This window comes from Lontra canadensis, unplaced genomic scaffold (genome assembly GCF_010015895.1).
Source record: "Lontra canadensis isolate GAN:19392208 unplaced genomic scaffold, GSC_riverotter_1.0 scaffold3, whole genome shotgun sequence".
Lineage (NCBI taxonomy): Eukaryota > Metazoa > Chordata > Mammalia > Carnivora > Mustelidae > Lontra > Lontra canadensis.
The window spans coordinates 26,791,262-27,077,404 of record NW_022630997.1 but is presented as its reverse complement, the minus strand read 5'-3'; the positions used below and the strand labels follow the sequence as shown (position 1 = coordinate 27,077,404).

General features: G+C 48.6%; 3 protein-coding genes and 2 long non-coding RNA genes across 20 annotated transcripts; 2 read left to right on the top strand and 3 right to left on the bottom strand.

The window, feature by feature from the left end:
- Positions 1–10,147: 10,147 nt before the first annotated feature.
- On the top strand, positions 10,148–28,865 carry LOC116854870. The gene is made up of 3 exons (XR_004380234.1): positions 10,148–10,273; positions 12,625–12,749; positions 26,641–28,865. It is a non-coding gene; the product is annotated as an uncharacterized LOC116854870 (long non-coding RNA).
- A 20,031-nt stretch (positions 28,866–48,896) lies between these two features.
- RASGEF1A (RasGEF domain family member 1A) lies at positions 48,897–131,891 on the top strand. 3 transcript variants are annotated; one of them, XM_032837068.1, is made up of 13 exons: positions 48,897–49,086; positions 120,848–121,048; positions 123,482–123,604; positions 125,477–125,614; positions 126,567–126,788; positions 127,399–127,473; positions 127,828–127,920; positions 128,387–128,489; positions 128,577–128,656; positions 129,428–129,619; positions 130,539–130,662; positions 131,141–131,213; positions 131,519–131,891. In XM_032837068.1, the coding sequence occupies exons 2-13, from the start codon at positions 120,854–120,856 to the stop codon at positions 131,541–131,543; spliced, it is 1,443 nt and encodes a 480-aa protein (XP_032692959.1). In that variant the 5' UTR covers positions 48,897–49,086; positions 120,848–120,853; the 3' UTR covers positions 131,544–131,891. The 3 variants fall into 3 exon arrangements, with proteins under 3 accessions (XP_032692959.1, XP_032692943.1, XP_032692951.1); XM_032837060.1 differs by lacking the exon at positions 48,897–49,086 and adding an exon at positions 101,101–101,229; XM_032837052.1 differs by lacking the exons at positions 48,897–49,086; positions 131,141–131,213; positions 131,519–131,891 and adding an exon at positions 101,097–101,229 and having other exon boundaries at positions 130,539–130,781.
- LOC116854862 lies at positions 131,728–136,830 on the bottom strand. 2 transcript variants are annotated; one of them, XR_004380233.1, is made up of 4 exons: positions 135,793–136,830; positions 135,374–135,467; positions 134,433–134,652; positions 131,728–132,546 (listed from the first exon to the last, which is right to left on the bottom strand). It is a non-coding gene; the product is annotated as an uncharacterized LOC116854862 (long non-coding RNA). The 2 variants fall into 2 exon arrangements; XR_004380232.1 differs by having other exon boundaries at positions 135,374–136,830.
- Positions 136,831–140,675: 3,845 nt separating this feature from the next.
- CSGALNACT2 (chondroitin sulfate N-acetylgalactosaminyltransferase 2) lies at positions 140,676–183,980 on the bottom strand. Of its 13 annotated transcripts, none has more exons than XR_004380219.1 (9): positions 183,940–183,980; positions 168,582–169,513; positions 166,149–166,365; positions 164,260–164,361; positions 160,721–160,899; positions 159,078–159,172; positions 148,266–148,347; positions 144,101–144,223; positions 142,903–142,991 (listed from the first exon to the last, which is right to left on the bottom strand). XR_004380219.1 is itself a non-coding variant. In XM_032836976.1 (8 exons), exons 2-8 carry the CDS (start codon positions 169,240–169,242, stop codon positions 142,699–142,701), a joined length of 1,629 nt encoding a protein of 542 aa, XP_032692867.1. In that variant the 5' UTR covers positions 169,243–169,513; positions 183,940–183,980; the 3' UTR covers positions 140,676–142,698. The 13 variants fall into 13 exon arrangements, 9 of the variants coding, with proteins under 9 accessions (XP_032692867.1, XP_032692929.1, XP_032692919.1 ...); XR_004380224.1 differs by having other exon boundaries at positions 160,830–160,899; XM_032836976.1 differs by lacking the exon at positions 144,101–144,223 and having other exon boundaries at positions 140,676–142,991.
- An 11,374-nt stretch (positions 183,981–195,354) lies between these two features.
- Positions 195,355–243,741, bottom strand: RET (ret proto-oncogene). The gene is made up of 20 exons (XM_032836963.1): positions 243,679–243,741; positions 221,246–221,512; positions 219,180–219,467; positions 216,747–216,991; positions 215,321–215,516; positions 213,821–214,020; positions 211,473–211,731; positions 210,594–210,719; positions 209,935–210,045; positions 209,270–209,392; positions 208,152–208,408; positions 205,373–205,520; positions 203,811–203,918; positions 202,569–202,783; positions 202,363–202,485; positions 200,331–200,401; positions 199,052–199,189; positions 197,827–197,926; positions 196,120–196,267; positions 195,355–195,911 (listed from the first exon to the last, which is right to left on the bottom strand). Exons 2-20 carry the CDS (start codon positions 221,442–221,444, stop codon positions 195,868–195,870), a joined length of 3,099 nt encoding a protein of 1,032 aa, XP_032692854.1. The 5' UTR covers positions 221,445–221,512; positions 243,679–243,741; the 3' UTR covers positions 195,355–195,867.
- Between the last annotated feature and the right edge of the window lie 42,402 nt (positions 243,742–286,143).

The following is a 286,143-nucleotide window of genomic DNA, read 5'->3' as shown; positions in this document are numbered from 1 at the left end:
ACCTGGAGGCCCAGGCCTTGACCCTGTTTTCTCTCCCGTCTCTTATCTGGCCCATGTCTAAATCCCACCGCTCCCCACTGCTCCACTGCTCCTCTAAAGTACTGCAAGAACCCAAGAAGGGATCCCCCTGCTGTTTCTCTGGATTCTGATCAGCTCTCCTCACATTTTATTTTTTATTTATTAACACAATTTTTTTTTAAACTTTAAAAAAAATATTTATTTGACAGAGAGAGAGAGGGAACGCAAACAGTTTGGGAAGCTGGAGAGGGAGAAGCAGGCTTCCTGCCAAGCAGGGATCCCAATGTGGGGCTCAATTCCAGGACCCTGGGATCATGACCTGAGCCAAAGGTAGACGCTTAGCAACTGAGCCACCCAGATGCCCCTCTCCCTACATTTTAATGAGAGCACATCACTGTGACCTGGGCAACTGGCCCCCTCCTACCTCCCCTGCTTCGTTGCTTGGCTCACACTTGCCCCTATGTAGTCTCCTAATGTAACAAGCTCACTGTTGCCTCCAGGACTTTTACCTTCTCTGACCATCATATCTAAATCTGCCCACTGTTCTAAGGCACTCCCAAGAAGCCAATACTCCCAAGAAAGAAATACTGCTAAGAAGCATGTGGAATAGTTTTTAGTTTAATAGTTGTAGTTGCATTAGTGGGTTTGGACATTGAACTTGGCAGGTGGCTTGCTTTGACCAATGAAACTCTTGTGGCTGTGATGTGAGCAGAGGCTTTTTCTCATGTGTTTCTGCCACTGTGAGCAGAAGAATGTGCCCAGGTTGCCCTTTAGTCCTAGGAGAATTAACGACCTAGAGAACAGTCCTGAGCCCATCCTGAGGCCAGACTAAGTCAAACCTATTGGCTGAGGCCCAGCTACCCCACACATGCATGAATATGAAACAAAATCTTATATGCCCCAGAGACTTGGTGGCAGGCTGTTACAGAGCATGATTCTAATAATAGTCAACTGATAAACTCTCATGGGAACTTTGATAATTCACAAAGACATATAATTTTTCATCTAAGAAGCTGGCAGTGATTTATAGAGATATAGAGATAGAGACTATGAAATATGCATTTGGCAGAGGTTCAGGAAACAGGAATGCTAGTTTACTGCTGGTAAGAGTGTAAATTGGTAGCAACCTCTTTGGAAATCTTTTTATGTATGTATGTATATATGTATTTATTTATTTATTTATTTAAGTAGGCTCCCCACTGGGCATGGGGCTTGAACTCACGACCCTGAAATCAAGATCTGAGCTGAGCTCAAGAGTCAAATGCTTAACCAACTGAGTCACTGGGTACCCCCTTGTTTGGAAGTCTTATTTGTCTGTCTGTGTCAAAATTCTTATACTAACTCAACAATTCTATTACTGAAATTTATTCTAAGAAACAATTAAGGGCATTCACAAGATAATTATTGACAAGGGCATTCACTAAAATGTTATTTCAAAGGCTGGTGAAATGTAAATATTAACAGAGGACATTGTTGCTTTATAATTTCCAAATGATAACACACTAGAGCACTTCTGACAGAAGCATCTGTTAATGTGGAATCCTTGGCAATGTGAGTAGGTCTCTGAGGGAGGACTGGGAATCTTGTGTCTACATCCCACCTTCTGTCCCATTCCCCAGAGTTCACCCTTGGGTCTGGCAACATGGAGAGAAGCTCGGTCATGGCTGTTTGCTCACCTACCCTGCTTCTGGGAGAGGCAGAAATTCTACCCTGAAGAAGTGGAGGCAAAAGTGGAAACAGGAGGGGTTCTTCAGCAGGGAGGGGCTGCAGACAGGCTCTGGCAGGAGGTTAGAGCTGCAGTGGGAAGGCAACAATACTGTTCAAGGGAAGCTACAGAAGCATACTGGTTTTCCAGGTCTGCTCCTCTGTCATCAATGAGTGCCCTTGATGAAGCACTTACCCATGATCTTAGTTGATTTCCAGGCTGGGGCTGAAACTGACAGTGGTCATCAAAGCTCAAAGGGACAGTCTTCCTCCAGTTCTCCCAAGTGAAAATAAGATACGACATCATGGTCACTCATTCATGATGCTGTGCTGTTCTAAGGTCTTTGTACATGTGAATTCATTAAAGATTCATAACAAGCCAAAGTGGTGAGGCCCTCGCCATTATTCTATGGAAAGGGAGAAAAGAAATGCAGACAGACCACGGCTAGCTTGTGACAGAGCTGGGACATGAACTCGGGAGTATGTCATTCAGGTTTCACAGGCTCAGCCATTGTGGCTTGGATCCCAGCTGGTTTTCAGCCTGTCTCTCACATAGCTTCCCTGCCTCACTGCCTCTTTCTGGGGAAAGGAGCAAGACTGAGGGCTGGGAGCAGGTGGACTGTCCTGGCTGGGCACATCAGGGACTGCTGCAACGTGTAAGATTACTTCTTAATACCAAGACTCCTCTGGAGTGGGGCTGAAGCAGAAGATGATCCTGGAGAAGGGTGAGCTGCAGATGTCTCCCCAGGCATGATTCTAGTCATCTGTCATCTCACCCCGGGGGCCAGGGACAGGGGGGAGCAGGAGGCATGCTGGGCTATCACTGAGTCTTCATTTTCTTCTCCACCAGAGCGTAGGCCTGCCACTCTCTATTCATGGAGTTTGTAAGTCAGCGTGAAGGCCCATTGACTGAGGATGTGTGATTTTGTTCCTCTGGACGCTGAGGTCAGTGCAGTACCAATGCACAATGCAACAACGCATCAGTCTCCACGGATTCTTGAAACACAGGTCAGCACCTCTGCCCCAGAGTCATGGTGATTTGCTTGTTTCTGTTCTGAGCTAAGTGTCCCAGGAGTCCTTACTCAGTTCCCTGGGACAGTCTTACAGGTAATGTTAGCTGATGCTAAGAATCCTGTACCCATGAGTCTTTTTTTGTAGCGTCCTTTGGTTAGTATCCAACCAGTCCCTTCCAGGCTGGTTCTGAGACAGTCCTTTGTTGGACATGCAATTTCTGTCTTTTAGCTTATAATGTATCTTCTGGCAAGCATGGTAGGAATGCAGAAACCATCTGCTGAAGATAAGATTGAGTGGTTAAATTATAACCATAAACAGCAATATCAGAATGAAGAGAAATAACCTTTTGTGGGGTTTGATGTAGAACTATATCGAAGGATGTTCCCAGGGGGCATGAACACATCCACTTAGCCAGGCTTCTCAAGTCATCCTGTAAAGTGTACAGACTCTAAAATGTTCTCGTTAATATAATATCTTACTAATGCTTTGTACCCTTGACTATAGAAAATTAACCTCTGAATGACCGGAACTTCATTTTTAGACTTTATAGATTTTTCTACCCTGTGGGCTGGATACATAAGTCAACAGGCCAACTCTTTAATGTGGCACTAATAAAAAAATGTGGAGCTAATGAAATGTGAGGATAGCACCATGTCTGTTATTTTGCCGGTCTCTTGCATGTGATTGCCATTTCAGGGGGGTAAGGTTGAGGGAGCAAGCCTCGGGAGCTGCTGGCTGCCCAGGAAACACCAAAATGGATTGGGTGTAAAACTGAGTCTTGTTTTTTTTTGAGTTTAGTATCTGATTATAAGGAAAACAACATCTGAAAGGCTTGTCTGAAGGGACAGGCCTCTTGTTTGAGAGGTACTAGAGATGAAGACCCAAGTACAAGGCCATGGAGAAAGACTGTTCTAGGGCATATGAAACTAGACTTTTCAGAATACAACACAAGTTAGTAAAACTACAAAGAAAATCAATCAAGGAAATCATGACAACTGAAGATAAAAGCAGACTTGAGGGTGGGTCAGGGGGTTATGTCCATATCCAAGGCCAATGATTTGCACTGTTGAGACGTAGACTCAGGCTCAGGCAGAGGGTGGTTGAGACAATGGTGTGTTCTGTTTCATAGGCTGAGTCTTTACTTAAGAACACACTGGCCCATATTTATTAGTGCTCTTTATATCTTACCTTTATAACCTCTCATATACAAAATATCACATTTATTCTTTTAAGGTGAGAAACACGATTACACACAAAAACTTGAATAGCAACAAAATCTGTGCAAGTCTAGGACAGAGCACTTGAGTCTCCCTGGCACAAATGTCCTATGCAAATATGGTTCCTCTTCAAGATGCGTTAAGGAAAAAGATCCAGCAAAGGATCACTTTGAAGATACTGCCCAAAAAGAGAAGTAAAGGGAACACAAATGAACGAGGGAGAAGACTGTTGCTACGAGTTGCTTGGAAAGCTTGACCAAACGTCTTTATCACATGACATAAGCTGGTAAAAGAGTCACCCCTGCAAACAAGGGACACATGTTGTGATACAAGAGCTGAGGGGAAGGTGGCAGGACCTCAGAGGAAGGAAACACAACCTGGCAAAGCTCAGGGATGGAAAAGCCCAGGGGGGAGATGATGTCCTCTGGGAGCTGGTAGTGGGGAAAGGAGAAGGGAATAGCTGTTTTCTGTGATGCAGCCTTAACTCTGTGATCTAGAACTATAATTTGAAACATTTACAAAGAGCCTCTTTCTTCAATCCTACCCAGTGTTGGGGTCCTCTGGACAGATTCCCTTGCAGGAATGCTGAGAAGTCTGCTTGCATGTCTGCAGCGGCTAGAAGGCCCAATACAGGACTGATCTGCAATGCAGGAGGCCTTCATTAGGACAAGCTGTTCTCTCCCCTCGCCCCTACTAGCTGGTCCTAGATCTCTGCTTTCTGGGGCTCCAGGAATCTTCTAGGCAACCTCTCCTGGGCCATTCCTTTGTTTCCTAATCTAAGCTTCTTTAAAAAATTTTTTTTTTAATTTTTTATTTTTTGACAGAGATCGTAAGTAGGCAGAGCAGCAGGAAGATGGTGGGGGAAGCAGGCTCCCTGCTGAGCAGAGAGCCTGACGTGCGGCCTGATCCCAGGACCCTGAGATCATGACTTGAGTCCAAGGCAGAGGCTTAACCCGCTGAGCCACCCAGGCACCCCCCTAATATAAGTTTCTTAAACCCCAAATCCCTGGTCCCTCCCAGGTGTTACAGCCTTGGTCCCTACCTTCATAGTCCCTGACCTCAAGGTCATTTTTCTCCTGTCAAAAGTACCCTGTCCATCTTTTCCCCAGGACCCTGGCTCTTCAATCGAGTCTCCCATTTCTTTGTATTCTGGCTCATTGCTTCTGGATATCTGAGCAACGAATTAAAGATGCAGATGTGGGAACCTCGAAATGGTGCAGAGACAAGAGTTTCGAATGTATACCAATACCATAGAAACATCGGGTCATGTGCTCCGGGTGCAGCTTCATGGGGTAGGACCTGAGATAGACCAAGAGGAGTGCCAGCCTCCACCCCACATAGTGTTTCTGAGTAGCTGTTCTCTTGCTAGGTCTCTTCTCTCCCCTTTCCCAGACCATTGGATCCTTGGGAAGCCTCAGGTTCCTGGGGTTCAGTGAGGAATTGGGAAGCTTTCATGATCAAGGGGCTGCCCCACTTCGATCTCTGTGTGTGAGGGAGACAGAGCAAATATCAGAGAAGGAGCTCATCACAGGACAGACAGAGCAGAATAATCACCAGCTAAAGGAGATCATTGAAGGACCCTCAAAATCAAAGACCAGAGTGAGTGAAGTGAGGAGGTTCACTCTGCATCAGAGAACACTGGAGAGTGGAAAAACAAGTCTTGGAATGGAAGCACATGAAGAGGGCTGGGTGTACTGGAAGACCCATGGGGCCCCAAGAACTCCGCACCTCTGATTCTGGCTTAGAAGAGGTCCAAGCCATCGAGCTGTGGCGAGGTCAGGGATTTTAATGAAATAGCATCTGTTAAGGAGGGCCGGGTGACTTAAGGGTTACCCTGCCCAAGGATCCCTGGCCTGGGCCAGTTTCTGGATGTGTTCTGGAAGCCAGTGCTTATTACCACTTTATTCTTGGAGACATTGAGTGAATCAACAATGAACTGAGCCAAAGTTTAAAAATATCTGTGTAGAAATGTAACAAGTGCTGAGAATATGGCCAGATTGTGAATAGAAGGCTACAGCAGCAGAATTACCTTTTGAAAAACCCACAAGGCTGGAATCCAAAAGCCAGTTCCCAGAAGATATATTCATAAGATCTTTCCAGAAAAATAACATCTGAGTCAAGAGGGCTCTTTCGGCCCACCCCCTGGAATTAGTAAAGTCCTTTGCAACCTCTCAGCAACGTCCAAAACTGGTTCTCTCGCTTCTGAATGTGCCTGAGAACAGGACGCTGCCTCACCCAGGGAATCACCCAAGAGAATTCAAAGAAGTCAAGCTGGGTGCAGAAGGCTCAAAGCCTCCCCTGCTGATGCTCCAGAGCCAACCTGCAGAGGCTCACAGGACCAGAGTAAATAGCAGGGAAGGCCTTAGATACACAGAAAGGAAGAAAGGCTGTGAGAAAATGCAGAAATACAAAGCAACAAGCAGAACCCATCAAAGCAAGTAAAAACTTAATAAGGAGAGGAGTCAAGAACTGTAGGAAAATTGACAAAACTGTGGACCCACCTGGAACATAGGTGAGCATCTTTGGTACCAGAGAGCCCCTGCCCTGCCCACCCCTGCTAGCAGCTACACAGCAAGCTCTGGTCAAGGACAAGCTGTCACAGAAGTGACAGCACAGAAAGTTGTCATAGCAGCGTATCTCGAATGGAAGTGTTTCAAAGACGAGCAGTCTAAAATCATTTCTAGGAAGACCTGGAGGAGGGCTCTCAAGGCAACACTTTTCTTTCTTTTTCATGGAGTAGAATTTGGGCTCAAAGTGGGGCCTCCCCCTGGCCTCCATTTCAGTTAGGGATCGAGAAGTTTAGTGGAAATGTAATTCTTTTCAAGAACGTTTTTCCCTCCCAATTTCTAGAATTTATCGTGAAGTGAAAGTTTTATGAATCTGTGCCAAAGGTTTATGTTTAAGGATCTCCATGCTTGTGTATCTGTGGCTTCATGTGAAAAAAAATTTCAAAATTAAGAGCAACTAAAAAAAATGCTTTTGTTTTATGTTATGTTATTTTTTTGTTTTTCAAGATTTTATTTATTTATTTGACAGAGAGAGATCGCTCAAGTAGGCAGAGAGACAGGCAGGGTGGGGGTGGGGGTGGGGAGCCTGATGCAGGGCTCGATCCCAGGACCCTGAGATCATGACCTGAGCCAAAGACAGAGGCTTAACCCACTGAGCCACCCAGATGCCCCGGTTTTATGTTATTTTAAAGAAGCTCCCCCAGAGAGTCTGCTGTGCACTGTGGGATGGGCACCGTTCATCCTGCCAAAAGGACTGGGATGTGAAGAATTTGGAGTTCATGACTTATGTTCCTGCTGGACCCTTGACAAAGGCACTTTATTGGTCATCCCATTGTCCCTCAAACTGTGAGGACGGCAGGATCCCTCAGGGTCCCGCCTTCCCTGCAAGGACGGTGTCAGAGAGCCATGCCGGAGGGCTCCTGGTGCTTCACCTCAGTCACAGCGTACAACCCCAATTTCTTTCTTTTTTTTTTTTTTTAAGAATTTATTTATTTATTTGACAGAGATCACAAGTAGGCAGAGGCAGGGAGAGAGAGAGAGAGGAGGAAGCAGGCTCCCCGCAGAGCAGAGAGCCCGATGCGGGGCTCGATCCCAGGACTCTGGGATCATGACCTGAGCCGAAGGCAGAGGCTTTAACCCACTGAGCCACCCAGGCATCCCTACAACCCCAGTTTCTGAAGTGAGAGAAAGTCCGGAGACATGGGGTCATTGCTCAAGATCACAGAGTCTCTGGCCGAGAGGTCCTGTCTTCCGGCTCCTAGGACTCCCCTGTGCTCGCCCTTGGTGCACTGCCTCAGGCTCACTCTTTGTCTCAGTCTCCCCGGCGATGGGCAAGGGGGCCCCTGTACAGTCACTTCTCCGCCAGAGTCACTTCCTCCACCAAATGTTTGATCACGGAGGGGGTTGTGAGCTCGGGTGCCGCTCCATGGGTGATGGAATTTCTCATCAGCATTTGCCCTGCTGTGCCCTGTCACCCCTCTCTGCGCTGTCACCCCACCCCAGAGGCTACAGCCCCTGAAACTGTGCAGCTTCTTATTGTTTCCATGAATTCTCTTTTCAGTTTTCTTAGGCTCTCTCTGCTTTCCCTGTTTTCTTTTCAGAGCACTTGCCTTAAGGACAGGGAGGTGGGGACAATGACCTCAGGGCCAGTGGGCTGTAAGGGAAGCCCAACACGTTACATCTAGAGGCCACCTCTGACTCCCTGAGCCCGGAGCCCCCTGCCCCTTTCCCAGTCCCTCTTCAGCCTGGTCCTAGAGGCAAGCATTCTTGCTTTCATGTTTTCAAGATGCCCTTGGGAGGCCCTGGCCAAGGCTGATTTTTCTGTCGTCCTTCCAGGGTACTTTTGCGTTGACACAATGGTAGGACATCTTTGCCTCAGAACAAGCCTGCCTGGTGCACTGTTGGTTTAACCCCCAACTGACCACAAAGCTGCCCGGCAGTCAGTTTGGCTGCTGCCTAAAAGGACAGGCTCAGAATTTCTGGGATCGACCCCCAGAGGACCCCCTGGGTAAACAGCTGTCTTGGTTGCCTGGTTCTGGGTTATCTGGCTGACCGTGACAGTGAATTAATTCCTTCTGCAAGCTCTTGACGATCTTTCCAATGGATGACCTGGCCAGCAGCTCCCTGGTTAACTGAGTAACTAATGCCTCTTCACAAGCTGCTGGGCGCATGTCTGCTGGGTCTGAGCTGGGAAGCCTGGAGAATGCTGATGTCCCCTTCCTTATGCTCTGCCTCTGTTGGGATCTCAGGGGTCCCTAACAGTCCTCAGAAGCAGGTCTACCTTGAGAAACACTCTTAATTGGAGGCCTATGGAGCCACAGGGTGTCTGGCATCACATTCAGTATTGTGTGTGGAGATGATGTATTCAGACTTGTGCATGGATGACAATGTGCATTTTCTGAGGAGACGGCCAGTAACATTTGTTGAGTTCTCAAAGGGTCTAGGAGCTATGAGAAGTTATGAACCATTTACCTAAGGAGACCCATCCATCTCAGAAAGACCCAATACTGACTCTCTGGATCCTTTTTCATTCCTGTTCCCAGACACCAAAGGGACAGGGAGGGGACTTGCAGGGAACCTTGTGGCCTGGGCTGAATGAGAATGTGGGAGGCAGTTCAGGACCCCGTGGTCTTCTGGGTCCCATTCAGGGTCCTGCAAAAATGACTTAATGATCCCCCATCAAGGGTCATCAAGGTTCAGGGGTCCATGAAGTACACACTCTGGGTGTGTGTGGGGTTCCCAGAGAGGGTCTGAGTCTGCTTGTACTGTGGGTCTGGGATAATCCAGAGTGGACCGAGGCTGACCCCTGGAGTGGCTAAAGCATATAAGCCTGTTGCCTGTTAAGCTTGTACACATTTTACTTTGGGCCTCACCCAGTGTCCCTTGGTTCCAGTCTCTGGTAGTCAGTCAGCTGTTTCCTGGGCAACCGGACTTTTGTATTAGGTGACTTTTTAGATACAGCAACAGACCAGACAGCCACAACCAGAAACTCCTACCTTACCAATACTGGGGACTTCAGTAGGGGCTGAAATCTTTGTAGGGGGCCTTTCACTAAGCTGGAACGTTGATGGCAGAGGGCCAGGGGGCAAGTGATGCCTATTCGGGGGCTGTCTCACTTTCACAAGTCCTAGAAGACATTTGCTTTTTTTGCTTTCGTATATTACAAATAACCTTGGCTGAAACCTAATTTGTCTTGGCAAGTGGCTCCAAAATGTTACAGTGCTCTTTGGTTATTCCATAGGGGTACTTTGGTGAAAAACAGATCACCCGAGTGGTTCTCAATGACTAATCATTGGATTTGTGACACAAGAGCTTACCTGTTCCTACCAACACACTGGATGGAAACTTGCTGCTTTCTTTCTTTCTTTTTTAAAAGACGTATTAGAGAGAGAGAGAGAGAGAGCGCGCGTGGACAAGTGGGGGGAGGGGCAGAGAGTGAGAATCTCAAGCAGACTCCCTGCTGAGCATGGAACCCAAATGTGGGGCTCCCATGAGAACATGAGCTGAGCTGAAACTAAGAGTTGGACACTCAACCAAGTGAGCCACCAGGTACCCAGAGACTTGTTGCTTTCTTTCAGGATTGCCCCTGATGTTGCCCAGTGTCCATTCTGGCCCATCAGTTTCTCCTCTAGGGAAAAAGAGATTAGGTAACTTAATTCAAGAAGGAAAAAAAACTGGGCCTTGACTTAAAACAGAAACCCTCACGACTCAAGGGGAATTCTAGATTGCTTTCTTCTTTTCCTCATGCCTCTTCACTTCTCGCTTTACAGGAGGTCCAGGAGATGGGAGATCCCGTGTGCTACGGACGAGCAGGTGAGTTAAATCAAGACTTTGAGGCTATAGAGCTCCTCAGTTAAGAGGTTTGTGAAAAAGGACCAGGAGCTGGGTGAAGCAGGCATGGTACTCCGCTTCGGCACATTTAAGAGGCTGTCAAAAAATCCTGCAATCAAGCCAACGTGTTATTCTGGTGGTGGAGCAGTGGATTACCCTGTGCCTGACAAAGCAGAGCTCGTGAACCCGGCTGTCTTCTGCCATCTGACTGTGGTGCTGGGGCATTGGCCTGTTCTTTTCCGCCTGGCTTTTCATTTATGAAGTACACTGGGGAGATCTACGGAGCTCCTCATCTCTTTGGTGTCCTCGCTCTTCATTGGCTTTGGAGTCCTCTTCCAGATGCTCGGGGTTGACATCTACATATGAGCTCCCAAGCGTTCCAACCAGGCAGCTTCACTGAATCCCTGCTTTCGTAAATTAATTTTTTTTTTTACTATTGCTGGAAGTGTTCCACCTGCTGTTCACAATAAAGGCAGTTATGTGACCCCAAAAAACACCCCCCAAAACAGCCAAACCCTGTAATAAAGATAATATTTTAATGTAATCTTTTTAAAATTTATTTTATTTTATTTATTTACTTTTTAAAAATTTTATTTATTTATTTGACAGAAAGAGATACAGGGAGAGAGGGGACACAAGCAGGGGGAGTGGGAGAGGGAGAAGCAGGCTTCCTGCAGAGCGGGGAGCCTGATGCCTGATCGATCTCAGGACCCTGGAATCATGACCTGAGGCAAAAGCAGATGCTTAACAACTGAGCCACCCAGGCGCCCATCAGTTTCATCTTATAGAAAGAAAAGGTGGGAAGAAAGGAGGTGGGGGAGGAGGGAGGAAAGGAAAAAAAGGAGGAAGACAGGAAAGGAATGAATAAGAAAAGGAAAAGGAAACAATGGGTATATCAGATGAGTTTATTTCTATTCTTGGTCTTCTATTTATTATGTAAACAGTAAAGAGAAGTTCAGAGAAAAACCACCGCCTAAGATAAAATCTTGTGGAGGGATTAACTTTGTTTTTTCTTCTCTTTTCTGGTATCTGTTAAAACCACTAATTTATTTTATTTTTTAAAGATTTTATTTATTTATTTGACACAGTGAGAGAGATCACAAGTAGGCACAGAGGCAGGCAGAGGGGGAGCGGGAAACAGGCTCCCTGCTGCAGCAGAGAGCCGGACGTGGGGCCCGATCCCAGGACCCTGGGATAACGATGACCGGAGCTGAAGGCAGAGGCCTCAACCTACTGAGCCACCCACGCGCCCCTCCCCATATTTTTAAGTGAAATAAGATTGGGAAAACGCTGAAGCCACATCCAGCACAAGGCAGTGGAGTAGAGACGGATGGGATAGCTATGTCTGCACTTGTTTGGGAGTGATCGTGTCAGCCGAGCTAACTCTGAGAACAAAATCAGGATTTCAGTGAAACCTGTCCCTCTGTTCTGAATGTCTCCTTCCCAGTGTTATAGCATGAGGGTTTATTGAAAGAATATTTCCTGACATTAATATCTGAAAGAAGTTTGAGTGGTTGCCTCAGTCTCAAGAATAAGACAAGGAGAAATAACTCTCATGATTTATCATTGAAGAAGCAGAAGTCTAGAGACAAAAATACAAGTATCTGTCCCCAAAAAGTTAGTACATACCCCAATATACAGCATCAGTACACCTCAGTGGACTTCCGGCAAGTGTCTTTTTTTTTTTTTTTTAAGATTTTATTTATTTATTTGACAGCACAGGTAGGCAGAGCAGCAGGCAGGGAGAGGGAGAAGCAGGCTCCCCGCTGAGCAGAGAGCCCAATGTGGGGCTCGATCCCAAGACCCCGGGATCATGACCTGAGCTGAAGGCAAATGCTTAACCACCAAGCCCACCCAGGAGCCCCTCAAGTGTCTTTTTTTAAGGACTCATTTTTATCCTCTGAAAAACTGAGATGAAACTTCTGCAGCATTTCTTCCCGAGTTAAAGCACCCTGATTTGGAGTGGGCAGCCTTGTACCCATTGAAAAGGGTATCTCTTCCAGGTCCCCTAGCAGCTGGATTCCCTGTGTAGTCCCTGTGACTACCTTTCAGGCAATCTGTACAGATAAGACTGTGTGGTTTCTGAGCAATGTTCTTATTAGGGAGGGTGTGCACCCTTCTCCCTTTCTTTCTCTTTGCTGCTCAGGATGCATATATCATGGCGGGAGCCCCAGCAGCCGTTCTGGGCCCTTCTGCCCTAGGATGGCAGTGCAGAGAGCTAGGAGCCCACATCCCTATGGATAAACAGAGTGCTAACCGTGTTTATGCCATAGCTCCTTGGGATTTGTTTGGGGATAGAGTTAATCCTTCCTGATAATGCCTCTCTCTTCCAGTTGCTGTGTGGACATGCAAGGGAAATCTCCATGTCAGTCCATGTGGTGTACATCTGAGAGAAAATCTGAAAGGCCACAAATCTGAATGTCTAACATGACCAAAGCTCACCACAGGTAGATTTTAGGTGATTACCACTTTTTTTCTACTGCTTGACTTTTTTTGCTTTTATTAATTTTCCATAATCAACAAGTATCACATAACAAAAACTAAAACAGAATATAAAGAAAATGTTAAGGGGCATCAGCTGATAATTCTCAGAACCAGAAGTGTCCTTTTAGCTGCCATGAAAAAATGTTCAACTTCCTGAGTTATTAAGCGAAAACCCAAGTCCTGAGATTCTCTTTTGCAGTTCTCAAGATGCAGATTATCTTTACATAATAATACCCAGGATAATAGAAGACACTGTGAACCCATCTGTCACAAAGATATATAAAACCTCCCCAGCGAGGCACAGGACAGATGGGGATGGGAGATGTGGTGTAGGGGTGAGAGAGTTTGCTAAAGTTCCTGTGGCAAGAAAGAAATGGATACTGTTGAGTTTAAAAAACAAATATAAGTATCGATCTTAAGGACAACCATCATAAAAAAACAGAGTACATTGCTTTTTAAATTTTTAAGAATTATTATTATTATTATTATTATTATTATTATTATTATTTTGAGAGAGAGTGTGCATGTGCTGTGGGGTTGGGAGGGGCAGAGGGTGAGGGAGAGAGAGAGAGACTCTTAAGCAGGCTCCACACTCAGCACAGAGCCTGATGCGGGCTCTGAGATCATGACCTGAACTGAAATCAATAGTCAGAGGCTTAACTGACTGAGCCACCCAGGTGCCCCAGAGTGAAGTGCTTTTAAAGCACCAGGGAAATACTCCCCCAAATTTGATCTGTACAATGGACACATGAAAGAAAAGTAGAAAAAACCTCTTAGTAAACTAGATCTATAAGGGAACTTCCTTAATCTTGTAAAAGCTATAAACCCAAACCTGTTACTTCTACTTAATTTAAAACTTTAGGGGCACCTGGGTGGCTCAGTTGTTTGTTAAGTATCTGCTTTCGGCTCAGGTCATGATCCCAGGGTCCTGGGATCAAGCCCTCTCTGAGCAGCAGGAAGCCTGCTTCTTCCTCCCCACTCCCCCTGCTTGTGTTCCCTCTTTTGCAGTCTGTCTCTCTGTCAAATAAATAGATAAAATCTTAAAAAAAAATTATATATATATAAAAAAACTTTAGAAGCATTCCCTTTAAAACCAAACACAAAATATGATGTCCACATTATAATTCCATAGTTAGGGGTGCCTGGGTGGTCCAGTTGGTTAAGCTTCTGCCTTTGGCTTAGGTCACGATCCTAGAGTCCTGGGATTGGGCCAGTAAGGGGAAGTCTGCTTCTCCCTCTCCTTCTGCTTCTCCCCCACCCTCATGCTTGCTCTCGCTCTCTCTCTCTCTCTCACTCTGTCTCACTCAAATAAATATAATCGTGTAGGGGCGCCTGGGTGGCTCAGTGGGTTAAAGCCTCTGCCTTCGGCTCAGGTCATGATCCCAGGGTCCTGGAATCGAACCCCGCATTGGGCTCTCTGCTCAGCAGGGAGCCTGCTTCCTCCTCTCTCTCTGCCTGCTTGTCTGCCTGCTTGTGATCTCTGTCTGTCAAATAAATGAATAAAATCTTTTAAAAAAATATATATATAATCGTGCAAAAAATAACTCCATAGTTAAACATAGCTCCAGAGTCTGGCAAAACGCTAGGATAAGAAAGGGAGGAGAGGGGAGAGGATAGGTAGGTAGGTAGGTAATTAGATACCTAGATAGATAGGAATGAATGTGAGGAAAGAATATAAAGAGGGGGAATAACACTGACATGATCTGCAGGCAACATGGTCATCTGTTGAGGTGACCATCCACTATATAGAACAGGTCTGTGTTTTGTCCTAGAGCCTCACGAAACTCCTTCATCTGGGTGTCTTCTCCTTATACCCAGGTTGTCTCTGGGGAAGGAGGTAGGAAATACCCAGACAACGGTAGTTCCAACAGTAAGAGTGTCTTTGTTCCCACTTCCAGCATCCCAGGGGTAGCATGAGAGACAGAAAGATTTGGGATTACCACAGCTTCAAAAGACAGCTTTTCTGTTTTTACTGTGTTAATACCTTTTGTATCAGTACAAAAATATTATGTATGTGTGTTGCTTGCTCTCTCTCTCTCCCCATACACACCCACACCACCTCCCGAACACACACACACACACCCGTACCTTGACCAAAGCAGTGCAAATCAGAATCAGAAAAGTATTCACTAAGTGACATTTCATGTTGTGGGCCATAAGCTGTCTTTTAGGTTTTACACGAGGAAGATAGGTAATTGTATAATTGCATGCCCATCCCAGAGGAAGAAAAATCAAGTGTATGTATTTCACAAGAAAGAAAGCCAAAAGCCAACAGCAGCCAAAGGAAATTCTGATTTACCTTCTTTGGCATCAACTCCAGGATATGTTTTGATTGAAAATCCGGGGACCAATACATGATCCCTGTGATTGTTTCCAGGAACAGAGCCCAGAGAAAGTGAAGGCATTTTTTGTTCAACCCTGGTTAAATGTTGACCTCCTTAGGAGTGTATTTCCTTTGGTGGGCATTCCTTACTTTTCCAGGATGAATTAGAGATAAGTTGATGGGACATGGCAAGCTAAGCACTTAGCCCTGTGCCTCACAGGCTGAGATTTCAATTCTACAAAATCAGAATGCGTAGATGGCCATGTGCTCACAGGGCCAGCCCCTCCAGACTCAAGGATGAGAAACCAGGATGGTGTCAGGATGGTCACATGGGCTGCACTGGTGTGGGTGGAGGGGACTTCAGTATTTCATTCCATCTACATGGGGGGCCAGTAGGACATGTGAATGACTCTTCTGTTGTCAGGAAACATACGTAAGAAAGAAGACATGTCCTTATTAACAAGCTAATTTATGATATAAGCCAAATCATTTGAGTAAATAAATAAAAGGTTAATCTGGGGGTACCTGCATGGCTCAGTTGGTTAAGTGTCTCCCTTTGGTTCAGATCACGATCCTAGGGTCCTTGGATAGAACCCCGCATCAGGCTTCTTGCTAAGTGGGGAGCCTTCTCCTTCCTGTCCCTCTGCCTGCCACTCCCCCTGCTTGTGCTCTGTCAAAAAAAATAAATAAATAAAATTCTTAAAAAAAAAAATCTGTCAGACCAAATACAGATTGATATGCACAGTTGCTAAAGAATTATTAAATAAGGGCACCTGGGTGGCTCAGTGGGTTAAGCCACTGCCTTCAGCTCTGGTCATGATGTCAGGGTCCTGGGATCGAGTCCCTCATCAGGTTCTCTGCTTGGCAGGGATCCTACTTCCCCCTCTCTCTCTCTGCCTGCCTCTCCATCTACTTGTGATCTCTCTCTGTCAAATAAATAAATAAAATCTTTAAAAAAAAAGAATTATTAAATAAGTGGAAAGTTTCATATAAAAAGGAAAAAGAATTTGGAATATCAGTATTTTTTAACTCTTAAGCGAGCTCAATTGAAAAATAATAGAATAAGAGTTAAGTGGAAAGTAAAATTTCACTTTCTTTTCTTTCTTGTTTTCTTTTTTTAAAGATTCCATTTATTGGGGCACCTGGGTGGCTCAGTTGTTAAGCATCTGCCTTCAGCATAGGGTCCTGGGATTGAGCTCCCTGCTCCACCGGGAGCCTGCTTCTCCCTCTCCGTGTTCTCTCTCTCACTGTGTCTCTCCTTGTCAAAAAATAAATAAAATCTTAAAAAAAAATAAAGATTCCATTTATTCACTTGGTAGAGAATGAGTAAGTGGGAGAGCACACACAGGGGGAGCAGCAGAGGGAGAGGGAGAAGCAGTCTCCCCACTGAGCAGGGATCCTTATGTGGGGCTTGATCCCAAGACCCTGGGATCATGACCTGAGCTGCAGATAGATGCTTAACCCACTGAGCCAACCAAGTGTCCTGAAAGTAGGGTTTCTATGTCAAATCTGTCCAACATGGCCCTATTCAAATCACCTGGAGGTATTATTTTTAAAGTTTTTTTTTTTTTTTTAAGAGTTATTTGCGAGAGAGAGAGAGCATGCATGTGCATGTGTGCACACACTTGCCGGGAGAGGCAGAGGGAGAGGGAGAATCTGTAGTAGACTCCTTGCTGAGCTCAGAGTTCTACTGGGGGTTCGATCTCATGACCCTGAGATCATGACCTAAACCAAAATCAAGAGTTAGACGCTTAACCAACTTAGCCACCCAGGTGCCCCTAGAGATTTTATTTTTAAGTAATATCTACACCTAACATGGGGCTTGAACCTACAACCCCAAGATCAAGAGTCATGTGCTCTGCTGACTGAGCCAGCCAGGCGCCCCTAGAGGGATTTTATTTTTTTTTAAGATGTATTTATTTATTTATTTATTTGACAGAGAAAGAGATCACAAGCAGGCAGAGAGGAAGGCAGAGAGAGAGGAGGAAGCAGGCTCCCTGCTGAGCAGAGAGCCCAACTCGGGGCTCGATCCCAGGACCCTGAGACCATGACCTGAGCTGAAGGCAGAGGCTTAACCCACTGAGCTACCCAGGCGCCCCCCTAGAGGGATTTTTAAACATATAGATGCTTAAGGCCTCATGCGGAATACCAGTGCAGGGGCCCTGGGACTGGGCTGGGAAATGGACAGTTTTAAGAACCTTGAAGTTTTATATTGAATCGACAGTGACACTAAGTCAGCATTTCATTTTCTTTCCAAAATCAGATAAAAACAGTTATGATCTTCAGATAAACTAGACGGAGCTGAAATGTTGAACCACCAAGTGAGAGAGGGACCATCAACAGCCCAAGGAGGGAGGGCTAAGAACGGGCCGCAGGAGGAGCACACATCCTTTCTCGCAAGATCGGGTTGGGGTGCAGCCGCCTTCTTTGCAGCTGCAGAGAATAAGGAATCTCACATCTAAGCCATATAGACAGAAAAGAGTCAGTTTGGTGGAGAAAAGGGGGGCTCTCCCCAAGTCTGTTCACTGTTGGTGAGAACTGACAAACCCATGAAAGACATGAAAGGCACAGAATAGTGGGTCATCTCTGGGGGCTGCAGTATCCACATGGTAGCCACTTGGGAAACCAGCTTCCTGCTATCTAGCAGGGCTGACTTTAGGCATGTCCTGAGTCCCAGCCATTCATGCCCAAGGGAGCAGACCCCAGGGGGCCTCTGGGGTAGGAGCCCCAGGGATTAGGCAGCTTTGTTGTTCTAGTCTAGATAGATAACATCATAGAGCCTGGGGAAGACACCAAGGTCCTTCCACAGAAGAATAGAGAAATTGTGTACAGTCCTTAAAGTGGAATGCTGCCCAGCAGGGACAATGACTAACAAATGTCACCACTTCCTCCAACTTGGAGCAAGCTCTCAAATAAAATGTTGATTAGGAAAAGCAAATCGCAAAAGAAAATATACAGCATAAAACCACTTCTTTAAAAGTGCAAGTGTATGTGAAACTTAAATTGAATTAGACTTAAATTAAGAAAAGACATTCACTATCTAGGAAGAATACTAGGTGATTAGTATGCACACATTTGGGGACATGGTTGCCCTGCAAGGGAGCACTAAAGGATCCCAAAGATGGTGATAACACCCAATTCTGTAGCCTGAGAGCCAGGTACATGGGTCTTTGTTCTATTTTCTTCTTTATCCTAGATATTTTATATTTCATATATTCTCTCATGTGTCAGATCTTTCATTTTTTAAGATGGAAAAAGATATCACATATTAAAACCTTGACTAGCCCTGGGTCCTCCTTCACATGAAATGAACCTTCTACAAAGAGCTGGCTCAGAAAACACCTCCAAGGAGATGAATTACCAAAAAAGAATCACAAAAGGATCTCTGCAGAGACATTATGAGGAAAAGGGAAGGAAAAGGAAAACAAGAATGCTGCAAGGTCAACAAAAATGGAGACTAACACTTTGGACTGACATGACCGGTTTGGGGAGGGGGATGATTTCAAATACTTTGACAAAATGGAGTGTGGAAATGCAATGGATCTCTGGCTAGAGGTCAGGGGGGAACCAGAATGTTCCCCAGAACTGAAGCTCTGACATGGGAGATTTTCTTAGGGATCTCCCCAGTCTCTCATCTCATCTGTCATTGTAGTTGAACCATTTAAGCCGTTTCAAGTGGTGCCTATTTTTAACTCACTCAACCCCTGTTGGGAGGTCTTCCTTTGTGCTAGGTGCTGTACCTGCTCTGGAGGGTTTGGAGTCTGGAGGTAGAGGTGATGATTACATGGTGCTGTGGGAGGCGGCATGCAGGGTTCCTCCAGCAGAGGGTCTAACCAGTCCAGGGAAACTGGGAAACTTGTCAGAGGAAATAGCATTCCAGGTGGAGCCTGAAGGATGAATGAGAATCAGCCATGGTAGATGAAGGGTGGAGGTTGGGAAGAATGCTCCAGATGGGAACAAAAATGCAAAGGCCTGGGGTGCCTGGGTGGCTCAGTGGGTTAAGCCTCTGCCTTGGGCTCGGGTCATGATCTCGGGTTCCTGGGATCCAGCCCCACATTGGGCTCTCTGCTCACTGGGGGGCCTGCTTTCCCCTCTGACTATCTGCCTGCCTCTCTGCCTGCTTGTGATCTGTCAAATGGACAAATAAAATCTTAAAAAAAATCTATTAAAAACAATGCAAAGGCCTGAAGGAGACAGAGGGTGTGGAATTCTAAAGGTGGGGCTTGAGCTATAGGCCAAGCCCAAACAGGTATGCCTTGCAGGCCATCTTAGAGAATGTGATGCTATCTTACAGGAATTGGACAACACTGACTGTTTTAAGCAAAGGAGTTACATGATGAGATTGGTTTATTTTAGAAAATTCACTCTTCCCCATTATATCAGTTTTTGCCCCATTGAGACCTTTAATATACTTACTATCCTACCTTTAATTATCCATCACCTTCCTCACTTACTTCCCTACTAGATCAGATTCCAAGGGTCATCATCATAAACGCTCCCTCAGATCAACTTTCCCTTCTCTTGCTCTACTCTCATTGCTGGACCACCTGGCTGCACCCCACAGTTCAGCCTCTAACACTCTGGGGTAAGAACAAAGTGTTGGCTGGATTGTATTACTTCAGGAGGCTTTAGGGGAGAATCTGTTTCCTTACCTTTTCCAGCTTCTTGGCTCTGCCCACATTCCTTGTCTTGTAACCCTGCATCCCTCCAGCCCCTGCCTCTGTCCTGAGATCTCCTCTGATTCTCCTGTCCTCCTCTTTCCCTTGTGATTACATGGGGGCCATTTAGATAATTCAGGATAATCTCCCCATCTTAAGATCCTTAAACACACCCACAAAGTCCTTTCTTCTACGTAAAGTCCCACTCCCAGTTTCCAGTGATTAGGATGTGGATGAACCATTATTCTGCCCACACACCATCTTCTAGGACAATATATCATATTGACGTATCTTCACTCCTCTCACTTTCCTAGCCCTGTCTCCCCACCCTATTGTGACTTTTCTTTGGAGAAATAGTCTCCATTAGACCAGAACTGCCTTGTCATCCCATCGTCAAAATCACCCCCACCCTGCATCTGGACTCACACTCAGCTGGGCCTCCTGTCATCCAGGATGCTTTGTCCCTGCTCCCATTTACAGGCAAGACATTCACCCTTGCTCTGGCTCTTCTCAGCAGACAGTTCTCCATGGTGTCTCATATTTCTGCACACTTAGCTAGGCACTGACCTTTGTTCTGGATGATCTTCACTTAGCTAACAGCCTTGGAAGATAGATATGCTGTCTACCCCTGAAGCAACGGGCAGGCATGTGTCTTTTACCAGCATTCATGAAACTTGGCAGGCTAACTTTGTTAGCTTGCGTATGGGGTAAAATCTCAGTCCCTTCAGTTCTCAGCAGAATCCATCTCCTCTAGCTTCTCAAGGTCTTCACACCTTACTTGCTTTTCTGGATCATCCATTGTTCCCTTTCTAATGGCTCACTGTCATCAGCGAATACTCGTGCTCCAGCATATCTCAAGACCAAAACGAAACTAAAAACCACTCTTGTTTGACACCTGCTTGCCTTCCCACTACAAATCCATTTCTCTGTTCTCTTTATCAGCAAAAATTCATACTATCATTATCTCTCACAGTGCTGCCCAGTAGAACTTTCTGGGTTGGTGGAAATGTTCTGTCTCTGCATTGTCTAATTTGGCCGCCACTAGCCTCATGTAGCTGTTGAGCCATTGAATGTGGCTAGTGTAACTGAGGAGTGGATTTTTAATTTAATTTAATTTCAATTAAATTTAAATAGCCACGTGTGTTTAATGGCCACCATATTGGAGAGACAGATCTCTAGTGACTCCATTTCTGTCCTTTTCTTATCTGAATTCTCAGCCATACTTGATCTGATTGACTGACCTGTTATTCTGAGGCATTTTGTTTCTGGCTTCCATGACTCAGCTCTTTTAATTCTGCTGTTCCACTCTCCAGCTCTCCTTGGTTGGCCTTCTCTGCTTGACCTGTAAGTGCCACAAAGATCTATCCTGTGTCTACACTCCTCTGCACTCCTGTAGTCCTGCATTCCTCTGTCTACACTTCTCTCCAAGTGACCTCACCCAGTTACCTAGTGTTAGATATTATTTACAGGCTGATGAGTCCCAAGTGTGTGTCTTTAGTCCTGTCCTCTTCTCTGGGCACTGAACACTCATATCCAATTGCCTACTTTACATATCCATGTGGGTGTTCAACAAGCATCTCAAACTTAATACATCCAAAATAGAACATTTCCCTACAACCTGTTCTTTCAGCTTTTCTATCCCAAGAAATGCACCCTCTCTACCCAATTGCTTAAGAGAAAAATGTGGGACCCTTTGCCCGGACTTACTGTCGATGCTGTGAGCTCTACCTCCAAAATATATTCATATTCGTGTCTTTAGTGTCTACTGCTAGTTCCTGACTTTAAGCCCCCAACCTTGCTCCTGATTTATGATAATAGCCTCACCACTGCTTTCTCTTGCCCCATTCTATATATAATGACTGCACAGCAGCAAGAAGGAGCTTCAAAAGTACAAATAACTTTTGGACATCTGGATGGCTCAATTGGTTAAGCATCTCTCTCTCTCTTTTTTTTTTTTTTAGATTTTAGCTATTTATTTGACAGAGATCACAAGTAGGCAGAGAAGCAGGCAGAGAGAGAGGAGGAAGCAGGCTCCCTGCTGAGCAGAGAGCCCGATGCGGGGCCCAATCCCAGGACCCTGGGATCATGACCAGAGCTGAAGGCAGAGGCTTTAATCCACTGAGCCACTCAGGTGCCCCAAGCATCTGACTCTTGATTTCGGATCAGGTCATGATCTCAGGGATGTGAGATCGAGCCCCTTGTTGAGCTCCACACTCAGAGCAGAGTCTGCTTGTCTCTCTTCCTCCGCTCTACCCGCTGCTTGCATGCTCTTTCTCTCTCTCTCTCAAATAATTTTTTAAAAATTACAAATAGATTTGAAGGTGTTTTTTAAAAAAAATCCTCTAGTGGCGTTCTCTTGCATGTAAAATATGAGATCAGTGAGACTGTGAGCCCACCTGGAAACCTCCCACTTCTGGGTCTTATGTGAGATTCTGCTCTATCCTCCTTGTTTCAACCACTTTGATTTAGATTTAATGTTACTTGAAGTCAAAAACATCCTAATTGATCCCAATGCTCATTAGAGAATGGCGTATTAGTAATTAAAAGTTAGAAATGAATGAAATAGCCCAAACCAGAGAACTGATTATGAAACTGTTATTATGCAATGGAATAATATACAGGAGAGAAAATATGATGTCAAAGGCATCTGCTTATTGACATTATGCTTATTGTGTAATGTCAAATTTAAAAAGCATATTTCAGTGGCATTTATATATGAATACACACAGACACAGACACACCCATTATAGTGAGTAATTTGTTTCAAGTGGACATCAACACACCCTATAAATGCATATGCACATTTTACAGTGGTTGTTACTGGGTTGTAGGAGTATAAGTTTTTGTTCTTTATGATTTTTGATATTTTTTTCAAATTTTAACAAAATAATTTTATAGTAAAAGGGCAATAAAAGGTATTTGACATGAAAAATAGTATTTTTAAGGTACAATTCGTTAAGCATATGGCCTTATTTATTTGTCCCAACTTTACTGAGATATAGTTGACATCCTCATGGTTGTTTAGCTTCTTCTTTTACTCACTTCCTTTACTTTCTCGCTTTGTCAAGGTGCTTTCAGGCCAGCTTGAAGTGTCCTGTAGTAGAATTGCCTTTAGAAATGTTCTCAGAGCCCGTGGGAAGAAAGATGTCTGTAGCGGACGCCCAGACTGAATGAAGCATGGAGGGGGTAGGTCCTGATTGCCCTTTCCAGGCAGTAGACAGGCGGTGACTTCCTAGTCCTACCCTCCCACTCATGGCAGGAGGCCTGCGCCAGCCGCCCATACTCAGCCACCCTGCAGGGGCCCTTCCTGGGGCCCCCAGACAAGTCCCATCTGCCATCATAGTGCCAGATGTAGCCACAAGAGGGCGAGCAGCATCCAGCTGATGTTTTGAATTGCTCTCTTGACACCGGAACAAACATAACCTGGCTTCCGTTTCATAATGCCAGCCTGTTTAGCCGAGTTTCTACACCATTGCGGTATGGTAAATCCCCATTTACTAGCATTAAAAAAAAAATTCCTCTGTTCTTCAGGGACATAATAAGGAGTATTTCATCCTGATACAGCTTTGCAGTGTGTGTTTGTGGGGAGGCCCAGACCCTGAGCCTGCCTGATGCAGGACTCCCAGGACACCGGGCCACCGCAGAGGGAAACCTGTGTGCACCTCAACAAATAGAGGGGGTCCATGTTCATGGATTAGATGATGCAACATCATTACAGTGGTAATTCTCTCCAAAGTGTCTATAGATTCCATGCAATCTTTTTCAAAATCCCAGCAGGAATTTTCTGCCGAAATTGGCAAGCTTATCTCTGAGGGCAAAGATAGCCAAAAGAATTCTGAAAAAGAACAGAATTGGAGGACTTACATTTCCTGACTTCAAAATACTGTAAAGCTTCAGTAAAAAAAAAACAAACAAAAAACAGTGTGATACTGGCATGTGGACAGACCTATATATCAATGGAACAGACTTGAGAGGCCAGAAATAAACCCTTACGTTTATGGTTAATTGGTTTTCGACAAAAATGTCAAGGCAATTCAATGGAGGGAAAGGATAGTCATCTTAAGTGGTGCTGGGACAAAGTAGGTTAGTGGTTGCCTGGGGATGGTGTAGGAGTGGGGAAGGACTGCATATGGGGTGATAGAAATGTTCTAAACGTGGATTGTGGTGATGGTTGCTTAGCTCTATAAATTAACTAAAAATCATTGAATTCACACTTAAAATGGGTGAATTTTATAGGCAAGGGAGGGGAAGACACCTCAGCCCGGAAGCACGTGAGGTGAGATGTACCAGCATTGAGCAGAGTGAAGGGGTGGTGGGGTGAGGGTCTGCACTTGCTTTACCATCCCCCTTGCTGAGCCTTTCAAAGCCTCAGCCTCTTGTTTTTTATAGACTGGAATAACATTTGCAGTTGGTGCCCCTGTGAGGGCCCAGGCACAGGAAGGGCAGTGCCCTCCCCCATGGGATCTCACTAAGCCCTCAAGGCCAAGGAGGGAGCCCTGTCGAGGAACCTCCCTGTCTGACTTCAGAGTGCCCAGAGTCCAGAAGAATCTGGGGGGCAGTGCTATCCTGTAGGAGCACAGTGTGGCCCCGTGGACACTTAACTTTTCCAATGGCTGCATTTAAAAAATAAAGCAGGTACTTCTTGGGTACAATTCATTTTAATATTATATTTATTTTTATTTAATTAAAAAAAATTTTATTTTTGGGCGCCTTGGTGGCTCAGTTGGTTAAGCAACTGCCTTCCGCTCAGGTCATAATCCCAGAGTCCTGGGATCGAGTCCCGAATCAGGCTCCCAACTCCACAGGGAGTTTGCTTCTCCCTCTGATCTTCTCCCCTCTCATGCTCTCTCTCACTGTCTCTGTCTCAAGTAAATATATAAAATCTTAAAAAAAAAAAAGATTTTATTTTTAAGTAATCTCTACACCCATATGGGGCTTGAATTTACAACCCCAAGATCAAGAGTTGCATGATCTACCAACTGAGCCAGTCAGGTGCCCCAATACTCTAGTTTATTAACCACCTATACCCCAAATATTATCTGGCATATAATCAATATAATAATTATTCGCAAGATAGCTTATATCCTCTTTTTCTTACAAAGTCTTCCAAACATGCAGTGTATTTCACGCTCAGCGCACTGCCATTTGAACCAGCCATACTGCAAAAGCCCGTCAGCAGCTGGTGGCTCCTGATCACCTTAGTGGAGGGCGCAGGCCTGAGGCACCTGACGGACACAGGGCGAGATTCCATGTTATACCGTAAAAAATGCATGTGTGGCCATGTTTGGAAAATACTGCGTGGGGGTATAAATATTTGTTTCGTGGGCACCTGGGTGGCTCGGTTGGTTAAGCCTCTGACCCTTGATCTCAGCTCAGGTCTTGATCTCAGGGTCCTGAGCCTACATCTTAAAAAAAAAAAAAATGCTATAAGAGTTCCTAAATTAACTTGCAACCTAAATTACAATCTATTAAAAAAAAAATATGTAGCCCGGGGTGCCTGGGTGGCTCAGTGGGTTAAGCCTCTACCTTCGGCTCAGGTCATGATCTCAGGGTCCTGGGATCGAACCCCACATTGGGCTCTCTGCTCAGTGGGGAGCCTACCCCCCCACCTTTCTCTCTCTCCCTGCCTCTCTGCCTACTTGTGATCTCTGTCTGTCAAATAAATAAAATCTTTAAAAAAAAAATGTAGCCCATCCTGTACAGTACTTTCCATATTTTTCCAAAGTGCCTTCACACCACTCCCCTACTTTGAGGAGAGGCTGCACTATCCCCACCCCCACAGGCAGATTGCAGCCTTTTGGGTCCCACTCAGTCCCACCTCTAAGCTGGGTGGCCTTGGGCAAGTCTTCTAATCTCCTCAGGCTCAGTTACGTTGTTTTAAAAAATGTGGATGATCATGACATCCCTTTTGTGAAACCTTTATTTACTTTTTAAGAAGTTTCATTATTTATTTTTGAGGGAGAGAACAAGCGAGCAGGGGGGAGGGGCAGAGAGAGAAGCAGGCTCCCCACTGAGCAGGGAGCCTGATGTGGAGCTCAATCCCAGGACCCTGAGATCATGACCTGAGCTGAAGGCAGCCACTTCACCAACTGAGCCACGCAGGCGCCCATGAAACAAGTATTTATTGAGCTCAGCTCTAGGCCAGGCCTTGTTCTAGATGATTGGATGCAGTGGTAGAAAGCCGCGCCCTCACGGTGCTCACATTCCAGGCAGCTGCGCTGTCAGCCTCGGGAACTGTTGAGAAGATTTCTGTAAACCAATGCACGCACACAGCTTGGTCAGAAGGACAGCTGGGGAATACGGATAGTCATTGCCTTCATCACCATCATCATCATCGCTAACCTCTCTTCAGTGCTCTAGCCCCTACGACAGGCAGAATCTGTTCCCACAGACTACAACACATAAGAAGCCCTAAGACGGGGAACTCGAGCTTCAAATTAAGAGTGAATCTTTTGGGACAAAGAAAGAGAAGAACTGGCTGGAAGAAGAAAAAGAGCTTTTCAAGCACATCATCACTCGCATTATAATCACTTAAAAACAGTTAAGTCAACCATGAAATTAACAAGGAGCAGAAATCTGTGTTCCTTCCATTCAGATCTCCATGGCTGGGCTTCACATTTATTGAGATGAATGTCTCCCATGATCACTCTGTGTCGCCAAGGACAGTGTCCCTTCTTGGAGATAATATTCTCATTAATGCTAGACAAACAGCATGCAGGCTTCAGCAGCAATCCCAGGTCAAAGGATATCTGATCATGTGACAGTCTCCCTCCTCTGTAGAGGACAGGGCTGGAGGGAAGGAGACAGATCTTCTCCATGTGGCTCTGCCCTACATCCAGCCCACCCCACTCACCCTGACCAGTGCACCTGTGCTCTGCCTCCAGCCTCTGACCTCCCAGCCCATCCCACCAACCCTCCACCAGAGTGAAGCCAGAGTGACCTGCAGAGTTCCACAGGAAATCCCAGCGGTAACCAAGGTGAGCAGAAGGACACGTGATACTCAGGGAGATGGCACAGACAGGCAGGTGGGGTTCTAGAATCCAGTTAGACTGGTCAGGAAGAGTCATGGTTGTCTTTAGGAGGTGGGCAGGATGGCTCACAGGTAGGAATGGGGTGACTGACAGGAGGGGAATAGTATAACTCATAGGACAGGAATGGGGTGGCCCACACATGGATCAGCTTTGCTCTGTTGGGAGCAAAACCCTTAGCTCTGCAGAAGCCCATCTACATTTCCCCCTTGAGTCTGTCTTTAGGATCAAGGGAGGACTTGCCCCTCCTGCCTAACAGGGACCCTGTTTCACCATCCCTAGTTTCTCCCTCCATGATCCTGGGCTCTCAGAAAGTGGGCTCAGTGATCCAAGGCAAAAAAAGGCTTTTGCTCAGGGTATTTTCAGGATCCAAAGGACTGTGGGGGCCACTTCCCCTGATAGGGTTCAATTCCATGAAGCTTAGCAACATAGTCTTTCACCACCTACTAAGTCTAGAGTTCGCAGGCAGGATGAAGTCTAGAGTCCTAGGTCCAGGTACTACCACTAGGCTCCTTGGGCCCACTGGCAGAGAAATGAGGCTTCACAGTCTCACATGGTTTTCTTTCTGGAAATCACCCAGTTGCAGAGCTCCAGAGTTGGGAGGGCTTTTAGAGACTCTAGAGTTCATAAGTACACTTTCACACCTCAACACTTCAGAAATCAGGATCTGCCTCTCCACCGGCAGCCCTAACTTTCTGTTGCCCAGGTGGCTGCCCCAAAATTAATATTGCTTCCTGCACCTGTCACCACTCCTCGCTTGACTGGAGGACTTCAGTCCCTCAATGGTTCCATTAACAAACCACTGAAGGACCATCTGACGACGAAGAAATGAGTCCTGGATGGTGTCTGAAACATTCTGGTGACACCTTCTGGTAAGATTGAGAAAGTACTAGCATCAAACCTTGCAGAATGGGGATCAGCGGCATGGGAGAGTATCCAGAAAGACATAGGGGGCTGCTGTATTGAGAAATGCCACATTATCCATTCTCCTGATGGCACAGAGGATGGTATCATGTGGAAAAACGTGGATGTTGATGACTAGAGTCAGAAAGTGAACCTGTACGCCTGTTCTTTGCGTCAAACGAAATCAAATCCTTTATATTTGCTTTTGATTATCTTCTAATTACACTAATAATACATGAACACATTCTGTTACTTAAAACAATGAAACCTACAGATGCCACAGAATTCCTCCTGCATGGCCACTCACTCCCTGATACCAAGCCTGAGGTCTTCCCTGAAGATGATGTTGTAACTAGTGTGTGTATCCCTGCTGACAGGTTTTTTTTTCTTAATTTGCTTTTGCATAATTTGGATTTCATCTGTAAGTTAACGTAAATGGTTAACATAAATGGTATCTTATGTAGTCATGCTTTTGCAATATGCTTTTTCCACTTAATAACAGAATCTTGGGAGAACTTCTTATATTAATGGATATAGGACAACTTCACTTCCAAACTGTTGAATAGGGACAATTTATTTACATATTTCCATGTTGAGAGATATTTGGGTTACTTTATTTTATATATTTGCATTGCTGTTATAAATGATGCTCAATAAACATTCTCGTATAGCCTGTTTATGCGTATGTGAGGGAAGTGGAGTTTTTTGGTCTTAGGGATTGTACCTTTCCTTTTTAGAAGCTATGGCCCAATTGGCCTCCAAAGTTGCTGTACCTCTTTGCACTCCCATCAGCCTTAAGTAGCATCAGTATTGACAGTTTTTCCCCAAGTTGATGAGTGAAAAATATATCTCGATTCTTGAGGTTGCACATTTTTTTTTTCATGTCACTTGGCTATTTCTAGTTCTTCTTCTTTGACCTACTTGTTCACTCCTCACACCCTTGCATCGCTGAATTTTCCTTACTGATGTCACGGGGCGGTCCTGACTATTTAATACTCTTGCCTGTGATGGATGTGGTGTGTGTTGTCTTCATGCTGTAACTTGTCTTTTACATTTGCATCTAGTGTCTTTTATGGTAGAGAAAGATTTTGTTTTAAATTTGATGTAGCCAACATTTATTTATCATTTATATTACAGATTTTGTAATCTGTGTCTTAAGAATGACTTTCCAACCAACCTCTCTCTCTCTCTCTCTTTCTCTCTCTCTCTCTCTCTCTCATATTCTATAACATTTTCTTTACTTACAAATGTATTTAAAAATATTTCCTTCAGGGGCACCTGGATAGCTCAGTCAGTTGGGTGTCTGACCCTTGTTTTAGCTCCAGTCATGGGCTTGAGTTTTGCATCTGGCTTGTGCTGTGTGTAGGGCCTGCTTGAGATTCTCTCTCTGCACAGCTCCCCCAATATCACTCTATATATTTCTTTTAAATGACTCTTATAATTTTGTTGGGATAAATCATCTGGGTTTGTTTGAGTATGGGGAGGAAGCTACCCAACATCATTGTGTTATGAATGGATAGTCATTCCAGTAACATTTTTTGAATCTATATTTTTACATTCTTAGTTTATATAGTAAATTCCTAAATGCATGAGTCAGTTTCAGGACACTGTCCTCTTTCAAAGTGAATATCTATTCTATATGTTTATTCTTACATATTATTTCAATTATAGCAGTTTATTACATATTTATATATAACATGGAGAATTTTTACCTCATTGCTTTCCTTTTTCATAACCAATTTTACTATCCTTGCACATTTTCTCCTTCAAATATAAAAATCTGCTCATCAATTTCACTGGGAAAATCTTGTATGGTTGTAATTAATGCCAAATTTAAATTCTACACTAATCTGGGGAAAAACTGACATTTGTATCATATTTAATCCTCCATCAAGAACACAGTGTATCTATTTATTCATGCAAATTTTAATTAAAATACATTTATAGACACTACATTTTATAATTTTCTCCATGGTTCTGCACATTTTTGTTTCATTTACTCCTAGCAGTGTTGCAACAGTGTCGCTATTATGAGTGACGTTTTTCCTTATATGTTATAATTCATCCCTGCTGATAGATTGGAGGGCATGGACCAGCAGGTCTCTCCACCGAATGGAAGTTGTCTTACTTGTTCTTGAAGTTTGTTAGTTCAATTTTCTGGGTTTAAAAAATCACATTGTCTGAAAATTGACATTGCATTTTAGGGTAAACCTTGTACTCTCTTGTCCATTTCTTCCCTTGCAGTTTTTAATTTATTGGAGTTTTTTCAATTATTTTGATATTTCATGTTTTCCCATAGATTTCTCCATGATGTCTATGCTTTCAAACATTTTATTGTACATACTTGTCTACTATGATTTATTTGACTTCTTATATCTTCTTTCATCTTCCTGGTGTGGTCTGCCTCTTTTTTTTTTTCTTTCTCACTTTCTCCTGGTTGGTCTGAGCAGGCTGCAGTGCCCAGGTTTCAAGCATGTGTGTGGCAGAGCCACCCAGCATCTGTCCAAACTCATCATTGCTACATTCTGGGGCCTGCTTTGGGTTTCACCCATTACCCATGTGTGTTTTTTCCCATTATATGTTTCACTTCTACTTCGTTACTTTCTTTCTTCCTCAATCACTTTACTTAACTTTTCTTGGGTTTATTTTGGTGTTGGCATTCCTACTTTTGAACTAAGATAAATGGTTCATTTATTTCTAATCTTTTTTTTCTCTAATAAATGCATTTAAGGCTTTAAATTTTCTTTGGATACTGTTTTGAAATTATTTTGCAAGTTTAGAAAGTGGAATACTTTGTCATCTTTTCCTCGGTGGTTGGTGGTTTCTGTTGAGATGTTCTTCAAAATCCAAGTTATTCGAAAGTGTTTGGTAATTTGGGAATTACTCATTTGAAGCCAGTGAATATGGGCTACCCAAATTACATTTTTGGACTTAAGAAATACTTAGAAGTTTATAGCTCAGGAAATTTTTGTGTTTTTTAAAGATTAATTCTATTGTTGATAGAAAGATTTTAATGAAATCATTCAATTTATCTATGGATCTACCTATCATCCATCATTTTAAAATTTTCTCTGTTGATTTCTCAGTGAAGTGCATAAAAAATTCCCACTCTAAGGGGAGATATTTTTATATTTCCTGATGTTTCCTCAGTTTTTAAAAATAGCTTTTCCCCCAGTCTTACTGAGATATAATTAACACACTACACTGTATAAGTTTAAGGTGTGCAATATGACTTGACATACACACATATTGCAAAATGATTACCACAGCAAGTTTAGTTAGCATCCATCACCTATAGTTACAAAAATTTTTTTCCTCTTATGATGAGAACTTTTAAGATTTACTCTTAGCAACTTTCATATATATCATACAGCCCTGTTAACTATTGTCATCATGTTGTACATTACATCCCCGGTGCTAATTTGTCTTACAAGTAGAGGTTTGTAACTTTTGACCGTCTTCACTTAGTTCCCCACCCATACCACAACCCTGACTCTAGAAACCATTAATTATGATCTTTTTCGATAAGTTTGTTTTGTTAAGATTCTACATATAAGTGAGATCATACAGTATTTATCTCTGTCTGCTGTCTCAAATGTCAGGATTTCCTTCTTTTTTTTTTTTTTAAAGATTTATGTATTTATTTATTTGACAGACAGATCACAAGTAGGCAGAGAGGCAGGCAGAGAGAGAGGAGGAAGCAGGCTCCCTGCTGAGCAGAGAGCCCAATGCGGGGTTCGATCCCAGGACCCTGGGATCATGACCTGAGCCGAAGGCAGAGGCTTTAACCCACTGAGCCACCCAGGCGCCCCAGGATTTCCTTCTTTTTGATGACTCCATTTTATCTATCTATCTATCTATCTATCTATCTATATTTTTTAAAGACTTTATTTTTAAGTAATCCCTACACTCAGTGTGAAGTTTGAACTCACAACCCTGAGATCAAGAGTCGCATGCTCCACTGACTGAGCCAGCCAGGCACTCCTCAAATTTGCCATTTTAAAGTGGCATTAATTACATTCAGTGGCATTAATTACATTCACAATGTTATATAACCATCAACAGTATTCCCAAACCTTTTTCATCATCCCCAAGAGAAACTGTATCCATTAAACAAAAACTCTCCATCCTTTCCCCAGCCTCTGGTAATCTTTATATCTGTTTTTAGTCTCTGGATTTGCCTATTCTGGGTGACTTGTATAGGGAAATCACACAATATTTGTACTTTTGTGCCTGGCTTATTTCACTTAGTGTATTGTTTTCAAAATTCATCCATGCCGTAGTACTTTATTAGGCTTCATTCCTTTGTATGGCTCAATAGTATTTCATTGTATTAATAACACATTTTGTTTATTCATATTTGTTGGTGGTGCTTAAGTTGTCTTCACCTTTTGGCTGCTCTGAATAATGATGCTGTGAACACTGGGATACAAGTATTTATTTCAGTTCTTGTTTCTTTTCCATGGTTTCTATTTCTAGATATCAATACCTAGGAGTAGAAGTGCTAAGTCATACAGAAAATCCATGTTTAGCTTTTTGAGGAGCTGCCAAACTGTTTCCCATAGCAGTGGCACCATTTTAACATTCCCATCAGCCATCTATGAAGCTTCCAAAGCTGTGTCTAATCCAAGAAATCATTGCTACATCCAATATCATGAAAATCTCATCTATGTTTTCTTCTAAGAGTTTTATAGTTTTAGCTCTTATTTTTAGGTCTTTGATCCATTTTGAGTTAATGTTTATATATGATGTTAGGTAAGGGTACAACTTGGTTCTTTTGCATGTGGATATCCAGTTTTTCCAGCACTGTTTGTTGAAAAGACTGTCCTTTCCATAGAATGGTCTTGGTATCTTTGTCAAAAATCATTTGATCATATATACAAGGATGTATTTCTGGGCTCTGTATTCTATTTCCTTGGACTATATGTCTATCTTTATGCCAATACCATACTCTTTTCATTACTGTTGATTTGTAGTAAATTTTGAAATCAGAAATGGAGACCTCAAGCTTTGTTCTTTTTTTAAGATGTTTTGTCAATTTGGGATCCCTTGATAGTCCACACAAATTTTAGGATGGATTTTAAAAGTTTCTGTAAGAAACACCATTGGGATTTTGATAGGGATTGCACTGATTCTGTAGATCATTTTAAACAGTATTGTCATCTTAATAATATTAAGTTTTCCAGTCAATGAACATGGGATGTCTTCTCATTTATTTGTGTCTTCTTTAATTTCTTTCAACAACATTTTGTGGTTTTCAGTATATAAATCTTTAAGTTTCTTAGCTAAAATTATTTCTAATCATTTTATTCTTTTCAATGCTATTGTAAATGGAATTTAAAGAATTCCTTTGGATTGCTTATTACAAGTATATAGAAATACAACTGATTTTTTGTGTACCAATTTTATATCCTATAACTTGGCTGAATCACTTATTTGCTCTAACAATTTTTTGTGTGACTTCCTTTGGGTTATCTACTTACAAAGTCTGGTGCTTGCTTTGGCAGCACGTATCATACATTTAAGTCTGCAGATAGAAAAAAGTTTACTTTTTCCTTTCCAATTTGGATGCTTATTATGCCCTTTTTATGATTAATTGCTCTAGCTAGAACTCTCAGTACAATGATGAGTAGAAGTTGTAAGAATGGACAGTCTTGCTTCTTCCTGATCTTACAGGAAAAGCTTTTAGTCTTTCACCATTGAGTATCATGTTAGCTGTGGGTTTTTCATATGTGACCTTTATGGCATTGAAGTAGTTTCCTCTTATTCCTAGTTTCCTGGGTGCGTTTATCAAGAAAGGATGTGGAATTTTGTCAAATGTGCACTTGTATGCATGTTTTTTCTTTTAACTGCATCCATGTCAATAGGATATTATTGAATCTTTTTTTTTACTGTACCCAATCTGAGATGTTTATTATTTTAATAGGAGAATGTACCCCAGGCTCATATATTCTCTGAGGAATATTTTAAGCCATGAGAGAATACATTAACTCTTGAAGTTTAATCTTATGGTATAATCCTTAAATTTTTAACATATTTCTAAACTTTTTTCTATTGATGCCTAGCATTGGTCTCTATTTCTACTCTCTTCCTAAACAAAACAAAATTCTCAGCACATTTTTTTTTTTAACCTCTGTTCCTTCCATCATTTCTCAGGGAATTATGAAGTAGTGATTCTTTTCCAGATTATTATATATTTAGTATCCTCTGCATTTTCCCCAAATTTTCAAATTAACATTAACAAATTAACAAATTTCAAATTAACATTAACATTTATTTATTTTTTAAAAAGATTTTATTTATTTATTTGACAGAGAGAGAGTGAGCACAAGTAGGGGGAGTGGCAGGCAAAAGAAGAGGGAGAAGCCAGACCCCCACAGAGCAGGGAGCCCGATGTTGATGTCAGATCATGACCTGAGCTGAGGGCAGACACTTAACCAACTGAGCCACCAAGGCACCCCTATTGGTATTCTTTTCATCATAACTTCTTTTTTTTAATTTTTAATTTTTTAAAAGATATTTTATTTATTTATTTGACAGACAGAGATCACAAGTAGTCAGAGAGGCAGGCAGGGAGAGGGAGGAGGAAGCAGGCTCCCCTCCGAGCAGAGAGTCTGACGTGGGACTCGATCCCAGGACCCTGGGATCATGACCGGAGCCGAAGGCAGAGGCTTTAACCCACTGAGCCACCCAGGTGCCCCTCATCATAACTTCCTGTATTGTTATTCTTCCTCTGTATCTACTTTGCTAGAATAAATCTTTTCATAATTCTTTCTTCCTCAATTTTATAGGTATTAAAGTTTATATATAAGTGCTGTATGTCTGAAGACAAAAATATTCTTTAAATGAACACTTCTCTATAAACAAAATCTATATTTAAAATATTTATATTGTTGTTTATATTATATTTATATATTATTTATTTAATTTCTTGTATCTTCTTTTATCTTCCCTGTGTGGCTTGCCTTTTAATTTTCTTAATCATGTCTTTTGAAATATAGTTTTAAATTTTGATGAAGTCTAACTTATCTATTTTATCTTTGGTTGCTTGTGTTTTAGGTCTCATATCTAAGAAACCATTGTTTAACCCAAAGTCAGAATGATTTACACACCTGTTTTCTTCTAAAAGCTTTATAGTTTCAGCTCTTATATTTAAGTTTTAAATATGTTTTCAGCTAATTTTTTAAAATTTATTTATTTGACAGAGAGAGAGAGAGATCATAAGTACGTAGAGAGGCAGGCAGAGAGAGAGGGGGAAGCAGGCTCCCCACTAAGCAGAGAGCCCGATGTGGGGCTCGATCCCAGGACCCTTGGATCATGACCTGAGCCGAAGGCAGAGGCCTAACCCACTGAGCCACCCAGGCACCCCTATTCTTTTTTTTTCATTAACATATTATGTATTATTTGCCTCAGGGGTAGAGGTCTGTGAATCATCACGCTTACACAATTCACAGCACTCATCATACACATCCCCTCCCCAATGTCCATAACCCAGCCACCCTACCCCCTCCCCACCCCCCATCCCCAGCAATCCTCAGTTTGTTTCCTGAGATTGAGAGTCTCTTATGGGGCGCCTGGGTGGCTCAGTGGGTTAAGCCTCTGCCTTCAGCTCAGGTCAAGATCTCAGGGTCCTGGGATCGAGTTCCGCATTGGGCTCTCTGCTTGGCAGGGAGCCTGCTTCCCCCTCTCTGCCTGTGTCTCTGTCTACTTGTGATTGCTTTCTCTCTCTGTCAAATAAATAAACAAAATCTTAAAAAAAAAAGAGTCTCTTATGGTTTGTCTCCCTCCCTGGCTCCATCTTGTTTCATTTTTGCCTCTCCCTAACCCCCACATGACCCCCTGATTTGCCTCTCAAATTCCTCATATCAGAGAGATCATATGATAATTGTCTTTCTCTGATTGACTTATTTCACTCAGCGTAATACACTCTAGTTCCATCCATGTTGTTGCAAATGGCAAGACTTCATTTTTGATGGCTGCATAGTATTCCATTGTTTGTGTATCTATCTATCTATCTATCTATCTATCATCTATCTGTCTATCTCACATCTTCTTTATCCATTCATGAAAAGTCTATTCTTTGAATTTATTCTTTGAATTGAATTATTGAATTCTTTGAATAAATCCATTGAATTTCTTGGCAACCTTTCCAAAATCAATTGCTCATAAATATGAGGGTTTATTTTTGGACTTTGAATTCTATTTTTTATTTTTTATTTTTATTTTTATTTTTTTTAAGATTTTTATTTATCCATTTGACAGAGAGAGAACACAAGTAGGCAGAGAGGCAGGCAGAGAAAGAGGAGGAAGCAGGCTCCCTGCTGAGCAGAGAGCCCGATGCGGGGCTCGTCATGACCTGAGCCGAAGGCAGAGGCTTTAACCCACTGAGCCACCCAGGTGCCCCTGAATTCTATTTTTTAAAAGATTTTTAAAATTCATTCATTTGAGAGACAGAGACAGAGAGAGCACACGCAGGGGGAGAGGCAGAAGACGACTACCAGCTGAGCTGAGAGCCCGATGTGGGATTCTTTCCCAGAACCTGCAGATAACGACCTGAGCCAAAGGCAGATGCTTAGCCAACTGAGCAAGCCAGGCACCCTTCAATTCTGTTCCATTGATCTATGTATCTATCTTTATACTAATACCACACAATCTTGATTACTGTAGCTTTGTAGTAAGTTTTGAAATTAGGAAGTGCAAGTACTCCAATTTCCCCCCCCCAAGATTGTTTTAGTTATTTTGGGCTCCTTGAATTTTCATATAAATTTTAGGATCAGTTTGTCAGTTTCTTCAAAGAGAATTCATCTGGGGTTTTGGTAGAGATTGCTTTAATCTGTAGATCACTGTGGGAAGTATTGCCATCTTAACAATATTTAGTCTTCCAATCATAAACACAGAATGTATTTCCATTTATTTAAGTTTTTTAAAATTTCTTCCAATTATGTTTACAGTTTTCAGTGTACAAGTCTTACACTTCTTCTGTTAAATTTATTTATAAATATTTTATTATTTTTGATACTATTATAAGTGGAATTTGTTATGGGTTAAATTGTATCTCCTCAAAATCCACATGGTTGAAGTCCTGACCTTCAGTATCCTTAAGTGTGACCTGATTTGGAGTTAGTCTCTATGGAGGTAATCAAGTTAAAGTGAGAATATTAGAGTGGGCCCTAATTCAATATGACTGGTGTCTTTATAAGAAGTAGAAATTGGTATGCAGATATGCATATAGTGAGAACACCAAAGACCAAAGTTATGCTGCCACAAGCCAAGGAACTACCAGAAGCTAGGAGAGAGGGCTGGAACAGATTCTTCCCTCACAGCCCTCAGAAGAAACCATTCCTGCCAACAGCTTTAATTTTGGACTTCTAGCTTCCAGAACTGTAAGATAAGAAATTTCTGTTTAAGCCACCCAGTTTGTAGACTGTTGTTATGGCAGCTCTAGCAAACTAATACAGACTTATTTTCAGACAGTTCTTATGTTGTGTATAAAAATACAACTGATTTTTGTAGACTGGTCTTGTATCCTGCAACCTTGCTGAACTCGTTTATTAGCTCTAATAATCTGTGGTGTGTGTGTGTGTGTGTATGTGTGTGTGTGTTGTTTAGGATTTTCTACATTCTAGATTATGTTATCTCCAAACAGGGATAGTTTTACTTCTTCCTCTCCAATCTGGATGCCTTCAAGATTTATAATTGAATATTTTTCTGGCTTTTTATTCACTCACATCTCTCTGGGGATACTAATTATACTTATTCTAAAGAATAGTATGTTTTCTTGGGGCACCTGGGTAGCTCAGTGGGTTAAGCCTCTGCCTTCGGCTCAGGTCATGATCTCAGGGTCCTGGGATCTAGCCCCACATGGGCTCTCTGCTCAGCGGGGAGCCTGCTTCTCCCTCTCTCTCTGCCTGCCTCTCTGCCTCCTTGTGATCCCTCTCTCTCTGTCAAATAAATAAATGAAATCTTAAAAAAAATTATGTTTTCTTAATTAACTCTAGCTTAATTAAATGTTGGTTTCCATTGGATGCATTGACTTCCTCTTTTGTGTTTATTTTCCTTGGTTGTGTGTTATATTTCAAGGACACGTGATTGTGTTACTTTTGCCTTTGCGATTTCTTGTTTACCCACATATGAACATTCCTGCTCCTGCCCAAGGAACATGTGTAAGCCCAGCACTTATTTGTGAACCCAGTGGTGGAAATTTCTGGAAAGGGGCTACTTGTCTTCTTGGGAGTTGCCCCAGGCTGTCAGGCCTCTGAGGCCCAAGTGCCTACACCTACTGTCTCTGTCTTGGGGCAAGTGAAGGAGGAGGATAGAGGGCCTAATGCCCCAATGCCCCCAGAATCCTCACCCCTCAGTAGTCCAGGCCCTTCTGCTCTTGTGACTCCTTCCTCTCAGAGCCTCCAACACAACCCGCCTTTTACAGTAATCTTCTCCTGTTACAGTTTCCTTAAAAAAATATTTCATTATCATATAAATTTATGGCCACAGGTGACTGGAAAACTGACCTCTTTGGTTTCATCCTTTCATCTGTACCGTAGACACACTATTTCTCTCTTAAAAGGTCAACATGGAAATGAACACAGAACATTTTGGACAGCACCTATGCACTGAGCTGCATTCAGTGTCTGAGACTGTCCTCATAACCTCAGGCCTGTAAGGGCTATTCCTCACAGGCCGGCATGGGATAGACAAGTGAGGAAAGTGCCTATCCCATGCCAGCCTGTCTGTAGCCCTGAGACCCTGAGCACACTCTGTGGGAATGTAGAGGAACAGAAAGATTCCCAACCTGGCTGTAACGCCTGGAGAATTCCAGAAATTCCAAGCTTTACTGACTTTGCTGGAGGTACCTCCCATGATGGATGCCAAGCCCTTGGTAGTGGCTATGTGACTGATGCTCATGGGAGCGTGCTCACACACACAGCACTCACATATATGCCTCCTACCCCTGCTTCTTGTATGTGCACCTACAGAGACATACATATGCACTGCACACACCCCAGCATGGATGTGCACACGTAAGTGCATCCACACAGTTTCATTCTTCAGTTTTTCTCTTTCGTTATCTTTTAAAGATTTTATTTATTTATTTGCTAGAGAGAGAGAGAGAGAGAGAGAGCATGCGAGTGCACAAGCAGGGGGAGGGGCAGGCAGAGGGAGAGGGAGAAGCAGGCTCCCCACTGAGCAAGGACCCTGGGATCATAACCTGAGCTGAAGGCAGACGCTTAACTGACTGAGCCACCCAGGTGCTCTGTCTTTCTTTTTCCATAGTTATCTCTACTTCTTCTTTACCTTTTCCTGTTCCTTTTCCACTTTTTCTCAAGGAATTTTCTCTTCCTTCATCTGTCTGTCTCCCTCTGTCTTCTCCCAGTCTCATTTTTGGTTTTCTGTGTTGTTTCACTAGCCATTGGCTATGCTGCAGGCAGAGGAGCAGTGGGGGTTCAATGGCACTCTCTCCACCATGCCAGCCCCTTGTGGGGGTTTGGCCCCAGCACATGGGAGGTAAGGAAGATGCTGCTCCACTGCTCTGGATTAAGCGGGGCTGTGACACGGTCAGGGGCAACACTAGTGTGAAAATCAGGACCAGAGACCCTCTGCAGTGAGCTCACACAGCACAGTCACCGCTGTCCTGTGGTAAGGCCCAGGGCGCCTGCCCAGAACACCTACTCTCCCTTCCCTCATTCCCTGGGCAGCGGTTTATGGGCCATACCCCTAGAGGAAGCTGTGGTTCCAATCCCGGGGTCACCAGAGGAAGCACCGCCGGTCCAACCTGGAAGAATGATTGGGGCTCTAGCTATGGACAACTCAGAGCTGGTCAGGGGGCTCACAATGAATGGGATGGGCCTGCAGCTGAGTGATCTGGATTCTGCCTAATCCCTGCCATTAGCTTGGAGCAAGTTTCCCAACTTCTCGGGGCTTAGTCTCCTCCTTTGTAAAATGGCTGCCTATTTCCCCCATAGTATGTGAGTGTAGCTTATAGCTACACCCAGCTAAGTGAACATGAATCTTCCCTTGTGTTTCTCACTTCTGTGCCTGTTTTTTCTATGCATTCATTCATTCATTCATTCATTCACTTATTTAATGAGCATATGCTGAGGGCATGGCACCATGCATCAAGGGAGGAGCAGTGTCATCTAGACCTGACCCTCTGAAAACACTCTCATTTCCTCTTTCACAAACTCCTTCACTCTCCTCTAGGAAGCCTTTAGCTTATGGGCCCTCCCAACCCAGAGCCCATTGCCTGCTTTCTTAAAGCTGATATTTAAAAGCAGATAAATCAGAAGGATGGAGAAAACTTTCTAGTCAGTTATGATCTGTTTAGATTAAAAACAAATACTGTTAAAAGTAGCATCCACATAGGAACTTTTTATCTACATTAGGATATTTTATGCAAATGAGAAGAGTCATTTAATTTGTGAGGAGAGACAGAGTTGAATTTTGACAAACACATCAACCTCCAGAAAGACAGGAGTGTTCAGTTGATGGGAACATAACTCTCTCTGTGTAGGGCTCTCCCCTTTCTAAGGGAGAAAGGAGTGAGGAAGGGGAGATAGGGAGGGGGCATCCACACACCATGGGTGGTCTGACCTATGCTGGGTCAGGAGCCTGGGAGATAAGAGAAGCAGGAAATGTGGCCCACGGGGCTCCATGTCCTTCCTCTTCAAGACGACACATACCTTTTTTTTCAGGGAGGCCCAGTGTGCTGTGTGGGAGACAGGGCACTAAATATAACTCTCTAAAAATGCTATCAGCCTCTAGGCATTATCACTCTCAAATGAACGTTTCCATTATTCAAAACCAGTCTTTAGTCTTGGAGAGCTTGCCCTGCTGGTCTAGTTAAGCATGCTTTGGGAGGTGTGTATGTATTGTCAACCTCTGCTCACTGCCATGTGCTGGGCACTTTCCTGGTGTCTTCCGTATGTTACCTTCTGCTTTATCTGAAAAGGGGCCTCAGTTTTACTCCATTTTGCTGATATGGAGTATCTGTTGCTTGCAGGGTACAAGAGACTTGCCCAAGTTCAAATAGCCAGTAAGTGGCAGATCTGGGATAAGAACTAGCTATGGCCACGTCAAAGCCCTCTGGGGCCAAAGCCCTCTCTGCGTTTAGTGCAGGCATTCCTAGTGTCCTTTGCACCTCAGTTTGGGAAAACATCCTTTCCCTTCAAACTCTCATGCTCTGAGTGGTCCTACAATTGCTTTTGGCTTCCACAGAAGAGAATTATATGGCCAGGAAGGCTCACAAACTGACCTTCAGCAACATGGGAATGAAGGAAAGGCAGTGACCAGAGAGTGGCTGTTGGGAAGGTCCCATCCACTCCGCCCCCAGGATAGCAGATCCCTTATGATACCACCATGCAGGGACTGCTCCGTCTTCACGGGCCCCAGCTGGAGACCTGCTGCTAGTGACTCAGCGCCCAGAAGGAATAGACTCAATTCACAGGCTCTCAGAATGCAGTCAGAAAGGAGGTCATATTTATTGAGCATGTATGTTGGGCCAGACACCTTTTAGTGGAATTCCTGCCTTAGGCAGTCCTGTGAGATAGACATGATTGTCTCATTGAACAGGTGCATAACAGAGTCTGGGAGGTTGACAGTGCATGATTATTTGTGCATTAATGTTGGTCTTCCTGCCAGACTCTTGGCTTCAGAAGACCTTATAAGCCCAGCACCAAGCAATGCCATTTGTTGTCTGACCCCAAGTCTAAATGGCTTTAACTACCCAGAGGAGGAAGGCTATGGAACCCAGCTGTGGGGTGTCCTTTACTCTAGAATCATTGCCCCAGGAATTCTTTGCCCTTGGAGCCATGTAGTACAGAACAGGGACATTGGTGTGAGGCAGATCTGGGTTACAGTCCTGGATTCACCACTCACTGGCTGTGACTTAGTATCTCTGAGTCTCAAGTTCTTGTCTATAAAATGGGAGTAGCAGTAGTGCCTATCCCACAGGATTGCTATGACAATCAGAAGAGAGGTGAGATTAGTGTATATGGGATATAGGAAGTGATCAGTAGACGGTAATCCCCCAGGAGCAGAGAGGGAACAGTGTTGCATCACTCAGTACTGGGAACAGGGAGTTTCAGTTCAAATGGAGCTAATGCCCAACCCAGAAGCTATGTTGGAACCTGTAATGTCATCCCAATGTGACTCTGTCCCTCTTGCAGTGGCTCCTGCTACACTCACGATTTCTCCATATAAAGGTGGACCCATAAAAGCACTTTCTTTTCCAATTCAAGAACTAGTGGGAAGCAAAACTTCACAGTGTAAGCACTCAAACCAGAAAGAGAAAGCATGTTTTGGCCAAGAGGCAGAGCCATGAGATCAGATTATGTTGGTCAGGCAGAATGTGACATTTTGGGGGACACATCACATATTTCTCTCCAGGGTGTTTGTCCAGCATCCAGTGCTCTCATGGCATCCATTTATACCTAATATTTGGCCTCCCAGTCCCTAAGTGACTTGGTGCCTCATACTTTAGAGGTACAGCTAGATTACACAAGAAGGGGCATATCAGCTGTCTGTGGCATTTGCAGGGCACTTGGGCACATCCCTACCCAGATCCCACGATGGATGCCAAGCCCTTGGTAGTGGCTATGTGACTGATGCTTATGGGAGTGTGCTCACACATACAGTGTCTGAAAGGAGATCCTTCTTCCTAATGGCCAGAGGGCCAGGAATGCTGTTAAACCCTTGCTCTGTCCTTGGTGCTGACCAATATCGCCTTTCCAGGTGGCCAGCTGCCAGGGACCCTCAGGCAGAGTGTGGGATTTCCAGTCTTTGTATGAAGCTGGATTTGGCTGCAGAGTTTGTGAGCCTTCATGGTACCGGAAAACTAAATCCTTAGAATTTCCCAAGTGATAGGAGTATTTTTGTTATTCATGGTGGGCCCTCAGACCACACCTGAGTTTAAGCTAACAAGGTGACTCATGATAGGGGCTAGTCATAACAGAAAGACCAATCATGTGATTAGAGGATTGGGACCTTGAGTCACATGACGTCAGTCCAACTTCTGGGGAAGGGAGCAGGTTGGAGATTGAACCATGTGGGCAATGAGTAATTTAATCATGCCTATGTAATAAAGTGCTGGACACAGAAATAGAACTCTGAACATAGAAGCTCAGGTGAGCTTCCCTGATTAATAGTACTCTGTGGTGGTAGGGTGACACATTCTGATTTTGTTGGGAGTGGACATGGAAACTTTGTGTTTGGGACTCTCCCAGATCTTGCCCTATGAGACTCTTTTTTTGGCTGGTCCTTATCTGAATCCTTTTTGCTATGGTAGGACTCTAATCATGAGTACAGTGCTGAGGTGAATTCTGTGAGTTCTTCTAGTGAATTATCAAACTTGAGAGGTAATGGGAACCTCTAAATTTGTAGCTAGTTAGTCACAAGCTTAGGTGGCCTTGGGACCCCTAAGCTTGCAGCTTGTGTCTTAAGTTATTGTAGTCTTGTGGGGACTGTGTCCTTACCCTGTGAAGTTTGGTCTAACTTGGGGTAGTTAGTACCACAGGTACATTGCACAGATCCTTCTGTATTAGTCCTGCTTCAAGACTGCTACACTGGTTCCTCCTTCTGTTGGAAAACCTAGCCCCAGATGGCCACATGGCACCATTTTCAACCCCTTCAATTCCTGGCTTAGATGTCAGCTCGGTGGGGAATATCATAGAATTGAAATCTCTAGTCCTTTTATCTTTTCCCCCTGCTTTTTGTTCTTAGTACTTCTCATCTCTTAACATACAATATAATTTATTTTAAAAAATGTTTATTGTAGTCATCTGCCCCTAGAATTCCCATGTGGTAAGGGGATTTTACCTTTTTTTGATCACTATTCTGACCTAATGGTGAAAGTAGTGCCTGGCAGGTAGTAGGTGCTCAAGAAATATTTGTTTAGTGAATAAATGAATAATAGCAAAAATACATTAGCTCTCCAAATGTCAACTAATAGCAGACCAAATAAATATAACAGAACACCAAATAATAGCCAACATGAATAAAATATTCATCAATGTGGTAAATCTCACAAACATAATATTGATGATACAAGTAAGTGACTGTAAAAAATAGAGTATGATTTTATTCACAAAAGCTCAAGAATAGCCATACAGATCCAAGGATAAAAGTTTAAACAGAGGCAGGGAAATAAGTATAAGATAATGGTTACCTCTGGGAGGGAGGTGGTAGGGAAAGGGGGTATGAGGGCAAGCAATTGGGAAAAGACACAAGGGGGCTTCTCATATACTGGCAGTGCCCTATTTCTCAACCTAAGTCCTGGTTCCATTCATATTTTCATTGTGATTATTCCTGAAACTACATAGACATTTTATCCATTCTTCTGTATGTATCATATATTTTACAATTTAAGAAAAGGAAAGAGGGGTGCCTGGGTGGTTCATTTGGTTAAGCATGTGACTTTGATTTTGGCTCAGGTCATGATCTCAGGGTCCTGGGATTGAGACCCTCATCAGGCTCTGCACTCAGTGGGGAGACTGCTTGAAGATTCTCTCTTTCCCTCTACCCCTGACCCTCTTCTCATTCATGCTCTCTCTCTCTAATAAATAAATAAGTCTTTTAAAAGAAAAGGAAATAAAGAACTATAGGAGGGAGACAGAGTAGTGTTGAGTTCTCAGTTCCATTGATGAATTTATAGTGAATTTAGAGTGATAGCAGGGCTGTGTGATTGCTTCTAGCAGCATTTAGATACCTGAGGGGACATCTGGAGAAGGCAGAGTTGGATTTATCTGTCACTGGAGTTTTGCCAGGTGGGAGATAAAAGGTAAAAGAAGCAAGAAAATCCAGTGTATTGCCAAGGGAACAATTGAAAACCCGTTTTATGGAAACAAAGCTAAAAAGGAAGGCAAGTGAAGTCAGGAGGGAGAAAACTGAAATCCTGGGAAGAACTGGTTTGGATGGAGAATCAGAGGTCTAGAGGACCTAGTCATTGAACTGGGCTCCATGGAAGTAAAAAGGTATAAGCCAGTGCAATCCTTGTGATGAGAAGTCTTGAAGGAGAACACATTTGAGGCAAGAAAATGTCTGGGTGCAGCAGAAACAGTGGGTGGCTGAATTGTCATGGGGTGTATGTGTTTTAGTTCCCATAACCTGCAGAAATCCCTCTACCCCAAAGCCAGCCCAAATAAAACAACACTCAGAGAACTACCAGTGTCCAACTATGTAGGTGCTCCTTGGGATGTGCTCCGGAGCATGGACAGCAAGACTGCCTGGGGCCAAAGGACTGCTGGCTTTTCTCTTTTTCTCTGACTCAAGTACTTTTGGTTTTATCTGCAGAACATGTCAAGTTGCAAACACTTCTTATCTTCATGAGCATGACTACCCTGTTCTAAGCAACCATCATTCATCATCTGACTATCAGAACAGCCTTTAACTGCTCCCTCCAATTCCCCTGTGCACCCTACAGACTTCTTCATTCTGTGCAGTGGCAATGCTATATTCACTGGCAGCAATAAGTCATCCTGATTCCCTCCATAATAATAGATACAGTGAAAAGGAGGGGAAAACCGAAAACTTGTGGACAACATCTGAACAAAAAAAGAGATGACAGGGTAGCCACAAGAAGCTTCTAATTATACTGGAGATTAAAATTACTTTCTAATTTACAGACAGTAAAATTCACTCTATTAGGTGTACAGTTATTTTGGGTCTTGGCAAGTGGATAGTCATGGGACCAAATGAAGACACAGATACACTTCCATGGTCCCTCAAAATTTCCCTACGCTGTAGTCTATCCTTCCTACTCCTCCATCCCACCAACCCCTACGGACCGCCAATCTGTTCTCCACCTGTACAATTTTGCCTTTTCAAGAAGTCATATAAATGGAATTATAGTTTGAATTGTTTTGAGTCTGTTTTCTTTCATTTCTTTCATGTTGCTGAGTGGTATTCCATTGTATGGCTCTGCTACGATTTGTTTACTCATTCACTCACTGAAGGTCTTCTGGGTTGTTTCCAGTTTGTCTCAAGAACTAACAGAATATGAATTACATTTAGTAGCAATATGGATTTGGACCTGATTAACCAACCTGACCTAACTGATTTATGCAGAATATTCATTCTTTTCAAGGGCATATGGACATTTACCAAAATAGAACATATTCTGGGCCATAAATGTATGAGTAGATTTCAGAGAATTGAAATCATTCAGAGTTCATCCTCTGACTATTGTATAACTGAACTGGACTCAGTAATAGGAAGATAACTAGAAAACCTCCTAGTATTTGGAAACTAACTAATACCCTTCCAAATAATTTATGGATCCAAAAGGAAACTAAGGGGCTCCTGGGTGGGTCAGTTGGTTAAGCAACTGTCTTTGGCTCAGGGCATGATCTCAGGGTCCTGGGATCAAGCCCCGCATGGGGCTCCAGGCTCAATGAGAGGTCTGCTTCTCCCTCTGTCCCTCCCCCTGTTTGTGCTCTCTCACTCCTTCTCTCTCAAATATATTAAAAAATATCTTGAGCTAACTTATAATAAAAAACTTAAGACTTGTGAGAGACAGTAAAGCAGTGCTTGGAATGTATAGCTTTAAATGTATATAGTAGAAAAGAAGGCTGAGGGGTGCCTAGGTGGCTCAGTGGGTTAAAGCCTCTGCCTTTGGCTCAGGTCACAATCTCAGGGTCCTGGGATTGAGCCCCGCATTGGGCTCTCTGCTCAGCAGGGAACCTGCTTCTCCCGCTCCCCCTGCCTGCTTCTCTGCCTACTTGTGATTTCTGTCTGTCAAATAAATAAATAAAATCTTTAAAAAAAAAGAAAAGAAGGCTGAAAACCAACGAGCCTAGCTTCCAACTTAAGAAACTGAAAAACAAAACAAAACAGTAATATCTTCCCCAAAGCAGAAATACAGACATAATAAAACAAACGGTAGACATCAAATGAAATAGAAGGCACAAAAGAGAAAACTCAACAAAGGCAAAAGTTTTCTTTGAAAAATATGGTAAAATTGACAAAACCCTAGCAGGACTGATCAAGAAAAGAAAGGGAAAACAAAGATTCCCAATATCAGAATGAAATGTGGGACATCACTACATATTCTGCACACATCTGTGGGCTAATATGAGGATGTTATGAACAACTTGTTAGTAAATCTGAAAATTTAGCCAAATTAAAGATATTCCAAAAACACAATTTATCAAAAGTGACATCAGAAGAATTAGATAATCTGCAAGGCCCTGGATATATTAAAGAAAATGAATCTAATTTAAAACCTTCCCATAATGAAAATCAAGGTACAGATGGTTATTAATATTCTCACTGAAAATCAATTGAGCACAAATTTACAATTTGTATGCTATCATTTATGTATATTATGCTTTAAAAAGTTATAAGTGTTCACTTAATAACAAATGCTCACTTGAAAAAATACAGTGGTGGATGGGGGTACTGGTGAAACAAAATTGGCCACATTTTGATAATTGTTGATGCTGGGCCATTGGGCTTACCACCTTCTTAGCTTCCATTTTTGTAAATGTTTGAAATTTTTCAAAATAAAATGTTTTTGTCAAGAAAAGTCAGATGGGGGTGGGGGTGGGGGTGCCTGGGCAGCTCAGTCATTAAGCATCTGCCTTCAGCTCAGGTCATGATCCTGGGGTCCTGGGATCCTACCTGCATCAGGCTCCTTGCTAGACAGGAAGCCTGCTTCTTCCTTTCCCACTCCCCATGCTTGTGTTCCCTCTCTTGCTGTCTCTCTCTCTCTTTCTCTCTCTCTGTCAAATAAATAAAATCTTAAGGAAAAAAAAAAAAAGTCAGACCATAACATTACTCTGCAAAACCCTCTACCAGCTTGGCATTGAGTCAAACCCACCATGGGCCAATGGCCAACCAGGCTCTCCTTGATCTGGTCACCTGGGTACGGAATCTCATTCTCTACCACACACACCACTCATTTGCACACCACTCTGTCCCCTCATTATCACTTGCACACACCCCACGCACATTCTCACATCATGGCCTTTGCACCCTATGCCCCAAGTGTCCATTCTTCGGATTCAGCATGGCTTGCTTCAGTAGGGTCTTGGCTCAGATGTTACCTCTTCAGCAAAGACTTCCCTGACCTGCCAAAATAAAATAACTTCACAAACTGGACTCCCTATACCCTCTCTCCACTGTGCTTTTCTCCAAAACGTCTGCATCATCTGACATATGAAATATTTTCTTGTACTTGTCATTTACTGCCTGCTTCCCGCAAGAATGCAAACTTCAGCCAGAGAGGGGGATTCACCCCTGTTTCCCAGTGCCCAGCATGGCACCCAGCATACAATAGGCACTTAATAAATAGGTACTGAATGAATGAGTAAGAAATGCCCTCAGCCTCTCCAAGGCAGGAGTGGGCGATGTCAATGGAGTACTTCCCCTTTCTTCCACCCAGACCTCTTTATCCTGTAAGCTTCCTGGCCCTAGACCTGTTCCACATTCACTTGAGTTTGTGTCTGTAAGGGTCACTCCTGACCCCTGAACTTGTGATCAGAGAACAAGGATGCCTGCTCAGAGAACAGGAAGCTTCACTGGGAGCCAGAAGACTTGGAACCCACATCCTCCTCATGATGGTTTTGGAGAATGATGGTTTTGGAGAAATGGGGACTATGGATGGTTTTTGAATCATCCCCTTTTGAATGGGGACTCAGGGTGGTTTTTGAATCTTGATTTGCCTGCCTGATCCTGTGGGGTCATTTCATTTCCCTACCATCAGTTTACTCATCTGTGCAATGGGAACAAAACCAACACCAACCCATAGGGTGGTTGTGACGGTTAAAGGGAATAATCGAAGGGACCAGGAGTTGCCCACGGGAGCGGTTTCAGAAGCCAACATTTGGGCAGCTCTAGGGAGTCCCCAAAGGTTCTTTCACATGAGGTGGCCACATCACCTTTGGGGTGGTTTACTGAATTATCCTTTTTTAAATGAAGGCTGGCTCGCTTTCTCCCTGCACACTCTATGCCTCCTACCCCCATCCCGTCCTGCGCCCTGCGCCCTGCGCCCGGGCCACGCGCTTTACCTCTCCTTCCACCTTCGTCCTGCACTTTCTGTCTCCACGCGCCCGCCCCGCGCCCGCCCCGCGCCCGCCCTCTGCCTGCGCCCGCCCCGCACCCTCGCCCCGCGCTCGCCCGCTCCCTGCGCTCTCGCGCCCGCCCGCTCCGTGCCCGTTCCGTGCCCGCTCCGTGCCCGCTCCGTGCCCGCTCCGTGCTCGCTCCGCGCTCGCTCGCTCGCGCTCCCCGGCGCCGGCTGCGGAGGGAGCCGCTCTGCCCGCAGCTGGCGCAGCGCGGGGGCGGCCGCGGGTGGGCGGGTGCCGCGGGCCCGGGCGCCGAGCATGAGCCGCCGCCGGCGCGGGCCGCGCGCTGCTCGGGGCCCGACTGCGGCGCGAGGGCTGCGCGGGAGCTACGCCGGCCCGGACCGAGGTAGGCAGCGGGCGCCGATCCTCAGTTCCTCGGTCCCTCCCTCTCTCCCGCGGGCCGTCCCCTCCTGTCGCCAGCGCGGGCGGGGCATACGCGGGTCCTGGGTCCCGCCCGGCGTGACCGTCGCGGGGCCGGGGCATCCGCTCCCGGCACTGGCCGTGGGACGCGCGTGGAGGAGGGCGTGCGGGAGCCCAGCGCGGAGTTGCCGAGAACTCCACCCCGGGCTGGACAGCGCCAGGACCCCCGATCCCCAGCGCCCGCGGGGCAGCAGGCGATCTCTGCCTGGGCGTGGCGGGAGTGCCCTCGGCGGGCGGGCGTGGGCACCGGCTGGCAGGTCCGCTGCCCCGGGCCTGGCGTGGGGGAGGGGGCTGGGAAATCTGAGGAGCTCGGGGCTGCGCAGTTGGAAGTTTCCATTTGCTTCTCTGCATTCTGGGCCCCGCGGTGGCATCTCACGCCCTTGCTGTGTGGCGAAGAAGTGGGGCGTGAGCTCAGCATTTGAAGGGAGACGGCCAGGGCGAGATGCCCCTCTCTGCACTGTGGGCAAGGGTCATTTCAAGGACCGTGCTCTCTTTGCCCCATGTCTCGCAGGTGCAGCTGGTTCTGGGCTGCGCCCGTGTGAGCGGGGAGCGGGCTACTGCTGTCTGGGGAGGACAGGCAGCAGGCCCTTGCCCCCTGCATCTCTAGCTGCTTCTGAGCGCAGGAGCTGGTGGATATTTACAGGGAGGCTGCCTGCCTCTTGGGAGCCACCTGGGGGCTGAGATGTGGTGGTGGCTGGGAACCCTGGTTCCCTGCTTGGAGCTGTGAGCCCCATCTGGTTTACCCTCCCCACTGCTATGGTTCTTCTCCCACCCTCTGGAGCCAGGGCAGGGGCCAGATGGCCACCTGCTCTAGAAGCCCAGGAGATAGGTTGGCATTCAGGGGAACCTCAAAGAGGCAGTGCTCTGCTCTGCCCCTCAGGGATCTTCCACCTGCTTCTGGACACAGTCTTGCCCAGTGCAGCCTAGATTGGGTCCAGGCCTTCCCTCCCAAGTAGGAGGCCTAGAGTGCAAAGCAGCAGCTCCTGTTATGAGCAGGGAGCTAGGGAGTTAGGAGCCCACAGGTCTTGACTTTTGAGCTGTGGGCAGGCTGGGGGCCTCTCAGGGACTCAGCTTCCCCATCTGTAAATGGTTTCGGTGACTTTTAGGGATATTTCCGCCCTGACATCCGGGGACACTTTGCATTGAACCTCAGGACCCCAGCCCAGAATAGGAGGGGGGCATCCAGAGTGGGAGCGAGTGGAAAACCTTGGCTCCGGACGCGTGCATGGGTTCTGTGTCCCTCTAGCTTTTATTTGTTGTTAGAGACACGGGTCATAGTGACCAGCACCCCTCTGGGTGGTCATGGCTGGGTAAAGCATGACAGTGGAACCCACAGCCCTTGACCCTGAGAAGGGAATGAGCAGTAGAGACCCACATGCTGACAGCCTCCCAGCACAGCTGTGTACTCTCACACATGGCTCCTGGATTTGGGAGCACCCAAAGCAGGTGGCCCCAGGTATGCTACAGGGGCCTGAAAGCCAGCCAGCAAGTTTGTTTTTCTCTGGGAGGCATCCTTGAACTGCCAGCCTGATGGCTCCCTTCCACCTGGCAAATTGTGGAAATGGAACAGTTCACATAGAGCAGAGGGTTTTTTGGTGTAACTTAGCAACTGCAGGCAGAGGAGGAGGGTGGGGGAGAAACACCAGTGCTCTGTGTTTGGCATCTGCGCTGGGCTGTCCTGAGTGAGGCGGGGGGCTTGTGGGTCTGGCCAAGTGGGGAGGGTGTCCTGGCACAATGGGCTCCCTTAGGCTGACCTGGGGAGGAACAGACCCACTCATCCATCCCCTGGGTCCTTCAGAGGAGACTAGTGGGGGGCGGGGATGCTCAGGTATGGCCTTAGAGCCCCCGAGTACACCTGTCTCCTGGGCAGTATTGGAATAGCTCTTGTTGATTTCTGGTTTTTAACCACAGAACCCTCTTCTTAAGCCATACAGAAGCCAGATTTGTCAATGAGGCCAAGTGAGGCTCAGGTGTCAGGGCATCCAACCACAGTCCTCAGAAGTGGGGGTGTAGGATACGCACGTCTGTATCATCCTACCGTGGAAGAGGGGCTCCAGGCCTCCCCAGCAGGGTGGGCTGGGGGCAGGTCCCAGGGCCCTGGTGGCAGAGAGGGCTGGGGAGGCAGATCGGGGCCTGTCCAGGTGATGCTAGCGGTGCTGCTGCTGGTGCAGAGCCACAGCCCCAGGCGGCCCCCCGCTGGGACCGCTCTTCCCTCCCACCTTCCCTCCTGAGGCCATCTGCTTCAGGCCTGGTCTGCTCTGGCTGTTTTTCTCTCAGAGCTTCCAAATGTTGAGCCGAAATCTGCCTGCAGTAACTCCCACCCGTTCCAGGCTGCCTCTCGGTTCCTTTGCCCTCGCTTGCCCACCTCCCTCCTGCAGATGAGTGTTTACTTAGCAACCTGTCTTCCAGGCAGAATCTGAGGAGGGAGCAGGGTGGGAGGGAGGGAGGCCTATCATCTCGGGGTGCCGAAGTGGCATCAGGTGGGGAGGCTGCCAGGCCATGGCCGTGAGGGGAGGGCCCCTGACACCCACCGGCCACATGCCAGGCAAAGCCCCCTGGCCTGCAGGGCTCTGGGGAGGATGCTCTGCCCTTTCTTCAGAGTATGTGTCCTTCCCACCTCTTCCTGGGCACAGAACCTGAGGCTTTGGGGCTGTGTGTTTACGTGTCAGAGAATGAACACAGGGGATGCCTGGCTGGCACAGAGTGGGCTACGGATCCCTTCAGAATGTCCCCAGAGTGGGGACACCAGGCAGCCCTAATCTGACTACCCTGGAGCAGGGATTGGGAAGGTCAGCCAAAGGCAGCCTGGAGTGGCATGGCAGGAAATGTGGAAAGGAAAGCCTGAAAGCCCCGTTATGTCCTGGCCTGTCCAGAGCATGGGAGGGACAAAGATGAGGTACGGAGGAGCAGGGCTCATCCCTGGGAATGGAGGACCCTGGGGATTCACCTCCTGGGACGGGCTTCAGAGAGGCTTGGGAGAGGCGTCTGGCTGACAGTATGAAAGTGTTAGGAACCACACAGATGCCTGCCAAGGTGGGGGCGGTATGACTGTTGCCTGCCACTGACCCTGCTCCAGGGGCCACCGCAGCCTGGCCTCAGGTGTCTGAACGCTCTGCTCTGCAGAAGCATTTCTGAAGAACCATGTAGGTGCCTTTGAATATGGTTCAGGGCATCTCCCGATGATCCTGTCTGGGGAAGCTTCTACCCACCTCACTTACTTGCTGGGGAAGCGTCTCAGGATTCCTGCGGGTGGGGGGAGGGGTGGGATGTGGACATAGCACAGAGAAAAGAGCCCCTCACCCTATCATGGTCATGCACCTGTACTGGGTCTGGGCGGACAGGCTGCAGGCCGGGGCTGCCCTGCGTGGTGGTTGGTGGTGGGAGCTCAGAGCCTGCCATGTCCCTTCTGAGCAGCAGGGTGAGTTCAGGGAGCTGGGGGCCAATATCAGCTCAAGGAGAGGCCTGGCACTGGGCCTCACCAAGTGTCCCTGACTCTTTAGAGGAGAACACCCCATTTTGCCCATGGGCCACACACTGTGAGCCCCCTGAGGCAGGGAACCAGCCCTGCAGGCGCGACATTAGGCACTCAGGGGACACTTCATTCCATTGTCCAGCTCTCCTGTCGCTTCCTCACAGGGGAGGTGTTGCTGTTGACAGGTGATGTCTTCAAAGTTGATATGATTTTCTTTCTAAAATTAAAAAAAAAGATTTTATTTATCCATTGAGAGAGAGAGAGAGAGCGAGCACATAAGCAGGGGAAAGGCAGAGGGAGAGGGAGAGAGAGAATCTTGAGCAGACTCCACGCCGAGTGTGGAGCCCTACCTGGAGCTCCGCCCCATGACCCTGAGACCCTGAGATCACGACCTGAGCCCAGATCAGGAGTCTGACGCTCAGCGGCTTAGCTCACGGAGCCGCCCAGGTGCCTTGCTTTCATAAAGCTTTTTCAGCTTAAATACAACAAACTGCTGTCTGCTGTGCCCCCACCCCGCCCCAGCTATTTTCCCCCTTCTCTCCTCCCCTGCAAGTAGGCTGACTCTGAAGCCGTGTTCCCTGCTGGCTCACTCCATATCCTCACTTCCCACTCGCTCCCAGCCCACTCCAATCTGGTGCGCCCTCTTCACTCCTGCGAAATTGTCTTCAGGTGCCTGTGGACATCGATGGCCCTCCTGGTGTTCATGGTGCCTGCTCCCAGGCACTCGTCCCCTGGGCCTCCGTGTCCTCTGGCCACCCTAAAGACCTCTCTGCAGGTCACCCGCCTCTCCTTGGGCCACTTGCTCTTCCTGTTCCTCAGGACCTGGACCTATACCCTTTCCTCCCCAGCCATGGCTCCTGGTCCCTCTCCTGCTGATCCCGTTCTCCTATGAGCGCAGCCTGTCCTCTGGGCTCTGTCAGTGGTCCAGCCCAAGCCTGCTGGATGCCACTCAGATGACCATGGGGAGCCTGTCTGCTGTCATTGTGCCCCTGAATCTGACCTGCCCATCTCCCCGTCCAAGTAGTCGGGATGGCCAGGGTCTCCCTCTTGCCTCTCCAGGTCTGTCCTCACATCGACTGAGTGTTCAACCCGTCACCCCAGACCTCTCTTCCACTCCCTTCCCCTGCCTATTGCTACCTCCACAGGTCGGGCTGCCCCCCTCTGCCCCAGACACCTGCAGCAGCCTCCTTCCCATGCAGTTCCTTCCCTATACCACACCCAGGTGACCTTTTTAACCTCTCTTTGTCAAAACTCTCCGAAACTTCTGTTCCCATGCAGGACTCCGTATCCCGAGTGAGTTGGCCCCCAGCCTTCCTGGGTGGTGCCCCAGGCCTCTGCAGCACGTTGCCTCTGTGTAATTATCTGTGATCTCTTGGGGTCAAGTGTATACTTGGCCTGTTTCTTCCTCAGCTCCAGACGGTAGCTGGGCTGGTGGACTCAGCAAGCCGTCCTGGAACATGTGTGGAAGCGGTAACGTCCGTGTGTGTTGGGGCAGAGACACACAGATCTGTGTGGGATCATGGGCTGGGGGCGCCTGGTCTTTCCCATGTTGCTGTCCCCCCAGCAGGGAGAGGAGAGGGGAGCAGACCCAAAGCTCTGGGACGGGCAAGGGGCAGTCTCTGGGGAGCTGGGCTAGTTCAGGAAGGAGTAGTGGGGGTAGGGCTGGAGGGCCAGGCCCCTGCCTGTTGTCACCACCACTTCCGTTTCTTCAAGTGTCACCCTTAGACTCTACCTTGAAGAGAGAGTTCTCCCTGGATCTGGTTGCTATGGCAACACTGTTAACAAAGAGTAGCTTTGGTGGAGGAGGCTGGCTCACCCAGAAGCTGAGGGGGCTGGGAGAGGGTGTGCCCGTTCTGATGGGTTTATTAGCTGAGCGGGTTTCCCCACCCCCATGGCTGCCTGAACAGCACGGACCCCTCCCTGGACCTTCTCTGCCTGTGGCGCTCTCTGGGCCTCTGCTACTCAGACCCTTCCCATGTGAATGTCATGAAGTCTCTGGATTCCATCTGGGTGTGGCCTGAATCCCAACCACAGCTGGGTCACTGGGCAGACCCCGGGAGGCTTCTGACTTGGGATATGGGGCTATGAGCCCAGCCCCAGCCCAGGCACTTCCTGGGGCGAGGAACCTGGTTTTGTTGCCATAGAAACCTAGGCTTGGAGGCCCAAACTTCTCCTGCCTAGGATTTCCTGAAGACTGGTTCTGTGTCCAAGCCCTTTCCAGCCGTGAACTATGAACATTCGGGTTCCCTTCCTCCTCTGAGGCAATGGTCTTGATCACATGAGGTAACGACACGCAGCGCTGGGTGGGAGCCTGGACCTTTGCAGCCCTGGCTGTGGTGACTGGTGCGGGGTGGGGTTGGCCCAGCTTGCTGGGACCCATTTCTCTGCCCTCAGAACTGAGGGAGAGGGATGGATGCAAGGGGGAGGCTGGCCACGGAAACAGCTGGGAGGGGAGTGGTGGTTAGAGTTGGATGGGGTTGGAAGCTCACACAGAAGAAGATTATGGAGTTCCTAGGGGGAGCCTCCGAAGCTTTCATGAGTTAATCACTCAGACCACGAAGGAGGCCATCAATTATTCATTTTATTGTTGTTGGTATTAGTAGTGGGTGGACCATCCTGGGCCAATGAGGCCAGGGCTGCCCTCAGGAGAGCCCACCTCATTTCCACCTTGCCCATAGAAGGCCAGGGCCCTTCCTGCTGGATACCACCCCATGAAGGGGTCTCCCAAACCCTGCAGCCCCTCCCACTTCTGGCCTGGGAGCCCAGCTGACCTTCCATCAAGGTGAGCACATCTGTGAGTGTTCCTGTGAGCCAACCCTGGAGTGGGTGACCTGGGAGCATCTGGTCCCTGGGTCCCCCCACTGCTGGGTTAGCAAGTGAGGTTTCTCAACGATTTGGGAGGGTGGTCTGACAGTGAGCAGGGTTGGCCAGAGTCCAAGCTGTTGCTCTGGGAAAGGCTAGGGCCGCCAGATCACTTCCCAGAATGTATGTGCCCGCGGAGGTGGGGAGGGGGGAATATGGGGCGGGGCCTGGAGGGGAGCCACCCACACGGCTCGAGTCACCACCTGGACTACGCCCCCAGTGATGCCGAGGCTGGCGTGCTCAGGGGTACTAGCTGAACGACGAGATCAACTATCCGCAAACTGGCCATAAAAACACCTCAAGGAATAGCAAAAAAACCCACTGTGATTCCGACCACGTTTTCTACCTACAATGAATAATGATAGAAATTAATAACAAAACATAAGTCTAATATTTGGAAAATTTAAAATGTGTAAATATGCAGTGGATCAAAGAAGAGATAATACTAGAAATTAGATGATAATGGAATTAAGTGATAAAAATAGAAAGAGGGATACTTGTGGGACACGGCCTCAGTGGCCCTGCAAATCGGTTGTTTGCCGTCACCAGCCGACCCTGTCTGGAGAGCCCTTGGTCTTTGAGAAATCCACGCACAGGTGCCTCCTCCTCGGGCCCAGGGATGGGACAGAGCCTCGCAAGTGGCGCCTTGGAGAGGGATTGGAGGCAGGGAGCTGGCAGCTGGGTCTCCCACAGACTGCAAGGGTGCCTGGGGGAGGTGCGGAGTCTCCCAGCTTCTCCCCATGGTCAGGCCAGCCTGGGGTCAGGGGAGCTGCTCTGCCTGTGAGTCTGCAGAGATGAGGGGGCTGGGAGAGGGCAGTTAAAGCACGCTGTCTTGCGCAGGTGGCTCTGGGCTACAGCTCCAGGTCACAGCCGGTCACAACCCCAGAGGAGGCGCTGCCAGGCATGCCTACAGCTGGGCTGAGATTTTGAAGAGCTGTTGTTTTGTGAGGTGACTGCAGCGCGGTGAGGAGATGAGAAGGATGTCTGGGTGCCAGCAATGGCCCCGGGTCCAAGTGCAGGGAGGAGAGAACAGCCGGCAGTGTGGTGGAGGCCGGAGCCCTTGGAACGCCTGTCTGTGCTCAGACTGTGGTCCGTGGGGCCTGTGTGTGGGCTCTGTGTGCGCGTGCATGTGCATGTATACTTGTACGTGTGTGTGTACCTGCATTCACATACAAGCACCAGGAAGGGATCCTTGGGCAGCTCTCTCTCCCCAGCGCTCTGCTGTGTTTAACTAATAAATGACTTAATTTAATGTCCTAAATATATATTTTTTTAATGCTGGCATCATTATAACCCATTTTGTTGATGAGCTTTCTATCCGGAGAGAAGGGCAGAGGCAGAATTTGAACCCAGGTCTCTCCTCTGTGCCAGGGAGAACTTTGGAGAGTGTGTAATGTGCTGCCCTGGTACCTCTTTTCACTTTCCTGTGCCCGTCCGGCTACCTCTCCTGGTGTCCAGGCCCCGAGCTGGCCCTCGTCCCCTTTCCTCCCTATGACTGTGACCACCTCATGCTTCTCTGACTGCATACACCTCGGGCCTCAGCTTGGGCAGGGCTCTCTGCACATGCGTTGCCACCTTCTGGGCCCATAAAGGTTGCCCTTCATCTGGGCTGTAGAGTGCCTGGGCCCCACAACAGCAGTGACCAGCTTCTGAGTGTGTCCTGGGTGCCCGTGCTTTGCCTGCATGCACACATGTCACGCAAACCTCTGAAGGGCCTGGCTTAGCTCAGCTTCCCTGGATGTAGAGCCTGAGACAGGGATTTGGGTGTGAGGTGAGTAGAGGGTATGCTCATGAGAGACACCTCTCAGGGGGTGAATAAGCAGGGTAGGAAGGGGAGGAGGCCGGGCACAGGTGCCGTTCTGGGCAGAGTCTCTCCTTAGCCTAACCCTTGAGGGGAACTCCAGGGTGCAGACTGCATCGGGTCCGTCTCCCTGGGAGGCAGGGAGTTGGACTCTGGCCCCCTGTACTGGTCAGCTGTTGGCTGTCGGCCCCTCTAGTCTTCTCTGGATGAGAATGTGTGCTGTATGCTGGCAGCCCCGGTGGACAGGTGCCCCAGGCTGATAGGAGGGCCCAGAGAGCTGGGTGGGCCACTGTTACCACTGTTACCACTGTTACCACTCCCAGGCAAGAAGAGAAGCCACCTACTTTTCCCACTGTCCCTGCTACTTCTTGGGGGACTTGAGATGCAACTGTGGGTCCAGTGTGTTGTTGCCCGTGGCGTCCCTGTGGCCTGATCATGGCCACCTTGCCATGAGGCCTCATTTTCCTGGGGGTGTACGTTCACCTGTCCCAGTCTTCTGGCCTGTGCTGCTTACTGTTGGGCCCCAGGACTAAGTGCTGTGCGTGTGTGCGGAGGGGGCTCTGTCAGTTTGTCCAGGGAAGGACTGACAACATGATCGTCAGCCTTGGGCCTGATGGCAGGAGGCTGGGCAGGCCAGGGATGGGGGAACCTGAGACTGAGAGCTATCCACAGCCCACCAGACTCGAGAGGGGGACATTGGCTTGGGACGAGGGGGATAGTGTGGGATAAGGACCCCTGGCCTGGGGATGTGGGGTCTACATTCCAGCCCCAGCCACTGTCTTCCTGCTTGCTCCCAGCTGTCCTGCCTGGGGCTGGTCATCTCCCTGGGGTCCCCACTCACACATGATCTCCAGCAGGAGGGCCCATGAGCCCTCCCAGGCTACTAGTAGCCCAAATTTAGGGGTGGGGGTGCCTGGGACTGACCGGAGAGAGGTGTGGAGAGGCTGAGCGAGAGGGTAGTGAGGGCCAGTGTGGGTGTGGTTGGCACAAGGACGGGCCATGGGCCTGGTCCGTGAGACACCCTGTGCAGCAGAGTTAAACACCCCCATACCCACCTACTAGGTGACGCTGAGTCGAATTAAGCTGCTTGCACCTCAGTTAACCCATCTTTCCGTGAGGGGTTGACTGGGGCTGGGTTTCCAGAGCCCCAGGTTCCTCAGTAACCCAGGGACAGGCAGGCCTCTCTGAGAATGCTTTCATGTGTGTATGCCCGCCTGTCCGCTGCGCACCCAGCTGCTCTGAGCTTAACTGTGATGCACGCGGCTTTGCTTAGGGATGTAAATGTTCTCCCACAGGGAACCCCTGAACTTCAAGAGCTCTGATGTTGGAGGTCCTCATGTCCTGGACCTCTCCTGTCACCCTCACCAGGCTCGGCCATGTGCCTTGGCCAGAAGTGCTGACTGTCCAGTTTGCCAGGCCCTGGACAGTGGGAAGGGGCACACCATTCCCTGGACCCACGGGGATGGCCAGAGCAAGTCCCCCGAGTTCCCCAAGGGAACCCAGTGAAGAGGAATCCCAGTGGCAAACAGGCATTTTCTTGCCTGGATAAAAATGATAAACACAGCCTAATGCAACAGACACCACGACTGGCGTTGGAGAATGATAACATGTGTGTCTCAGGCCTGCTTTAGAATGGAGAGGGTGCCTGGCCTTGGGAACCCGCCATTGCCCAGTGCTCTGTGCACTTACAGCCAGGACAAGGGAAGGGGGCCCTGGGCTTGGCAGAAGAACATCGCTTCATAGGACACTGGTGCTTGATGGGTCTGCAGGCCAAAGAGGCCAGAGGGGGAGACTGAGGCTGGGAGGGGTGGTGGGGCCCAGGTACCAGGAGGCGAGGTGGGTGTAGAGGGGCAATTAGACACAAGCCGGCCCAAGGAGAGCGTGGAAATCGTCATGTGTGTAGCAGCAAGACTCCAAGGGGCTGCGGCACCTGGGTGGGTCAGATGGGTAAGTGTCTGCCTTTGGATCAGGTCATGATCTTCAGGTCATGGGATGGAGCCCCCCCATGTCAGGCTCCCAGCTCAGCGGGGAGTCTGCTTCTCCCTCTGCCTCCTCTGCCCTGGTTGTGCTCTCTCAAATGATTAAATTACAAAATAATTAAATTAAAAAATTAAATAATAAAAAAAGACTCCAAGGGGCTAAAAACCCTGCTCAAGTCTGGATAACCCCGGCCTGTCCCTCCTCACCACCTCACTGTGACCACTGTGACCTCTGGGGCCATGTGAAACCCATGCTTTGAGGTGCTTCTGCCCTTCACCCCTCATCTGAGAGGGACTTGGGAAAAGCTAGTGAAAAACCAAAAGAATGTGGGGAGATGTCTGATCATCGTCCCCTCCACCGAGCGTGTGCAGAGAAGCAGCGTGCGTGGCCCGGTCTGTGTTCTGGGAGTGCAGACAAAATTCAGAAATAGGTAGAGAATGAGCAGGACAGGTAATTAGAAGGTGGTTGGGGGAAGAGGGAGGGAGAGCTGGGGGCTTCTGTTTAGAATAGAGTAGTTATGGCAGCCTCCTTGGAAGGTAGAGTTTGAGCCCCTTGGACATCTGGGGGCAGGGGGCTCCTGGCAGAGGGAACAGCTGGTCCCAGGCCCCAAGGTAGACATGTGTCACCATGTCCAGGAAGCCAAGAAAGCCAGGGGACACAATCCATGGCAGGCAGTGACTGGGGGGCCACTGAGGACATGTTACTTTGGGGTGAGCCGTGACCTTGTGGCTTTTCTGGGGTCTCATGCCATCTCTGCTGCTTAGCCATGTGCATGCGGATGGTTCCAACAGAGGGGCGACTGACCCGCCACACCAGCTGTGTCCCCAGCCCTGAGCTTCCCCCAGGAGAGAGCTAGTGAGGGAGCCTGCTTGGGGGATGTAGTTACATCGAATTTCAGATGTTCTGGGGACCTGAGAGAGACATGGCCTGTGCGCGGCCATGGGGGTGGAGATTCTGGAAGGGTCACCCTGGGTCCCCGACCCGCAGTACATCATCTTCTTTCTTCCCACTCTGCCTTTCCTCCTCCTCCACTCTTCCTCCCTGGGATTCCTGCCCAGCCTCCTTATAGGGCTGCCCTTCCCCCGCCCCAGTTTCTAAAGTTTGGCATATTGTATTTATTTCACTATGTATGCAACAAGTAAAAAGGTCCATGTGCAGCATGTCTCCTCTCATCCCTGCCAGCTTGTGAAGGCAGAGACCTAGCTGTTATCTGCTTTAGATCTCCTCCCGACATCTCTGGCCCACACATACACGCATAGTACATTGGTCCTTGTTGTGCATGTGGTCAGACCCTGGGCCTCGTTTTCCTTCCCTTGGTTCATGTCTTGGAGCCTCATCTCAGTGTGCATGGAGTGGGGCTGCTATTTTTAGTTTGTTTATATTTTTAAAAGATTTTTTATTTATTTGAAAGAGAGAGAGAGAAAGAAAGAGAGAGAGAGAGAAAATGAGCAGGGCAGGGGGGTGGCAGATGGAGAGGGAGTCCCCCTGTGGGACTTGATCTCGGGACCTGGAGATCATGACCTGAGCTGAAGGCTGACACCTAACCAACTGAGCCACCCAGGAGGCCCGCATTGCTGTTTTTTAGCATCTGCGTGGTCTTCTGCCCACGGATGCATGGTAGCTCTTTCATCCAGGCCCTGAAGAGTAGCCATTCAGATGGTGTCCCTTCTCCTTTCATAAGCAGTTACTGTAGCAAGCATCCTTTTGCTCCAAGTGTGAGCGTATTTGTAGGATAAATCCCTCAGAATAGAATAGGGTGAAATGGAGGTGCGTTTGTAATTTTGAGAGCTCTGGCTAAGCTGTCCTCAGCTACAGTAAGTTATCTTCCCGTAGGTGATGGATATAAACACCTGTTTCTCCATCCCCTTATCTTTGCCGATCTAATAGGTGAAAAATGATATCTTGTTGTGATGTTAGTGTCTCTCTGTGAGTGAGATTTGAGCAGATTCTCATATGTACAAGACTTACCTGCATTCTCTCTGGGGAACTGGTGTCTGAATTATTAGCACAGTATTTCTGCTGGGCTGATGGTATTTTTCTTATTGATTCATAGACACTTTCTATATATTAAGGAAACTGACTCTTGGAGCATGAGTTGCAAATCTTTTCCTCAATTTATTGTATTTTTGTTTTGTTATGATTTTTCACCATGCAGAATCTAAAAAATGTATGTAGTCAGTAGCGTACCTATTACGTTTAAACCTTGTGAAACTCCCGTTCCTCTAGGTCAAAAATGGTTGCCCATCTGTAATTTCATGAAATTCAAACTAACAGAAAAACTTCTGTACCATGGAACCACAAAGAAATGTTCCCATATGTTCCTCTCATAGGCTTATGTTTTTGTTTTTCAAATGGGAGTATTTGATTTATCTGGTAGGACTCCAATCTTATTTTTTTCCAGATGGCCACCCGTTTGCCCAACATCACTTATTAAATAATGACCTTTTCTTCACTGACTTGAGATATCACCTTTACTCATATACTAAGCTGCTCTATGTGTTTGGGGGTTATTTCAAGTCTTTCTTGTTTGCTTCAATGCTCTGACTGTATATACATGTGATGATACCATGTTTTAGGTTTAACTGTTACCATGAAATTTGCAAACACACGGAGAGGTAAAGAGAATCGAGTAAGGAACCTCATGTTCTCATTGCCCAGATTCAGCTCTCACCAGCTTGCTTCACTTACTCATTTTTCCTTCTTCCATCCTTCTTTCCCTCCCTCCCTCTTTTTTTTCTTTTCTTTTTCTCTTCTCCGTTTTCTTTTGGGCTGAAGTATTTAAATCAAACCCCCGACCTCTGTAATTCGCCCCTCTATACTCCAGCGTGGATCTCTCCAGCAAGGTCATCTGCAAACAGAGCCACATGGTCATTATCACACTTAGCAGAATTAATAGCAATTCCTTGCTGTCATCCAATGCCCGGCACATCTTCAGCTTTTCCTTAATTGTCTTAAAAATGCTCTTCTCCAGTTGACTTGCAAAATTAGTAACCGAATTGAATCCACATGTGGCATGTGGCTTTTATTTGTCACAAGCCTCCGTTATGTGAAGCAGTCCTTCCTTCCCCGGTCCCCTTTCTTTAAGCCATCGGCTTGCTGCAGAACCGTGGTGAGTCTGTGTCTCTAGAATGTCCTATTTTTGAGACTTGTCTGTTTGCTTCCTCGCGGTGTCATTTCACGAGCTCCCCCGCTCCTAGTATTCTCTCCAAACCGGAGCTCAGCTCAAACAACTTCGTTTTACAGGGCTCCACGTTACTTGGCAAGAATGCTTCGTGGCACTGGCCCGGACACTGCAGGAGTTTGCCACGGCAGATCTGGTGGCAGTGGGCGAGAACGTGGGGGCGATGGGCCCGCGTCCCCCTGCATCCGTTCCATCCTTCTGGCGGTCTCAACTCTTGACAGCCATGGTCTGAGTCAAGTATCCCGTCAAGGGCTGTAAGGCAGCACCTTCCTAAATGTTCCTTCCCAGTGCATTTGTAGGATTCGTCTATAGGGAACGTTCGCTCATCAACCAGGGCTGTTTGGTTACCCCAAAGCGATTTCAGTAAAAAAAGGCAGGATATGTGCCAAATTCTTTCCTTTGCCAACACATGGCTCCTCCTGATTTTGCAATCTGTGCCTGTCTCCATAACTCAGCAGCCCCGGCCCACCACACCCTTTCTCATCAAGTTGCTTTTGCCATGGTTCTCAGGCACAACCCTGTATTTACGCTAGTGTTGCTCTGTCTGGTAGGACTGAGTTTGCTTGGTTCCTCTGGTGGGCACTGCAGCTGGCTGCTTCCTGCTTGTGACATCACAGCCCATGGGGGTGGTCGGCCCGATCTGGTTTTCTCATCTGTCCTGGTATGGTGAGGGATGACCTTCCAGCAGGTGATGTTTTCCCCCCAGATGGCTAGATCTGAGTGTAGCAGAGATGCCTGAATGTTTGGGAGGCTGGTGAAGAGGGTGTGAGGGTAAGTCTCCCTGGATCGTGGGGAGACGTGCATCCTAGCTGTCTCGTCCTTTCTCCTCCACCGATGGGAGCCATCTCTGTGTCAGGAGAGAGGTTGAGAGGGGAAGCTGAAGGCCCTGATAGGTCCAGATCTGTTGCAGCTGAGGAGGAGCTTTGGCAGGGTTGAGAACATTCGGGAACGTCAGACAAGTGGTGCCCTCATGACACTACAGAGGTCCCAGCTCGGGGAGCTGCTATACCCAGAGCACTGGGGAGGCAGGCCCCACGCGGGGTACAGAGGAGAGCTGGTGGTGAAGAAGGGCCATGGGAGCCGGGCCACAGCTGCCCGTTGAGGCCGAGACGTGGGAGAGCAGGGCTGCTGGGAAGGGCCGGCCCTGTGAGTCCCTGGGCTCCAGACCCTAGCTCAGTGCCCTGAGGTATCCATGCTGAATTTGGGGATCTGAACTCTGCCTCTGAGCTGCTGTGCCTGCCTTTGGGGTCTGATAAGGGCCCCTGCGGGTGGCTTGATGCTGGGGTGGATCAGGGACAATAGGTAGAAGTTATCTAACTTCACTGATCAGAAGAACCCACTAGAAGTAGAATCCACTCGTAAAGCCCTTCTTTGCCCTGCCAGCAGGTATGGTCATGCATGGATTGAGGGGTTGGAGTGTTTAGGTGGTCTCCCCTCCCTGCAGAGCAGGTGCTCCCAGGTGGGCTCCCTGCCCCACGCCCCTAGCTGATGTGGGTCGAATGAATGAATGAACCCGCAGAAGTTGCCTCCCCAGTGATGCTGGGGACACAGAGGTGGCCACACTGACAGCCGCCTGGTCTGCTGCCTCAACGCTGTGGTGGGCATTGGGAGGCCTGCCCCCCGTAACAGGGGGCTCTGCTCAGGTGAGGCCTGGAGTCTTTCCTAGTAGAAGCATTGAGGAACTCCGCAGGCAGTGAACAAGGTCCCAGAGGCAGGGCAGAAACGCTGAGAGGAAGCAGGTTTCTGGAAGCTCCTAGGACCCCCCCTCCTCGGGCCCTGGTGTGTGGGGGCAGTGCTGGGCAGGGGTGAGCAAGCCTAGAGTGGCCTTCATCTTGAGTTGCCTGCTTTCTAGCCCTGCCTCGCTTGGCCTGGGCTCTGGCTGACCCCGAGGCTGCCTCTGGCTGGGCCTGGTGGGGCACCAGGCTCAGAGTGCTTTCTTGCTTCTGCTTTCCAGGCCCTCTCCCAGCTGTAATTTTACATCATTGGTTCTCAAAGTGGGATCCTAAGACCAGTAGCATCAACATCCCCTTGAACTGTCTTTTAGGAATGCAGGTTCTCCAGCCCTATCCTAGACCTTCTGAATCAGACACTCTTGTCAGGGCGGGGGTGGGGGGCTCGAGCGGGGGGCGGGTGCTGCAATGTGTGTTTTGAAAAGCCCTCCAGGGGATTGTGATGCTCACTAAAGCCTGAGAACCACTTCTTAAGAGCAAACAGCTCAGCCCAAGGGGTTCAGGCCTGGACAAGACTAAGACTTTCTCTCTTGGTTCTGAAAACTTCCCAGACCACAGCCTGCGGTTCTGAGCCCACTGAACCTTGCTGAGTGCCAAGCCTGCTCCCAGATGCTTGCCCACCAGGGTCATCCCATAACGTTCTGTCCACTTGGGCCCCAGATGCTCACCATACTGGGTATGTAACTGATTACCAAAGTCAGTACGGTGCAGGGACCTTCAACACAAAATGGGAGCTTTTCTGTTCATTATATTTGCTTCGGTCTCTAGAGAGCCATGTGGCATTCAGCTGACTCAGCCTCGGTCACAGCAGAAAGCTCCGCCAGCCCAGGCTGATGGCGCTTCTGGGATGGTTCGGGGGCTCTGGGCCATGTCTTTATCGAAAGCCCTCTAGGGGAGGTTAGTGGCTGGCCCAGGGCCAGGACGTGGGGGAGCTCATTTCCCGGGGCAGCCCTGCCTGTCACCCCCACACACATTCAGCTCAGACAATCACCCGGGAGTCACTGGACCCAGTTACTCAGCGCGCAGATGAATCAGACTTCCCGTAATTGGCATTCAGGAACTTGGGAGTTTGGAAGGGTTTCCAGGACACTTGAGGTGCTGACGTCTCTTGCTAGCATCTCTCTCCCAGCCCAGGGGCAAACAACATCCAGGTCAAAGAGCCGCTGCCGTTAGAGATTGTACCTGGCAGAGCCCCTCTTTAAATGGATCATTTGACAAAGGACCCCTGACTTTAGCTAAGGGAAGTGGTGGGAGGAGAGGGAAGGGCATCATACCTGGGGCCCTTTCAGATGAGATCTTTTCACTCTCACAGAGCCTGAAGATAGTGGTTTTCTCCAGTTCTGCAGGAGCACAAAATAGGCTCAGAGAGGCTGAGAAAGCCAACCAAAGTCACACAGCAGGAAGGCTCAGCACTGGGATTCAGACCCTGTCTGGCTGTTCCCACAGTCCCAGGCCCGCTCATCCTGCAAAACCCAAGGCGCGGTCTCCAGGAGCAAGTGCGTGGCCTGGGGCTTTCTTCCTCCTCCTTCCTCCCTCCTGTAGAAATAGAGGGAAAAAGGTTTAGTCATTAAATAAGTCAAATTCGTGTCCTTACCATGGGATTTGCTGGAACTGTTATGTGATTGTATGGTTTCTGAAGCTTCTGTAGGGGAACAGTGTGGACAGAATTTGTATAGCCCCTGGAGGGTGGGGGAGAGACAGGTGCGCCGGGATGGTGAATGGGGGTCCCTGGGCAGGGCAGCCACAGAAGCCACTCTGGGCCACAGCTCCAGGAGTGGTGTCAGAGAGGCTGGGACCCACCCGCAGCATCCTTCAGGTTGGCTCTCTGGCCAGGCAGTCCAGGCCCAGGGTGGTGGACATGCTTAGGGAAGGGGCGGGTTCCATGGCATGGCCCCGGGGCCTACCACTGGACAGAGGGTCAAGGCTGCATTGGACCTGGTGGTTGGGGGGCTATTCATGAGGAATGGACAGCACCCCATGGAATCCAGGGGGATCGTTAGGAAGACCACACATCCAGACTGTCTACCCACATGGCCCAGGTTGCAGCACCTGCCTTTCCCTCAACTGGTCTAGAGCACAGTGCAGGGGACTAGTGAGTGGAAGAAATGTCCCCAGGATGGGCTGTCACCAAGAGAGCTCAGAGGGTGGATCTTACCCCCCCAGCCCCTGCCCTCCCAGCGAGCCACCAAGCTCTCATCCTCCCCACGGTCCTGGGTAGATGTGGGGAGAGACTGAGCCCAGGGAGAGTGGGGGACAGGAGCCTCTAATCCAGGGCAAGTCCTGGGTGGGGGAGGGCACAACCAATGCCATGAGGCCCCATTCCATTCATTCACCCCTGTAGTTGTGCTCACCCTCCCTGGCACCCCCAGGCTACCACCCACCCAGCCTTTCCCTTCACCCCTCCCTCCTGTCACCCACAGTGCCACTTCCAGTGGTTTTCCCTCACCACTAGTGTTTTCCCCTTCTCCACTTCTGCCTACCCTCAGCCTCATCCCTGTGGGCCTTTGTGTACCCACTGACAGATGGCAGGCAAATGCATCCCCTCCCCATCTCCATCTAGGTCATCACTCTTGCTCTCTACCCAAGCCCCCAGCTTCTCCTTGCCTTCTGGTCCACTTGGCGGGCTGAATCCCTGGGAGCCTGCTCCCTAGGTCACTGCGGGTCCTGGGTCTGGTGCTGATGTCCCAGTATGACTGTGTCTCTGGGCTAAGTTCTGCCTGGGCCTTCCCTGAGCCCCTGCCCAGGCCCTGCCCTGACTCTGTCCAGGGTGACCATCCTGTTTCTGCACTGCCTCCCTCACACCCTGCAGCTGTGCCCTGTCCTGGCTCCCAACCCTCACTGGTCACCACACCCTGACTGCCCCCATCCTGACTTCCACCTTCCTCCCCTGCAGCTGGGCCGCCTGTCCCAGCCCCACCCCTCCCAGGGGAGAACAGAACACCAAGCCAAAGTTGAGGAAGCTCAAGCCCAGACCAGGGTGACCTCGCCGGCCTTTGTGAGTCAGAGGAAGGAGAGGGAATGTCCACAGGGCCCTTGCAGCCCTTCCTCCCTCCCTTAGGCCTGCCTAGAGCCTGGAGAGCCCAGAGACATGCCCGCAGGCCTGCCCTCCCATTCTGGAGGTGCAGATGGGGGCTGCAGGTGCAGGGGCTCAGGTACACTCTGGGGAGGCGGGCAGCTGGGGGTACAGGCGGAGGGCGTTCTGCTAGTGACGTCTGTGCCTCATGATGTTCTGTTAGGGGCACTGGGGCATCTCACCCGCGTCAGCTCCACTAGTCCCACCAGCCCTGAGAAACAGGGCAGTTTCTGCCCCCATTTTACAGATGAGGAAACTGAGAGGCTAGGGGAGGTATGGGCTGGCTCCAGGCCATGCTACTGTCTGCGGAGAAGGGGGTGCAACAGAGGAGGCCAGGCCCAGGTGTGGGGCCTCGAGCTGGAACTCACATCAGGAGTCATGGGGCCCCTTGGTGGGCCTTGGACCCTTGGTGCCCCATTCAAAGATGCCTGTGGGGACATTACTGGAGGTGGCAGAGGCCTGTCCTACTTCCTCTGGGGCCTCTGAGACCCTGGGGGCTGTGGGAGGGAAAGGGCCTTCCTGGTCAGATGCAGTGAGAGGGCCCAGGAAAGCTCACTGAGTGGTGCCTGGAGGTTCTCTGAAGGCTGGGAATAGTTCAACATCCCGGCCTGTTGCCAGGGCTGTTGGGGTCCATCGTGGTTTCTGGTTGTTACGTGGCTTGGCGGAAAGCAACTCGGTGTGCACGCCCCCATGGTTCAGAGGCCCTCCGGCCACCCCTGGCACATGTGCCTTCTGAGTTGGCCCACAGCACCTCGGCAGAGCTGCCCTGGGAGGCAGTGTCACAGGCCGTTTTTCTGTCTGCCTCCGCTGGGTGGGGTAAGGTGGCCAGACATTCCCTTCCTTTTCCTGTTCCCACAGCGCAGTGGGACCCACACTCTAGGCGACTAGAGTTAGCCCAGAGCCAAGGCTTCTAGCCTGGCTGGGCCCAGGACAAGCAGTGTGGTTACTTCCAGCCTCAGTTTCCCTATCTGTGAGGCAGACAGCTGGGTCGAGGCTGTCCCAGCTCTCTCAAGGGTGCACAGAGACTCAGCATAGACAGTCTCACGAGACCCCCAGTACTGTCTCCCTGAGTGCCCCGTGCCAGCGGATCGGCCACCTGCCCTTGCCATCCTTTTCCCTTGGCCAGCTCAGCTCTGTTGCCTCTTGCTGACAAGGGGCCCCATGGGCCTTTGGGGGTTTGGGGATCTCCTCAAGACATGGAGGGGAAGGAGGTGTTAGCGACACCAGGTGGAGATGCCTCGAAGTCAGAGATGTTTCCTACAGGGTGGGGCTGCTGGGTTGTGGGTCTGGCCCCGTTACATCTCCTTCCCCACGATGCCCCTACGCCCTGACCCTGACTCCCTAGCACAGAGCACTTGCTCAGGCCTGGGCCCTCTTCCCTTACTCATGTCCCAAGCTGTCACGGGGGGGCCAGGAAGCAGGGAGACCACCTTCCTGCGGGATCCCTCCAGTGTCGAGCAAGTGCGGGGAAGGGGGAGTGGGGGGGCTTCTGTATTGGAGCCAGCCCTGCCCCCTACACCTTGCTCACAGGCTGCTCCTTCTAGGTCTCAGAGGCCTTCTCTTAAAATGAGGTGACCTATAAGCTGTGTTCCAGGGCAAGGTGACACTGCACATTGCTGGGGACCTGGGTGTCCTCTAGGCTGTCTCCTGTCCCAGCTCTCCCACCTGGCATGGGGCCCCCAAGGCTCCCAGCCCCAGGGCTTTCCAGGCCCACATGGCTGCACTCCACTCAGTCTCTCGGGGTCCAGGTCCAGGAGTGGATGAGCCCCAGCCACCGCCCTGTGCGGATAGTCAACAGCCCAACCTAGGGCTCGCTGTGGTCAGGGGCACTGCAGGACGCCTCGGGGACTTTCTGCAGTGCTTTCTCCAGGCAGGGGCCAGCACACAGTCTCTGCCATAAATCTGATGCGGGGGGAGGGGGTGCAGGGAGGCAGGGGTGAGGACAGGGAGAGAGGGAGGGAAGGCCAGAAGGACCTCCCTAATTCACATGCATGAGGTAGCTTTTAGTGTTGCTTGGCAACCGGATGAGAAAGGAGGGTGTCAGGAACCCAGACCATAGCCCCAGCTCCACTACAGGCTAACCTTAGTAGACAGACAGATCTGGGAATCAGGCCTCAGGTGGCTCTAGGTTTTCCCTCCAGAGTTGTCTTCCCAGAGGTGCCGAGGGTGATGGGGCTCCCAGGACTGGCCACACGCCTACCCCCTGATGGTCCCGAGCCAGAAATTAGATGTCCCCCTGCTCCGCCCCAGCACTGGGCTCCAGGGTACCCCTGATGTGGGAGTCTGGGCTTTGTTTCTACTTTGACCCTGACTAGTGTCCTGGGTCCTTGGACAGATAGTGTCACATCTCTGACCTCAGTCTGCACTGTAAAATGGGCCAGTAGCATTCAAAGGATTTACTGCGAGGAGCAGATGACAGAGACATTGCGTTTAAATCCTAGGGCCTTTCCATCCTCAAAGGTACACTGAACCCCAGTAAGTAGGGCTGCAGGACACAGGAGGCTCCATGAGGGGCCACCCCTGCCCCCAGGAGCAGATGAGGGTGACAGGACATCCCCAGGCTATCCCAGGCCTTTGGACAAATGGGACAGAAGTACAGCTGTGAGATTGGACCAGGACTAGGGTCAGCTCTGCACACCTCAGCTGGCATGACTGTCCGGGACATCCCTAGAGGGGTCCAGACTCAGAGTGGCCATTGAGGCAAGGGTGGTGGCAGTGGGTGGGGTGAGAAGGAGCAACACTGAGCAGGTGGCCAGCGGGGGATGGGGGTGGGACATCAAAGTCCACGGAGGCACGGGGTGGGGAGCGAGTCTGCCAGCGGATGTTGGCTCCTGGGAGGGGCCTTTGGCAGGACAGTGACTTTGGGAGGGTTTTCCTGCATCCCCATGTGCTTCCTTCCCTGGCATGTCCGCCTCAGCCCAGCCAGAAGGTCTGGGCTAAGCTGGGTGCGGCTCCACTCTGCTGGGCAGTGACCAGGCGGTGGTGGAAGGGACTTCCCAGGAAGGTGCTGGAAACCCCAGAGCCTCCCGGGTTTCCTCCAAATGCCTGGGAATTCGGTGGCCTCTGCCCAAGAGGAAAATCCCCAACTTTCCCTACTGCGCTCTTTGGCCAGGGGAGCTGAGACACAGAAGCCCACAGTGTCACTCATGTCATTGCTCGTATGCCATGAAGAGGCTGGCTTCTTTGGTCCCTCCTTTTAGCCATGACTTTGAGGACTCCAGGGAGAACCTCTGCCTGGAGCTCACTCCAAAGTGACCTTGAGCTACAGCAGTGGTTTCAGACTTGCTTTGGCAACTCTGTTTAGTAAACACAGCCTTCTGGAGGGGCACCACCAGAGCGACTGCTGGCGGGGTGCCTGATGGAGCCCCAGGCCCACCACCTCCCTGCTCCGGCACCGCGGGGACCCTGTGTGGCGGTGGTGTGGTGTGCACGTGAAGGTGTCAGTTCCAGGCCCTCCAGGCCAATGGGACTGGACTGGACACATGAGAGAGGGAGGGGACTGGGGGTTGGGGTGGCAGGGCCACTGTGAGCAGGGGCTGGAGAGGACTGGGGAGGAAGGTCTGGGCAGGACGATCTGCAGACTGCGGTGGGCATCGTGGCAGGTGGAGAGAGGCAGCCATGGGGCCGGGGCAGGCAGGAAGTCTTCCTACTTGGTATCTTGGTACCATTGTCCCAGTGAAGTGCTTGGGAGGCCCTGAGGACACCCTCCTCTGTCCCCTCTGTGCTCTCTGTGTCCCCCCAACCCCAGCTCCTGGGCTTCCCACATTGGCTGTTTTGTCCACTCAGCCCCCTCATGCTGGGATCCCAGGAGGCCTTTCTGGTGGGAGGCCTGTTTGCCAGTGCATGCCGACACCCACCGGGCCCTGCATGTGTGTCTCCCTCAGTCCTCACAGCGGCCTTGCAGCATGGGGGAGAATGTGCCAGACCCAGGCCATGCTCCTGAGAGCAGCAGGGGCAGGCAGGGCCTTCACCTGGGTGCTGATGTGTCAGATGGCCTGGGGCCTTGAAGCCCAGGTGTGCGAGGTCCCCTGGAGGCCCCCTGGGGAAGGCTACCTCAGCCACATTCTGGGTCTCCTAAGCAGAGACGGTCACCATGACCCTGGGACTTGTGTAGAGTGGCTGCCCTAACAGATTGCCACAGGCTTCATGGCCTCACAAACTCACACTTGCCATCTCATGGTTCTGTGGGTCAGAGGCCAGTGGGTCAGAGGCCAGTGCGGTCTCAGCGGGCTAAGGTCAAGGGGCCTCTGCTGTTCTTCATCCCTGGAGGCTCTGGAGGAGGGTGGTTTCCTGCTTACCCCAGGTGAGTGTTCCTTGTGCTGCAGAACTGAGTTCCCTGCTCCCTGCTGGCTGGAGGCTGGGGGCCCCTGAGCCCTGAGGCCTTGCCCATGACTCCCTGCCCACAGCTCCCTGCTTCAGAGCCAGCAGTGTGGGGCTGGATCCAGCTCTCTGACCCTGCCCCATGGTTAGACCTTGCTCTCCCAACAGCTGGGAAGGCTCCCCGATTTTACAGACCTGTGGGATTAGATTGCACCCACCGGGATGATCCAGGATGATCTCCCCATCTCAGGAGCCTTACTTTAATCGCATCTGCAAAGCCCCTTCGGAAGTATAGTCCCTTTGCCAACAGTGTCTTTTGTCACCTTCACAGTTACAGGGATCAGGATACAGGCATTTTTGGGGACCACAGCCACTGTTGGGGTCTTATATGGGCATCAGAGAAGCCTCTCAAAGAGGGGCCTTAGGGAATCATAGGGGCTCCCCTGCAGCCCAGCCTCCCTGGCTTGGGAGTATCAGGTCCCAGTGCCCTCCCCATGCCACGCACAGGGCAGTGTGTGGGAGTGACCGTCTCCATAGCGGGCCTTTCCCTGTCTAGGGGTGGACCCTAGAGAAGAGGAGGTGGTCTTTCCCGTGGTCTGGCTCCTGCTGAGCTCTTGAGGTCCTGAGGTGCGTGTGCGTGCTCTGGGAGGGGAGGTCGGGGCTAGGCACTTGCCTGCACTGGGAAAGCTCTGGTGTGGTTTGGGGGATGAATGGTCAGTGTGCAGAGGGGGCACCCGCTCAGAGCAGGGAGCCTGTGATGGGGGTGGAAAGGGTCTCCAGGCCTCTGTCAGGGTCCTGGCAGCCAGAGAGCCCCAACCCAGCCACCCCTGCCATAGGCAGGAAGGGCAGAGTCCCTGCCTCCTCTGGGATGGCCAGCCCTTCCTGTGGGCGATTTTCCAGCAGACAGGGCATGGGAGATCAGGCCCGGGAGCGCCATGAGGTGCTCGCCAGCCATCCACTGGATTCAGGCGGTTCTGAGAGCCCAGCCCAGCCCAGAACCGGCCTCCGCTAATACTGCTGGAGGCTTAGGGCAGGAAAGGGGAGAACAGATCTAGAACGAGCACGGTGGGTGCTTAACCGTGTGCTGTGAGGGGTCTGAGTCTGGTGAACCCTGTCATTTGCCTGTGTGTACTTGCTGACTCCCCCATCCTACCCCTTGCTGCAGGTTCTGCCTGGGCCAGCGCCCCTGCCTGCTGGCCGCCTAGCCACAGCCTGCATACATTCCCTCTGCCCCTGCTAGAGAGGGCTGCTGGATGTTGAGCCCAGACCTACGTCCAGGTCCACCCCACCCTACCCTACCCTGCTGTCAAGGCTCCCAGGGTTGAATTTCTCTGCTTTCACCAGGCCTGGCTTGGAGAGGGTCAGCTCTGCTCTATCTGGGGTTTCTGGCTCCACCTGCTGATACCTTTTGATCCAGAAGTGCTCCCTGATGGGGAGGATGTGTGTGGGGGGTTGGGTAGCACCGCACACGTGTAGGAGGGTTGCCCTGGTTGGCCTACCCAGGGCTCCACGCCCTGTCTGTCCCTGGGGGTCTGGCCTGGGCAGGTCTCCATCCTGGGTTCTCCCAGCATCGGTGGGGAGACGGGTGCCCGCTGTGTCCTCATTTAGAACTCTGGCACTGGACCCCATGGCCGGGGTCAGACGGGAGCTCGGTGCCACTCCTGTGTGTCCCCAAGGAACGGGCTGCCTTTCTGTCTGTTCACATTACCAGTGATCACACATGTTGTGGGGACTCTGGGGGTACAGCCCCTTTGCTTGTCTTCCTGTGAACCCAGTGATAACAGAGCAAACCGGTGTTCAGGAAGGTCGGGGGCCGGTCCAGGCCACCCAGCTGGAGGCAGAGCTGGGCCAGAGCCAGCTTGGGTCCCTGTCCAGCTGCGCCCAGTCCACCCTCAGGTCCAGTCCTGGAGGAGCAGTCCGTGGTTAGCGGCAGATCACAGGGGCCCGTGTGGCTGAGCGAGGTTGTGGAGTCTCCAGCCAGTGCGGCGGGCACACGGCACAGCACGCCCAGCGGCCGCGCAGGGAACAGGGCCTGTTTGGAGAGGAGACAGCCTGGCTGTGCGCTCAGGGCTGACATCTCAGTTTTCACAGCAGCTCGTGCCCATCACACGCCGAAGCCTCCTGCTCTCTGCCAGGAGAGGCAAATCCATCCATGCGGCTTCTCCCCTCCGCAGTCCGTGTGTGGGTGTGTTCCTGCTCCAGCTCTGTGCTGCCTGGGGAGCTCCTAGTAAAGCTCCAGATCACATAATGGTGAGGGGGTGGCCTGGGCGGGGCCGGCAGGTGACATGCAGCCTGCACCCCGTGCTGGGGAGCCACCCTGCTGCCCGGCTCACTGGGCTGCTGCGCACGAGCCCGCGAGGTCGCTGCTCCCGGCTGGTCTGTGCTCTATGTCGGGCCCTGGTGGGAAGGGAAACCGAGTCTCAGAAATGGGGTCACAGAACAAGCAAAGCCGAGCTCCAACCCCCAGAGTAGGCTCTTTCCATGGCCCTTTCTTGGGGCTGTCTAGGTTTATGGCATCTCCCCAGCCCTCGCCTTGTGGGTCAGGGGGTGACTCCTGCTTTTGGTGCCCTGCGGCCTTGGAGGGTGCCCTCATTATGCCCTTTGCAGAGCAGTTTGCACTGTGTGATGGCCGGGCTCTGACGATGCTTACTTTGCGAGTCGGGGCAGAAGCCCCCTCACACCAGTCCCTCAGAGGCTGAGCAGGCTGTAGGGGCTCCTGCCGGACCCAGGACAATTTCTGCCAGTGAGGACCCAGGTGTCTCAGTCCCTTGAGGATGGTCTCTGCCCTAGCCTCTGGCTCTCTTTCCCCTGCCCCATGGGAAGCTGCTCTTGGCCAGGTGGTAGGTGGGCAGACAGCTGAGTCACGACGCCCCCCTGGGGGCCTTTAACATTTTGGAGGCTGGGGAAGTGGCAGATAGCAAAGGAAGCAGCCTCGGGTATCTGACCCATCCTCCCTGTGGCATGTACACCCCACACCCAGGGGTTCTCAAACAGGCTGCTCATTAGAACCCCCCTCAAGCTGGCAGGAAGCCTAAAAGCCCAGGCCACATCTCCAGAGACTGGTTTAGTCAATCTGGGGGTGGGGCGTAGGGATCCATTTTTAGCAGTCTCATTGGGTGGGGATGGGGGACACTTTCTGAGAGTGAATTATGTCAGACAGCAGCCCAAAGCCTGACCATCCTTGGTCCACTGGGACGATTGTCTCCTGGTGGTTGGTGACATAATGGAGCTGGGAGCCGATCTCTGCATCACCCAGCATGGAATTGGCAAGCGGCTTGGTACTGTGGGGCCCTCGGCCCCAGGGTGCCCCACCAGGTCTGGGAGAGGCTGCCGGGCTGGGAGCTGTGCCCTTCCTCCCCTGTGTGCATCGCAGGCTGCATTTCTAGAAGGGGAGACTGAGGTACAGAGCAGGGAAAGGCTTGTGCCAGTACCCTCAGTGATGGCTGCAGAGCCAGGGGCCTTGGCAGGCTGCCTGACTCAACTGTGTGCTGGGCCGCCTCCCCCGGGGGCTGTACCTGAAGAGGGCAGTGAATGATCTTGCTTTAAAAATAAACTTGAGCCACACAAATTGAAACTTCTGCACGAGCATTGCCCTGATTAAGGAGCTCTCAGACCCCAGAACTGAATGCCTCAATAGTAGCAGCTCAGGACCCAGGCAAAACACCTCACTCTTGGGATGTGGTCTCCTGCACTACCCGCCTCCCCAACCTGCCCAGGGACCTCTGCCCAAGGTCCTTGGCCTCAGTGCTCACTGGGAGTGTTGAGCCCAGATTCCTGGAGATGGAGAGTGCATTGATAATGTGCCTTATAAAGAAGGTTTATTCGCAGCAAAAACATGCAGCAGTCTGAAGGAAAGCTGAACCCACACTGGGAGCCTGCTAGCAGAGAAGGCAGGATCCCACCCACCTCTGGAACCTGTTCTCAGGCCCTGTGTACCTTCTTTTCTTCCCGCAGAGAAGGGGTGCTTGCTGTCTCCTGCTCTGCAGAGCACACCGCGGCCCCCACCCTTCCAGACTCAGTCCAGAGGCTCCCTGCAGGCTCAGCCTGTTGCTCCAAGGGTCCCTTCCAAATTGGAGGTGACATGGTGTGCGGTGGGTGGTTCCAAACTTTCTTTAGCAGTGAAAGAAACCCAAGATAATGTAGAATAGATCCTAGGGAACCAGGTTCTACTTGAAAGGAGGTGGGGAAGATGGCTGAGAGTCTAGTAGGGGGAACGGTCATAGGGTGGTCCCTGGAAGAGCATGGCAGCGGAAGTTTCTGATGTGTGAGCCCTAGCAGGGAGGAGGGGTGGTAGGGGGAAGGAGGAGCATTCTGAGCAGAGGGAAGAGTCTGCAGAGCTCTGTCGGGGAGGGACCAGAGCCACCGAGCAGCAGTGGGGACGGGGTCAAGGGGAGTCTGCCCCTTGCCAGCCAAGTCACCAGTTTTGTCTTCCTCGAAGCAGTGGGAAGCCACTGGAATGTTTTGAGAAGCTGGGGCAGGCAAGAACCACACATATGATCCTATCTGTAGAGTGATTAGCAGCTGGAGAGGGGCTGGAATCGGCGGTAGCAGGGGAACAGGGGCCACTGGGAGGAAGTTCAGGTGGGCGAGAGATGTCCACTTGGACTAGGTTGCCAATGGGGATGACAGATGGACACCAGACATGGGAAATATAGGACAGGCAAAGCTACTGGGACCGGGGGATGGATTGGGTATGGGGCAGGGGTGAGGGAGGGGTCTTCGTTGCTCTTTTACAATTGCTTTTAAGATTTGTTGGCCTAAAGTATGTGTTTCCTCTGGGGTCAGTTCTTCCCTTGGCCCTTTGGCGTTTTGCTGTCATATTGTTCCTCCTTCCCTTGAGCCTATTTGTGCCTGCTGAACTTGGGGCGGTCTGCTTTAAGGCAGGGGTCTGGGGGCTAGCTGAGCACTCCCACTGGTGTCTTGGGGTCAGACCAGATGAGTCAGCCCTTGGCTCTCTGGCCAGTTCAGGTGCCAGGTCCCGGCTGTCAGCAGCACCACCCCTCCCCTCTGTGCCTGAGCTGTGAGGACAACTGGCTCCACGTTGGACATCTGCTTAGAAGACAGATCTCCTGGGCCGCACCTGCCTGGCTCAGTTAGTGGAGTGTGCGACTCTTGGGGTTGTAAGTTCAAGCCTCACGTCGGGTGTAGAGATTACTTAAAAGAAATAAAATCTAAAAAAAAAAAAAAGAAGAAGACAGCTCTCTAGTGGTGGTCTGCCCCTGCCTCCCAGCCTGGTAATGACCTGTCGGTGTCCTGTGGTGGGAGGGCAGGGGGAGCCGTACCTGCGGCAGACCTCTGCATGGTCTCTTGTTTGTAGGTCCACTACTCCCCTGAAAGGTGGGGTTTCCTGCTCAGGTTTTTCTGTGACTTGGTTCATCCACCCACCCGCACCTGCCTTCCGTTTTCCGGAAGGATGAGTCACTCTTGTCCACCAACGACCCGCCCTCTTCCACAACTTCTCCTCTGTGTCCTTTTATCTGTCTCATGGAGGCTGGGAAGGGTGAAAGCAAGTGCATGGGCTCCGTTCATCATCTTGAACTAGAAGTCAGGAGAATTTCTTCCTGTAAAATGTGTTCTTCCAAATCCATAGCCGTGTTACCATTTCTCAAGCCTAAAGTCGGGATGGCATCTTTGATTTCTCTTTCTCTCAGAACCCACATCTGATCAATGAGCAAATCCCATTCTTGATCAAGTCCGCCATCTGCCACTTCCCATCCCCTGCCCTGCTACTGCCCTGCTTTAGACCACCCTCCTACGTGTGTAGACTCTGCAAGAGCTTCTACCCAATCTCTTACCTTGACCTTGCCCCTTGTCTTGTCTCCATAAATCAACCAGAGTGGTTAAAATAGATTGTGTCATTCTCCACTAAAAGCCTCCAGTGGGAAGAAAAGAGAGTGTATGAGAGAAGAGAGAGCAATGAAAGAGGCAGGGACACCACAGACAGGTGTAGACTCCAGGGGTCTAAAGAGGTGGACAGTGTCCCTCCAAGTTCATGTCCACCTGGAATCTGGGATGTGACGTTATTTGGAAATAGGGTCTTTGCACATGTAATCAAGTTAAAATGAGGCCATACTGGATTAAGGTGGGCCTTAAAGCCAATGACTGGGTGTCCTTGTAAGGAGAGGGGGATATAGAGACATGGAAGGAAGAAAGGCCATGCAGTGATGAAGGCAGAGATTGAAGAGATGCATTTAGAAGGCAAAGAATGCCAAGCGTTGCTGGCAGCCGCTGGAAGCTAGGAAGATGCCAGGAAGCGTTCTTCTTTGGAACCTCAGAGGGAACATTGGACTGCTGACACCTTGATTTCAGATTTCTAGCTTCCCAAACTGTGAGAGGATAAATTTCTATTGTTTTAAGCCACCCAGTTTGTGGTAGTTTATATGGCAACCCTAAGAAACTAATCCATGCCCTTATCCTGACCAGCAGGGGTCATGGTTCAAGGCCCAGCAGGATCTGTCCTTACCTCTTACCACCCTCACTCCATCCCAGCAACACTGGCCTTGAACAGGATGTTCCTTGAACAGGCTGTGGATGCCCCTGCCCCAGGGCCTTTGCACTTGATGTCCCCTTAGATCCAGATGAATTACTTCATTCAGGTCTTGCTGAATGAAGGCCCATCTTATCAGAAGGGCCTTCTCCAACTGACAGCAAAGACCCCAGGTCCCCTGTCCATCCCCCACCCCCCCAATCTACTCTGGGTCCTCGCTGCTTGCTCTAGTTCTCTCCACAGCACTTCTTGCCAGCTGGTCTGTGTTCACTCATTTCCTATTTGTGTCTTCTCTCTACCATGTAAGCCTCATGAGGGCCAGGATTTTGTCGATTGTATTTGTGGCTGTATTGCCAGTACCTAGAACAGTATAAAGCATATGCTCGCTATGTAATCACCAAATGAATAAGAAAAAAAATCCATGAGCCAGTTCAATAAAGGGGAAAACCCCCAAACAGGCAATTCAAGACAGAAATGCCTCAGTCTCACTCATAATTAAAGAAATACAAATCAAGTCTGCAATGAGATCATTCTCACCTATTATTAGATTGTAGGGAACGTGAGGGGAATTGGGTGCCATCCCAACGTCCCAGTGGAGTGAACTTGGGCTATCTCTTTCCTCCTTTTCTAAAAAGTTGAACTATGTAATTCATATCAAATTCACCCCTTTGAAGTGAATAATTCAATGGTTTTTAGTATATTCACAGGGTGTAGAACCATCCCCCTGTCTACTTTTGCTACCTTTTCTTTACCCCAGAAAGAAGCCCCCCATCCCCGTTAGCAGCCACTTACTGTCCCCAACCTGGCAGCCCTCGGCAGCCACTCTCTATTGTGTGATCTGGAATTTCTGTATTCTGGACATTTCATGTAAATGGAATCCTATAACATGCGGCCTCTTGTGTCTGGTGTCTTTCACTTAACATGATGCTCTCAAGGTTCACCCGTGTTATAGCATGCACTTTATTCCTTTCTATTATATTACTCCATTGCGTGGATACACATTGTCTTTTAAAAAAAAAGATTTATTTGTTTATTTTAGAAAGAAAGAGTGGGCAGGGGGTTGGGGCAGAGGGAGAGGGAGAGGGAGACAAGCAGACTCCCCGCTGAGTGGGGAGATGGACACAGGGCTTGATCCTAGGACCCTGAGATCACGATCTGAACTGAAATCAAGAATCGGTTGCTTAACCAAATGAGCGACCTGGGTGCCCCACCATATTTTCTTTATCCGTTCATCAGTTGATGGACAGTGGGTTGTTTCCACATTGTAGCTAATATTAATAATGCTGCCATGAACATTACATAAAAGTTTTATGTGGGCATAAGCTTTCAGATATCTTGGCTATATACCTGGGACTGTAACTGCTGACAACTATGTTGAAAATCTTAAGGAACTGCCAGACTGTTTTCCAAAGCGACCACACAATTCCATGTTGTCACCAGCCCGGTACTAGAGTTCCAATTCCTCAACAGCTTTATTAACATTTGTTATTATCCATCTTTTTTTTTATTATAGTCTTCCTAGTGAGTGTGAAATGATATCTTGTTGGGGTTTGATTTGCATTTCCCTAGTAACTAATGAGGTTGAGCAATTTTTTAAAAAGATTTTATTTATTTATTTGACAGATCACAAGTAGGCAGAGAGGCAGGCAGAGAGAGGGGGGGAAGCAGGCTCCCTGCTGAGCAGAGCCTGACATGGGGCTTGATCCCAGGACCCCGAGCTCACAACCTGAACTGAAGGCAGAGGATCAACCCACTGAGCCACCCAGGTGCCCCGAGGTTGAGCAATTTTTTATGATTATTAGTCATTTGCATATTTTCTTTAGAGAAATGTCTGTTCAGATTGTTTTTTCACTTTTAATTGGGTTATTTGTCTACTATTACTGAATTGTAAGAGTTCTTTATATAACCTGGATATTAGACCCTTATCATATATACTGTGGTATACAAATATTTTCTCCCATTCTGGAGGTTGCCACTTTAATATCTTTATAGTATCCTTTGAAGTGCAAAAATTTTTAATTGTGATGAAGTCCAGTTCGTGTCTTTATATGGTTGCTTATGCTTTCAGTGTCATATCTAAGAAACTGTTGCTAATTCAAGGTCATAAAGATTTCCCATCTGTGTTTTCTTCAAAGAGTTCTATGATTTTAGCTCTTCTATTTGGGTCTTGGATCCATTTGGAGGATCCGTCAGGTGGTGAAGGGGTTCACCTTCATTCTTTTGCAAAAAGCTATGGAGTCGTCTTGGCATCATTTGTTGAAAAAAACTCTTCTTTCCCCCAGTGAATTACCTTGCCACCTTTGTTAAAAATCAATTGAACATAGATACAGGGGTTTATTTCTGGATTCTCAACCTGTTCCCTTGGTCAGATGTCTGTTCTTGTGCCAATGCACAGAGATTTGATTACTATAGCTTTGTACTAAGTTTTTAAATGGGGGAAAGTCTTCCAACTTTTTTCTTCTTTTTAAAGATTGCTTTTGCTGTTCTAGGTCCCTTACATTTCCATGTGAATTTTAAGAGCAAGTTGTCAATTTCTTCAAAACCCCTCCAAAAAAACACTACCCCCAATGCAGCTAGAATTGTGATAGGGATCACCTTGACTCTGAAGATCAATTTGGGGAGCATTGTCATCTGAACAATATTGTTTTCCAATTCATGAACCTGGAATGTTTTATAGTTTTCAGTGTACAAGCCTTGCACTTCTTTTGCTAAGTTTATTCCTAATTATTTTATTCTTTTTGATGCTATCATGAATGGAATTATTATCAGTATATAGAATTATATACTGATGTTTGTATATTGATCCTGTACCCTGTAACCTGATTTTTGTATATTGATTTTTGTATATTGGTCTTGTATCCTACAACCCTGTGGAACTTATTAGTTCTAATAATGTGTGTGTCTCCTTAGGATCTTCTATCTACAAGATCATGTCACTTGCAAGTAGAGATCATATTACATTTTCCTTCCAATATGTATGCCTTTTATATGTATGTCCTTACCTAACTGACCTCATTAGAATTTCCAGTACAATACAGAATAGAAATTGAGGTCTTCTTTTAAAATACAGACATTTACAGCTGTAAATTTCCATCTAAACATTGTTTTAGCTGCATTCTATAAGTTTTGATATGTTGTGTCTTTGTTTACATTTGCCTCAAGGCATTTAAAATTTTTCCTGTGATTTCTTCTTTTTCCTGTGGTTATTAGGAACATATTGTGTAATTTCCACATATTTGTGAACTTCCCAGGGTTTTTTTCCTTGTTGTTGTAGTTGGCTTCTGTTATTCAGTTATGGTTAAAGTACATATTTTGTATGTACTTTTATTACTTTTTTAAAAAAGATTTTTATTTATTTGAGAGAGGGAAATAATGAGAGAGGAAGAGGGAGAAGAAGACTCACCACTGAGCAGGGAGCCCAATGTTGGGCGGGATCCCAAGACCCTGAGATCATGACCTGAGCTGAAGGAGGACACTTAACTGGCTGAGCTACCCAGGTGCCCCGATTTTATTTCTTTTAAACTTATTAAGGCTCATTTTATGGCCTAACATAGGTCTGCTTGGGAGAATGTTTCATGCGTATTTGAGGAGAATAGGTATGCTTCTGTGTAGTTGGTTCACAGTGTTGTTCAAGTCTATTTCCTTACTGATCTACTGTTTAGTTGTTTTATTCATTATTGAAAGTGGGATTTTTAATTTAATTTAATTTAATTTATTTATTTTTAAATATTTTGTTTATTTATTTGGTAGACAGAGGTCACAAGTAGGCAGAGAAGCAGACAGAGAGAGAGAGGAGGAAGCAGGCTCCCTGCTGAGCAAAGGGCCCGATGCGGGGCTGGATCCCAGGACCCTGGGATCATGACCTGAGCCGAAGGGAGAGACTTTAACCCACTGAGCCACCTGGGCACCCCCAAAGTGGGTTTTTTTAAAAAAAGATTTTATTATGTGAGAGAGAGAGAGCGCGCACGCACAAGCAGGGGGAGTGGGAGAGGGAGAAGCAGACTCCCTGCCAAGCACGGAGTCCTATGTGGGGCTTGACCTGAGCTGAAGGCAGATGCTTCACAGACTGAGCCACCCAGGCGCCCCTGAAAGTGGGGTATTGAAGTTGAATACTATTTTTGTAAAATTATCTATTTCCCCTGTCAGTTCTATCAGTTTTTACTTCTTAAATTTTGGGGCCCATTTTTAGGTGCATATATTTATAATTGTTATACCTCTGGTTGGATTGACCTTTTTTTCATTATAAAAATCTCCTTTTTTGTCACTAGCAACAATTTTTTAGCAATCTTAAAAACATCTTTTTTTTTTAAGATTTATTTATTTATTTGAGAGGGAGAGGGAGAGAGAGAGAGTGAGCGAGCATGATCAGGGGGAGGGTCAGAGGGAGAAGCAGACTCCCTAATGAGCAGGGAACACTACTTGGGGCTTGATCCCAGGACCCTGAGGTCATGACCTGAGCCAAAGTCAGATGCTTAACTGACTGAGCCACCCAGGCATCCCAGAAACATCTATTTTATGTCTTCATACACAGTTGTACATTATTACAGAATTACTGTCACATCCAATAACTGACATAACACAGTTCAACATAATGAGTAAGTAGCAATCTTAGAAATAGCTTTTTTTTTTTTTAAAGTGGACTCCATGCCCAGCATGGGGTCCAACACAGCTTAAACTCATGACCCTGGGATCAAGACCTGAGTTCAGATGAAGAGTTGGACACTTAAGTGACTGAGCCACCCAAGTGCTTCTTAGAAATGGCTTTTTAACATGAGTCTTTTTTTTTTTCCCAAACATGAGTCTTAAAAATCATATCCATATACCAAAATAACAGTTTTCTCAACCTTCTGAGCAAATGGGACTCTAGAAACCTCTTTTATATTTGTGTCTTTAACATGTCTCTGCATGTATTACAGACCTATAAGCACATACATCTGTTCACAGAAGTAAATCTTGACAAGCCTGGAGTGTACACAGAAATATGTTTTCTTTTTACATGTGTGTTTAATCAGTTTTTCAGTATACAATAACAATTGGTCAACACATACACCAAATTAAATTATATCTTTCTCAATTTTCTGGGAGAGTGTCATTCTTAGAAACATTTTTATAAATATATTTAAATACTTTTCTAACCTGTATTACAGAAACACATTTATTAAAATACTGTTTTCAGCCTGCCAACCATGAAAGAATCATACAAACTTTTTTTTTCACATATCTAGTGACAATTTTTCTTGTCTGTTTTGTCTGATAAATTCTATGATGTCCCATATTAAAGTCTGTTTCGTCTGACACAGCCATTCTAGCTTTCCTTTGGTTATTGTTTACACAGAATCTCTTTTCCCATTTCAACCTATTTGTCTTTGGAATCTAAAGTGTGTCCCTTGTAGAAAGCAGATTGTTGGATCATGCTTTTAAATCCATTTTGCCAATCTCTGACTTTTAATTGAAGTGTTTAATTCATTTGCATGCAATGTAATTACTGAGAAGATAGGGTTTGCTCTTTGTTTTTCTTATGTCATGTCATTTTCGTTCTTCTGTTCCTCCCTTGTTGTCTTCTTTTGTGTTGAATAGATATTTTGTCCTACCATTTTAATTCCCTGTCATTTCTTTTACTATATATTTTTGAGTTTTTACCTTTGCTGTTGCTTGGCAGATTACCATTATCATCTTAATTTATAATAATGTAGTTCAGATTAATACTTAATGTCAGTAGCATACAAAAACTTTGCTCCTTTGCAACTAAGTTACCTTTCTTCTCTTTTGTGCTCTTAACCTCATAAAATTTAAGTCCTTATACATTGTGTTCTCCTCAGTACATATTTACAATTACTGATTTATGCAGTTGTCTTTTAATTCAGGTAGGAGAAAGAGGTTATAAGCATCAAATACATTTATACTGTCTTTTATATTTACCTATATAGTTACTTTTACTAGGGCTCTTTATTTGTGCGTGTGGATTTCGGTTTCTGGCTAGTGTCCTTTCCTTTAGTCTGAAGGACTCTCTGTAGTAGTTATCACAAGTCAATTATCCCAGTGATGAGTTCTGTTTTCATTTATCTGGGCAATTTCTTCATTTTTTGAAGGATAGTTGTTCTGCAAAAAGATTTGTTGGTTGACCTCTCTTTTTTCTTTTTTTTTTAAATATAATTTTTTATTTTGTTTTAACATATAATGTATTATTAGCCCCAGGGGTACAGGTCTGTGAATCGCCAGGTTTACACACTTCACAGCACTCACCATAGCACATACCCTCCCCAATGTCCATAACCCCACCTCCCTCTCCCCCCACCCCCCCACAACCCTCAGTTTGTTTTGTGAGATTAAGAGTCTCTTATGGTTTGTCTCCCTTTTCTTTCTTTTTTAAAAAAGATTTTATTTATTAATTTGAGAGAGAGAGTGTGTACAAGAACAGGGGGAGGGGTAGAAGGAGAAGCAGATGCCCTGCTGAGTGGGAAACCTGACCCAAGGCTCGATCCTAAGACCCTGAGATCATGACCTGAGCTGAAGTCAGATGCTTAACCAACTGAATCACCTAGGCACCCTGACATCTCTTTTTTCGTCAGTTCATTGTATATGTTATTCCACTGCTTTCTGCCCTCTGTGGTTTCTGATGGGAAATCTACTTGGAGTTTGTTGAGCCTTTAGGGTGTGTCAATTAATTTTTTTAAATAAAATTTGGAACGTTTCAGCCATATCTGATCCTTCAGTTATTCTCACTGCTCCTTCTCTCACCTTCCCTTGTTTTTCTGGGACTCCCATTATACATATATTGGCATGTATGATGGTATCTGAGTCTCTGTTTATTTTCTCCATAATTTTAATTTCTGTTCCTCAGACTGGATGACATCAATTGACCTACCTTCAGGTTCACCGATTCTTTATTTTTTAAAAATATGTTTGAATCTGACTTTGAGCCCCTCTAGTTAAAATTTTCATTTAGTTATTAGCTATTTTAGCCTTTAAATTTTATTTATTTATTTATTTATTTGAGAGAGAGAGTGAGCAAGAGGGAGAGTGCAGGTGGGGCAGAGGGAGAGGCAGAGGGAGAAGCAGACTCCCCGATGAGCAGGGAGCCTGACGTGGGCTCAATCCCAGGACCCTGGGATCATGACCTGAGCCAAAGGCAGATGCTTAATGACTCAGCCACCCAGGCACTCCCATTATAGTTTTCAATACCAGAATTTCTTTCTCTATATATATTTGAACCCCTTTATTGATATTCTCTATCAGGTGAAGCATGTTCCATGCTTTTCTTTAATTATTTAGACATGGTTTCCATAATTTTTTAAAATTACTTTCCCCCCAGTTTTATTGATATAATTGACATATCAAATTGTATAATTTTAAGTGTACAACATGATGATTTGATATATGTTATATTTCACAGTGATTACACAATAAATTAGTCAACATTTATCACTTCACATAATTGCAATTTTTTCTCTTGTGATAATTTTAAAGATTTACTCTCAGCAACTTTTGAATATACTGTACACTATTGTTAACTAGAGTCATTGTGTTGTACAGTACATCCTCAGAACTTATTTGTCTTACTGGGAATGTGTACTTTTTGACCACGTTGACCTAATTCCCCTATCCCCTACCTCCTGCCTCTGGCAACTCCAGATCTGATCTACCTCCTACCTCTGGCAACCCCACATCTGATCTCTGTTTCTGTGAGTTTCTGGAGTTTAAATTTCACATAAAAGCGAGATCATACACCATTTTTCTTTCTCTGTATGACTTATTTCACTTAACCTAGTGCCCTCAGATTCCACCCATGTTGTTGCAAATGTTGGGATTTCTTTCCTTTTTATGGTTGAATAGTATTCTATTCACATTTTCTTTAATCATTCAGTGATGGATGTTCAAGTTGTTTCCATGTCTTGGCTATTGTAAGTAATGCTGTGGTATTATTAATGTGGTACAGGGGTGTACATGTCTCTTTGGTATAGCATTTTTGTTTCCTTTGAATATCTAGAAGTGGAATTGCTGGATCACATGGTAGCTGTGTTTTTAATTGCTTGAGGAAGCTCTGTACTAGTGGCACCAATTTATATTTCTACCAACAGTGCACAAGGGTCCTCTTTTCTCCACCTCCTCACCATCATTTGTTACTGCTTATCTTTTTGATGGCAGCCATTCTAATAGATGTGAGGTGATCTCTCATTGTGAATTTGATTTGCATTTTCCTAATGATTAGTGATATTGAGTACATTTTCACATACATTTTGGCCATTTGGATATCTTCTTTGGGAAAATGTCTATTCAGGTCCTTTGCCCATTTTAAATAGGATTATTTGTGTTCTATCTATCTATTTCTCTAGCTAGCTAGCTGTTGAGTAGCATGAGTTTCTTTTTTTTTTTTTTAAGATTATTTATTTATTTATTTGACAGACAGAGATCACAAGTAGGCAGAGAGGCAGAGAGAGGGGAAGGGAAGCAGGCTCCCCGCTGAACAGAGAGCCCAATGCGGGGCTCAATCCCAGGACGCTGGGATCATGACCTGAGCTGAAGGCAGAGGCTTTAACCCACTGAGCTACCCAGGTGCCCCGAGTAGCATGAGTTTCTTGTATATTTTAGGTATGAACCCCTTATCAGATGTATGTTTTGCAAATACATTTACTCATTCTGTAAATTGCCTTACTCAGTTTCTTTGAATACATTTTAGAAGGCTGACTTAAGCTTTTGTTTAACAAGTCAAATGTATGGGACACCTGGCTGGCTCAGTTGGAAGAACATGAGACACTTGATCTTGGGTTTGTGAGTTTGAGTCCCACATTGGGTGTAGGGATTACTCAAAAAAAAAAAAAAAGTGAAATGTCTGGACTTCCCCAGGAACGGTTATTAGTGGTTGCTTTTTTGCTCATGGGCCATATTTTCTTGCATGTGTTATAATTTGTGTTGAAAATTGGATATTCTAAATAATTGATGTGGCCACTGTGGAAGTCTGATCCTCACTCTTCAGGGTCTGTTGTAACTGCTGTTCGTTGAGGTGATTGTGGTTTCTTCATATAGTGACTTTGCTGAATTCCTTCTGCATAGTGGCCACTACAGTTTCTTTTTGGTTAACTTAATTGTCATTTAATAATTGGACAGAGATTTCCTTAAATGCCTGGAACCAATAAGTCTCCTGGTGTCTGCTCAGGGGCTCTGTGCACAACTGGGCACACCTTCAACTCTCAGCCTGGCAGTGGGCAGCTCTGTCTTAGCCTTCACTTCCTGCTTCCAAGTCAGTTGAGGGCCTTCCCAGGGCTTCCCTAAGCATATGCACATGCCTGGGCATGCACGGGGCCTTCTGGATTCCCAGGAATACATTGCAACTTCTTAAAGCCCCTATGGACCTCTCATCATGGAGCTTTGTCTTTTAAGGTTTTCAGTTAGTCTGTCCTTTGCTTCAGCTGTTATTCACTGCCTCAGGCAGCTGTGAAGTTAAATGCCTATAATTGTTTCTGACAATCAGCCCAGGGGAATAGGCTTTTCCTCCTGCATGAGCTCTGAGTTGGGTCAAATGCTGACATCCTTGCAAATGGGATCTTCCAGGGAACCACCGCTATTTGTACCACAGGTCAAAGAATGAGTTTTCTGAGAATGAGGCCTTGAAAGAGTTTCAGCCCTGTTCTGCACTCTGAAGTAGCTTCCAGGCTACTGATTTCCATGACAAGTATGGGGTCTTGTTTTTCAAGGCATGGGGAGCTAATGAGTGGAGGACGGGACTAGGCAAGTTAATGCCACAAAGCTTACAATTCTTAAACTCAGTTAATTTTTTTTTTTTTTAGAATTAAGGTTTCCTGGTTTTCTCCAAGTCCCTAATTAATCTCCAAAGTTGTAAAAAAGTTGATTCTGATCATTTTTGCTAGTTTTCCTGGGGAGAAAGATTTTGCAGGGACAGGATTTTCAGAGGTGCTTCAACTACCATTTCATTGACACCTGACCATCCTTTTCTGAGAGCACTTCTGCAATGTCTCTTTAAACTAATAATGCCTGTAATCTCTGATCTGAGACATCCCATTTTAGGAGTTTATCCTTCAGATATGATCACCATCAAATAAAGACCCTTGGCCACGGATGCTAAGTATAGGAATGTTTGTGGTGAGCACACCCCACCTGAGCACTTTTTGCTGGGGGTCTAACATGCATGTGACAGCCCAGCTACCTGGCAGAGTGTCCAGCAGCTCTTATAGAACCTGAGGAATTGCCCAAAAAATAGAGCAAGTTGAAAATAGTCTGTGAAGTGGGAGCCCTTTAGTTCAGAACAAGAACTCTGTATGCCCATGTAAATAATTTTATGAACACAGAATGATTCTGAAAGGTTCCACACAAGAAGGTCAATAGTGGATGTCTCTGGGGAGCGGCTGGAGCCTAGGGTGCAAGGGGACTTACTTTTTCTCATATAATCTTTTGAACTGTTGGTGTTGGTTGGGAGAATGAAGTACACTTCTCTGCAGGCCATGCCCACCACCCTCCCTCCTCCAGAGTCCTCAGGACAGGATTGGGCCTCCGGAGGGGAAAGAGCATGTGCTCTGGTCTCAGCTCTGTGGATTCCCTGGGTATCTTCAGGATAGCCCTGCCCAGTCCTGGCCCTGGGCTGCCACTCAGATAGTGCGGGCCAGGAACTGGGAGCACTGGCCAGGGGACCACAGCTGTCTGGGTCAAGAAGAGAAGACGCAATAGCATCTTTTGGAAGCCAGTGATCCTGAGAAAGAGAAAGAGTCCTACCAGGAATGTTTTGTCTTCTCAGGACTAGACGTGTGCACAGCACACAAGCTGGTGCACACAGAGGTCACCCACGTCTGGTTGGCAACGAACCCCCTTCCACCAGCCTGGAGCATTGTTCTCTCCAGCTCGAGAGAGAGTGCTTATGCACAGATGCTCTTGCGCAGGCAGCTTCAGCCCTCACCAGGGCTGAACTGGGGCACAACTCCCAGAGGCCCACTGCCTGCTCCCAGAGGCCCACTGCCATCAATCCTACCAGCCTCACCCCTAATGCTTCTTTGGGGTCCTCCAGTGCTCCTCCCCTGCTCAGACACCTGAGTGGCTGAAGGGCCTCCCTGTCCAACATGGGTAGCCTCTCTTCACTGGAAGGGAGAGGACTGGGGAGGGCACACAGGACCCTCATGGTGACTCTGGAGCATTTTCAGGGTTGCGGGACTTTTGAAGGACTGTTTGTGACCACATCTGAAGGTGTGGGGACAGGACAATGAACCAGAAAATCAGAGGAGGGACCCAAACTCTTCCTCAAACCTATAATAAAGTATAAATACACTGTCAAGAAATGTAACTATCCAAAATGTTTGAAGTCAGTGAAGTAAATAGAGAAGCTCAGGCTTAGGAGACCATGTGTTCTGTGGTTTAGACCTTTTCTGAAGCGGAGCTCAAACACACCTGTGTCGGGCCTGGGCACCCCTCTGTCCATTTGACCCCTTCTCCCCCACCAGCACCGGGTCCCCCGGGGCCCCACAACAAGCCTGTGCCCTTATTTCAGTGCTGGGTGGGGAAGGGTTGGCGAGATTCACTGCCTGAATACAGATCCCGGGGCCACACAGCCCCCATCCCGGAGCCTGTTGCTGGGCTGGCCCCTCATCCCTTCATCTGTGCCAGGAGGAACTTTTTATGGATTCTGGCCTCTGTTTATTCTTCTTGAAAGAGCATTTTTGAAATATTGAGATAACCAAAGTCCACACAAGCCATGCTTACATTTCCAAAATCATACTGCCAGCATCTGGACTCTGTCCAAGAAGAAAATGCCAACAGCCAAGAGGCTAGTCCCTCTGGGTGCCAGAAGGGCCCAGGGGACACGCAGGCTCTTGCTTGAGGTCCAGAAGCAACAGGTGGGGACCTTAGGTAATCTTGGGACATCATTCTGGGAGTGGGGGATGACACAGACATGGAAAGACAGTGGTTCCCTTGGTTCTAAGAGAAAGAGGGAGTATGTATTCCCAAGTTCTCCTCCCGCCACTGTGACTGTGGATTTTGAGATGTGGGGAAGAAGTGAGGCTTCCCAGCCCTGATTCACACCCCATCCTAATGGCTTCTGCCTCCTTTCCCCCTTTTAGGAAACAAAGCCTTGCTCTGAAAAGTCAGCCCTCTGAGTCAGGAGATCTTCATGAGCCCTGGAGGAGGGCAGGCACTAAGTCTGGCCTCAGCCCTGGAGGAGAGGCACTGCGGGAAGGACCAGCCAAATGACAAGCAGGCTTTAGGCCGCACACGGATGGCTAGCCTAGGTCTAAAGCAGTGAAGCTTCCATCCACATCCAGCTGAAAAATAGCTACTGTTGGGTCAGTCCCAAAGGGGTTAAAGCTGGCACCATAGCTGTACAGGGCCTCAAGTGGGATGCCCAAACCCTGCAAGGCTTTCCATAAGAGAAGCGATGAGACCCTCCTAGCTAGGGCATCCCCCCTGCCCCAGCCTCAAATGCAGCCATTCTGCTGAGCTTCTGGGGAACTTCCAGGACAGTCCTTAGTATACAGGTATCTCTTGCTCCAGGCTCCTACATTGGTCTTTCTTTCTTTTCTTTCTTTTTTTTTTTAAGATTTTATTTATTTATTTGACTCAGAGAGAGGCCACAAGTAGGCAGAGAGGCAGGCAGAGACAGAGAGGGGAAGCAGGCTTCCTGCTGAGCAGAGAGCCTGATGTGGGGCTCCATCCCAGGAGATCATGACCTGAGCCGAAGGCAGAAGCTTAACCCACTGAGCCACCCAGGCGCCCACCACATTGGTTTTTCTGTGCCTTGAATGTACTGAGCTCTTTACAGGTTTGGGGCTTTTGTCCTTGCTCTGCCCTCTGCCCTGCATGGCCCCTGGTACCCTTACAGGATGGCTCCAACCCAGCAGCGGGCTCTCTGCTCCAGGCCCCCTTCCCAGGGAGGTCTCCTGTCATCCACAAACTCTATGTTGCTGCTTTTCTTATCACCATCTCTGTTTTGTTCACTGGTTTACTTGTCTGCCATGTCCTGCTCCTGTGGCCCCAAGAGTAAACCCTGAGGGCAATGACTGTGTCTCGGAGAACTTGGCACATAGTAAATGTTCATTAACTTTTAAAAATGAGTAAGTGAATGGTCCAGTCAGGAATACAAATTTCCAGCCAGTGGTTGAAGAACCCACCAGTGAGGAGCTAGGACACCCAAAAAGGTGTCCCCATCCCCTCCTAACTGTCACCTGAGTCAGACATCACAAATGAAGCCCAGTGCTTTTCATTCCTTGGAGCCCAGACACGAGCTCTGTTCCTTGCAGTGGGCCCTGCAGGGAGCCACTAGCTGAGAGGTGGTGAGAGGAAGACCAGGCTGTAAGGTGCATGTTAGGAGCAGGCTGGCAGTCCATGGCTGAGGACCCGGAGGATGTTCCAAGTCAGGACGCCTTTTTGGAGGGAGAGGCTGGTGGGATGCATGGAGAGGAGTCACACTGCTGAGCACACCCACCCTGGGCTGAGACAGCATGTCAGATTCTTCAAGGTTCTTTGACAGAAAAGAGAGACTGTCCCTCCAAAGACCCATGGGTCTGGACTCATGTGTCAGCTCCCGTGATGCTGTGCTGCCTGATGCAGCCTTTCCTGACACCCAGCCAGGATTGTCTTCGGCTTCTCTGATCTCCCATGCTCCCTATCTCCGTCTGCCCTGGGCAGCCTCCATGCTTTGCTTACACCCTGGCTGGTAGGAACAAGTCTCCCTTTCTCCAGGAGCCTGTCAGCCAGCTCCCGCCTCAAGTCTTGGTTTTAGAAAAAGAACATGCATTGTGTTAAGCTGATGACAGAGCCATTCACGTCCTTTGGAGAAAATTTGGGAAGTGCTTGACAAGGATAAATGAAGAGCAATGGAGGGCATGAGCAGAGGCCATCACGGGGCCCACACCCTGATTAACCTTTCGGGGTGTATGGGCTGGTTGGGTTTCTGAGCATGTGCACACACGTGTGCTCACAAATGCACACGTAGACACACAAGTGTGCATACAACACAGGTGCACACTCATATATGGAGAGTACATGTGCACTTACATGCGCACACATGTGCTCACACAAAAAGTCACTTGTGCACTTGTGCACAAAAACACACACGTGGATTGTTGTGCTTTAAACCATGCCTGCTGTCAAGAAGTGGCTTTTCTCGCGTGAGGGGCCTGGTGGAAACCCACCTCTGTCACCCACTTCTGCCCTTCTCCACCCTGGCCTTCTCCGACGCGTGTGTGCTAACACTCTGTATTACCTTGAACATTAATGTTGCAGATTTCACAGGGGAAAATTGATTACTCGGGGCTTTTTGTTGCCTTGAAGCAATTTGCTCCTTGTTGATGGGCCTTCCTGCTTCTTCCTTTGCAGGAGCCTGAGTCCCTCCCCCTCTTTCAGGCTGGAGGCGGAGGCTCTGCAGGAGACACAGGGACCTTCAGCCCTTGTCCTTGTCCCATGGGTGCTGGCCTGTTCTTGAGGCCATGCAGGTGATGGTGGTGGTGTTGAGAGCTTTGTGGGGGAAGGGGCTCCCTCTGTCTTCTCCTTGACACCTCCTGCATTCACCACCCCCACCGACACTTTCAGTGGGCTCCTTATGAGTGCCTGGTTTCTGCCATGACCTATTTCCTCTGGGATAGTCACCTGTCCCAGCCCCTGCCTCCGTGGGTGGCCCCACCCCCTTCTCCCAGACCTCTCTCACACCCACCCCTACCCCCCTGAGTCTCACCAGTTTTCACTGCCCTGTGTTCCTGCCCTCCTCTCCCAGAATGCCTTCTGACTGTCCCCTCACTCCCATGGCCCTGCTCTCTGATCGGGTCCTGATGCCATCTCCAGGAGCAGCAAGTCCCCACACACCCATGGAGGCAGGATCTCTGGGGACCGGGCCTGGCAGGTGCCTCTTCTGCAGGTTCTGGGAGGATTTGTTCAGGTTGAAGAGTCTCCGTCTGGGGGAACCCCCAAGCCCGACATGCTGGCCTTTTCTCCCACCCCTGCACCTGTGGCCACTGTGGTGGGCCGCTGAGTCCTGGGTGTATGTGTGTGGGGCCGGTGTGGCCTCCCCGGCCTGCAGAGCCAACAGCGGGGCCAGCAAACCCCAGTGCGGGGAGCTTTGGGAGGTCTTGTCCCTTGGTCTCCAGGAGGAGAAGCAAATGGATGGATTCTTGGAAGCCGTGAATCCTCTGTGGCCCCTTGAGGCATTTCCCAAAGGAGTGCATTTGTGCAGACGGAGGGTGCTGATGACAGAGGACACACACACATTTACAGTTACCTGCTGGGCCGGGCCTCTGTGGGGTAACCCTGAGCCTGGATGCTGGGCTTGGGTGCGGCAGGCCCACGGGAAGGCTGGAGCTACAGACCCATAGCAGGCCCTGGGGGTAGCCAGCCAGCATGTGGGGGACCACAGAAGGGACCTCAGCTGCTTCAGGGTCTCCCGGAACGTTTGGGAGGAAGCAGCTCTGTGGTGAAATATCTTTGAGAAATTCTCTACCCAGTGATCTCTCCAGGACATGGCTGCCACCGACAGGCGACAGGTCAAGGGGTGAGTGGGCTGAGAGCCAGCTCGCCTTCTGCTTGTGACCAGGCCCTCCTGGGGCAAGGGGGCCTTTTTTTCTAATTCTCACGAAGGCAGTGCAAGGACTAGAGTTTCCAGCCCTCCTTGGATCTACAAGACACGGAGAAGCCCTGGGTAGAGAGTCTCATGTTCGCCCAGCATGGATCCCAGGACGCAGTCCTCCTGTAGCCCAACAGGGGGCGCTGGCCAGAGGCCCCAAGGTTCTCGGAACCAGGCTGGCCTCAAGTTCACCCCACCCTGCTTTGCAGCCTCAAGCAGGTTCAAGCTCTGTGCTGGGCCCCCTCTCCTCACCTAAGAGTCATGTGGAGGTTGTGTCCAAACTGTGCTGGTTTCTGGGGCAAAGCAAACCCAGACAGCATCTCCACCAAGGGCCCCCTGCTTGGTGCTTGTCATCATGGTGACCGACAGGCCTGTGGCCGTGTGTGATGAAGTCAGATGAAGTGGGTGGGAATGACACTCTGACAGAAGCAGAGGACAGTGGTCTGGGCTGCCCAGCACTGCCCCTCCTGCACTGGAACCCGGCGCATCTCGCCTCTGCCCCCTCCCTGTAGGATGGCATGAGGGACAATGCTAGACCAGGTGATCCTTCCCTCTGCCCTTGCGCTGCCTCCCCAAGTGGGCCCTGATTGGCACTCACCTTCCTCCCAGACAAAGCCAATCCTGTCGCCTATCTGTCCTGGTGGGGTACCTGCTCACCATTCACTGTCCTCCTGGGGGCCCCCTCACAGGCGTCTCTGCTGAAAGGCTGCCAGAGAATCAGGGCCACCCCAGTCGGATTTGACTCTTAGCACTGTCTTGTGAGAAATATCGTCACGAGTGTCCCTTGCATCTGGGGTTGGGGAGGAGGGACCGAGGCTTACAGTGGCTGTGAACTGGTCCAGGGCTGTCTGCTGATGACATCACAGTCCATGGACAGCTCACGGTGAGTCCCCTGTGCTTCCTACTTCCCCGCTGCCCAGACACCAGCCACTCTCCTGGACACAGTGGCCTGCTGTCGCCCAAGGCCGGGGGACTGCCCAGCCTGAGGTCACGTACTTTGGAGGGCTCAGCCTCAGGGTCTCTGCGCCCCCTAGCCCCGGGACCCTGCAGGACCTAGAAGTCTCACCTCAGACCTGACCTCCCTGTCACCACTCCAGGGTCAGCTCCCTGGCATGGCTTCCAAACCCTAAGGCTGTATCCCCTCGGCAAAGGGAATGTTCTCTGAGGACAACCACTGCTGGTCATGCAACCAGGCCCTCCAGTGTCCAGGCAGCCTTTTGGTGTGGCCAGTGTCCATGTCAGAGGAGTGGAAACTTTTGGGGTGCTGCTGGCAGATGGGGCCTTGCTGCTTGGGTCTGGTGGGAATATGACAACAGTGAGCAGCCGGCTTCCTCTGCAGTGTCCGTCCATCCATCCATCCGTCCGCCCATCCACTGCTGGAGCTTGTAGGGAGGCATGTCTGGGTTTCCTTCTGGGTGCTTCTCTTCTCACCGTTCCTCAGTAGAGCATTCTATCTCCTTCTCTGTTTTCAGAAGATAAATGCTGGCTGCTCGTGTCACACAAAGACCGGAAAACAATCTCAGTTTTCCTCGCTGGCCTGGCCCAGTGTTGTCCCCCAAAGAGAAGCCTCACTTGTGAGAAAGTAATTTATTTCTTCATGAGCAGGAATTCTGAGTGTGGCCTCACAGAGGCCTTCTGTGGAGCAGTGGATAGGGCCAGAGCATGGCCTCAAGCCGCCCTGGTGTCACTCACTTGCCCACCCCCACACTGGTTCCTGGCCCAGCTTGCCCACTGGTGGACTCCAGGGCCATGTCCTGTGCTGGGTCACTGCAGCTCTGCCTGGCGATCTAACTTGTATGGTGGGCGATGGTCCATGCTCTGCCCACCTCTGTCCCCCCCAAGACTGGGGATGGGGGAGACTCTGTGCAAAGGGCGACAGGACCCAGGGGAGCATGCCCAGGTCGGGGGGTGCTGCTAGGATCTGACCCCCACCCCTTTCCTGTGCAGGCAGGACCCACAGGTGCTCATGGCCAGGTTTGGGTCTTTTCTTCGTCCTTCCACAGATAGCCTGGGTCCCCCTGAGGGACCTCACCTGCACGGAGGTTTCCTCCCTCCACAGAAGCAGAGGCCAGGCTGGGTGCACGAACTGTTCTCCTCACACACCCCCAACTCTCTCCAAAGGGTGTGTTCTCTCTAACCGTCCGGCACCTACTGGCGCCCTTTGCAGGAGTAGGGTCTCTCTCCAGAGAACCAGGATCTCCGAGTCCTCCCAGCCTCCACTCTAGGTACCCCGGGCTCTTCCCCAGTACCCAGAACCCCCTGGGGAATTGTGCCCTCTGGATGTGGACCCAGGACACCTGCAGAGTAGACAGAGAGCACTAGCCAGAGCCAGACCAGGTGGAAGGAGGTGCACCAGGACCTCTAGCCTTTTCGGGCCTTTCAGTGGCAAGGCTTCTCCGGGCCCTTCCGGGGAACATCCTGTTTCCCAAAGTGGGTATTAAGGTAGAGAGGTGTAGGAGGTGAGGTAGCCTCCGGGGACCCCAGCCCCAGCCCTGAGGGTGACGCCCATCCCTGGCATTGGATCCCCACGTAGCCCACCTCACCCCTCACCCATGGATTCCTATGCACAGGGAGGGGCAGAGAGGAGGGGCTCCTTGCGACCGGTAATAGGGCGTCTATGCAGTTAGTTATGATTAGTTCCATTCAGGGTTATACATGTCTGGTTAGTCACTCACCTTCGGGGCAGGTGGCAGCTCTCCCTGAACCTGTTATCTGGTCAGGATGAAGGTGAGGGCCACAGTGCAAGGACAAGTGTGGGCTGTAGAGAGAGGCCTGGGAGGTTCCTGCCTGAGGGTGTGGGGGGGGTGTCATTTATTTAGGTAATGAGCCTCTGTGATATGAGGGAGGCATCAGAAGGTTAGCTGTCCTCCCCCACTCTTCCCGCCCCGACCTTTTCCTTCAGTGGTGCCTAAAACCATTAGCAATTTGTTTGCTTAGAATGTTATCCCCCAAAAGGGAGTGTTACGAGGATGGTTTTCGGGAGATGCAGAGGCCTGTATGGCTTCCCCAGTGGACATCAGATAGTGCCCGACTGGTCCGGATCCCTCAGGGATGACATTGGCAGCTGAGGAGAACTGGGCAGGGTTCAGGCACAGCTGCCATGGAGCTCATGGGTGTGCTTGGGTATGAGCTCCGCAGGGGACAGTGGCCACTCTGAGAGAGCTGACCGCCCCACAGGTTACACTGTGTCACATGGTTCCTAGTAAATGCTCTTAGCAAGGGCTTCTGAGTAGACTGTTGCTGAGTGTAGACAGCCAAGGCCATTTCCCAGGGGAGGCTAGAGCCTCTGGACAGTGTGAGCCCTTGGAAATAGAAGTTTCTAGAAGTGCTTGGTTTGTTTTGCTTCATGTTTTGCTAACCACCCTGACAGTTGTGTGTCATGAACCCTGCTTTATACCCGAAACAGTAACTGAAAGGGTCCCCTGCCTTGCCCATGACCCTGACGGGTTGGAGACGAGCTCTGCTGGCAGAGCTGCTCTGGGTGATGAAGGGGCCAGGGGGCAGGGAGTCAGTGCAGGAAGCAGAGCCCTACTGTCATCTCCCTCCTCCTCAGTGTCTACTCCTGCATGGTCCCACAGGTGCCATACCAACTTTCACGCATGCCTCCGGGCAGCTAGGCCTCCCCCCTCACCCTTCCCCCAACCCTGCCCCGACCCCGGACCTCAGGCCTCTGAGGTCTTAGCCTCTGCAAGGTCTTTGTTGTCCTTGTCAACACCCCCTGTGAGGGCACTTGGGTTCCTGCTTCTTCGAGGTCACTCAACCCAATTTAGGCCACCTTCCATCTTCCAACCAACACCTTGCAGGTTACAACTTTTAAAAGAAGGGAGCAGGTGTTTTCACCAGAGGGGCCTTTAGTCTTGGGCAGACGAGGAGAGGGAGGCCAAGGCCCCAGGGTCCCTGAAATGTTCCTTCTCCTGGGTCAGCTCTTCTCAGGTGTGGCCCACAGCAGCCTCGGAAGGTCCCTGAGCTCAGGTGGCTTCTGCGTGACCTGCATCATTATTTTTTTTCTTTCTCAACTTTTTCAACATAAACTGTCTTGAAGTGCGGTATACGTACAGGAAAGCGCATGAGTCGTAAGTGTAAAGTCCTGGTGATATTTCACGGCATGAATACATGGGTGTTGGGCCCCAGCCCCAGCAGGGCCCTCAGAGCTGGATGTGCACGGGGTCCTGATTAGAGGTCCTTTCGTGTGTGACTTTTTTAGCTGCACGTGGTTTGGTAAGACTGGTCCGTGTGGGTGGTTGACTTCATCCGGCTGTGGGCTCCCCTGGGTGGATAAGGACAGCGCAGGTGGGGGGCGGCCATCGAGCATACCGCTGCTATCAGCGCTCCGGGTGAGCCTTTTGGTGTGAATCTGTAAGCTTGTCTGGGGGTGCTGCACCCCGGGAGGAATCCCGGGATTGGAGCAAGCTCTGCTTTCCCAGGCCCACAGGGCATCGGCTTCCCATGTGGCTCTACCAGTTCTCGCTCCCGCTGCCCGCGGCTCGGAGTTTCCACTGGGTCCCAGCCTCACCAGCACTTGGCGTTTTCTGCCTTTTCATTGTAGCCATTCTGGTGGGTGTACGGCAGTGTCACACTGTGGTTTTAATTTCCCTTCCCTGATGACGAATGAAGTTGAGTGTTATTTCCTTTTTCTTACATTTATCACCATTTTGGAGAACCGTTTTTTGTGAGATGCCTCTTCAATGCTCTTGCCCATTTTTTCAAAATTGGATCTTTTGACACTTTTGATTTGGCGTGTGGGATACCTAAATCTACATTTGTACCTGCGCGTAGATACACTGACACACGCACGCACACACATGCGTTTATTCAACAGATCGGAGTGGAGCTCCCCCACACACAAACATCAGTCATGGGGACGCAGCAGTGAGCAGGAGAGACAAAGGGCCTGCACTCACGCAGCCCGAATTCTCCCCAGAGGAGACTACCAAGGAAGTAGAGGGAATGTGTGGACTGCAGAACCCTGAGGAGAAAAGTTCAGTGTGGGAGGAAGTGCCGCAGTGGAGGTTAAACACTGTAGATCTGTCACCGAGTAGGTGACATGTCGGTAAGGACCTCTGGGGAGAGGGGAGGAGGCAGAGGGAGAGCGGGCAGGCCTGTGGGGGCTGGCAGAGAGTGAGTGAGGGCTGTTTGGAAGGTGACAGACCTCTGATGGGGGCAGGTCGCCAGGTCCCTGGGGCTCTGCCTGTCATTTCATTTGGGTCCTGGGCAGAGGAGGATGGGATGTGATTCAGGATTGAACAAGGCCCTTGGCCGCGGGCCGCTGTCTTGAGCAGGCATGGGTGGAAGCAAGGACACTGATTTGGAGCTAGTAGATCAGTAGGTCTAGCCTCCCGTCCCAGGGTCCCATCTGTCCCAGGTGTCTGCAGTGGTAAGGATGTCCAGGGTCACTGTCATCCCAGACTCAGGTTTCTCTGCTCTTTGCCATCCTCAGAGCATCCTTTCATGGTCACTGGATCGACACTGTTCTTGGCCTCATGTGCAGCTCACATCATCTGGGGCAGCTCTTTCCATGGGCCTTGTTTTTCCAGAAGCCCCCAGTAGATGTCGGCTGGCTACACCACACCTTGCTCATTCTCCATTTTCTAAAACCAAATCTGGCAAGGTAACAAGATTCTTCTGTCAGTCCCCAAAGCTGTCCCTACACTCTTACTCCCTGAGCCCAGCCCCACCCATAGCCTCAAGTGAGGGAATAGCCCCGCAGGGGTCAACCCCTGGGGATGCCCATCTCCCTGCCCCTTTGGGCACCAGGAAGGGTATAACTGTAGTCCAGATACACACATGAAGGCTGCAATCATAACTGTGAGCAAAGGAGAAAATGCCATCTGGGTCTGCAAGGACGTTTCTATGGTGGAGACAACAGGCAGAGGGGCCTTCCTTCCTCCTGGGGAAGCATCTACCTTATTGAGGTCCTTGGGGATGGCGGTGAAATCTGTGGGTGGGAACCTGGGGGGGATGGCCCTGTGACCATACAGGAAGGTGCCCTGGGGCTGTGTGTCAGCTCAGCCTCCTCCTCTGTGGCCCTGGCCACTTCTGCCTGGTGGTCCTCCCTGTCCCCACTGTGGCAGGAGCCGCTGGAGGCTGCAGTTAACAGTGCAGATGCTGGAGCAGTGAGAGCTGGGCTCCGGTCCTAGCAGAGAGAGTGAGGGGGTGGTGGGCAGAGCTCCAAGAGAAAGACACCTGTTTCCGAACTCCGGCACCCGGAGAGTGGGGCACTCTGGGGAGGCGGGTGAGTGGACCCTGCATGGCCTCTAATTGCACAGGACAGAAATAACCGTCCATGGGACTCAGCCTGGTGGCCAATCTTGGGAATGTTAAGAGAGCAGGCAAACAAGAAGGGGGAGCTGGGAGGAGAGATGGCTGTCTCACCAGGCTGCTGGGCAGAGGGTGGGCATCCTGGGACTGGCATGGGCACAGACAGAGTCACCTCTGCCCATCCATGCCCCAGGGCTTGCTCATGAGCTCTCTTGGGCTTGTCTCGGCCTCTCTCTGGGCATCCCCCCCTCCTCTCCATAAGGGGCGAGCTGAGAATGTCCCTGTTCCTCTCTAGTAGTGACTCCCCCAGAATCCCACTGCAGCTTGGTCTTCCAACTCAGCCTCGGGCTCTCCAGTTCCAGATCTCCCGGGGATGGTGCTCTTGGCTCAGTCGACCTTTTCCATCCAGTCTCAGCACCTGGGTTGGGGTCTTCCGCGGGCGCACAATGGAGGGGGTGACCTGTCACCTGACAGGATTCCTTCAGAGGACTGAGGCTTCTGGGGGTGGAAAGATGCCTCACTGTGCCATGTGTGCCAGGCCCGCCCCACACCATGTCTCAGATTAGTCCTCCCACAAAAGCAGCTGCCTTATCCCATGTTCACTCAAGGAAATGGAAGAACAGAGTTCCGTGTGACGCTTGAGAACAGAGTGAGCACCCCGTCAAGGGAAGCATTTAAGCCAAATGCTGGCCAAGCACCTGCTCTGTAGTGGATATCTACAATGAGGTGAGGTCGTAAAGGAGGAAAAGATGCTCAAGGGAGGAGATGGAGTCACAGCGGGGCTCCCCGCTTGCGGGATCTCACCAACACACCTGCTCGCATCCCTCACTGAGTCCCTACCGACAGAGCACCCCTTCGCCCGGTGGCACATAGGTGCCCCCATCATCGACGGCTGGTGCCGCCGCCCGACTGACGCCACAGCCCCGGGCTCTGTACTCCCAGCGTCCCAAAACCCAGCGCCAGGCGGGTGCGCCTTGCCCTCGTCAAGCCCCTGGGGAGCCCCCCGCCCCCGCCCGGCCCCCGCCCGGCCCCCGCCCGGCCCCCGCCCCCGGCCCCCGCCCCCGGCCCAGGCTCCGCCCCGTTTCTGGCCTGACCCAGCGGTCCCTCGGCCCCACCCAAACACCCCCGCATTCTCCCGGCCAAGCCCCTCCCCTGGCCCCGCCCCGCCCCGTCCCGCCCTGCGCAAGGCTGTGAGCTAGCCCGAGGGCAGCGGGCATGGGGAAGCCCGCGGGCGGGGTCAGGGGGCGGGAGCTTCCTCGGCGCTCGGGGAGAGGACTGGCGGCACGCGGGGCGCTGGCAGCGCCGGGGTACAGCGCGGGGAGCGGGCAGCCAGGATGTTTCTGGAGCCCCAGGTAGGTCTGCGGCACGTGGCAGGTGCGGGGCGGCGGGTCGCGAGGCGGCGACGTGGGTGCGCACGCAGGGCAACCCCTCGGTTGCGGTAAGACCGCGGGCAGGGGGTTCTTGCGCTGCTGAGAGCTGGGGGAGAGGTGCTGACCTACGGCAATTAGTGAGACCATCCGGAACCTCTCTGGCCCCGCTAGGCTCGGAAGGAGCCTGCCCTGGGGAACCACTCCCTCTGCGTGTCCCCACGGGGGGCACCTGCTGCCAGGTGGGCGGCGCCAGGGCTCAGAATGGGTGGATGGCTCAGGCTGCCACTGCCCTTCCTGTCCTGGCTTGCTGATGCTAGTGATCATCTATGGCTGGAAGACACCTGCAAAGCTAGTGAGGGCCCCTGTGGGGTGAACAGGGCCAGGGAGGCGGAAGACAGCAGCCTCAGCAGCAGGGCCAGGAGGAAGGTGGCTGGCCTGGGACTGGCTGCCAGGCTTGCTAGCCAGGACGGCCCTGGATCCCTTCTGAGATCTGGGGGGCACAGAACCACCTGTGGGGGTTGGGGTGGGAGAGGTGGGGGAGAGGAGGAGATCTGAGACTAAGCGCTCGTGGGAGGTGTGTATGTGTGTGTGCCATGTGTGGGCGAGAGTGAGAGTATGTGAAAATGCAGGCGTGTTTATATATGGGATGTGTACGTGTGAGGGAGAGAGGGAGAGCGGGAGGGAGAGGTGTGTATGGGGGCAGGGTTGTGCCTGTGTGGGCCCACAAATGTCTGTGTATTTAAGGAGAGCGAGCTTCAGTGTGGGGCTTCAAGGAGTGTGGGCTCCAAGGTGAGGGGCAGCTTCCTTCCTGCAGGAAAAAGGAGGCTGAGATCAGGTCCTGGACTTAGTCCTGAGCTTGAGGCAGGACATTGCGTTTCCATGGCTGTTTATTAGAACCCAGCCTTGGAGACGGACTGGCAGTGTGATTTGGGCACAGGGTGCTGCCCCTGTTCCCAGCCCCCTTAGCATGAAGCTGACCGCACAGACCTGGGAGCTCAGGTCCAGTGTGGGTAGGGGGCACAGAAGAGGGCCCCGGCTGACCTGGCCAGCCCCCATTAGCCGAAGACGCAGGACGCGTTTGTTTTTTCATTCACCACTTACTCAGCACACATTTATCGAACACTTGTTGTGGGCAGGTACTGCGGCTTCAGGAGGGACCCAAACGCCACAGTCTGTCCTCATGGAGCTCCGCTTCTAGCAAGTGAGACTGGGGAAAAAGCATGAACAATAGATGCAGCAGGAGGGGAGCCTGGGTGGGTCCGTTGGACGAGCATGCGACGACGCTTGATCTTGGGGTTGTGGGTTTGAGCCCCATGTTCGGAGTAGAGATTTCTTAAAAAAAAAAAATAAACTTAGAAAAAAAATAAATACAATGCAGAATATTGCATGGTGGTAAGTGTTAAAGAAAAAAAGCAAAACAAGAAAGAGGAATAGGTCCTATGGAGGGTATGTCAGTCAGAATGGTTTAGGTTATCTGCAGAAACAGACCCCCCACCCCCCACCTCCGCCGCTGCCCCGCATCCAGTGGCTCTTAACAGCAGAGCGCAATTTGGACCCTGCTCCAAGCCTTCGTCATTCAAGGCCCCAGGCTGCCAGGCTCCGTGGCAGAGTGGAAGAGAGGCTCCTGCACTAGAATGTTCATGTCTCACCTGTCACTTCTACTCGCTGCTCTTGAGTGAGATAAGTCACATGGCCCCACTCAGTGTCACTAGGACCAGTAATGACAGTCCTGCCCAGCCTGGCAAGTAGGGCCCAGTGTACTGACCACTGTTGTGGGAGTGCTGTTTGTGCCTGGGGTAGGACAGTTAGGTGAGACATCAGCATGTGGGACACATGTATGAGGAGCTGACAGAGGGGTAGAAAGGAGGTAAGTGGCAGTGGGAGTGGAGGGGCACACTAGGAAAACGGTAGGCCTGGCTTTGAACAGGAAGCCGCCTATGTGTCTAGAGGCCAGACTGGAGGCTGGATGTTAGGAACAGAGGAGGCAAGGAGAGGAGGTGGGGCCAGCACCGTGGCCCCAGGGGCTCATATCCAGGAGGTAGCAGTGGAGGAGAGAAGAGCCAATCCAAACACACTCTGAAGTAAAGCAAGAGGACTTGCTGAGGGCCGAGGTGTGGCACTGGGGACAGAGAGAGGCAGGCCGACACCAGGAAGGACATTGCCCTCAGCAAAAGGTGGGAAAGGATGCAGGTGGAATGGCTGGGAGTGGGCAGGAGGCAGAAGTGGCTTGGCATCCCCTGGGGAGATGTCACCTCGCCGTGGGTGGGCAGGGTGGAGCCTGGGGAGAGGTCTGACATGGAGGGCTCCTTTGGAGCCCCAGCTTGCCCTGTCCTTTGGGCCCCTTGCTGCCTCCTGGCCATACTGCCTACACCTGTGCCTCCTGGCTCAGGACAGCCTGGCCCTGGGCCCAGCCTGCCCCAGGCCCCACACCACCATCTTGCTGGTTCTGCCCGCTGGGGTGGGGACCCTTTGTGTGAGTTGCACAAAGGACAGCAATGTGGGCTGAGGTAGCTGCAGGATCTTGTGCTGACCTGGCTGCTGCATGCGTCAGGGACAGGCCAAGGGCAGGAGTACTGGGGACAGCACTGGCTGCAGGTCCTGTATCTACTAAGTACTGGACTGCAGTGGTGCAGTCTTTAAGGGCTAGGCAGTATGGCAGGCTGCGTGGAGGAGAGAGTCCCGTGATGCTTTGGAATGGGTAGGGTTTGATACAGAAATGACATGGCCTACGTTGGAGCTGGGGTACCTCTGGAAACTGCCTGAACCCACCATACCTCTGGGCTTCTGTGCCCCGCCCCCCTTTAGGGAGCCACTGGTGAGTGAACCGAAGAGGGCTGGGTCTGTCAGGACTGCTGTCTCCTTGCTCTTCCTTCTCCTAACCTACTGGAAAACCCCTCATCATCCTTGGAGGTTCGTTTCAAAATCGCCACTTCCAGGAAGCCCTCCTTGACTTCTTCCTACAGTTAGTCCTCCTCCCTGTGCTTCCTCAGCATTCAGCGCAGACTCTGGTCCTGAGTTGTTTGCCCTGCGCTGTGGTGTTACGTCTGTCTGTCCTGGCAGATACTGAGGTCTGTGGGTTCTTCCATTTCCAAGTGTGCAGCACAGGTCTGTAGGGGCTCGTGGATGTTGGCTGACTAAGTGAGGGAAAGAAGGAAGGAAGGAAGGAAGGAAGGAAGGAAGGAAGGAAGGAAGGAAGGAACAAACATATGGACTGAAAGGACCCATGGAGACTACTTTGTCCTGCCTCCTTGTTTTACACATGGCGACCCTGAGGCCCGCAGTAACCTGGCTTACTTGAGTTCAGCTAGGAGGTCAGGGGCAGAAGTGGCTCCCAGACCAGGATGCCTCCACCATGCCAGGTTCTAGGCTGGCTGGGTCCCGGAGGGTTCCAGGACAATGAGGGGGTTCCCAGAGAAGGACAGGTTGGGGGGCCCTTGGGTGAGCAGTCAGGTGGGAGCATATGCATGAAGGCACCAGTTTCGGGGACTCAGGAGGAAGAGGGCTGCCAGGGACCTTAACTGTGGTTCTTTGCCCTCTCCCCTCAAAAGTCCTGGGGCTTGCAAGGACTCTGGCCCTGTGGCCTCCTGTCACACGTGGGGTTTCTCTGGCAAGTCCACTGTCCTGCACCTCAGCCTCCAGTGGAATAATCCCGCCCTCACCATCCTGCTCATACCCGCCTGCCTGACCAGGTGCCAAGCCCACAGCATTTCCCAAATGTCAGTGTGGCTGCCACACCAGCCGCCCCCTGCCTGAGGTGGGGCTGGCGGGTGTGAGTCAGAGGACCCCCGGGGCCAGCTTCTGGGTCTTCCTTAACCCTTAAGAGGTCGCTGTGCCAGGAAGACACGTGGAAACTGGGTCTCCAAGGTCAAAGGCTGTGGCAGCACCAGGAGCAGGAGGAGCTGACCTTCATTCTGGGGCTAACTGATCCCAGAGCCTGGCCTTCCCGTGAGCACGAGGGCTGTGAGCAATGTCCTTAGAAGAGGGCTGGCAGGTTCCCAGAAGAGGCTAGAAACCAGCAGTGCCCGGCCCAGAGGGCACAATGGTATGGGGTTACGGGTGTGTGGTCAGGAAAGCATGCTGTGGGCCAGGTGGCTGACAGAGGTAGCTGACCTGCGTGGATGTTGTGTCCCTGGCTAAAGGCTGGGACACCTGCAGGGCTGGGAGGCCCCAGGGCACGGGCTCACGCACACCTCTCCCTATTCCTGCCGCTCGAGTGAGCATCCTGCTCCACATAGACTGAGTGGGGATATCTTTGGGGACAGGGACACCTGTACCTGTACCTAAGGGAGGTAGATAGGTAAGTTATTCATTTTTTAAAAAATGTTTGTTAAATGATAAGTGAACTCTCTCTTACTATTTGAACAGATTTTCAGTTTGGCTTCTAGAAAGCCTCAGAAATTAATCAGATTATCTGCACATAAGGAACATTCTAGCTCTTCATTTCTAATGTATCTTTTATTTATTTTCTTATCGTATTGTGTTTTCTGAAAGGGGCAAAATGACATTTAATAACGGCAGTTGTCCTTGGCTTGATCTTCATTTTAATGAGAAGGCCTCTAATGTTGTACGAAGTCTGAAATTGGCTCTAAATTCCAATAGATACTCTTCGTCATGAACAGAATACTCTTCTCTTTCATTAATTGCCCAGAGAGTCCACCAAGAATGGATATTAAATTTCACTGAAGGCTTTCCTATATCTAGCAAGATCATCAAATTCCTTTCCTCTTTGGACCTATTAATATGTTGACTTATTAGCTTTCCTGAGCTAAATCATCCTCATGTTTCTGGAATAAATCCCACTGGGTCAGACTCAATTGTGCTTTAAAATGCTTCTGGGTTCATTCTACTGATAAGTTGCTTAGGGTACTTTTCATCTATATTCATAAGTAAGAATTTATCTGTACTTTTTATTAGGGGACAGATTTGTCACATTTATAAATCATAGTTATGTCAGCTTTGTAAAATGAATAGGAAGGGTTTTCAATATGAATTGCATAGTTGAGATAGTTTAAATATCATATAAAATTATCTTATTCTCCGAGGCTTAAAATAATTCATTTTAGAAACTGTCTCAGCCAGGAGTTGGTTTAATTTTTCCCTACAGTTTGGTTGGCTGTCAACTTACTTTAATTTGTACTATGGTTATTGGTTTTTTGGGGTTTTAAGCATTTTCGTCTATTTTGGTTGTTTATATTTTCTAAATAATATCCCCATTCAAAATGCTTTCAGATCTTTTAACACAAATTTATGTAGTTGATTCTTTTAAAGTTTCTTCTCCATATCTGAGGCTAGATTCCCTTTTTCATTCCTAATAGCTGTATTTTTGCATCTCCTCCCTCCCACCATCTTCCTGCCCTTTCATTCCCTCCCTTCCATTCTCCTGCTTTCCTTCCTCCTTCACTTTCTTCGACCCTTTTGTTGATTAGAACTGCCAGAAGTTTATCTTTCCGTTTTGTGTTTTCAAAAGAAAATCAGCCCTTGATTTTAATCAGCAAATTCTATTCTCTATTTCATTAAATACACTAATTTACCTTTCAGTAATTCCTCCTTGTAGTTTGCTTTGCTATGGGTCTGTTTTGTTTGGAATCTCTTTTTAGCTTTTTGAGTCAGTGCTGAGTTCATTTCCATTTTTTGTTTACTTAAAATATATTGAAGTCTATGAATGTTTCTCTGAGAACACCTTTGGCCATTTCGAATTTCCTAAGGAGTTTTCTTATAAGGGTTATTTCTCTGATGTGTCTGTAATTGGAGTTTTGATTGCCTCTTTAACACAGATACGATTTAGGGAAGTTTTTTCAATCAAGTGGGTAGAGTTTTTTGGTTCATCATTTTTTATTAATATGCAGCTGTTGTGTTAAGTTGTGTCCACAATGTTTGGTCACCTGTGTGTTTCTGTTTGGGGACTCTTGTGGGGTTTCACTGGTGACAGGATGTGTGAACAATGCAGTAGAATATTCTGGATGGAAGAATATGGCTTTCTGTTTTGACAGCATGGTTTCCATGTACTGTTTCTTCATGCTTCTATGCCCCTGGGTCAAGGGAACGCACTGCGCTATTTTCATTCCTTTCTACTCCTCGTCTTTGGGTATCCCCCACTTGTCAGAAATTGTAGAAGGTTCTAGTTGTTGTTCTGCTGTTTGGTCCACAAAGGGGAGCTCACTGCATTGTGCTTGGGCTTGGACCGGTGACCCATTTTCTGGGCACAGCAGGGCAGACATAGTCTCCTGTTCGCTTTTCCCTTTCAGCCCTTGGCAGAAAGAACCAGCCTGCAGTGAGGAGACGTGCCTAGGCCCCCAGTGACCTCGGGCTGTCCTTAGCCTCCTGGTCTGTAGCTCATTTGGAATGTGGTTAGTAATGTCTTGGAGGGTGCTGTGGAGAGGTGCAGGATGGCTCAGCAGGGGAGAAGCTCTCTGTGAAAGTCTCATTGGTAGTGAGTTTGCTGCGCTATCTGAGGAAGGTCCTGAATCCCTCCCAGCAAGGGATTCTTGAGGGCACATGCATGGCTGGCCCTGGGACCCTGGCCTGACCATCGCCCCCTGCCCCCCAGATCCAGCCCAGCCCCAGCACAGTGCTCATCAGGGCCCTCTCTGCACACTCCAAGCAGGGAGCTCCACGTGGTCCAGGCTGAGTCCATCCCACAGGGTGCCTGCTGCCTCCCACCTGCCTTTGTCTTGTACCTGCTTGCCATTCTCCTGAGCCTGTGGTCATGGTTCTAGATCGTGGTGGTCCTACTCACCAGGCTTCAGATCTCAGCCCCCACTTTGGAGCTTATAAGATCTGGTTTGATGACATAGCCCTTTCAGCCTTTGTTCCTTCCTCTGGAAAATGGGATGACAGCATGTGTAGTGCCTTGTGTGGGGAAGTACGTTGCCCTGGGGAAGGATGGAGGCAGTTGTGCCCTTGGTATTCCTGGGGGCTGGCCAGGTTCTGGGCCAGGGGACATAGCAGGTGTGTACAAGGGAGTGTCCATGAGAAGTGGCACAGGGAGTGGGAAACTTTTTGCTGGAGGGTCAAGATGTGTGTCTTTGTCCTTTTGAGAGGCTGTGGCCGGCGGACAAGGCCATGGCTCTCTGGGCCCAGCAGGGAGCTGGGAGACCCCCCACCTTCCACCCAGAGGCCAGTACACAGAACCCTCCAGCTTCTGGCTCCTGCAGCACAGAGGGGTCCCAGGGGTACCCCTAGGGGGCGTCTGCCAGGAGGATAACAATTCAGGTAAAGGAAATTGATTTTTATTTGTTTTTAAACACAAAGGAAAGTCATTGCTCAGCCTAATTAGATGTCATTTAAAAATAAAGGAACTGTGCCGTTCTTATTTTTCCTTACCCCAGCAACCCCAGGCAGCCTCGGAGGTGGAGGCTGACACTCACTCCTGGAAAGGTCTGGGCCACGGCCTATCCCCCACCCCACACATCCACGCTGAGGGACCCAGCCTCCCTGCCCCTCAAGGACCCTCAGCTCTGATGCAGTCCCCTCACTGTCACCCTCCTGGAATTTGGGCTCTTCCTACTTGGTGGGTGGAGCCCTAGTGTGAGGCAGGCTCTGAGTAGGAGCCCCTTAGGTGGGACCCTAGAGGAGGGAGTTCAGTAGACATGTGCACCTGTGCCCTACTCCCCTTCGGGGCACCTTGAGAGGATGCCCAGAGAGGACAGGACTGGCTCCCAAGTTGATCTCAGTTTGGTCACTCTCCTGTCCCGGCCTGCACCCGGCTTAGCCTCGGGAGTCCAAGCCGCCCGCGTGCAGGGGTGCCGGGGTGACCGCTGTGGAATCCAGCGGAGTGGGCCCAAGGGGGAAGGAGGCCAGAGGAGAAGGGGCTGGGGACGGGGAGGCCCCAGGCATCCGCCCCCGGCCCTGAGGGCCCTGAGTGGCCCGGGTGGGAGGCCCGCATGCCAGCCAGCCGCCCTGTAGGAAAGGGCAGGGATTCTCTGAAATCCTACCTGCTCCGTCCCTGGGCCTCTCAAGGCTCAATAATGGGATGGTTATTGGTGGACAATGACATTTTGTCCCCTGAGTGGCCACCAGAAGAAGCTGACTGGACAGAAAAGGAGAAAAGAAGGAGGGAAAAAACGAGGAAAAAAGCCGGGCTCGGCAGGATTTGTATTTAGGAGTGTGAAGAGGAGCCGGCGAGATTCCTTCACTCAACTCAGATAGTATTTGGTGCTAGGAAGGAATTCAGAAGGGGAAAAAAATAGAACGTGCATCTGTAACAAACCTTTAATTATCAGCATCGCCCCTAGGCAGGGCCTTTGTGGAGGCCGTGCCCCTCGAGGTGTTGGCTGGCTCTGGTTCCCATGGCGGCCGCCTCCTGGCTGGAGTCCGGCTGCAGCCCTCCGCCAGGCCCCAGGACGGCCCTGCCAGGTCTGCAGCGGACAGGAAGGTAAGCTGGGTTCATGTAAAACATTGTCCTCCCTTGCCACACAGGTGGGAGTGGCAGGGGACTCCCGAGGCCCAGCCTGCAGGGATAGGACCGGCCAGGTCCTCCTAAGGAGCTCCCTGCTGGAAAGTCCATGGTGGTGCAGAGGGAGGGAGGGCTGAGGACCCATGCACAGGGGTGTGTCACCCCTGCCAGTCCCCACCTGGGGCGGGGGCCAAGCAGCCACCCCGAGGCCAGAGCCAGCTCTGAGCCCCACTTGCCAGGTCAGTGGATCTGTTCACCTGGAAGCAGGAAGTAGCTTCTGTCCACTTTCTCTGGTGGCCAGGAGGGGCCTGTTGCTGCCCTGGGCATGGGGAGGTGAAGGGACCCCAGAGGTGGTGTCAGGGAGAGGACAGCACCAGCCCCCATAATCTGTGTCTAGGAAGGCAGCAGGTAACTTTGATGACAAGTCCACCCAATTCAGCAGGTACCACACACGTCCTGAGCAAGGTGGCCTCGTGGCGTGCTTACTGCCACCCATGAAACGGGTACTGGAGCTGCTGGTTTTTCGCAGAGGACAGTGTGGTCCCAGCTCGTGGAGTGGTCAGACCTCACTGCCCGTCCGTGGGATGCCCAGCTCCTGCTTGCAGCCAGACCCCAAATATTTGCGGCACGTGGCCCCAGCAGACAGGACCAGGTTCTCTGGCGCTTTAGGGAGACACGTTTCAGCTCAAAGTTAGGAAGATCTGAGAGCTGGGGTTTGGGGAGGTGGAGAACAACTCCCAGGTAGGGAGGTTCCTGCCTTCAGGGTGTCTGAATTCAGGCGTGGGGCTGCTTGTGCCCTTCTGCTATTGGGGGTGGTCCTCTGTTCCTGGGGAGAGCAGCTGGAGGCAGATGGGCAGCAGGCCCAGAGGAAGCTGCTCCCCCGTGGCCCAGGATCCAGCCCCCTGAGCCAGATGGCTGGCCTGGGGCCGGGGCAACGTAAGGCTTGCAGGGTCTTGGCTCTTGGGAGCTCTTGTACCTGCTGGAGTCTACGGAAATGACTGTGAGCTAAGCAAGCAGACTCTCTCAAGCAGGAGTTATCTGTGCCCTTTGCAGATGGGGCCCCAAGAGCTTGGCCACTGGCAGGTCACTGGGCAGTCTGCCCGAAGAGCTGCCAGCGCCCCCCGGCCCCAAGTGGGGATGGAGGCCTCCCGAGAGGGTTTGAATGCCCAGTGCAGGGAAGCAGCCTTACCTCTAAGGACCTGGAGAGGGAAGGAGAGGCGCAGGAGGGAGGGACACGGAGCTTGTCATGAATGACAGGTGTATTAGAGAGCTGGGCAGAGGTGGTAGGACAAGAGAGGGCAGGTGGCTGTACTTGGGGCAGGTAATCCTCCTCCCTCTGTCTCCCTTCAGACCCCCCCCCAACCCCGCCTCTCCCCACTCCCTGGCTGTGGGCACTGTGTCCCCAGGGCCAGGCTTCCAGCAGTCCCCACCTCCCCCAGCCCCCCGCCAGCCCAAGGGTCTGGCACACGGCTGCTCCCGGCTAGGCTGGGCTCTCTGACTTGGATTTTTCTGCCAGTTAGTGGGATCTGGGGTTGGGGGAGCCCTCCGGATCTCTCCCCCTCCCCCGCCACCCTGCAATGAAGATTGGACTGCGGAGCCATGGTTCGGTGGCTTGTGTGTCCACCGGGGCCCTCCAGCTTTTGCTGTCATTTTCTGGTCTGTGGAATGAGTTGGGAAACAGCAGGGTCACAGGATAGGGGACATTAAGTGGGGTGATGGGGGAACTAAGGTGGCCCTGTCTCTGCCACCGGACCTGTCTTGCTTGGGAGCTGAGGCCTTGGTCTGGCCTTGTGCTTCGTGGTGGGAGGGCGTGCATTTCAACAAGCATTTCATCTACAGGCTGGATTTGTCTTGCAACCTCCTACTTACATTTCTCTGCTGCATAAAGGGCAGGGATTCCTCTCAGTCGATTCCTCTCCCCAGTCTGCACCCCATGGGGGTCACCTTCAGATCCCAGGAGAGCTTGCTGGTAGGGGTGATTCGTCCTGGACAAATGCCAGAGGAGTCTCCCATGTAGGCAGGGGAGGAAGGCAGGGAGGACACCCTGCCCGCGGCAGCCCGGCGTGGAGTCACATTTTTTTTAAAAAAGATTTTATTTATTTATTTGTCAATGAGAGGGAGAGAGAGAGAGAGCGCATGTACGCAAGCAGGCAGAGGCCGAGAGAGAAGCAAGCTCCCTGCCCAGGAAGGAGCCCCATGTGGGACTCCATCCCAGGACCCTGGGATCATGACCCGAGCCGAAGGCAGTGGCTTAACCGACTGAGCCACCCAGGCGTCTCCATAGAGCCACATTTAATGTGGCCGAAAGAGAATCAGGAAATATTTGTTCGGAAGTGAGCAAGCAAGACATGCTTCAGGGAAGATTTCCAGGGAACCAGTGGGTTGGAAGGCTCGTAGGTCTTGGGGCCTGGAGACCTTGGCACTAGCCCTTCCCTCTCCACTTCCTTTTCTAGAAGCCTCCTTTAGAGGCCAGTCTCTCAACCTGGTTAGGTCCCCATCTGCTCTGTCCCCACACTCTGTCCCTGTCAGACCCCTGACAGCTCACCCATATATGTGGATGGTCAGGCACAGTGGCCACAATCTGCTCCAGTGGGGGCCCCTTGGTGGATCCCCAGGGTCTAGGCAGGTCTTTGGTAACATTTGTAGATGGATGGATGGATGGATGGATGGATGGAAGGGCAAGGAGAGGGTTCTGTGAGACACCCCACCTCCTACCACACCACAGGGCAAATGATTTTAGAGAAGTAGACAACCCTAGAAGGATGATGGGGGCCTTGGTGCTCCTGGCCTAACCTTGGCTGCCCCACATTCCCCAGCAGGGCTGGGGCTCTGTGTGCCTCTGGCCCTGGTCCAAGTAGCCAGCAAGATTTTCCCCCCAGTTGCGGCCTCTGAGTGCGAATGGGGCTCCCGCTTGCTCCCACCAAGGCTGGATTTTTCTGGAACTGGGATGCAACAAGATAGCTCACTGGATGCACTTATTCTGAAATCTGTGCCAAAAGCTGCCCTCTTGGTTAAGTGGCCCACTAGGGTGGGGTGACAGGGCTGGTACACAGCTCCCTCCAGGAGCACTTTCTCTCTCTCCCTCCCTCCTCCCCTCCTGTCTCTGTCTCTCTTTCTCCTCCAGCCAAAAGAGGGGAGACTGGCAAGATGTGTAATTTTCAGTTGCTAATTGTGATGCCCTGCAGCTTGCTGAGCTAAAAATAGTCTTCGTTTTTGTGGAGTAGGTTAAAAAATAGAAGCCCACGTGCTGCCTCCAAAAGAAGCATCCCTGGCGAAGCCTGGCAGGGGTGAGGACGGCGGGGCCTCTTCTGCCTCCTGGTACGCCCCTGGGGACTCATGCCGGCTGGGCCCCGAAGGCCATTTTTGTCCCCGTTTTCCAGGAAGCTGGGCTTCTTAACCTCGCATCAGTGGAGGAACTTCTGGTACCCCATCAGTCCCTGGAATTATATGCAGAATGCCGTCGGAGTGGGCCTTCATCCACATGTCCAGGGCGAGGGCCTCAGTCTTCACCCAATGCTCAGGGGGTCCTGTCCCAGTCAGGGCCACTGAGGAGCAGAAATGACAGTCCTGAGAAGGAGCAGGGCTATGGGGCAGACGTAGTCACCGCCACCTACCTGAGCACCAGTACACAGGTTTCTCATCTGAAACGTGGGTGTCTCTGTGCCACCCCCTGGGTTAGGGGGCATTGCAGCAAGTGTGAGATGTGTGTTGCCCAGCCTATGGCTGCGCTCCAACTCCTGATGACAAACACTCGAAGATTAGTTAAAGGAAAGCTTATCCCTGCTTCTGTGTGTCTCAGAAATTTCCAGAACTGCAGACTCCCACCATCTGGAAGGAGTCCTAAAATTCTGACTGCTCTGGGATCCTACCCCAGTCCACCCCTTCAGAGTCAAATGAAGGCCTGACACTACTTTCGTCCTGCTGTGCAGGGGACTGTCCCCTCCATGGGCTCTTGTCCCCACTCTTGGCTGGGGCAGAATTGGGTCTGGCTGAGGTCAGCCGGTTATCTTTCGTGTTCCTCCATTAGTTCCTCTTGGGCGAAGGAAGTGCTTGCTTCCTGCAGATGCCCTGGGTCGGGGTGGAGTCCCAGGACAGGGCTTGGGAGACAGAGCTGGTGTGGGGAGCTCAGCGTTGGGGTGGGCCATGGCCCCTCCTGGGATGAGGTTCCTCTCACATCTGGCCCCTCTGAGTGAAGCCGTTGAGGGGCGCGGTCCAGCAGTGAACTGGAGGCTCCCTCTAGGGCTGGGAGGCCGGAGATGAGGGCAGGTTCGGGTGGGCACATGGCCATCTTCAGGAAGGGGGATGGGGCTGCCCAGACAGCTGTGAACACGGATGGCTCAGTGCACGGATACCGCAGTGACTGGATGTTTCTTTAGAGTCAGGGTCCTTTATAGAGTCTTTCTCTAGAGTCAGGGTCCTCCCCGAGTATGTTCTAGTAAACTGTGACGACGTCAGCTCCTCCACTGTGGGAGTGTTTTACAAGCCCGTTGGGCAGTGTCAGGCTTCCCCCGGCCTTGCTGGGGAGCTCAGTACAGGAAGCAGGAAAAGCCTGCGGGTGGGAGGGTGACCCTTACCGACACACACAGTGTGGGGCCTACCTGGCTGCCCACAGCAGGCTCTTGCTCTTGTAGTGAGGCCCTGGCCCAGAAAGATCTGGGCCTCCGTCAGAGCTGCAGCTCCCAGAGGCCTGGGGGGCTCTGGGGGAGACAGCAATGGGGTGTGGTGTCTGTGAAGGCCATCTTGGGCCCTGCTGGAGTTTGCAAGTAGGACTGTGCTCCAGGTCACAGAAGGTGTACACAAGTACGCGGGCATGCCTGTCCCTTCCAGGGGGCGTGTGGCCAGACGCAGATGCCCCCCTGTGTGTTTTGCAGCCCGAGGGAGGGGCATGGACCTTGCTGGGCCCGTGTGTAAGCGCCCCATCAGGAAACACCATGGCAGTGAGTGGCGATTACATCTTTAGCTGAGGTTTCTTAAAGAGGCTGCAAGAGGGAATTTGATTCATAATCTACAGAAACCTCCTAAAAACCCTCTTTCCCCATCTCTACCAGGTCTCTTGGGGGCACTGGGGCTGCTTGGGTTCTCACCCCTCAGTCTCCCCAAGTCTCTGAGACTGCCCCCACCCACCGTGCTGCCTTCTTCTCCCCTCCCCCCTCACCCCCCACGGGGCCCTCTGGCCAAGTTCTCAATGTTTTTGTCAGGGTGTGTGTGCTACGTGTGAGCGTGCAAGAAGCGGGGCAGCTGCGGGTACCTAGAAGTGAAGTACTTCAGCTGAGTCAACTGAACGGGGCCTTGGGTCCGAGTTGCATGGTTGCGGAGCTCCAGACCGTCCCCCGCGGGAAGCCCCCCAGCATCCAGGACCAGGTGCAGGCAGTCCTTCGACCGAGCAGAGCCCAGAGAACGGGGTTTACCTTCTGTGCTCCGATGGCCTGGTTCTGCCTATGAGCCCTTGTTCTGCACCAGAAATCACCTGCATGCACACCCCGCTGTGAAGTTCAGGGACCAGTGCCCTGTCCCATAAGCTCAGCCATCAGCACGTGCCTATTGTAGTCCCGGCCAGGGGGACAGAAACAAGACAGACGGACGCTCTTCTCTGAGCCTAGCTTCCCAGAGACTGGAGCCTGAGCCACAACTTCTATGCCAGCATGTACGGGGGAGTGTGGTCCCAGGGAAGCAGGAGGCAAGGAGCGGGGAGCGCATGGACACGCAGGATGCCTTCTGAAAGGAGTCCATCTCACTGGATGTCTTTGGAGAGGCTCTGTAAAACTTGTGTGTCTCCAACAGTCCCTCTGGACTGAGGAAGGGGAATTGACTCTGCCTCCCATGACCCGTTGATCCGAGTTCACCCCTGGGGTGTAAGCTGGTCCCCACTGAATTCTGGGTTGTGCGTAGGGCCGGGATGGATGTGCAGAATGAGGCCTTAATAAGAACCCGCAGCTGAGGGCAAGAGGCATGTGGCCTTCTGAGGGTGTGAGGCCCTGGGTCAGGGGCTGGAGGTTCGAAGTGGTGGCAGCCAGTACTGGCCACTCGGGGTCACCGAGGCCAGGCACAGAGACGGCGGCCCATGGTAGCATCTAGCTCCAGGCCTGGCAGTGTTGGCTTCCATTTTCTCGTCCAGCCCTCACCACCACCCTGCCAGGCAAGTGGGGCAAGAAGCTGTCTACCCAGCTGACAGCGGGGCAAGTGAGTCTCTGAGCAGCTCACAATCTTCCCCGTTGTCCTCTAGCCGGTGTGTCTCCTGACGCCGTTCTGGACTCTCACACTGAAGTCCCAGACCCGAAGCCCCATGAAAGGACCTGGGTGGGTAGGTGTGGGTGGGTAGTCACGGGTCAGGGTGTAGACAAGGAGCACTCAAGGAATGGAGTTGAAGGAGGCTGGGTTTTCCCAAGGTCATGTCCCTTATTGGACCATGGAGGGGGAGCAGGAGTGAGCCCTGGAGCAGGGTAGCTGCAGGACCTCCCTGTAGCCACTTCTTTTTCTGGGGAGCAGCAGCAGACATGCCAGATGGAGCGGAGTGGGGGAGCCCCGGGAAGGGGCAGCAAGATGGAGAGGTCAGTGGCGAAGCCTCCTGGACACTGCAGAGGGTCTCGAGGACTCCGCCTCGGCCAGGCCGGGCCTCACCTACCTAACCCCATCCCACACCAGGCGCCACGGTTCCACTCTGCAGGGCAGGAGCAGTGCCCTGCCTCTGCCCGTCCCCTGCACCCCAGCACCGAGGCTCCTGGCTGTCTTTGAGACTTGGGGCCCAGGTGCAGGCAGGACTCCTCCATAGATGCCCCCGGAGAACAAGTAAAGTAAGTAAAGCATGTGCGAGCCAGGCAAGCGTTGGGCCGTTGGGCCGTGGCTGCTGCCCCTACCCTTGGGACAGGTCTCTCCCGCCTGCACCTGGGACCAGCCCCAGGGCTGCCCCTGTACCCACCTGGGACGTGGTGAATCACTTTCACCTGCCTGTGGGCCAAGTGCATCTATAACTGGAGGGCGTTTGCCTTCCGGCCTGGGCCTGAGAGGAGGAAGAGCTGCAAGGAGGCAGAGCGGGGTTGGGAGGTGGGGGTGAGTCGGTCTCCTCCTCCCGGAAACAGGCTGCTGTTTTGTGCGGGCTCCAGCCTCGGGCCCTAAGGAAGCTGGCGTGGAAGGCTGGCCCACCCTGGCTCCATCCTCTCCTGAGCTGGGCCTGGCCTCAAGAGGCTTCCCGAGCTCTCCCCACAGTGTCCGCAGCTTCCCGTTGTGTCTGGGTGTAGCCAAGGGCTGCTGAGGGGAGCGAGAGGCTCCCTGTACCCCCTGCTCCCATTTTCACCTGGAAGAACCAACCCCCCACCCCCACAAACTGCCCTGGCACGGCAGCACCCCCAGCCAGGTAAGTCAGGATTGCTGGGCGGCGGGGTGGGCAGGGGCTTTGCGTGAAGCTCTGGGTGCTTCTGGCTCAGGCCACAGGGCTAACCCCGGGGAGGCACACTCTCCTCCCACAGGCAAACACTCTCCAAGGCGCCAGGCTGGGGCTGGAACTCGTGCTATGTTTTCGCGGGGCGTGGGGCGTAGGTGCTGATGAGTGGACCTTGCTTGGAGCCCAGCTGCTTTCAGAGAGGATCGAGAACCCCCGAGAACGGGCGGTTTCCGGCTCTGGACTGCCCACGAGTTCCTGGTGGTGTTGCTGTCCTGGTCTGGCACCGCACAGGCCTGAGAGTGTCCGTGCAGAGTTGGGCTCTCTGAGACCTCTGGGGTCCTGCATGTCTAGAACAATCGGCACTTGTGTGTCCTGGGCAGCCCTGTGGGGTGCCGAGTGGGCATGTCTGTGGGAGTTGGCTCCTCCGGGGTGGGGAGGGGAGAGCATGTCTCGTGTACAGCACTTTCCGCAAGTGCCCGTTGCATCCTCCCAGCAAGTCTCAGACGTAGCACACCCTGTGCCCATTCCATGGGTAGGGAAATGAAGGCTCTGAGAGGTTGAGGATCCTGACAGAGCTCCGAGTGGCCAGGCCAAGCTCAGGGTCAGGTCTCCTGGGCTGCTTTCGCGGCCATCCTGGCACTGCCACATCTCGCTGTGTGATCCGGGCCGGTTACTTCATCCCTCTGTGCCTTGTCCTCCTCTGCAGCATGTGGAGAATAATGGGTTTTGTGAGGGTTCTTATGAGGATTAACGAGATGATTCGGTGCTAGCATTGGTGTCATTGACGGCTTGTGGACATACTCAGTCTGGGCTTTCTTATTATGATAGAGCTTTTGCTGTGACTCCCCTGCCCAAGACAGGAGCCCAGATCCTGGGGACGCCACTCGGAGGGGTACTTCCTTGAGAAGGGGGCTGGTCGGGGACAATGGACACACAGGAGTATGGCCACGGATGGCAGTTCCTGCTCTGCTGGGAAGGGAGAGGAGGACGCCATGTGCAAGAACAGAGGGGGCCAGGTGGGGCGGCCAGCGGAAATGCTGGGCAGGTAGAGGGCTTGGCAGGGGTTGTCCTCATCCCCACTCAATGGCTGTGGAAATTGAGGTGGGTTAGACTTGGCCAGCGGCAAGGAGCTGGCTGTTGCAGAGTGGGATTCAAACCTGAGGGTGCTCTCTTTGCCCACTTGGTGCTGCACCTGGAGACCCCTCAGTGCTCATGGCTGGGGTGGGGGCTCTGTTAGGGGCTGAGTGGCCCCCGGGACCCCTGAGCTCAGGGAGAGAGGAGTACATGTAGGCAGGGAGCATCCCCGGTTGGCCCCTGGGCAGGGGAGATGCAGGGGTGGACCCTACAGCTCCCTGCTGTCTGAGTGGGTTCCAGACCCTTGCTTCAAAGCCTGCCTTCTCAGGGGACCCGTGGTGGTGGCTGTGGCTCCATCCACAGGCCCAGCCCTGGGCTTCAGACTCTCTAAAGTGGCTTTATAAAAAGGGCTGATTTCCAAACTCAGCCTCTTTGCAGTAAAGAAAACGAAGTTATTTTAAAAATGACAAAATGAATGTACCATTTAGGCAAGTTACCAAATAGCTTACAAATGTGTAGAATGGAAAGTGAAAGTTTCCTTCTCCAGCTCCCTTGCAGTAAACTCTATAACTGGTCTGTGGTGGTGGATGGCCACGTGTTTCTGTGCGTTTATGTAAACTCATGTTGATGTCATTGAAAAATGGGCAATCCAGGATCTCACGCAGTTGGGAAGTTCAGTTATGGGGTCCTGAGCCCAGCTGCTGAAGGAAGGGCCACCACCCCAAGCCAAAGGGATGGGCCTTTCCTGATAGCTCCTTCTGTGGCTTGCTGGTCTGGTCTTATCTGGTCTGGGTGTGGGTGGGGTGCCCTGGAGGACTGAGACCCCCGTGAGGCTGAGGATCCTTGGGAGAGGAGCATGGTGAGGACTCCTGGGCCATGGGCAGGGGGCTGCCTAAGACACATGGATTTGGGCAGCCTCAGGAGCCCCCCCAGATGGCTTGCTAAGACAGATCAAGGACCGGGCCTGCGTTTCTGACTTGGCGGGTCTGGGGCAGGGCCTGAGAATGTGCATTCCGATGTGTGTTGAGGGGTGTGTTCTGTGAGTCTGAAGCCATGTCCCTAGGTGGGGCAGCTGAGCCTAGGGACCAAGAGCATTTCAATCCCTCAGGCTTTCCTTGAGCTCTTACTCTCTTTCCAGAAGATTTTTTGGGAACTCTAAGGCACCCTTCAGGTGTTTGGCCTTAGCCTACGTTATTTGGGCCGAGTGCCCTTTTTCCCATGTGAAGCTTGGCTGATGGGCTGGAGGCTGGGAGTCGGATCTCATTGTGTGGACCTTGGAGCGCACTGGCCCTGGGCTGTATCATGACAAAAATAATCATGACTACCGTTTGCTCACACATTGGCTCAGAAGCTTGCCCCGGTTTGGGTCAGAAAGCAGGCCAGGGCTGGAGAAGCAGCAGCAGCAGCAGCAGCAGTGAGCGCTGGGAAGCCCATGGAGGGTGTATGGGGAGGCAGCCTCCAGCTGCCTGGAGAGGAGGGGGCCGGGCGGTGGGCCTGCTGGCTGGTGTTCATCAGACATGGGAGCCAGCACAGGAAGGTGCCTGTTCGTCCACTCTTGCTCTCTACGCGGGGTGAGGGTGGGACAAGCCAGTAGCACAGGCCGCTCAGCTGCAGGAGGGAGAGAACTCATGGGGCACCAGCTTTAGAGGCCTCGTGGCCAGTGTGCCTCACTGATCCCCACGCAGCAACTCCCAGGCACAGCTGCCCTGGGCAATGGGAAACTGAGGCCCAAGAGGGCTGCAGACTCTCCTAGGCCTCAGGAAGTCTTCCCCTAGAGGCTCTATTGCAATGGGAGGTGGGCATCCTCATCCTCCTGGTCATGCCAGGCCACTGTGGGTGGCCCCAGCATGGGGGGCCACTGAGCAACCCCCAGGCAGTTTGACACATATGTCTAATAGGGGTTTCAAATTCAGCATGTCGAAAAGCAAGTTCCAGGTCTTTCCCCAGAACCTGCCCTCATGTTCTTCCCCATGCTGGTCAGTCACTCAGGCCCAAGGCCATCCTTCACAGCATCCAGTGTCAACCCTGCTCTCCTCCTCTGCTACCACCTGACCTGAGCAGTCTCTTCCTGGAATATGGCAAAACCCACCAATTGGTTTTCAGATCCCTCCCTCACTGGGTCTCCACATAACAGATATAGTGACCTTCCCCCTGAGTCAGTTCGTTGTTGTGCTCAGAGTCGCCCTGTGTCCTGTTTCACTCAGAGGAAGAGCACATGGCCCCCTAGTCTCCGGTTGTGCATAGTCTGGTTTGTTTCTCCTCAGACTGTTCTCCCTACTTCTTCCCTTCAACATACACTGGCCTCAGGGCCTTGGCACCTACTATCCCTTTTGCCTAGAATGTTCCTTTCTTATTGTAGGATGCTGCATGACTAACACCATCAGTCTAATGGTACCTAACCTGAGACTGCCTTGACCACCCCTACATTGCTTCATGTTCTCCTCTGTAGTTTCTCTTCTTCCACTAGAATATAACCCCAGGAAGCAGCGTTCTGTGTGTCTAGGCTCTAGCAGTGAGGCCTGGTATGCACAGAGCAGGTGTTGGAGAAACATTTATCAGACCAATGGCTGGAGGGCTGCCAAAGAGCCTGTCTGCCCACCCGAGCTGAACTCTATTATCCACCCTTGGGTGGGGTGCCCCTCCTGGCCCTGCTGGGGCTTGCACTGTGCCCCTGCACACACTTAGGATGCAGACTGACCTGGGAGGAGGAGGGCCTGGTGGCTGGGCCTGTGATACCTTTTTCTTTTTCCCAGGAAACTATGCCCCAGACATCTGTCGTCTTCTCCAGCATACTTGGGCCCAGCTGTAGTGGACAGGTGCAACCCGGCATGGGGGAGCGAGGAATTGGGGCCAGCAGCTCAGGGGACCTTGTTTTCCAAGAAGGACGCCTCATCTCTGGATCCCTGGAGGCCTTGATGGAGCACCTGGTCCCCACAGTGGACTATTACCCGGATGTGAGTGTCTAGGCCCTGGAGGTGGGTGGGACTGCTGGGGGGCCACCAAGGTTCTAGGAGAGGTTGCTTCTGGGATGGGGAGGGAGCCCCAGACAGAGCAGGGGAGGGGCAGGCGTCAGGGATCCTCAGCCCCCCTGCCCCTAGCCTAGGGGAGAGGAACCTGCAGTGACTTCCCTGCTGAACCCGGGCAGCTGGGAGAGGGCTTTGATGGCACAAGGAAGCAGATACATAAGGGGGTGGGACAGGGACCTGAACTCTGGACAGGGTCCTCAGGTAGGAAGAGGAATCTCAGGGATAAGGCTGGTTATCTTGGGATCCTGTTAAGAGTCCGTACAGCATGTGTCCTGTCCCTGAGCTGGGAAGTTTGTTTTGTGCAAGAACTGCCATAGTCCAGAAAGAGGGGAGACAGCCCTGCCATGCCTGGCCAGCATGCTGACCCCAAAGCACATGCGTGCATGGGTAGGACTGACCTTCAGCAGCAACTCAAATCCTCCCTCTTCATTTCAATATGTCATCGGTACATTCTTAGAACAGAGAGAAAGAGTTCTCTTTGTGTCTTCCCTTTTGCCTCAGACAGGGGGCATCTCTTAGCAGCAGTGGTGTTGGGCCTGCCTGCTCCCTTTGGAGGGTCAAGCTGCAAAGGCTGCCTGCCGCCTCCCTCCTGAGGGCAGAACTGTGCTCACTGGCCTTGGCAAGTCAGACACTGTTGCCTGGGAGGTTGGGGAGGGAGTGTCCCCCCTCCACTCTCCAGCTTGTATCTAATGGTGCTGGAGCCAACTCTGCTTCCAGGTGTTCCTGTCCCACGCCCCCAACATGTTACGCCTCCTACCTCTCTCCAGGGTTTCTGTCCACTCCATCCTACTTGAAAACCCTCCCAGAGCTAGACGGGGCTGGTATTGGTGGTGCAGACCTGGCAGCTGAGGGCCAGGTGGCAGGGCCAGGAGAGAGGTCTTGAGGCCCTGAAGAAGCCTGGGGCAGCGTACCAACCTCCCAGGGGCTGGCCCCTCCAACCCCAGCTCTGCTGTCACCCAAACACTCTGTCCCAGGGTGACAGCCTGCTTCCCAGGAGACTGTAAAGGGGCGGTGGAGCAAAAGGGTAGGGCTGGGGAGCCCGGCGGGGTGCCAGCTCGTCTGCCAAGTTCCTGGATTTCCCCTAGCCTTCCCCGGCTGCCTCTGCCCCATGTATGTGTGCAGCTGGGAATGCGAGCACGCCAGCAGATCTGTGTGCTCCTCGGAAATGCAGGGCTTCTCCCTGTGTGCCCTTCTTGCCTTGGCTAAGAACTCCCAGGTGTGATGTTTGGGTGACTATCATCACACCTCTGAGCCATCTGTTTGGGAGGGGGCCACTGACGAGCTGGGATCTCTGAGCTCCCACACCGCACAGCCTGGGGACAGGACATGCGATGTGTTGTGTATAGGGGGGAGGTTAGAGGAACCTCTGCTGTTCCCAGGAGAGTTTTCTCCAGCGGCCTTTGAAGGCTGCATGAGGGCCCGAGGTTCTGAGTCCTGAGTCTTGTTCCACAAGACCTGTGCTCTCAGCAAACATGGCCCAGCCTGCTTTGGACTGTCATGAAGAAGACCTGCCCCTTTGGGCCCAGAGTGGGGGTGAAGGGTGGCAGGCCCCCCAGCCTGCAGCAGCCATGTAGGGGTAGAATCCCCAGGAGAGTTCCAAGAAGCTTCTCTCCTCCCAAGTCCAACCTGTCTGTAGGCCGGGCCGATATGGAGCCCCAGCTCACAGGTACTGACTGGTGTCAGACAAAATGCTTCAGAAAACCCTGGGCCCTGCTCCCTTTTAGTTCAGATCATGAGGACCCCTCAGAACGTGTATTACATGGCCCAGTGACAAGGGCACAGGATGTGGAACTGAGAAGCCTTGGTGTGCCAGGGGGAGATAAGGTCCACAGTTCGGTTAGTGACTGCTTGTAGCAGTCCCCTATTGCTGGGTACCGGCTCCAAGATGTCCCACCCTTCCCCCGACTGGCAAGGTCAGTGACAATCTGGAGAATGCACGCTTGGATCCTGGCCCTGGGAGCAGTGTGGACTGGGCTATAGGCTCACACAGTTGGGAGAATCCCACCAACATCCAAGCTTGGGTGTTCTCTCCCATCGTGGGGTAAGACAGAGGGTCGGGGAAAATCTTAGAGCAGGGCTGCTGGGGGCTGAGCTTGTCAGGGGAAGCCTCCAGGAAGTGGGATTTGATCTGTGCCTTGCCAGGGTTGGGGTTGGGGGCGGGGCAGGACTTGGGTAGCAGTGAGAGAAAAGGAAGGGGATTCAAGGTGCTGTGAACTATGCAGGGGAAGGCGTGGCTGCAGGCTGGTGCTGCTGGGCCTGGGCGGTGGCGGGACAGGCTCTGACCATACTTGGGTGGCGGGGGGGTGGGTCACACCAGGCCTGACCTAGTCTTCATTCTCTCTCCTTGTCTCTTTTCTTTAGAGGACATACATCTTTACATTTCTCTTGAGCTCCCGGGTCTTCATCCCTCCTCATGACCTGCTGGCCCGTGTGGGGCAGATCTGTCTGGAGCAGAGGCAACAGCTGGAGACAGGGTCTGAGAAGGTAAGGGTGCTGATGGGGGCTACCTGTCTCTGTGCCCCCAGCTCCCACCTTGCTCATACTTGGGAGAGAAGCATGTTTGGAGCCAGCTGGCAGGACAGGTCTGGCTGAGCCCAGCCAAGGGCCTTCCCGATCTGGGCAAGGTTGGCTTTTGTCTGGCCCCCTTGGCATCCCTTGGCACCCCAGGGCTTGGCTCACCATGGGGCATAGGGAGCACACAGAGCCAAGCACTCTTCATGGGATGCTGAAAGTAACTGTACCTGGGGGGCACGCACACCTCTTTCCAGGAAAGGGCCATAGCCAACAGCGTGCCAGGAATCCTGGTCAGCGTTGGGCCTCCCCCAGCTGGTAGAAAAGCCACGCTCTGTGGGTGGGTGTCAGTTGGTAGCACTCTCAGGCTGACTCCTGCTCACAGTGGTTTTCAATGACTTCAATAGGGCTCTTTGCCCCTGTTGTCTCTTCTGACTGAGGCAGGCTTTGGGTGGCCAGGATAGCTGAGGCATGTGCTTCAGATGAGGCTTTTAGAAGCCCAGTCTGGTGCAGGAGACGGGGTGGTAGGCGTGCAGCCCAAGAACCGGCAGGGCCAAGTCTGGCCTGCAGCAGAGCACATCCTGCCCCCGTTTGCTGATGACTTTGTCCTCTACCTTCCCTCCACCAGGCCAGGCCTCCTGTCCCTGTGGGTTTGCAGCACAGGCCTCTGAACTGTCTCCTCATTAGAGGAGGCCATCCCAGGGTGCAAAAAGACAGGCACTGATCCCACAGGATTAGGAAAGGCTCCTGGAGAGACGGGTGGAAATACGGCCAAGCGGGGTGGGCGGGGAGAGGAAATTATAGGCGGAAGATCAGTGTGGGGACAGTAGAAGCGTGAGAGGAGCCTGGGGTGAGCCTGCCAGTTCATGGTGACACGCACTGCAGGGCCACTGAGTTCAAGGCTCTAGCTCCTGAGTGAGGTGTGCTGTGGTCATCTGGGGGAAGTGTCCTCAAGGCCTCCTGGATGCCACAAGCACTGGGCTCTGGAGAGGAGGACTGGCTGCAGGGAGTGAGGCAGCCAGCTGGGAGGGGCTCTGGAGGGCATGAGACGCCATTGCTAGGGAACCAGGTGGGTATGTGGCCAGGATCAGGCAGGCTGGATGCAGCTCAGCAGGGGTGGGGCAGATGTGGGCAAAAAGATGTGGGGGATGAGTTGCTAGAGGCCCACAGGGCCGCAAGAACCATCCAGGTCGGGCAAGTACAGGCAGGCAGGGAGCTGGTCAGTGCTGAGGAGGAACCATGGTGGGCACAGAAGGGGTGTGGGCACATGTGGTCATTTCAGTGGGACAGTGTGGGGCTGGGCACTGAGGACCAGCTGGGACAGCCCCAAGCCTTTGGGACACCCCCCTCGGGCCTTACATGTGTGGACCCAGGGCAACAGCAGGAGGCCCACCCATCTTTAATGACATCTAGTGAGGAGAGAGATGCCTCAGAGTGTCTACGCCCCTTCCTAGGACTTGTTAACCTGCTTTTAACTGAGAGGGGACAGGCGAGAGACTCTCGTTTTTAATAATTTTACTTGGTTCTTGTTGTTTTAAATGGGTAACTTCTAATTATAGCAAAGGAAACTAGTTTACCATGTCATGGAGAAAGGACAAGTTTTTTTGAAAATGGATTTATTTAAGTGAAAGAGAGCTGAACTAAGGGGAATATGAAACAGCAGTTATAAGAAAACCATAGGTGGACAGGGTGGGGGATGCCCTGCCTAACAACCTCACCCCAATGCGGGGGAGGGCAGGTCCTGCAGGCGGTAATTGGGGGTGGGGGAGATGGGGAGGTTTGTATCACTTGTCATCTTCTTGCCTGCTCTGGGAGGTGACTTTACTCTATGCCCCGCTGCCCCAGGCCAAGCTGAAGTCCTTCTCAGCCAAGATTGTACAGCTGTTAAAGGAGTGGACAGAGGCTTTCCCCTATGACTTCCAGGATGAGAAGGCCATGGCCGAACTGAAGGCCATCACCCACCGGGTCACACAATGTGATGAGGTGAGGTCTTTCTTGGACTCTGGCAGATCTTCTTGGGTATATGATTGGGGGAGGGGGTTTACCCTCACAGAAGGGTGGGTCTTCAGGGACAGCTCTGTATGTGGTCTTCTGTGCTGTCACAGTTCCAAGATGACTGCTGGGTGGCTCTATTTGTGTCCGTCTTCACAAGATGTTCTGGGTTTGGGGTGAGTGCAGTGGGAACCTAGTAAGAGGTTCTAAGAGCCTGTCTGCATTTCTGGCCCCCAGCTCACTCCTGGCCTTCTGTGGAGACAGGAAACCTGGGAGGTGCTCTCTGTGCTCAGCAGCTTCTGTCTGGCTGGAGGGCTTGGAAAGCCCAAGGGAGAACTCTGGGCACAGCCAGGGCTGCTCCCGCCCAGGGATGAAAGGTTCCTAGTCATAGAGGAAGCTCTTCCAGATGCTCTCTTCCCTGCTGTGCCCCCCCCCACCCCCTCTGCTGTGGGAAGGCCAAAAGTAGTAGCTCAGGTGGACGCCCCTGGGAAAGCCATGGCTTTCAGACCCAGAGGCCCACCCCACAGGCTAGGCGGCTGAGCCACCCTCCAGGATAAGAGGAGCTCATGCTGTATTTCATTCTGTCCTGAAAGGCCCAAATGCTCATGGCAGGTTTGAGTAGGGACGTGGGTTCAAAGTTAGGCATATCAGGGTGCCTGGGTGGCTCAGCAGGAGAAGCATCAGTCTTTGGCGCAGGTCATGATCCCAGGGTCCTGGGATGGAGCCTCACATTGGGTTCCCTGCCCAGCGGGAAGCCTGCTTCTCCCTCTCCCACTCCCTGTTCTCTCTCTCTCTGTGTCTCTGTCAAATAAATGGATAAAATCTTTAAAAAAAATCTTAAAAAAAAAGTTAGGTGTATCCTTAGAGAGGAGATGGGTTCCTTGGGAGAGATGGTGGTCTTCCCAGCCCACACCAGCACCTTCACTGTCCCCTCCCCCCACAGGAGAATGGCACAGTGAAGAAGGCCATTGCCCAAATGACACAGAGCCTGCTGCTGTCCCTGGCTGCCCGAAACCAGCTTCAGGAGCTGCGGGAGAAGCTCCGCTCACCAGCCATGGACAAAGGGTCTGTCCTCAAGGCTAAGCCGCCAGCCACTCAGAAGGACATCCTGGGCGTGTGCTGTGACCCTCTGGTGCTGGCCCAGCAGCTGACTCACATTGAGCTGGTCAGTGCTGCAGTGGGGCCCTGCCTGGGGTGGGGGTGTATTCACCAATGCTCACTCAAGGCCCCTGGACTCCCCCCAGCATCTTCTTGAAAACAGTGCTGCAGGGCCTCCACTGCTGGTCAGACTGGGGTGTTGGGTGAAGTTGACTTGCTAGGTCCAACCACTGCTTCTGGGTCCCCAGGATCCCAGCAACCCTGTACAGGGGCCCCAGGGTGGAGGACTGGCCCAGGAGGTGAAGGGATTGTTGGGGGAGAACCAGTTTCCCCCAACCTCTCCCCTCCTCTTGCCTATGCCGTGGGCTGGGAAGGTACCCTGTACCTTTCAGCCACTGCCCCAAGGCTTCCGCCTCACTCACATGAAGCCCTGTTTCCTCCCCTCTCAGGGCAGTGTCTTTCAGACCCCCGTGTGTGTGTGTGTGGGGGGGGTACATTTGGTGGGGAGAGGCAGGCAGGGCCTACCCACTGGCTGGGTGCCGTGATCAAGGAGGGCCGTGGCACACACCTGCAAGGTCCTGACTGCTCCTCTGAACGTGGCCTATACCTTGACTGTGGGGCCTGCCCAAGAATGGCAGGCTTGTCACTCTCCTGTGCTGTCTCCTTGCCCATCCTAGGAGAGGGTCAGCAGCATTCATCCTGAGGACCTGATGCAGATTGTCAGCCACATGGACTCTCGGGACAAGCACAGGGTGAGGGGCTGCTGTGGGCTCCGGGGTGGCCTTAGGGTGGGCCTGGTACCTGTATATACCCCATGCAGGGAAGGGCAGTCTCACAACCAAGTGGATATGGGTCTGGCCTGGTGTCTGCCCCAGGGAGTCAGCAGACAGCAATGCAGGGTGATACACATTAGAAGGGGGCCACTGTTCCCAGGAGCCCGAGGAGGGGGGCATCCTGGGAGACCTGGACCTGTCCAGTTGTCCACACCCCACCGTCACCTTCTGTCTCTTTTGGCCATGGCTCCTGCTCATTTCTGGGGGGTACGACTAGGGCAGCACCTGCTGGCAGGGTCCTCAGGCTCCCTGTGACCTGCTGTGTTCCTCCAGTGCCGAGGGGACCTGACCAAGACCTATAGCCTGGAGGCCTATGACAACTGGTTCAACTGCCTTAGCATGCTAGTGGCCACCGAGGTGTGCCGGGTAAGCGCTGCATGGCCCCTGTGGGTGGGGTGGCACTGTTACTTCTCCGAACCCACGGGGCTGCCTGAGGCTCTGACTTCTGTATCCCTCAGATGATGAAAGTGGAGACCGAAGCCTCCATTGCCAGGCCCACCAACATCCCTGTTACCCCGTCCCCAACCCCCCCACCCCCCGGCCACTCTCACAGTGATTGTGAGACAGCCGTCCATGGAGTGCACCAGCATGGTCTTTGAGTTCATCTGGGGCCCCCCTATCCTCTCGAACTGCTTTCCTGCCCCTCTGCCCAACATCGAAAATGCCACAGCTGCATTCCTACCTCTGCAGCTCACGAGCACCTCCCCAGCCCTGGGTTGGGAGAGCTCTGAGGGTCCAGAGTAGCTCCTCTCCAGGCTGCCATTCAGGGGCGGGTGGTGGAGGGGACGCTCCTGTGGTGCGCTCACCCTGAGGCTGTCTGGCTGCTCTCAAGGTGGTGAAGAAGAAGCACCGGACCCGCATGCTAGAGTTCTTTATTGATGTGGCCCGGGAGTGCTTCAACATCGGGAATTTCAACTCCATGATGGCCATCATCTGTGAGTGTCCAGGCCCCAGGGGCTTCCTGTCCAGCTTCTGCATGGCCTGCCTACCCCCGCCCTGACCCTACCTGCTGTTCCCTGCAGCTGGCATGAACCTCAGTCCTGTGGCGAGGCTGAAGAAAACGTGGTCCAAAGTCAAGACAGCCAAGTTTGACGTCTTAGAGGTAGGCACCTCAGCCTCATCCTGCATTGGCCTGCAGAGGGGTGGACCTACATCATGCTCTGCCCCCTTGCTCAGAACCCACTGAGCACAGTGCCATCTGGTGTAGGGGGGCATGTTGAGCTGGCCTGGCTGCTCTAGGAGGTAGGTAGCTGAAGCCCTCCTTGGCCCTTGGGACTTCAGTCAGCACTGGCATGGCCTAAAGCAAGTTCTGGAGAGTGTTTAGGAAATAGTTTGACAAAAGTGGGCCCATGAGCCCTGTGCTGGGTGATGTTAAGTTGACTGGCCTTTTCCTGGCTTGAATTACTATGGTCCTGGATCATCTGGGTGGCCCAAGAGTAGATAGGCAGGTTCACTTATAGCCTTCCCCGATTTCTGATCACAGAAGCCACTTTCTGTAAATGTCTCGTGGAAGTTGTCAGCTTTGGGAGGTGCTGGTCCAAGTAGAGGGACAAAGCAAGGTTTTGAAAGAAAGAAGGTGAGACTCAGGCTCAGAAGGGCAGGGGAGAGGTAGGGAAGAGTGGGTATATGCGTGTGTTCGTGTGTGTGTGAACTGTGAGACTTCTCTAAAATTCTCCTGCTGATGCTTAGACTCAAACCCTGGACTGAGCCAGGTGCCCACTCCTAGAAAAGGGGCCTCTTCTGATGACCATCCAGGGCTGCCCAGTGGGGAAGGGCCTTCCCATCACTGTTTTCCACTCTGCAAAGGAGCATTCTCAGCAAGTCACAGAGGCAGGGAGAACACTGCCCACTCGGTCTTCCTGTCTGCCCACAGCACCACATGGACCCCTCCAGCAACTTCTGCAACTACCGTACCGCCCTGCAGGGGGCCACGCAAAGGTCCCAGATGGCCAATAGCAGCCGGGAGAAGATTGTTATCCCTGTGTTCAACCTTTTTGTTAAGGACATTTACTTCTTGCACAAAATCCATACCAACCACCTTCCCAACGGGCATGTTAACTTCAAGGTGAGCTCAGCCCCCTTGTGATCCTCAGGCGCGGGGGGGGGCCAGACTGTCCCACCACAAGGCAGGACAGACCCCTCAGTCTTATCCTAAGGCAGGCAGAATTTGTCCCACTAGAGCTGCAAGGCAGTGGTGCTATCAAAGAAAGGCCTTTAGGACTGAAAGCTCCAGGGTGGGTTGTGTGTGCTGTTTGTGAGGGACAAGGGTGTCCCTAATCCTTCTGGGAGGATGATCTGGTAATAAGGCTTGGAGCCACAGGGAATTTGTATTTACCCAGGACCCTGGTCCCAATCCTGAGCTCAACAGGGAGACAGAGAAGGGGCTACTCCTGAGGGTTTGGGAGTGAGGAAAGCATTAGGCAAGAAGGGACATGAGCAGGGCTCCTTGGAGGTAGCAGATTTCCAGAGCAGGGAGGAGGTAGCAGATTTCCAGATGGAAGCTAAGGGTAGATGGCCAAGGGCAGAAAGCAGGACAAAAGTGATTGGGGAGGTGTAGGGGAAGTGGGGTTGTCCAGTGTTTATCTCACATAGGTAAGGGGTTGGAAGGGGTTAAGGATCCCTACACGGCCCCAAGGAGTGAGAGCATGGCATATTCTGGTTGGTGGTGCTCTTGCTGGGTGTGGCTGGCATATCTGCCTCAGCCTGGAGTTCCACATGGGGCCTTCTCAGGTCTTGCACAAGGGAGGCACAGACCCTGCAGCAGCCTGATGACCTAGGCGGAGGGAAGGACAGAGTGGTCTTGGGGTCACTTACTGGCTGATGTTGCATCAGGTGCTGCAGTGGCCACAAAGTCAGCTGAGTAGGGTCACTGTCCCATCTTCCTGGGATGCAGAATGAAACCAAAACCTATATCCCTTGCCCTAACGAAGGACTTCACGCTTAAGGTGACCTTTGAACATCTAGTTGGTCTTCTGTATCTTCAGAAATTTTGGGAGATCTCCAGACAGATCCATGAATTCATGACATGGACTCAGGTTGAGTGTCCCTTCGAGAAAGACAAGAAGATTCAGAATTACCTGCTCACGGCACCCATCTACAGCGAGGAAGGTGAGGCCCAGTGCTCTGTGGCAGCACACCCACCTCTCCACATGGTACATGTCACTCTGACTCCCCCACATCCTGAGCCTCTGCCCTCAGGCGGTTGCCCTGGGAAGCAGGCCTGATCACAGTCCTTATGCAACACAGGGGAAGCTCAGCCCATAGGGGTGAGTATATGAGGGTGGGCTGTGGGTGGACAACAGGATGAGGACAAGGAGAGATGGGGCTCTGGAAGCCACCCGAGAGAGCCACAACAGGGTTAGGTTCATGCTACAGAACCAGGAAATTTCTCAGCTCCTAAGCAGGAAGCTGGCAGCTCTGATGGGGCCTGGAACTCCAGGCAATAGAGACCTATGATAAGGCTCGGACCTGAGGTCACAGTCTCTTCCTGGGCCCAGCTGCTCCCCTAGAAAGGAAGGGATAACTGGTGTGGTAGGCAGACTGACTGCATGTGGACATGGGTTCTGAGGGGCTTTTCATCTCTCAGCTCTCTTCATCGCCTCCTTTGAAAGTGAAGGTCCTGAAAACCACATGGAAAAAGATAGCTGGAAGACTCTCAGGTAAGAGAGCCCCAGGGATAGGCCTGTGAGCCCTTGAAACCAGTACCATGCCTGGGTCTACATGAAGGGAGAGGACTGGGGAGCATGATGGACATGCCCTTCTGAAAGGCAGCCAGGGGTAACTCCACACAGGCTGCCAGTTGGTGGGAGGCTGAGGGCTTGGGTCTCAGTGTTCCTGACCTTTCCCCTGATGACTGGTTCTTAGAATCCAGGCCCTCCCCAAGTAGCATGGCCTGCCCTCTGCCTGATCAGGGGAAGGGCCTGCCAACTGCCTCACCATTTCCTTGTGCCCTGCCTACCTCTAGGACCACTCTCCTTAACAGAGCCTGAAGGCATGGATGCAGCCTGCAGACGATGGAGGAAGCACACACAGGCACTGAGTTTGAATCTTGATCGATAAGGGTTGAGATGAGGAGGCCTCACTGGTTGGGGTCCATTTTGTATATAACTTTTATGAAAAAAAAATTATTTCATGCATCAACCTTTGGCACTTACAAGGTTTTCTTTCTTCTTCTTTTTTTTTTTTGTCATTTATTTTAAAATAACAGGGCAGGGCCCTGATTCGGGAGGGGTGGGAAAGAGTATCATGGGAGATGGCATCCATGATAACATCTTATTCTAATGAAATGTAGATTTTTATTTTCTACTTTTGATTATTAACATCGTATGAAAAAATATTAAAAAAAAAAAAAACCCAACCAAAACCAATGTGAGCCCTGCCTGCTTGGACGCCCTTCCAGCCAGTGTCTCTGATGTCGGGGTTAGTGCCTTAGAGAGTACTGGAGGGCCGGTCTCCCACTCCATTCTTTTAGCCCTCAGGCAGCCAGTGCCGGGGAAATGCCAGGAAAGCTCTGCCCTGGGTGACAAGGCACCCGCTCTCAAAGCCTAGGCCAGAGAGGTTCCAGCAGGAAGGGCTTGGCTGGCCAGGGGGCTTCATTTGCATACTTCTAGAAGCAAACCTTGAGCACAGGCTTTCCAAAGTTTACATTTTCATTTTCCTTTATCAGGGATTTAGGGGGTTGGGGAGGGGCAGGGTGATACCGGGCAGCACATTTTCTGTTGGAATATGTCTGGCAAATTGTTCAACTACATTTTAGGAAAAGAGAAAATCTAAAATAATATCGGGGAGGGTGTGATGGAATTGTCTGTTTTCCAGGCTGTGACAGGTACACTGAGCTGTAATGAAGAGAATACAAAGTAGACTTGAAGGATGGGGACATTTAAAGCAGTTCTTCAAAGTCCAGTATAAAGTGAAAAGAAACAACTCACAAATTGGTATTCTAGTGGACTGCCCTCTCCGTTCCTCTAGGTCAAGGGGCTCCTCTAAGGGAATCTGAAACAGAAAATTAGACCACACTGCTGGAGCCCACTCCCATAAAACTGCCCAGCATTTGGAGGTATTTTTCACACCCAAACTTGAGGAGTACACTCCATTTTCTGTCTTTATGGCTGTGGGACGGCAAGTCCTGGTCCCTTAAAAGCCAGAGGTGGGCCATCCCCTCTGACTCTCTCTCCCTCCCTCACAATGGGGCTTTCACTCTGCACAGGCAGATTTGGAGCTACGCACCCTTACTGCTCTCCGCATGCCTGGCTTCCTCCCACAGGAGCCTGAAGCTGAGATGCTTGAGTGAGGATGGGGCAGTTAGCTGCTAATTCCCAAAGCTCCTAGGAGAGCCTAGAGATGTGGTGAGGCCTCAGGAAGGGGTGCCTCCGCGATCCACTGCTGATGGCGCCCTCAGCCCTGGGTGGAGTAAGAATATTTACACTGTATTGTCACAGTGTTTTCGCACTTTTCTGACATTCTAGATAGTACATATTGTATCTTGATAGTACATATTGCTTTATGTATTTGAGACAAAGGCTAAAAACTCGAGAATATATATTTGGAATACAATGTTAGAACACTTTCCATCTTGCGTTAAGGAGCTTTCATGTCAATGTGCGCTCCACTGGGTCATCAGTTCTAGTACCTACCTGATACAGTGTCTGTGTTTGCTACTTTATTTTCCCAGTTTGATACACACCCTATGATGTTTTGGTATTATGAGATGAACTCTGAGTACAAAGCTGTACCATAACACAGGATGTCAGTTGTTGGTGTGACTGGACCTACTTGCATCAATAAAAGAATATGTTGCTCCCCTTGCCTGCCTGCTCTCTGTGCGTAGCTGGCGAGGCCATCAGGAGGTGGCAGGAGGTGTGGGGATGTCTAGGTCCTCCATGGCCTTTCAAGGAATGAGCAAGGAATTCTCATCTACACAACACATTCTGACAAAGGGCTTTTCAAATAAATAATGCAAAATAAGACAAAGCATACAAGACGCATGTTCTAGTCTGCTTTCCTCAAACTGAGATCCAAAAGTGTATCACAAGCTGATTGTATCACATGGCCCTGTAAATTGGGAAATTTAACCTAAATAAGATTGTAAAGGCTCCTTTACTGCAGGACTGATCAGAACTGTCAGTGCCCATGGGCACTGGGTCTCTCCTGGGGCAAGGGAAGTTGGGAGACACCTCTGGACATCTTTCTGCAGAACAGTCTGCAGAATGCAGTTCTAGATGGTGCTTTCTGTTGTGCTGAGTCACATTCAAGAACACTAATGAAAGGAATTTGTGGAAAGGCACACATCAGTCTGTGGAATTGAAGGAAGAGAACGGAGACATTAGACTGCAAGGCAAACCCTTACCCGTTCCTCTCCAGCCTGTCCCACAGCCACTCTGTCAACAATGCTCAGGCTGCATGAGCTCTACTCTACAGCTCATGAACCTCACCCTGCTCCCTTAGAGCTAACTCAGTGCATCTGTAAATGCGGTCAGTGTCCGTTATACCCACTGGACCAGCACTACCCATCAGAAAACTCTGTGCTGGAGTGCTCTGTATCTGCACTGCTGCTGGTAACATACAGGTACTGAGCACTGAAGTGTGAAATGTGAAAATGCAACCGAGGAACGGGATTTCTAATTTTATTTAGGGTAAATAGCTAGTGGCCACCTTACTGGACAGAAGGTTAGGCTGGTGGAGCTTTGTCACCTGCTGCCCTTCCAGTGGCTTGTGGAGCGGACAGCACACAAAAGGTGCTTAGGTGTTTATGGAGCAAAAGAGACATCTATGAGGATGCCTAAATGGGTTTTGGGTAAATGATAACATTTTTTAAGTCTTTATAATTCAATGGAATTCTTAGTTTCCTGGTAAATTTATTTTTGAAAGTTTCTACCTACCTCAGCTGAAGAAGGCGCAGCCCATCATTTGGTGTGTGCCTTTGCCATGGAGCTTGGGCTGGGAGTGGGTGCTGAGCTCACCAGGCTAGCTATGGTGCTGACCTTCACCTGTGGGCGAGTCCCTCCAAGGCAGTGCTTCTCAAGTCATGGCTATTGGACAGCAGTGTCAGCAGCGCTGGAAACTTGCTCGAACTCTTCTTGGGGCCCCACTGCAGGCTCGCTAAAAGGGAAACATGGGGGTGGGAAATTACCACGTTTTCGAAGCTCTCCTGCTGATCCTCATAGCTCACTTCTCCCAGGTGCAGTCAGCTTCGCAGGCACACTGCACCTCCTCTAAAACACTGTGGTCCTGCCCACATGCACATTCTTCCAGAGTCTCCTTACAGCTTCCCTGGTGAACAGTGCTCTGTGCTCTGGGCCCTACCTGTTCTCTCACGTCATACCACTGGCATCTGTCTTACCCTTACTCTTGGCTTTCTGTGTACGAGCCACTTGTGTAGCTGTGTGGCCAGCAACTAGCATGGTGTGCAGCTCCTAACACCACCATATGATGACTGAATGCTACCTTTCACTTCACACAGACATTTCAGGAACAAAAATCTATGTTGCAGTTTCAGCTATGACAGGAAATAAGCTAAGGATCTCTCCTAAGGCCATAGAGACTTATAGGACAAAACTAGATTATTTGTGAAATATATACCACTACACCTGTACATAAAGTATGTGTCATGTTCTCCAGGGAGGCAAGACAGGATAAGCTTAAGAGCAAAGGAATCTGAAGCTGAACTATTTGGATTTGAGTCCTAGTTTCCTGTTCCAAGCTGGGTATCCTGGGAAATGTTTACCCTTTAAAGCCTCCATTTTCTCATAACTAAAAGGAAGTTACAATACTCTCTGTTTCATGGGGTTGTTGTAACGATACATGGCAGAAAGTGCAGTACCTGGTTCATCAGAAGCAGTCAGTGTTAGCTGGGAATTAGCAGCGGCACCCCTGATAAGATTGAACCCCACTTCTCCTGCAGAAAGCAGAATCTCCTGGGAAAAGTGAAACAAAGAATTATAACTGATTTTCTCAAAGGAACAACTGAAGTCCTGGTCAATACAAATACAGTCCAACATTACCAATGAGCCACTTAAAGTGTTAAATTTAACAGGTATATAAACATATATGGAAAAAATTCCCACAAATTTGGGATTCAAACTACTTTCTAAATGAAAAATCTACTACCCACATATAGGCTAGCAACCTTATATCATACCAACACAATTTCTCTTTTTATTCCCAGAAAGTAAGTCATGATACTGTGAAGAAGGTGAAGGGCTGCCATCCCTACTTGCCCAATTATCTATCATAATATACCTTAAACTTAGGTATGGATCTTCAGCAACAATGTTGAGGAAACAGTGTTGTCAGGAATATAAGAAAATTGGACACCTGGCTGGCTCAGCTGGTGGAGCATGTGACTCTTGGTCTTGGGATTCTGAGTTTGAGCCCCATAGTGGGTGCAGAAATTACTTAAAAATAAAATCTTAAAAAAATGTATGAGAAAGTTAGGCAACTATTTCTGGCAGCATTAGACTAAGCGCTTGCCTGTGGAAATCAGCTGCTAAGGTTACGCAAAATGTAAATATCCAAGCAAAACCCCAGAGAGGTTGAAGGAAACTCTGAAGCCAGCTTTTGCCTTGAGGGCAAGGATTATGAGCTTCCATTTTCAAGTCTACACGGGGATAGAGAAGAAAGTTCAGGGCATATTCAAGAAGAGGGGTCAAATAGGAGGTCCCAGCCCATAAAGCTGACATCCTAAAGAATGACCCTTCACCATAACAGCGAACTTGCAATAAAATGCTTCTCCCCCAAACCCATTAAAGGGATTAAAGAAAACTGCCTGTTTTGAACCTTGGCACTGAATGGAGGTTGGGAAATTTTACCAGTGATAATTTGTAGCCACAAGTCAGTGAATTTCATTAAGTTTTGCAGCAAACATCACATTGGTCAAAAAAACGTTAAGTTGAAAATCTAGTTTAATGTGGCTCTGAACTATGGGTACTATCTCTAAGTTAGCCAGCAAAGGCAAACATTCTGAAATTCTAGTTTAAAAAGTCTCTCCTTATTAGATGTGTCTGTTTAATCCACCTGTTGGATTTTTTAAAATTCATTTTCATTTCTTGAAGAACCAAATAAAGGCTCTTCCCCAAATTCGTTTGGTTATAATTCTGAAGAAATTACCAGAATGTAACACAGTGGGAAAAGACTGGAAAATATGAAATGGGTTGAGAAACAAAGGACATGGTGGACACAACAACAGGTCTAACATGTTCTCAGAGCTTTTGAAAGAAAAAATGATAGAGACAATCAAAATATAATAGCTGAAAATCTTTCAAAATTGATAAAAGAATAATCCAAGGAACCCAAAGAATCTCAAGCAGGATTAGAAGAAAAGAAAAAAAACAAAAACCCCAGCACACAGACATATTGTAGTGACACAGAAGAGAAATAAAGAGGACATCCTGAAGGGAACCATGGGAACAAGGGTGATTACTTTTAAAGGAGTATCAACTGTTAAGCTGACAGTTTACTTCAACAAGGGAAATAACTGAAGCCAAAAAAACAGTAGAATAACCTCAAAGTGCTAAATAAAATTCCCAACCCAGAATTCTATACCCTTCAAAAAATATTTTTTAAATGAGACAAAGATACTTGCAAACCAAATGGAGTTTGCTGTCAGCAGACCTTCACTAAAAGAGATTCTAAAGGTTGACTCATACACTATATACAAAAATTATTTCCAGATGCATCATAGATCTAAGTATGAAAGGCTCAACAAAGATGAGAAAGGGAGGTTATAGGCAATCTTATGCAATAAAGCATCTAAAAGAAAATATGAAAATTTCTTCTTTACTTTGGACAAAGTTTGCTTTGTCAAAGTTACTTTAGACAAAGGTTTCTTAAATTGGGATACCAAAATCATTAGCCATAAAAGAAAGAAAATAATAAAATGGACATTATTAAAATTAAGAATTTTTGTTTACTAACAGATACCATTAAGAGAATGAATAGTCCCCTGCCTAGGGGAAAATATTTGCAATACATAAATCTGACAAAAGACTCATATCCAGAATACTGAAGTAAATCCTATCAATTTTAAAAAAGGCAATGAAGGAGTGCCTGGGTGGCTCAGTTGGTTAAGCATCTGCCTTCAGCTCAGGTCATGATCCCAGTGTTCTGGGATTGAGCCCCACATTTGGCTCTTTGCTCAGCAGGAAGCCTGCTTCTCCCCCTGCTTGTGCTTTCTCTATCAAATAAATAAAATCTTTAAATAAAGGGCAATTAAAAAAGCAAAAAAAAATTTACTAGGCATTTCATAAAAGAAGATACTCAAATGGCCAATAAGCATATGAAAAGATAATTAATATCATTTCCCTAGTGATAAACTAAACTAATAAAACCAAAATGAAATAACTATACACACTCAACAGAGATGAAAGAGTCTAAATTGAAAACACTGAAAATACTGTGCTGGGACAATGTGACACAACTGGATCCCTCAAATGTGGCTGGTAGGAATTAGTTATTTACAAGGACTGAAAAAACTGGCCAGCCTCCCACAAGGTTAATGCAGGAAAAACAAAAGGCATAAATAATCAATACCAGGAATGAAAGAAAAGGCTATTCACTATAGATCCTGTACATATCAGAGATAACTAGAGGATATTATAAATATTATATTTATATATTATAAACAACTTTGTATATTTCATCTAAATTTCAAATTAATCACCATAAATTCACATCTTAAATAACTCAATCAAAATGGACTTTTTAAAAAAAGGTTTATTTCTTTTGGAAAGAGAGATTGAGAGAGAGTGAGCAAGACTAGGAGGGGCTGAAGGAGAGGGAGAATCTCAAGCAGACTCCATGCTGAGCAGAGCCCGAATCTGGGCTCAATCTCATGACCCTGAGATCATCACCTGAGCTGAAACCAAGAGTCCGACGCTTACCAATGTGCCATCCAGGTGCCCCAAAACTGACTTTAAAGAAGTAGAAAATCTTAATAGTTCTACAATCATTAAATAAATTGAACTGGTGATCAGAAATCTTCCCAGTTAGAAAACATCACAGGTGGCTTTCAGGTAGTTCTGCCAAATATTCAAGGAAGAAGTAATTCCAGTCTTACAAAACTTCTTTAGAAACAGTAAGAAAGAATACCTGTAATGTACTTTACAGGCTAGCATAACCTTAATTAAAAAAAAAGCCCAACAAACATAAGAAGGGGTCATTCTTACTCATGAACACGGATGAAAAACACCTGAAATATATATACATACACACACACACACCCACATGAGTATATACAGATATGCAAATGAAGTGTGTACACACACCCCAAATCCTGCAATGTATAAGAATAATAATACATCACGAAAGACTGGAGTTTACCCTACAAATGGAAGAAACTTCAGAAAACTGATTAACTCAATTTAATATATCAAAGATGGAAAAAAATCATAAGATCATCTCAACAGATACAGTAAAAGTATTTGATAAATGCTCTCAAGCATGATAAAAACTCACCAAGTAGTCTCCTTTAACTTGATAAAAGGTATTTATAAACACACTTCCAGCAAATACCATACTTACTGATGAAACACTGAGAATGTTCCCCTTGGAATCAGAAACATGGGCAGGAACTCCACTATTATCACTTCTAGTCAACACTGCCTAATAAAATCCCAATAAACACAGTTAAGACAAGAAAAATAAAGATATAAAAACTGGAAACAAAAATTTCACTACTCATAGATATATGACTGTATAACACAAAACATACAACAGAAACTAGAAATACATTACCAGAATTGAGCATTTTGGCAAGGCTGTTGAACCCAAAAGCAATTGGACTTTTAAATACCAGTAAAATATTAAAAAAAGGACAGTTATAATGGCATATAAAATGCGAAGTATCTAGGGAAAAATCTATAAAGTAATACATGTAAAACCACTGTGTGAAAAAGTATAAAATTTAAAGACAATAAAGACCTAAACAAACATGTCATGTTCAAGGATTGGGAGACTCTGTATCATAAAGATGTAAATTTTCCCCAAAGTGGTCTTATAGATTCAATGAGATTCCAATCAAATTCATGAAAGTTTTGTGAAATTTAACTAGCTTATTCAAAAATTTATGTCAAAGTGCCAGGGCTACAAAGAACCATGAAAATCTTTAAGAATAAGGCAAGTGGACTAGCTCTCAGAGATACTGACTTGTATTAAGCTAAAGTAATTTAGACCATGATGTAAGGTATGGTGATGGACAGAAAGCCTAATTGAACAGATGAGAGCCCAGAATCATACCTGTGCATTTGGACATCTGATGGATGAGAGTGGTTCTGCAGGTAAAATATGGACTATATTGTAAGGTGATGGTGGAAAAAAGTGTAATGCAATCCTTAGCTTGTGTCATACACAAAAAGCTCCTCCAGTTAGGTTAAAGACCTAACTAGGAAAAGCTATAGATGAGGTATTCAGAAGACAATACAGAACAATAGCTTTAAGTTATCTTTCCTTAATATGAGGTCATAAGCCAATAATAAAAAGTAGAAAACATAAAGGAAAAAAAATAGTCCCACTAGAGTCAATTTTTATTAATGAAAAAGTACCACCAAGAATCGGAAAAGACAAGCCATGTTCTGGGAAAAGATACTTAACCAATAAGAATTGGTATCCAGAATATGTGAAAAATTCTTAAGAACTGATAATAATGGGCAAGAGGACCGAAATGCAAACAATAACTACAATTCGTGCCTAAGGTCTATTAGATTAGCAAGAATTAATAAACCTGACAAAATTAAGTGTTGCCAAGGATGCAAAATGAACTCTCCCACAGTGCTGGAGATGGTCCATTTTGGAAAGGAAACTGAATGTACACAGAAACGATGACCCAGCATCATTATTCCTAGAGAAACTCTTGTACACTTATAAGAGACATGTAAAGCAGTATTCATGACAATACTGCTTCTGATAGCAAAAGCAAACAACAAACTATGAACGACCCAAATATCTATAAAAAAAATAAAATTACTGAATATTTAGTATATTCATACAGTGGAATACTAGTCAGTAATAAAAATGAATTTTGAGACTAATATGAATGAACCTCAAAAATATAATACTGAATGAAAGTTAGAGAATAGATAATGAAATAATATGCAAATAAATTTAGAAACAGGCAAAACTACATAGTCTTTTGGGTAGAGGTACATAACAGTTGGGAAAACTAAGAAAAACAAATGAAAAATTATCACAGAAATCAGAATGGTTACTATTACAGAGAGTGAGGGTGTGTGATCAAGAAGGGGCCCATAAAGGCCTTTCACTGATAATGTTATCTTAATTTGGGTAGCTGTTTGCTTTATTATTCTTTAAAGTACACAATTACATCTTTTATCCTTTTTCATATTTATGGTATTTTGTAACGGAGAGAAATTACTTATCACATTTTCATTTAGCTTTTGGTAATAAAATACTTTATTGGTACCATTTAATGTCAAAAACATAGCATATACTGTTTCCATCACTTAGTTTCTATCTTTAAATTAAAAGCTCACTAAGGTAAAGTCATTTGATTCTGTCAAAAAAACAAGCTGCAACTTACCTTTGCAAATAATCAGGTTCTCTCACTTTAAATACCTACACTCACTGCTCTTCATAATAAATAACTGTATATAAAAAGAGATATTGGCCTTAATAATTCTGCAGAGAACATTTTACACATCTTAAAAAAGCCTAAATGCCACCCAACTTAAAACTTGTACAAATAATTTATTAAGAATTACTGTAAAGTGAATTCATGTAGCACCAAGAAATTGGGATTTATACTTTAGGTGATATGATTCACTGAGTAAAAAGAGTAGATTTTTCTTCTGCGAATTCTCAGGGGTTTATATACAAATAGAAAGGATACAATATAGGTCCCTTTTGAAAGCCAAAGGTTCAAAATCTGTGCATGCCTTTTACCATATCTCCAATTTCTGGATCTAGCAATGGACCGTATGGTAAAAGATCCATGTGTGATAAATAACATAGTACAGTCCTATCTGAATATAACTTCTTATTCATCTTGTCTCATTAACATAATTTATACCTCAATTAAAATATTATTCTATCTGCAGACAATAGATTTCTCTAAAATATTCTGTAATTCAGATTTCTATTCAGACTTTCTCCTTCACCTCTTTTCTCAAGTCAGTATAATTTTATGGTATACCTCATTAAATTGTTTTTTTCTCCCTTCAGTGAAACTCAACTCAAAGTATCATAATATTATAAAAAGAGATGTAGCTTTTGTTAACATATTGTAAAAAGAAGGATAATAAATACATATGGATTCATGCTAAATAAGACAATGCAAAGCAAAAAACACGCAACACCATGCTATGCTCATCTATTCTGAATCACTACAAGAAGGCCCCGATAGCACCCTGGCTCATGTAAACTGATGTTCCCAGATATCATTAGTGCCCTATGCTCCAACATAATTAAATGTTCTATTAAAGACATTTCCATTTTATTTGTTTAAAACAATTTATAACAATGTTGACTACTAATCCTGATAACACATTACAGTTTTAATCAAGTCATAGATTCTAAACTAAGTATTTTCTACTATCATCCATTTATTTAAAAACACATTCAGGGAGCTAAGCAACATTCAGTTTAAGGGGTTTTTATTTCTTTTGATTGATTGTGAATTTCAGATGTGTCATTTAGTCATCCTCTGCTTCAATGAAAAAGAATTCTTCAGGCAACTGACTAAAGATCTTAATTTAAAAGCAAGTTGACTTGGTGGTCAGCAGGGGAAGAACACTTGTCTACACACTGCATCAAATATTACTCTTTCCTCTCTGCAGGAGCTGGATGCTCCTGACCTACCATGAGCACAACACATTCCATCCCTCAACCCATATGCAACCAGGACACATTAGAACATGGGTACAGGGTAGAAACTAACTCAAAACTACTTTTGGGGCAAACACCAGATTTTGATTTGTCAGCAATTCCATAGTATGGTATGCCCACAAAACAGGCTTTGCACTGAAATGCTTGATTTTTTCTTCTCATAAGTTAAACTGCTTAAGTAAAGTAATATCAGAAAGAACACAAAAGATAGGCATGTCTTCTCTGAAAGAGGCACTGCATCTGGAATTGGAATTAAGGCTAAATAAATAGTGCTGGTTTGTGGTTCAGACTAATGTGCCAGTGATTATGTTAACCGACAGCTTCGCTATTTGTCCTGTATGCCTGTTTGTGAAGATGCGTCTCTATCTCCTCCCTGAAGACCAGCATTCCCAGGTGCGAGTGAGAGGCCTCGTTCATGGCTTTGGACTGGATGCACATACGGTACTGCTCAGGAGTCAACTCATCAGCACAGCGTTTCTCATGCCAGAGGTGGAAAAGGCCAGGAACTGGAGTCCGAATCACAATCAGGTCACCATGTAAGTATTTTCGATAAAGATGAACATCTTCTCCACCCCAACCTTTTACTTCCATGTCAAATCCACCTGCAGGATGAAAATTGACACTACAGGTAAATGTCTGACAGCCAGAGCACAGTCAACCCTGATAAGAATTAAGATGTTCTGCTTCAAATGAGATGGCACAGTATAGCCCAAAGATACCTGATATAGAGGACTGACATTCTGGTTTGGAAGTCCAGCTAGAAGCTGAGATCTAGGAGCTCAAGCCCGTTGTTCAGAGTATCAAAATAAGATTAAATATTTAAGAATGCTTTGTAAATGTCTAAGTTATATAGAAAATCTAGAGAAAGTCAAAGTAGAAGGAAATAGAAATTATCCATAATTTCAGCACTATTAATATTGTAATTAATACAGTTATCCTTTGACATACAAGTTTTTCTGGGTCACAGACAACTTTCCAGAGTGGAAAACAGAAGAAATGGCTAGTCTGAACATCCACATTTGAGAATGGACACACAGGTGATTTAAAGTCAAAGGAATGGATGAAATTACTGAAGGAGTTTAGAAAGAAAATAGGGCCCAGATCTAAATGTTAAGCAATACCAATATGTACAGGTTAAACATGCAGAGAAAGATAAATCAGCAAGAGACTGAAAAATGGTCCCAGAGGATGGAGAAAATTCTGAAGAATGAGCTATCAGAGAAGTCAAGTGAAAAAAGTGTCTTCAGGAAGAAACGGTCAAGCATGTGCTGCTCAATAAATTAACTAAAAAAAAAAAAAAACCAACCCCAACAACAACTAGTAGACATAGCAACATAAATATCACTTATAACCTTACCTACTAGAACAATTCTGATGGAGTGATGTGGCAAATGGCTTACTGGACTGGGTGAACACGTGAAATGGGAGATAAAATTGAGACTATTTTTAAACTGGCTTAGGATGAACAACAAACTTTCTAAAGCATAGAGAACACATACCATGTGGAATTTTTGGAGAATTAGCAAAGATTCTTAAAAACCAAGAACAAATCAATTCTTCAATTAAGAGCTAGGTTTCCAAATTATCTCTTCTATCAAATAATTATATGCTACTTAGTTTCATACTCACAGGATGACAATAATCCTGAGATCTCTGAAAAGTATTACCTTAAATAGTCACAGCTTTACTAAAAGCTATGTCTAATACATACTGGTTTTTCTTCTTTGTAGATAAAAGGTCTTCAAATATTAGAAATGGTGTAGATACTTAAAATAAATGGGGGGGACTTCCAGTTTCTGGTCCAGCATATATAGGGCTTCAAAGTCATATTATCCTAACAAGAAGTAAAAAACCAAACTGAAAAATAAACAAATTTTCTCAGATCCCTCAGAGAAATAAGGTCACAGAGCAAATTGGAGAGACAGGCAGGTAAAACAGAACCATAACTATGTGAGCAGAAACCCACTACTAGAAATCTCTAGGGGAACCAGTACTAGGGTAGGAAAAAAAAAATCTGAACTATAGATGATGAATCGCTAGAGGCTCAGAGGACCAAGTCTGAGAGTTGAAAACTCTGGGTCGTAGGAGGGTCCCTATGCATGTGTGAGTTTTACCTTTTGGAGCTCTATCAGGTTCTCACTGTGAAGAATGGAGCAAAATCCCCTAGTGTTTTCAGAAAGGGCAGTGGGAACATAATCATTCTGAAACATGCCAGAGCACTTTATTCTTCTTAACAAGGCCTGCCTTCAGGAGAAACTATTTTACTACAGTCAAACCTACCTGGAGGAAGGACATACTCAACTTCAGCCCACACTAGTCATCCTGTCTCACTTAAGGTTGGGGGCAGTGTCTGAGAAATACTTGTGAAGTTAACGGTCCAGATACATAATCTCACTAAAGGGCTGAGACCTAATCACAGGACTATGGAATGTTTCCTCTTTCTGCACGCCTCACCACCTATTATTAAAGGCTTATTTACTGCAGTTTCCTTTACCCAATATATCATAATCAGCTATGAAGGAAAAAATGAGGCATACCAAAAGACAAAAAACAGACTGAAGACACAGAGCAAGCATCAGAACCAGACTCAGATATGGCAGGGGTATTGAAATTATCAGCCTGGGAATTTAAAACAACTATAATTGATATGCTAAGGGCTCTAACAGAAAAAGTAAACAAGCAAGAACAGATGGGTAATGTAAGCAGGGAGTGACAGATTCTAAGAAAGAATAAAAAAGAAATGCTAAAGATAAACAATGTAACAAAGGAAGAATGTCTTTGTATTGGCTGAGGAAAGAATCTCTGAGGTTGAAGACATGTCAAGAGAAACTTCCAAAACTGAAAAGGCAAAAGAAATGCAAAGAGGATGGGGATGGGGAAGCCAGATCAGAATAGAATTTCTAAGAACTGTATACAAAAGGTATAACATATGTGTAATGGGAATATCAGAAGGAGAGGAAAGAGAGAAAGGAACAGAAGCTCCAAAATTAAAGAGGCCAAATTCCAAACAAGTGCTGCTGAGAAGCCAGGGGCTCCCTTTCTCATCCCGCCCATAGTCATAAGGTAGAAGATATACCCCAGGAGGTAGTGGGACCCCTGCCCCATGTCCTACTCATAACTGCAGGGGAGAGATAAGTTTGCCACTGTCTCCACCCCCAGCTCCAGAGGAGGCTGGGAGACTTTTCCCTGGGGAGGAGCCAGTGCATAAGAACAGACTGCTCCAAAGCTCTTCCCGAAGGAAATGACTTTATTTGAAACAGTGTGCAGAAGTTCAAGCCTAAGGGGGCTCTTGAACATAATGGAGGTTTTGGTGGTAAGCAATTAAGAGAAGGCTGATAGCTCTATTAGAGCAATAAGCTAAAATGTAGGCCAGCTAGTTTACTGGAGAGAACAGGGAAAGAGACAGATAAGAAGAACCCTCCTGAGGTCTGAACAAAACTCAAAGATGTGCCTCAAAAACTACCTTGCAAAAGGGTTCAGTTTAATTGGGTCAGACTGCAGAGCCATTTTTATGCCCCAGAGCACTGTCAAAAACAAGAGAGCAATGAGTGGAGCCTAACAAGTGGGGGTGTTATCAACAAAGGCACAGAGACCATAAAAGACAGCCCTACTAGGGGCACCTGGGTGGCTGTCGATTGAGCACCTGACTTCAGCTCAGGTCATGACCTCAGGGTCCTGGACTGATCCCTGTGTTGGGCTTCACGCTCAGTGGGGAGTCTGCTTCTCCCTCTCCCTTTGCCCCTCCCCCTGGTCCTCCTCTCTCTCAAATAAATAGTCTTTTTATTTTTACTTATTTATCTTAAAAAAGAGAGCCCTACTAAATCCATGTCATCTCAGAGTGACTGTGCCCATGCCCTAAGGAGTGACATGAGAGGCTTCATATTGCCGGGGAAGGGGGAGATAAAATTCATTAAAATAGTAAAGTCAAGTCAATAAACAAGCAAAAAAAACAGAACAAAAAACAAGCCCTGGAGTCAGGGGGGAATCAATATCCAGACTCACCATGATATATTACCTAAAATGCCCCGTTTTCAAGAAAAAAATTATGAGGCACATAAAGATTTAGAAAAGTGTGATCCATATACCAGAAAAAGTAGGCAAGAGAAACTGAGGGCCCAGATGTCAATTTCAAAACTATTATAAATATGTTCAAAGAATTAAAAGAAATCATGCTTAAAGAAGTAACAGAAGGCAAGATGATAATGTCTCATCAAATAGAAAATATTAATGAAGAGAGAGAAATTACATATATAAAAAGAACCAAGTGGAAATTCTGGAGTTATGGGGCACCTGGGTGGCTCAGCGGGTTAAAACCTCTGCCTTCGGCTCAGGTCATGATCCCGGGGTTCTGGGATCGAGCCCTGCATAGGGGCTCTCTGCTCAGCGGGGAGCCTGCTTCCTCCTCTCTCTCTGCCTGCTTCTCTGCCTACTTGTGATCTCTGTCAAATAAATAAATAAAATCTTTAAAAGAAAAATTAAAAAAAAAATTCTGGAGTTAAAAAGGACAATGTAAATGAAAAATTCATGAGAGTAGCTCATTAAATCTTAACAAAGAATTAGCAAACTTGAAGACAGACCAATTGAGATTATGCAATCCAAAGAACAGAGAGAAAAAAATAATGAAAATTAAAAAAAAAGAATAATAAAAAATAATGAAAAATGAACAGAGTCTCAGAGAAACGTGCAACACTATTAGCTATACCAACACATACCAAATAGGAATATGAGGAAAAAAATAATGAGAAAGGAGCAGTGAGAAATAACACGGGCTAGAAAGCAGTGATGTATCCTTGCTGTTTTATTAATCCAGAAATCAGGGAAAAGGGCATTAGTTTAACTTAATAGTCCTTTTATTACTATTTGCTATTTGCATGATTCAAATGTTACAATGATAAAGAGACAAGGTGGAGGAACTTCCACAATAAATGGCTGATTAGAAAAAATAAATGTAAGATGGACTTAAAAAGTATACAAATATATTCTATTACAAAATATAAAAAAACCCCAATATATGCATGTGTATATATAGATATGTATGTGTATACATAGGTAAATATGTATATCTATGTATAGATGTATATACATATCTAGATATATATACACATCTATGTATATATACATATCTAGATATATACACACACACACACATAAATATATAAAATACATTCTTATATGCTATGGAAGTGTAGCCACCGACTGATTAGGAGACATGGAATCAGGTTTCAGCCTGCTTTCTTAAACTATACTCTGATGCATTTTTTGCTGGGTAGACTGAAGCTAGAGTGGGGCAGGAGGCTTAGACCAGATTCTTCAGGGTCATTTTGGCTTCAAGGAGTGGATGACTAAGCCAGTGACTCCAAGTCCCCCATTCCAACTTCAACCAGAGCTAGAAAGATAAGCTGTCTTTTCATTTGTTTTAAATACTAGGATTTCATTAACAGTTCAATAGACAATTAAAGAGGGTTTCATCTCTAAATTTAAAAAATGCAAAAACCCTTGGATTAGATAATCTAACATTACTTCCAGATGTAACAATCTGTGAGCACAACACCAAAGTTATGTAGAGATCTTTTGTAAGAGTATTTGTAACAACTGCAAATATTGGCAACAAACCAAACAGATGATTTTAAAAACTAGTGTTTTGATTTTAAAGAAACAAGTAAATATTCTACTTTTTTAAAATGATCTCATTTTTGCTACTTAGAGACATTAATTATAAATTTACTTTGCCTTTCACACCTCCAGATGCCTCTTTTTAGCTAATCTCATTCATAATTTAATAGGAAAATATTTGATTCTGAGACCTTTGAGAAAAATGCCATAAGGCACAACAGTAAATATGTACACCCCTCTCCATAAATATAAGGTATACTTACCAATTGTCAGGAAATCTGATCGATACTGACAAGTCATTCCAAAGCCAAAATCTCGCCAAAAGCCAGAATCCTTTTTGTGAACCTTCAGTTAAAAAAAATAAATTCAATTTAATACCTCAAGAACTAGAAGAAGTTTCAATCAACAATGAAAAAATTTAAAACTTTCCAAATAATAATTTTTCCTGTCATTTCTGTGACTGACAATGGATCACATGCATTCACATGATTAAATCCTTAAAAAAAAAAATCAACAAAAATACAGTACTCTCTGTCAGCAAAGGGTTCTTGCCACATTCAATTTAGCTGAATTTAAGCCCTCTGGCAAGATGCAAGCTGGGGTTACTAATAACCAAACAGTATTGTGCCTGAGCTCGAGGAGCTTACATTCCATTCTGGGAGGATAACAGTTGCACAACTCATACTATAATACACTGTAATGAATTCTGCACAGACCTTATTTGGTGCCTATCCAGCATTCACCTCCCTGCCCCTTACCTAACTGTGTACAGTTTTGCTCTGGCAATTACTTGGCTCCATGTAGCCCATGAGCTTCAGGGAAGCTCCTTCCATCCGCAGCTTTAGATTGGACGATGCCTATATCAGTGGCACAGTGTCACCCAGTTTTTGCAGGAAATGATTGACTAACAGGAATTAGACAAAATTCAGGCCAACATGGTAAAAGGGGAGGGTTGTTGGGAACTTTGGAAAACAAGGCCCCTTCATTCCTCTGAGAGAACTACTAGAAAAGACACTTGCTTTTTTTGGATGGCGTAGGGCAGGAGTCAGCAAACTACAGCCTCCAGGCTAAATCTGGCCTGCCGCCTGTTTTTGAAAATCATTTATTGGAATACAGCCACACTCATTTGTTTACAAACTATGTGTATTTCATGGTACAGTGGCATAGTTGAGTAGTTGCAACAGGGATTTAACTATATGGCCTGCAAAGCCAAAATATTTCTCTGTGGCTCTTTACAGAATAAATTTGCCAACTCCTGCTATAGGGTGTAGATGTGAAGTTTGGAATTACTACAGTCCTTTAAAATGAAATTGTCACCACTGAAGTCCAAACAGAGAAATAAAAAGAAAATCAGGGCTTTGATGATATATAACCCCAGAATCAAGTAAAAGTTGACACCTGATAAAGATTCTTTATTTTATTCATGCATTCAGCAAGTGTTTTTACCCATCAGACATGGTATTGAGAGCTGGGAACACAGCAATGAATAGAGATGACAAAGTCTCTGCCATCACAGAGCCTCTGTTTTGATGGAAAAATAGCAAATAAATAAATATGTATCTCAGGTGGTAATACATGCTAGGAAGAAAACTATAGTAGGAGAAGGGGAGACCATGAGAGACAGAAAGCGTATTTAGATATAAAGGCCATATGAGGTCTCCTTGAAGAGATAACGTTCAAGCAGGGACCCTAATGAAATACTGAAGTGAGCTGTGAAATATCTATAAAGGAGATCATTCCAGGCAAAGAGGGTAGCATGGATGATGGCTATGAAGCAGAAAGGGAATGAGTGGGGCAAGAGCAGAGAAAATAAGGGCAAGAGCAGAGGAATGAGGTCCTGTGGACAAGAAAGGGCTATTGAAGATAATTGGTATTACAGTTCTTCTGTATGCATATGGTAATGATCTAGAAGAAGCATAATGCTAGGATAGGAGAGCCTGAAGGATGGCTGGAGGGGAGTGCTTGTTTAGGCATGAGAGATGAGCTCTAGTCCAAGAGAAAAGGACAGATTGGCCTTATGAAGGGATGTGTGCGCAGTTCCTCCACTGGGAATGGAGAGAGGCTGATGAGTCTAGGATCGAATAAGGAAGTGAAATGTCTGCTTCTCTGTTCTAAGTGAAATATGAAGCAAGGTATGTGGAGAGTGGGAAGTGGTGAGGGGTGCTGGGAGACAAGAGAAGGAGGACAGTATGGCTGGCCTGTAGGATGGACAGTGGGTAGATCACGGTCAGGCACAGATGTCAGGGCAGTTGTGGAACCCTGAGGCCCGTGGTCATGTTTTTAAGGCAGTGGCCCTATAGTGGGACTTTACTAGAGGTGTTTTTCTTACCCTCCCTATTCCACTGCTCAAGGGCCTGTGTAAGAGTTGCCCTTAACCAGGCTGGGGTTCTAAGAGAAAACACTGGACAGGGTGAGGGATGAAGGTGAGTATGGCAAGGAGGCTGTGGATAATGACTGACTATAAAGTTGGAGTTGGGTAAGGAGAGACATGAGGATGCAGACATGAGAAGGGTGACAGAAAGGAGAGAGTTACCTCACCCAAAGTGCAAAGTTCTAAGACAGTTTCCTCTAAGAAATGAAGTTGGAACTAGGATCTGAGAAATAAGCCAGAGTTATTCAACTGAAAGATGTGCTGGAGAAAGGTCTAGACAAAAGAACAGGTTGTGCAAAGACTTGGGAGGTTGGAGAGAGCATGTGGGTGAAGGATGGTGGGACCACATTAGAGACAGAAGTAGAGGTGCCCACAAATGTAGGCTAGAGCTCAGCCAACTTCTGCAAAAGAGCAGGCAGTAAATATTTTAGGTTCTGCAGAACATAAAGTCTGTCACAACTATTTATCTTAGCCACTGTAGTGTGAAAGCCGTCACAGACAATAAGTAATCAAGTGAGCATGCTGTGTTCCAATAAACTTTACTTATGGTCGCTGAAATTTGTATTCTTGAAAATATTTGTCAACCACTCTTCTTCATTCATGAGCCACAGAAAACTAGGCAGTAGGCTGTTTTGGCCAACAGACCATAGACTGATGACCCCTGGTCTAAGGGACCCACAGGGCCACATCAGAGAGAACAGGATACCTGGTCACATATTTTCGCTTTATCCTAATAGCAATGGAAATTCTCTGAAGAGTCAGGGCAGGAGGAGTAATATGATCAGGCGACATTTTTGAAAGATCACTCTGGCTAGAGTATAGAGAAGAGATATAAGAGGGGAAAAGAAGGGATGCTGAGAGGATGGTTAAGAGGCAATATTTATAATCTGGGAATGGGAAGCTGATGATATGTTCAGAAAGAAAAAATTATCATGATATGTTCAGAAAGAAAAAATTATCATGATATGTTCAGAAAGAAAAAATTGCATGGGGGTAAAAAAAAAAAAGATTGAGGACAAAGAACTGATAGAAGTCAGGAAGTGACTGAATGGGTACGAGTTGGGGTGAGAGGGAAGGATCAACCAAGACTGACAGCAGGCTGCTGTCCTGGATAATGGGTATGTTGTAGTGCCATCCCCCAATAGTGGGAGCACTGAGGAAAGGGCCCAGAGCTGAATGATGCAAAGCTGGGTTCTGAGCATAATGAATGTGAGTGATCTACAAGGCAGCACATGAAAATACTGCAGATAGCAGGAATGAAAGGAATATACGGGTCTGCAGAGGAGGCAAATCTTGAGAGGAGTGGGAAGAATCTGAAAAAGCTGCTGTATGTAATGGGAGAATTGGCTGAAAAAAATAGAAGAACCAGGCAGTACTGAGGACTCAGCTTAAGTTGGAACTAATAAGTGAGATATGTATTTTCTTTTCTTTCTTTAAAAAAAATTTTTTTTTTGTTAGGGGAGGGCTTCTTCCCCTTCTAGACTATAAAGCTCCTAGAGGGCAGGACTTTTTATTGATTTTGATCACTGTTATATGTGGAGCACCTAAAACAATGCAAGGCACATAGTAAGCTTTCAATGAACATTTGTCAAATGAAATTAATTTATAGAGGCATAATTTCTGTGGCAAAACTAGGTTTCAATATTCTTATCTCCTTAGTCAAAACATAATCCTGGTGCAAAGTATTAAAACAAAACACTCCCCACCCCATGCAAATAAAATAAAACACTCACTCTGACATTTCTACACCATGACAATTCTGATTTTACAAATATTAAGTCTCCCTTTATAACTTAGTTTCTTTAAAAAAAAAATCTCCAATATTATATTATCACACCTGGGGAAAGGAGTCATTGGTTTTGATTTTTTTTTTTAAAGATTTATTTATTTATTTATTTATTTATTTATTCATTTATTTGACAGAGAGAAACACAGAGAGAGAGGGAACACAAGCAGGGGGAGTGGGAGAGGGAGAAGCAGGCTTCCTGCCAAGCAGGGAGCCCGATGTGGGCTTGATCCTAGGACCCTGGGACAGTGACCTAAGCCAAAGGCAGACGCCCAACAACTGAGCCACCCAGGTGCCCCATGGTTTTGTTTCATTTTTAAACAACACATTTCCACTGTCTGTAATCCCTGATTGTTAATGTTTTATTGCATTTTTATCTCTCCCTCTCCTAAGCAAGTGGGGGGATGCAGGTGTCCACAGATAATCTACATCTCCAGCCCCCAGGCCCTCACAGGCTGCTAGGTTCACAAATCCATGAGGCAACTTGACACCTTCCCTTGGAGGTCTAATAAACAACATATACACCTACCCCACTCAGGTTGAATCCCTAATCTCTCCTTCTGCCATTCCTGTCTTTCATTCCTCACATCTAATTCTCCAGCAAGTTCTGTCAGACAAATCATACCTCAAATTTTCTCCATGATTACCATCCTTACCCAAGCCATTTATTTTGCTGTCAAAGCCTAACTGGCTATTTGTAGCTACAGCCACACCCCATCCATTCTTTACAGAATCAAAACCCTTCCCAGGCTTTCTATCACACTGAGCTTAAACTCCTTATAGCTCAACATGACTGGCCCAGCTTTGTGCCCTGTTGCCCACTGTGTTCTAGACACCTTAGGAAACCTAGTAGCTGTTCCTTTTGCTTGGGACAGTCTTTCCCCAGTTACTAGGTAGCAGGTTCTTTCCTGTTATTTGGATGGCCTCTCCAACAGCCTCATCTCAAAAAGGTCTTTATGACTAAATACACCACAGAAACACCTAATCATTTTTCACAACTCAGCCTGTTTTAATGATCTGCATGGCATTTATTAATTGATTTCATCTTCTGTCTCTTCCTACCAGAATAAAGATTCTTGTGAATAATAACCATGTCTATATGGTTCTAAGTGCTGGGGATTCCAGCAGTGAACAGTGGCTGGCCTAGAATGAACCCCATTGGATGAATTATGGTAACACAGGCAAGTTTGTGCAGTGGATAAGAGTGGAGATACACTGCCCGGGCCCCTGGCCCCAGCCATGCCAGCTATGCAACTGGGCAGGCACTCAACCACCAGATGGTTATATCCTCATCTATAAGACAGGGGTAATAATAGCATATACCTCAGAGGTATAAGAAGGATTAAATGAGTTAACATGTATGAAAAACAGAACAACAGCTTACCCAAAGAAAAGGATAGCTAAAAAAATAGTTATTATTAGCATTAAAATATCATAAAAAATACACATAATTTCCCTTTTTTTAAACTTTATATTTTCCTCTACATTTACATGGCTGTATAATCTACATTTCATGAACATTTTCCTCTTGCTACCTATTCACCATCATATGTACTATAATTCATTCTTTTGACAGTTTTGCTGCTTCCAATGTTGTCGATATTATATGTATTGCTGCTCTACGGTTCTGTTTTCTCAGGATAGACTCCTGGGAGTGGAGATTACGGGATCAGAGGGATGAACCTGTTTGAAAACTCCTGACCCAGAAAGCTTGTCTGCATTCCTACACCACCAGCATGGATGGAAGAACTCCTATCCCACCAGCCTCGCTTGCATGGCTGTTTTAAAAACTGATTTTACAGCAGCAAAAAAGTATTGCACTGCTGTTTTTTATTTATTCTTAGTAAGGTGGTTATTTAAATATGTTTATTATGAATTACTACCAACTGTCTTTTAGCCTTTTTTTTCTAATGGTGTATTTCCTGTTTACTTTTAATATCAAGGAGATAATATTATACATTATGGAGAGCAAGCTTTTGTCTTGTTTTAAGTGGGGGAGATTGAAGTTTAGAAAGGGTAACTTGCAAAGGTTACAAAGTGAAACTACAACTTGAAGTGGAAGTATTTAAATTTATTTTTTTGTGTGGAACATCTAGAATGAACCCACATTCAAATCATTCTTCTCCCACATCCTCCCAAACCAGACAAGGATATTAGCATGCTTTTACATTCCTCTTCACCCTCACATATTGACTCCATTTAGCACTGTGTTTATCAAGGAATTTTTTTTATAAATAAGATTTTTATTTTGGAGTAATTTTAGATTTATAGAAAAGTTGCAAAGTAGTAAACAGAGTTCCCGTATACTTCTCACCTAGTTTTAACTTCACCTAAATGTTATTATCTTACATTGTTATTGTGGTACATTATAAAAACAAAGAAACCAACACTAGTACATTACTATTAACTACATTTTATTTATTTATTTATTAAAAGATTTTATTTATTTATTTGTCCGAGAGAGTGAGCACAGGCAGACAGAGAGGCAGGCAGAGGGAGAAGCAGGCTCCCTGCTGAGCAAGGAGCCCGACGTGGGACTCGATCCCAGGACGCTGGGATCATGACCTGAGCTGAAGGCATCCGCTTAACCAACTGAGCCACCCAGGCGTCCCTATTTATTTATTTTTAAAGACTTTACTTATTTATTTGAGAGAGAGAGAGAGAGAGAGAGAGAGGGAGTGAGAATGCATGAGGGAGAAGCAGAGGGAGAAGCAGACTTTTGCTGAGCAAGGAGCTGGTTGCAGGACTTGAACCTAGGACTCTGGGATCATGACCTGAGCTGAAGGCAGACGCTTAAGTGACTGAGCCACCCAGGCACCACCCCACTATTAACTACATTTTAGACTTTATTTGGATTCTACAAGTTTTCCTTTAATGTCCTTTTTTCTGTTCCAGGATCCAGTCCAAGGCACCACACTGCATTTATTTGTTATGTCTCCTTGGACTGGAAACTCGTAATTTCTCAGTCTTCCTTGTTTTTTGATGATCTTGACACTTTTTAAAAAATTACTTTTTTTTTCTTTTTTTTTTTTAGTAATACCCACATCCACTCTGAGGCTCAAACTCACAACTGAGTCCAACAGTCACATGCTCTTCCAACTGAGCCAGCTAAGCACCCTTGATCTTGACACTTTCAAGTATTGCTGAGGTATTTTGTGGAATACTCTTCAATTTGGGTTTGGATGAAGTGTTTCTCACGATTAGGTTTCTGGAAGGAAGGCCACAGAAGTGAAATGCCCTTCTTGATTCATCAAATGAGGGGTGCATAATAACACTGGTGATGTTAACCTTCATTACTTGGCTTAAGGTGGTGTCTGCCAGGTTTCTCCACTGAATAGTTCTCTTTCCATACTCAATTCTTTAGAAGTGAGTCACCTAGCTCCACCTACTGGAAAAGAAAGTATCTACATAAGTTATTCAGAATTCTGTAGCAAAGATTTAGCTCTTCTCCCTTATCTACTCCTATCTAATCAGTCTATCCATTGATTTATTATTATTTATTCACTTGCTAATTTATTTGTATCAGTATGTACTCATGGATAGTTATTTTCTGCTTGGGGTTGCAATCCAGTACTATGTAGTACTATGTTATTTATTTTGTTGCTCAAATTGTTCTAACTTTGCCATTGGGAGTTTATTCAGGCTCCTGTATCCCTCTGACATACCCTTATCCTCTTTTTTTCTTTGAGTACTGCCTTACTTTCTGGAGCTTCAGGCTCCTTGATTTCCTGTCCCAGATCCTAAGATCTGGGAGCTGGGTATGCTGGTTACTCTTGGGGTATTACTGCTTCTAGGTCCTCTCAGGGGACAGGGCTAGGTAATACACATTTGTATGTGTACCCTTTGAATTTTAAATCCCCAACTGCTATTCATTTCTTTTTTTATTATGTGTTTCATCAACAACTACTTAAACAAGTTTTACTGGGGTTTTAGTGCTGGTGACTACTGTTTTATTCTCAGGTCTTCTTTCAAACGGGTTCATTTCTCATTCTGCTGAAGAGGTCTGTAAGAAGTAAACCCTGAATCCTTGAATATTCAACAATATCTATTTTGCCCTCAAATAGGTAAAATATAAATTACAGAATTAAAGTTATTTCTCTCACAACATTCAAGATATTGTTTTATTGTCTTCTAGCACCAATTATCATCAAAAAGAAGGCAAATGCCAATCCGATTCTTACTCCTTTGCAGACAAGTTCTCAAATGCCAGACTTGTCTTTCCTTAGCTCTTCGAAGTTTTCTTCTATTTCATCCACTGTCTGTTCTCTCTTTTCTCTCCCTTCTGGAGCTCCTACTCACAACTTTGGGAGCTTCTTGAGTGATTCCTCATGTCTCAATTTTTCTCTACATTATCTCTTGGTCTTTATGTGCCCAGGTAACTTGTCTTCTAGTTACAAGCTTGTTTCAACTGTAACTGTTCCAATATTCAGCCCATTTACTGAGTTTTAGATTTTCACAATTTCCAAGTTGACCTTTTTAGCAACAAATCCAGTCTTAGTAATTTAATGTTTTCTTTCCCTGAAGACTTATTTACCTTAAAGTTGTTTTCATTCTCTATTCATATTCTCATGTGTTATCTTTTCTGTTTATTAAAATTTGGTGCCTCCCTTTCATAGTGTTGGTTTGGCTACTCTCGGTTAACTGCTACTGTTTTTTGTTTAAAAAATCATTGTTCAGGGGCACCTGGGTGGCTCGTCAGTTAAGCATCCAACTCTTGATCTCAGCTCAGGTCTTGACCTGGGGGTCTTAAGTTCAAGCCCTATGTTGGGCCCCACGCTGGACAATGAGCATACTTAAAGAAAAAAAAAATATATCATTGTTCAAAAACCCTTGGCTGTCAGCTAAAATTACAGGGGCCTATCTCCAGTAATAGTGGAAGAGGGGCTAAATGTGGTCTTGCAGACAATGTGCCAACAGCAGCTCATTTTCAGAGCCTGGCGCTCCCTATCCATCCTACAACTCAGTATTCCCAAAACCTTACCCTACCTCTCTTGCTCCAGAGACCACATACACTGCCGCAGCCTGTAGTCCAATCCCTGTGATGCCTGTTGCTTAGTACATGCCCAGAGAATATGTACTCCATCATGCTCTGTCTTCCATGAGCTCAGAGGATACAAAGCAGCCCCATCTTGTGTTCTCCTGAACATATTCCAGATTCTTCTTTCTTCTATCAATCCTATGCCAACTATTGCCATCTTATATCAATTTCTCAAAATTTTCTACCAAGGACACTTCTCTCATTTTCCAAAGCTAATATATTTTTTTCTTTTTAGTAATTCACTTTTACAAAGGATTTAGGGTTTCAGATAAGGCAAATGTGGGTGCTTGGTTTGCTATTTTGATCCCAATTGTTTCTATATTCCCAAGTAATACTGGCCTACAGATAAGGCAGAGGGGTGTGTGTATACAGACATATCAACTGTAGCTAATAGCTATATTGCTATAGCATCAACTGTAGCTAATAGATATATTGCTTACAATATCCAGCCCCTCTGCTAAAGGCAGGACTGGAGTCTGAAGATAATGTTGGCTTCATAAAACTTATTAAGTAGGTCATATGGTATTACTTTAACCTGTTCTTCAAAAGTTTGGAAAAACTCACCAATAAAACATTGTACCTATTCATATGCAAGGTAATTTTTTTGATAACTTCTAATTTTTTAAGTGGTTCTTAGTCTTTTCAGAGCTTCCATCTCTTTTATATATAAAATGCTAACACAAAATTTGCTTGTGTTAATAGTTTATAAGTTCTCAAATCTTTTATTTAGAATTTTAAGAATTTACCATATAAAATTGATTTCTCTCAGTTGTTATATTTTCCTTTTTACCCCAAATCTGCCCACTTTAGTTAAGAAATTTTTTTTTTGCACATAAAGAATAAGCTACTATATATTAGTCAAACTATTATTTTTGGTTCATTAATTTCTGCCTTATCTTTATTTCTTTTCTCAGAGTTATTCATTTTTTTAATATCTTAAATTGACTTCTTAATTCATTTATTTCCATTTTTATTTAATATTAACAATAAAAGATTAGAATAAGTGCAGTATAGTATTCTTGACTGGAACCTGCAACACGAAAAGGACATTAGTAGAAAAACTGGTGAAATCCTAATCTACAGTGTAGTTAGTAGTAACTTAGCAATGTTAATTTCTAATTTTGACAAATCTTTCCATAAGATATTATTCTGAGGGAAAACGGGGTGGAGTACAGGAATGCTCTATACTATCTTTCCAACTTTTCTGTAAATTTAAATTATTCCAACATAGTATGTTTACTTAAAGTAAAAAAAACTTATATAGTTTTATCAATAACTGTAAGTTCTGTTATGGGCATTCCCACTCCATGATTTCTTTAGTAATTACCCACAGAATATCATTCCTTCTTAGTTTATTTTGTAGTTTTAATTTCTAGTAAATAAGGTTTTTAAAATTAACACATTTTTAGTATTACTGAGAATACACTGGCAGAAGTGACTGTAAAATCTATATATTCTAGAACATTAAGTTTTCTCTGTGGCCTAATTTTCTTTCCCTCTCTAGAATGATATTTGATTCTAAAACATTAAGTGGAAAATCACCTTATGGGGGGTGGTAAAAGATACTATGAAAAGTGTTTATAATAACTAGAGTTTTGGGGGGCTCCTGGGTGGCTCAGTCAGTTAAATGTCTGCCTTTGGCCCAGGCTATGACCCTGGGGTCCTGGGATTGGGCTCCCTGCTCAGAGGGAGAGCCTGTTTCTCCCTCTCCCTCTGTTGCTCCCCCTGCTTGTACTCAGTCTCCTATAAATAAATAAATAAAATCTTAAAAAAATATAACTACAGTTTTTTATCAAAACTTTCTTTTCTACTTGTGAAACAAACACAAAGGAACCTAGCAAGGATCATTGTGGCCTTTCATAACTGAGAATGAGTCTTACCAGCTGCTGCTCCACAGGTGGTGGTACATCCTGACTGGCATAAACAATGGCAGGGTTGTAAAGACTGAAAACCACAGGATAAAACACCTTCTTACCTATAAATTAAAATATACAGTTATATCACACAACAAAGTAATAAAATGAAAGACTGATCAAGACCATGTTATCAATATTTAATACTGCTATTTCTTTGGTCATATATGGTGACTTTATCAATATTGTATTTTGTCAATTTTCAGGCTACTAAACATCATGCTGATTTGATGAACATGATGATTTTATAATGTATCAGTAGCTACAAAATTTATAACCTAAAAGAGACTAAAAAACAGACTAAAGGGTATAACACACATTTACTCCATTTGACTTTGGAGAGATACACAAAAGTTTTCGGTCAGTTATTCAATAGGTGGGCTATTTACTACTCATCATTTCATCTGATTAGCAGTGATAGACGTAGATTAACCTCTGACAATCACCAAGAACTTAGAAACGTGTTAAATCCATCCTTCAAAATGAATCACAGAAACAGTAAATCCAAAGAATACTATAAAATCAATAGATTTGTACACAATAATTAAAATACAGAATTGCAGACAGATTTTGGTAAGATTTGGAAAAGTTAAAAATACCTGATCTAATAGCCTCTGCAGAAAATCTTGTCATTAGCATTCAAATTGATAGCAGTGAAGGGACCTGTGAAGACTAAGGAGCCCTCAACAGAGAAGCCCTTGCTAAGATGGGCCTCAGTTAGACATGATAATATAAAGTGCTCCGTAACCGTCAAGTACTTGTGGTAATGTGGCAGCCATTCTATTACAAAATCCCTACTAGATGCTCATCTCACCTTTGTTAAAACTCACTTAGGGATGGACGTTCAATTCCCAAGGAAAATCTATTTCTAGACATTAAAATATTTCTTTTACATTGAGCAAGTATGTTTCCTTCCACTTTCACACTGTGAACTTCATATTGTCTGGTGCAAAAAAAGTAAACCCAACCCTCATGTATTCACTAGGTGCTCAAAGAGTTCCTGACAATGATCCCTAATGAAAATAATTAATAGGCTAATAATTTGCATGATATGAATAGTTCTACACAAAAAGCATTTACTAGGAGTTTTTTTGAAACAGAAAATTTTCTTTTCACATTTAAAATTAGATTTGATTTATAAAAAAATCATTTGCTCATACATTATAAAAAAATACCTATAACATAAAGCAAAGTACAGTAAATGATCCCCAAATATGTAGTATGGATGCCAAGCACCATCTGTATCTAGGCTTCTTCATGTGTGTGTGTCTCTGTTGGTACCACCTGCCTGAGGTAGAGTACTTCTTTCACACATCTCCATGTTGTCTGCTTGGCTCTTTTTCTGATAAGTGCTGCTTCCTCCTTGTCAATTTTAAGACGTTTTCTTCGCTTTTGTTTATTTGTATTCAAATTTTCGCAATGGATTTGGCCACAAGAGAACAGGGGTATGAACTTCAGAGGGGCAAATTTTAACTTTTCTACTTAATATTCCAGTTAAAGTATGCCTAATATAACTTTAAGAAAACATAATTAACTTGATCCAAAATATGGGACATGCTGACACTGTTCTCAATTTCTACACTCAACTCATCTACCAAGATTTTACGCACCTGGCTCAGCATTTAACCGGCAACTGTTAAGGAATTCAGCTGAGAAATATATATCAACATCACAGAAAAACATCAAGACCTCTCCCTTGTCCCAAGCTCGGGCACCCATATTTAGTCCTCGTCCACGATTAAATTCTTCATTCAAGGAGATCAAAGTGTAATTGTGAAAATTAGACTCACTAGGAGGAAAGCATATACAACAAAGGGTAAGTCCCACTTAAAATTTAACAACTCTCTTCTTTCAACAAGACTTACAAAATATGTTTTATACTTCAAGTATTTTTCAATTTTGGTTCTAGAGTCATACAGGGAAAGGAAATTATCAGCTTCACATGTATGATCAACATCAGGGACAGATATTCACTAAATGGCCATATCTGAGGCAACATGTTTGTGGTGTGAGCTTAAAAAGTGTTGAGGGATCACTGCTCCTCAGGATCTTAAAAACTTATTGGGGAGATAAGGAATATACACATGGAAAAATGGCCATAATGTTTGGTAATAAACAATGCATTCCATATGAATGGTACATTCAAAGGGTGCTCTTGTGTTTTTTGGATCTTTGCTCACATGTCCTCTTATCGGAGGGATTCCCCTCATACCATTTGGGAAGTTGTCCCGACCTCCCTCTCTTTAATCTTTATCCCCCTGCCCAGCTTTGCTTTCCTCAGCAACACCAGACATGTTTGTTTGAGTGTCTCCCCCCACCCACTGGAACATAAACTCCATGAGAGCAGGGATTTTGTTTTGTTCATTATTGTGGATATAGTGTACCTCCTCAAAGAGTAGGAGTTCAATAAATATTTGCTGAATGAATGAATGAACAGCAGTTCTGAGAAAAAAAGATTGCTTTCGTCTGAAAGTAGTTAGAGACTAGAGAGGTTAGAAGCAGAATTAAAGTTATGCCTTAATTAAATTCCTGAATTCAGTAGTGAGTTTAAAGCTTATTCCAATTAATTATTCTCAAAGGCAAAGAGGTAAGAAAGTAGAAAGCATTTTAGAGAACAGAGATTAGACAAACTGGATGAGAACGAAGGGATCCTAAATTGTGAACAATGAGAGAAGACCAGAAAAGGGTCAGACTGAGGAGTAGCTTCTGTGAGAAGTTAAAGAAGTTGGTCAGTGTGCTTGAGGCAAGGAGTTTTTCTGCCAGGGTAGTTCTCACAGGGAAGTCCCAACACCCACAGCATCAGCCTCCCCTGGGAAAGCAATAGAAATGCAAATTCTTGGGCCCCACCCCAGACCCCTGAATCAAATACTAGGGGTGATGCTGAGCATCTATGTCTCTCTTGGTAAAGTCACACCAGGGGACTCTGATGTTAAAGGTGGAGAACTGCTATGCTAGGATATGGCCAGATCAAAAAGGGACATTTTAGGAAGATTACTCTTTATAAATGTATAGAATGGGAATGGAGAGATGGAAGCAAAGGCTCAAATAGTTTCCAGAGTGGACTCCATATGCTCCGAATGCCCACACTACCCTTCTCATGAATATCAATCTCTCACTTCTTTTGGGAAAACTGCTGATTACCGTGTCACACTCCCACCACCTAGTGGAGGAACTAATCATAGAACACCCAAACCACAGTAATTTCCTAGAGGCAGGGACCAGACTCAAGCTGGGCCAATCATAATACCCAAATCCCACCTGGCCATAGTGACTGACTTAAGAGTGGGCAAAACTCCTTCCCTGGGCTTTTCTCAACTGGATCTGGGAGAAAGCTCTTTCCTCTCTGATGGCAAAGCTGAGAAGATGTGAGCCCAAAGCCGCCAACAGCCATATACCTCACATGTGGAAGAAGCCAATCTGCAATAGAATGAAGTCAACATGCAGAGAAAAACAGACAAGAAGACAAGAGAATTTTCATGGTGCTCAAGTCTCTGGTTCCAGTCCCTAAAATATCAAAGCTGTTTTTGTTTTTCTCCCCAAATTTGGCTGTAATAATCCCTTCAGTTTGGGGACTATCCAAGATTCTTCCATTAACACTCCCAGCTTCCTTAAGCAAGTTCAAGATGGGTTTCTATCATGTGCCACAGAGGAGTCTTGAGTAATGCAGTGATAGCTTCAGTGGTACCAATGTAAGTGCCTGGCATTTAGTGGGTGACCTGAAAATGGTGAAGAGGGAAGAGAAGGAAAGAAATGAAGGAGGGGGAACCTGAGTTAGGCAGTAGCAGGGAAAGGACAGGGAAAAGGTCCTGGGCAGTAAGTAAGAACTGACTAGAGGTAAAGAATGAAAGATGCTAGCTCTCAGACATGAAGCCCAGGGGATCATGAAAATGGTCTTAGTCTGAACTGAAAGAGGGCCACCAAGTGAAGCAGCTAGTGTGAAGGGGGAAGAAAAGACAGTATTTGTTTTTTAATACATGTGCTGTGAGAGTCCCTTCGGGGTAGGAACTATAACACTCTCTTCTGTGCTCATCTATTCCAACCACCCCAGTTAAGACTCCCAAGCAGTGTACCTGGAACATAGTCGGTGGGACTCAAGGAATGTTAGTTGAACAATTCGAGAAGAATGGCCGGCCAAATCTGGACTCTTAGGGAATGGCCACAACTAGCAGAAAGGTAAAGAAGCAGGTAAAGGATACAGAGTTGGCTTGGTCTGAAAAGACAATCAACCTAAAATTTTACACTGTAACATATTTACATTTACAAAATATATTCATTTTACAAACATCAGAGGAATATGTTAAGAAGGAAGTACTGGTTAGGCATCAAATGTAAAAAAGCGACCAAAGAGGATGACAGAAAAAAGGCTGAATTTGGCAGTTAGGTCATAACTTTGGGCCTACAACTTAGAGATGAAAAGGCTGAAAAGCTATAGAATTAATGTCGGAGTATTAAGGAATTACTAATTCATTCATTCAAACCTCTGTGTACCTACTATGTGCCAGGTACTATGTGAATTGTCTGATTAGAGAACTACTGTTTGGTGAGGTTTAGCTATGAAAGAACAGAAACCTACCAGCAGCTACTGGTACTACAGAGTCAGGTGGTGGTGGCTTAAGGACAGGAGAGACCTAAGCATTATTTGCAGGGCAAGAAGAAGGAACTTGGGAAAATGGAAGGAAAGAAAGGTGACAAGTGAGAGAAAAGCTTAGGAGATGACATCAAAGTGAAGGGATTAGATTTAGAAAAAGGGGAAGAGTCCAACAGAAGGGAACGAAGAAGTAATAAATGGAGGCAAATAAATAGAAGGTGGCTGGGCCACAGAGTGAGAGGGCTTGGATCATGCCAGGCTGGCTGCCAAGAGGTCAGGGAAGACGAATCATTTATTAGAGTTGCATGAGTGAACTGAGGGGTGAAATGAGGAACTTACTAGCACCACTACTCATTTGCTCAGCCAACTTTTAAACAGCAGCTATTAAAAATCAACTCATTATGGTGTGAAGTGTGTAAACCTGGCGATTCACAGACCTGTACCCCTGGGGCTAATAATACATTATATGTTTATAAAAAAAAATCAACTCATTAAATATCTGAAATTCTCATTCTTCTAATGTTATGTATCAAGACTTCAATTTGGACATGGCTCACCAACCTTGTGACAGATTCTAGGATAGACTTGACTTTAGATAATCCTTCTTTACCAAAATACACCACTGTGAGATGAATTCTCTTGTCCTGATGAATACACACATCCCTAACAGAATTGAAAAATAAAGTTCATTCAAAAAATATATATAAGGCACTACTCATTCAGAAAGCAATCACATGAAGTTTTAACAAAACAAATGAGGCATTGCTCATTTAGAATGACACTGCATGAAGCTTTAAGTAAATATAAAAGTGGCAATATTGCTGAATTATTAATGACATAATAATATAAGCAAATGCATAACAATATAACCACATGAATACAGTCCTTGAAGGTCTACAGAAGTTGCTTTATTCCAAAATTTTGAAACTTTTGCTTTGGTATTGCCTTCAGAAGCAAATTACAAGCTACTCAAGGAAAGAAGTCTAAAAACCAAATAAATAAATATTCAAGTTCTTAGTCAAGAGTTATTTTGTCCTCAGACTGGCTAATTCCAGAAATTATACCTCTCATCAAGGAATAAGTATCTGTCATGGCTGAGATTACTTACTGTAAAGAATAATGTAGCATCTGAAAGCAATTCCAAGAAAAGCAGTAAAAAATACTTTAGGAAATCAGATCTCAGGTGAGCAATTTCAGATAGGCAAAACTCATTTGGAAGCATGATTTCTAGATATTCTGTTACAGAGCAGCATTAACTTTTATTTATTTATTTATTTTAAACTTTTTTTTTTTTAAAGATTTATTTATTTGACAGACAGAGATCACAAGTAGGCAGACAGGCAGGAGAGAGAGGGGGAAGCAGGCTCCCCACTGAGCAGAGAGCCTGATGTGGGGCTAGATCCCAGGACCCTGAGATCATGACCCGAGCCGAAGGCAGAGGCTTAACCCACTGAGCTACCCAGGCGCCCCAAACATTAACTTTTAAATCCAATGATTTCAATATGAGAATAAAGATTGGAATTATAAAGCATTAAAACTAGCATATTAAAATATTAAAAACATGGCAATTGTTAAACAAAAAGGCAAAACTTTCCTCACACAGCTACCCTGATACATACTTGTTAACATTTTAACACTTCAGCATTTTAAAATATCCAAATTTAATGACAAAAAAGGAAAAAAATTATTTTAAAAATTATTATAGTCTCTGTTTCTTCAAGATGGAATAACTCTCATTTTTAGTTAAATGTTTGTATTTCTAAAATTATTTCAATGTTAAAATTTCAATTGTTCTTAGGGAATTTTCTGGAGAAAAAGCAATGACCTGTCCTGTATGTTCATTGGGAAAGCAATTATGAGCATAAAGGTTTGTCAAAAGACATGTAACCTATACCCTTAAAATATGTGGGTTTTATTGTATGTAAATTATGCCTCAATAAGTTATTTTTAAAAATTCAACTCATCCTAAAATGAACTCACACACAATTATAAAGTTCGTCAAATATAGTTTCTAATAGTTGTCACTCTCAATTTACTTCAAAATTCAAATTGCCAGGGAAGCCTAGGTGGCTCAGTTGGTTAAACAGTTGGTTAAGCAGCTGCCTTCGGCTCAGGTCATAATCCCAGCGTCCTGAGATCGAGTCCCACATCGGGCTCCTTGCTCAGCAGGGAACCTGCTTCTCCCTCTGCCACTGCCTGCCACTCTGTCTGCCTGTGCTCACTCTCTCTGACAAATAAATAAAATCTTAAAAAAAAATTCAAATTGCCAATAACACAATATATTATACATGCTTTAAAAAAAAGAGTATCAAAAACTAAGATTCCCCAAAGCCTATAAAATTACTCTGGAATTCTAAGTAATCACACTCAGTGAAGATAAATTAAGCAAATCTGCATGAAATGTGATTTTTTAGAAGTGCTTAGCCAAAGCATTAAGCCCTGAGAGTTACCTGAAGTTCTGCATAAACTGCGCAAATGCTTCAGTTCTTTCAGCAAGTGGCACAATGATATTAATAATTGATCTAGTAATGTCAATCATCTCGCTCTTCACTTTCATGAGAGGTCCAAAAGGGCGGAAGAGGGTCACATGCCTATATTCCATAAGGTCTGCTTTCTTAAAAAAGAGTTCATACTGTGTGCCCTTATCTCTCTCGGTGCGATAATAACCTAAAGGAAAGAGTTAGGGACAAAGATGTCTCCATGTCAAAGTTTATGAATTCAATGTGAATATTGATTTTACTCAAAGATCAAAAGTACAAAACCAGACATGTAGTGTTTTTAATCATTTTGTGAAAATAATTATCCCTATTGTACAGTTGAAAACAATTATTTCTTTAAAAGGAGAGGTTACAAAAAATGTTCACTCCTCTATTATTAGTCAATTCATAAATATGTTCCAAATCACAATTATTCCTTTTTACATATGACTTTTTTAGTAGTAGAGCCTGTCAACACAGTAATCATATGATGAAAATAAATTACTTCTACCAATACTAAATTCTAGACCTGAGAGTCAAAAATTCTATTGCTTGGTTCAGTTCAACTAAAATGAATGGAGTGCCTTCATGTCACTCATCGGTGGTATAAAGAGGGCTATACAGTCCTGGTTTTGAGGAACAGTCAGTCTAGTGAGGGAGACAGAAAAATAAGGAAATAAAAACAATACAGTGATACATATTTCACTCTACAAACACACACACACACACACACTCACTCTCTCTCTCTCTCTCTGAAGAGAGTGAAATCAGACAAAGAAAAATTAGTACAGATTTAAACATGGTGATTTGAGGTAACTTCAGGAGAAAAGTTTGGAAGTCTCCTGGGCAATCTGATTTTTAAATGTACATTCAGGAGAGAGGGAAGACCTATAAGATGTGTGAGTCAGTCAATATCTGGGAATAAAATAATGAACGAGATAGACCAATCCACTCTCTCCTGAGGCTTACAACAGCCTAAGAGAACTACAAATCAGGAAATGGGCAACATCATATACTATGACAAGTACTATGAGAGGGGACACAGGTAGAGGTTATAAGAGAATATAGGAAGTACTGTTATCTTAAGACTTGCAGGTTAGAGATGACTTCTAAGTGAAGTGATATCTAAGCTAAAGTCTGGAAAAGGAATAGGACTTACTGAATAATGAGTATTTTTTATTTTTGCCAGGGAGGGGTAGCAGAGTGGAAGAAAAGTGGGGGACAAAATTATGTTCCATGCAGAGAAAAATCCTGTCAGTGAAAGAATCAAAAGAGAGTTATAAGATAAGCAGAAGCTGTAGAATATAAAACTGACATGGCTTCCTTCCTTTATTAAGGCAGATGTGAAGACATTTTATACTTTAGTGAGTTATTTCCTTAGCAGCTTTCAGTTCTGCTATAAGCTACAAATACGGTAAAAAGACAAAAAGCTGAATTTGACGAAAAATTCGAAGAGTTTTGACAGAAACAGCCCATTCAAAATTGCACTAAGTGACAACAAAAAAAAGAAGTGACTACAATGAAAAGACAGCTGAAGTACCACGGAAAACACAATGCCCTTCCTGATGGCCTCCAAAGGTCTTAAGGTGCTACTACACTGTAGTATAGCAAGTACTATTCATGAAGATTCAAGCCCAAAGAAATTACATGTGGTATACTGTTCATAAAATCAAGCAAAGAGAACTTTCAAGACAGATTTATATCCAAAATGGTTTTAAGTTTGTCACTAAATTTCTGGCAGGAGATATTAAGATGGAGATGGGTGGGGATCTGTATTTCTATTTATACCAATCAGCAAATATCTTAAGTTTACAGAAGTGTTCCTCAAATTTTGAGTCATACTCCATCTTGATATGTATACATTCCATGCCCTTTCTGCAGTCTGTATTAGGAAAACAGGTTATTTCTTTACTTTTTCAAATACCAAATTTGCTTTTCAAAACTATATATGCCCCCTTAATGTTCTAATATGTGGTTCTCCTCCCCCTAAAATATAGAATCACCATCAATCTACTAAATTAGGGTTTTTTTCCTTCCTTTATCAAATGGTTTTCAAATCATGAACCTTAGTTCATATATTTTGAAAAATACAAAAAGGGAACATCAAGACCAGATAAGAATGTAAAAACATACATGTAGAAATACATATATAGCCCTAAAAGCCCTTCAACCTGAGCCCTGTATAGTATATTCTTCTATATAAACTTAGATTTATTCTATTTCCCTGTCCTCTATTTTATTATGGTCACATTATAACTTTTTTTTAAAAAGCCACTTCAAATTCAATATTTGAGTAAAAACTCAAATATTTTAATACTGTAAATAATGACTGACTTATAATACCAGCATAAAGTAATAGAATTGTCATACTAACATAATTATGGATCAACATATTTTTCACATTACCTTCTATGAAGTCATTTTCATTAAATACCATTTTCTCTCCAAGGGGACCATCTTCATTTTCCTGTTCATCATCTTCATCAGGATTATTAATGACCTCCAAGCCAGCTTCAATGACTTCTACCAATTCATCTCGCTTGTCTTTTCTAACTGGCTTTTCCTCAGGATGGCGAGTGAGACCCATTTCCAACTGGAATACTTTCATTAAGGTAAAACTTTCAAAGGGAATGACTCCATACTCACTAGGTAATTTGGCTCCTATGCTAACTTCAGCTTTGTCAATTTGGGAATGAAGAAATTCTAAAAGATCACTAGGTGTTTGTTCTTTGTTGCCTTGATAGCCTATGCCATTAGCCCCCACACTTTTTCTCTCTTGCAGTGATCTCATCTTCTCACTCATTTCTTGCAATTCTTGTTTTAGTTGGGCAATTTGACGTTTTAGACTGGTAGCCCTGGTTTGATAATGTTCTTCTTGCTCCTGTAGGAGGGCTTGATAATACTCTTTACCATAATTTTCCCCAACAACACCAGGAAGAGGTGCATTTCCATCAGTTTGGGGGGCACATTCCAGGAGGTACAAAAATAATACCAAACTGCAGAGTAAAGCGAGACCCAAGAGTAGCCAGTGGGTCCGGGTCTGAAGAATCAATCCTCTTCTAGGCATTCTTATTAATGTGGACTTGCCTAACAAGATAAGTTCTTTGGTTGTTCATACCTTTGCAAAAAGTTATCAAAAATTAACAAAATCAGAATTTCCATTAAAGGTACCAAAATGAACTCTGTTATAGCTTAAAAAATTTCTTCCTTCAGCAGTGAAGACTACTTGCAGAAATGAGAAATAGTGCATACTTCCTGTATTGTTATCATGATATCCAGAATAAAGAAATCTTATCTATAGAATCAGATAAAATTCCATTATATGGGTGGTGATTTTCCTGAAAGAAACAGATAGAGTCGATCAGAACCTTTCTTTTTTTTTTTTAATTTTATTTATTTATTTGACAGACAGAGATCAAAAGTAGGCAGAGAGGCAGGCAGAGAGAGAGGAGGAAGCAGGCTCCCTGCCAAGCAGAGACTCTGATGCGGGGCTTGATCCCAGGACCCTGTGATCATGACCTGAGCCAAAGGTAGAGGCTTTAACCCACTGAGCCACCCAGGCACCCCAGAATCTTATTTCTTTAAGTGTATCAAATTGTTGGTAGTTTCGATAAACTTAGTGATGTGACTACTCTATGTAGAACACCATGAGAAGTGCTAATACAATGTAGAATATTCAGTAAATGCTCGAAGAAAATATTAAGAGAAATATCTTATAAAACACTAAAATCCCACATTTAATACTTTTAACCACAATGTCTACACAACCATAACCTCCTGAATGAATCAAAGAAGCATTTAAATTATGTTTAGCATACTTTGTTACAGAGATATTACTGTTTCTAATTATTTGAAAATTTTAACATTTATAACCCTTTATTAACACAATATTTAGGTTAATATGCCATTTCCCACCTAGTGTATATCACCATTTGGGAACTGAGTTTCCACAAATTGTTTTTTTTATATTGATAATGGCTTATTAGGGACAGATATTTTCTTGAGTTTATTCAATTCAAGCATTCTATTTCATTAATTTCTATGGCTGAACCCAACCAATAAAAGAGCCTTAAAATTAAGTATGTGTGTGAGGGGAGAGACAATTCCAAAAGGTCACAGACATCTGGAAAACACATTAAGAAACATTTTTACATCCAAAGTCCTCCCATAGATTATTTGAGCATTAGATCACCTAATTCTTTCCACTGTATTACACAGCACCAGATTTCCTACAAGTCTGGAAAGGTTTAGAGTCTATTTAAAGAAAAAACATGACCATTTTAATGTTTATCTACTGGGAAAAAAATTAAAAAACCATTTAAAATAAATGTAAAATCACACACTACTGTTCATACTATAACCAGTTGTGTGAGCTCTTCCATATTTCTTTTTAAACTAAGAATCCTTAATTTTATAAACAGAGAATGTTAAATTTAGGAGACAGGAGGCCTCCACTGCAGAGAGAACTTTCATTCTAACAAAGTATTTGTCAAGGATGTGTGATACTCCAGCAGCTTTTAATAGAGATGGTTTCTACCAGTGCAGCAGAACTTATGGGAGATCACTGGGGGAACATCAGTCCTATTCACCTTCTCAGTGATTAGGAAAGCCTTAATGCCTTTTCTTTTTCCTTTTTTTTCCTTGTGGCACATATCTGTATAAAAATGTAGGATAGATTCAAACTTCTTATAGCTAGTAGACCAAAATAATGGACTTAAGTACCCTTAACCACTTATTACTTTCAATAAACAAATGATAACCAAGTATCATGAAAATTTTAATCTACTACAAAGAAGTTTTAATATGATGCCATTTGTTTTACGATTGTAAAGCTTGTTTTCAGTGATGCAGAAAAAAATAGGAAAAAATTTTGGTATAAAGAGAAGTATCTAATTAAAAAATAAGAATGCAAAGTTAATATTTGTCCTAGGACTTTACCACGTCTCAAAACCATAATTCTTAGCATAAGAAATAACTTGAGTATCATCATTTGAAAGCTAAAACTCAGAGGTATCTCTTTTAACTATTTTAAGTTCTTACTCGCCTGCTTGTTAGGGGAAAAAAAGACTAAAACTGAAAATGCAGAGTCATAATCTTGTAGTAATTATTAATAAATTATGCATATTTGACTAGGTTCCAGGTAGTTTTGCTGCAAGCATATTTGTGACAAGCATTTTCACTGCATAGCTGATAGGCCATAAGGCAATCCTGTAGAAGACTAAAAACTAACTGGCTGACAGTTTGGTTTCACTGCTCCATTGACGCAGTACTCCTATTTTTATATTATATAAATCTCAGCCCTCATAATGATCTATACAGTGGCAGAGTTTTGAACCCACATTTCCTATAGAACTTTGGAATGTTTATCAATGGACACCTGGTAAAATGCCAAGAACAAACAACAGTGTAGAAGGCTTTCACAATACAATAGGAAGCTCAGTTACAAATATATATTCTAGTATTTGGAAATTGATGCCTCTTTAATGAAAGAAACAAGTTTCATGAAAAAAGAAAGTGCAATGCTGAACAAGGGCATGAATTAATAAGCAAAAAAAAAAAAGTACAACACTATGAGCAAAAGACTATGAACACAAGTGTTTAGGTACAATCCACAAAATAAAATCAGTTATTTATATAATATTGCCATGAATCTACACACATTTAAAAATATTCTGTATTTTACAATAGTCTTTTAAATTTTGTTCTTCATTTTTCATGCTTCATATGTCCTTTTTAATAAATGTCCCTTCTTTTTTTTTCATGATTTTGCTTTAGGGCCAATTAGCTATGCAGGTAAAATGCTTATGGTAAAGGTGCTAATTGCAAAAATACTGGACATAACTATACTCAAACTATTTTGAAATGAAACTTGAAAAAGAACTAACAGTATGTTAGTTCTAAGTATCTAAGTATCTTAGAGGTACTTAGTATCTAAGTATCTAAGAGGTACTTAGTATCATCTAAGTACCTCTACCTTTTATTAATATGGTACTTCATAGTTTTTTTTTCATTATATAGACAATATATTTTAAACTGTGAGATATGATCCATTTAATGGGTCACTAAATACAGGATTACTTTTCAATGAAAAAGACCAGGAAAAATCAGTGTACACCACATATAATAAGTTTTATATTGCAATTATATATATATATATATGTATATGTATGAGATCTCTACATAAAATGTATTTATAAGAAAGCTGTGGTCCAAAAATCCTGAAGAATCCTGGTTTATAAAGTATTTTTACATATTTTCTATGTCATCTTTTTAAAATGGGGTGGATCTTAACTTCATTTTGGATAGGAACAATAAGCTAAAAAAAATGAAAGGTGTAAGTAAGGTTCTATAACTACTGAGTGGTATTATTAAAGCTGAGTTCTTCATTTTCCCCTCCCTTAAGCAAAATACAGGTTTTGCAATACTTTACATGCTTATCTTACAGTTATATCTTTTACAGTTGAATATTACCCACTGAAACAAAAGAAAAGTTGCTCTAATTACTTTAGAATATAAATGTTATTTGCATACCTCTGTGGTTGTTAAAAATAAAAAGTATCAATTATAGTCTTTTTTTTGAACAATACAATTTTTATGAAATTAATTTTATGGCAGACCATGCTTATTTTCTTTACCGTCTGCCATCAATAGCAATTAAAGTTTTACTTGCCTAGTTCTTGAAGGGAACTCTTTAGCCAAATCCTAGAAGACTAGATTATAACAGTTCTAAATACATTAACATGTTGGAGAAAACATCAGTTTTTCAGCTGTTACACCTTGACTGTCATCATTCTATGTAATGTGTTCATATCATAAATAAGATTCATTTGTAACCCAGAGTTTATCTCAAGCACCTTTCTATGCACAAACAGCAAATAGTTAAGTGGTGTGAGCAGAGAATGAGATAACTGTGGAGATGGGAAAATGAGCTATCAAGATATATAACACAAAATCATAGATCTCAGAGTTGAAAGAAACCCTAGGAGCCATTAATTTTTTTTTTTAAGATTTTATTTATTTGAAAGACAGAGATCTCAAGTAGGCAGAGAGGCAGGTAGAGAGAGAGGAGGAAGCAGGCTCCCCGCTGAGCAGAGAGCCCAATGCAGGGCTTGATCCCAGGACCCCCGGACCATGACCTGAGCCAAAGGCAGACGCTTTAACCCACTGAGCCACACAGGTGCCCCAGGAGCCATTAATTTTCTTACTCTTTAAGACAGACTAAAGAGACTTCCTCTTATAGCCTAGATAGAACAACAGGGACCAGATTTACCCCTGTACTTAAAACAATAAAAAAACCAACCAATAAAATCCAAAATCCGCCCCTCCCAATATAAAACAATGGTTTTCAAGATACTGAACATTAGGTAATAAAGGACAGTGATCCTTGGTAGAAACAAGAAACAAATGATTGCCCAGCTTACTGCCTTAGTTTCTAGGCCATATCACAGGGAGTCCCCTCCTAAGTAGAGCCCAGGTGACTTGTTGAATTAATGAGATGAAGCCGGGAGTCTGAGGAGATCAAGGCAGCTAGGTTGAAAGGGTACAGTACCAGAAGAGAGAGCCACATAGAGAGAGAGAACTCCAAAGATCTGAAGAGCACACCCTTTAGGTACTGAGCAGAGCACTGACAAGTGCAGGCATATAAAGAAACTAACTAAAGCTTAAAAAAAAAAAAATTAGAAGACACAGAACTCAGCATTCATAAAGGGCCAGGAATAATGTGCATGTTCCCACCAGACAGACTGGAAAACCTCAAATTCATGGGGCATTGGGTATAGTACTCAAAAAGGTCTTGCCTCAGTAATGGGAAAAAAATTAACTCTAGACTAAACATGGCTCTGGTCTTGCCTAACAAATCTTAAAAGCAAGACCTGAAAGGATCAAATTGTTTTCAAGTTAACTGCACAAGAAGCCTCAAAATATTTACAGGAATATAAAAATATCTAGCACCCAGCAAAATAAAATTCACAATGTCTGACATCTAAACAAAAATGATCAGGCATACAAAGAAAAATAAAAACAGAACCTATAATGAGAATCATCAATGACTGAAACTGATCTAGAGCTGACACAGATGCTAGAATTCATAGAAAAGGACATTAAAATTGTTAAGTGTTTTTAAATAGATACTCATGTTAAAAAAACTAAGCAGAGACACAGATAACATAAAAAACTGAACTTCAGATGAAAACTTCAATGTCTGAGATGAAAAATACATTGAATGGGATTAATAGTAGATAAGACATTTCAGAATAAAATATTAATGAATTGAAGACATTGCAATAGAAATTATGCAAAACAGAGAAGGAAAAAAGAATGAAAAACATGAATAGAGCATGTAGAAAGCTGTCTGACAGCTTCAAACAGTCTAATACATATGTAATTAGAGTCTCTAAAGAAGGGAGAGGGGACAAGGAGAAGTATTTAAAGACATAAGTCTGAAAACTTCCCAAATTTATAAAAAGCAGCTCAATGAATACCAAATACAAATGTCATAAAGAAAACTAAAATGAGGGGCACCTGGGTGGCTCAGGGGGTTAAAGCCTCTTGGCTCAAGTCACGATCCCAGGGTCCTGGGATTGAGCCCCACATTGGGCTGCCTGCTCAACGGGGCGCCTACTTCTCCCTCTCCCACTCCCCCTGCTTGTGTTCCCTCCCTCTCTTTGTCAAATAAATAAATAAAAACTTAAAAAAAAAAAAGAACAAGGAAAAATAATTCTTGGGTCATTGGGAGGCTTGGCTGGTTAAGTGTCAGACTCTTGATTTTGGCTCAGGTCATGATCTTGGGGTTATGGGACAGAGCCCCATATTGGGCTCTGTGCTCAGCAGGGAGTCTGCTTGAGATTTTCTTTCTCTCCCTCTCCCTCTGACTGCTCTCCCCCGCTAAATGTGCGCATACGCACTCAAATAAATAAATAAATCTTAAAAGGAAAATAATTCTTTAGACTTTAAGAAGCTAAAAGAATTCATCACCATCAGACCTGCACTGTAAATTCCTTAGGCAGAAGTAAAATGATACCGGATGGAAACAGGAATCTACACAAAGCAATGAAGAAACCAGAAATGTTAACAATATGGATAATGATAAATTTTCAAATTATTTAAATCCTTTCAACTGGAGACACAAACCACTGAAAGTGACTCAAGACAAAACAGTAAATATGAGTAGACCTATGTTGAGATTAAATTAATAATCAAAAACTACCCACAAAAAAAAAAATCCAGGCCCACATGTGTTCACTAGTGGATTCTACCAAGCATTTATAAGAATTAATACCAATTCTTCACAAACTCTTTCAAAAAATAGACCTACTTCCCAACTCATTCTGAGACCAGTATTACTTTGATATCGAAACCAGATAAAGACACTGAAACTACAGACGAGTATTCCTTAATGATACAGACACAAAAATCCTCAACAAAATATTAGTACAATTAATCCATCAACACATAAAAAAGTATAATACAACATGGCCAAGTGAGATTTATCCAAGAAATGCAAGATTGGCGTACCATCTAAAAATCAATTAATTTGGGGTGCCTGGGTGGTTCAGTTGGTTAAGTGTCTGATTTCAGCTCAGGCTGAAATCTCAAAGTCCTGGGATAGAGGCCCACATTGGGCTCCACACTCAGTGGGAGTCTATTTATCCCTGTTCTTCTCCCTCTGCCCCTCCTCCCACATGTGCCCCCCAATAACCAAATACATAAAAATAGTGTGGTACTAATATAGGAATAGACATACAGATCAATAGAATTTAGGGTCCAGAAATAAGTCTTCACATTAAATCAACTGATTTCCACAAGGTAGAAAGGTAATCCAATGGAGAATGAATAGTCTTTTCAATAAATGGTGCTAGGACAACCAGATATTTACATGCAAAAGAATGAAACTGGAATTCTACCTCACCCTCTATTAAAAAATTAACTCAAAGTAGGTCAAAGATCTAAATGTACGAGTTAAAAATATAAAGCTCTTAGAAAACATAAGTGTAAATCTCTGTGGTTTTCAATTGGGCAATGATTTGTTAGATATGACACCAAAAGACCAAAGACAAGATAAATAAATTGGACTTTATTAAAATTAAAAACTTTAGTCCTACAAAGGATATCCTCAGTAAAGTGAAAAGACAACTACAGAAGGGGGAAAATATATGTAAATCATCTGTCTGATAGGGACCTGTGTCTAGAATATATAAAGAACGTTTACAACTCAATATTTAAAAGGATAAATAACCCAATGGGCAAAAGTTCTGATTAGACATTTCTCTAAAAAGATTAAGAATGGCCTGTAAGCACATGCAATATGGCTCAACATCGATAGCCAGTAGAGAAATGCAAATCAAAACTACAAGGAGATACTACACATTCACTAGGATAGAATTCAAAATGGATCACAGATCTAAATGAAAAACCTAAAACTATGAAAATAGAAGCAAGCACAGGAGAAAATCTTCGTGACCTTAAGTCAGGCAAAGACTTCTTTGATGTAATAGTAACAGCATAACTGATAAACTGGACTTCATTAAAATTTGTTAACTTGTGGTCTTTGAAATACACTTTTAAGAGAATGAATAGGTAAGTTACAGACCAGGAGAAAATAGGTGCAAAGCATATCTCATAAAGGACTTGTATTCAGACTAAACTTGGCAAACTGTTTGAACAAACACTTCAAATATGCACATGAAAAAAATGTTCAACACTGTCAAACCACAATGAGATACCATTACATAGAATGGCTAATTTTAGAATGGTTAAAATTAAAAAGTAGGTGTGTTGGTGACAATGTGGAAGAACTAGAACTTTCATATACTGCTGGTGGGAATGTAAAATGGTTTTTAGTTTCCTAACAAGTCAAACATAAGCCTATCATGATTCAATCATTTCAATCCTAGATATTTATCTGAGAGAAATGAAGCATATGTCCATACAAAGACTTGTACACAAATGCTCATAGTAGCTTTAGACGTAACAGCCAAAACCTAGAAACAACACAAATGGTTATCAACAAGTGAATGGATAAATAAACTGTAGTACAGCCATACTGATACATGCATTATCATGGGTGGATCTCAGTAATTATTCTCAGTGACAGAAGTTCAACAACAGAAGAGTACATATTGTATAATTCCATTTATATAAAGTTCTAGAAAATGTAAGGTAACTTGTAGTGACAGAAAGCAGAGAGAGTCAGTGGTTGCCTGGGACCAGATGGGAGTCAGGGAACTGGTAAAAGGAAGCAATTATAAAAGGGCACAAGAAGGGGGAGGGGGGTTGGGGGGGTGGGGTTATAGACATTGGGGAGGGTATGTGCTATGGTGAGTGCTGTGAAGTGTGTAAACCTGGCGATTCACAGACCTGTACCCCTGGGGATAAAAATATATTATATGTTTATAAAAAAATAAATAAATTTAAAAAAAAAGGGCACAAGGAAACTTTTGGGAGTGATAGATATGGTCTATCATTTTGACTATGGTAATGATTTCACAGATGTATACATATGTTCAAATTATCAAATTATATATTTTAAATATGTATAGCATATATATGTCAGTTATACCTCAATGAAGCTATTTAAAAAATAAAACCAAATCAGATTTAGTTTTAGTAGTAGCACTGAAGAAGCATTTTTAAGAAAACTCCATTTTGTTCATTAAAAAGATGAGCATGAAGACTTGCTGACTCCAAGTTTGAACTTAAGAAACAAAATAAGAGGGGCACCTGGTTGGCTAAGTTGGTGGAGTATATGACTCTTGGTCTTGGGGTTATGAGTTTGAGCCCTATGTTGGGTGTAAAGATTACTTAAAAACAAAAAACAAAAACAAAATCAGCAACACCCATTCTCTTAGAGTAGAACTCCTATTACTTTGAAGGTCTCACATCTTTTCTATTTGCCTTGTGATTTTGAGACAACAGAAGAGTGCTAAACACAGTTCATCCTATGATGTTGATCACTACATAACAATATGACCTTTGAGCAGTTTCTACTCAATCTTTTTTTTAAAAGATTTTATTTATTTGACAGAGATCACAAGTAGGCAGAGGCAGAGAGAGAGAGAGAGAGAGAGAGAGAGAGAGAGGGAGGGAGGAAGCAGGCTCCCTGCTGAGCAGAGAGCCCGATGTGGGGCTTGATCCCAGGGTCCTGGGATCATGACCTGAGCCAAAGGCAGAGGCTTTAACCCACTGAGCCACCCAGGCACCCCTCTACTCAATCTTTTGATTCTCTAATATTACAGTACTACTTATACATATTTCATACATCGTTTCCATGGTACTTATACTGCAGTGTGCCAAAATAACTTCTGTAGTAAGAGTAACTTACTGCCTTTTGCAAAATACAATCCATTTGAATCTATTTACTTTAAAAGTTCTATTCTGTATAATCTTCCTAAATTTCTGCACAGTTTCTTACTATAGTTTTCAAAAACTAAATTTGTAATTTTTAGTTCACTTTTTACACAACGAAAACAAAGTTACAAAATTATTTGGGAAACATAAGCACCGACAGGAAAAACAAAACTTAAAACTTTATGAAGCATCAGTATTTATAAGGAAAGGAATTAGAACCATTTATTTCTTGAGCAATTGATGAGTTACAATGATAAATGGATTTTTTAAACATGTCATTGAATAAATGGTTTGTAAGTATTTAGAAATAAAAGTACTGGTCACTAGAAGGTAGTACTCATTAAAAAATATTTGAGTACCTAGTGTGTTAGGTATTGCAAAGGACTGAATGCTTCTCTCCCCAATCCCCATTCATATGTTGAAATCCCAACCCCAGTGTGATAATATTAGGGGATGAGGCTTTTGGGAGGCCTCCTTAATGGGATTAGTGCTCTTATGAAAGATATCCCAGAGAATAACATAGCCCTCTTTCTGCCAGAAAGTTGACAGTCCCAGAAGAGGGCCCTCATCAGAACTCAACTATGCTGGTGCCTGATCTCAGACTAAAGGAAATAAGTTTCTCTTGTTCATAAGTCAGTCTGTGGTACTTTGTTAAAGCTGTCCAAATTGACTAAGACAGACACTGTGTTGGGTGCTAAAAACAAGTAATACCAGATCATTTTGAAGAAGTGTTTCTGGGTTAAACTATATTCAAGGTACTCAGATTTCAGCAAAACAAATGACAGAAATATTCATGCTATCAATACAGGCAAAAATGTGTCAAAAGCACAGGAAAAGCAACTACAAAAGTCAAGTATAATAGCTGTGTAATCTTGGCCATAATACTTAAACCTATCTGGCCTTCATCTATAAAATGAGGTAATTTATCTGGATGGCCAAGATTTCTTCCAAGATGTTTCAATTCCTTTGATTAAAGAGAAACTAAAAATAGACACAAAGACTTTTTGGAGGACAAATTTGATGTAATGCACACGCTTTTTAATCCAGCAATTCACAATTCCATTTTTAAGATTTTAAGACTCTATACTATGGAAATACTCATACTAGTATACAGTCACATGCAGAAGATGTTTACTACTGCTATATGTAACAGCAAAAGAAAAGCAATTTAAAGTCTATCAATAGAAAGATGAAGTAAACTGCAGACAATCATATAATATTCAAAAAGAATGAGGTAGACCCAGACGTGTTGACACAGATAACACCTATAAAATGGTATTAACAGATTATAAACATTTCTCTTAGTTTGTCTTATTCATATAATTGGCTAAATTCATATATTCCCTCTAACACTTTCTAATTCTTCATTATAGGTAAGTTTTTAAAATCTCTATAAGCTTCAGTTTTCTCATCTGTTGAGCGAGAATAATTATAGAACCAACATTTCAATTATATTATAACAATTATAACAATTAGTCAAGTAAAACATGACAAGCATTAAGTGCTCAGTAAGTGTTAGGTATTACTTCACTTATGTAAAGTTTTGTTTTGTTGTTGTTAATGGAGTCAAATAGTCTCTTCTTGAATGACTTCTCCATTTCAGCTTTATTGGAAATAATCCTAATATAAAACTTATTTTCTCAAATAGTCAATTCTTACCAGTTATTTAATAATCCATGTTCTTGTCACTAATTGGAAATCCCACCTTTATCATAAGCAAAATTCCTATACATATGGAGGAGGTCTATTTCTGGCTCTAAATCAGGGGTTAACAAACATTGCAAGTAAACGGCCATGTAGTAAATATCCTAACCATCAACCCTGCCTTGGAGCACAAAAGCAGCCACAGAAATCTGTAAATGAGTGAGCATAGTTATATTCCAATGGATACTGAAATTTGAACTACCTATAATTAATGACACAAAGTATTCTTCTTCTTTCACTGTTTTTTTTTTGAAGCACTTAAAAATATAAAAGCCATTCTTAGGTCACAGGTCATACTAAAATAGGTGAACAGCCATATTTGGCAACTTGTGCTCTGAATCTTTACATTTTCATACACTCTTAAAATTTTGCCCTGACCTTTTTCTTTTTTTTTTTTTTTTTTTTAAGATTTATTTATTTATTTTAGAGAGCATGAGAGACTGAGCAAGTGCTGGGAGGGGCAGAGGGAGAGGGAAACTCCAGCAAGCAGACTCCTCACTGAGCTTGGAGCCCAACATGGGGCTTGATCTCACACCCCAAGATCCTTCCCTGAACTGAAACCAAGAGTCAGATGCTTAACTGACCGTGCCACCTGGGGCCCCTATTTTGCCTCCACTTTGAATGACAGGTTGGTTAGGGATGTTTCTTAGTTCAAAATATGTCTCATAAGCACTTTTTAAATAATGTTCCACTGTTATTTAACATTCTATGTTCCAGATTAGAAGACTAAGTGCACATCCGATTTTCACTCCTTTATAGGTAACCATATGTTTCTATTTGGAAACTTACGAGACTGTATATTAATTTACCCATGAGGTTCATAAATTTCATTGGAATGTATCTACTGTGTCTATCAATAATCTTTTAAGACTCTCTGTATGAATGTATGAATGAACTAGACAGTCCATTCATAAACTCAGATACTTCTGAGAGAAATTTCCTTGTTGCTTTCCTTTCTTCTTTTGACATTCTACCATAAGGTGAGAAAGGGAAATCAGGCATCTACTGTTAGCTAGCCAGAAACTCTTAACTTGTGTCACATTTTTCTATAAGCTTGCTGAAAAGGTATACTTACTGATCATTCCCACTACACAGATGAAATGGAGACCAGAGAGGGAAGGGCTGATTTTATGGGCAACACTTTGTCTCCTGATACATCTTTCCGTTTGGCTCTGGATGCCCAAGATTCAGCTTGGATACTCCTACCCTCATGATCTGTAGTTATTTCTCCTCTTCTAATTTCTGTTTCTTCTTGGAACTGCTATGAGATGCTCATTGATTCTTCTGGATCTATTTTCCATGTCATAACTATTTTTTACTATTTCTACTTTTTAATATTCAAGAACTAATTATTTTCAAGGCAGCCTATATACGTTAAATAGGTATGATGCCCTCCCAAATCTGAGCATACTAATATTAACTTTAAAGTTTTCTTCTATTCCTTACATCAATTCCATTGCTTCAGGTCTAGTTCTACATATCTCTTATACGCTACTAATTTTGTTGTTTATCCCCATTATAAAGGTATCAGCATCTCAGTATACATGGAAATCACTGTACTCCTGCAGCAAATTCACATTTGTAGCTAACACTATAATGCAATTTTATACTTACACCCAGACTTGTATAGTATGACAACAAGATAATTTTTTTAACTTGCAAACCCATGATTTTCAATCCACTTTTTAGTCACATCATTTTGGTGTTTCGTTTCCCTTAACAACCACCAACTTGAGTAACACAGTTATTATCTAAGTGTTATGCAATAAGCTTCAGGGACAGATCGTCACCAGCTCTAACAGACTTATCTAACAGTTAAACAAGTAATCAGAGTCTGGTAGAAGATTGTCACAGATGTGCAACTAAAGAAATAAATAATAATACAGTAATGAATCACTTAAGTCTTGAACTCAAAATAGTTTTGCTTTTTACCAATCTTTAATGTTACAGTAGTTAAAATAACAAATTCTACTGAAAAAGAAAGACTCCATGTTGGTTAAAACAATTTTCTGCCTACCTTATGATAGTTATTCCATAGCTGACAGAAATGCACACAGGTGTTCACCAAGAACATTTATAAGAATGTCATAGTATTCTTCAAAATATGTAATCACAGAAACTGGAAACACAAATATCCATCAACAAAAGAATAGTCATGTAGTCATACCAATGGAATATTAACCATCAATAAAAGATAACAACCACTGATACATGAAACATCATGAGTGACTCTCACAAGCAATGTGCTAAGCATTTTGCATGATTCCATTAACAACAAGCCCAAAACAGACAAAACTAAGAGATGATGACAGAAATCAGAACACTGATTGGGGGCAGGAGTAAAACTTGGAAGAAGCAGAGGGAAACTCCTGGGATGATGGAAATGTTCTGTAAATATAATTTGTTGGTCTAGCTTGTGGTAACACAAGTTAATAAGTATATAAAAATCCACTCAGTTGTATAATTAAGATTTAGGTACCTTATGACTTCACATGTATTTTATACCTCAATAAAAAAGTTAAGAAAGAACGTAATTTCCAAACTGTCAATATTCAATAAATATTGTAGTCAACCATATTCAGCCATAAATATTGGAAACCCAAAATCCTTTTTATATTCTTTTAGCTGTAAATGATTTTAAACAAATGGTATCAGAATAATAATACAAAATGAAGGTTAGCATTCTGAGTCATAAGATACTTGGTTTCCCATGTCTAAATTTGGGAGCATTGTGTTTTGTTTTGTTAAGATTTTTATTTTTATTTATTTGACAGAGAGAGAGAGAGAGACAGCGTGACAGGTAACACAATCCGGGGGAGAGGGAGAAGCATGCTCCCCGCTGAGCAGGGAGACAGATGTGGGGCTCGATCCCAGGACACTGGGATCATGACCTGAGCCAAAGGCAGATGCTTAAGGACTGAGCCACCAGGCGCCCTGGAAGCACTGTTTTAATACATTTTTAAGGACAACATTAATTCCACCAGAAATAAAGACCCAGCTCCTGAGAACCTTCAATGAGGTTAAATGTCCAGACGCTGCATATAAATCTCAAGAACACGCTGAAGGATAAGAGCTTAAGATTTATAATTAAATTTTCGTTCTGCAAATAATGTCATCACCAATAAAAGCATCACTATTGCGTTTACAAATTAATCCTCCGCCCGCTGTTCAGAAATAGCGCAATTTTCCAGATGAAGACTGAAAATGCAAGAAGCTCCCGGTCCTGTAGTCTCCTCCGCCCCACTAATTCCTACACGGATGTGCGTCTTTAAAGGCTCCTGGTTTCTGGCAGATAGAGCGAGGGGCTGCTGTCAACAGACTACTACATTAACGCCATAAAGAGGTAACAGCTGACTACAAAGTTTATGCACTGAGAGAAGCATATAGAGCGGTGAGTTAGATTAAAAAAAAAAAAAGGTGATAAAAATAAAACACACCCAAACCAACGGTCCTCTGACAGCATCGTTCTCAAAAGAGAACTCAGACCGCTCCGAAAAAACTGTGACTTTTCCTGACACCGCAGCGGCCTCCCGAGGGCTTGTCCGGGAGGCGACCCCATCGGGATAGGGTCCCCTGGCTGGCTCGTCTGTGAAGCCACCCGACCAGGACAAGGACCCACAGCCCTCCGCCCGCGCCCCGACGCCCAGACCAGACTGCCCCGGCCCGAGCCGCCAGAGCCACAGGCAGGCGAGGCCGGGTGGGGCCGGGTACTCACAGCACTCACCAGTCCGCGCAAAGCCACCGCCGCTCCGCCGCCTTCTCCCCCGCAGCCGGCATACCCCGGCGGCGCCCAGCGCACAGGACTTCTCACCGCCTCGCAGCCCACCACACGCGGCCGCGCAGACGACCGCCACTTCCGGCGCGCGTGAGGAAATGAGGCTGCCGCCGCGGCGCGCGCCTGCCCCGCCCCGCCCACACCCAACGCCGGCAGCCGCGCCCTAGCCCCGCCCACTTTCCCGCCCGCGCCCCTTGTCAGGCTTGGGAAACTCAAACTGACATACAGTAGTGACTAATCGATTATCTGTTAAAATATGTGTGTGTGTAGTTCCAGAAACGATTTATAGCGACCGGTAGAGTGCCCCAGGCAGAAAATCGTTCCCACCGGAACAAGAGTCTGCGGGGACAGGAGGACTAGCTGCAGAGGACCGCTGACTGCGAGAGGGAGGGACTCAGCCGAGGATGGCAGGGCAGTTCTGCTCGGGACCTCTGTCCTGGGAGCCCGAAGGGGCGAAGAGTGCCTTGGTGGGCACTGAGCTAAGGACTGACAGATCGACAGAGATGTCCCAGCATCCTCAAGGGTGCTGGGCTGCGCTTGATGTCCCCAGCGAGGAAGTCCTGAGTTGCCACTGGACCTTTAGCCATTCCATTACTTTGGACGTGGGTGGGTTTCCTTATATGTGAAACGAGGGAGACATTGTGGAAGATGGCTTGAGAGCTAACGCTGTATCATTTTAGTGAGTGAAAAAAAGAAAGCCCTCCCCAACATTCCTTCCACTCAACTGCTTATTTCAGAGCATCCCCCAAGGACGCTGCCTTGGAGAGTGATAGCCTGTGCGGGGGGGTGGGCGGGGGCGATATCAGGCAGCACCAGCCCCTGCTTGTGTCTGGGCAGGACACGGAGGTGGTAAGAGTGGCTGTGGGGTCTGCCTCCCACCATGCTCTGCTTTCCTTAGTGGCTACCTTGGCAGGTGACCACACTTAGCCTCTCTTAGCCTGTTTCCTCAGCTGTGTTGTAGGGACAGTAATGATAGCATATGCTTCCTAAGGGTGTTGTGAGTGTTAAATGCAATTTTGTGTTTGATGTGTTTGGCACACTGCCTGACAGGTGGCAGGCAGTTGAAGCTCACTGTCACCATTAAGTACATTAGTCTGAGCAGAAGACTGGGGTGACTATGGGATGCATCCCATAGAAGTGGCATTCCTAGAAGGGAAGATTTGCTCCCGGTCACAGCTGTCTTCATTGTATGATGGTCATTTGGATGTCTTTAATACAGATGTTCTCGTCAGATATGTCTTGTGGGAAATCCCACTGGTAAGAGAGTGGATAGCCTACTTCTAAGCCAGGCTTGCTGGATGTCCAGCCCCTTCCTAATATCAAGGTGTCATTCCTCTCTCATGTCATTTCTGAGCAACTGTAAGCGTTTATAGTTTTAACACTCCTCCCCTCAACCTGGCCCAAGAGTAAATAATTCATCTAGTCATAGATTCCATGGGTCTGGGACCTTGTGAAGATATGGACCATGTCTTTTTCATCTACCACTACTCAGCATGTAAGAAGCATTCAATAAATGTGAATTGAATTGGTTAAAATAAGAACGCACAAGTATCTCTCCCTCATCCAGAATCTATCTCCTTTATCCAGAATCTCAGACCCCTCAAGAGGATGGCATGAATGATTAAGTTTATTGTCATAATTAAGCTTTCTGTACAGATGCCTGGTATGGCAGTCAGCCTTGTGTGAGTCTACTTAGTGTAAATTCTCTAATGTTTAAGACTGCCATGGGTGTTTTTGTTCTGTAAACCTGAGGATCCAGCTTGGGAGTGTAAATGCAAATGTAAATTCTTGTGGGAGAATTAGGGAGTGGGTACAGAGCACAGCATTGGTGAATTTAAGAGGATAAGACAGAAGTACTTTAAATATTTAAGGTGTTACTGCAAGTAAATATAAATGGCAGTCCATTGAACTGTCAGGGGATTATGTTCCCAGGCTGGCAACTTTGAAGCCCTCCATCCCACTCTAAGTTACTACATATTGTTAGTTAAGACGTTGTAATCAGCCTGTGCCTGACATTCCTGCTGATGGACCTTAGGAAGTCTACAGAAGAAGGAGTATGTGGACCTTGTCCTCCAGTATCATATCCAATAACAGCAAATGCTTAGGCTGTTTCTTTTTCTGCTGCCCCTACAGACTTTAAATTGGATGAGACTATCTGCTCCCCTAGGGCAGGGACATGGCCTCTCCTTTTCTCTCAAGCACTCCTAAGCCAGGCACAGGGCCTGACCCATTATATGTGCTCACTGCATACCCACAGATGCATGAATGCCTGAATACTGGTGAATTCTACAGCTCTAACTTTCCTCTAGTGGGGGCCAAGTAATAGCAAGATAAGTCTCTACTTCCACTAATCAGATACAAAAAAGCCTCACCTTCCATTGTGCTGCAGTGCACAGTAGAACCACTCCCTTCCACGTTAACATTCTATTTTTTGTCTACCTCCACTAGCCTTATAAGTGTTGGGTTTTTTTATTTATAGCATTTGTTTTTCTTCCTTTATCCTACACTTTCCTTACTGATCATGCTGTGTAGCCACGTGTGGCATAGGCTGCATTCAGCAGCAGATGCTTCTCCCAGTTTTAACCCTTCTAATCCTATTGACATCCCTGTGGAGTAGGTTATGGTCCTCAGTTTACCCTGGAGAAAACAGAAACTCAGAGAGGAAACTGCAGAGGCTCACCCAGGACAGGAACCGACCTAAAGTTGAAGCAGTGTGGTTAGGGTTAGCAGTCATGTCTTGTACACTGCTAGTTGTATTCTTCATTAGCATTGTTGTCTTTAAAATAATTGAGGTTCTGCCATCAATGGATTTAAATTGTTAGCTTTTTATTATTTTTTGAATTGCTAATCAAATACTAAATGCATGTAATTTAAATTTGGAGAGACAATAATGCATAATTCAAGTTCTGTGGCAGATAATGGGTGATACAAATAAAATAAGTAGTTCCACTGAGAAAAATACAAAAGTACTGTTGTGGTATATTAATATCAGAAGCATAGAGTTTTTTCCCGAAGAATCTCCACTCTGAGGTGGCGGTGCCTTCTTCTTCTTCTTCTCCTTCTCCTTCTTCTTCTTCTTCATCACTATAAAGCTTTCCCACTCCCCTAACCTGCTTTTGAGCTCTTGCCAAATGGAAGTGATGAGGGCTGACTCCCTTGCTATATAGCAAGCTCTGAAGAGCCTTTGCCTATTCTCATTGGGCCATTTTTGTTTCCATAGTTTCCTTAATGGGGCCACCAAGCTATGGCCTTCATTGCTTATTGCCTCAGACCATAGCCCTCACTCAGGCATGGTATTCACAGAGGTCCCTTGTACCCTGCTGTTCTTGGTTTATCAAGTCTATAAGGATATGGCAAATTGGCATCGGGTCTGACCTCTGCTTGCTTTGTCTTGAGTTCCTTGGCTATTAATTCTCAGTTTGGGAATCTGGTTTTGTTATTGATTCCCATTTATTTGGAATCTTTGATGGAATCAGTCCATTCCCTTCATCCCCTTTTGCTGTCTTTTATGTTACTGTTTTGCCTGCTTTCTAAAAGTTTGTTTAACATATGGAGAATCATAGGGCAGAACGCTGGCATAGGCCCTAGAACACTGTTGCTCAAGCTGGTTCACAGACCTGAGTTTGGGGTTCTCTCCAGACTAGCGTCCATTTTCACATGGTATTCTCCCCTGTGTCTTCCTTGTGTCCAAATTTCCCTCTCCTTATAAGGGTACCAATCACTGGATTAGGCGCCCCCATAGTGCAATATGACTTCATCCACAAAGACCTTATTTTCAAATAAGGGCAAATTCACAGGCTGTGGAATTACAGACTTGAATATAATCTTTTGGGGGGGTCAATTCTACCCACTATAGATGGCAACCTCTTCAATTTCTGGTAGATTCAGGTGCCACTCTTTCTGAATTAAACCCTGCCACTTTTGCTCAATCTTTTCCTGGGAGTAAACATATGGCATATGGAAAGCATTTCAAATAACCCACAGATTTCCTCTGTTTCCTGAATGGTTAACTATAAGCATTCAGCCCTTGATTGCCAACACTTACAATAAGAGATTCTCTCCTCTGGGAGCCCAGATATGAACAGGCTTTCTAGAACCTGTGGGTGGCTCTTCAAAGAGCTTTCTCCTTTCTCAGAGGAGAAAGCCCTTTTGCCTGTTTGTGCAAGAGCAATCTGGACAAGCCCTTGGAGTTCCATGGGAACTATCCAAAACCCATCACTTACTGTAGCCTTCCCTTGACATGCTGTAAAGACTTATCTCCCCAGTGTTAGGGCAAGTGCTCAGCTACAAAATTTGCTGATGCTTCTGCTGAGCTAGTTCCAAGCTCCTTGCTTGACCTCATGATTCTTCCTGAAATAGAGACATTACTATTGACTGGAAACACAGTACTTCTCAGCCACTGATTAAACTCTTATGAAATTCTATTATTCTCTCCCTCTCAGGTCCTACTTACTGTTACAACACCCTGAATCCAGGCACTCTCCTTCCTCTATCAGAAGAAGGGGAGCCTATTGCTGATAATTTGATAATCAGATAATTTGAGAACTCTCTGTACCTTACTCATATGTTAATTATAGTCTCATATTGAGAACCCTGAGCTAATCCTGTTTGCTGATGAATCATTCTTGAAGCTGGAAGTTATCAAGCAGCATATACTATCATTAATTGAAGAGCTCCTTTAGAATATAGTCTTCTCCTGAGATAAAATCAGTCCAAATGGCAGAATATATGGCATTTACTAGAGCTTGTTAACTAGCCAAAGACTAGAGAGTAAACATATATGTAGACAGGAAATAGGCTTTTGGAGTACTACACAACTTTAGGATGCTAGAACCCCCACAAAAATGGACATCAAGTTAAGCAGTTTTTAGATGCACTCTACTTACTGCAAAGGTGTCTATTGTGAAGTTCGAGAACCATGCAAAAAGAGACAAGGTTAAAGCTCAAGCAAACACTGCAGATCATCATGCCAAAGAGCTAAATTTCTCCCTGAAACTACTCATAGAGCACAAGTTGATTACTACCTTAAAGCAACACTGAAAGAGCTGTAAATAGACAATTGCATTGTTTTAAGTTTCATGTGGGTTAGTCATGGTGTGTGCCCTTCCTAATATTATACTTGAATCAGTGACATAGGGAAGGTGAGGCAGGCAATACAGTACCTTAAGAGCAAAAGCTACCTCGTGACCTATATGGGATTTATTCTTGGCCTGGGTTATTAGGGTTCTGTGTTCAAAGCATCTTACAGGGGTTATTAATTGTTCTTGTTCTTGTCATAGTGGTCGTGATACTGGTCCACTGCATTCTATCCAGGGTCTGAAATGCTTCTGCACAGATCACATGATCTCCATGATGATACAACAGAAAGGTTGAGAAGACCTCATGGTACAGTTGGCCATAGAGATGACTGGACAATCGATCTCAGAGTGGCAAAGATCTGGATTTCTAGACTTCCCTGAATTCTCCAACTTCTCACAAGCAAGCAAATGATCAGAAAGGAGGACTGAGTCTGAATATGCAAACAGACAATGATCGGACCACATGTAAACTGAGAAACTCTGACCCACACCTCTGCAGGAACCAGTCCAGAATGGTCAGGGCTGGTCCAGTTTTCCCACTTTTGTTATTTCCAAATCAGGACCAACCAGAGAAAGCCAAGTACATTCCCAAAGCCAATCTCATAAGATGCTTGGCTTCTAGGTAGCCTACCTCCAGCTTCCTCATGCCAACAACCTCCAGTCACAACATGTCTGAAGCCTCCCTCCCTCACCTCCTTTTTAAACTATAAATCTTTTCCCTCCTCTGCCTGCCTTACATTTCTTTTAAAAGCAAGTGATGGTGGTTGACTCCCTCACTATAGCAAGTCCAGAATAAACAACCTCTGTTCATTCTCATTTGGACGGTCTTTACTTGCTTCGGTGAAACTAAAGATTATAGGTAATTGGACTTCTCTTAAAAAAATACAATTTTCTACCACAATTCTTCTTTTACTTCTTTCAATGACTGCCTTATGAGAGACCAGAACCCTTGCATCCTCGGTGTCATTCCTTTTCTTAAAAATAATTTCTGATAATTCTTCTTTCCATATACTTAGGAAGTCCCCCAGACCCTTGGCATGCACCTGGCCTGCCAGGCCTTGTGGCCACAGAGCCTCCAGGAAAATTTTTAAGCTCTTTAAAACTCTTAAGAGGCACAAAGCATGCAGCACATCATAGGCCCTTGGTGGGAGAAATGTCTGAAGACAGGCTATGACGCAGGTACCGTGCGGACTCTCTGCAGCCCTCCAGGCAAAGTCCCTTGCCTCTGGTAGCAAGAGGCAACCTCACATACTTCCTTCTCTGGGGCTAGACCCTTTCCAGCCCACAGGAATGACTTTCCTCCACGGGGTGAATGACATGTGCAGAAAAGGACTGGCAGAGGTGACAAACAGGAGCAACCAAAAAGCATATGACTTACACTGGCACTGCTTACAAAATTGACCAAGATAAACAGAAACAAGGACACTTAAAATGAACATAACATTTTTATTCACGAACTTGACCCTTTTCATGGTAAATATTGTCTGTGTATGCAATATCAAAATTATTTCCTTTTCAAAAAAATTTTTTGGGTATTGTTTTAGTTTTGGAAGGTACTTACCTTGCCGGTTCACACTAAATTTGAACATGAATTTCTCAGTGTCCTCTGAAAGGATGCAGGATTATGGTGCCTCCTGGTGTGGACTATAGAACTCCTGAACTCACAGTGCTTGGGGTGGTCTCAGGTTGTGACTCCTTCCATGCTGCCTGGCTGGTTCCCTGTGACACTGATGTTCCTGTAGTCACCATGTTCCTGTCCATGGCCTCCCTGTCACTCTCTGGGCCCAGGCTCTGGTTGAGAGGTGTTGGTTGGCCAGGTCCTGTGATTTGCACATCCCAGAAACACCTGCAAAAATATCTCATCGCTTGACACAACCATGAAAACCTGAGTGGCAAAGATAAACCGTGATTTCTTCTGGGCACTCATAGTGCCCCCTAACCCTGGGCATGAGGCGTGTTCTCTCTGCCATCACACCGCCACCCAGCCAGCCTTGGCTGCAGATGGGGAGAGGGGTTTCAAATGGAAAGATTCTCCACATGGAGGTGCTGATTTTTCGTGATGTCAGCTAAGAATCCTTCCTATGAATCCCTACAGTTTTAAAGGGGCCATCAAGACTGCTGCCTGTGGAGGAAAGACGAGAACAGAAGAGTCCCAGCGGAGAGGGCTGTTTTCTGTTCATACGAGGGCAAGAGCTGTGGATAAGCTCCACACGTATCTTCATGCCAAAAGGATGAGGAACCCCCCCCCCCACGCCGCCCCGCCCTGCTGCTGAACATGGACTTCAGATCAATGCTATGTCTTTCTGGGGCCACAGAACCAAGGGTTTCTTAGGCACCTTCTAGAACCACCCTAAAATGTTACCGGCTAAATATCCTACATGTGAATATGCTCAAAGGAGAAGAGGAAACCATTCACCGGGGGACAAATACTTCATTTATAGGGGAAACCTATGCTTTTCTTCTGAATTTTCTTTTATATATAAAGTATTTGTCCATGCCCTGTTCTCAGACATTATCTTCAACTAAATTTCCACCCTTAAAATAAGCTGGCCTTATGGTGGGAAAGCATCCTGTGTGTAAGTTGGTGGAGAAATGTGCTTTTTAATACAAATAAACCAAACACACACACACACACACACACACACACTCCTGATGGAAGTTCAAAGTTCTTGTAAAAGGGGCTTTTAGTATTTTAGTATTAGCTTTTCTCAGCATGGGTTTCTAAACATTCAGAGGAAAAGGCTGTAACAAATAGCCCACTTTACAAATTATATTTACTTCCAGTTCCCGTGATCCAGATTGAACGAGGACACCAAGAGCAGAAATGGGTCCCAAGGGCCAGGAGCTGGAGCTCCTAGGGCCAGGAGCAGCTCATGCATGCGTGTGTGTGTGTGTGTGTGTGTGTGTCTTCACACATGCACATGTGTGCGGGGAACAACACGGGCCCTCGGCACCTAGTACACAACACAACCATGAATCAGATTTATGTTGGTAACAGCTTGTGTTTGTCAACTGACCCACCGGCTCCCTGCCAGGCATTTGAGGAGGAGTTCAGAGAGTGCCTGCCTAACCCAACAGGACTTCCACAGAAGCATTTAGTCTTTTAACCTTCATAGTGGCTCAGAATGTTTCCTCTGACTGCAGTGGGCCTACAGCTATGGGTATGCATTTTACACCCTCTCTCATACACCTGTCCAACTCCAGCTTCAAGAAATAAACCACATTTGCTAGAGAACCGCAGATACCTGAACACGACATGGCTGCTGCTCTATTTCAGGGAAGGAAACATAAAGGAAGAAGTTTCCTGAAGGGTGGGATATGGGGAGTTTTAACAGTTAACACAAATGTACCTATTCACATACATATTGTGTAAAACAAGTCAAAGGTACCACCGAGCACCTCCTAGTTCTTTGAGCATTGTTACTTCCCCAGGGGTGACAACAACAGATTTCCTTGTGATATTTCAATCTTTACACGGAAACATCAAAATCAGGAACCTGATGTTTCCAATGAGGGAGTTAAAAAGAGAAAAGAAGTTTACGCCTTTTATGATACATGATTTTATTTGTATAACTGAAATTATTTCCTTAGTCACCTTGATTACAAAAGCAAATTAACATGATATGGCTTAATAACCTTTCATAAATAGATTTTACAAATTTTAATAACTGACAGACTGCTACTTAATACTCCATAATACTTAATACTTAGTAACTTTGGTGTATATGCATACAAAACTTGTCTGGAAGGACTAGTAAGTAGGAGTGCTTTTAAAATTCAGGAATAGACAATTAGATAACTGGTCAAGGGTCAGTTCCCCATCACTGGGTCAGCCAGTTAGACCTGGAGTTCTCACCCTGCCAAGGACAAACCTACGGTGGCAACTCACATTTATTGAGTAGGTATTTTTAACAATTTGAGAAAGCTTATTCTTTTTTCTGCATTTAAGAAGACTATCATTAAGCACATCTGAAAACCAAAAGTTGACCACAGCTAGATATTTGTGAAAGAACTTACCACAGTGTGTCTGGAAAACGGCCTCAACTAAAGCCAGGTCACATCTTCAGTAAGTGTTTTTCCAGCTCTCTCTCTCTGGGTTTGTGTGCACATTCATACACACACACACACACACACACACACACACACCCATGAGGCTCTGATACATACTCACCCAACCTACAAAAATGCCCTAATTTTACTGCTTTTGTGAAATGCCTCTAAGATACAGTATTTGGATGAGACACTGTCTTCACCGGGCTTTAAGTCGGAAGACCAGGCAGGGTGTTGGTCACCGAGCCTCTCTGGCGAAGTTGCAGACAGAAGAGCTGCTGGGGACTTCCCGAAAGCCACCCCCACAAGATGGGAGGAGTGCTGAGTGTCCGTGACCACAAACAAGCCGTGAAGAATGACAAGAAGCTTATGAGTCATGATCAGAATCTAGTAAACAGAACTGTCCTGCTAGAGCAGCATCGCGTTACAAACACAGAAAAGAGTGGATGCACATACCTTTTCACACAAGCTCTATGAGAGCCAAAACATTGTCTTTTCCACATCAGAACTGTAATTAGAGGTGTAGCAGTCCTTGGCCATTGTCAGCCTTACTTCTAACACAGCTAGCTTGACGGTCCCTTTTAGACTGAGCCTAGCCCCACCCACTCCTGCTGTGTGAGATGAGCCCCTGCTTTCCGGCACCAGATGTGTGGTGTGCTGACGGCTGGCAGGCTGGCAGCAGTGGAATTCACTGCGGCCAAGTCAGCAATCCCTTCGACCGGAGGCCACTCAAACGCCCCTTTGCTTCATACCGTTCTCGTCAGGGGGCAGTGATTACTCAGTGATGGGGACTGAAGTGTCTGGTGAGCCCTCTCCCCTCACACCACCCCTCTACATCGCAAATATGGCAGCCAATCTCTCCATTGTGCTACATTTAAGAATCATTTAAATCATGATAAAAATCAAATGTCTTCCTAAGAAATGGTGCCATGATTCTAAAAAACCATTCTTAAGATCTCAAACGTTGAGTGGAGGCCCTTCCCGAGGTCCCCTTGTCCCCTCCAGCCCTGGAGGGTGTTGTGGGGGGGGGAGACTTTGACCTCACTCTAAGGCCTTGCTGGGCTCTTGTTCTGAACAAGGACATGTCGTTTGGGTCAGGTTTTTAAAATTTATTTATTTTTCCTGTTGCCCTTCTGGTGTGTGTGTGCTTCGTGTTTAAACCTTGGTGCCCTGTTTGGCAGCAACCAGAAAAATCTGACAGCTCAGGTAGTGAGCGAGGGACCCACATGTGTGAGCACAGAGTGTGTGGTTGTCCCTGGTGAACACGGGCCAACACAGGGTGTTGCTGAGGGCCAAAGAGGAAGGACTAAAAAAAGGCTGGACTCGCAACTTGGGTCCAGTGGCTATGTCTGCCAGGAGGGAAAATCACCAGCCAGTGTCAAGTGTACAAAGGAGGGGCCGGCAGACTTTCCGTTCTCGGTAGGTTTCTTCCCCTTGGGAGCCCGTTACCTTTCCCAAAGAAATGTTAACTATCAAATGCGTCCGTTAATTGTGCCGCTGAGGGTGAAACCATCCAGTTAGCATATACACTATCATTTGCATATCTTGGACACACAGTGTTAGTGCCATCAGCTCGCGTGAGTGGTACAGGACTCTCTTCAGGCCAGTTCGGGTCTGACATGCCTAAAAATGAAAACAGATCATTTGTTCTGCACTGAAGAACCAACACTTCATGTGCAAACAGTAAGGCCTTGGCAAAACTCCCTTTGAGGTTCAAACCAAACTTTCTAGTTTCTGTGCCAATTACACGAATGTTTTCATGCTCCAGCTTTCCAAAAACAAGGTTACATTTTTGGGGGAAAGATCACATGCTCTCTTGGTAACTGGAACATAACAGAAACTGCCAATTTTGCCTTTTTATGAGCTTCGAACTCCGAAATCTGATATAAATATCTGTTGACCTGTTTCAGTCTTTTTTCTAAGGCAGCATAAAACATTGGTGAGTTAAAGGGCTTACTGCAGTGGGGAAGCTTCTATAAAAAGTTCTCTAATGTAAGAAGCCTACTCGTCTTCCATCCAAGCCCACCACGGAGGACAGACTCTTCCAAATCAAGGGTGCACACGGGCGAGCCCCACAGCGTCGGCAGGACAAATGGCGTGTAGCGCTAGACCCAAAGCCAGCAAGGAATCAGTGACTCAGGAGGCATGCAAAAGGAACAATCTCAGCCGAAAAATGTTTCAAACTCCCAGATTTAAAAACAGTCAATGATTAAGTTAGGAAACACAAAAATTTTCAAGTATTTAATTAAAGACAAAAGAAGGAGTTTTGGCAAGAACCGTATTTACTGTCCATTGCAAGACCACAGCACCACAGACTACGTTCTTTCAAAAGCATTTGCTCCAGCTTTTAGCACTGACTTCGTAAATGACAACTGTCAGGACAGTGTGTGATGCAAAGGATGTGAAAACAGGAGTCTGCACGTATCCTCCCTGGCCGTGGGCATGTGGGCGGGGCTCGGACCGTATTGGCCACTGCTTCCCAGTACTGAGTGGCTTCTGAGAGCCACCTACCCGCCCACGTGGGGTCTGGGAGGGACCACAGCCTGTGCCCTCAATGCAGTCAGGGTGGCATTGGTTCCTCCTGTCTCAATTAAATGCCTCCCCACATCGGGTAAATTTATCCCAGTAGTTAAATAAGAAGTATTATGACTTGATACCTCCCCACCCCAGAAATGACTTATTTATCATTTTCTCAATATCCCCTGAGAGTTCTGCCCAGCTCTCTTTCTTCTCCATAATCCTAAGTGGCTGGGCAGTAGTGGTCATTATACTTATTTTCACATCCTTTAAAAAAAAAAAACAAATAAACATAGTTTCAAAAATGCCTGAATGTAAACGGATGCAAAGTCAGACATTTACAAATAAAAAGGTTCAGAGGGAACTTTGGTTTCATTCAGACCAGAAACACTCTTAAAAAGCATTACAGAGAGTTAAGGATAGTGCAGAGAGGAACGATGTTGCTAGAATCTAGTAAATGCATGTGAAATTCTACCATAGAGTTTGTTTTCAATCCACGTGGAGGGGAGGGCTCGAGGGAGGGGAGTGCTATTACAGTCCACCAGGGGCGTCTCCTCCTCCGAGAGGCCGTCGTCGTAAAGCAGGGAGTCAGATGGGGTGGATGCGGCCAAGTCCAAGTAGTCCTGGAAGAGACAGATAGCCGGTCACCCCACTTACAGGTGGACTTGCCCCCAACCCCTCCCCGCCCAAAGGCAGAAGGCCTGGTTGAGTCCCACGCCATGCTGGCTTACTAGCCTCTCTGCGATACCTGAGCCCTGGCCAGACAGCCCCTCTCCCAGCCTCTGCTTTGCTGGCCCTGCTCCACAGCCACATTTCTCCCTCTAGAAATTCACCTTCTTGAAGGGCAGAAATGGACTCCTTTGTTGCCTTAGTGCTACCTCTGCAGCATGAAGGGGGTACCACACCCAGCACGGGAGAACTGGCCTGTTTACCAAACCCGAGGCTCCGGGAGAGCTCACTGCAGCCCGTTACTTATGTGGGAGGACCAGGAAGCATCTCCGATGTGCTGGACACTTTTCAGCTTGCCTCTGAGGACCCCTACCATCTAGAACAGCACATCAGGGCCAGAAATCTGAAGTTGTCGATGTGGGCTGGCCATAGGGTGCTGCTATGGGCTTCAGCTTCTAAGCCTGATGATTTCCCAGTGCCTGCCCCTGCCGCCACCCTGGTTAAATGTGTCAAGAACAATTCTAGCATTTTCCTGGCTGTTTCTCAGTTCTGTCCTGGGAAGGCTGGTTCTCATGGCATCACCCCTTATTTTTATTTAAGAGAACCCTGTGTTCCCAGGATCTGGAGGCTTGGCCCAAGTGGTACACGGATGATGTACATGGATGTTAGGTTTTATTACAAGCATTCCACACTATGCACCTTTGTTTTTGTGTATGAAGAAATGCCAACGTTTAGTAAATGTGTCAGTGCGAAGATGAAACCCTGAAAGCAAGATCTGCGCCTGTCTTGTTTACTTGTATTCCCAGCATCTGAGACCGAATATGGCACATAGCAGTTGCTCAATAAATATTAGCTGAAACTTGTTGGCTTTCTCATTTATCTACAGAGTTATAGGCTGGAGGTATGTGGTCTGAATCTAGGCTCCCAGAGATGCTTTATTTGGATTAGACTGAGCTTTTGGAAATTTAAATGAGTTATTAACATTAGAGATTGGAAAACTTAACATAAATATCCTTTAAAATTCAGAAGACCTGACACTCTGACACTCCTATTCCTCTAGACTGTGTGTGACTACAGTGAGGGGTCCTTCAGAGGGGCTGGCGTGCTCCTGGATGCCACAGTCCCCACCACTCCCTAGCTAATTCCAACCACCCACTGGGCCCCTCGCGGCATTTGAATTTAGGATACCCACTTCAACTCTACTCTTTCATGTTCTGTTACTAAAAATTATTTTGACCTTGAAGATTTGCCTCTCAAACCTATTGGTGGAGAGTACTTTCGAAGTACAAAGGGAAGAATCTGGGTTGCTTTATGATTTGAGAAGGAGCCCGGTTCAAGGAGAAGGGTTCAGATGCTAGCTGCCCTCAGGAGACAGCGTGACCACCTCCCTTTGCGCAGACCTGCTCTGCCCCTGCACTGGGAACTCCACAGAACTGGGGTGAGGCGGGAGTCCCCCCACTGCCCTGTTCAGCCGACAGATGGCCGACACCAGCAATTGGCTTCAGGTACTCACTCTGTTCTTAACCATCATCTTCTCCAGGTCTTTGCTGATGTCAGCAAACACCGGCCTCTTGTCTGGTTCCTGCTTCCAGCACTGTAGCATTAGGCCGTACCTGGTGGGAAGCACGGGTGGGCAGTTACGACCCAGCAAGGACTGCCCAACCACAGCCGCTGCACCTGGCACCATGCCCTGGGCCCAGACGGCTCTGTTCTCAAACCCCAAAGCTGTCTCTGCTCGCTGACATTGTTCTCTGAGCTGGGCCAGGATCTGAGGGGTCACGAGGCGCTCAGGGTGCGTAGTGCTGTGGTCCAACATCTTCTGAGTCTCCTCCTTCCCCTTGAGAGAGATTTGTCTTCACTTTCCTTTCAGAGATCTTGATAAACAGCTGAGAGAATGCCACACCCACTACGGTGGCTGAGGGAGCAATGCCAGTCTTTCAAACTCTTAGGAAATATGACTGGTTATAGAAACAGACAAATGAAACTTCTGCCAATTATACCTCTGTCTGCTGCCTTCCTCACTTCCGCATTTCCCTGGGTCCCTGGCACAGCTGCTGGGCCCCTGGGCTGCCATGTGGCTGTGCGCTGGGCCAGCTGGCTACCAGCTCAGGCCACCCAGGGGGATGGCACCTGCTCACCCCTGCACTCCCACACCTAGCCCCGAGCCAGGCGTGTGGCAGGTGCACAACGGATTTTGTGGAATGAATGGACTAGCACGGTTCTGCCTGTGATGGCCCCGTTCTCATGTGTTCTCAGCCTGTCCTCTGAGAAGCATCTGCTGGAATCACTGTATGTGAGGGTGCTCTCGGGCGGCAGTGCCGGGTCTTCTTGCCTGACCCCTGCTGACCTCTGTGCCTCCATGCGGGCACTCCCCAACACGTACCCCCTAAGGTCATTCTGAATTACCTGCCCCTCCCCAAGAGTCCTGTGGGGATAGGCCTTGGGCTTAATCTGCTCCCTGGGCCTGAAGAACACTTTGATCCTTCCTACTACTTCTCATTGGCCCTACTCTCCATCCTCTATGTCTCCCCACCGCCCCAACCCTGGTCCCAGGAAGCGTACTCAGCCCCCAGCAGAATCAGGGTGCCCAGCATCTGCCATCATGCCCAACGGTGATTCTCTGACTTCTGCCTTTGCGTGCTCTGACCTATTGTTATCCACCACCCAGTTCACCCTGTGCCCAGGGCTGCTCAGGCACAGGGAGGGAGGGAGTATGGGCCAAAGCAAAGCCTGCTCACATCTCCTCACTGCAGTTGTCAGGCCTCTCCATCCGGTAGCCTGTCTTTAGAAGGTTGAAGAGCCGCTCTGGAGGAATCCCGGGGTAGGGATTGCCCCCTAGCGTCACGATCTCCCATAGCAGGACACCAAAGGACCACCTAAGGGAAGCGAGATGACCGGTGAGAGGCCATACTAGGCTCAGCAGGCCAGACATCCCTCCTCCCAGCAGCTGTTGACCCAATCAGCCCCCAGGGCAAAGAGCCAGCCAAGGCCTGACTGCATGGACAGGTGTGGGGCGGGGAAGAAGCCATGTGACCACCCAGCTTTCATGCCTGCAGTGCTGAAGCCCCATGAAGCCACTGTCTGGGCTTGGGCCTCGCACCGACAAGGGGTACTTGGCTGGCCCTGTGGTGACGCGCCAAACCATCAGAGACAGCACAGGGCAGCCGAACATATACAGCAGCACTCGAGATGGAGACCTAGGCCATGGGACACAGGGTTGCCCGCACAATTCCTTCACATTTCCTGTGGGCTTGGAAACTTTCATAAAATCTTAGAAGAGAAATGGCACTGCTATGAGAAATATCTAACTGTGAGGGAAAATTTACTGTGAAGTGGGAACAAAATCGTATCACAAAACAGCATCATCACATGAGCCCACTTAGAGCAATAGGAAGCCTATACCGGCACACCACGGAAAACACTAGAAGGTCCATGTATGCCAGGACTGGCAGGAGTTACTTAGGGGCGGTGGGATCCAAGTGACTTTCAGTGGCTTCATTACCCTTTTCTCTGCATTTTCCAACAGTCTACAGTTGGCTTTACGTCTTCTGAACACAGCTGTTTAGAACTGCTCAGGCACTGCCTTTCCCCAGCCCACAGTATTCAAGACATGCGTTTCTATGGATGGCACAACATTCAGAAATGAGTCTGTTGTGTTTTTGAAAACTATCAAGTCTTGTGTTTGACCTGGAAGGCTAAGTTTTGGTTCCCATCTTTGAGCAGTAAGGGACACACCGGCCTATCAACTCACTCAAGGCCAGCCTACCTGTGGGTGGGGACCTTTCCAGTCCCAGCGGAACTTGCCTGAGCCCAGCCCACGCTCAGGTCCCCAGAGGCGAACTGTTTGGCTGGGCCTGGGTGGCGCTAAGGTGCCCAGAGTAGAGAGGGAGGGGCTGGGAAGGGGAGCAATCAGCGGAATTTGCAGTTCCCTGCTCTCAGCTCTCATGCATTCCACCGTGACTCTCAGAACCACCGTGTATGTAACCTCGACCCCAGGAAGGCAACACCCACACTTACACGTCGCTTTGGGTGGTGTAGATGTGATCGAAAAGAGATTCGATTGCCATCCATTTGACTGGAATCCGACCCTAAAAAGGGAATGAAGGAAAGGCATTAACAACACTCTGACACCCTGGGAACCAGGGGTGGGAGGTGTGGAAGAGGGTGAGGCCGTGTCCCAGGCATTTCCAGCTTTGGAGGGATGCTGAGTAATGCCATCCAGAGTGCGTCCAGATGCAGAATTGGCAGCACGGCCTCAGAGGGGCTGTGATTCTAATCTGGGTCTCTCAGGCATGGCTGAGATGCTGGAGGGAGTCAGCTGGCCTGCCCATAGCTACGCAGGGCATCCTTGCACGCACCACATCTTTAGTGAGAAGAAACAGAAGGAATCACCACCGTGCCCATGTCAGGCCTCCCTATGGCCATGTCCAGAGGGCTCTAGGTTGCCCTGGGTGGTGATGTCCAACATGTGGGCCAAGATCGCCATCCAGAAGATCTCCCCCTTTCTGAGGGTGAATGAGTTTGGGAAACACAACTTCCAGTGTTTCCATCTTGGGGACTTCTCACACAAAAACACTAAAATCTCTTCCGAGAAGGCCTGAGGGAAGAAATCTGTTTTCATGCCTTGGGGCTGCTTTTTTTTTTTTTTTTTTTTTTTTTTAACCTATCACTTTGTCCCTGAGCCCTGCTAGCATCCTCCGAGACAGTGTCCCACTGTAGAGGTGCTGGGGCCACACCTAATGGACGCTTTCCAACACAACTCGAGGAAGGGTTTTTGAGTAGGTAAGTCTTAGGACAAAAATCAACCAAAAATGCGTGCATTGCATTTTGATGCAACATGTCCTGTAATTTCTTTTTCTTTAAAGCATTCTTTAGCGTTTACATCCTTAATGAAGTGTGATTTTCTGGGGCACATGTTTGTAACAACACTACCTGCCGCCCGGGCTCTCCAGGGGGCCTCGTGTGTAGACACCTGCACTTCCTTGCTCCATGACATGGGCTGTTCTCAGGGGACCGAGAGCAGGAAGTAGGAAGACTTTGTCCACACCCCTGCACGGGGCGGAAAGCAGCCCCTCTCCACTTCCCCTTCAGCAGTTCTGAGAGATGCCGTTGCAACAGAAACCCCAGAAGAAACGAAACCTCACCCTCACAGCCTGTGGCGACGTGGGGCTTCTCCGGGCCCCTTACAGCAGATCTGAGGGCTACACAAGTGGTTTTTTGTATGTTGTTTTGAGCGGTGTCTGTTCTGAAAGCCAGTCAGCCGTGGCTCTTGAACGGCCCATGAGTGGCTCTGTCTTGTCTGTCACAAGGAGGCTACAGGGGAGTGACGGACAGAGCAGTGGAACTAGGAGGGTTAGGACGAGGGCCACAGGGAACTGGATGACACAGCGAAGCACACTTCCCCAGAAGGGCCCCAGTCCACCTATTTCAGAGGTTTGGAGAAAGCGTCTGAGAACTGCATGCCGTGTTTCTGGACTCCGTCTCCAGGGCCTCCCTATGAGCTTTCCAAACTCACCCCGTCGGGGGTTCCCAGGCCCCCGGCCCAGAGGAACCCCCACCCATAAATTGGTTCATTCCTTTCTGCCTCAGAATGACTGTCACGCTCAGCTGTATTGACTTCAGTCTCCTCTGAGTGAAGAGCTAAAGCTACACAGAGGGAACAGGGGACATTTCACCTTGTAGAAGCAAGACCCTGTCTCACTGCGGAGACAACTATCATTTCCACAGCACTAGGTAACCTTCAAAAGCGGTGGTGATTAAAACCAAGAGAGGCTGCGGGGCCCTAGCTCCCCAGTGGGTGCCCTGTAAGGTCGGGTGTGGCCCTTAGGAAGAGAAGAAACAGACCCAGGGTGAGCCCTGAGCTGGGTCTCTGGGGACCCAGGAATCAGGGAAGAATTTGAAGTTGAGGGCTAGAAGTTCAAACGCTAAGACTCTGCTCTCCACTCCCCTGGCATTCTAAGGGCTCTGCCCCACCCATTGTGGGAACCCTGGCGCCTGCCCTCCACCCTCCCCGGGAGCCCTGGGCCACCCACCCCAGGGGACCTGGTACCTTGCTCCTCTTCACATAGGAATCCTCTTCATAAACATCTCGGGACAGGCCGAAATCTGAAATCTTCATCTTCCGCCCCTCGGCTACCAGAACGTTTCTGGCTGCCAAGTCCCGATGGACAAGCTGCGAGGAAGACAACAGCAGGGAGCCCTGTAGCCTGGGCCCCCATCACAGGCAGTGGGGGCCCGGGAGGGCGCGGCACACACCTTCATCTCCGCCAGGTACCGCATCCCCCGAGAGATCTGCCAGGCGAAGGAGATGAGGTCGCCCATGGTCAGGGCCCGCTCCCCGGGGCTGTCCAGGTAGCTGGAGCTGCGGCTGCCCCCGCTGCCCACGTCGCCCGGGCCAGCCTTGCGGCTCTCCCGGAGGAAGCCCCGCAGGGAGCCATACTTGGCGTACTCCACAATGAGGAAGAGCGGCCCTAGGGGGCGAGAGGGGGCTGTGAGCTGGCTGTCTGCAGGGTCCTGGGCCATCAGAAGTCGGGCCAGCTCTGGGAGCAGGGAAGGAGGCTGCAGGGTCCTCAGGCGGGCTCTCCACCCTGCCAGAAGTGGGCAGAAGGATACAGCCCCGCTCTGGCCAGTGGCCTGGGCGCCGTGTAGCGGGAGTTACGTGTTTCAGTCCCAGCTCACTCGTGCATGGCTTGCTCTCCTTGCACTGCGCGTGTTAAAGCAGGCTCCCTGGGTGGTTGAGCACATCCACCAGGGCAGTCGGCCACTGTACACAGCGCTCCCCTGGGAGGCACGCCCCTGCTGCTCGGACATCGTGTCTTTCTACACCCTCGGCCCTGCTGCAGCTCGGGCTGGGGATGGCTGATGCAGGCGGATGATGAGAAGCCTCACATAATGCTTCCTCCCTGCTCCCAGCCCTCAGCATCTCTGAAGCTGCCGTCTTGTCCCAGGCCCAGCCTGGAGTCCTGCTGGTGCTGACCAGTGTCCTTGCTGCCCTCTCCCTGGTGCACCTGTCCTCTCGTACCCGCGGCACGCACATCTATGCACACATAACGGTGAGAGGCCCTTGTGTTGCACAGACCAGGCCAATCTCCTGTGTCCTTATGTGAGAAAAGGTGACAGTGCCTTCACCATCCATGGTTGGGGCAGTGGTCACTTGGAGGTCATGGCACACCTAGTCCCCAGGAGGTGCCCAGGACGTATCACCTGTTTCTAGAGCTCCCTGCCCTGGGCTCCACCTGGAATAGGGTCCTGACAAACCAGGATGCCACCAGAGACCTCAGAGCAGCTGCAGCCCGCCCAGGGAGCACGCTCAGAGTGGAGGCCTCACACCAGCGCTCCTGCAGCAGCCCTTCCTGGTCCTTTCACCAACACGGGAGGAGACATGCTCCAGGTGGGGGCCAGAGCCACAGAGGACACGGAAGGGGAAGGAGGAGGAGTAAAGGAGCCCAGAACCCCCGGCCTGCACTGGGTAGCTGCCTGTCCTTTGGCTGGCCTTACCATCCTGGCTGCAGGCCCCATACAGCTTGATGACATGCGGGTGGTTGACCTGCTTCAGGAGGTTGAACTCTGACAGCAGGTCCCGCAGCTCACTTGGGGAGGCGTTCTCTGAAATGCACATAAACACAGCGAGTTGAACAGCAATCCCTTCTAGAAGCCCCTTCTGTGAACAGTCTGGGTCACTGGACCCACAAGGTAGGTCTGCACAGACCCTGGTTATCTCCTTCCTAGATAGCCTACCCAGGTTTAGACAAGGTCCCCAAGGACCCTGCTGCTTGGGGCGTCTCTTAGCCTGTAGGATAGTCAACAGCAGCCTCATCTGCCCCCAAGGAATAATAACCCCCAGCAGGCAACTTCCACATCAGTAGGGTCTTTCCACAAAAACCCTCGTGGGACCAGACTGTGTATGTATGTGGTAGTATTTCTCTGCAATTGCCATCTCTTACCTTCTGGAAGGTAAGAGGGCTATCTCATGTCCTAAAACCCTTGCTGACTAAGCACTCAACAGGCGGGTGAGGCTCTGGAGAAAGCTGGGAATGATAGGACTTCACAGAGGTGGCCTCTTGCCATGCTGAACACATGCATCCTGGGGTGGGCGGGAACAGAGCTGTGCCTGGGCATCCACCAGGAGCTGAAGCCTGACGGGAGGGGTATGCAGCCAGAAGCGGGGGCTGCATAGGCCTCCTAGGGCAGCTGCCCCACAGCCCACTGCTGAGCAGTACCTCATCACCTCCTCTGACCACATGCTTCTCTGGAAGAGAGAGGACAGCTTGGGGAGAGGGTGTAGGGACCCACATATAGTGGCCTGGAGGATGGTCTCAGTGGACCCCCTTAGTGCCTGGCACCTCAGGGGGGATGCAGAGACCCCATTCTGACAGACTAGGTCAGCATCAGAAGCACCCTGCACAGTATAGCCCAGAGTGTTGCACTGGCCGACTTGCGCCCACTGCATGGCCACTGGGCCCTTGGTCCATGTGAACCAGGGTCTGGCCACGGCAGAGGGCCGTCCACCCAGTCTCTGCTCAGAAACACCAGTGACAATATGTGTGTGGGTGATTATGTGCTCATTTAGGGCCAGAATTGTGGCACGACTTGTCACAGAGGTGGGGCAGACCCACTGGGGGCTGCCAGGGATTGGGCCAGGCAAGGCCGCCAGGGACAGGGGCCAGTCCTTACGGTGGCTTCCTCACCAGGACCCCACAGGCACTTGGCTGAGAGGAATGAGTGGGGCAGACTAGGGTGGGAGAGCTGTCAGTTCAAGACCAAAAGGGGTTTTAATTTTTTTAAAAACTCCGATCTTTACCCAACATTGGTGCAGAAGCAGCACCACTCTAGAACCTTCCAACTGAAGAAAGTCCTTTTGCCCTTTTTCTCCAGGGACCACCCTGGCCCATGTAATCCATGGCAGGGGTCTCCCGAATGCAGCCACTCAAGAATAGGAATGGTGGGGGGGCTCTTTAGAAAGCCCTAGGCTGGCTGCGAGCACTCTGGTTTTCAGGGTGGCTCCATCCAGCCCTCAGGGCTCCTAGAGAGCCACCTGTGCACACTGCCTGGACAGGTACCTTTCAGCATCTTCACAGCCACAGTCGTGTACCCCGCTTTGCCTTTAAGCCGGAAGGCTGTTGCCTTAACCACTTTTCCAAATTCGCCTTCTCCCAGAGTTTTTCCAAGAACCAAGTTCTTCCGAGGGAATTCCCACTTTGGATCCTCCTATGCGCGGTTGAAGGAAGGGAAAGAAGAGGAGAAGGGAGAAAGTTGGTGAGGGTAAGAGGAAAAGAAGATGACAAGAGCCATCAATGAGCCCCCAGTGGACAAGCTCCAATGTGCAAACCACTGCCACCGACCTAGTGGGCAACGGGCATGCCCCTGCACCGAGGGCAGGACCCTGCACCTTATGGGAAGATAGCTGTTGCCACAGAATGGCCTTGACACTGGATACCTGGACACTTGCTTGTCCCCGGTTTACTGAACATGCCCCCAGCCATCCCAGGCCCATGTCCTCGTCTCTCAAACAAGGAATTCAGGGCTTACTTAGTCCCCGGTGTATGTGTGTGTGTGTGTGTGTGTGTGTGTGTGTGTGTGTGTGTGTGGTTTACATGGGAGTGTGGCCTCTTCCCTGGGCGCTGAGCCCAAGCTTCCTGGTGCTGCCTCTGCTTTGGACACCAGGCCCACAAGCCACTGATGTCCTACAGACCAGGCCCCAGTCTGTCCTCCCCAGAGATCCAAAGGAGCCCCAAGAGGACTCCATTGGCACCAGAGGCCCAAGCTGCCCAGGACCCCCAGCTATGGATGCAAGACTTCCCCATGTGCTGCCCCAGAAAACGTACCACAGAGGTAGTTGGGAACCTCCCTCCTGACCCGTGGAAGGAGCTGGCCCTGTCATGGGACTGGCCGTTTCCCCGAACCCGCACCCACTTGCCATCATGCTATCCTCTACCCACCCTGCCTTCCCACTGGAATCCCACTTGAGATGACTCTGGGACAGCTTCCCAGGCCCCAGCCTGGCCCCACATCCTTGAACTCTTGACTGGGGATACCAAAGCCTGTCCTGGAGATCCTGGGAAGTCCTGGGACTTCCCCTCCTATCCTAGCACCAGGCATCCATTGCCCCAACTCTCCCTGCAGCTGGATGTGGGTGGCCTGGGGGTGATGCTCTGACCCACACAGATGACCCCTGCCGAGCCCCCTACTCTGACCCACACAGATGGCCCCTGACGATCCCAGCTGTGCTTCCCAACACCCAAGTACAGGTGTGTGTGCTCCTCGTGGGCAGAGGCAGCCTCCTCTCAGCACCATGTCTCAGGCTCGAGCATCATCGTGGTTACCCTAGCGTCCTCACCTCCATCCTGCCCTGGAAAAGAATTCACTGCACGTGGAAACGGCGCTGAGCCTGTGCAGACTGCACTGATTTGATCTTCTTAAAAGATGTGAAAAGTTCTCCCCACTTCATATAAGAGACAACTAAGGTCAAGCAGTTGAGCAGCACGTCCTCAGAGCCAGTCGGCGGAGCCCTTGGGCCTCAAGCTGGGCTCTGGCTTCTCTGTGCAGAGGGTCCAAGGTGACATTGGCCGATGGCAGTGCGTGTCCCCCTGAATGAACACCCACCAGCACTGCCCTTCCTGGGACCCCGCCACAAACTGCCTGGGTCTATAAAGCAATCAAATGGCTCAGCCCAGAGGCCTGCTGCGGAGGCAGAGATGGTTCCCAGGACAGGGGTCGCAGACCCCGTCTGCTGAGTGACTGGAACTAGGAAAGCTCAGAGAGAGGCCGCGGTTCTACCACGGGAGGGAATGGCTCCCATGGCCCAGACGGACCCTAAGGGATGAGCACCCTTGGGTGGCTCCTCCTACAAACTGTGGCCGCCTCCCAGCCCTGGTTGGGTACTGCCAAAGGCCCAGTGACTCCTGAGCTTTTTGGTTGGAGGCTCCTGCCAAAGGACCGTGCTCCTGCCAGGCCCTGGAGGTGGAGCTTCTGCTCACACAAACCTCTCCTCTAAGTCCCTCTTAGAACATGGCTTCCCACTCCCTAGCAATTGCCTGCAGGGACACAGAAGAAGCAGGGTGCAGGGAGGGGAGCCCTAGCCAGGAGGCCCCAAGGAGCATAGGGTAACTGCAGGCCCAGGCCCTCCCACGGAGAAGGGGGATTAGGAGCCTGCTGGCGCTGGCCGGCCTCTCTGTCAGCAGGCTGGTTACATGTTCTGGGCTGGCCTCTGCCGCAGCTGGCCCAGGGGCCCCATGGTAGCCCTTTCTCCCCTCCGCAAACGAACTCCCCTCCCCACCGCTGCCACCCTGGCCTAGTCCCTGCCTGCCGCTGCCTTCTGCCTGGATGAGGAGAGTGGTGCCTCCTCACAGGGCTCCCACTCTTGTACACACCCCAGAGACTCCCCAACAGAGCAGCCTGCAGGAACGAAAGCCGAATAGGGACCTCCTCTGCTGAACCCCCAAGACCCGGGGCCCCCTCCTCTGAGAATAAAATCCAGTCTTCCTCAGGGCCTCCTCCCATCCTTGGGGCTTCCACAGTACGGTTCCCTATCAGGTATGGCGCAGCCCACCCTCCCAAATCTCAGTCCAGCTGAGTCAGCCCCTGGCACTCTCCACTCTGCTGAACTGCCCGGGGCCCCGGAAAGCCTTCTGCCCGCCCACCTTCCCTGGAAGGGCTGCTCAGAGCGTCTTCCTGGTGGGCGAGGGTGCACAAGCTGCTTGTGGATTACACGACACTCAGCACCCCGAGCCCTGGGTGCCCCTCCCCACACCTCCTTGCTTCCTCAGGCCAGAGGCCGGCGCCCCCGCAGGGCCTCCAGGAGAGCTGCCTCCCAGGCCCAGGCCCTGCTTGGAGCCTCACCGGGATCTTAAAGGCGTCCACAGAGACCTGGTTCTCCATCGAGTCCAGGGAGGGCCGGCGGGCGCCTGATGAGGAGTAGCTGACCGGGAAGGCCTGGGCCGGCCGGCGGAAGGTCATCTCGGCAGAGGCGATGGGTGGCTTGTGGGCATTCTTGTGGTAGCGATGGATGCAGAAGGTGGAGAGCAGCATGGAGACAATGAAGGAGAAGAGCACGGCTGCCGCGATCACCGTGCGGCACAGCTCGTCACACAGTGGGTCTGCGTGAGGCAGGGGTGGCTGTGAGGAACGGCACTCCTGGGAGGGTGCCCTGGTGCCCACTGCTGGGGGTCTGCCGTGGCAGACTGAGCCGCCAGCAAGTGCTGTGGGCGGTGGGATGTGAGAGCAATGCACACACTCACATGGCACCCACCGTTTGGCAGGGACTGTGCCGAGGGTTTTCGCTACAGAGTCTGTGGTCAGCCTCCTCCACAAGGGCCAAGAGACCCAGAAAGTTTAAGCAGCTGGCCTGAGGTCACACAGCAGAGGCAGTGTGCGTCTGGGAAACACCAGCTGTGGAACGCTGCACCGAAGCCAGCTGGCCCTTGAGTGCTGGCGGGGAGGCAGAGTCCCCCCATGTGCTCCATGTGTTTTGTGTTTTCTTCATAAAACTGGGAGAGGGAAGGAAAGTGACTCTGGACCTAGTGTCATGCAGCAATCGCTCAAATACGTGAGAACCATCCTTGGGCTCAGGCAGGAAATCTCCCCGGGTGCACAGGCCCTTGCCCTTGGCACCTGCTGGCCCAGAAGGCACACCCGCAGGCTCTGGCTGGGAGGGCGGGGTTCCCGCCAGGCACTGCCATGGGCCCAGAGAAGGCCCTGCACTGGGACCATCTGAGTTGCTGCTGAGTTATTTGGCGGAAGAACTTTCCAGCCCAATCTTTCTCATAGAACTTTGGGCAGGAAGTAGCTCTGTGGAGGCTCTGACCTAGACCTGTCTGCACAGATTGAGGAACTGAGGCCCAGAGGAAAGGAAGAGGGTCTCCTGGGTTTTACCTGCCTTCCTTCACTCACTGGGGCTCAGAGAGGTGTGGGGAGACCTTCTCTGCCTGTGACCCCAGCAGTGCCCCCCACCGACTCACCCTGGCTGTCTTCAGGTTCACAGAAGCACTTCTTCTCTTCGGGGAAACAGTTGCAGATACCGAAGCCAGCTTTTATCCCCCAGCGCTCCCCTGGCTCGTGCCCACCAATGATGCTGCCGCCCCCTGGGGACAGAGGCAGCCCACTAAGCCTCCTGGTGTGACCACACAAACCAGGACCACCCAGGTAGAAGCATGAGAGGTCCCTCCCCACAGGATGTCAGCATGCTCAGGCCCAGGGAGGGCAGTGAGCTCTGGAATCTGGGTTGCTTGGGCAGGAATCAGCACAGTCTGCCCTGAATCAGGTCCCTGGCCTCAGCAGGTAAGAGGAGGAACACACAAGCTGTGCAGGGCCCTTGCCAAGGTTCACACATGGTTACTTCACAGAGCAGAGAAAGGGCAGCAGGGAGCCAGGAGAATCAGGGCTTGGGAGATGTGCTGTGTGAGTTGGCCAGGGAGACACGGGACAGTGGGTCAGGGTACCAGTCTCCACAGTTTGGATGTGGCAGAACCCTTTGTTCAAACGAAATGTTAGAAAAAAGTCTCTGCACATAAAACTCGGGAATGATGCTGGTCTGGCTGAAGTGCAGGTGGGGGTCCAAGCCTCCCCCACTGGCTCCGCCTACCCACGTCCGGCTCTTGAACTTGCAAGCCCAGTGGTTGCTTACGGAGGCAGTCCTGGGGACAGATGTTGACGTTTCTGCTCTCCACAGCATCACAGTGGCCGTCGGGGCAGGTCTTGACGCTGGGGGAGCAGGTGGAGAAGTTCCTGGTGATTCCTGGAACACACAGCAGGCCAGTCACTGCCACGCAGGAGCACCGCCCTGGTCAGATGGCCAGAGCCAGAAGGGCGGCACTCCGGGGCCTCCCCGGCCAATCCTGGCCCCCTCCGGAGGAGCAAACTGAGGCCCGAGCTGAGAATCCATGAGTGGGATCCTTGCGGTAGGCACAGCTTGGACTTGCTACTGTCTACGCCCCAGCCCTGATGTCTGGGGCCACATGTCCTGGCCTGGGACCTCCCACGTAGAGCCTCTCTTTTCCTTGCACACCCCAACTTTGGCCCAGGGATTCCCAAAACCCGAAGGGACCTGTGGTCCCACAGTGACAAAGAGCCTGAGCGTCCTCGTGCTTCCCCTACTCTGCACCCTCGCGCAGGCTCTCTCAACATCAGGTACTACAGAGGAGGACCAGGCTCTGGACAACAGATGTGGAGAGCGGAGGGCCATCACTGTGGCCGGCAGGGCCCACAAGGACCCCGTTTCCACTCAGCCACCATTACCCCTCTCGACTGCCTGGCTGCCGGCCCATGGCTCTGCGTGAGGCCTACCTTTGCCGTCTCCCTGTCTCCACTCGCACCTGCCCATCAGAGAGCCCAGGCCGCCACACTCCTCACACTCAGGCCGCCTCTTGCTGACTGCACAGGACAGGGGGCAGCCTGGTTCCTCGGCCACATCTGCGGATGGCAGAAAGCTGGTTACAGGGGCTGGCGTGGACCTCGTGTCCCGCCAGCGTCCGGGGGCAGAGGGAAGCACTGGCCAAGCTCCTCTCCTGGGTGAGCCCAGAGGGGTGGGGGTGCCTGAGCACCAGGGCATGGGGCAGTGATGTGACCCACTAAGGAAGAGGGCTGTCACCGCAGTCACAGCAAGGGGGGCACTACTTGGCTGGGGTAAGTGTGGAAGGAGGATATGAGCAGGCTAGTGCCTAGACTCAGCCCAAAACACACAGGCCCAGTTAAACCTGCATTTCAGGTAAACAGTGAATACTTGCTTTATGTGACTGTGTCCCTAACACTGCATGGACACCCGTGGAAGATTGTCTTCTAAGAGACTGCAAAGGCTACGTGGGACATACTTAGAGCACAAAGTTGCTTGTTGCTTACCTGAAGTTTAAATTTAGCCAAGATCTCGTATTTTCTCTGGCAGCCCTAAAGCAGGTGAGCGTACAGAATGGATCGACAGCGGTGGTGGGGAGTAGTGACCATTGACTATGTGGTCCCTTTGGGCTATGCTGCTTTAAACTTTCTCCTCGTCACCCTCCCAGCCCGGCTATGCAGGGTGCACTGCGATTCTCACTTGACAGGGAAGGAGACTCAGGCTCAGGGACGCTGCCACGCGGTGAAGGGAGCAGGGTGCAGCCCCTTCTGTGTGGGGGAAGCCCATGGCTCAGCCACACCCTGCCTGTCCTGACCCTCCACCCTGGCACTCACATGTCCCCTCCACGGTGACGACCAGCGGGGCCTGGGTCTGCCTGCGGCTTGGCCGGTCGGCGGCCACCACTGTGTACTGGAGTTGAGAGCAATCAGGCCGCTGAAGGGCTTCCGTGTCATTCACGAACAGGGTTCCCGTGGTGTCCTCAGCGGAGGTGACCACCCCCAGGACGCTGCAGTTGGCGCTGGAGAGCTGCAGCTTGTACTGCACGTGGATGCCGCTGAACTCCTGGCAGTTGTCCACGCAGACTTTCCCAATCTAGGCACGGGGCACAGGGAACGCCTCAGCCGGGTGCTGCTCCCGCCTGTGATGGGGGCTGGCAGGGTTTCTGGGTAGTCCGAGTCCTGGAGCAGCTCCCTACTGGGTCCAGGGATGACAGACCTCCCCCCGCCCCCCACCACCAAGTCCTGGTCTTCCACATCCCTGGAACCTGCAGATCCTTTCCCCTGCTGGGCCCTGCCCTGCCCATCATACCACCACCCACCCCAGCTCCTGGGAGCCAGAGGCAAAAGAACACAGGGCACCAAGTTTGGGTCTAGTGACCACTTTGAGAGGAGCCTACATCCCCAGCTCATTTTTCACTCACTCACTCGTTTAGGCAGGAAGACCCATTCGGTCCCTCCTGCTCACTTCCCTCGCTGCCTCTGGCCAGGCCAGTATTATTCTGGGGACCACCAGTTGCCATCCTCAGTGCACGGGGCTGGGTACCCCACACCCTGCCTAGAATCCCTGCCCGGGCAGGCAGAGCTTTGCACTGGGGCCAAGTGATTTCATGCAGCATTGCTGCCTGTCCCACCTGAGCCCCAAGGGGCCTGCCTGGGAGTCTTGCTGGGAGCCCTGGGAAAGACAGGATGCTTCTCTGGGGGATGCCAGGTTGGCCGTGCCATTGCTGGGGCCCGGAACTGGGCAGGTGGAACTCTCCTTTTTATCCTTTGGCTACTTGAGTTAGAATGAGAGTGTCGGTGGCTTGAAGCCAGAAAATCTGACTAGTCAAGTTGTGGGCGGGCAGAGGGCAGGGGTGGGGCAGGTGAGGCCCCGTAGCCGGGGCCTTGCTCAGCCTTGCTCAGGCCGAGAGCAGAGCCAGGCTCCTCCACACCCAGGCCTGACACACAACCAAACCACCTCCCGGATGTCCCAGCACATCCCCATATAAAGCCTGCTTGCTTCCACTCTCCCATAGGTGCCTCCAAACTGCCCAAGGTCACTATCCTCAATTTGCAGTTATGAAGACTGGGGAGCGGGGGTGAAAGGTCACAGCAAGTCTGAGGCTGGATTGGGGACTCAGGTCCCTGTGATCTTTTGAGTGTTTTGGGGTACAGGTGACACACCTGCAGTGTTTGCTCCCATTCAATACCCCCTTGGACACCCTTAGGGCCCCTCTGCCTTGTCACCTCCCACCATCCTTGGCCTCTACCTCCATGAAAGACCTTTTGTGGCAGGTCAGGGAGCTTCGATGTGTCCAAGGGTGGGGTCCTTTGTGTGCGGGACCTGGGTGGCTGTCAGGAGTGGAGGGGGCATGGGAACCAAACACAGGAACTGGGACAAATGGAGAAGGCCCTAAGTGTGACCTTCTGAAGAGGACGTACCTGAAGCTGCCCTATTGGAACAAGCAGTATGTGAAGCCCAATGCATGCCGCAATTCCAAATAAAATCACAAAAGTCCTTAAGTGTTCTAGAAAAAACTACCAAAATGCTAAGCGCTAGTTGATATGGCAAGAAGAATCAGTCCTCTCTGCTAATACTTACTACTTCACGTTTTTTCCACTTCTAATACTTATTTTCCACTTCTAATTGTTATTTACCAACAACAGACGCCAAGATAAGCTCTAGTAAATGCACTTACAGAAGGCAAAGAGGAAGCGTTCCCCACCTTTCCCCACAGAGGGCGCCACTACTGACTGATGCCCGCATTTACATACTTCAATATTCCGTCACCGAAAAGTTGTTTTCGAACACAGGGAGCTGCATGAGGCCAGTGTTTTTACAAACAACTTTTCACTTAACAATCCATCAGGAACATCTTTCTAGGTCCCCATATGTAGACTTAACTGGCACTGCTCTTATGTTAGGATGAAACACGCTTTAAAGATACCAAGAAAGCAAAGGGCAAATGAGAGGCCCATGGAGCCCACCAACCCTGCCCATGACTCTGCCAGCTTCGCCATGGCCCCAGCTTCCCTGGCCCTGTGCCTGTGGCTCCCCCGGGCCGCTCCGCGTACTGTTTAGGCCAGAAGGAGTGTCTCTCATCCCCAGCCCTGCTTGCAATCTGTTAAATGGAGTGCCCCACCCTGGGGGTCCTCCACCCCTCCGTGCCCCCTGCCAGGCAGGCATTGGGTTGTGAGCTCACCTGGGCAAAGCGGCGGGCCCGCCTGCTCATAGTGAAGGAGTAGGCGCTGGGTAAGTGCAGGCTGACAGGCAGCACGGTCACGTTGAAATGGAGGCGGAGGACGCCCTCGCCGGGGCCCTGGAAGTCCGAGTCATTGACCAGCACAGCCAGCTGCAGGCAGCGGCTCTCCGAGATGGGGAGGCTCCGGTTGAGAACCAGCCCTGTGGGGGAGGGGGGACATGGTGATGACTGCTTCGTCGCTTAGGGGCCTGGGACCACTGCCCCAAGCCGCTGCGTGCCTCCTCCCAGCCACACATCTGGCACAAACACACACGTGTGCAAACACAGACTTCACACTTGGGCCATGTGGACCACAGACTTGACAGGTGGGGCTGAGTTGGAACCACTGTTTAAATGTTGGCTGCTGTGCTGAGCTGGATGCCAAGAGAAGCCTTCTCAGCTGGGAGATCACCTGTGTGTATGGTGTGTGTGTGTGTGTGTGTGGGTGGTATGTATGTGCGTATACATGAGATAAAGATCTATCATCACTGAGGCCTCGGGAAGACTATGCTGGCCTCCACTCCCCCAGAGAACTATCCCAACAGTCACAGCCTCCAGTGTAGCCCTGGACTGCACAGACCCCCAGTGCCCAGAGCCTGCCCACCTCTGTACCTGCTGTGTGTTGTGCTATGGTTCTAGTTTTGCAGAGATGGAAGGACAGGCATGAGGAGGTTTGGGTACACGTGGTGTATGGAATGAGAGTGCCTGGCAGAGATGACATTTTCTCTTATACAGGGCAGGAGACCCTCAAAGCCTCAGTGGAGGTGGGGAGGATGAGAAACAAACAGGATCGATCCAGGCAGAAAGGGGTAACAGTACCAGCGATTCTGGAATCCCTCAGAAGCAGATCCCAAATCAAGGATTCAAGTGCCAGCCAGGTATTTGGAAGGGGATCCCAGAAAACATGGGCACTAGGGTAGGGGAGGCAAGGCAGCTGATGAAGGTGCCCCATCCCGCAGGTGAGCACAGTGGGCCCCTGGAGCTCAGTCCTGCGGTACATTCCAAAAGCCAGACAGGACAATCTGTGCAGAATCCTCTGGCTCAAACACACAGAGCTGCTGGTGTATACTAACCCCTGTTCGTAGAGGGCTGTGGGGACAAGGGAGAAATAATCCCCAGGCACTTGGGTCCCTCGGGGATTGCAAAGCAGAGACCAGAAGAAGGCCTTAGGCAATGACGTCTGTGTTTGTAGTGGGCACTGAGCCCTGGCATAGTCAGCATGGGAAGTGTGGTACGGCCCTACCAAGGTCTGCTGGGAGGCAGTTCAGGGAAAGAAAAAACCCTATAAAAACCCACCAAGGTGAGCCCATTAGAGACAAGGAAGGGTTGGGTGGAGTGGAAGCCTCTGCGGCCTGGGGCTTGGAACGCCGGGGCAAGTGTCTGTGGGTGTAGGGTGTTACGAGAGGAGTGGGCTGCCGGCTCCCTAGGGGGCCCAGCCAGGCCAGGCCCAGCCCCTCTTACTGTAGTCATGCACAGTTGCCCGCACGAAGCTGCCATTAGCCTGGGCCAAGGTCTCGTTGGGTGAGTGCTCGACGCGGAAAGTCTGCAGGGCCCAGGTGTCCCCTGGCAGTAGTGTGCTTGTGTACCGCCTCAGCAGCTCCCCAGAGGCCGGCACCACGTCTGCGTCGAAGACACGTATTGTGGCCACCACGGTGCCCTGAGGAAAACAGTGGGTGCCAGTCAGAATTGGTGAGAGGGACTCTGCAGAGACCCTGCAGGCTGGGACCTCAGGAGAACACCCGCCCCACAGGTGGACCGAGGGTGTACAGTCAGAGCCGGCTCCAGGGACAGACTGGCCTATGTTAGAGTTCCTGTGGGATCCCATGCCAGTCTGGCCCAGTTGCCCTCCCTGGGCCACCCCTGAGCCTCCCCTGTGCCTCAGGTATGATAAGCACCTACACGCTTTCTGTAAGGATGGATTAAAGCAGATGACCAGGGGCTCGGCTGATGTGCTTCACCAGGTCCCACAGAGAACAGCAAGCTGGGCCCCACAGGGTCGACTCAGCTCACTGTCACATAGTGATAGATGGCAAAGCCAGATCCAAGCCTTGGTGTCCACCAGAACATTCTCCAAACACCTGTATACCAGGCTGGAGGGGATCACGAGGAAAGTTCTGAGCAGTCACAGGGCATCTCTGCTTTTGTCATGGACCAGACTCCTTGTTGCCATCCCGAGGTAGCCCTTTCTAGCTTATGCGATCTTTACCAATGAGATGTGCTTTCCTCCTGCCCACCCATCCACCAAACTAGCACCTGGGGTGTCCAGAGACCCAGGTAAAACCACGTATCTGCCGTTGCACCCCTGGCCGGCGGGCTGCAGGACGGCCCAAGGCCCAGCAGGTGGCAGTCACGCTCCACCTACGCGGACCAGAGCCGGGGGTGGGCCGAGGTGGGCGGGGCTGTGCTGGACGATCCCAGCGGAAGCCACTGCGCGGCGGCCGGCCTCCACCTTCCCTGAGTCTCTGGACTCTAATGTGAACGCTGACAGCAGAGGGAGGGAGGGCTCTCCTGGAAGCTGTCCCCTCCTGGGGGCAGCACCGCTGTACCCACACGCAGCGGCAGGTGTGCCCTGGAACCTGATGCACGTCCTTGGCCTTGCCAGCCTGGTCAGACACGTGCTAGGCATCCAGGGTCCCCGGACACTTGTCAGGGGCCAGCTGGACTGACCTCCCCTCTCCTCCTCAGCTACCCTGGAGACAGACAGACAGCCCCAACACATAGCTGGGCAGACAAATGAAAGACAAATGGCTGGAGGGATGTTCAACTGTATGGCCGGATGGCTAGATGGACAGCTGGGTAGACCAAGGAATAAATGGTGGCCAGAGTGGCAGACACACAACAGACAGACAACAGAAAACAGACAAGCACAGCGGTGGTAAACAGGCACCTCCTTCCTCTTGAACTCCACCACAGCGCTGGCGGTGTCCAAGCCGCCGAGGAAGGTGGGCGCCGAGTCGTCCTCATCGTACACGGTCACAGGGAAGGGCACCATCACCACCTGCTCCTTGTGCGCACCGACGTGCACTGTGCACGCGGCCACCAGCTCGTATTTCTCCCGCAGCTCGCGGTCCAGGGCCCAGCGTGTGCTCACCTCCAGGCTGTCCGGGGCGCAGCGGAAGGGCAGATTCTCACCTACACACCAAGCAGACCAGGAACCCCAGTGTGACTCCCGCGCCAGGGAGCAGGGTGAGCTGTCTTTTTCAAGGGGCCCGCCAGGAGTGGCTGCAGGGGAGGATGGCCTCTGGCAGGTCAGAGTTGGGGAGTAGGATGGCCCTGCCGAGCTCTTCCTTGGCTCCAAATTGGAAGGGGAGGGGGCACAGAGCTCCAAGCATTGGTTGGCAGTGATGGCTGTGCACTAATGAGCTTACCTGGGCCTCCCAGTTTCACTAGTGCTGATGCGGGAAGCTCAGGGAACCAGAAGGTGTGCCTCATGTCCTCACTCTGATGACCTAGGGAGGGCTGCTCCCATCTCTTCCCTAACCTTGCCTCTCTTGGTGGGGATGGGTGGGGTGGGAGGGCCTGAACACCAGCTCAACCAGGCTGCAGGCCCAGAGATCCAGCCCCCAGCATTGGTTGGCTTTTGAAAAAAACAGGCAATTTTAAAATTATGGAAATAATATATGCTCATTTTAGAGAATGTGAGAAATAAGGCCACTATTCCACCATTTGAAAACAAACATGGTGGGCATTTAGTGGGTAATCTGAAGTTAACACACAAATATTTCCAACTGCCTTCTTTGCACCCCTGCTTTACAATTCCCGGCTGTGCTGTCCCAGACTGGTTGTCCCACCTCTCTGTGCCTGTTTCCTCACCAGAAGATGGGCTAGATGAAGGCTAACAGGCCTGCTCCTCACCAGGCCCTGTGGTTTGGGCAGTGACTGGTGTATCTTCTCACAACCTGCTGAGGGGAGGACCAGTGACAATAGCACACTTTTCAACCCAAGCCTGCCCTGAAATTCATCCTCCAGGAATAACTCAGAAAAGGGGAATGTTGACGGCTTGAAGGTCAACACTGACCGTCCCCCACAGCCAACTGTGGGAGAAGGCAAACGTCCCTCCCTCAGAGCCACGTATTACGTGTGGATTACCTATGGGAAATTCTTATCATATAATGTTTCTCTCTGTTGTTTATGGTTACAAAACCATGCCCAACCAAATTTAATGAGGTAATCTTCTTGAGGAAGGGCAGCCTGCTGAACCTGACGTTTGGCTAACAATCTTGCCCAAAGACATGTATCCCTGCTGCAGGGCAAAGGTGAGGATGCTGGGGGAGTGCATGGCTCCTTTTCTTACTTCATTGAGATTTTCTTCGATGTCATTACCATGTGTGTGTGCAATAAACTTGGTGTGAATCCAGGTTCCACTGCAGCCTACCTTCTCTGTTCTAGTTCTTTGCTTCTGAGTATTTCAGGGGCGCCTCCTGTCATGGGGCTGCTCAGGTGCCTTCTCTCACCTCCACTGGGCTTCACCCCCTGGCCCGCCCTTGGCCGGTCTTCCCACGGCCATCGTGTGGCCAGGTCGGCTGCTCTTGTAGCTGCTGAGGCAGAATCCTGGAACCACACGGGATCCCCTCTTTCCCTCAACACCCACAGCCAAAACATCGAGAAATCCTGCTGGATCTTCTTTCAATATATGCCCGGAAGGCACCTGCTCCTTGCTGCCTTGTGGCTTTCACCCTTCTTTCAGTTTCCAGCCTGCTGCTCAGGGATTTCCCAGCCTCCTGTTTCCTTGCTGCTATGCTACGCTGCCCTGTACCAAATCATTCCTAGCATGACAGCCAGAATAATCCTTTAAAGGTAAGTGAGGGCTTGTCCATGCCGCCCCCTACAAGCCTTCCATGACTCCCCCAGCCCCTGAAGGGGAAACCTCAGGAACTTCTCTGTCTTCATGGGCCTCTGCTCTCCCTACCCCAGCTACCAGGCGTCCCACCGCAGTGATCTTTACGGGGCTAGCCCAGCTTGCCTGGTGCCCTCCCACCTTTGCTCCAGCACTCCCTTCCTCAGCCATGAGACAGAAGACTGCGGTCTCCACCACTCCACATCCTGGGAACTTTACTTCCCAAATAGCACATTCCAGAGACCGCCCCAAGGGAATGGAGGCTCCAGGCAGGCATTTTGACTTGTTTAGTTCATGGTCACACCCTTAGCCCCTAGAACAGTACTTGGTTCATGAAAGACACACTAGAAATATTTCTGGAATATTAAATGAATGAATGAGTGGTGTGTGGTGAGTAAACCAGATGGCTCATGTCAGGGGCTGGCGGGGCTGTGCCTGGCACACAGCAGACGCCGAGGGAGGGCCTCCGAAGCCAGCACTCACCTTCTAGGAGCCTATAGGACACGCTGATGTTGGGGCAGAGGAATTGCACAGGCAGCAGCCGGAATTGGTGGAAGGTGCCAGGAGGCCTGTTCTCTCTGATGCGGAAGGAGACGCCTGTCTCGGGAAAGCAGAGCTCCCGGGGTTTGAGGGAACTGCAAGCCGGGAAGGAGGTGTTGATGAAGGAGAAGTATACCCGGGCACAGCCTGGCCACTGGCACTCGCCCTCACGCAGGGACGCAGATGACAGGAAGACCTGGAGGTAGATGGTGAGCACGGGGAAGCCGCCATCTGCAGAGAGAGAAGTCAGGCCTGGTGGGGCACCAGCCACACCCACGGGTGGCGGGGAGTGGAATGGCGAAGGAGCAGGAGATCCAGGGCTGGTGTAAAGCCCAGTCCCTTCCGTTGTCCACAGGGTTCCACTAGGCTCTTGACTCTCGCTGGTCACCTTCCACTTGCCCCAAACTGCCCTAGACCCGGGGTCTTTCTCTGCTTCAGGGTCCCATGGTTCTGCTCCCTCTGCCTGGGGTGCCTCACAGGCCCGCCTCTCTTGTCATTCAGGTCTCAGCTCAAATACCACTCCCTCAGGTGCTCTGAGCGCTGGGCCCTATTGTTCCCCCACGTCTCCCCAACAGCCTCTAGAACATCATTGCCCCCATCAGAGGGGTGCCCTGAGTCCCAGGTCTAACCAGGTAGAGCACTTCCCTGGCTGGCTCCTATGCATGTGGGGGCTCCCCAGCCCTCCAGGGGCCGTCCTCATGGAACGCCTCTGTGGAGACACACCCACGGCCAGACTTCCGGAGTGCCTGGAGGGGGGATTTCCAGCAAACTCCATTAGAGAGAATTTCTCCATCAAGGTCTGGTTCTCTTCAAGAGTGATGGGTACTCTTCCTGGGCCCTCTCCCTCAGCCCTAGTGTAGTGGCTGCTACCCCGCATTTGCCCTTCCCAGAATTCTTCAGAATTCTGCTTCTTCCTAGCCCTCCCTTTGTGCTTCAATCCCCGGTTGTAGCTAATCATTTTCTATATGAAACTGCCCTGTTCCAGTTACTATGTGGTTTTTCTCCTGACTAGACTTAACAGGTGCATGATGAACAGAACAAGCCCCCTAGGAAATATGGACCCTCGACAAACTCCACTCAGCCTTTACCCCCGGAAACATAGTTCAAGGTCCCCATGGGGGACTGGGATGGAGACAGCAGCAACTAAGTACAAGCAGAACCAAGACCCATCTGAGATGCCACCTCCAGAACTGGGGTTCCCTTGTGGCAGGCTGTCATGTGACCTTGGCTTTCCTTGGCTGACAGGGGCACAGTCATTCTGCCCTCCTGGGCAGTGCTGCCCATTCTGTATTCATAGGCATGCCATGGGCCTCTCGCCCACATGAGGGGGTTCAGGGCTGGTGTGAGTGTGCGGTGAGGCCATGTCTTTGAAGGAGATGGTTGGAGGTGGGGGGCTATTGTGTGTGTGATCACTATTTTGTGCCATAAGGCAGAAAGCGGCTCCTCTTCCCAGTATCAGGGTCACATGTGGTTTTCTCCCTGCTCTGACCCCTGCTCTGAGGAGGCTGGCCAGGTCTTCCTTCTATACCACTTTCCTCCCTGGCACCAGGCCTGAGTCCCCACTGGGTACCACGGGCAGCTTGATGCTGATGGGAAGACCAGCTTTCCATGGAACTGCTACTTCTCCAGAAAGTTCCAGATCACTCACTCAACCAAAACTTTTCAATTTTTCTAGCCCCCCCACTTAACTCCTCTCTTGTAACCCTAAGTCCTATTCTCCCAAATGGAAAAGGCTTCTAAGCCCAGCCTGGAGAGAGCACCCGATCCTTTCCAGGGGTTCTCCCAAATCCCAACAGACTCAGAAGGCCCAAGGGTCATCAGCAGCCCCCAAACTCATCCTGGTGTCCTGGCCAGGCTGGACACAGAGGCAGGCCAGCCTCACTTCACCCTTCACCCTTACGCCACAGGGATCGCACAGGAAGCGCCCTCTTGGGCCTCCGGTGTGGGTGTGACGTGGGCTGTGGGAGGAGAAGACAGGGTGGGGGAGGGGGGTCAGGCGGCTCCCTTACTGCGGATGCTGAGCCTCTCCCAGGCGCTGTGGTCCAGGCTCCGGTTAAGGTAGAGAAGGCCCGTGTCCTCCTCGATGCGGATCCAGTCGTTCTCCTGCAGCCTCGCACGGTAGGCGATGCCGTAGAGGTGCTGGCCCAGGCGGAAGCTGGGCACCTCCTCGGGGGCGTCCCGCAGGGCGTGGACATAGAGCAGGGGCATGCCAGCTGGCTGGTCCACATACAGTTTCTCCCAGTAAGCGTCCCTGGAGAAGTAGAGTCCCAGGGGAGCTGCAGGAAGCAGGGAGGCGTGTGAGGGAGGGAGGAATGCCGATGGGTGTCTGGAGCAGGTCTTCCAGGCAGACCAGCACTCTCCAGCCGCTTTATTTCACACTTTGGATCCTCCCACATTTACTAACTTAAGATTCCAACCTAGCATAATTAATAGTGCAAAACTATAGGCAAGTTCCTTGTTCTGAAATTACAAGAGAGAGATCTCACCCTCCATGATACATGGCATTCAAGACTTTCACACCCAAATAAATAATAAGATTCTGATCTTACTCGGACTTTCTCACCAGTAGTCCCAGTAACGTCAACACACACACCTGTCTGTGGGGCGAAACACAAGCTGCAAATGGACTGCCTTAAAACAGAAAAAGAAAAGAGAGGAGGACATACTACAAAACATCTGCAAAATCGTTCCCAATCACCCAAGTTTGACAAGTATGTGAGCCCCACAGAGCTGGGAGTGACTCAGGTTTCTCAGAAAATCGCCTGGATCCCCAGCTTTCAAGTGCGCACGACGATGCCAGATAAGCAGGGCAGGCAAGAGTCACCAAAAATGAACCAGGGCACTTTACGGATTTATTCATTCCTAAGATTTATTTATTTATTTGAGAGAGAGTGTGTGAGAGAGAGATCGTGAGGCATGCATGTTGTGGGGAGGGGCAGAGGGAGAGAATCTTCTGGCAGATTCCCAGCTGAGCGAGGAGCCTGTACTGGGGCTTGATCTCTTGACCCACGAGAAAATGACCTGAACCAAAACCAAGAGTTGGATACTTAGCCAACTGAGCCACCCAGGCACCCCGAACCAGGCCTCTTTATAAGAGAAACACACCTTTAAAGTTAAACGTACTCCTACAACTTGACCCAGAATTCCTACTGAATTTATCCGAGAGAGGAATACGTATGTCCATCAAATGACTCATTCACAAACGGCAAGGTTATTCACACAGCCGAGAATTGGAAACAGCCCAGATGCCCTTCAGCGGGTGAGTGGACAGGCAAAGGGTGGTTTTCACACCACGAAATCCTATGCAGCAATAAAAAGGGACGAACAGTTGATTCACACAACAACTGGGAAAGATCTCACAGACATCGTGCGAAGCAGAAGAAGCCAAGCAAAAAAGGACACACATGGCACGATCCCAGACTAATTTTAGGTTAACAGAGCAGGCTGGAGACCTGTGAGGGGTGGGAGGAGGCCAAAGACTAGGAAGGGCAGGAAGGAATGTTCTGGGGGATGTAAAGTTTCCACATCCGGATAGCAGTGTGGGTCACATGTGCACATACATTTGCTGCCAATGTACAGATAAGAGCTGTGTATTTCAACTTCTGTAAATTTCCCCTGAAAACCTGATCACCAAGGGACTGTGGCTAGAGCTCTGGTTGCCACCAGGAAGAGGATGTGGACCACGGTCTCGCTGGGAAAACCCATTCATTACTCTGCTGACTTTGTGTAAGTTCAACATTTTTCATGATAAAAAGTTTTAAAAAACAGTAAGAATTTTCAAGAAGGTGGAAAATTAGGCAAACGATGCTGGAAAAACCACTAAAAGCCTGCAAATACCCTATAGCAGTAACCAACACACAACACAAACATTATAAATGCCCACGTATTCACTCACATTGAGCCAATTTCTCTTTTCAATCAGCTTGTTTCCACCTACACCCCACTCTGCTCACAGCTGTTGGGGTGAGCAGCCAGGCCATTCTGCACCAGCAGAGGATACCCCTGGTACCACCTGGGTCCTCAAGGACACATCTGGGTATGGGAAACAATCCATTGCCAACTGGAGTCCGGTAAGACCACAGGGGAGCCCTTTCCAGATCCCAAAGCAGTGAAATAGTCCGTGAACAGGAAGGCTGCCACACTGGGGGAAGTTTTTCAGGATGACTTCAAAAGGCAGCCAGACTGTGAGGGCCAACCTGGGGGGAAGCATGCACTTGGCCTGGTCTGCTCCCTGCCAGACAGGCTTGGGCTGGGAAGGAGCAAGGGGGAGAGGGACGGAGAGGGAAAGAAGGAAGCGGGGAAGAGAGAGAGAGAGAAGGGAGGGAGAGAGATGCTCTGGTCAGAGCCAAAGGCCTGGCCCTGTGCACCCCACACTCAACACAGAGATGGAAGGAAGCAGGGGTGGGGGAATGACCACACTTACAATGTGGCCTGAAAGACCACATTGGAAAGCCCTCCCGAAAGAGGTGTCCCTGGAGTGGACCTAGAATTACCTAACCCCTGTGGTTGCAGTTCAGGGAGGGGCAGGCCAGGACTTCTAAGGAGCCTGCCTTGTGCTCTGAGCTGAAGTTTCCTGGGGGAAGGATCCACTCCAAAGTGTCACACTGGCTGCCATTCAAGGGGAAGACAGCTAAAGGAGCTCCATGAAGTCGCACTGGGGAATTCTGGGGAGGGAGTGCCAAGACCACGCCTCCCCCACCCTGGGGTCTCGGTGGCAGACATGGGCAGGAGCTGCCTGAATGCCACCCTTCTCTCCCCACACCCTCCCTGCTGGCCCAGGAGGATGGAGGTTCTCAGATGCACTCAGGGCTGACCTCCATGGGATTTAGCAGCTGATGCTCCCAGGGACAGGAAGCAGCTCCCAAGGCTGGCCGCTTGCTGCTCCTGGTCAAGGGCAGCTGCTGGCACCAGCGCAGGGCTGAGCGGAGTGATGGGCCATGGCTGACCGGTCCTCTGAGGGTCCCTGCACACCGGGGATCCATTCCAGAGGCTCGCATGTCCCAGCAGAGGCGCTCATGCTCCCCACAGTGTGGAGCCCCAAAGAGGACCCTGCCAACTCATCAAGTCATGACTCAGACAGAGACAGGAATGCTCCCTGTGTGTGGGTGAGGAGACACCCACAGGGAGGGAACAGCGGTCGGGGAGTCCCCAATGGGGCTTGGCAGCCACCTCCCACCAGGACTGTGCCAGGGCCTGCTCTGGGCTGCCCGACAGGGTAACTCCTGGCTCGCTCTCCTCAGTGGGGCCATCCAGTCTCCCCCACGGAAATCTGATACTACAGGGGCTTCCAGCCCGTGGCAGCATCCCAGCATGGCCAAGCTCCGGAAGGCAGGCTCAGAAGGGGGATTGGAGCCAGGCCCAGCACTGCCGCTCCACCAAGGGCCCAAGTCATGAGCAGCAGCTGAGCTTGTCCTCCAACATTCCATGAAGGTTCCACAAGTCAGAGCATCCAGTAAGAGTTCTAGGGGAGGGACTGAGCCGGGGGGCTGCTAAGGAAGATGACACCCCCTGCCCTATGGGCAGGAAGAATGACTCTCTTTTCCCCTGACCATGTCCTGCCCCCACAACCTTCGGAAAGGGCTGGCCTCCTGCGGCCTACTGTCGCCTCTCAAAGGTGGAGTGTGGGGTGAGCACAGCCCGGCCAGGTGGCTCTGGGAGGCAGCACAGCACAAGGCCAATCCCCCCCGCCCCCCAACCACCGACCTTCCATCCTCTCCACAGCCCCAGACAGAGGCACTGTCAGGACGACTGTTCTGCAAACAGACACTGAGGCAAAAAGAAAGCCATTTGTTTGCTCAAGGGCACACACACAGACGGCAAGAGAACTGGAATCTGCAAGGCAGGCTTTCTAGAAAGGCACCCCCTCCACCAGCCCACTCATCTCCCGGGGTCCCTACAGTTGCCGTGCTCTTGATCCCCAGCGGACCAGACCTGTGGCCCTACTGAGGTAGCCCTGTCTGCTGGGACACACTTTGTTCCCCCACAAAGCCCTGAGCAGTGACGGAAGCTCCCTGCAAGTCAGCAAAACAGCTCGAGGGGAAGGTGGTTCTGATGATTCACCATCTCTCTGGGCAGGTTGGCATTTCCAGGCACAAAAAAGGAGGAGAGACTAACTCCCAGGGGCCTCACAGGGTGGTGGTGAGGGGCAACCTGGGCTTGTGACAGTGACACCAGCTAAGGAGGGGGCTCGGCCACGACGGGAGCCGCCAACCTCCTCCGCGCCCCGGCAGAAGGGCACGCACCGACACTATGATCTTGAGAGGCTGCCGCTGGGCCTCAACTCCCAGAGCTGCAGGCAGTGTTGCCAGGTCCACGAGACGGGACGCAGACCTGGGCAGCCCGTGTCTTCCAGAGCCCGTGTCACCAGGCCACCAGCTTTCCTTGCCGTGCCTGACCCCTCCACGGAGAGGTGAGGTCTGCGTTCTTGCCCCCAGCAGACCAGCGAGGGGACATCACATGTCAACAGAGCTCCCATCCTGAGAGGCAACCGCTGGCGCTTTCTCTCAGGACACACATCACTGGCCCCGGTCAGCAGAGCAGAACCAAGAACTTGGCTGTTCTTGGAGCCACTGTGGAAAGGGACTTCTGGGGTGACTCTGGTGACATCTGAAGGCTGCAGAAAACAGGCCTTATCAGGGGGAGAAGCTCTACCCACAACACCTCACCTGCAGAGTAGGCAAGAGCAGCTCCAGAATTGGGCTCCCCTCTGAGAGGGCCTCCTTGACTGCACACACTTTCGGTGGTACAGGGGCTGGGAGGTAGGACGGCCTGAGCTCCCAGAGCTCCCCACCCCCAAGCTGGTGCAGTTCCCACCATGCAGATCATATGTGCAGGAGAGAATGGGTCCTGCCTGCTCTCATCTCACAGAGGCCAGCCCTACGGGATCTGTGTGGGGCCCAGTCGATTGCTGCCAAAAGGGATTTGTGGGTCGGGCAATGATTCTGAACAGAAACAGACTTAAAGGCACTTAAATACCTTCCAGGTGGTCCCTGTAGCCAGGCATGGCTCCCTTAATGCTCCTCAATGTCACAGACCCTTCTAGATGGAAAAACACATGGTCCAAGGCAGGGAATCGAGGAGGTGGGTGTGGGGCCGGCCTCAGGTGGGGATAGCCTGGGCAGTCCCAAAGAGCCCCACACTTGGTTTAATACTCTCATGTCACTGTTTCGAAATTCTTCACAACCTAGAACAAACTGTCCACCTCATCCTCCTACACTGGGCCCCACAAAGGATGCAGTCAATCCTGGCAGGTGGATGAGGAGAGCCTGGGATGGGCCACTGGGGCCCACTTCCGCGGGGCTGTGCAGCTCCTATAGTCTGCTGACCTCTGCTGCATCTCTGTTTCTCCAGCTGCCAATCAAAGGAGGGCATGCTGGGGAGAGGACTGGCCAGAGCACGCCGCAGACATGCCTTGCCTTTGCACAGGGATTATACGAAGCTCGTGCTTCAGAGTCACAGCTGCTATGTGTAGATTCCTTTGCTACCCCATTTCCCAGTTCAGAACACTGAGGCTGGGAGGTACGAAGCCTTACCCAGGTGAATCTGCTGGTGGTTCTGAGTCTCAGAGTTTGGAACACTGGCAAACAAAGTGGGATGGGGAGTCAGGATGAGGGCAGATGGTAAGCCCACAAGGAGGCTCACTGCTGGCACCTGTCTGCCAGGAAGGGCCGTGTGGCCTGTGGGCTCTGTCCTGCCTCTGCTGCAATCTACCGCTTGGGCAAATAACAGCAGGATTGGCAAAGCCTTCCCCATCCATACCTTTCACTTCTGAATGCCTTGGGGTGCCAGAATCCTTCCCCATGCCCAGTCCACGGTTTCTGCCTAGAGAGGGTTGGCCCGTGTCACCCCCCAGGGACAACCCGTGGTCCTCGTGGCTCAGGTCGCCCCTCAGGCACCATGCCGAGGGGCGAGGAGCTGGCCTTTCCTCACAGCACGGTGGGTCCCGTGCAGCTCATGGCATCCCTGTCCAAGGCTCAAGTCACTGCTCACGTTCAGAGAGACCCCATCTCCTCCCACCCTTCCAGACCCCAACAGGGAAAAGGTGTAGAATGAACTTTGACAGGGTGAAGTGCTGTCCTGCTCTGAGCTGGGCCTCCCCTGATGTCTTGTTTATGAGCAGATCCACCATGGGTGCCTGCCAGCTGGGAGCCCTACTGGCTGCGTTCAGTGCATGCCATCACCAGGCCACGGTTTTGCCTTTACCTGGGACCATTCTGTAGCCTGCAAAGGTTGTTTCCAATGCTCCACATTTGGTTGGCATATTTATTCGGATTTGGGTGCAGATGGAACCAGGCCCTTAGCCCCCCACTCCCTCTCTTTCATTCAGCGTTTCACAAGAGCACGTGTGCTCTTGCACACGCTCTGTTCCACGTGCGCACACCCTCATGCCCACACTGGACCCTGAGCGGCTTCCCTGCCATAAGCAAGAAGGGGAGCCTCATCGGGTGGGGGGGGACGCTGCTGGCGGTCAAGGGCCCTGCTCCTGCTTCTGGCAGCTTGCCTTGGCTTTTTCAGGCTCCTGCTGCCCCGGGGCAGCGAGCAGCAGAGAGGTGTGGGGACAGTTCACATGCTCCACCCCCTCCACCTGCCCAAAGCTCACAGACCCTTGGTGCCTGCACAGCCCACACGTGAGCCTAGTGATCACCTTCCCGCAGACCCATCCACAGCCTTGGCTCCCCTGTGCCCTGAAGGGTTGTCTCCAGCCCATCCTGAGGCTGCAGGCCAGCCCCGGCCCAAGCAACCCCATCTTCTCCATGAGCTGTGGGCTGCTGCCCAGCTCCACCAGCAGGCTCTGATCCCAGCCTGGCGTGGCGGTGGGGGGGGGGGGTCCTTCCCTGGGGGCTCTCAGCCTGAGCTGGCCCACGGAACTCCCCGGTGCTCACCGTTGTTCTCCCAACACGTAGCTTTGGAAGTTATGTGACCCTCTCCTGTTTCAAGGGCTGGGTGACCGCAGAACCCTCAGTGAGCCCACAATTATTCACACGTCTCTCCTCCACATTCTCACTCTCCCACACGCACACGGTTACACAGCCACTCACGCCCTCGGGCTTCCTTGGTGTACAGCAGCGTGGCATAGCCTGGTCCCCACTGTGGGCTCACCTGCATCAGCTCTCCGAGGTCCTGGTCAGCCCTGGCCATCGGGACCACTCGAGGATCACCTGAGCCACTTCTGCCTTCCCTGTCCCCCCTCTGCAGTGGCTGTGCTGCTCTGTGACCCTGCCAGTCCAGATCTGGGCAGGCGCTTCCCGGCCAGGCGCCCTCAGCCTGTTGCCCCAGCTCAGGGCCTGTCCTCCCCCCTGCCACAAGTGCCCAGTGAGTCGCACTCAACACGGCACATAGTCGCCCTACTGGGGAAAGGCCAAGAGCCCCCAGCAACTAAAAATGTCCTAGGACTGCAACATGGAAGCTGGAATTCAGGGCTTCTAAGGAAGAAAAAAATAAAAGTGCAACGGTACGATGCAAGAATGGGGTGGGGCCAGGGCCTGCCTGCATGTGAGTGCAGGGCAGTCCCCTCCTGCAGAACCCGTGCGCCGGACAGCCCCAGCTCCTGCCCCTGACGAGCGCCAGACTGCGTCGATGACAGTTTTATTATAAGCCAGCAGAACCTCCTCAACAGACGATTTCCTAATGCCATCATCTTTTCTGGGAATGGGAAACAGACCCCACCGACTTCTCCCCAGGGACGGCCCCTCCCCCTGCAGGCCAGCTGTCCCCGTGGGGGGTCCCTCCACATCCAACAGCAGCGCTGGGCACAACCACCCTCCCAGGACGTCCACAGCACGGCCCCGCCCCTCTGGCACAGTCACGGTTTCTCTTTGCTCCAGCAGCGTATCTGATAGACGCAAACGTGCCCTGCAGGACACTTACACGGAGAGTGAACCCCACAACAAACGCCCGTGGGCGCGCAGCCGACCCTGCCGGACGCTTGGCCCTGCTGCTGCCCCTCCCGGCTCCCCACCTTCCACCTCACCCCACTCACTTTGAACAGGAACCTGGGGCTTGGGTTTCTCTTGCCTTTTCTTAAATTGTTTTTTACATAAGCCTTCTACCTCATTCCTGGAAAGTACTTTTGCTGTGTAGAGAATTCTGTGGCAAAGTTATTTTCTCTCAGTCCTTCAGAGGACTTTTCTGTTGTTGCTGCTGCTTCAGAGAACTCTGTACCCATTCTATTTGTCACTCCTTGGCATCCTCTTCTCTGGCTGCTGCTAGGACCTCCAGTCTTTGGTGCTCTCTCCCCTTGCATTAGGATTAACCAGCCTGCCCATCTCCTATGCGGGTTTCCTTCCCCTTGGGAGCCCTCTGAATGGTGGAAGCTCCTTGTTTTCTCTCCCTGTTCCCTCCAAGCAAACAGCAGCCGGTCCCACGGCACTCGTGCCCCTGTTCGTGAGTCTCTGTGCTCATGTCTGCCACGTTCGCCGGCCCTGACCTCATCCTCAGTGCCAGGTGCGAATCTCCATCGTCTTGCTCCAGCCCCTCCCACGTCTCAGTCCACTTAGAGGAGGATCCCGACCACCCAGCCTCGCCTGCTCCTCCCACCTGCCCGCCCCAGTCAGGGTACCAGCCACATCACTGCTGAGGCCACACGCCTCAGACTCGTCCTGAGCCCTTCCATCTTCCACACCTTTGAGCAGAGCAAACACAGGATGCCCTCTGCCATCCCCAGTCCAAGCCGCCATGCTCCCGCTCCCACATCTCCTCTACCTGCATGAAACCACACTGCTCAAGAGGCCTTCCTGAGCCCACTCTTAACCCCACAGGCCGCATGTACAGAACCACCAGGGTCACTCGGACCACATCCCCTTCTTCCTGAAGCCCTGTATTAACTGCCCACTGCTTGCAGAATAAAACACAGCTCCTCACCAGGGGTGAGGGCCCAACTGTCCTTCCCCCAGCTCACCTCCTTCCCACTCTCTTGGACACCCACATTCCAGGGACATCAGCCAACTCACCACTATGAGCTGAAAGAACAGACATCATAGTGAGTGGCCCAATGAAGGCAACGGTGAAGGAGGAAACCAATAAACACATGGTTTCATGGAGTGGGGGGGGTGCACTGGAGACTTTGGGAAATGGTCCAAATTTGGGATGGGGGTGTGGAGCTAAGATTCTCTGGTTTGGTCTGATGGGTACTGAGAGCCGCAGGTGGAGAACCAGCAGTAGAATGAGCCAGAAGAGCCACACGGATGCCCCTCCTGTCCTCACAAGCCTCGTGAGAGACATGTGGACTCCTCTAGGGCACGAGGCATCTCAGTCAGGCGGGGGGGTGGGTGCTGAGCAAACAGTCCCCCAGGCTGAGAACAAAACCTTGGATCCCTGCTCAGGAAATGACCTACTGGTGACGAAGATGGAGATGTGGCCAGAATGTGTGTGCTCACTTACACACATACACACGTGTGTGTGTGCAGGGTCTGCCTGCCATCACTACTCTCTGTCTCAGTGGGAGGCTCTGCTTTTATAAGGGATTATAATGCATCTGCTTTTAGGAAGAAAGTAGAGCTCAAATTGGTAAATCGAACTTCTTAACAGATTTGGGGGGGGCATAAAAGGGAAACCCAGTTTTCAAAATTAAGTGTGGTAAAACACACATACAATTCACCATCTTAATTATTTTAATGTCCCAACAAGAACATCAGTCACTGTGATCTCAGCAGTGCCCCCTCAGTTCCAGTCCTCCACTCCTTCTTCCCTAAGTGCTGCCAGCAGCCTGCGGTGGGCGGCCTGTGCCACTAATGCCCACGAGGCAGAGTGGCCTTCCTGGTATGGGCTGGGCACACGGCAAGGGCCAGCTGAATAGGCCCTCATGCAGGGAGGAGCAAGTGGGCACCCTGGCCCACACTGGGGCCCTCAGCTTCCTGTGACGAGCTCCGGGGCTCTCCATGTTCTGGAAGGTTGTGTCCAGCACAGAGCCCAGGGCTCCCACCTGCCTGTCTGGCCAAGGGCTTCACACACAGCTCAGCTCTCAGGGCCCACCACCATCCCTCTGGCCTCAGTCCTCACTGTGTGGTTCATGGTGGGGAAGGGCAGGGGACCCAATGTGGGTGCAGCATCTCCCCAGACACCTGTCCTCTTGGGCCTTGGCTGGGAAATGTGGCTGGCAGTTTGGGAGAGCAGCCAGATGGAGAAAGAGAGAAAGGCCAGCCCCTGCCCCAGAGATGCCACTCTGCGCACATAGGCACACCCCAATGGGAAACAGACGCAGAGGTTCACCTCTCACATGCATGGTCGAAATGCAGTCAGCCCCCAGGTCTCCAGTCACTGGGCCACATCACTCAGGGAGCCCCCTGCGAGCGTGGGGAAGGGGTCTGGGCGTGGTTGGGGTTTGGGGGATTGAGGTCATGACTGAGCTCTACAGCCCAGGCAGCGTGGGAGCCAGGAGCCTGCACTCGCCCTCTGCTCACAGGCCCCAGCCTTCTGCTCCGAGGAGTCCGGGCCCCAGGCTGCACCGTGCTTGCACCCACAACCGCCGCCCACACGTCCACACCCGTCCAGGCCAGCTGCAGTGGCCTGAGATGATGGACGCTCCTGCCCAAATGTGATTTCCCAGCTGCCGCTAAGCTAATCACCAGCCTCACGGGCAGTTCCTTCCGGCTTCTATGCAAAGGAAACTGCCAATTAGGTTACAATTAATTTCTTACCCAGGGCAAGGCCTGGCTGGAAAAAGACCGGCCACCCAAGTGGCCTGCCGATGACTGTTTGCGGGTCACCAGGCCCCTGTGGCTCCAGCACTCTCATGCCCCGAGGCCCCAGCTGACTTTGGTTGTGCTGGCCCCGGCCTGGGGGTGACCGGCCAGGACATTACTGGCTTGGGCCCTGTGTGCCTCTGCTGGGAGAACTATCCCTCAGGCACCCAGCAGGGCACTGTGACTCAGACTTAAGCAAATATGTCACCCCACCAACCTTGAGCTCCCTGAACAGAGATGGTTCTGCCCGTTTTTGTCTACCACCACCCCTGCCCTGTCCCCAGCACTCTTTGTGCAACATTCTTTTTAAAAGATTTTATTTATTTATTTGACAGAGATCATAAGTAGGCAGAGAGGCAGGCAGAGAGAGAGGAGGAAGCAGGCTTCCTGCTGAGCAGAAAGCCTGATGCGGGGTTTGATCCTAGGACCCTGGGATCATGACCTGAGCTGAAGGCAGGCACTTAACTGACTGAGCCAAGCAGGAGCCCCTCTTCGTGCAACATTAACAGGCCAGATGTCTACAGTGCATTTTCTATGAGAGGCTCTGTTCTAAAGCACTTCACATGAATTGTTCACTTATTAACACAACTGCCAGAAGTAGGGCTGGTTATGATGCCTGTCTTGCAGAGGGGGAAACTGAGGCAGAAAGAAGCTAAGCACCTTGCCCAAGGCCACTCAGACAGTGAGCCAGGACTTAAGCTGAGGATCCTGTCTGGGGTTGTGTGTGTGGCCACCAAGTTCTCCTGCTCAGTGCCGGCTGTGCAGATAAGCCAGCGCCCTGGGCCCTGGGACTCTGGGCCACCCACCCACCTGCTTGCAGACCAGGCTGAAAATGCCATCATAGATACCCATCCATACCTCCCTTAGCCTCTTCTATAAAGCAGGTGCCCCTAGAAGTCTCCTGGTATAAACATTGTTAACATTTCAGTGAAATGGGGTGAAGCCCAGGTATGTGTGACTGGGAGGGAGTCTGCTCAGCCAGTATCTGTCTGACAGGGACAGACACAGTAATGGTTGCTGCGTGCAGAGGAAGTACCTGGCAGGTGCTCACCAATGCTAGGGGCCCAACATGTCTATCTCAGCTGGACACATAAGTGAGCCTCGAGGGATCCTTCCCTCCATCCCACTGGATCCTATTATCACTAAATACTTGAAAAGGTGGAATCAGCAGGCTCCAGCTTCTGCATGTGGATACTGACCCATGACTTGTGGGGGAGGGGTCAGGAAGGTAACGTCTTCTACATGGGGTGACTGGGACAGAGGCACCTCCATGAGCCAGCAGTAGCCTGTCAGTCAGACAAGGGCCTACTGGGACTGCTCTAGCTCGATGGGGGGCTGGAAGGCTGTCCTATGGTCTGGATGTGCTTCCTTGTCAAGTCTGAGAAGACCAGAAGGGGCCCTGTCAAAGGAAGGCCCTTTTCCCAGGGGCTCTGGGAAAAGGCTTGCCTCATGCCTCCAGTACACACTCCTTTCTATGTGGGGCAGGTTTGGGATGTCACAGTGCTGCTGCTGGGAGCCCCCCCTTGCTCCCTCCCTGCAGCTTCAGATCTGTTGCCCCCTCCCCTCCCTACTCCCCACTAAAAGCAAGGGTAGGTGTGATCAGGTGAACAGCAGAGGGGACCCCCTGGGTCCAGGGCCACCACAACACCTGGACCAGAGGCTGGGTTCTCTCTGGAGATGGGGGGGGGTGTGCCTCAAAGAAGGCCTAATGGTCTGCTCTGCTGGGAGGGTGGAAGGAAGAGAGCTGGGGAAGCCTCTGACAGAGGCGGTTTCAGCACAGCATGGGCCTGTGGCCAGACAAGCCGGCAGGTCCTGAGGGCCCACTGCACACCGAGGGCTTTCCCCATCTATATGGTTTCCCCATGTATAAAATGACAAGGTTACACCTGAGGCTAAGGCTCCTTTTAATTCTGATTCCCCTACAAGTCTATGTGATGTCTGTGCAGAAGCAGTCACAGAATGAACTTTCTGAACAGGGACAAGTGGCAGGATGGTGGGCATGATGGAAACCGGGGTGGTCTCTGGGAGTGGGGCGTGGGCCATGGGATGCAACGAGATTACAATCACAGGTGCCTTCCTAGACCACCAATGATTAGGCAAAAAGACATGACCTAGGTCCAAAGGAGAGTCTTAGGGCAACACAAGGAAACAGAAAGACAAGGGCAGAGCTGGGCCCAAGCTCACACTCCTTCACTGCCTCTCTGTGTGACCGGCTGGGAACCAGGACAGAAACGCCTCCTTGGAATCATGGCTGGGACAAGCCAGGTAAAGAGCACCCACGGACGGAAGCCAGTTCTCTATTCTCCCTCCTCCATTTTCCCTCCCCCCTCTTATGGAACCAGAGCAGCCTGGGGCCCACAAAGCCTTCCAGCTACTCCTCAGTCACGGCCTGCCCACCCCCATGCCTCTGCCCAGCACTCCTGTAGCTTCTGGATACAAGGGTGAGCAACGCCTCAGTGCACACTGCTGTCCTAGGAAAATGGCTTCAAGGGACTAGCAGCATGACATCACACAGCCACAATTACAATAATCAACTTACACCAGATCTGCCTGGTTATTTTTAGAGTCAGGACTGAGGTTTAGCAAGACAGGGCGGCCCTGGGTCTTCCTGCTGCTGAGTCCTGCCTTGTCAGGTGGGCTGGGTGGGTTGCTGGATCCTGGCACCCCTCCTTTCCCCGGTCCTTCACAAGGTGATCCCCGGGCACGGGCATCTCATACACGAGTTGTGACACCATTGCTTCTGGGGCATTCACGCTTCACATGGCCTCAGGGTCCAGGTCTTTGGAGAAGGTCCTCAGGGTCCCAGTGGGGTTATGGTGACTCAGCCTCCCCCACTGAATATCTGATGAACCCCTGTCCTCCTCAAAAGGGACCTGGGGCTCAAACACTGTCAGAAATGTCACAGACACGGTGAAATGTTAATGACACAAAACGGCTTCTCAGCAATACCTGGTGGAGGTCTGATAAAGCAAGGTAAGCCCAACAACAAAAAGACACCCCACCCAATTAAAACATGGGGCGAAGGACCTGAAGAGATGATTTCTTCAAAGAAGATGCAAATGGCCAATGAGCATATTTGAACAAAGATGTTCAGCCTCACTAATCATTAGGAGAACGCAAATCAAAAGTACGAGATACCACATTGTACCCCACATTCTGGCTATAATTAAGAGAAAACAAAATAAAAACCCAGAAAATAACAAGTGCTGTCAGGGATGTGGCAAAATCAGAACTCTCACACACTGCTGGCGGGGATGTAAAACAGGGCAGCTGCTGGGCAAAACAATTTGGCAATTCCTCAAAAAATAATACAGAATTATCAGACAGCCCAGCAACTCCACTCCTAGGTATGTATCTAAGAAGACTGAAACCAGGGACTCAGATATTTGCCCATGAACGTTCATAGCAGCTTTAGTCACAACAGCTAAAAGGTGGAAACGATCTTAAAGTCCATCAGTAGATGAATGGATAAATAAATCTGATATTTACATCCAATGGAATATCACCCTCACAAGGAAATAAAATAGGGATGTATGCCACAATGTGCACGCACTTTGAAAACACGACGCTAAGAGAAAGACGCCAGATAAAAAGGTCCATTTATATGAAACATCCAGAGAGGACGAACCTGTAGAGACAGGACGCAGAGCAGTGGTTACCGGGGGCTAGGTGTGGGGGCGCTAGTGGGGCAATATCTAGGGGCTAAGAGCTCCCTTTTGTGGTAGTGAAAATGTTTTGGAACAACACAGCAGCAATACCGAGGCAACACTGTGAAAGCACTAAACGCCACTGAATCGTTCAGTTACCATGGCTGATTTCACGTTGTGTGAATTTTACCTCCCCCCAAAAAGCAAACTGTAATTATCCACCATCCCTCCTTCCCCAGTGCCCGGGCCCAACGCAGGTCCTGGCTGTGCTGACCAGGAGAGCAGACATCAAAGAGGTGGGGCTCAAGGGTGTGAGTCTGGAGAGGGGGATCCCAAGGGTGTCCGCGGGTGCCCCGGCATGTGCCCTCCCACCCACAACACTCTCCTTTGTACTCGGGGCTTCTCTTGAGGAGGGAAGGGCCACGCGACAGGATTCTGGGCCACGCGACAGGATTCCAGCCCACAGAACTTGGGCAGAGTGCCGGGCCCCCTCCAGGCCTGGCTCTGTGCCCCTCCCTGAGCACGTGGCTGGGCATGGAGTGCCTGGCGGGGGGCACTGTCAGCAGGAGACACAAGGACTGTGTTGAGTTACTGAGACTATGGGAGCTTCCGTTACCAAGTACATCCTCACCTGCCCTCAAAGATAGGAGTGGGTGGGAAGCAGGGAAGCAAAGATTATTCGAATGGGCTCTCATTCAAGACCTTTCAAGGCTCTGTGGAGTCATGTCTGTGGTCCCTCTGGGTGAGTAGCCCACGAAGACCACCCTCGGGGCTGCCTACCTGACCAGGCGCATCCCTCGGGTGGCAAAGTGGGTCCCCGTAGTGCTAAGTGCATGTTAACCCTGCTTCCGCCGGGGAGAAGATGGAGGGCAGCGACTCCAGGGCTAAGTGGATGCTGGAACAGTGCCCTGTGCCCCAACTCCACCCTTTCTCCTCCCCAGAAAGGAGAGAAAGCAGCAGATGCCCCACGGCTAATGTCAGAAGGGCAGGATGGGGGAGCAGGCAAGGAGAAAACCTGCATCCACCCAGGACCAGCTCCAGCTCTGTCTTTCACTATTTCTGTGTCTTTGCTTGTTTCACTGGGAAAAGGAATTTAAGGAACCAACTCATGAGACTCTCAGATGGCTGCCGTCACTCTGCACACCTCGGAGTCAACCCCCGCAACGCACCCTACCCTCAGGTCCTGGCACAGAGAGACCACATTTTCCCGAGCATTTCCTAGGCCACTAATTAAATTTTAGGAAATTGCATTTTTTCTTTTCCCCTTTCAAAAAGAGTGAGAATCACTGGAATCTGATGGTGATCATATAGACACACCTAGGAGGCGCAAGCTTTGAGGGTCAGTACCCTGCTAGGGGCTTTCTGATTTATTTTGGCAGCAGAGCCCTGTCTCCCATCAGAGAGCAGGTCAGCCTGGTGCTTGGGGCTGGGCTCAGAACTTTGACTCCCCTGTGCCCCCGGCACTGGGCCATGCTGCCTTCTAAGCACTTCTTGGAGGCCTGGGCCCTGCAGAACCTAGACATCAGCGCCCCTATGTGACAACAGCCCAAGATGGCAGTGAGGGGCGGCTGCCAGTGCCTGAACTTGAGAGGGTGGCTGGGGTCCCAGGGCCTGGGCTACAGGGACACAGACATCTCTCCCGAGCTGGGCCTAGAACGGGGCCCTGCCTGTCACAGAACCCCACCCCCTGCTGTGAGACTGTCATGGACAAGTCGAGCCGGCCAGCCCACAGATGCACAGGTGACTTTCCTGCGGGGGTGCCCGGGCTGCTGTACTTTGTGGAGCCACTCACAGGGCAAAAGCAAACAGAGGTGTTTGTTCGGGGCTGGACACCTGCTCTCCTTGGGGGCCCAGGTGGTGCCTGAACAAGGTCCTGTTGGCATCACCCACCCCACAACCTCATTTTCTAGGGGTGTCGGCTCCGAGGGGGGAGGCATACCGCTGCCTCCTCTTGTCTACCACCTCCTTGCCCAGCGTCTCAGACAGAACAGTGCAGGGCCCACTAGCTTCACGGCTCCAGCCTTGGGGACAACCACAGAGCTGGAAACCTGAGCCTGCAGGGAGCCCAGGCCTTGTCTGGTCCCAGAGCTGAGGAAAGGTGGGCAGTAGGAAGACTAGATGGGGAGGGAGGGCAGGAAGGCCCAGTCTACAGGTGTCCTGTAGTTTCCCAAGTGTCCTGGAGTGTTGGCCCAAAGACAGCCTCACCTGCTAAGGTTTTCCGACATGAGGTGGGGTCCTGCCTCTGAAGTCACAGCCTCCCTTAAACCCCCAAACACCAGGCCTGGATTGCCACTCTGGGGTGGTGAAGGGAAAGCCAGGTGGGTTCTGGGAGGCCTAGGCATTCATAGCCCTACAAGTGTCCCGGGAGCACCCTCCCCAGGCCAGAGGGCCTTCCTGGGTTGGCCTCTCTGAGTTGCACTGATGCCCCAGTCTTCCAGGAGCATCACCCCATAGAGCATGGAAGAGGGCCCTCCGAGACCTACAGGAGGCTGAGGAGAGGGAGCAAGGGAATAGGAGGGAGATGGGCAGGGGGACTGGGGCACTCCCGGCTGTCATCACCACACTGAAGCCCACAGCCAGGAGGGTCACTTGCCTGCCTGGCTGCCCAAGGCCCTCTCCTACCCTGCCCCTTAGCCTGCCTCTCGCTGAGCACCTCCTCGGAAATCACACTTGTGCATCTGGGAGAAGTGATGGCTTAGTGCTTCCTTTACTGCCTGACCCTCCCTGCACAGTGACAGTTCTGAGGTCAGAGGGCCCTTGTGTTGTCTCCCAAGGGCATCTCCTGCCCTGGAGAAGCTCCCTAGATAGCAGATGGTCCCCCAGGGAGTACCTGTGGATCCTTATTACTGTTATTGTTACTATTAAATCACTCACTCAGAGAAACAATTGCAGAAATGAGGAGGAGGACAGAGAGGGGAGAAGAATGTGGGGAACACAGGTAGGAGGAGGAGGACACAGGGAGGGGAAGGATATGGGGAGGAGAACATGGAGAGAAGGACATGGGGAGGAGGAGGACATAGGGAGGAGGACAACAATGCTGGGAAGAAGCAGAAGACATGGGAAGGAGAGCATGAGGAGCAGGGCACTGGGAGGAAGAGGAGGAGATGGAAGGAGGAAGACATGGGGTGGGGGGGGAGAACATGGGAGAAAGAGAAAGACAGGGAGAGAAGGAAGAGAATATGGGGAAGAGGAAGACATGGGGAGGAGAAGAACATAAGAAGGGGAGGACATGGGGAGGAGGACAGCGGGTAGAGGAGGACACAAGAAGGAGGAGGTTACCAAGAGGAAGAGGACACAGGGAGGAGAAGGACATAGGGAAGGGAGGACACGGGGAGAAGGAAGAGGGCGTGGGGACGTAAGCTTAGGTCAGGAGCCCCTGAACTACCCTCACAGCAGGGAGTGTCCTCCTCCACACCCACAGGATAGGGAGGAGGTTCCACAGTAGAAAAGTAGCTGCTTCCACAGGGTGGACGGAAGCACTGCTTGGGAGGTAGGGCAGTGCCTCTCCAACTCTGCCTTTCTTCCTGGGTCCCTGGTTGGCTGCTTTCTTTTCCCAGGCTGCCCCAGTGCCCTAGGAAGGAGGGCCCTGTCCTGGAGAAGGAGACACATTTGCACTCACGGCCCCTGAAGCCCAGCCCCCGACCCCACCCCACCCCACCCCACCCCACCCCAGCACAGTAGCTTCTACCAGGTGCTGGGTCCCCATGCAGAGCCTACACCCTCAAAGAGATCTCCTCCTGCCTCACAAGAGCACACACACCCCTGTCCCAGGCCCAGCTATGCCAGGGCCATGCCGGGGGGCTGTCTCCAAAACTGTAAGACTCCCAAACATCAGCTAAAGCAATGGTCTGACCTGAGAAATCAGCCATGACCCAGAAGAGCTCCTGTTTCAAGCACAGCGCACACTTCACTCCTGTAGCTGGGCCGGGCTGGAGCCCTGAGCAGGTGAGCACTGGTGGGGGAGAGGGCTCAGGACTACCTTCCCTTCCCAGGATCCCTCCTCAGCCCCATCCCTGGTCCCCACCACCGCTGGCCTGGAGAAGACACCTGAGGAAAGCCAGAGGCCTGGGGGCGGGGAGTCTTCGCCACAGGCTATAGTCCACAGGCTATGTGGGGCAAGGTTTCCTCACCTGTGAAATGGGAAACCAAGGTCATGTCCCTTAGGGTTCCGGGAGGTTACAGGAAGCTAGTTGACAGGCGGTGCTCAGCAGGGGACGAGCAGGCTATGAGTTCCCTGGGGTAGCTGCTGCTGACATCAGCTTTGTCCAGCTAAGACCAGAGGACAGAGGAGTCCTCTCTCAGGTCACAGAGAGGGGTAAGGCCTCAAGGGAGGTGGTAGCTTCCGGGCCCTCCATATCCCTTGGCACCTTGGGCTCCATTTTAACAGATACCATGATTTTTAATTAGTTTTCTCTTCCCCTGGCTAAAAGGCCATTAGCTCCCCATTAGGTGAATGCATCCCATTTTCTTCACACCACCAAGGAAACAGTGATTTACTTAGCTATCCCTAAAGCAATTCTGCAGAATAAAGGCAATTTAGCAATGGGCTCAATAAACTTTCCCATTTGTTCCCTGTTTGCAGGCTCCACCCTTAGGAGCCCACCAGCCAGCCCATCCCCTGTAGCCTTGGTCAGGCTAGACTCTGTTGGGGGCCCCCAGAGGTCAGAGGGGCTTAGCAGGGATGCAGGCTAGGGTAGAGAAGAAAGAGGGCAGGGCCCAGGTGAGCTGGTGAAGCAGGACTTGTCTTCTACCAGACCCTGGCAAAAGAGAGGGAGGGGCCCAAAGAAAGTAAGAAGTAGGTGAGGCAGCCTTCCCAGCAGAGGCGGCTCTGACATCTGGTCCAGGCATAAGTGGCCTGCCCAGGCCACACTGCAGAGGCCTGGGCCTGGCATCCCGGAGAGGGAGCCTGCCAAGTCATGGCAAATCTTCCCTTCTTTGGTGCTGGAGAGTGAAAGTCCCAGAGGTCTGCAGGGAGAGAGGGCAGGTTCTTCCTTGAAGCCACAGGTGCTGAGCAAAATGGGACCCAAGAAGCCAGACCAGGAAGACAAGAGACTCGAGGCCTGCTGAGGGACTGTGGGAGTCAGGGAGATGGTGCTGGGTGAGGTGTCAGCCTGGCAGGGCCCAAGAGCTGGGACTCAAATTGCTGAGGGGCTGTATCTGTATTGAGCAGCAAAGTGCTAGAAACTCTTCTAAGAATAAGTCTGAGATGGAAGTTTCCCAGGTTCTAGGATTCCCTGGGACCACTGGGCCATGTCCATGAGTGTATGAGGGGGTGGATATGTGTGAGTGGCAAGGAAAGGGGCTGGGTTCCCTGGGGGAGGGTGGAGAATGGGGGGGGGGTCGAGCCTCATTCACTAGGGGGTGTGTGTGTGGCCACAGGGGTCATGATTACATACCCTTGACCAGGGGCAGGAGTGTGTCTTGTGATGACCAGTTATGAGTATGAGTGAGTGTGTGTGTGCATGTGTGTGTGTGAGAGAGAGATCGTGTGTGTGTGTGTGTGTGTGTGTGTATGAGAGCGAGACTGAGACCCTGTGTGTGTGTATGTGTGTGTGAGAGAGAGACCTTGTGTATGAGATAGAGACACTATGTGTGTTTGTGAGAGAGAGAGAGAGGGGAGATCCAGTATGTGTGAGAGAGGGAGAGAGACCCTGTGTGTGTGTGAGAGAGAGAGAAAGGCGGGGGGAGACCATGTGTGTGTGAGAGAGAGGGAGAGGGAGAGATTCTGTGTGTATGTGTGTGTGTGTGAGAGAGAGAGAGAGAGAGAGAGAGAGACCCTGTGTGTGTGTGTGTGTGTGTGTGTGTGCGCACGCGCTCATGTGCAAGCTCGCACCCACACATGGATGCCATGATGTGGGAGAAGTCTGTGTCGGTACCTTTTTCTGAAGGTGTATGTGGTCACACACTATGACAGTGTGCACACATGGAGCGGGACCAAGCTGCAGGCATCTGTTTATGTCCCATGGCCTTGCTCTAGACATCCTTGTCCCCCCTTCCTGGCCAGCTCTGAGGTAGCAGGGCTCCTTCCTCTGCACGCTCGTCTAGGCCCCTGCCTCTTCATCTGGGTCGCCTCTCTACTCCCCTCCTGTCAGTCCCCCAGCACAGAAGAGAGCCTTCTGCCTTGGGGGAATTGTCTGGCCAATCAGGGGACAGTCTCATCCTCTAGAGACCCAGAGCATCCATCCCCAGGGCAACAGGCCTGGCCACCAGAGCGCCGCATCCACAAGAGGGCGCCCAGAGGCTGAGCTGCTTTCAGCCTGGGTGGGTCCTGGAGCTGCCGCAGGGCTCACTAGTGATGGCCTGGTTCGGCTCAAGGAGAGCCAGGCTCAGCCGTTTCTCCGTGGCTGCTCCAAGCGACGGATGCCCCTGTGCCTCTCCCAGGGCCCCAGCTGTGTCCTCCTGGGGGCTGCAGAGCCATTTCCCCACTCTCAGCACCCACCAATCATGGTTTCTTGGTCATCCCAAGGGAAGGGTGGGCGGGGTGGGACGCTCACCTTCCCTGCTTGGAGAGCCTGTCTTTGGCCACCAAACTCTGTGGGCCAGGGGTGTGAAAAAGCCTGCATTCAGGCCAAGTGCCACAGGCTGACCCTTGCAGCCTGGGCTCCAAAGTCTAGCCCTTAAAGCCTCTCAGGCACCTCAACTCGGCTAGTGGCTGTGGGAGAGCATGGGGAAAGCCTCTACAGACAGTGGGGCTGGCACAGGCTGCCCAGCCAGCACTAGCTTCCGGCTCACACCTGACTACACACCCACAACTACAAAGTTACAACTCAGAGTTATAAGAGATCTTCAGAACATTCTGCTTGTGTTTACCTCTGTCCTGACTGCAGCCTCCTCGGGGTCTTCCCCCATGCAGCCCAGTGACCCCAGAGTTCTCTTACCAGAAACAGACCCCCTCCCCCTCATTCCTCCTCAGGGCAAGGGAAGGGCTTCTCCCCTGCCTTCCCCATGATGGACTGGGAACCCATTCTGGCTTCAGTATCTTTCCAGGGAAACCCAGGATTCAGCCACACAAATGAAGCCTTTGGGGTCGGTCTGTGAACCCAGAATCTGCAAGACCAGAGGCTAGAGGCAGGGGACCACTGCTTCTCCTGTTCCCAAAGGCCACAGAGAGAGAAGGCCCTTTGTAAGCAGTGGGAGAGGGCAGCTTTCCCTGTCGGAGAGAAACTTGGTGCATGCTGAAGGAGGATATCAAGTCAGGGCCAGTTCAAGGAAAACTAAAAGGCATGGCCAACGGGTCAAAGATTCTGCGGCCTTAGGCTTCATTCTGTCTGAGTTTGGGGCGGGGGTGGTGACCAGCCTTTGCAAGGCCACAGCCAATCTTCCCAGCACCGACGCTGGCCGAAGGCGGCACACAGCCCTGCACCACCGTAGGACAGTCAAAAGCGCTTGGCCAAGAGCGGTCTCCTGGTCGCAAAGGCCGCACCCTCGGGTAGCCTGGCGCACGACTCCAAAGCTGCCTGTTGGAACTCTGGCCGCGGCGGGCCCTCCCCCGGCTGCGCTGGGCCAGTCTGAACGGGCCCTCGAGGGCAGCCTCCCAGAAACCACGGGCTTTTCGGCTTTTTAAAGCCTAGGGTGGCAAAAGCGCAGGAGGGAAAAGCAACCTTTTATAAAACAGCAGGTGCCCTTCGCACCCCTGGGCGGGCCAGGGAATCCGAGCTGGAGAGGAATACACCGACATGGGACGAGGAAAGGAAACCAAGTTGAAACAATCTGCAGAGACAGAGCTGCCCGCTCAAGTCGCGGGCTTTCTCGGGCTACACCGCCCGGCCTCCCCGACCTGCGCCGAAACGGCAACAAGGTCCGTCCGGTTCGCTCCAGGACGCGGGCACGAGGCGCGACCCGGCTGGGACGCACCGCCGCGACTTAGGCCCTGGGCACGACCCCGGCCGCCCGGCCCACGACCCGTTCTGGCGGGAGACCCACCCAGCTCGGGCCTCGAAGCGCCGGGTCTGCCGCCCCACCTCGCTCCCGGCTCAGCCCGGGCAGCGGGCAACTGCGCAGACCGCTGCCCGCAGCCAAGAGAAAGGCGTTTCCGAGCGCGTCCGCTTCGCCGCTCGGCGCCAGGCGCCAACTTCGCCCCGGTCGCTGCGGGCACCGGCCCCCGGCAGGACTCACCTTCGCCGAACAGCGGCAGCAGCAGCAGCAACCGCAGCCCCGCCGCGCCGGCCGTCGCCGTCGCCGTCGCCTTCGCCATGGCCCGTGCGCGCCGGGGCCGCGGCAAGAGGGCTGCTGGCTGGGGCCCGGGTTTCGGCGGCAGGATGCGGTGCTTAGCCTGGCCGCCCCATGCCCGCCCGGGACGCGGGGGACGCGGAGGACACTGGGGGCGCAGAGCGTCGGGGCGCCGACTCCGGCTGCTCTCCTCTGCTGCGCGCCTAGCTCTGGTCGCGGGACTGAGGCGGGGCGCGCGCGGGCTGCGCCGCCGGAGCGGGCAGGGGCGGGGCGGGGCGGTGAGGGGGGCGTGCCGGGGGCGTGCCGGGCGGGGCCAGGGTGCGGGCGGGGTGCGGGGGTAAGGGCGGGGCTCGGGGTACCCGCGGTGGTGTGGGGGTGCTGGTGCGGATCCCGCCTCGCTCGGAGAGGAGACTGGTGTTGGACGCGGGACGCCGGTGGGGCCAGGTGCGAGTAGCAGCGAGGTGCAGGACGCGGGGTGCGCGGCTGCCACCCGCAGCCCCAGTTCGCGCACCCCCAGCTCGCCCAGCCACTCTTCCTCAGCCTGTGCGTCCGCTCGCGGTCCCGGCGCGTCGCCCTTTCTGTCTGCCCTGTGAGGGCTGGGAAACCACGCAGGGCTGCGGGGTCTGGGCCGACAGGCGAGGGGTGCGCCCCAGCGGACCGGGAAGCTAGGCGGGTGCCCCGCCTTCAGGCTCTCGGCGCGGGTCGCATCTTCCGCCATTTCTCAGAGGAGGGAGACGCGGTGGGAGCGCGGCCTCTCTTGGGGCCCAAGGCGGGAGGAGGGAAGAGTCTGGGTAAGGGAAGGGGAGTCTGAGCGCTTCCTGCGCACTCCAGGAGCGAGCCTGGCGCGTGGCTGGCAATGTCCGCGGCAGCGCTGAGAGACAGAGTGACATCTCCTGGGGCCAGTTTGTGATCCCCCTCACTTTAGGACCGGCCCAGCCGATGGGAGCAGGACACTGGCTCAGGCCTTGGAGGAGGCCTGGCACTGGAAACCTAATGGGGAGCTTGGACGGTGAGCGTCCTCCCTTCCCAAAAGGAAAACCCTTAGTATGTGGACTGAGTAGGAGAGCAATTAGCTGGAACTCCAAATAATGTAATTTTTTGGTCCAAATAAATGATGCCAATAAACACATCCAATCCAATAAAGGGGGAAACTGAGACTCCGGGCCCCTAACATAGGGGAACCTGGGATGAGGTTGGAGTTGGAGTTGGAGTCTAGGTCTCTGTGAGAAGAGGCCAACGTTCTCTCCCACCCCTCGCTGTCTTTTGAGGTCTGGCCTCCACTTAGGTGAGGAGGAATAGAAGCCCATGGAGCCCTGGGGTGGGAGGGTCCAGCACAGGAGGCCTGGGGTGCCCCTCCTTCAGCGTCTCTTTTTCCTGCTGTGCAGAGCCCCGCCCTCTTCAGGGCTGAATAAGAGATGAGCACATCCCTCTGCAGATATGAAGTCAAAGTGAAGTCACCCTGGTAGGCAGGAGATGCCGCCAAGACAGAAGCTGGCTGGGGGTTCTGCCAGCGGAGAGGTCCAGAGCAGGCCTGCTGGCAGGAGGCCAGGGCACAGCGCTGCCAGCTCAGGAGAGCCACCCTGCGGCCACCAGACCTTGTGCTGCTTCCCAGACACCACCAGGGCCCCGGCCCTTGGATTTATGAGGCTGGAGTTTGCCATGGGAGGGCTTCCTTGGGTGCAGACAAGCCCTACTTTCTGGTGCTAATAAGGCTGTACACTCGGGCCTCTGCCCAGGGAACAGACTTGAGTGGGAAGGAAGGGACTGAGGGGGACTTCTTCATTGCAAATCTCCCATGGAGGACAAAAGGAAGAGGGGTGGCCTGGCTCATTCTTCCAACCAGCCTCATCCCCACACCTCTCAGGGACCACCCTGGCCAGGCGGTGGCTGACACTGGACAGGCTGGATGTCTGGGTGTGCTCTGTGTGACCATCTCGAGAGCTGAGGTCGAGTCCTGCCTGGGCCCCCTCAGGTCCTTCCACCCTCTTTCCAGCACCACCTTTGAGGGTTTTGAGTGGACACCTGACAACATGGTAGGGGCGTTGCCCTCTTTTTAGAAGAAGTTCTGGGAGGCTTCACACATATACCTCTGACACATGTGCACACGCACACATGTACATGTGGGTATGTGCCTGTGTTCACAGACATGGACATTCCTACCCTTTTCTACTGCATGCCCAGGGACCTGGCCAAAGTGGCATCCAGCAGAGGGCAGAGGTGAAGACTTGGCCTTGCACACCTGAGAACTGCAGGGAGGGGAGTGACTCAGTCCTGTGGGGGCTTGGGCATTGGCTCACGCTCGCTAACAGCAGAGCAGCTGGAAGGATCTTCCTCACTCCGCAGAGAGGAAATAGATATGGCCTCCCTGAGGTCCCACAAGAGGAGGTCAGAGGCCAAGCTAAGGTAGAATTCAAATATGTCAGGTTGTTATCCTCAGGAAGTTCTTTTCACTTCTCTGTCCCAGGGCAGCCCTGGGACATTTGCCTGGAAGAGTCTACTGGAGGTTCCTGCTCCCTGTCTTGGCTTCTCCTAGTCATCTCTCTGTCAGCCTCAGTTTTCCTAACTGTAAGCATCCCCCTCTCAGAAGGAAGAGTGAGTACATATGAGGAGTACATAGGAGGATAGAAACTCAGTTCCACACACACAGTAGGTGCTCAATAAATCATGGCCATCATCTTGCCCAGGTTTAGGAGTTGCTCTTAGCATCCTTGCCCCGACAGACCACAGTGTTGAGGGACGTGGGCTCCCACAGGCACTGAAAGGCTCTCTGGGATGTGGGGAGCAGGTGCATTACAGTGTCATCAGTGCTCCCCACTGCTGCCCACAGACCCCCTTGGAGTATCACCAGAGCACCTTTCATCAATACACAGATCTGGACACCTGGGTGGCTCAGTTGTTAAGTGGCTGCCTTTGGCTCGGGTCATGATCCCAGGGTCCTGGGATTGAGCCCTGCATCGGGCTCCCTGCTCAGCGGGAAGCCTGCTTCTCCCTCTCTTCCTCCCCCTGCTTGTGTTCCCTCTCTCTCTGTGTCTCTCTCTATCAAATAAATAAATAAATAAAATCTTTAAAAACAAACAAACAAACGAAAAACATAGCTCCCCAAGTGCCCCAAGAAATTCAGACATGAGATTCTGCTTTGAAGTGAGTCAGACCTGAGTTTGTATTTTGCCATTTACAGTCATGTTACACTGCACAAATCACCCTACCCCTCTGAGCCTCAGTTTTGTCATGTGTAAAATGGGGGCTGTAGTAGTGTCCCCCACACGCCCTTGTCTGTGAGGAGTGAGTAGTGTCTGCAAGGCTCTGCCCCCAGCACGGGATAAGGTGCTTGGTGCACAGGCTGCTCATATGTTATCCCAGCTGCATGCTTGGCTTCTGAGCAGGTGAGACCTACCTGGAGCCCCTTGGGTCTGCCCCGAAACACAGCACAGGGAAGGGAAGGTGGAGGTCAAGCCCAGCATAGAGACAGATCCCAGCCAGCACAGGCTTGCTCCTTTGGTAGAGGGCAGGAGGCTCTGTGATCATGACCCAGGTGACTGTGGGGACTCAGGGATGTCCAGGGAGCTGAGAAGGCCAGGTCTTAGGAGTGGAGGCTGAGTATAGGGACAGGAAACCCTGGCCCCAGGGGGCCTTGTCAAGAAGGGGAAACAAAGACGGGAGCACTGCTCAGTCCTGGGGTCACTGAAAGACCAGGCAGCAGTTCCTGCAACTACTGACAGAGGCCTCTCAGGTCCTGACTGGGGGCCAGATGTGGTCAGAGTGAGCATGGGAGGAGGTCTCAGCCCCTCCTGCAGGCACGTGTTGCAGTGGCTGGAAGTGTAGACCGGGCCTGACCGTGTGTGCTTTTAGCTAACTGCTCAGGGCCTCAGTTTCCCTTCTGTAAATGGGGGTCATAATAGTACCTACCACTACATTCTGCAACCCCAGTGGAGTGTCAAGATGGAGGCAGTTCTGCTATCATGCCATGGTTTGCCCTTCTCTCGGCACAGCTGCAAGAAGAGCCAGTGCCTACCAGTGGGCTCTGAGGGGCCCCCCAGCAGGGCTCCCCACTCACCCACCTGGATGTCAAACATGCTATTGCCACATAGCACTCACAACACACCACAACTTGGCTGGTAGGACATGGTACAGGGACACTCCTCACCTTACTCTGTGCAGGTCCACCCACCTGCCTTACCCCCAGAGCTGGTGTTTGCAGACAGAGCCTCAGCCTGGCTGGTGAGAGGACCCTCCCTTGGACCTGACAAGGAGCAGATGCCTGAGGCCCGAGCCCAGGGCTCTGGGGCAGGAGCCGTGTACAGACACAGACCCCTTGTAACTCACCCCTACCCAGAGGGCCTGACCCCAGCTCACCCTATCATGGGCCCCCTCCACAGCTTTATTTTTTTCCTCTGAATTTCCTCCCACATTCCCTTCCCTTCTCTCCTCCCCTTCCCCTTCTCCGCTCCTCCCCACGCCATCCTCTCAAACCAATCCTCTTGCAATTCCTTTCACCTGGCACCACTGAACCGGGCTGGCTGCATCAGTGGGGCCCCAGGTCCTTCACCTGTGCCAGGAAGATAATAATAACATGGTAACTGCTTGCAGTGCAGTGAAGTTAAACCCACACGAAGCATTGACAGCCTCAGCACAGCTCCTGGCTTAGCAGGAAATGGACATTTTTTTTCTCGCTGTTCTTCCAGGGCTCCTCCGAAGTCTGGAGAGCCATCCTGGTGGTTGGCCGGGGGCACTGGCATGATGTGAAGGTTGCAGGTGGGCTCTGAGTTGTGTCCTTGTCTGTACGACCTTGGCATGTTCCCAGCAGCATGTAGCCAGCATCTCTGGACCCAAGCAGGAGAGCAGAGTTCCTTCTCCCGGAGGTGTCCGAGGACAAGTGAGTCCCCACACGATCAGTATGAGCTGTCATTGTACCATGGGTTCCGATCTGCTCTAGAAGCTGGGGCTGAGAGGCCAAAGAGGTCAGTGGACATGGAGAAGGTAGCACAGAAACAGGGGCTCCCTAAATCCGAGCCGACTGCCTCTCTGTGCCCTGACTCCCCACTTGTGTAAGGAACGGATCATGCCCACATGGGGACAGCAGTCAAACAGGAGTCTGGGCCCTGTCACTCACCCACCCTCAGGACACACCACCTTCTCAGCGCCGGGAGAGAAAGCCCTAGAACCCCAGAGCCCTCTTGCTGCAGGCACACTTATCTGGCTATGTAATTACACATTCTGGAGTGCTGTGTTGATTAATGCCTTCGTCCCACCTTAACCGAGTCCCCAGCTCCAGGGCACCGCAGGCGGCTAGAGCCTGATGGGATCTCGGCAGTGCCCGCCTCTTGCGTCACGTGGACGCCAAGGAGAAGGGCCATCCTGGCTCACAGGCGAGCCATAGAGATGCGAGGGGGCTCAAATTGGCAAGTCCAGCAAATGTGGCCTGAATGCTTTTTAGAAAAAAACATCTCCCAAGGCAGTTTCATAATCTGCCTTGTAATGCAGATTTAGACAAGTTTTTACGAATGCACTTTTTAAAATAGGTCTTAATGGATCCTTTGCAGTAGTTACAGTCCATTGTGTAAACGCCAACAGAAGGCTTTTTGAAAACATGTATTATTGATCAGAAAGGCAGCAGCAATTAGAAGGCAGCGTGTCATATTCTTCAATACACACTTCCTATACAGGCCTGCTTGTATTCACTCATAACTTTCTGACAAATTATCCTGTCACTAGGAAGCCTTTTCTTTTCCCTCTTGCTTCTGAAAGCGAGGGAGGACTCCCCATCAGTTATTAGCTGGAGGCGAATGAAAAATTAAGCTTATCTTTACCATAACAAAACTTATTTATGACTTCCCTTTTGGTTTCAAGACTAAAATAGCAAAACCTTCAGGTAGGATGGGTGATGCCTCTATGAATCAGATGAAAAAAAATGGAAAACAAACAAAATAGAACTGGTGACAAGGTGGCAGGAGGGCAGAATCACAAAGCCAAGGAGGAGGAGGAGGAGGAGGTCGTCGGAACCCCAGGGCCCAGCAGGGAAGCCTGCTCCATGGGAAGGATGTTGAGGCAGAGGGAAGAAGCAAACAGGGAGCCTTCAAGGGTCCAAGGGTCCCAGGGTCTGCAGGGAGAGGTGCTGCTTGAGCCCCTCACGTCCCCAGGGTTATTGTTTTCCCTCCCCAGACATAGAACCTAAAATGATCAACTGAGTGTAACACTGAGATGCGTTTTTGCTTAAAAACTCCTATGTGACTCTAGACCCAGTCTGCACATTTCCCCTTTACCCTCCTTTTCGAAGAGTTCGTTTATTTAACCAACATTTCCTGGGCACATACTCTATTCTAGGTGCTGTTTTCAGCCCTGGAGACCCTACAGTGAATGAAACAAAGACTCCTCCCTTCCTGGTGCTTCTTGCAGACAATGACCAACACAGCAGGCACACGGGCAGTACGTCTCAAAGTGACCCCGGACGGGGAAGGACGTGGGGCAGGACATCAGTCAGGGCTGGCTGCTTCAGGGAGCCCATGTGGGGCGAGCTGTCAGGGACAGCACTGCTCTCTCTGGAAATGGTGCTGGAGGTGGGAAGGGGCCTTGGAGGGAGCCCACACTGTTCCCGCAGAAATGAGATGCCTTCGTTGGGTCTTCTTAGAAGAGTGCCTCCTCAGCTGCCTCACCCTTGCCTTCTGGAAGCTGCAGCTCTCGTCTCTGAGACAGTTACAGCGTGCAGAATTTGCAGAGCACATACTCTGGCCCGGGCAGTCTCTTGGAGCCGAGAAAACCCTCCCGTGCAGTTGGAATGCTGACAAACAGGAAGTCCATTGACTTAATGTGCTGTAATGGCCTCCACCATTCGGGGCATTACAGGCATCCATGCCTGGGATGGCGTGGGTTGCCATTCCAGGGATGGTGTGCTGCTTCTAGGGCCATCTTAGGCCTGGGTGTGGGTGCTGAGGCCATATGCTATGAGCTGAAGGGCTGGAGGGGGAGGTTGGCAACCTATCTGTGGTGTGTGCAGAGCTTGGGGAGTGTAGCAGGCGGGCCCAGGAGCATGGCACCAACTAGCCCCCAGCCCGAAGCCACAAGAACTCACCCAGCTATTTCGGAAGCCCCAGGCTTGTCTCTGGTAGATCACTGCTTCCACTCCAACACCTCCTGAGGTTGCTTCCTGAGCCTAGGCCTGCCCAGAGTTCCCACCCTTGCTTCAGACCCCTCACACAGACCAGATGGGGTCCCCTCTCTGCTTGCTGAGAAGTTGGCCAGTCTGGCCTTCTTCCCCTAGAACAGTGCTGTCCGATGGAACATTCTGTGATGGTAGAAACATTCTCCTCTCTGCTGTCCTGGTAAGGCTATTGGGCACTTGAAACTTGGCTAGTGGGACTGAGGGACTGAATTTTTAATTTTATTGAATTCATAATACTGAGAAATGAAATAGGCACATGTGATCGGTATACTTACCGGGCAGTGAAGCTTTAAGAAACAGCTCCCCAGCCCCTCCCTAGACCTCCTGGCACTAACCACTTCTACAGGAGTGAGGGCAGAGAAACCAGAGCTGGCTGAGCCGCTCAGCCTGAGGCCATGTGGGTGCCCAGTGTGGTCTCAGGGGGCTCTTTGAGACAGCAGCTTTCTGTTTTCTGACTTCCCAGTGGTTTGAAGAGGCCATAGTCCCAAGGAGAGGGGCAGCATTGTTGGGGCACATCCTGGGCACCTCCTGCCTTGGGGAACTTCTGTTCCCCATCAGGCCCAGCCCAGGCCTGACCTCGCCTTGTGAAGCCCAGAGTGAGCACAGCCCCACTGCAGCAATGCCCAGCTCTCAGGGGCCTCTTCCAAGAGGGGCTGATGAGCTCGTGCATATTAAGATGCAGTGATGAAGGGCTGTCATGGGACTCTGTGTGGCAGCCCGAGACCCGAGGGCCTGCTCGCTGCCGCTGGGAGCTCAGCACCTGGCCCCTCTCCCTGGCCCTCATCCCCCTGCTGGTGAGCGCCCCCCAGCCCTACCACAGTCTCAGATTCCCTGCATGTTCCCTGGTCACCGGCCTCCACTGGCTGTTCCTTCTGCCTGGAACACTCTTCCCACCTCCTCCTGGCCCCTTCTGTTCTTCAGCTCCTATTTGTCACTCAGAAGTCTTAGCTCCAAGGCATCCTTCTTCCCAAGCCACAGAGATACTCTGAAGGAGACCCAATGTGCCTCCTGGTCTAACTGTGCTGGGTTTATCTCTGGACACTTGGCTCGGGTCCAGAGATAATTCGAAGTGAGGATTCGAAGTGCTGGTTAAAGGTCCTGCTGTGAGAAACAATCCTCCAGGGGGCAGGGACAGCCTGGGCAAAGGCAAGGAGGTGTGCTTAGGCAGGTAGGTGGGGGAGCTGAGGCCGTGGGCTGAGACCGCATCATTCCCGCTGTGCACCCCCATGCCCCTTGTGCCCCTTCTTCTGGGCTGCCTTCCTTGGTGTGAATAGAAGCCAATCTGTAAAAATTGGGCTGTAGGAGCTACATGACCACGGACTTGAGCTGCAAAACAACTTGCAGGGAGAGAACAAGGCGCCCCAAATAAATCATTTGGGGCCTGACATTTGGAGCGTTTGAGTTTGAGACCAAACACAGATGCCCTTTAGATAAATACATTTTTGAGAAGTGTTCCGTAGGAGAAGTTTATGACTTTAATAGGTTTTTAGTGTCAGACAAGCATCAGGAAGAGTTTTGTTGAGAGACTTCCTCTTAAAAAGCTCAGAAACCTTTTTCCTCTGGCTGTTTAAACTTAAGGATGCAAGGATCCTCAGCCAGGGGCGCATTCTCCTTTTCCAGGTTCCCTGGGGATTTGCCCTGTGCTGGGATTGCTCAACTGAGGAATGTTCAGGAAGGTTCTGAAGACCTCAGTACTCCAGGCCAGTGGGCATGGGGGATGGGAAGGGGTCTCTAGGGAAACTGATTGAGAAGCTTAGGAGCATTCAGAGCAGCTCCACTTCCCCTCCCCAGTCTCCCCACCTTACCCTGGAGGAGCCTGGATGGTTGATCCTCAGGAAGGAGAAGGGCTCTGTGTGGAGGATGTGGGTCTTCCTGAGGCCTCCAGAAGTTGGCAATTTTCAGTGGATTGGAAACCATACGAAGTTCCCCACGCTGACATCCGGGAGTATGAAGGAGCTGAGCTCACCTTGGGCCCTATGCCAGAGAGGAGACAGGAGAAGAAGGTTAGATGCAGTCATGTCTGGAAGCTTCTCCTTCCGGCTCAGAGACAGACCCCCACCTGCCCATCCCAGGCTCTGCCCCAGCACCTCCAGGACCCCTGGGTCCTGCAGCCATCCTTTGCCCAGCTCTGGCCTGGACACCAAGTGGCCACAGTGGGGCTGTTTCCACTATCCCTGTCTGTGCTGCCCCCCTCTCAGTCCCAGCCCTGCCCTCCAGGACAGGGGCTGCATTGTGAGGGGGTGGATCCCCTCTTGGAGTTGCAACCCATCCTTGAATGAGGCCAGCACCAAAGAACTTTAACCTTGATCACATGTAATGTGGTTTCAGGCTATGGTGGATTGGGGGGGGTTGTCCCTGCCCAAGCTGGACTGACCTCAGGCTTGTCTTCTCGTCAGAGTGGGTGTGCTGGGGGCACACAGAGCCTAGACAGGAGCAGGAGGGTCCCACTGGGCTCACGGGCAGCGCAGGGTCTGAGGGCACAGGCAGGCCACGTCCTAGCATAGCTGTGTGATGAGCACTGGGGGTGGTGAGGAACGAGGGAGAAGGGACAGTTGGGTCTGTGCGGTCCTCCCGGGGACAGCAGAAATGTTCTCATCAATCAATACACCAAGACTCCACATTGATTGCTCAGGTGACTTTCGTGGACACATGGAACCACGTTTCCAATAGTTCAGCTGCTGTAATGGAGAAACCTGGCCTCGATTTTTCCGTTTCTGCAGATATTCTGCCCTCCCACCCTGCCCCTCCATCTCCCTCCTCCCAGCCCTGGCCCTCAGGAGCCTGTCTCAGACCCTCACCCCACTTTGGACCCCACTTGTGAGAATGTCACCATCTTCCTGGAGGAGAGTTTTTGTGTGAATGTGATCACGTGTGGCCGGCAGTCCCAGTTGCTTTATCCTGGTTGTCTTGGGCAGTGAATGGACAGGGAGGTGGGTGTTGAGAGGCTGGGACCTGGGTGGCTCCCCCATCCCCAAAGGTCACCTTCCCCTACGAGGGCCCTGAACTCACCTCCCCAGCCCCTGGGCCTTGCCAAGTCCATCTCATAGGTAGATGAGAACAGTTCAGACAAAGTACCCACAATCTTCTAAAGCTTCACTCCTGTCTCATAATTTATTTCCTTGCAGGATCCAGGCACTTGGATGTAGCTGATGTGTTAACACCATTTACAACCTTTTTTGTTTTTCCACAGTTATGTCTCAGAACAGCAGCTGCTCACGGACTGAAAGCAGCCCATAAACTACATGTAATCTCTGAGGGCTCTTGCGACCTTGCCTGTGCAGGGCAGAAGGCAATGACCTCTGTTTTATTTCCGGGCTGACACCCAGAATGGGATCATGGATGTTGACTCGTTTCCTAGTTACATCTGTAACTTATCAGCATTCTCCGAATCCTAAAGGTGGAGGGTCTGATTACGCCTGTCTGACCTCTGAAGGAAGGGTCGAGGGAGATTCTCTGGGAGGCAGATCTCGGGGGCCTGAATCATTTCTCCCAGAGCAAGAAGCAAGCCCTGAGGATCCTGAGTAAAAATGGCTCGCAGCCACTGGGAACCTACCTGTAGGTAGTCCTGGCAGGGAACCTCTACCTCTCTCAAGGTCATGGTACCTGCGGTAACCATGTTACAGGTGAGATGACTGAGGCACAAGCCCAGGATTTCTTCCTCTGGAGCCCTTCCCCCACATGGCTCCTGGTTCCCGAACTCTAGTGGAGGTCTGGTCAAACACAACGTGGCCGGCCCCCTAGGCTTGGAGTCTGGATATAGGCCCAGGTGAGAGACTGCTCAGCACCAGCTCGCTGGGGTGGCCAGTGCTGCTGGTTCCAGGCCCACAATGTGGGATCTGTTGCTGCCGAGCAAGTGGGACGGCAGAGAGGAGGATGAAAGTCTAGAGTAGAAGGCACCCACCCTCCTCTCCCCGTAGCCAGTGCAGTCCCTCTGTGGCGGGCTTCTCCCCCTCCCCGACATCACCTCCTGTTTCCAGCCTCTACTTACCCCTGACTTATGCCCATGGTCTTGGCTTTGCTGGGGACCCATCCCGAACGCGCCTGAGGTGCTCCCGCATTTGCAGACAGCTCTGTCTCCTCCTAACACCCACCTCTCCAGCGAGGCCCCTTATGTCTCGTTCAGACCCCCTGGAGTCCATGTGGTGGGGGCAGCATCTAGTACCTTCACTGCGCAGGCAAACAGGGTGGTCATTTCCATGATTGGACAGGATTCAACGTGTGATCTGAGCACTGACACTTGTATGGTGTCAGGCTTCAGGGAATCTGCAGCTGATTCCCTTTCCTCTTCTGTAGAGCAAGACAGCTGTTGTCATCATCCCAGTGACTTTGTGCTCAGCTCAACAAGAGCTGGCCTTGGACGAGCTGTGATCACTTGGTAAGGGCTGATTCGGGGCATTGTATGGCCCCTGGGGCCTGGGGAAGCCGAGGGCTGAGAGGAGGACAAGGGAGGCCATGCTCTCCGTTGGGGACACCAGGCCCCTCCAGGACAGCATACGCAGGGGTGGCAGCGGCAATGACTCCATCCAGTCTGTGCAATGTTATTTCCAAAGACTAAGGCTTTGGAGCAAAGGAATTTTCATTCTTTAATGAAAACCTTGCAGCAAGGGGAAGCACCCCACGGAATGACTGATACCCAACAAGATATGCACTGCTCCGAAATGTCTCCTAGTCAATGAAGAAGAGATAACAGTCAGTGGAATAAAAATTAATCTGGCCACTATAGGAATTAATATAAAAACATCAGATGCTGGACTTAGAAGGGAGGCCACCTCTAACTAACCCTCCTCGGGTTAAATACCCCGGGGACGGTAATTTACGTTCTGTGCTGTAGGGCTCTGTGGCATAATCAATAGGGATGAGAAATGGGGCCACTCAGCGGTGCCTGTCTCAGGGGTCAGGAAGGGAGCCCAGGGGAGCACATGGCTGCCTCAGAGGCTGCTGGGAGTAGGGGGCCCATCTAAGCCCACTCACCCTCCCACCTTTCCCTTCCTCCATCTCTCTGCAGAGCTCCAGGCCAGTGGCTGACAGGCTTCAGAAGGTCTGGGTTATGACATCCTCTCACTAGGCTTCACCTCACCCCTACTCCCCCCAGCTGCAGGAGGAGCCTAGGGGAGGAGAGGGCAGGGGAGGCTGGGCCGGGCACTGGCTGAGAGCAGAGCAGTGGGGCCCACACCCCTACCCGGTAACCAATCATACACCCACTTTTTGCTGTGTGAGAATTATTGCTCCAGACTCTTGGGTTAGGTGACATAGACTTAGAAACCAACCAGACCCCTGACCTGGAGTCTGCTCTTTCCTTCCAGGAGATGCCCTTCAGTCAGTCCTTGGGGGTACTTCTCTGCAGGGAAGTTTCTAGCTGGGGCTCACTGCAGCTGCCTGGCTGGCTGGCTGCCTTCCGTGCCAGGTGGGCGCTGAGGTACCCTCGCTACTTCGTGGCAAGGGCCATACTGCTCACGTCTGCCCCCCTCTGTGTGCATGTAGCACTCGGGCGGCTGGGTGGACAAGTCGAGTCAGGGCCAGCTGGGTTCCAGCCTCCTGTGAAGCTGTCTGCCCTCTGTTTGGCTCCCTGTTCTCCAACCTTCTCAGACCTGCTCCTGAGGGGCAGAGGAAAGCATTGTCATGTGTCTCTTGATACCAAGGCCCTGGAGGAGAGTGATGCAAGGAGGACAGAGGGTTTATCCACCAGCCCCTCCCTGCCAAGCCCTCACCTCCCCGCTCTACTCTGTCAGATCTGGACCTGCAGCAGGTGGCAGGGGTCGGGGATACCACCTCCCCACCGTGCTGGCCTCTCCCCACGTCCTGCCCCCTGCTCTGCTCTTAACCTGAACCATGGTCAGGGCCCTTCAGGTGGGCCCTCTGTATCTGCCCAGCTCTGACCATGCATTCCCTGGAGAAAATTCCTGCAGGGCAAGTAGTAAGGAATCTCATGGAGGAAGGCCCGGTTTCCTGTTTTTTTGTTTTTTAAGATTTATTTATTTATTTGAGGAAGAGAGAGCTAGCGAGCAAGTGGGGAGAGGGGTAGAGGGAGAGAATCTTCCTGCAGACTCCCCACTGAGTGCAGAGCCTGACTTTTGATCTCACCACCCATGAGATCATGACCTGAGCTGAAAGCAAGAGTCAGACGTTGAACCAACTGAGCCAACCAGGAACAGGTTTCCTGTTCTTCATGTCATGACAACCTGGTCTTTCCAGGGAGGCCTATCAATGCCTCCTTGGTGTGCACCACACTGAGCAGCCCAGGAGAGAGCCTGTGTGTCCCCCACACATGATCACACTGGGCTGACCCAGGGCAGGCTATCACCTGAAGCTATGTACAGGTGACCTTGAACAACCTCAGGGAGAGAAAGGCCCTGAGGGGACACCCAATCTAAGCTTCATGGGACAGATGGAGAAACTGAGGCCCTGGAGGGACTGCCCCAGGCCACAGAACAAAGCAGGCCTCCCAGTCTCCAGGGGAGCGCCTTCTGCCCTCTGCCTGTTGGACACGGCTGCAGGGTTGCCCATGAGGCTGGTCTGGGCTGACCACAGTGTCATACAGAGTCATACTAAGGAGGTAAACCTAAAGCCATCCTAAAAACAGGGAAATTTACGGGCACCTGAGTGGCTCAGTTGGTTAAGTGGCTGCCTCAGCTCAAGTCATGATCCTGGAGTCCCGGGATGGAGGCCCTCATCAGGCTCCCTGCTCAGCAGGGAGTCTGCTTCTCCCTCTGACCCTCCACTTCTCATGCTCTCTCTCTCTCTCACTCTCTCTCAAATAAATAAATAAAATCTTAAAAAAACAACAACAACTGGGAAATTGAGACATGAAGACACTTCCAGAGGGATGAGGCGGGGAGACACAGCTGCGAAGAGAGGCCTCGAATAGATTCTTCCCTCTGGGCCCTCAGAAGGAGTCAGCCCTGATTTCAGACTCCCAGTATCCAGAACCATGAGAGAACACGTTCATGGTGTCCCAGCCATCCAATTGCGCTGTGGCAATCCCTGGAAACTGCAACCGATGATAAGGAAGTTCATGATCATGGACTGAGAGCACTATTTTATTTGTTTTATATCTTGGCAGGGAGATTGGTGGTTCAGATATTTTTTGTTCTTCTAATTTCTTTAGTCTGTTTTGTTTTGATGGATTCACAAATCAGAGTGCATTTAGTGACACTCCGTGGTTTAGAAGGAGATGCTGACAGGGAAGGCAGCCTGGTGCTTTCTAGGGGCAGTGGCCCCTGCAGGAGGTGGGGGGTTTTGGAGGAGCTGCTGGAGAACGAGTGTCAGAGAGGTGCCAGATGTGCTGGCTGCTGAGGCACGGAGCGGATGAAGGAGCCAGAGCCCACAGCCCACCTCTCCTGCCGTCTTGGTGACATTTTTCATTTTCTGCCTCCACCCTCAATGTCCCCACTGGCAGTGACATTGATCAGGAGCCCTGTGGCGACCCAAATAGGGCACTGCCATGCAGCCAAAGAGGTGGAGGGAATGGGCTACCGAGGGCCTGCTTGTCCTTTCACATAATAGCAGGTCAGTGTTGTTTTAACAAAAAGAACTTCCCAGGCATTACAGGTGTAGGTGTCCTCATACAACATGTATTTTAAATAAAATCACAGACCTTCGCTTGGTGAAGCTTGTTCCAGAGAATGCCAGAGTGTTGTTTAAAGCCCCCCTGACCCACTCAGCTTAGTGATAGTTTTCGTTCCTACAGCAGTCGCATTACTGCTGCTTTCAGTGGAGGCTTAAAATAAGCCATTTCTCTTCAGGCTGGAACTCAGCTCGCTGCAGGTTCACAGAAGGGACGTGGTAATCTCACAACCTTGGGGAAAATGACCAAACATCAAATTCAGAAGGGTAATGCCTAGCATTTTACTATCATGAAAACATGTTCCCATTGAATAGAAAATCCTGGTCAGAGCTCCCAGGCATGAGACACTCCCCAGCATCCCGGGCACGGCGGTTGGGATCGGGTTGAATGTGGCCCTCTACCCTTCCCACAGACTGGCTGGAGTCCCTCCAGGACGAGGAGACCTCCACTCTCCTGGAGTCTTCCGTGAGCCATCTCCAGAGTCACTGCCACATCCCCAGGACAGAAATCCCTGGAAGTCTGCGGGATCACTGAGGCCACTGTGTTCAGATCCATTGCAGAACCACAAACCAGTCCCAAACTGTGTTTTCATACAACCCCATCCTTCCTTTTGCTCATGAGTCTGCCATTTGGGGCGCCCTCAGCCAGGGTACCTTGTCTCTGCTCTACTCGGCGGACCCTGGGGTGGCTGGCAGGCAGGGCTGGAAGCAGCTGAGAGCTCCCTCATGGGACTCCAGCTAGTGCTGGTTGTCAGCCCAGAACTTCAACACCTGCAGGAGCTGTTGGCCAGGACACGGACGCTTGGCTCCACAGGGTCTGGGTTTCCATACAATGTGGTGGTCAAAGTCATAGGGTGACCTAGCCTCAGAAGTCACCCTGCATCCCTCTGCCATGTTCTTTTCACCACAAAGGTCACACCAGCCTGCCCAGTTGCAAGAAGACTGGAAATAGAATCCTCTTAGTGGGGGGAGGCAAGGTTCTGGAAGAGCATGGAGGGCAGAAATATCGCTTTGATTATTTTTGGAAAATGCGGCCTTGCCACACCATGGGCCACAGGTCACACCAGGGACTCTGGATCAAGGGGGGCAGGTCCCAAATACGACTCGCCACCAGGCGTTGCAGACACAGTTCAAAAATGCCTCCCCACTGCCACCAAAGTGAGGCTGAGCCAATACTTCTTGGGGCGTGCCTGAGCTCCCCTCTGGCCCTGTTGGGCCATCAGCACACAGAGGCCAGCCCGGAGCCTCCCTCAAGGCTCCTTGGCTCCCTCGGCTCTGACTGTCTGTGATGCCAGGACTCTCCAGTCTGAAATGAGTCATCAGTGGAATCTCCTTCAGCAAATGACCCAGTCTAAAGGAGGATTTGTCATGCCTGGGGCATTTTATAAATCTTGTTGCTCTGCCTGGCAAGCTGGGATTCCATTAGTAACAGCCCAGCCAGTATGAGGTGACGTTCCCAGGGCAGACACTCCGATCAAGGGGAGGCGGACAGGGACATGGGCCCTCGGCTCTGACTGTCTTCTCTCTAGCAGGGGACACCAGAGCCCCCCTGCCCTGGTGGGTGGGGGCAGGAGACCCTGGAGAGTCAGCTCCTCCCGGCCAGGATATTTGACTGCTGGGGTCTGCCCCCTCAACAAACTTGCACTTCTCCAACTGTGACACTTGTGCAAGGGACTATGCAAGAGACTCGTATCCTGAGCCGGGCTCCTCTGGGCCCCATCATGAGGGAAGAAGTGATGAAGGTACACGGACAGCAGCTGGCCCCCAAGGACCCAGGCCCACACCCTGCTCCTCTGCTGTCTGCTGGGGAACAATGTTCACAGGCCTGCTTGAGGCCTCCTTCCTTACCTGTCATGTGGGCAACACCCACCTTGGAGCAAAGTGCGTCAAAGGACTCAGGCCCAGGAGTCCTGGGTGCCAGGGGAACAGGGGGACCCTCTCCTCTTCTCTCATGCTTCCCCTGAGGCCTTGCACAGTGCTGGGCACACATGGAGTCCTCAGTCAGCAAATTCTGGCCTCCTGGTCATTCACAGAACAAGAATTGACTTGTGGCCACAACTTAGGGCTGCCAGCACTGGAGGAGGACATGGTACCTCGGGGTGTCGGAGATGGGGTGAAGTGGGCAGGGCTGCTGTTTTCTGGCAGCTGACTGGAGTTCTCTCTGAATGTCCGTATTCTGGATTGGGGCCATTGGGTTCAAGACTTGGAAGGGTTGTCAGCAATTTCCAGGTCTAGAAAACAAGAAGGAGCCAGTAAACGTTATCTGAACCCTGCCACATGTGGAACTTTTCACAAAGGGGGAGCCCTGGATTGCTTGGGGCCTCTCTCACCTCTGACCAGCCCCACGTTCTCCTCCAGGTCAGCCCCATCGCAATCCCTGTGTCCCCTCATGGAGGACCTGCCCATTTATAGAAGCTTTCCCTGGCTGCAGCTCAGGAGAGCCAGCTTCTACAACTTAGCTGCACACCTCAGGTCCGTGGCTGCAAAACCGGTTCGAAGTGATACCCCTCCCAGGGTGGTGGTGTGGCAAACCTACAGAGCAGGGCCCCGGCGAGGGCCCTGGGGAGCGGGCATGACATGGACACTCCACCCTTCCCACTCCCCAAATCTTACTTCTCCCTCAGCTTTCCCATATTCACCCAGTTTCTCGGGACAAAAGCCAGAGTCACCCACGATCCCTTTCTTCCTTCCATTCCCCAAATCTGATCCAAGGGCATATTCTGCTGGTTCTCTCTTCAACGTATTCAGAGTCCTACCCACTCACCTTGGCCATAGCCACCTTGATCCAAGCTGCTGTCCTCTCTAGGCCACCATGTTGGCTCCCCCGGGGCTCCTGCCCTTGTCCTCGCCCACTCCTAATCTGGCCTCCCCCTGACCCCAGAGTGATGTTGGAAAATAGCAGGGGCCCATCACATGGAGGTGGCCCATGGGGAGAGGCTGATATTCCATCAACATGCACTGGTTTGCCTGACCCAAGGCTGCAGCCTGAGGGGTGCGTGGTCAGAAGCCCACTCTGATGGATGGTTGCCCCTTCACCCCAGCTCACCTTACTTCCCTGGCCTCACCCTCCTCCTTCTCCTCACTCCAGTTGGGCCCCCTCTGGTCTGCTCTGCTCTTCCCTGAACAGAGCAAGGCTCTTCATGTGCAGGGCCTTTGCACTGGCTGTTGGCTCTATCTGGGAGGCACTGGTCCCACATGCCTTGCCCTTCCCTTGCTTGCCCAGGTGTCTGCTCAGACATTGCTCCTCAGCAGGCCTCCCCTGGCCATGCTATATAAGGCAGTGCTCTCACACTGTCCCTAGCCTGCTTTGCCTTCCTTAGAACTCTGTTATATTTCATTAGTCTATTTGCAGGCATGCTTATTTGCACGTGGTCTGGTTTTACGCTATAAAGCAAGCTTCTGAGGGCAGGGAGTTTACTCTTCTGTGTCCTTAGTGCCTAGAACAATGCTTGGACATAGCAGGTGCTCAACGAATACTGGTTGGTTAAGGGAATGAATGCGATGGTGAGGCACCCCCATCGAGACATCTGGCTCACCATGGCTTTCCTGACAGCCATATGCTGGTCCGCGGTGTGGGTGTGCCACAGCTTACTGAACTGACCCCCTCCTGGAGGAAACATAGTGTTTTTATTCTTTTGTCACTACAGAGTTTCATTGCACATCTTTGTACACCTGTCTTTGCATTCATGTGTAGCTGTAGTGAAAAATCAATATTCCCGGCTCTGAACTTGCTGGGTCAATGACTGTGTGCCCTTAAAGCTTTGGTAGATAGTGCCAAACTGTCCCCTAGGCCTGTTTTATAACAAACTATGATTTAAAAAAATATTTGAAAATGGCTATTTTAAAAGAATGAAACTGGCACCCCTCCATTATAGAACCCTTGAGATGATGAGATCAAGCTCTGGGCCTGAGTCTCATTTCACCGGGTCACAGCCCAGGCTCAGGGAGGGTGTGGGATTGTGATCTCCTGGCCATTGAGGCTGTGGTAATCAGGATGGCCCCAGCCTGTCCTACTTGCACAGAATCAGTCTTCAGTGCCCGTCCCCAGATCTCTCTGTAAGCCCAGGGAAGTATCGGCATGGGGTGGGGGTGGGGGGATGGGGGTGGATGTCTTTTCCTCGTGCTGCATTGCACAGAGCTTCCCGAAGTTCACCGGCACCCACCCAACAAGTACTTGCTCTGTTCTGTGATGATGCTGTTACAGGAGATAGGGATACAGCCCGTAACAACACAAAAAATCCCCGCCCTCAGAGAGCTTGCTTTCCACCTGGGGAGACAGACCATGAACAGAACACACGCCAACTGCATGGTGTGTTAGATGAGAACAAATGCTATATGAGAAAAATAGCAGGAACGGCACGGTAGCCAGTTTCAGAAGTGGCTTCAGATATTCACACCCCCAGGGGTCACATACTTGTGCCATCCCCTCCCTTTGAGGGTGGGCTGGACCTAGGACCTGCTCTGAATGAAAAGGGAGAATGATGGAAGTCACTTCCAAGATGAGGTTGCAAATGATGGGGAGTCTGTCTTACTTGCCCTCCCACTCTCTCCCTCGCTCACTTTGATGTTTGAGCAGTGCTGTGGTGGGCCCCTGGGTAAGGGATGGAGGCTGGCCCGCAAGAAGGTAACTCCTGCCCATGGCCTCAGGAGGGAACCTGAAGATCCAACCCTGAGACGACCACAGCCCAGCCAATACCTTGACTGAAGCCTATAAGGGACCCTGAACCAGAGGGACAGCTAAGCCACACCTAGATTCCTGAATGATAGAAACCAGATAACAAGTGTACCAATGTTTTCTCAAACCATTAAGACTTTGGGCTTGCTTGTTACTTGGCAATAGCTAACTAGCACAGAGAGGACCGGAGAGTGTCAGGGTAGGGGGTGCAGGGAAGGACTTATTTGAGATAATACTCGAGGGGAGAGGGCCATGGTGCCCCAGGAGCAGAACTAGATTTGGGGTCATGTGTTTGTGGGAGCTCAGGAGACAGGGCTTGTAGGAATAGAGCGAGAGGGGCAAAAGGCAGGGGAGAGCAGAGAGGAAGTGGGGGTGTCACACCAGCATTTGGCTTTCTGCTCTGAGCTCTGGAAAAGGGAGCCTTTCAGACTTTGAAAAGCTGCACATTGTAGCAGGATCCAGCTGGGTGATAAGAGTGTTTGGGGAGGCAGGTGGTAGCAGGAAGATGATCAGAATTGTTGGGTCCCGGGTATCCCTTATAGGCAACCGGATGGTGGGTAGATATAAGGAAAGAGAGCTGTTTTGCATCAGAAGGAAGGTGGAGGCAGGCAGGTCTGGGGAGGCCTGCAGGTTGGGGTTTGAGCCCTAAACACCGGTCCAAGCTTGAGGTGGAGGGTTGAGGAAGTGGTTGGACAAGGCAGCATGGAGAGACTTTTCAGGCCTTGAGATAGGAGACAGGAGTGAGTGGAGGAGAGGGCCAGGCATGGCAGGGCCGGGGAGGGAGGCTGGGATGCCGGTGAGGACAGCGTGGAGGAACAGGGGCTGAGGCGGTCAACCTCCCTGACATCTGTAAGGGCAGGCAAGCACTGACTTTGGTTTAGCAACTCATGGGTCACTGGTAGCAGGGGTCTCCTGAAGTCTTTTCAGAGGGCTTGAGAGAGCATTCAAGGGGTAAACCAGGTAGAGGAACACAATCTGAACCAGTTTTTCTGCCAAGAGGAACAAAGAATAGGGCAGCAGCTGAAGGACAAAGTGATTTCCGCAGAGGAGCGTCTTAAAGATGGGGAAAGAACAGTATATAAACCCAACAGGGAAGGTTTGGCTAGAGAGGGAAACCCCAGGACACAGGAGGGAGGGAGACCGGCTGCAAGTTGTCCCCAGAGAAGGAGTTGGAAATGTCCCTAGGAACTGGTTGGGAAATCAGAGTGTCCGCCTCAGGAAGTTCCGGAGGATGCAGGTGCCCCTGCGGCACGCACGGGTCCCCAGACATCCCACCATCTTGGCTGGCGGACAAGTCGCCCTGGGGGTGACCGAGAGAGCTGGGGCCGAGCTGGGAGACTGCCCTTGGAATTTCCTGACCTGGACGAGGTTCAGCCTTTAATCTCATGTTGCATCTACGGCCTTGTTTCATGTGGTTTTCGAGAAGCTGAAAGAAATAAAGGCTGATAAGCTTTGCAGAGGGAGAGTAGAGGCCAACCCTAGACATGCTTGACTGCCCTCGGAGGCACTGGGGGCAGAACACATGGCTCTGGGGGGGCACAGCAGCTGGTCACTGCTGAGGGAACAGTGGGCAGCCAGACATCCCTGTGAGGGGATGTCCTGTGAGATCAGGCTCAGGACCAGGCTCTGGCTACGGTTTTTCAGGCAAGGAACTGCCTTTCCAAGCCTCAGTTTCTTCATCTGGAAAAATGGAGTGAGTGAGAGCACAATCTCACAGGCTGGGTGAGGGGTGTGAGAGGGAGACCTGTGTGGGGCAGTGATTTTGTGCAGAAGAGGGATGAGTCTTCCATTAGGAGAGGAATCAAGATGGTGCCAACAGGACACGAGGTACCCTGAACAGACAACATACTGTTCTGTAGGGGGAGGGGGCAGCGGTTAAAATCATTCTGAAAGAAAATATTAACTTGCTACTGAATTGAGGGAAAAAAATCCCTGTTTGAAACAGCATCTGGTTCCCTTCCTCTTCATCCAGGCCCCAGAGGATTTGCTGCCTTTCAGTGGCCAAGAACGCAGGTAGTAAGAGAAGAAAGAGGGCTGGATGTCAGGGCAAATTGAATTTCCCTTTTTTTCTGGTCTCTTGGGAGAGATATTATTTCCTCCATTGGTGCAAATGTGTTCAAAGTGCACTTCCCACAAACTCAGAAATAACAAACTGCCTTTCCCCAAGGCCTGGGCCCATGGCTGTGGCTCTCCTGCCAAAGGTGGCCCGTGGCTGGCCACAGAGCTGAGGCCCAGCACTGGTGGAGCCCGGGGGCCATCAAGGGGGAGCCAGGGGAACCGCCGGGGTGCACAGAGGAGAGCAACCCCAGGAAGCTTCTGGTCCGCTCCCTTCACTTTCCTGCTGTGGAACAGGGCCCCAGAGAAGACATTCGGTTGGCCAGGGCATGCAGGAAGTCCTGGGCATCCAGCCCGTGGCCCCTCCTCCACCATCTGCCTCAGACCAGGCTTGTTTCTGGGAAGCAGGGAGAGGCATTTTCAGCCAAGAGTTGTTATTCAGCCAGAAGTTTGGGTTTCAGCCAGTGGTTGGTATTTGTTCAAAGAGATGAAGAAGGTGAAGCTGTTATCAGGAGAGAGTATCTGGGGTCTGAGTTCACCGTGGGGTCTCAGGAACTAGATACCATCAGCCTGGCCTGTCCAGCGGATGTGAAGGGAGGTTGTGGCTGTCACACATGGGAGCCGCCTAATTCCAGGCCTGCCTGCCCCGAGCTCCCGGGAGCCCGGAAGGTGGAAAACAGGTTACAGTCCAGGAGGAAAGGAGCAGAGGCGCCGTTGCTGCCAAGGGCTGGGGCCAGCTGCCTCGCTGCTTCTGGTCCCCCTCGCCGGCCTGGAGCTGGCAGCAATGGCAGTTTCTGGAAGAGGGTTGGCCAAGTTGAGAAGCTAGATCTGGGGACTTTGGATGTCCTGGAACCTGGTCTGCATGAGGCTCAACTTTGCTGAGTTCTGGAGAGAAGGGAGCTCCCAGCTGGCCTGGAGAGCTAGACGCTTCCCTCTGTTTCACAATAGGTGAGCTTCTCTTTAGGTGGATCCCAAGACAGGAGAGGGACAGAGACACCACGAAGGTCTCACCGCCGAGGAAATGCTGAATGCTGCCACCTGCTCCTAATTCACTAAAACATGGTCACACGGATGTTTCCTTAATAGGAAAAAGAAAGAGTGGCAGGCTCTGTGGAGGTCATTCCCGACCTCCTCTCCCCTGTGATCTGCACTATTGAGGCTGAAAGGCTAACTATATTCCCAGGCTGTCTTGAACCGAGTGTGGTCAAATGAGACAGTTCTGGTAAACGAGACATAATTGGCAGCCAGCTGGGGGATTCTGGGAAGACTAATTTTCTTGATAAAAGAGCCACATGGGGTTAGTACTTCCAGTTTTCTCTCCATTTCTCTTCTTCCTACCTTGAAGGTGGGTGTGATGCCAGGAGTTGGGGCAGCCATGTTGCAACACTGAGGCAGAATGCAGGAAAGAGAGGCTAAGCACTTGCTGAGACAGGCCCAAACATGGCTGAGGTGCTGAACACACGCCAGCATATGTCTCCTTATAGGCTTCTTGTAAACTGAGGCAAAACAAAACCTTATTTGTTTAAGCTGCTGTGTTTGGAATTCTTGCAGCAGAAAGCATTCCTAGCTAATACACACCACGATGGCAAACTGTCAGCGAGCATCACACGGAACACTGACACCCTAGCTGAATTTCCATTACATTTTGAGACAAGGGTGTGCCCACTGTAACTGCTAGGAATGATAATAATACAAATAACGTTTTTTCAAGTGTTCACTGCATGCCAGCTACTCTCCTAAGCACTTGGCATATTTACTCATTTGATCTTCCTGCAGCTGCATGGGGGATATTTTATAGGTATCCAAACTAAGGCATTGAGTGGTTGAGAGATCATGTCCAAGCTGTTGAGCAGGAACCCAGGATGTGGATTCAGAAAGTGTGGCTCCAGGTGCTTTTAATCACATGTGGTTGTACTATTTAGTTGTAAGTTCGGGAGGCGGGGAGGGACCGCACAACCCAGGTCTGAGGCCCCTCGTCCTAAGCCTCCTGGCCACCATTCCCTCCTGCCATGCACCACTCCAGGAAAGCCATTTACCTTCTGAAGAAGGGCGGGGAGCCAGGATCAGAGCTGGGGAGTAGACACCGGGAATGTTCGATAGCCTGGGAGAACCTATGGGTCCATTCCGTGGAGAGCCAAGATCTTGGGCCATGTCTGCTTCCGCTCCAGGGCACATGTGAGCAAATGGTGCCAAACTTTTCTCTCTCTTCTTCTCTTCCTCTGTTTCCAAAGCTATTTGACCCCACTTCTGATGAACATCTTTTTCTTTATTTATGAAGCTACTTTACTATTCAACGATAGTGGCGAGTCTTCTAGGCTGGGAGCTGGCTGTCTCTTCTTCCCCTATTATCTCTTAATGCTTTTAAAAAAAATTACAAAAGAGATACAAGGCTGCTATAAAAATCTTCAAATAGTTCAAAAGTGTACGAAATAAAAACTGTAATTTTCTGCTCCCTTATTTTCACCTCCACATCCCTCTCCCCAAAACTCGGAGGGATAACATTGCCTAGGAGATTCGAGTGTGTCCTTCCAGAGTTTTCCCCACACATACACACTTACTATGTAAGATGCACACATCTCATTGTAAATAGAAAAAATTCAGACTACACATGGCAGTCTGTAAGTTGCTTCTTATCCAATAATAAATCATGGACTTAAGCCTGGCCCATCCTTTCCAACATATGATGAAAATTCTTTAGGAAGGAGGTATTATGATTTCTTTAGCTAATGGGTGTGGCTGGACACTGTGGTTGTTTCCACTGTGTTGCTTTTATGTACTTGTATGTTAGTTTGGGTTGAAGAGATTCCTATATGTGGCTTGGCTGTGTCCAAGCCTATGCTGATCTGCATTTGGCAGGTGTGGCCATATGTCATTCCTAAACTCCTGCACCAGTTACTGTCCCCCTGACTGAGAACAAAAGTGCTCTTTCCCTGTGCCTTCACTAATTCTGGATAATTTTAATCTTTACAAATTTGGCAAACACACCAGTAGCAACATTCAGTGCCCAAATCTTGGTTTCTAGATGCTGTCTCCACTAAAAGGAACAAGGTTCCTTGGAGAAATGACTCATTATAGGGCTGGGGCAGGGAACAATAACAACAAAAAGGGCTAAGAATAGTTCCATGAGCCAGAAAGTAAGGAAGTTTCAAAAAATGATGGGGACATGTCAAAGGAACATAAACTAATTTGAAGGGTTCCCATTGACCCAATGGGGACATTTTGAGCATCAAAATAAATTATAGCAGTGAATTATAGCAATTAAAATGAAAACCCCATGAGTCTATAGTGATATTAAATAAATAAAAAAGAAAAGCTCGTACTTGTAGAATTTCAGCAAAATGTAGACAGGATTTAGAAAAAGCATCATTTAGCAACAATTATGAAAATAATTGATCAGATAAGAATCATCAGAAGATACTCAATTAGGAATCACAGATTCCAGATAACTTCCCACAAAAATACTTCTTTATTATAAGAGGAAAAGGAGCACATTTACAATGGAGAAACCTAGTGAATATCAGCTTAACCAAATAATCAAAGTTAATATTCCAGTGATGGAATCTACTCCCATGTCCATCTTGGTGTGACCCACTGAGAGGGCATAATAGCACTTCTGTGGCTTCCTGCCGAAAATGCATGACCTGAATCTAATCTTGAGAAAACATCACAAACCCCAACTTGAGGCACATTGTTCACCAGCAAGGGACAGTTCCCTTCATCAATGTCAATGTTATGCAAGCAAAGAAAGGTGGGGGCTGTTCTTGATTACAGGGACCTATTGGGCTATGACAATTAGATGTAACACATGATCCTGAAGAAATGTTATTAAGGACAATATCAGGACAGCTGACAAAATTAAAGTATGACTTCAGATAATATATGAAAGTACGACTAACAGATAAAAACTGTATCCATATTAACCTTCCTGTACTTGATAAATGTATTATGGTCAAGTAGGAAAATGTCCTTGTTTATAGAAGATAAAGGCTTAAATATTTAAAAGTAAGGAGGGATGGAGATATGCAACTTATTTTCAAATCATTCAGAAAAGAAACTACATATAAATACATATGTATACATATATATGAGACATACACACACACAGAGGTAGAGAAAAAGACAAATGTAGCAAAATGTGAACAGTCCAGTGAATACCGGTATAAGGGAATATAAGGGAGTTTTTTGCACTGAGCTGAAAACTGCTTTCAAATAAAAGGTTTAAGGAAAAAATTATTTTTGCCAATGTGTTAGATAAAAATCATATTTCACAGGGACTTTCATCTGCGTTCACCTCATTACAAGCAATGCCAAGCATATTTTCACCTTGTAGTCATTTCTAGTTATTTTGTGAATCACCTATTCATAAGCTTTGCCCATTTCTCTATTGGATGGTTTTGTTTCACTAAATGGAATGTTTTCTGTGTTTGTATTACACTTCTTTTCTATTTTGTACACGGTGAATATTTCTCCTATTTTGTTATTTTTCTTTTGATGTTCATAGTGTCTTCAGCTGTGTGGGTGTTTTATATTTTTATTAATCAAATCTATCATCTTTCCCTCCCCCCTGCAAGAGTATAAAATATGTGTAATCTCTAGTAAATGAACAGTGTAGCTAGAGCTCAAGTCTGCATCTAATTTCATTATTTTTTATTTTTTAAAATTTTTAAAAAAGATTTTATTTATTTGACACAGAGAGAGAGAGCGCGCATACACAAGCAGGAGAAGTATCAGGCAAAGGGAGAGGGAGAAGAAGGCTCCCTGCTGAGCAGGGAGCCTGAAGCTGGGATTTGATCCCAGGACTTTGGGATCATGACCTGAGGTAAAGACAGATGCTTCACAGACAGAGCCACCCAGACATCCCTCATTGTTTTTTAAAATTAAAATTTTTATTTGGAGATCAGTGTAGATGAATATGCATTTGTAAGAAATAATACAGAAGATCTCCTATATTCTTTACCCAGTTTTCCCCATCAGCACAACTTTGCAAAACTCTATACAGTATCACAGTCAGGATATTGACGTTGACATGGTCAAGCTATAGTACATTTCCATCCCCACAAGGATCCCTCATGATGTTCTTTATAATCACACTCACTTTCCTCTCACCTCTTCCCTTCTTAACCCCTGGCAACCAGTAATCTGGTCTCCATTTCTACAATTTTATCACTTGAAGAATGTAATAGAAATAAAATCATATAGCAAGTAATCTTTTGGGGTTGGTTTTTATCACTCAGCAGAATTCTTCAGATTCTTTCAGGTTGTTGTCTGTACCAATAGCTTGTTCCTTTTTATTACTGAGTTGTATTCTACGGTATAGTTGTCCGGAAGTTTGCTTAAACCATTTACTCATTAGAGGACATTTGGGTTCTTTCCAGATTTTGGTTGCTACAAATAAAGCTGTTACAGATTTTTGTGTACAGGTGTTTGTGTTAACATAAGTCTTCATTTTCCTGGGATAAATACCTAGGAGTGCAATTGTTGGATTGTGTGGTAGGTGCCTGTTTAGCCTTTTGTTTTTGCTCATCTTAAAAGAACTGTCAAACTTTTTCAGAGCAGCTGTACCATATTACATCTCCACTAACAGTGTATGAGTAATCCAATTTCTCCACATCTTCATCAGCATTTGGTGTTGTCACTATTTTTTATTTTAGCCATTCTGATGATGATATGTCATTGTGGTTTTAATTTGCACTTCCCTAACAGCTTATGATGTTGAATACATTTCAGATGCTTATTTACTGCCTATGTATCATCTTCAGTGAGATGTCTGTTCATGTCTTTTGCCCACTTTCTAATTGAAATTTTTTTTCACTTGTTGAGTTTTGGGAGCTCTTTAAGTAGGAAAATGTCCTTCAAAATGACATAAAATTATATATTCCAATGATCAGTTCTTAGATGGATATGTGGTTTCCAAATACTTTCTCCCACTCCATATCTTACTTCTCATCCCCAAAGCAGGGTCTTTTGCAAAGCAAAAGTTTTAAATTTTGATGAAACTCAACTTACTAATTTTTCTTTTTGAGGATCATGCTTCTGATGTCAAGTCTATGAACTTTTTGCCTAGCCCTAGATCTCAAAGTTTTTCTCCTTTTTTTTTTTTTTTTTTTGGTTTTAAGTTTGACATTTCTCTCTGCGATTCATTTTGAATTCACTTTTGTATAAGATATGAAACTTAGGTCAAGGTTCAGTTCTATGACTAAGGATGTCCAATTATTCCTGTACCATTTGTTGAAAAGACTATCTTTCCTTTGTCAAGAATCAGTTGGGCATATTTTTATGGGTCTATTTCTGTGTTCTCTGTTCTGTTCCATAAATCTATGTGTCTCTCCCTTTGCCAGGACCACACAGTCTTAATAACTGTAGCAATGTAAAAATCTTAACATTGGGTAGAGTGATTTCTTTCATTTTATTCTTCTTTTTCAAGATTGTTTTAACTACTCTAGGTCTTTCGTCTTTTTATATATTTTATAATAATCTTACATCATATACATATATGTGTATATGAATATATATACACACAAAAAAATCATGGTGAGATTTTTGTAGGAATTGTGTTAGGGATATAGACCAATTTGGAGGAAACCAACATCTTTAGTATGCTGTCTCTTATTCTCCATTTACTTAGATATTTTTTGATCTTTTACAGCAGTTTTGTATAGTTTTTAGCATAACAAGTTTTGTTAGATTTACATCTAAATAGTTCATTTTCTTTGAATTACTGTAAATGGCATATTTTAAATTTTGGTATCCACATGTTTGTTGCTAGTATATAGAAATAACATTCTTGGTTTTTTGTTTTTTTTTTTTTTTTTTTGGTATGTTTGTCTTGTATCCTGCAGACTTGCTGGTCTTGCTTACTAGTTTTACGAGATTTTTTTTCTTGATTTTTTGGGCTTTTCTACCTAGACAGTCATGTCATCTGCAAATAAGGACAACAGTTTTATTTTTTCCCTTTTAATCTGTATGTCTTTTATTTCCTTCTTTCATCCTTCCCCCACCCCTCCATTGTACTTACTATAACTTCTAGCACTATGTTGAATAAGAATGGTGAGCATGAACATTTTGCCTTGTTCTGACCTTAGGGGGAAAGCATTCAATCTTTCACCATTAAGTATAAATGTTAGTTATAGATTTTTTTGTAGATGGTCTGTATTAAGTGGAGAAAGTTCTCCACTGTTACTATTTTTCTGAAACTTTCTTTCCTCAGGAGTGAATGTTGAAATTTATCAAGGGTGTTTTCTTCATCAATTGATGGGATCATATGATTTTTCTTCTTGAACCTGTTAATATGGTGGATTACATTGATTGATTTTCAAATGTTGAACTGACCTTACATTCCTGGAATAAACTTACTTGGTAATTGTATAAAATCATTGTATTATTTTATTACTTTTAAAATATCACATATATATTTAATCAAGTAAACTCTATACCCAATATGGGGCTCAAACTCAGAACCCTGAGGTCAAGAATTGCATGTTCTACTGAGCCAGCCAGGCACCCCTAAAATTCTTTTTTTTATATTGCTGAATTCTCTTTGGTATTACTTTGTTAAGATTTTTACACCTATAGTAATGGAGGACATTGGTCTATAGCTTTCTCTTTTTTTGTATTTTGTTTAGTTTTGGCCTCAGGGATATACAAGCTTCATAGAATGAATGGAGAAAGTTTCCCTCCTCTTGTATTTTCTGGAAGAGAATGTTTAGAATTGGTGCTAACACTTTAAACATTTGATAGAATTCTCCAATGAAATCATAAGGGCCTGGAAATTTCCTTGGGGGAGTTTTTAAAGTTATAAATTTAACTTCCTTAATAGGTATAGTCTAAGTATAAACCTATTCAAATTATCCATTTTATTTGGATGAGTTATAGTAGTTGTGTTTTTCAAGGAGTTGGTCCATTTTGTCTAAGTTTTTGGATTTATGTGTATAGAGCTGTTCACAATATTTCCTTATTATCCTTTTGATGCCTGCAGGGTCCGTAGTGATACACTCTGTTTCATTCCTAATTGGTAATTTGTGACTTCTCTCTTTATTTCTTTGTCAGTCTTGCTGGAAATTTCTCAATTTTATTGACTTTTTAGAGGACCAACTCTTTGTTTCATTGATTTTCTCTATTATTTTTCTGTTTTCAATTTCAATGACTCATTCCGATCTTCATTATTTCCTTCATTCTGCTTGTTTTGCAATTATTTTGCTATTCTTTTTCTAGGTTTTTGAGAAGTGTTATGGGCTAATTATGTTTTCCCCCACAAATTCATATGTTGAAGTCCTAAATCTGAGTACTTCAGAATGTGACTGTATTTGGAAATAGGGACTTCAAAGAAGTAATTAAGGTAAAATGAGGTCACATGGATGGCACTTTAATTCAATATGACTGGTGGTTATGTAAGAAGAGAAGGTTAGGACACAGGCACACACAGACAAAGGGACATAGTGAGAAAGCAGTCATTTGTAAGCTATGGAGAGAGGCCCCAGAAGCCACTCAGTCTATGGTATTTGCTATGGCAGCCCTAATAAACTAATACAAGGAGGGAGTTCAGATAATCTATTTGAACTTTTTTCTATTACACATGCATTTGGTGTAATTTCTCTCTCATCACTACTGTAGCTGTGTCCCACAAATTTTGATAGGTTATGGTTTTATTTTCACTCACTTTAGTGTATTTTTCTCATTTCCCTTGAGACTTCTTCCTTGACCTATGGATTAGTTAGAATGAAGTTGTTTTGCTTCCTAATGTTTCTAGATGTTTCTGTTGTCTTTCTGTTACTGATTTTTAGTTTCATTCCATTGTGGTCATAGAAAATACTGTAGGATTTCAATTCCTTTAAATTTATTGAGATTTGTTTTATTGTTTAGGATATGATGTATTTGGTATATGTTCCACAGGAACTTAAAAAAAGTGTGTGTTCTGCTGTTGTTAGAGTGTTCTATAAATGCCAATATGATCTTGTTGGCTGATGGTGTTGTTGAGTTCTATATCCTTGCTAGTATTCTGTTTCTATATCCTTGCTAATCTTCTGTCTAGTAGTTCTATGACTTGTTAAAAGAGGAGTGTTGAAGTCTCCAACTATAATTGTGGATTTGTCTATTTCTCCTTTCAGTTCTATTAGATTTTGCTTCATGTATTTTGTAACTCTGTTGTTTGGTGTGTATACATTTAGTGTTGCTATACCTTTCTAATGGATTGACTGTATTATTATGTAATGTCTTTCTACATCTTTGGTAATTTTCATTTCTCTGAAGAATACTTTAGTTGATATTAATATAGCCATTACTACTTCCTTTTGATCAAAGCTTATGTGGTATGTCTTTTTATTTTCATACTGCCTATATCATTATATTTGAAGTGAGCTCCTTGCAAATGACATATAGCTGGGTCATATTTTAAAGTCCACTCTGTCAATTTCTGTTGTTTGGGTCACATATCACTACTGTTTGCATTTAATGTAATTATTGACATGTTATGGCTTACGTCTTCCATTCTATTTTTTTGTTTTCTGCTTTAAATTTTTTGTTTTATTTTTCTTGAGTTTCTTGGATTATTTGGACATTTTTTAGAATTCATATTGATGTATGACTAGTGTTTTTGAGTATATCCCTTTGTATAGCTTTTTTAGTGGTTTCTTTTGGTATTACAGTACATATACATAACCTATCATCTTCTACTGGTATTACTGTTTTGCCAGTTTGAATGAAGTATAGAAATCTCACCTTTGTTTACTTCCCTTCTTTCATATATAATATTGCCTGAAATATTTCCTACTCATACATTTAGAACTAGATTCAAATTTTTTGTTGTTGTTTCAGCAATCAAACTTCATTTAATAAACTCAAGAGAAGGAAACTCTATTGTGTTTACTGATATTTTTGTTTACCACTTTCCCGATATTCCAAGGTTCTTCTTTTATTGCTTATTTTCTGTTTATAAAAATTCCTTTAGTCATTCTTCTAGGGTTGTTCTGCTGCTGATGAATTCTCTAGTAGTTTTCCTTCATCAGAGATTGAGAACAAGAGTAAGAATCATTTTTTCACTGGGTGATTCTGTGTTGGTAGTTCTTTTCTTTCAGCATCTGAAGAGTACTGTGCTCACTTCCTGCTCATTTATATGGTTCTGAGGAGGAATGCACTGTCGTTTGAAGGGGATATTTCTCTCTGTTTTCAAGATCTTTTTTTCTTTGCATGTCTCAAAAATTTAATTATCATGTGTCTTGACATGGATTCCTCTGTTTTTATTCTGTTGGGTTACTCACCTTGGGTCTGCGGGTTTATCCTTTTTGCCAAATTTGATAAGTTTTCAGCCCCTGTTTTATTTTTGTATACTTTTTCAGCCTACCCTCTTTCTCTTTTCCTTCTGGGACTTGAATGACATGAATGTTAGATCTTTTGTTATAGTCTCCCAGGTCCCTGAGGCTCTGTTTTATTTTCTCTCTGTTGTTCAGGTTGGGTAACTTCTATTTTAACTTCCAGTTCACTGATTCTTTCCTCTGTCCTCTTCATTTTATTAAGGCTATCCACTTATTTCACTTATTGTATTTTTCTGTTCTAAAATTTCATTTTGGTCTTTATTATATCTTCTAGTTCTTTGTTGAGACTTTCTGTTTTTCCACTTGTTTCAAGCATATTTGTAATTGCTTGTTGACTCATTTTTATGATGGCTGCTTTGAAATCTTTGCCAGATCATTCCAACATCTCTGTCATCTAGCTGTCAGCATCTGTTGAATGTCTGTTTTCATTTAGTTTGAGATTTCCCTGGTTCTTGGTATGACTAGTAATTCTCTGTAGAAACCTGGACATTTTCATATTATGTTGTAAAATTCTGGATCTTATTCAAACATTCTGTTTTACTTGGGTCTTTCTGCCACTACTTTAGTAAGGAAATTGTGGGGTGGGGGGCAGCTCCTCCTCACAACCTGGTAGAATTAGAAGCTCAGATTCCTCACTCAGCCTCTGTTGACACCTGAAGTGAGAATCCTTGTGGGGGCTGGGTGGGAGTGGGAGTTCTGGCTTCTGTATGGTCCTCACTGGCATAGCTAATGGGGTTGGAAGACCTCAGCATCACACTTGGTCTTCTCTGATGTTGGTAGAAGTCTAGGTCTTTGCTGGAGCGGGGGTGGTTGAGGTCACAGTTCTTTTCTGTGATGTCTGGTTGGAAGAGAACAGGGATTGTCTAAAGTTTTCTCTCGTAGTGGGCTACTTCTTTCCTGTCCTTGGGCTAGACTAAGCACCTTTTGTGGGAGCTTTTTTGGTCTGTGCTCTTTGGGCTTTCTAGGTTGCTGACTCTTTAGCTCCAAGTCTGGGATATATGAGGCAAAAGAAAATCCAGAAAAACTACCACTATTGTTCCTTGGGGCCTGAGGTGACTAGCCAGTTTGTCTTCCTCACTCCACTGTTTTGAGTCTTCTTATACTAGTTTTATATTTAATGTCCAGGGCTTTGATTTGTACTCACTGGGAGGAATAATAGCACATTTTCAGATTTTTGTCAGCTCAATTAGGACAGGCATATATACTCATAAATTACATGCGGCAATGTTTTAAGGGAGTTTAAATACAAATGACATTGTTTTGTAACAATATCTGTCATTACATAATTCAAGAGTTACATAGAAAGCTTTTAAAAATATTTTGAAGTTGGTAGACTTTGGAGCTTAATTCCCTCATTATTAAATTTCAACTTTTATTTCATTGCTATAAATAGTAGTCCTAGGAATATTGATTTTTGGAATTCAATGGAAATTTTTGGAGGATTAATATGTGGTACCTGTGGTTAAAGCAAATATGAATTCTCTGTTTTTGGTAAAAGTTTATCACATTTGTGGTTAAGTTTATAGTAATTCAAGATTTTTGCATTTTTTTCTCTTTGGTGTCTCTTATGTTCTGACTTCTGAAAAATATGTCCTAAAATTTCCCACTGTGATTGTAAATTTCACAATTTCTCTGTGTCTTTCAGTTAAAGAAACTATGAAACTAAATTATTATCTACATAAACATTTATGACTATCACACTTTCCCGGTAGATTGTAATTTTCATGAATATGAATTATAACTCTTAATCCCTTTTAATGCTTTTTACCTTGATTTTTATTTTGCCTAAAATTTCTACATGAATGCCCACATTTTTGGTAACATTTATCTAGTATATTTTTTCCTCTTTCTATATTCTAAATCTTTCATGTAATATATTTTGTGCCTGTGTCTTGTAAACAGTGTATAGATGGAACATGTTTTTGCCCAGTCTGAGTCCATTTTTCAATAGTAGAATTTGACCCACTTGGATTTACTGTGAAGTCTGATATGATTTGACTTACTCCTGCCATCTTATTTTAGGTTTTCTCATTATTATTATGCTTTCTTATTTCCTTTCCCCCACTCTTCTTCTTCTCCTTCTTTTTTTTTTAACAGTTTTTGTTCAAACTCACCAGAACCTAAAATCCACTGAGCTTACCAATTTTTTACTGTCCCTTCACTATTCATTTCCCTTTTATGCCCTTGCCCATGACCCATCCTGGTGAAACCTATCCTGTCTGCCTGTATCTGTGCCCACAACCTTAACAAACTGGAGAAAAATCCATGACCATGCAGCTAATTTCACTTCAGATCCATAGTCATCAACTTCAAGGGGTTCACAGAGTTGCTTGGCAGTCACACTCTAGTCTCTCCTTCATTCCCTCCCCCATTCTCCCAGATAGCTGTTTAATAACTTCTCTTCTCTACTTGAAGTGCCATGTTCTCAGCAGATACTGCATATCTTGCTTTATGTATACTTATATTTTACAGAGAAAGCAGAAGCAATACGTGATGTCCACTAGCTCCATTCACCTCTACCCACCTACTGGTGTCTGGTTCTAATATCCTCTGCATTTGCTTCAATGGATAAACTATCTTTGTTCCTAGTGAGACTCCTTGTTCCCTAGACCTCAACATTTTATATCTACTTAGGATGTTACTCCAATTAATCTCTCCTGCATCATCAATTTTTCCATTTCCACTGGATACTTCGTATAAAATCATACAAATAGAAAATAATTTCTCTTACCCTAAAAAACAAACCCCATCTTGACCTCTTTTAGACTTCTAGCTAAAATCCAACTATTGTTTTTCCCAGTAGAGCAAGATTACTCAAAGTAATAACATTTGCTTTCTTCCCCATGGTCCTATTCGAACTGTTCCAGTCAAGAGTACCAATGATCTCCATTTGTTCAGGTGGTCAAATCACACAGACTGTATTAAATACCTATTTCTATGTAACAAATTACCCCCAAATTAAGCAGCTTAAAATAACAAACATTTACATGCTATAATTTCTGTTGGGGCAGGAGTGGCTTAATTGGGAAGTTCTGGCTCAAAGTCTCTCATGAAGATGCAGTTAAGCTGTTTGTTGGGGCTGCAGTCTCATCTGAAGGCTCAACTGGATGAGGATCCATTTCTGAGCTGACCCATGAGGCAGGTCTTAGCTCTTCGCTGGCTGCTTGCCAGAGATTTCAATTTCTTACCACTCAGACTTTTCCATAACTGCCCTGAGTGTTCTGATGTCAGAAGTGAGAATAATCAAGACAGAAGCCACTGTCTTTTTATAATCTAACCCTGGAAGTAACATATCATAACTTCTGCTGTGTTCTATTCTCTAGAAGTGAGTCACTAAGTTGAGCCTACACTCAAGGGGCAGGGATTGCACTAGACACAGGGATCACTGGGGGCCATCTCAGATCTACCTACCATATGCTCCTTATCCAATTTGCCAGCAAATCCTGGCACCTCTGTTTTCTCTTTCACCAAATGTTCTCTGCTACCCTCCTCACCCACTCCATTTTAGCCACATTGGCCTCCTTGCTGCAATAGTCAAAGCCTCACCACAGAGGTTTTGCCCTTTCAGTCTGGGATTCTCTTTCCTTCGAGCCACATAATTTGCTGCCTCAGTTCCTTTGGTATCTACTCATATGGAGGCCTTTCCTGACTATTCTGTTTAAAACTGCAAACTGGACACCTGGGTGGCTCAGTCGGTTTTTAAGCATCCAACTCTTGATTTTGGCTCAGGTCATGATCTCAGGATCATGGGATCCATACTCAGTGGGGAGTCTGCTTGAGATCTCTCCCTCTCCCTCTGCCCCTCCCCCCACTTGTGTGTACTCTCTCTTTCTCTAAAATAAATAAACAAAATCTAAAATAAAATAAAAATAAAACTGCAAACCACCTCTGGGACTTCTTCATCCCTTTCCTGCTTTATTTCCATAGCATTTATCACTGGCTAATATGTTATGGATTGACTTGTTTATTTTGATTATTTTCATTTTTCTCACAAGGATGTGAGCTCCATGAGGGCAGGAGTTTTGTCTGTATGTTCTTTGTTGTACTTCAATATGTAAAACAGTGCCCAGGACATAGTAAGACCTCAAAAACTATTCAAAGAAACAACTGAATTAAGTTATCTTTGTTTGAATGGTGAAAGCTACCCATTCAACTTTTATTTTTCTAGTAGTTATTCTTAAAATGTATACAAATATTTAAATTTATATATTTTCTATCAAATCTAGATTTAATCAACACCATATTTCCTCTATCAAGAGACAAGGATTCTGGTATGCTTCTACTCTCCTCTTCTCCCTCTTGCAACCTCCCATACTGCAACAATCTAGGATTTAAATTTCATTCATTCATTCATACTCCTTTCATGTACCCAGAATTAACTGAACATCTACTAAGTTTCATATTTTTTTAGCAATTAAAAACAACTTAAATCTTGTTCTATATTATGTCAGGAGTATGTGTGACATGGGTATACCCGTTTATCAAAATTACATAGCTAATATTTGTATATCTCAATTGAGAAACTGAATATGCAAATAGACAATGACCAGACTGTATATAAAAATAGAACTCTGACCCACAACCTGCAGCAACCTGACCGGGAAACCAAGCCCTTATCTGCAATAATCAGCCCAGAAAGCCAATCTGCTATGAGTCAGACTTATATGAAGACGGATTGCTATCTCTAGTAACAATCTAGGAAGCTAAACAGTAACTTCAATAACAATTGACCCAAAATGGCAAGGCTTTGACTAATAACACATAGCTTCCCTAATTTTGGTTCCCACTTACAACTTAGGGGCAACCAGAGGAAGCCAAATGTGCTCCCCTAACCAATCACATAGGACGCCTTGCTTACCTTTAGCTCACCTACAGCTTCCTTGGGCCAACAGCCTCCAAGCAGGGTATACCTGAAGCCTTCTCTTTTTTCCACTGTGAAGTTTTCCCACTCATCTGCTTGCCTTTGAGTCACTGCTGACACACAAGTGACCATGGCTGACCCCCTTGCTATAGCAAGTTCAGAATAAATAACTCGTTTTTCTCATCTGTGTGGTCTTCATTTATGTCTATAAGATATATGCACATTTTACCTATAAAATAGTAATTGAATAGAGTGAGGGGTTGTTGGAGTTATAGATGGTGTAGGAATGACAAAAGGCTGATAACTGTTGAAACTAGGTGACGGTACATGGGAGTTCATTGTACTATTCTATTTACTTTGCATGTTTGAATTTTTTCCATAATAAATGCCTACAAATTACTTAAATGTCACTAGCGCGGTTTCCCTTATTCTACATCTTTCCTTTGGACACATTTTTCATCTGGCTGAAATTCATTCACTTGTCCAACAAAAGGGATATATTGAGTGTCTCTTGTGTGTAGATCTGCTCTAGGCACTGGGATAGTAAACAAAACAGAGCAGAGCCATTCTCACTCTGGGGAGCTGGTGAGTGAGGCTGGTAATTAAACTGATAAATATAAACTATATCAGGAGGTGATAAGAGCTGCTCTCATATCCCTATTAGTGCAGAATCTTGAGGATGGAGAGTGGTAGCCCTGGGCTTCTCCATTGATAGGGGCTTGGGGATGGCTCTGGGTAAGATGATTCAAGTAGGGATCAGGAGTGAGGAGCGGGTCACCGGGGAATAAGGACATTCTGGGCCAGGCCCTGAGACCACACTCAGACAGGAAAGATCTCAGATGTCCCTGGTCCAGCCCTTGGCCTGTCTGTCTTCATTCACACCTATAGGAGACAGTTCTGTGTGCTCAGACTCACCCCCACACTATAGTGTCCCCCTCGAGCCCTGCCTTGGGGTCTTCCTAAGGCAGACTCAGAGCATGGGGAGGCAAAGCTGCAGTGACCTTTCTGTGGTAGGGCAGGAGCATGGACGATGCCCCAGCTGCATATCCTCCAAGGGGATGGTTCTGAGAGCTTCTCAGGGGGTCCCTGGACCCCCCAGCTACCATCGATGACATACATACCCCTTAATTAGCTTTTCCCCTCTAGTTCTGCCTCCTGGCATCACCTTCCAGATCAACCATGTGCTCCAAGTCCTTGCCTTGAGCCCTGGTTTGAGGGTCTGAACCAACATGAAAGGTGGGCTCCATGAGCCTCAGGGAGGTCACTGTGCCTGGAGCACAAGGAGCAGGAAGATTTGGGAGACACAGCTGACGAGGAGGCAGGGCCCAGGTTCCGTGGGTATTGAAGGCCATGGCAAAGGTGATGGGTTTCCGTTAGAGGGAGGAGGGTGGGGAGCGCAAAAGCTGGTGAGTCAGGAGTTCAAGAGCAGCCTCTGCTTTCTCCGGATCACAGAGTTAACAGTTGTCATTGGCCAGGGGCCAAGAGGGCAGGACACCAGTTCAGAGAAGTTACAGTGGTCTAGTCAGGGAGCGGCATGGCTGGGGACCCTGTGGGTTTGGACGGTTTGCTGAGGGAGGGTGAAGGACAACAGCAGAGTCACAGTCACTGAGCTCCCAGAGCTTTTGATTGAACACCTAGAAGGACGAGATTACCACCTACTATAATGGGTAGAAGATCTGGAGGGACTGGTGTGAATGTTGGGGATACATCAGAAGCTGGTTCAACTTACCCTTGAGGTGCCTTCGAGAGAGTCAGAGTGATCTTCATGGGCGACATCGACACACAGAGGCTGAAACCACAGCTCAGAGGACATCACTGAGGAAAGAGTATGAGAGAGAAGAGTATCGAGAACTGAGAATCCCGGGACATTCCAAAGTCCACCCATCAGGATGAGGGCAGAGCCAGTCAGGGGACCAGAAGCTGGAACTGGGGGACAGGTGAGGTGAGACTCCGGGGCCTTCTCCACGGGCTGGGACCCCCTGGTGGCCACCAGCTGCAGCTTCTCTGGTCCTGGCCAGGGAGGGAAACACTTCCAGGAGAGAGTGACTCACTGCATTGAGGGTAACCAGCCCCAGGGTGATCAAGGGGACCTGGATGTGAATGTGTCCCCTGGCATACAGAGATTCAGGGAGGAATGCCTGGCACTCTCCTTGGTCTTCGCATCCCTGAAATGCCCCCACTTTTCCTTCCCATGTCATTAGCTCTTAGGGAAGGAGGACAAAGGACCTCTTCCTGTTTTTGTCTTTGAGCAGGTGTTACTTTTGTATAAGAAAACAACAATAACAGTGAATTTCATTTTATTTAAAGTAGAGTTAGGTCCCAAAGACATCTGGGTCCCCCAGGCACAGCAGTAGACTTGAGAGTCTCTGGGCCCTGCACGGGTCTAGGGGCTTCACATCCAGCTGAGGACAGGTCCCCTGGGCACTTGTTAGGTGGGACACAACCTCAGGGTGGTCATCCCCACCTCTGCCCATGAGGCCGTCACAGGGACCTTGGTGCACAGGGCTGGCAGGGGCAGAGGGGACACCATCACCCACCATTCTGTATCTCCACCATGACCATACTAAGGGGTTAGATGCCTGGATCATCATCTTACGGCTCCACGGTCAGCTCGGAAGGAATGGGTGTTCAGAGTAAGGTGGTTTTACTAAGCACTCACTTGTCACCTAGTCACAGAGTCATCCTGTGCTGTCCACTGTTCTGGTTGCTGGGTATATAGCAGTTAACACAGATGAGGTGGTAGTGGGAGCAGGACAAGTGGGGTGGTAGTGACTTTGGATGTGATGAGTGGGGGGTGGGCCTGGGGCCAGGACCTGAGCTAGAGTAGCCCCCTCCGCATCGCAAGTGTGTCCCCACAGCTGAGACCTGGGAGTGTCCAGGCCCTGGAGACCCCGCACAGAAGCACTGAGATCCAGGTGAGGTACCTGAGGCCTAGAGAGGGAAGGGGCATCCCAAAGCCACGGTGGGTGTCCTTCTCCAAGGCCTAGCCCTGCTCTCTGTTCCCTGTCCCTCCTTCACCAAATGACCATCCTCTCTCTCTCTAACCATCCATACTAAGGTCCTCACTTTATGGACACTTTATGGACACTGCCCAGGGAAGACAAGGACAGGTCACAGGCAAAGGCTCCTCAGCAGGACAAGGCCCCTGGATCCATTTTAAAACACAGTTTTAAATGTGTCCTAAGCAAAAAAACACAAAGTCCATTGATGTGGTGGCCCTGAGCAGCTTTCCCTGGGCCCCAGGAATGGTGGTTTCTATGGTGACAGTTCTCTGAGGCCTCGGACCCCTGGGAGAGCACAACTGGCCTGGAGGGTCTTTCTCACAGTGCCTGCATCAGCTGCCCTGTCAGGCCACGGCCCAAAGTTGAGAGACTGCTTCATTGTTTTGTTCGATTTGCTAGTCTTTTCAAACTTGTGCAGGAAGAATGAGTTACTTCTGTAATTTAAACACCAATACTTTACTTAAAATGCAAAGGCAAGTTTGTGGTTCACTTTAAACAAAACTGGAAGCTGTTCTGGCTAAGCCTGGCTTAGGTAAAGTGTGCTTCTGGGGCCGCCTGCCCAACTCCGAGGATCCCCCCGGCCAGCGCTTAGCCCACCGCTGGGGCCTCCGGATGTTCGACCCGGCAGATGGTGGGCAGGGCTGTCGATTTATTTATCACAAGGCCCTCTGGTTTGGGCCTGTAATCTTCGCCTCCAGGTCTCCCCTTGGTCTTTCTCCCTCCCATTTTTCTTCTTCCAAAATGACCAAAAGACATACAACCTCCCATTTAGTGGGGGGAAAAAAATCATCTAAGTAGCCTTTTAATAAAAACAGAGGCTCCCGCTTAATCAAAAAAATCAATTAGTCAGTGGAGAATTTTATTAGTCAATCATGTAAGTAATTAAAAATATTGATTGATGGGGGCGCCTGTAGCTGAGAGTTGCTGCTTTGCCCCAGCGATGGGGGGCCCCGGCTGGCATGCTGGTGATTGAGAGCAGCGGCTTTTAAATCATTCCCCAGTGTGCCTCTTCCAAGGTCACATGGGGACACATTAGAAAAGGGATGTGGTTGATCCTGCAGCCTCAGTTTCGTCCTGTGAAAAATCACAGTCCTGGCTGCACAGAGTTCTCCTGTGGGTTAGGTGAAACAGGATGAACCGTGAGTGACACTGCCTCCCGCTCGCGACAGGTGGGGCTGTATTTCTGAGGGTTAAAGAACTCTAGACTACAAGCGGGGCCTTGTCCCAGGGCTTTGGGCTAGGAGGGTCAGAGAGGTAGCTGGGGCCTTGTCTCCTGACACAGGCCTCACGGGTCAGGGGCTCCCAGGTTCCTTTGGCGAGAGACGGAGTGGGTGACATTGACATCAGCCTCCCATGCTGACGTCCCGGCTCAGTGAGTTCAGGAGAAAAGGTCCAGCCCCAGAATGCTGTTGCTCTATGATTTCTTACTACATACCCAATCACCCCACGGAGAAGTGGCTTAAATGACAATGTTGATTGAGTTCACAAAACAGCAAATTGGCCAGAGTGTGGTGGGGACAGTTCATCTCTGCCCTACTCAAGTCAACTGGGGCAGCTGGAATGATCTGAAGATTTGGGGCTCCCAGGTCTGGCCATGGATGCTGTTGCTGGGACCTGTACTGGGGTCCTGCCAGCCTGACCACTTCCGTGTGCCCCTTAGGAGGTCTGGGGTTTCTCACAACATGGAGGCCATCAAGGGTGAAACTCCTGAGAGAGAGAGAACTGGGCGGAAAACAAATTGCTTTGTCTGTCCTGGTCTCTGATTTCACTTGGTGTCACTTCTAGAGAATTCTGTTCATCCAGGCAGCCATCAAGGTCAACCCCACACCTCACCCTGTGTTCCATGGCAGAGGAAACAGACACCCTGTTGGTAGGGCACAGTGGCAGGTTCTGAGAGAGTATGTGGGACTGGAATTATTTTTGTGGTCATTTTTGGAAAATACCATCTGCCACATTGGATTCCCCTCCCAGAGTCCCATGACTAGAGTCCTCAGCGGTGAGAAGAGCCTGTCTTGGCAGCCCCTTCTGAGGGACCCTGAGGAGGGGGACCAACCTCTGCTGATGGAATTCTCCACCCTGCACCTGGCGCCCACTCTCCTTACAGCACGTGGGGTGGAAACCATTCCCCAGCTCCACAGAGGAGGAAACAGGGAATCTGCGTGGCTCCCTGACTTATTGCTCAAGGTCCCCCTGCCGGGGCCAGAGGGGCAGAGCTGAGATACAGGACTAGAGAGCCCTGCCCCTCTCCCTGTATGGCCACCCTGGAGGCCCAGCCTTGGTTGGGGAGCCCGCTACTGCCTTTGGTCCTCGCTCCTTGTCCACCTACACAGCCTTGGTAGCCTTGCCTGTGGTGGGCTTGACCACTGTCCTCAGGGATGGGGAGGTGGGTTCTGCAACGAGGCCCCAAGGCCATGTGGATGGCCTTCAGCACTGCCCTAAACGTGGTCCACTATCCGCCTAAGCCTTACTCTCAGGGCCTCACGCTCCTGAGCCAGTGCTGTCTTGGTGGCAGTCCTTGCAAGTGGTTCCTACCAGGCCACAATCCACAGAGGCCGTCTGAACCCACACAGGGCCCAGCACCCTGGAAAACTTTCCAGACTGCCATCAGCCTGCATGCCCACCCTGCTCATGGCTGCAGCTGGACCAGTGTGTCATGGAATGAACATGCTGTTTGCAGCCAGATCTCAGGGACACCTTGAACCCTGAATGGGTTAGGCTGCCTGATTGCTGTTGGGGGCTGAGTTAGCAGCTGCTTCTGCAGCTCCCAGCTGGGCCTAGGCCCGAGTTAGTCA

Coding starts and splice junctions, on each gene's coding strand:
- RASGEF1A (XM_032837052.1), top strand. Junction 128,490..128,576: donor CTCCATGATGGCCATCATCT/GTGAGTGTCCAG, acceptor TGTTCCCTGCAG/CTGGCATGAACCTCAGTCCT. Junction 129,620..130,538: donor ACGGGCATGTTAACTTCAAG/GTGAGCTCAGCC, acceptor CTGTATCTTCAG/AAATTTTGGGAGATCTCCAG.
- CSGALNACT2 (XM_032836976.1), bottom strand. CDS start 169,242: ATGCCTAGAAGAGGATTGATTCTTCAGACCCGGACCCACTGGCTACTC. Junction 166,366..168,581: donor TGAAAATGACTTCATAGAAG/GTAATGTGAAAA, acceptor TCTTTCCTTTAG/GTTATTATCGCACCGAGAGA. Junction 159,173..160,720: donor CCGGTTAAATGCTGAGCCAG/GTGCGTAAAATC, acceptor TTTAATTTATAG/GTAAGAAGGTGTTTTATCCT.
- RET (XM_032836963.1), bottom strand. CDS start 221,444: ATGCCCCTGCTCTATGTCCACGCCCTGCGGGACGCCCCCGAGGAGGTG. Junction 214,021..215,320: donor GGCAACTGTGCATGACTACA/GTAAGAGGGGCT, acceptor CCTCCCCCACAG/GGCTGGTTCTCAACCGGAGC. Junction 209,393..209,934: donor CTGTCCCCAGGACTGCCTCC/GTAAGCAACCAC, acceptor CTCTGTCCCCAG/GGGGCGGCAGCATCATTGGT.